At 44.0% G+C, this 226611-nt stretch overlaps 1 protein-coding gene and 1 long non-coding RNA gene across 3 annotated transcripts; one reads left to right on the forward strand and one right to left on the reverse strand.

Moving 5' to 3' along the window:
* Nucleotides 1-35531: 35531 nt before the first annotated feature.
* Nucleotides 35532-44027, reverse strand: LOC130296430 (uncharacterized). 2 transcript variants are annotated; one of them, XR_008849213.1, is made up of 3 exons: nt 43885-44027; nt 42551-42629; nt 35532-35832 (listed from the first exon to the last, which is right to left on the reverse strand). It is a non-coding gene; the product is annotated as an uncharacterized LOC130296430 (long non-coding RNA). The 2 variants fall into 2 exon arrangements; XR_008849212.1 differs by having other exon boundaries at nt 42547-42629.
* On the forward strand, nt 41147-173865 carry LOC130296428 (delphilin-like). The gene is made up of 17 exons (XM_056547927.1): nt 41147-41247; nt 83624-83719; nt 100758-100841; nt 103212-103385; nt 111220-111365; nt 114332-114490; nt 127520-127949; nt 128681-128840; nt 137649-137760; nt 138248-138338; nt 138929-139015; nt 142746-142898; nt 156857-156986; nt 157090-157122; nt 168197-168300; nt 169783-169866; nt 172563-173865. The coding sequence occupies exons 1-17, from the start codon at nt 41215-41217 to the stop codon at nt 172671-172673; spliced, it is 2187 nt and encodes a 728-aa protein (XP_056403902.1). The 5' UTR covers nt 41147-41214; the 3' UTR covers nt 172674-173865.
* The last annotated feature ends 52746 nt before the right edge of the window (nt 173866-226611 follow it).

Here is a 226611-nt window from a genome sequence, read left to right on the forward strand (position 1 = left end):
CCCATCTAACGATCTGCAAATCTTTAAAATGTTATGTGAAATTAACAAGTTTGTACGAAATTTGACAATCAAAAAACATTTTTTCGCAGATGTTGTTATGGATTACAATGTACCTATTTCTCGTAATAATTATGTTAACGAATTTTGTGGATTACATTTCTCGGAGCAGGTGGCCTTATGCACATTACAAGATTTAGCTGCAGAACAATCAGATGCAGTTACCAATAGCAACCCTGCTCATAGAAATGCTAACCCTTACTTTTATCCTCTTCAATCTAGAACTAATGGTATGGATTTATTCCAAAATGCAGTGGAGGTGGATTTAATTGCATTGGGTAACAGTCGATCAGGACTGCCCAACAAACATCGTAACCTTTCGCACAGTGAAAATGCCGCTCTCAATGAACTTAGTATTGCAGATGATATAGTCATTAAAATGTCTGATAAGGGCGGCACAGTCACTGTGATGGATAAGGCGATTTATATGCAACAAATTAATTATCTACTTTCGGATACAAATGTGTACAAAAAATTGGATTCTAATCCTACCGCCAAGTTTAAAAGTGAGTTGGATAAACTACTGAGTGAAGGGGTTAGTTTGGGTGTCATTTCAAACAGGGACAGGGAATACATGCTGGTGGATGAACCCATTATCCCGATCATGTACGGCCTACCCAAAACCCATAAACTAATCTCACCCCCCCTATGAGACCGATTGTATCTTCTTGTGGTTCCCTTTCAGAAAAACTATCCATATGGACTGATCAAATGCTTCAGCCCATGGTCCAAAGGGTCCCTGGTTATCTTAAAGATTCTAGAGATGTCCTTAGAGCTTTCGAACATCTAACATGGAGGCTAGAGCATAGTTGGTTAACTTGTGATGTTGTCTCATTGTACACCAGTATTCCCTGGCATGTCGCCATGGAAGCACTGATGTACCATTTGGACAACCACAGTGACTATACCTCTGATTTAAAAGAATTCATTAAAATGAGCACATGGTATCTCATGACACATAACTTTTTTTCTTTTGACCGCATGTTCTTCATTCAAACTAGTGGCGTTTCCATGGGCGCTAGACATTCACCTTCTTTAGCCAATCTGACTATGTCATATTGGGAATCCAAGTATCTCTTTTCTACATCCAATCCATTTATTTCCCACGTGCAGTGGTATGGCAGATTCATAGATGATCTCCTCCTGATTTGGAAGGGTGATATGTCTGCCATACCGCTGTTCCTGGAATACATTAATAACAATTCCTACAATCTTAAATTCACTCACCATTCACACCCATCCAGCATTTCCTTCCTTGACCTTGAATTCAGCTCAGCACCAGATCATATCATTTCTGTTTCAACGTTCCGCAAACCCACTGCAGGTAACACTATTCTCAGAGCTGATAGTAATCATCCGCCACATACCATCAGGGCTATTCCAGTAGGAGAATTCACACGGATAAAAAGAAATTGTAGTGGTCCCTCTACTTGCGAGTCTCAAATCAGTGAGGCTTCACGTAGGCTCGCGAATAGAGGCTACACTAAACGTACTTTATCCAGAGCTAAAACTATTGTTGCTAAAAAGGACCGTTCTCGTCTAATTTCTCCATCTATTAACTGTTCACAACACAGTCGCTCTAATTTTCAGAACAAACCGGTCATAGCACTCACTTATTCTCCTCAATTTACACAGGTCAAGAATATTATCAATAGACATCTCCATTTCCTGAGACAGGATGAAACTGTAGCAAAAATATTATCCAAAGGCTGCCACATAGTCCCAAAAAAGGCAAAAACCCTGGGAGATATTCTTTCCCCTAGTTTGGTATTGTCCAACACAGTTAATAGAAATAACTGGTTGAGTAATAGAGGATTTTTTAAATGTGGCGGTAGGATTTGTAGAACTTGCAATTATGCCAAATTATGCACACAATTTTCCAATGCAGAGCAAACCAAAAATTATCAGATAAAAGATTATATTAATTGTAACCACCATAATGTAGTTTATATCATTGAGTGTTCGCAGTGCCAACTTAAATACGTAGGCTCCACTTCCAGGAAACTTAGGGTCAGAGCGCTGGAACATCTCAATGACATAACTAGCAATGCCGTAAGAAACCGATCGGCAGCATCTTTACATTTTAAAATTGTACATGGTGGCCACATTAACTATTTTCAAATTTATGCTATTGAACGTGTTCACATAGGACCTCGTGGTGGTTGTGTGCGGCGAAAATTGTTGGAACGTGAGGCATTCTGGCAATTCACCTTGGGCACCAGTGCACCGAAGGGTTTGAATTTAAAGAGAGAATTGCTGTTCCATTACTAGCGCCGCAGTCACACACACACGTTTGTTCCACTTTCACAGCGAATTATAACTGGTGTACATTTTATATGATTTTTCATATCACCATGTTATTATCCTGTGTTGTACAAGCCATTTGTGCAAAATTGCATATTAGTGTATTGTTTTTAGCTTCTTGTACTTTTACTAACATTTTGTCCATGTTTTGTATTAGTATCCTCCTCTGCACCGATTGTCAGCGGTCCAAGTGTAGTTTAATTGGTGGTTAACTCTCCACCCACTACCTGGTCGGTATTTAACTGACACCTGTGCAGATGGATGACATCACTGACGAAGGGCGCATGCGCCTGAAACGCGTCTGATCTGCTGGTTGCTTTTACTGCTTTTACTGTGAGTTCTAATAAAGTCTGGATTTCTATTGACCCACGCTGGATCATCTCCTTTTCTTATTTGAATCCATGTGCACCGGGCTGGGTGCGGATCCGTGTCGGGGGCGCATTGGTGGAGCGAGCTGGATTTTTCTGAACTATACTTGCCAAGTACACTCTGCTCCATGCTGGGAGCTGTAGTACCTGCATTAATAACAAGAAGAAAGAGGAGTCCAGCGTCCAATAACTCAGAGGATGATGTTTATTTCACCAGATGGTCATAGCAGGAACACAAGGTACAGTGACGCGTTTCGGCCTTACAACAAGGCCTTAGTCATACACAATATATAGTACAAAAAAAGGCCGATTTTTATACATGTGGGTGGGCGGATATGATGCAACGGCACACCTGCATTCACAGGTGGATGTGTCATCATGAACCACACCTACAAATTCAGGTATATCCACCCACATATAGAGACTAATGGCAACAGTTTTATAACTGATATCCCTGAGTTTGCCATTTCCAATAGGGACTTTTATCCCATTATGTCCCGTACCCCAGCACTGGATAATTTTCAAGATGCTGTGGAGTAAGATTTGACTATGCTGTCCATGTAAAATCATTCTGTTAAATATCATTTATCATTTAAACAAAGGAACGCTCTCAAATAATTGGAAGACATGGACAGCATAGTCATAAGACAAGCAGATAAGGGAGGAGCGGTGGTCATATTGGATAGGGATCTCTATAGCAAATTAAATATGGAGATGTTAAATGACCTTAACACATATAGACCCCTTCCAAGTAACCCGACTCCGAAATTTAAGAAGATCCTAGAGTCCCTTGTGCATCTGGGGGTAGTGAATGGACATATTACAGAAAGTATTGCTAAATATTTAATTATTGATAGCCCTGTGATACCTATATTCCATTCGCTGCCCAAAGTGCACAAGGGGGTATTTCCCCCTCCCCTTAGGCCGATTGTGGCAGGGATATCCTCTCTCAATGAACGGTTGTGTGAGTGGATTGATTCACTTTTGCAGCCACTCATTCCCACTATCCCAGGCTACATCAGGGACATGAAACATGTGTTAGAAATGTTGGACCTCATCCAGTGGCACGATGGGTACAAGTGGGTGACAGCTGATGTCACCTCACTGTACTCAGTCATACCACATCATCTTGCCTTATCAGCCTTATCCTGGTTTCTGGAAACCTATTCTCGATACCCCGGTGGTCTCCGGGAATATATGCTATTGGTAGTGGATTATTTGTTAAAACTTAACTTTTTTATGTTCAATGGCGTGTTTTTCCTGCAGACCAACGGGGCTTCGATGGGGGCGAAGTTCTCCCCCTCTCTCTCCAACATTTATATGTGTTGGTGGGAGAGGGGGATTCTCTTCGCCCCCAACAATCCCCACAGTCACGCCCTGGTGTGGTATGGCCGCTACATTGACGATCTCCTCTTTATTTGGGGATCCGATGTAGCGGCCATACAGGATTTTTCAGAATATCTTAATCAGAATGAGCTGAACTTAAAGTTCACCGTGACTGTGGAGAAAGAATTGATTAATTTTTTGGATTTGCGTCTGTGGGATGACAGAGAAATCGGCCAGGTTATAACATCTACCTATAGAAAAAATACTGCAGTGAACTCTATCCTGCACGCCGATTCCTGTCACCCCAGACACGTTATAGAAAACCTCCCAACTGGCGAGCTTATTAGAGCTCGGCGTAATTGTACCCGAGAGGTTGATTTTAGTGGGGAGGCAGTTTCCATAGGCAACCGCCTTAAAGCAAGAAATTATCCACAGTGGACAATTGACAAGGCCCTTGCGGTTGCCAATGGCAAAGACCGCAAGTTCTTGATGGTTATTACTTCTGATATGCATGGTGGAACACACAATGGTGAGGATAGAAATATCATTTACAGTAATAGTGACAATAAAAATGTCAAGTTGGATCATAAAAGTAACTCCCCGGTAGTGTTTTCCACCCAGTATAGCACAGAGTTTCAAAAAATCAAGAAGGTCATCAATAAGTATATGCCTATCTTAACTAGTGATCCAGACTTCAAACAGGCTTTGATAGGGGGCCACAAATGTGTGTCTAAGAAAGCACCCACTATTGGCCAACGTCTCTCTCCTAGCCTGTTCCAGGATAAGGCTCCTATCAAACCCACTTGGCTGACCTATATTGGATCATTCAAGTGTGGGGCTAAAAGGTGCATCTGTTGCAGCTACATTTCAAATTCTACCATATTTTTATCTACAGCTAATAATACCAGTTTTCCTATCAAACAGTATGTGAATTGTAACACAACTGGTGTCGTGTACTTGTTTACATGTATTAGCTGTCAGGTACAATACTTTGGGTGCACTACGAGTTCTCTGAAAATGAGGATTCGGAAGCATATTTCCGATGTACCACATTTCCTATCTAGGAATGTTTCAATAGTATCTAAGCACTGTGCGGAGGCACATGCTGGGGATACCTCTAGTCTCCGGCTTCAGGGGATCGAAAGAGTCACGGTTCCAGCTAGAGGTGGTAATCTAAGACACAAGATTCTGGACCGTGAGATCTTTTGGATCCTGAAGTTGGGGACTAGATATCCACGGGGTTTGAACAAAAGAATGGATACGATTTTACATTATTGATACATTTTTTTTTTTCTTTTTTCCTCTTTCCCGGGTCACTGCCCTTGTGTTTAAATGTTCTTTAATATATTATCATGGTTCAATCTGTTATATTCATAGTGCGATAGCATAATTCCGCGATACACTCACATATGTAAATCATGAGTGTGAATGTTTGTAGGATATACGGTTTTTCTTTTCCTTTTTTTTTTTTCTTATTATGGAAGATAGATTTCTGCAACACATAAATCGTGCTGACATCTTTCTTCCTTTTAATATATTTAATATATTTTTGTAATAAAGAAACTGCTTTGTCTATGTACATTTTTTAATACTGTTTTCATGTAAAACGTCTACATTTGGTAAATTATATACAAATTTATAGATTTCTAATTAATGTTTTACATGTTTTACAGTGGCGGTTGCCATTAGTCTCTACATGTGGCTGGATATACCTGAATTTGTAGGTGTGGTTCATGACGACACGTCCACCTGTGAATGCAGGCGTGCCGTTGCGTCATATCCGCCCACCCATATGTATAAAAATCAGTCTTTTTTTGTACTATATGTTGTGTATGACTAAGGCCTTGTTGTAAGGCCGAAACGCATCACTGTACCTTGTGTTCCTGCTATGACCATCTGGTGAAATAAACATCATCCTCTGAGTTATTGGACGCTGGACTCCTCTTTCTTCTTGTTGTTCATTTTGGGCGAGGTCCACGCCCTGTCCGCGCGCACCTGGGGTGAGCTGAAGCACTGTTGTTTCTCTGTCTTACCTGCATTAATAGACAGATCGCATCATGTGTCAGAAGCTACACTCGCTGCGATCTGTCTATTAATGCAGGTACTACAGCTCCCAGCATGGAGCAGAGTGTGCTCCATGTTGGGAGTAGGAGTACCTGCAGGTAAGAAAAGATCACAGCGGGTATCACTACTGACATACGCTGCGATAGTCCTGTCTATAGCAGAGATGTATACAGCGCTTGCATCCCTGCTCTGCACTATACTCTGGGCCAGCCACTCTGGGCAGAAAATATGAATGAGTGATGTGAATAAAACATCACTCAGAGTACAGAGCAGAGGGGCAAGCTCTGTATAGAGTCGCATCTCTGCTATATTATGGACGATGGCCTCGGGTGTCAGACTGATACCCCGGGCGATATGTCTATAGTACAGGTACTACTACTCCCAGCATGTAACAGTGTGTTCCATGCTGGGAGTAGTAGTACTACATAAAAAATGTGGGGGGAAAAAAGAGAAAAAAAAGTTAAACACACACACTTTATAAAAAAAAATTATAAAAATGTTGTTATAAAAATAAACATAGTTAAATAAATTTTTACATCCCTACTGCATCCTTTTTTTTTTTGTACCCAACTATTTTGTAAATAAAACGCCAAAGGGGCCAAAAAAGGAAAATTCCACTCAAAGGTAAAAACGCCAGAAAAAACGCCAAAAAAACTGCCAAAACGCAGGAAAAATCTTTTGCAGTTTTCCCTGGCATTTTTGCTGGGGGGAAAAAACCTCAGTGGAATCCTAGCCTAAGGTTTGCACCAGAAAACCAAGGACTTTTACTCCAGAGATCTCCAGCTTTATCTCTGCTTTTTTGCTTTAGCGCCAACAGTAGTTGTATCTGCTACACAACCTAACAAGGTGAGCAGCTCCCCGCTGGGAGGCCACTGCATCTATATAAATGTACAGTCCAATAAGAAGCTCTGTGTAAAATCTGGCTCTGGCTGAACAACATCTGGTTCTGGTTATATCACTCTAGTTGGGCTGAGCTGCTTGGCGCTCACCCGTGTCGTCTACAAATGATTTAGCACCGGGTTCCCAATGAACGTGCGATGCACTCGGGGAGAGAGGTGGAGGTCTTCCTTCCGCGCTCTAGTCCCAGGCCGACCCTGTTCCTCTCGTGCTGAGCAGGATAACTATTGCAACAACACGATCATCAGTAGGGTAAAACTAACCTGTCTCACAACGGTCTAAGCCCAGCTCACATTGCCTATTAGTGGGTGAACAAGATGGGTGAGACCCTGCATTTATTCCACCAATGCTGTCATGGTATCCATATCAGCAGTGAACAAATGAAGGAGAAAACGGTTTGGGTCTATGAAAATGTCAATATCCTTTGCCTTTAATTCCTGACTTGTTTAATCAGATACAGGGCGCCAATTAGTTCACTAAGCTTGATTTGCAGGGGGCATACAATCATATTTGCATATGGGTGGGTGGCGAGTGGAAAACTGCCTTTAATATGCCTTTTGAATGCTTAGTAATGCCTTTTGGTTTGAGTAATGCCCCTGCAGTGTTTCAAAATCTGATAATGACATATTCTAGGTAGATTTATGGTGGACTATCTGAACGATATTCTCACATATTTTCCTGACTGGTCTTCACACACTAATCATGTCTGTGCTGCCCTGCAGGTCCTCCATCAGAGTAAACTTTTTGTCAACCATGAGAAATGTGATTTTGCCATTAAAGAGTTGCAGTTTTGGGTTACATTTTGACGCCTGTTAGATACCAGATGGATCCTTCTAAGGTCAAGGCTGTGACTGAGTGGGTGAGACCCACTTCACTAAAAGCCTTGCAGAGATTTCTAGGGTTTGCCAACTGCTACAGAAAATTCATAAAGAATTTGTCTGTGATTGCTAGACCATTGACGGAACTTACCCGTAAAGGGGTAGACCTTAATGATTGGTCTCCTGAGGCCCTGGCAGCTTTTGATACCCTCAGGAGAAGTTTTGCCTTTGTGCCGGTATTGATCCAACCTGATCTAAGCAACCAATTCACAGTGGAGATTGATGCCTCAGAGGACTGGGTAGGAGCAGTGTTGTCACAGGGAACACTGGCCCATACTCTCATATTTCTTTGTGCCTTTTTCTCATGTAAGTTCTCTGCTGCAGAAAGGAACTATTATGTGGGTAATCGTGAATTGTTAGCCATCAAATGGTCGTTTAAAGAATGGAGACATTATCTAGAAGGGGCCTTGCATCAGATTACAGTCATCACTGATCACAAACATTTTACTTTTCTAGTGTCTGACAAAACTACTTAACCCACGTCATGCTTGTTAGGCTTTGTTCTTTACCAGAGTCTAAGAATATAAGAGCGGATGCTCTATCTAGGAGTTTCAGTGCCTGCGAGGTGTCAGATTCTGACCCTGACACTATTCTGGCAAAAGGTATTGTGGTATCAGCAATCTGCTCAGATTTGACATCTGAGATCCAAGCCAATCAATGCTCCTCAGGACAAAATCTTTGTGCCTAGTCAATTTCGCTTTCGTATTATTGAAGTGGGCTATAGTTCTCCCTTGGCAGGTCATCCAGGTATCCTAGCACAACAAAATTAATTTAAAGGAGTTTTTGGTGGCCTATTCTCAGTAGAGATGTTAAGGCCTTTGTGTCGGCTTGTGAGACTTGTGCCCAGGCAATGTCTCCCCGATCACTCCCTGCTGGTGAATAATGTCCACTTCCTATCCCAGAGAAGCCTTGGACCCATATTTACATGGATTTTATGACGGATTTACCCAATGCCGAGGGTTAAACTGTCCTGTGGGTAATAGTGGACGGATTCAGAAAACAATGCCATTTGGTACCACTCCAGAAACTTTCTTCTGCTCAAGTGTTAGCAGACTTATTTGTCAGACATGTTGTCTGTTACCATGGGTTACCTGTTAATGTTGTTTCTGATGGAAGGGTACAGTGATCCCTCAACATACGATGGTAATTTGTTCCAAATGAACCATCATTACTTGAATTTATCATATGTTGAGGGATCCGTGCAATAATAATATACAAAGGTATACTCACGTGTTCCGAACCGTTACTGCTGCCCTGGATCGTCACTCTTCATCGCTGTCATCACGTCCCCGGGGTGTCCCTGCCACTCCGGACCATTACCGCTGCCCTGGATCTTTGCTCTCCATCGCCATCATCACGTCGCCGCGAATGCCGCTCCTATTGGATGACAGGATGGCGTGCGCAGACCATCCTCTGCAGCGGCGCATGCAGAGGATGGTCTGGAGTAGCAGGGACAGGTGAGTGACACTCAGCGGAGCACACGGTGCATATTAAATGGCTATCCATCGGCAGCTGAAGCAGTCTGCGCTGCCGGATACCCGTTTATGTGATGGCCTCGACATACAAAAGCATCGTATGTTGATGCTGCCTTCAACATGCGATGGCCTCTGATAGGCCATCGTATGTTGAAATGATCGTATATTGGGCCATCGTAGGTTGGGGGATCACTGAACAATTTGTGTTCAAATTCTGGCAGGCGTTTTGTAAAAGACTGGGGGTTGAATTGTCCTTTTCTTCTGTGTTTCACCCTCAGTCCAACGGCCAAACAGAAAGAATGAACCGGAGTATTGAGCAATATCTTCGGTGTTATGTTACTGACAAGCCAAATGAGTGGGTTAAACACTCGGCACTGGCCGAATTTGCCATCAATAATCAAGAAAACTCTTCTTCTGGTATGTGACCATTCTGTAGTGTGAATGGGTTCAATCCTCAGTTCACCTCTTATCCAGAAGCTTTAAGTAACAATCCAGAGGTGAATAATTAAATAAACAGACTGTGCACAGTTTTGGCACAGGTTCAGAAGAACTTGGAAAAAGCCCAAGAAAAACCAGAAGAGTTTAATGTTGGGGACAAAGTTTGGTTTTCTACAAAAAAAAAACTTCATTTAAAAGTACAATCAGGAAAATTGGCCCCCAGGTTTATTGGGCCTTATGAGGTTTTAGAGGTTATAAACCCGGTTTCATGTAAATTGAAATTACCAGCTTTTTTCAAGGTAAATAATGTGTTTCATCATTCCCTTTTGAAAGTCTACATTCCATCTCTGACTCGGCGGTTAGACCTCCACCTCCGGTAGAGATTGATGGTGAGATGGAATATGAAGTTGGGAACATTTTGATCAGTTGCAAGGTCCAAAATATTACTTACAATATTTGGTTCACTGGAAGGGTTATGGTCCAAAGGAGAGGTTGTGGGTTCCATCTTCTGCCACACACGCTCCTAGGCTTATCAGAAGTTTTCACTCCTCTCATCCGGACAAACCTGCACCAGATCTTAAGGGTCTGGTGGCCCCTCGTAAAAGGGCGGTGGGGGGGGGGGGTACTGTAATGTCTGGCTCTGGCTGAACACGGAGACTCTAGTTGGGCTGGAGCTGCTTGGAGCTCACTTGTGTCGTCTGGGTGTAGTTCTCAGCTCTGCTACCTATCAGGAAGGTGTATCCCTTATCACTTTCCTATATAAGCTAGGAGTTGTGATCAGTTCATTGTCTTTGAAAAGGTTATACCTTAGCTGATACCTCCTGCTTACTGGATACCTGCTTGTTTATTGATCTTTGGCTTTTCCCTTGACTCTTCTCTTGCTCTGCATTCCTGTACTCCGCTATTTCCTGGTAATGACCTCGGTTAGGCTGACATTGATTTGGCCATGTGTGAGTCTTAGTGTATCTCTGTTAGTTTGTGTGCCTCCAGCTGTTTCCCGACTCTTACTGTTTTTGTATTTTATTATTTTGACAACGCTGCTCTAGCACTTAGGAGGGAGGGTTTGTCATCGTGGTTGCAATCCGTCACTTAGGGCTGATAGGCAATAGGTAGGGACAGTGGCTGTGGGTGCGTTAGGGCTTCACTGTTCCCTGTCCATACGTGACATTTTGTCGATTAAGAGCACATGTAAGACTATGTTCATACTGGAGAATGTCCACATGGAGAAATTACAGATATATATACACAAATATATACATTTATTATTATTAAAGCTAAACTTTAGGAGAGGAGACTAGGGGCTGTCCCATCTGAGGAACCCTACCTGAACGTAGTTACTCTGACTTTGGGGACCTCTACACTAGGTACTGTATGCAATACTGTACTGGGACACCACATAATAGCTCTCCTGCCCGTCATTAATCCTTTAGATTGTGTAATTACTTAACCCCAGGGCCGCAGCCCATGGTAAAACACCCCTATTTATATAACCCCTTAAATATAACTTTTATTGTGTATAGAATAAAAAGTATACCCAGAAAATATATTAAGAACTGATCCAAGGAAGGTCTGATAAATAGTGAAAGTATCAGATGGAGTAATCACTCTGTTAACACTGAAGTGCGGCACTGCAGTTACCGCTTACGCACTAGCATGACTTTGCTGTCGTGTTATAATATATTTACTGTTTTGCCGTAACAACGGCATTCTCAAGAGGCATATAGTTGCCATTGCCGTGTTGTGAGTTGCACAGTAACAAATACACAGTAACCTCATGTAGAAACACAGAATTGAACTCCTTAAAGATGCATTTTTTGTGTTTTTGACCACCAATTGTTCTTTTGCATCACTCACTTAGGCACAAAAGTTACACTGAAACAAAAAAAAATATTTGTGGGGAAAAATTGAAAAACAAAAAACAAAAGTAATTTTCTTACTTTTGGGGGCTTCTGTTTTTACAAAGTGCATTTTTCGGTAAAAATGACAAATTGGCCCTCATTTACTAGGTTAAAACCGACCTGTTTTTGTATGGTTATTTTGGTGCAGAGACATTTCTGCGCCATTCTGCGCCAGGAAAATCTGACAAATCCGACATTGCACTGTGAAAATACGAAAAAGGGCCGTGGTCTGTCACAAAGGGGGCATGAACGGTACAAAAAGGGGCGTGGTTTCACAACGTGACCTATTTACTATTAAATTCACAGAAAATCCAGTGGATAAATGGCTGGAAATATCCACCATGAAAAAGCTGGTCGGAAAATTTTCATGCAAGTTTGAAACAACATTTCACTCTTGTAAAAACCCAACACTCTTAGAAAATGAGGCCCAATGTATCAAGATAAAGGTTCTTATTTGATCACGTTTTATAAATTTCTTATGGTATATGAAGTGAGCAAAAATTTGCAATTCTGGACTTGCAATTTTTTTTTTTTTACATTTACGCCGTTGACCGCCTGGTTTAAATAACATTAATATTTTAATAGTTTCGACATTTATCCAAAATATGTTTATTTTTATTTACTTTATGTTATTTATAAAATGGGAAAAGGGAGGTGATTCAAACTTTCATTAGGGATTCACAGGTGATAGACTGTCAAGGTAAGTAGATTAGGTGATAAGGTAAAAAACATGAAAATTCCTGATGAAATAATTTGCCTATCCAAAAGATAGGTGACGTGGGTCTGATTGCTATGATCCCCATTTCTGGGACCTCCACCTATAATGCAAATAAGGGTCGTGCATTTCCCATATGAATGGAGCTGATGTTTAGGCATGTACGATCCCACTCTGTTTAAAAAGTACCTGTCACCAAATAAACTGTTCTAAACTAACTCAGGCTATGTTCCCTAACTACTTCTAAAACCCCTCCAGCCCATAAAAATGTTTTTAGAGCTTTAAAAAGCTCTGTATCTTACCTTCCTTCTTGCTCTAATTGTGCAATTTCCCAGCAGGAAAAAGTGGGTGTTTCCCAGCAGGCATGGCATCACTGAAGCCTGCTGGGGGACCCCTTCTGCCCTCGCATTATTGCAGAGCTGTGAGTAATAGCAGACCTCAGGCTTTGTGCATGTTTCAGTCTGTCAATATACAAGTCGTACAAAAAGATGATACATTAACCCATATGTCATAATAATAAAAAGTCTGGGGTATCAACCTCACCTCTCATGTAATAACAAAAAGGGAACTTCTCAAGAAAACTTTGTATACCAAGAGAACCATAAGTTCAAATAAACCACCAATCAAATACACTCAATTAAAACAAATGTTTATTAGAATTCCAATAAAAACTTAACATGACAGTTGCCAATAGCAACGCAGAGGGTCACCACATTACAACACAACATCCAAAAGTGCATATCCAGGGGTGTACGATGCTGTATACCCCTGAATTCAAATGCATTACTGTTATAATTACTGTCTTACATCAGTACTGTATAAAGTGGCATGGGCTTGTAAACATACAGGTATCTGCTGCATATAGCAGTTCACTATTACATTACAATTCAGCCGCTGCCCAGACTTCCCTGATAGCCAAGACTTCAATGTATACAAATAAACACCATACTGGAGGCGGACAAACACCTCCAATCCACTAATGGAATAGATAGTGAAAATATTATTGCTTACCCAAGTAGGAGAATGTGGCTGCCCAGCCTCTACGATCGTTTCGAAAACGAGGCCTGATTATGGAAGCATACATGTGTTTTATAATTGTATCTATGTATTATCCAAGACCTGGGGGGTGAGGGTCATTCAGACTGTGTGTTTTGTGTATTGCATTTTATTGGGGGTCTGGCTGTTTGGTGTCTCCTTTGAAGTCATGCACACTAGTCCCATCATATAATCAAACAGATAAGGGGTCAGGAAGAGAGATGCCCCACCTGGTGGGATCAGAGGGGAGGGGGGGAATGGAGTTTCCCTCCAAAGAAGCAGATAAGACTTAAAATGCTGGACTCAACTGGTTGTTGAAGGCTGTGCCCAAAGCTGACAAGAGCTGGACTCTCACTGACAAGCACGGCTATACTATCGTGCTGTAAGAACTTCATTTTTGCTTTCTGAACTTGTCTTGCCAAACTCTTTTATATATTTTAGTACCTGTATGTCATTTGTTTCTGTATTTTTATATATATAGCACTGTGATACCTTTTATCAGATTAAATGTTTAATTAATCAGCTCTGGTCTTTGATCTCTAAATATATGAGCTCACCTTTCTGAAGGCAGCTCTGGTGGAAACACGTTTATCTAAGGGTTAATTTGGTGACTTGCTGGGACTGGTAGTGGATACCCAGAGGTCTGGTGGCCTTAACTCTTGCACTAGAGATGAGCGAGCTTTTCAAAAATTTGATTCAGCCGATTTGCCAAATTTTCCGAAAAAGTTCGTTTTGTTTAAAAAAATTTTGCGGCGAATCTATATTAAAAAAGGCTATTTCTAGCCTACATACAGCCTCTATAGGGGTATAGAACAATTTGCTGTGTTCTAAAACGCATATGGAGTGTGCTGGGTAAGTGAAATAATACTGTTATTCAGAATAACATGAAGATTACCAGGCTCACTTTTAGAATCACTGCCGCACAGCAGCACAATTACAGAGCCTGGTGGTGGCATCAGTGTCAGGAGACCATATGGTGACTGAATGACACAGTGTGGAGGTGTTGGCAGCATGAGGACACCATATAGTGGCTGAATGACACAGCGTGGAGGTGTTGGCAGCATGAGGACACCATATAGTGGCTGAATGACACAGCTTGGATGAAGCTGAAGCATGAGGACACCATATAGTGGCTGAATGACACAGCGTGGATGTGTTGGCAGCATGAGGACACCATATAGTGGCTGAATGACACAGCAGGGAGGTGTTGGCAGCATGAGGACACCATATAGTGGCTGAATGACACAGCTTGGATGGAGCTGAAGCATGAGGACACCATATAGTGGCTGAATGACACAGCATGGACAGGTTGTCAGCATGAGGAGACCATATAGTGGCTGAATGGCACAGTGTGGAGGTGTTGGCAGCATGAGGACACCATATAGTGGCTGAATGACACAGCGTGGAGGTGTTGTCAGCATGAGGACACCATATAGTGGCTGAATGACACAGCTTGGATGAAGCTGAAGCATGTGGACACCATATAGTGGGTGAATGGCACAGCGTAGAGGTGTTGGCAGCATGAGGACACCATATAGTGGCTGAATTACACAGCGTGGATGTGTTGGCAGCATGAGGACACCATATAGTGGCTGAATGACACAGTGTGGAGGTGTTGTCAGCATGAGGACACCATATAGTGGCTGAATGAAACAGCTTGGATGAAGCTGAAGCATGAGGACACCATATAGTGGCTGAGTGACACAGCGTGGATGTGTTGGCAGCATGAGGACACCATATAGTGGCTGAATGACACAGCGTGGAGGTGTTGTCAGCATGAGGAGACCATATAGTGGCTGAATGACACAGCGTGGAGGTGTTGGCAGCATGAGGACACCATATAGTGGCTGAATGACACAGCTTGGATGAAGCTGAAGCATGAGGACACCATATAGTGGCTGAATGACACAGCGTGGATGTGTTGGCAGCATGAGGACACCATATAGTGGCTGAATGACACAGCAGGGAGGTGTTGGCAGCATGACACCATATAGTGGCTGAATGACACAGCTTGGATGGAGCTGAAGCATGAGGACACCATATAGTGGCTGAATGACACAGCATGGACAGGTTGTCAGCATGAGGAGACCATATAGTGGCTGAATGGCACAGTGTGGAGGTGTTGGCAGCATGAGGACACCATATAGTGGCTGAATGACACAGCATGTAGGTGTTGTCAGCATGAGGACACCATATGGTGGCTGAATGACACAGCTTGGATGAAGCTGAAGCATGTGGACACCATATAGTGGGTGAATGGCACAGCGTAGAGGTGTTGGCAGCATGAGGACACCATATAGTGGCTGAATTACACAGCGTGGATGTGTTGGCAGCATGAGGACACCATATAGTGGCTGAATGACACAGCGTGGAGGTGTTGTCAGCATGAGGAGACCATATAGTGGCTGAATGACACAGCGTGGAGGTGTTGGCAGCATGAGGACACCATATAGTGGCTGAATGACACAGCTTGGATGAAGCTGAAGCATGAGGACACCATATAGTGGCTGAATGACACAGCATGGACAGGTTGGCAGCATGAGGAGACCATATAGTGGCTGAATGGCACAGTGTGGAGGTGTTGGCAGCATGAGGAGACCATATAGTGGCTGAATGACACAGTATGGAGGTGTTGGCCGCATGAGGAGACCATATAGTGGCTGAATGACACAGCGTTGAGGTGTTGGCAGCATGAGGACACCATATAGTGGCTGAATGACACAGCTTGGATGAAGCTGAAGCATGAGGACACCATATAGTGGCTGAATGACAGCTTGGATGAAGCTGAAGCATGAGGACACCATATAGTGGCTGAATGATACAGCGTGGAGGTGTTGGCAGCATGAGTACACCATATAGTGGCTGACTGACACAGCATGGAGGTGTTGGCAGCATGAGGAGACCATATAGTGGCTGAATGACACAGTGTGGAGGTGTTGGCCGCATGAGGAGACCATATAGTGGCTGAATGACACAGCATGGACAGGTTGTCAGCATGAGGAGACCATATAGTGGCTGAATGGCACAGCGTGGATGTGCTGGCAGCATGAGGACACCATATACTGGCTAAATGGCGCAGCGTGGAGGTGTTGGCAGCATGAGGACACCATATAGTGGCTGAATGGCACAGCGTGGAGATGTTGGCAGCATGAGGACACCATATAGTGGCTGACTGACACAGCGTGGATGTGTTGGCAGCATGAGGAGACCAAATAGTGGCTGAATGACACAGTGTGGAGGTGTTGGCAGCATGAGGACACCATATACTGGCTGAATGGCACAGCTTGGAGGTGTTGGCAACATGAGGACACCATATGGTGGCTGAATGACACAGCTTGGATGAAGCTGAAGCATGAGGACACCATATAGTGGCTGAATGACAGCTTGGATGAAGCTGAAGCATGAGGACACGATATAGTGGCTGAATGATACAGCGTGGAGGTGTTGGCAGCATGAGTACACCATATAGTGGCTGACTGACACAGCATGGAGGTGTTGGCAGCATGAGGAGACCATATAGTGGCTGAATGACACAGTGTGGAGGTGTTGGCCGCATGAGGAGACCATTTAGTGGCTGAATGACACAGCGTGGAGGTGTTGGCAGCATGAGGACACCATATAGTGGCTGAATGACACAGCTTGGATGAAGCTGAAGCATGAGGACACCATATAGTGGCTGAATGACACAGCATGGACAGGTTGTCAGCATGAGGAGACCATATAGTGGCTGAATGGCACAGTGTGGAGGTGTTGGCAGCATGAGGACACCATATAGTGGCTGAATGAAACAGCGTGGAGGTATTGTCAGCAAGAGGACACCATATAGTGGCTGAATGGCACAGCTTGGATGAAGCTGAAGCATGAGGAGACCATATAGTGGCTGAATGACACAGCATGGAGGTGTTGGTAGCATGAGGAGACCATATAGTGGATGCATGGCACAGCCCGGAGTTGCCAGCAGCATGAGTAGGCACTAGGCCTTCATAATCCCTAAGTTTAAAAGATGAATTAAGAAATTTAAACCGAAGATTTTGGATAGTGGGTGCTACCTATGAGAAAATTTGAAATTACCAGACCCAGGCCCAACAGCGGCATCAGTAACCCATATATTGCCTGAATGACACAGCCTGGAGTTGCTTGATGCACGAGTACACACCAGGGCTTCACAATCCCCCCCCCAAAAAAAACACCGCAATTTTAGAAATTTTAGAAAAATATTTTGGATAGCGGGTGGTACTTATGAGAAAATTTGAAATTACCAGACCCAGGCCCAACAGCGGCATCAGTAACCCATATATTGCCTGAATGACACAGCCTGGAGTTGCTTGATGCACGAGTACACACCAGGGCTTCACAATCCCCCCCCCCCCCAAAAAACACCGCAATTTTAGAAATTTTAGAAAAATATTTTGGATAGCGGGTGCTACTTATGAGAAAATTTGAAATTACCAGACCCAGGCCCAACAGCGGCATCAGTAACCCATATATTGCCTGAATGACACAGCCTGGAGTTGCTTGATGCACGAGTACACACCAGGGCTCCACAATCCCCCCCAAAAAAACATCACAATTTTAGAAATTTTTGAAAAAGAATTTGGATAGCGGGTGCTATCTATGAGAAAATTTGAAATTACCAGACCCAGGCCCCACCACAGCGGCATCAGTAACCCATATATTGGCTCAAGGACAAAGCCTGGAGTTGGCTGATGCACCAGTACACACAGGGCTTCACAATCCCCCCCAAAATCAACAAAATTGTATAATTAAAAAAAAAAATGTATACCTTTGTGTAAAAACAATCGCATATCCAACAGTTCAGAAGACTCTATAATGCAGGACGGTGGACCACCCAAAGACTTTCTTCTCAAAAAAAAGTATGACATATGTGTCTAAGCACATCTGTCTCCAAAAGATCAGATCACCAAAGGAGTTTTTTCGCCAAAAATTATTAAACAGAGTTAATCCTTCTCCGTTTTTTTATTTATTTTTATTTTCATTAAAAAATCACACGCAACAAGCGTTCCGTTGTGTAACGTTAGCATTCTGCAAAATTCTATTTTATTACTGATAAAATTATCAGTAAATTTAAAAATAACACTATCCAAGAGTATTTAATTACCCCATATATTGCACCAGGAACAGTCAGGAGTAGGCCTCAGCAGTACCCAAGAGGCTTTAATAACCCCTTACATTGCACAATCAATTGCGAGATCGAGCAATAACAGGTGTGTTATGGCCTCAGATGTCTGGGCCGCACTAGCGCTCCACTGAACGGATTAGTGTGTCTCTATCTTTCACCGACAGGTGCGGGTAACCCACTACCTCTCTGAAAGGTAAGCTGCCTCGAAGCAGGTGGTCTCTCCCGGGCACGTTTGTCTCCTAATTTTCCACTACTGCCACACCACGCTGACTGCCAACTGTGCTACCGCCTTGCTGACTCAAGGGCAACCTGCAACTCTCTTCTCCTGATGATGATTAAGCCCCTTCTGCACCCGGCTCCCGTTGGCGATAGGGATCATTTTTGTCAGGAAAGAAGAATCACAACTAAGTGCGGTTCATAAGCTAGGGTTCATTAAGTCCCTGCCCCTTGTTCACACCGCATGTCTCTACTAACAATTGGATGGTTTAGTGAGGTCCTCGGATCGGCCCTGGCGGGGTAGGAGAAGGCCCTGGTAGAGCGCCGAGAATTTTACGATCATTTTTGAAATTTGCATTAAGCATGTATTTAGCTACTGCTAAACTTCAAAAAATTATAGGCCAAAGGCCTGAGGCACCATGGAGGCAAGCAGTTCCTGAAAGACACAGAATGATTCTAGAGCAGTAATTCACAGTACCCAAGAGGGTTTCATAACCCCTTACATTTAAAGATCAATGTTGACATTTGCATTAAGCATGTATTTAGCTACTGCTAAACTTCAAAAAATTATAGGCCCAAGGCCTGAGGCGCCAGGGACGCAAGTAGTTCCTGAAAGACACAGAATGATTCTGGAGCAGTCATTCACAGTACCCAAGAAGGTTTCATAACCCCTTACATTTAAAGATCAACGTTGACATTTGCATTAAGCATGTGTTTAGCTACTGCTAAACTTCAAAAAATTATAGGCCCAAGGCCAGAAGCATCAGTTTCCCCCATATTAGGAGCATAGTTGTCCCCCAGATTAGGCAGCATAGATGTCCCCCATATTAGGAGCATAGTTGTCCCCCAGATTAGGCAGCATATATGTCCCCCAGATTAGGAGCATAGTTGTCCCCCAGATTAGGCATCATAGATGTCCCCCAGATTAGGAGCATAGTTGTCCCCCAGATTAGGAGCATAGTTGTCCCCCAGATTAGGCAGCATAGATGTCCCACAGATTAGGCCGCATAGATGTCCCACAGATTAGGCAGCATAGATGTCCCCCAGATTAGGCAGCATAGATGTCCCCCAGATTAGGAGCATACTTGTCCCCCAGATTAGGCAGCATAGATGTTCCCCAGATTAGGCAGCATAGATGTCCCCCAGATTAGGCAGCATAGATGTCCACCAGATTAGGAGCATAGTTGTCCCCCAGATTAGGAGCATAGTTGTCCCCCAGATTAGGCAGCATAGATGTCCCCCAGATTAGGCAGCATAGATGTCCCCCAGATTAGGCAGCATAGATGTCCGCCAGATTAGGCAGCATAGATGTCCCCCAGATTAGGCAGCATAGATGTCCCCAGATTAGGAGCATAGTTGTCCCCCAGATTAGGCAGCATAGATGTCCCCCAGATTAGGAGCATACTTGTACCCCAGATTAGGCAGCATAGCTGTCCCACTGATTAGGCAGCATAGATGTCCCACAGATTAGGCAGCATAGTTGTTCCCGCAGTCAGCGCGGGCCAGTCAGAGCCAATCAAAGGGCCGTATATGGCAAGCGGGCCATACAATGCCCAGGTCTGCCCCAGAGGGTTTCATAACCAACCATAATTGAGAAATTTTTGTTGTAGGAGCATGGTCAATCTACTCCGAGCCATCTGGCATTGGTGGCTCGAAATCCTGGCTGATCCATCCCTGATTCATCTTGACAAACATCAGTCTCTCCACATTTTTAGTGGACAGACGAGTTCGCCTTGGGGTGACTATGGCCCCGGCCGCACTAAATACCCACTCTGATGGCACACTACTGGCCGGGCAGGACAGCGTTTCCAGGGCAAACTCTGCTAGTTGTGGCCATAAATCAAGTTTGGCTGCCCAGAAGTCCAGCGGATCTTCAATGGTTGTTGGCATGGCCATTTCAAGGTATGCCACCACCTGCTGCTTCAGGTCCTACTCCATGTCTACCTGCTGCTGATGAGTTGCTTCACTATGCGGTGAAGAAAGCTACTCATCAGCGACTGTAGACTGCTGATTGAGCTGGTACTGCTCCTGCCACCCCTCCCCTCCCCAGCAGCCATGGCAGTGGAAGGTGAACGCAGAGGGCCCCCCGAGTCAGACCTGCGAGTGGATGGACCGTGTGGCCGATAGGCATCAGCCAACTGACTACGTAGAAACTCTCTGTAGTAGGTCAGTTTGTCCTCCCTCTCAGTGGGTGTAAAAAAGGCCCCCATTTTGGGACGGTAGCGAGGGTCTAATAAGGTGGAAATCCAGAAGTCATCCCGCTGATGAATTTCGACAATTGGGGGGTCACTACGCAAGCAACTGAGCATGCATCGTGCCATTTGCGCCAGTGACTCGGAGGGACTACCTGCCTCCATCTCCACTGCATACTGTCACGGTGTGTCTGGGTCCTCTGTCTCAACTTCCTCATAACCCTCCAGCTTCTCTGGCTGCTCCTGCTCCTCCTCTCCTGTCCGAAGACTAGAAACACACCGGCCATCTCATCCAACCTAAACTGTGCTCCGCTCTGCCCCTCATCATCCTCCTCCAGTTCAGCCCCCACAGGGCCCATGTAGCCTGGAGATGTAGGCGCAACGTCTCCATTGCCGTGACCAGCCATGGTTTCAATCATTTGTTGTAGGAAATGTAGGAGTGGAATTACGTCGTTCATGGCGTAATCCAGGCGACTCACAAATAATGTGGCTTCCTCAAAGGGCCTCAGCAAACGGCAGGTATCATGTATGAGCTGCCACTGGTTCACATTTAAGTTATACAGGGGAGTACTCCTATCTGCTTGGATCATCAAGAAATCGGTGATGGCTTTTCCTGGTTCGCATAGTCTGTCCAACATATGGAGGGTGGAATTCCAACATGTGGCAACGTCACAAATAAGACTATGTTGTGGAATACCGTTCTGAAGCTGCAGCTCAAGGAAGGTGTGTTTGGCGGTGTACGAGTGGCTGAAGTGCATGCACAGTTTCCTTGCCATTTTCAGGATGTTTTGCAAATGGGGGGAAGACTTGAGGAAATGCTTGACAACCAGATTCAACATGTGTGCCATGCAGGGCGCATGTTTCACACTTCCTTGTCGCAGCGCGGACACAATGTTCTTCCCGTTGTCGGTCACCATGATTCCCATTTCCAGATTTCGTGGTGTAAGCCATACTCAGATTTCTTTACGAATGAAATCCTCCCCTGTGTGACTCCGTTCGCCAAGGCAAGCCATGTGAAGAACAGCTTGACACCGCCGTGCCCTACACACATGGTACGATGAAGGGCAACCGAGATGTGGCCGTGCAGTGGAGGCCGAGGACACGGTGGAGGATGAGGAGGCGGCGTCGCACACTGTAACATGACCAACTGCCTGTGAGCGAGAGCCTGGAGGAGGAAGCGGTGTGACCTGTCCAAGTTGCTGTTGTGGCTGTGCAGGAACCACATTTACCCAGTGAGCCGTAAAAGACAAGTATTGTCCCTGCCCGTAGTTACAGCTCCACACGTCGGCACTTTTGAACACACCGACAGGCTCAAGGACTGGCCCACCTTCTCTTGTACAAACTTATGCAGGGCTGGTATTGCCTTCTTCGCAAAGAAATGATGGCTTCAGACTCTCCACCTCGGCTCGGCACAAGCCATCAAGGTGCAGAGTCCACCACTTGAAAAGGGAGGGACTGCAACACCAGCAACTTGTACAGAAGCACATTCAACTTCAGCGCCGTTAGATGAGTTGGCGCATACTGTTGTCTCTTGGACATGGCTTCGCTGATGGAATGTTGGCAGAATGGCTGACTAAAAGCGGGAGAAGCAGGAGCGACAGAAGGAGGGTTTGACACACAGCTCCCTTCGGCTGAGGTGGTGGAGCCTTGGCTGGATGAAGGAGGGAGCGGATGGCCACTGGGTGATGCAGCAGGCTGGACCACTACATCGGAGCCACGGTTCTCCCAGGCCGCTTTATGGTGGCGAAGCATGTGTTGACGCAGGGCAGTGGTGCCGACATTGGGACCCTGGCCACGCTTCACCTTCTGCCGACAGATCTTGCATGTGGCTACGTGAACCTCCTCCGGATGCCTAATGAAAAACTTCCACACCGCCGAGTAGCTGATTTTCCCACTCGCAGTCCGCACTAATTGACTGCTACTGGCGCCGTCTCCAGGAACCCCTGTTCCACTACCTCCCGGAAAGGTAGGATGCCGCGAAGCAGGTGGTCTCCCCCAGGCATGTTTGGCTCCTGAATTTCCACTACTGCCACCATGCTGACTGCCAACTGTGCTACCGCCTTGCTGCCTCAAGGGCAACCTGCAACTCTCTTCTCCTGATGATGATGAATTGCGATCGGCTTCATCATCATCAACAGTTGTGTGCACGTCACTGATGTCCTCCTCAGGTTCCCCAACAGTGTCTGCTTCAGGACCCTGAACACTTGCAACATCGCCTCCCACGTCACTCTCCGCATCACTACTTGGCCGCCTAGCGGAGCAAGCGGCGCATGTCTCCTCCCCTTCTTGGCTGTCCAGTAGCTGCTGACTGTCCTCTATTGGATCGTCCTCAGTAAATAGTGGAGCTGAACCCACAGCATAAGATACTTCTTTAGGAGAGGGAACAGCATAGGACAAAGGCAATGGGAGGACACGGACTGCTCCCGGGCCATGCCAACTGAGGGTTGTGTCTGAGGAACCCACCGACTGTTGACTGGGGGTGTCAGATCTCACTTGTGATGATGTGGATGAGCGTGTTAACCAATCAACGACGGCAAATGGGTTGCTGGTGGAGACACGACCGCTGGCTGATAACGGGAGCTCAGGCCTCTCGCTGCGACTCCTGCTGCCACTCGCCCCAAGTCTGCTGCCAACTCTGCCTGAAGTATTTAGGCCTCTGACACCCCTCTGTGCACGTCCTGGCACTTCTCTGCCCGACATACTTAGTGTGTTTATGAGGGCATTACAATACGCTACACTACTCTTTAAACAGTATTTGCCTAGAACAGCAGCAGGTGATTACTTACGGCTGTCCTTGAACAATATGTAGGCCCTTGACAGATTAACAGGTACTAGATGGTACAATACTTGGATGTACGTATGCGGTATGCACTGATGAGGGCAATAATATGCCTAACTATTAGCAGAAAAAACTCTGTATTTTTGTACAACACCAGCCGGTGGATACTATTGTTTGGACTGTGACAGTTTGGAGCACCTTGACAGCTACTAAATGGTACCATACTTGGATGTACCTATGCGCAGTGGCGTTGCGACCCGGGTGCGGGGGGTGCGGCCCGCACCGGGTGACACCAACCTAATGGGGTGACACCAAGACGCTCCGCAGCACCCCCCCCCCATCTGTGCCCGACCGGCCTCCCATCCGTCAGCACCCCCCCCCCCCCCCTGCGCTGTGTGTGCGGTGCGCCCGTCCGTCATCACCACCCCCCCCTTTCACCTTCACTCTGCGCCCGTCCGTCATCACCCCCCCCCCCCGCACCTTCACCAGTACTGTGCCCGTCCTCCGCTCCCACGTCTGCGCCGGCCTGACGTCACACCGCATGGCCGCGCAGGAGGACGTGAGTTACGTCACTCGCACGGCGCCCGGTGAGAAGGATCGCTGCGCTGGATGGGTGAGTGTGTATGTCTGTCTCTCTGTCTGTCTGTCTGTCTCTATCTATGCTTGTGTGTGACTGTGTGTATGTGACTGTGTGTGTTTGTGTGACTCTCTGAGTGTGTGTGTGACTCTGTGTGTGTGTGACTGTGTGACTGTGTGTGTCTGTCTGTGAGTGTGTCTCTCTGACTGTGTGTGTGTGTGTGTGTTTGTCTCTCTGTGTTGTATGTGTTTTTTTTGTGTGTGTGTGTGTGTGTGGGGGGGGGGGGGGGGGGGGTATAACCAGCGATCTATTGTGGGGAGACTTTGACCCATTATGGGGAACCTGCGGCCTAATGTGGGGAAACTACTACCAAATGTGCGGAGTCTATGCTACCTAATGTGGGGAATCTGTGCTACCAAATGTGGGAAGTCTATGCTACCTTATGTGGGGAATCTGTGCTACCTAATGTGGAGAAATTGCTACCTAATGTGGGGAAATTGCTACCTAATGTGGGATAACTGGTACCTACCTAATGTGGGGGAACTGGTACCAAATGTGGGGAATCTATGCTGCCTAATGTGGGGAATAGATGCTACCTAATGTGGGGAAACTGCGACCTACCTAATGTGGGGGCACTGCTGCCTACCTAATGCTCCCCCCCCTGGCAGTAGCACCCTCATCATCCACCAGCAACACCCCCCCAGCAGCACCTCCATCAACATATCCTGATGGTGGATGATGGAGGTGCTCCTGCCAGGAGGATGATCCTGCCGATGGACGATGGGGGTGATACTGCCAGGGGGGATGGCCAGTAGCACCCTCATCATTCTCCAGCAACACCCCCCCAGTAGTAGCACCCCTATCATCCACTAGCAACACCACCAATACCCCCCTCCCGTGGTAATAGCATCAGCTAACGGATGTTGAGGGGTGTTACTTTGGTTGTGGTATTATATTCAGAGGGGGCAGTGTATGGCAACGTTATATTCAGAGGGCGCAGTTTGTGGTAGTATTATATTCAGAGGGTGCAGTTTGTGGTAGTATTATATTCAGAGGGCGCAGTTTGTGGTAGTATTATATTCAGAGGGGGCAGTGTGTTGTAGTATTATATTCAGAGGGCACAGTGGGTGGTAGTATTATATTCAGAGGGCGCAGTTTGTGGTAGTATTATTAGAGATGAGCGAACTCACAGTAAATTCGATTCGTCACTAACTTCTCGGCTCGGCAGTTGATGACTTATCCTGCGTAAATTAGTTCAGCCTTCAGGTACTCCGGTGGGCTGAAAAAGGTGGATACAGTCCTAGGAAAGAGTCTCCTAGGTCTGTATCCACCTTTTTCAGCCCACCGGAGCACCTGAGAGCTGAACTAATTTATGCAGGATAAGTCATCAACTGCCGAGCAGAGAAGTTTGTGACGAGTTGAATTTACTGTAGTTTGCTCATCTCTAAGTATTATATTCAGAGGGTGCAGTGGGTGGTAGTATTATATTCCGAGGGTACAGTATGTGGCGGTATTATATTCAGGGGTACAGTATGTGGCAGATTTATATTCAGGGGTACAGTATGTGGCAGATTTATATTCAGAGGGTACAGTATGTGGCAGATTTATTTTCAGAGGGCGCAGTTTGTGGTAGTATTATATTCAGAGGGTATAGTGTGTGGCGGTATTATATTCAGGGGTACAGTATGTGGCAGATTTATATTCAGAGGGTACAGTATGTGTTGGTATTATATTCAGAATGTACAGTGTGTGGTAGTATTATATTCAGTGGGTACAGTGTGTGGCGGTATATTCAGGGGTACAGTATGTGGCAGATTTATATTCAGAGTGTACAGTATGTGTTGGTATTATATTCAGAATGTACAGTGTGTGGTAGTATTATATTCAGTGGGTATGGTGTATGGAAGGTTTATAATGAAAGAGTATAGTGTATAGTAGTATTATATTTAGAGGATACAGTGTCTGGCAGGTTTATAATAATTATTGTTTTCATATAGAGGATGAGAATGCGCTGACATAGTGAGGAGACATCTGGGCGTCACATTCTACAGACAGAAGTTTTAGCTGGACCAGGCGGTATGTACCATCTGAATTAGATAAGGGAAGACTATAGAGAAGACGTCACCTGTAGTCACTGATATCATTGTGTATTCTCCTCACTATAGAGAAGACGTCACCTGTATTCACTGATATCATTGTGTATTCTCCTCACTATAGAGAAGACGTCACTGATATCATTGTGTATTCTCCTCACTATAGAGAAGACGTCTCCTGTAGTCACTGATATCATTGTGTATTCTCCTCACTATAGAGAAGACGTCACCTGTAGTCACTGATATCATTGTGTATTCTCCTCACTATAGAGAAGACGTCACCTGTAATCACTGATATCATTGTACATTCTCCTCACTATAGAGAAGACGTCACCTGTAGTCACTGATATCATTGTGTATTCTCCTCACTATAGAGAAGACGTCACCTGTAGTCACTGATATCATTGTACATTCTCCTCTCTGTGTCCTATCAGAGCTGTAGTCACTTGTCAGTTCTACAGTTATGGTCAGTGAAACTACAACTCCCAGCATAACCTCACCACTGCTCAAAGGGGTACTCTACTGGAAAAAAAAAAATTTAATCAGCTGGTGCTACAAAGTTAAACAGATTTGTAAATTACTTCTATTTAAAAATCTTAATCCTTCCAGTACGTATTAGCAGCTGTATAAGCGATTCACAGGAAGTTATTTTCTTTTTTAATTTATTTTCTGTCTGACCACAGTGCTCTGTGCTGACACCTCTGTCCATGTCAAGAACTGTCCATAGTAGGAGCAAATCCCCATAGCAAACCTATCCTGCTCTGGACAGTTCCTGACATGGACAGAGGTGTCAGCAAATAGCACTGTGGTCAGACTGGAAAGAACTACACAACTTCCTGTGGAGCATACACCAGCTTATAAGTACTGTAAGTATTAAGATTTTAAATAGAAGTAATTTAAAAATCTGTTTAACTTTCTGGCACCAGTTGATATAAAAGTAAATGTTTTCCAGTGGAGTACCCCTTTAAGTAATTCTGGGAGCTGTATATTTCAATGGTGAAAACTTCTTTAACACTTTCCTATTCTGTGGCAACTGGTATATCTGATTATTATACTGGAATTTCTAACAATGCGCTACAACAGTGGTGTCTGTCACAACAGGCTAAAAACTTACTGGGGGGAGGGGGTAGGTATGGGGTGACACCATTTTCTACCGCACCGGGTGACACCAACCCTAGCAACGCCACTGCCTATGCGGTATGCACTGATGAGGGCAGTAATATGCCTAACTATTAGCACACAAAAAAATCTTTATTTTTGTAAAACACCAGCCGTTGGATACTATTGTTTGGACTTTGACGGTTTGGAGCACTTTGACAGCTTAACAGGTACTAGATGGTACAATACTTGGATGTACCTATGTGGTATGCACTGATGAGGGCAGTAATATGCCTAACTATTAGCAGAAAAAACTCTGTATTTTTGTAAAACACCAGCCGGTGGATACTATTGTTTGGACTTTGATGGTTTGGAGCACCTTGACAGCAACTAAATGGTACAATACTTGGATGTACCTATGCGGTATGCACTGATGAGGGCAGTAATATGCCTAACTATTAGCACAAAAAACTCTGTATTTTTGTAAAACACCAGCCGGTGGATACTATTGTTTGGACTTTGACGGTATGGAGCACCTTGACAGCTTAACAGGTACTAAATGGTACAATCATATGTAGAAAGCAGGGACGTCACTCACCGGGGTACTGTGCCGATAATTCTTTATTTCTTTAAGGTGCAAAGACAGACATGGTGCACGGACGTTTCCAAGGACTCAGCTAATCAGAGTAAGACTGGGTGACAGCTGTTGCGCGTGCGCATTCACGCTTCTTCAGACCTGAAGAAGGGTCTGAAGAAGCGTGAATGCGCACGCGCAACAGCTGTCACCCAGTCTTACTCTGATTAGCTGAGTCCTTGGAAACGTCCGTGCACCATGTCTGTCTTTGCACCTTAAAGAAATAAAGAATTATCGGCAAAGTACCCCGGTGAGTGACGTCCCTGCTTTCTACATATGTTTGATACGAAGATGTCTTTTCATTAGGGACTTGGAACCCGAAGGGTTACAGTGCCTGCCAGCACTGTTAAGGGAACTGTGGAGCCCGAGCTCAGGGCGTCTTTCATTTTCGCTGCACTAGCTGAGAGTGCGATCTTAGGAATCTAGGGGTAGTTGTGCCGGCTGCTCGCTTCTGTGTGCCACTAAATGGTACAATACTTGGATGTACCTATGCGGTATGCACTGATGAGGGCCTATTAGCAGAAAAAACTCTGTATTTTTGGAATAAACCAGCCGGTGGATACTATTGTTTGGACTTTGACAGTATGGAGCACCTTGACAGCTTAACAGGTACTAAATGGTACAATACTTGCATGTACCTATGCGGTATGCACTGATGAGGGCAGTTATATATGCGTAACTATACGCAGAAAAAACTGTTTGAAAAAAATAAAACAGCCGGTGAATATTATTGTTTGGACTTGCACAGTATGTAGCCCCTTGACAGATTAACAGGTACAAAATGGTGCAAATGCACTACAGTCCACTGAACAATCACGTATTTCTGAACAGCAGCAGGACCCAACAGTGCAGTACCACAAAAAAAAATCCAGGGATTAAACCCTAAATTGCACTCTGTCACACAATTCTGAGCAGCAGATGTTTTGTGGAGCAAATAAAAATAAACTCAATTGGGCTGAAAAATGAGGAGATGAGATGCTTCAGAAAGTTCAGGCAGCTTGGAGATCTGTATGAGGCAGCTGACAGCTATCTGCACCTCTCTGCTGCAATGCTCAATAACGTGAATAGGAGGTTTAGCAATCAATGATCCTTCTCAGTGTAACATCAAAGCAATCTGCACTCCTGCCTTTCCCTAATGCTGATGTGACTAGCAGTTGCAGTGTAACGCTGTGGTATGAGCTATTCACACACACGCAGTCCCGTCCTCTCCATCTGAGTACATAGATGAAACGAAGAGAGGCAAGATGGCCGCCGATTATATAGGGGCTGTGACATCACAGGGGTCAGTGAACACTGATAGGCTGCATCTCCGGAGCGGTCGAGAAAAGAGCGGATATCCAGGAGAGTGTAATTGTGGGTGACCGGGTGACAGTGGGTTTGCGAGATTCTGGAGCCTCCTTTACCTTGGTGCGGCCTGAAGTGGTGGATACAGAGGACATCATCCCTGGAAGAACCATGGCTTTAAAAGGAATTGGAGGTGTGCGGCCCGCTGTGCCCATGGCCCGTGTGTGCCTGGATTGGGGTACAGGCAAAGGTTTGCGGGAGGTGGGGGTCTCTGAGGACATCCCTGTTAATGTTCTGCTGGGGAATTATTTGGGTCGGATGCTCTGTCATTATGCTCCAGAGGACACTACCTGCACACCGGATGGGCTAGGAGAGAGCCCTGTTCATTTTTAGCTACTGTGCGAGACTTTGGGAGACACTGTGAAATGTGGTAACTGGGAGGGAGTGCCAAAACCTAGTGGAGATGGGCTAGGGGGAGGGGTTGGTGTGCCCCTGGTGACATGTAAGGATGAGGGACCAGCAGTGAGTTATATGTCCCAATCCTGTGAGCCTAAGGAGGAGGAGGGAAGGAGTGATAGTCCTGTTTATGATGCCTGTAACATTGTTATGTCTGGAACTGAGGGAGAGGAAGGTGGAGATGCTAGTTCACCTGGGGGAAATGTGCTCCCTTATGCCCCAAGATGGGGGGAGGGAAATGAGCATTTTCGGGAAGCTCTGCGCAGTGACCCTTCCCTTGAAGGGCTGAAACAACGTGCTAAACATACAGATGTTGACTCAGAGGGGCATCGGGTATATTGGGAAAATGATATCTTGTACTGGGAGTCCCTTTCCAAAGGCATGCTAGGGGCCCAGGAGGGAGAAAGGCCGTTAGTGGTTTCTAGGCAGTACAGGAAAGAGCTGCTGAGGTTGGCCCATGAGACCCCCCTGGCAGGAAATTTTGGAGTGGCCTATGCAGTCATAGAGAAGGAATGTCTAGCTGTGGTCTGGGCTTTGCAAAAATTACAGCCATACCTGTATGGCAGGGATTTTACTGTCATAACTGATCACAACCCTCTACATTGGTTGGACAGAGTGTCCGATAACAATGGCACCTTGAAATAAATGCTAAAAACATTTGGAGAATCGGAGGGCAGAGACTGAGAAAAAGAATTTACCTCATCTGTTATTTGCTTACAGGGAGGTACCCCAAGAGCCTACAGGTTTCTCGCCCTTTGAGTTATTATATGGTCACAAAGTGCGGGGACCCCAAGATTTAGTTAGGGAAGAATGGGAAGGGGGGCTACCTGCCCCTGAGACTTCTGTGGTGGAGTATGTTCTGAAATTCAGGGACAGGGTGCAGACATTGACTGGGCTGGTACATGACAACCTCACAGCAGCACAGTCCAGGCAGAAGTACTGGTATGATCACAATGCAAGGGACTGGGTCTATGAAGTGGGACAGAAGGTAATTATTCTGAACCCCATTAGGAAGAATAAGTTGCAGGCTGCCTGGGAGGGTCCCTTCCCCATTTTGCAGTGCCTAGAACCCACCACATATGTAGTTGCCCTTGATGAGAAAGGTCAGAGGCAGAGACAGTACCACATTAATATGGCATACTATGACCCTGAGGAGGTGGTACCCAGTGTATGCGGTGCACCAGAGGAAGGGCTGGGTAGTGATCCCCTACTGGACCTAATGGAGTAAGCTAAGAGCCAGGGATCCTTTCAGAATGTAGAGATCAATCCACAGCTCTTAGCTACAAAGAAAAGGCAGCTAAATGAGGAAATAGGCCCCTTCAGTGCCATATTTGCCTGGGAATGCAGGGCCTGTGGTGTCAAGAAAAGAAATAGACGGTTAATGGAGACAGATCTATCAGCCTGGAGAGGCGAGATCTCTCTGTCCCCATCTTAAGGGGGAGTTATCAGGCCCAAGGCCTGCTTATGGAAACATACATGTGTTTTATAATTGTATCTATGTATTATCCAAGACCTAGGGGGTGAGGGTCATTCAGACTGTGTGTTTTGTGTATTGCATTTTATTGGGGGTAAAATTGCATTTTACTGGCTGTTTGGTATCTCCTTTGAAGTCATGCAAACTGGTCCCATCATATAATCAAACAGATAAGGGGTCAGGAAGAGAGATGCCCCACCTGGTGAGATCAGAAGGGAGGGAGGAATGTAGTTTCCCTCCAAAGAAGCAGATAAGACTTAAAATGCTGGACTTAACTGGTTGTTGAAGGCTGTGCCCAAAGCTGACAAGAGCTGGACTCTCATTGACAAGGATGGCTATACCATCATGCTGTAAGAACTTCATTTTTGCTTTCTGAACTTGTCTTGTCTATAGCACTGTGATACCTTTTATCAGATTAAATGTTTAATTAATCAGCTCTGGTCTTTGATCTCTAAATATATGAGCTTACCTTTCTGAAGGCAGCTCTGGTGGAAACACGTTTATCTAAGGGTTAATTTGGTGACTTGCTGGGACTAGTAGTGGATACCCAGCGGTCTGATGGCCTTAACCCTTGCACCATCACACTCTCTCTAATGTCTTGGCTGGACCGATAGGGTGTGATCGTGACAACGTGGTATCAGAAAGTCCACCTCATCAGCACTCAACTGGTTAGCAGCCCTAGCTCCAGTTACCAACTGCTTGAGCTCAGTAAGGTAGATCTCTGTTGGATTATGACTCAAGATCTCATAGCTGTTGGTATCAGAGAGGAGGCTAAGGCACATGGCATGATATTGGGACCAGTCCATGATCACAATATTCCCTCCTTTGTCAGAGGGTTTTATGACCAGGGACTGGTCCCGCTCAAGGTTTTGCAAGGCATGATGAAATGGTGGCCTTGATGTACTGTTGGGTCTAGTGTTTCAAGTTCGGAGAGGACTAGCTGTAAAAACACCTCTAAAACACCTCCTCAACCAGTGGCTGTTTCTCCTTCTGTGAGAAGATCAGCCAGAATTTAGGCCGTTGCCACTACTCTGTGCACACCCTGGCAATTCTCTGCCTGACATACTTAGTGCGTATATGAGGGGAGTACAATACGCTTTACTACGCATAAAACTGTATTCGAATAGCAGCAGGTGTGTACTTCTGGCTGTCCTTTCACAGTATCTAGGCTCTTGACAGATTAACAGGTACAAAATTGTGCGCTACTTATGAGGGCAGAAAAATGCACTACAGTATGCTTAAAAAGCTTATTGGAGTAAAACATCAGCCGGTGATTACTTTTGCCTGGCCTTTCACAGTATCTAGGCCCTTGATAGATTAACAGGTACAAAATAGTACACTACTTGAATGTAGGTATGTGGTATGCACTTATGAGGGTAGAAAAATGTGCTACAGTACGCTTCAAGAAGTAATGGAGTAAACCACAAGCCGGTGATTACTTTTGCCTGGACTTTCATGGTATCTAGGCCCTTGACAGATTAACAGGTACAAAATAGTACACTACTTAGTTGTAGGTATGTGGTATGCACTTATGAGGGCAGAAAAATGTGCTAAAATATGCTTTAAAAAACTTATTTTTGCACAACACCAGCAGTACACAACAGTGCTGCAGCACATAGTCGCTGTGTACTAAACCAAAAATTGCACTCTCTCAAAGACTATTAGTAATGAATTGCTGAGTAGTATACCGTCTACAGACTAGTTTAACCAGCAGACTATTTGTTGTGGAACAAAGACACAGAGTTGCGCTGAAAAATTATTCCTCTATAAGGTTTCTCAAGCTGAGCCAGCTTGTTCAAATGTATGAGGCAACACACAGCTTTCTGCCCATCTCTGTAATACACTGCTGTAGAAAGTGACTGGGAGGTTAATGGCTGCAGTAAAAATTATTTTCAGTGAAAAACGCTGACGTGACTAGGAGGTGAACCGCTGCTGGAGAAAGCTTTTCTGTGTAACACACAAAGCACTGACAGTCCTATCTCTCTGCTGTGAAAGGATGAAGTGACTGGCCGGAATATGGCTGCCGATTATATAGGGCTGTGATATCACAGGAGTGACTGGCTGCTGATAGGCTGCATCCTGCATGTGATTAAGGGTCACCTACCCTTGTTCCCGCCTTTCCAGAGTTCCTTGCCCCATCTCCTCACATTTGGATCTGCTATTTTAGATTCCATGGAGCCAGGACTGTACTAAATGAAGTTTAATGAAGCGATTTGCGCAATAGAATCGTAGCGATATTCACATTCGTTACAAATCAAATTTTTCATGAAATTCGTAACAAATTCAGGCTCGTCAGATTCGATTCGCTCATCTCTATCACTTTGTATACCCTAAAGAAATTTATAAAAAGTCATCAAAAATTCCCATCAAAACAAAAATGGTACCAATAAAAACTACAGATCATGGCGCAAAAAATTAGACCTCACACAGTATAGGAAAAATTAAAAAGTAGTGGTCAGAAGAAGACCATATTAAATGTACTAATATTCGTGCTAAAGGTTATCATTTTTTTACATAAGTAAAACAAAATAAAACCTATATAAGTTGGGTATCATTTTAATCGAATGGACCTACAAAATAAAGATAAGGTGTAATTTTTCCTGAAAATGGCTTATTGTAGAATTGGAAGCCCCCAAAAGTTGTTTTTTCTTTTTTAATTTTACCCTACAAATATTTTTTTTACTGGTTTTGCCATAGATTTTGTGATGAAATTATTGATGTCATTACAAACTAAAATTGGTGGCACAAAAATCAAGCCCTCATATGGGTCTGTAGATGGAAAATTGAAAGTGTTATGATTTTTTGAAGGCGAGGAGGAAAAAACAAAAGTGGCAAAATGAAAAAGGGCCCAGTCCTCAAGTGGTTAAATCCTGTTAACAAAATTTTTTTGCTAAAAAGTTGCATAGCCTCCAAATTCAGGACTCTGCTGTGCATATGGTTTGTGACTGCAAATTCTCATAAGACCACTGGAGGTCACTAGAACACTGCACATTTTCCTCTGAACATTGGCTTCCTTTTGTTCCCCATCAAATTATTTCTGTCTGTACAAAAGATAAAGAGATGAAAATGTAAAAGTGATCCAGAAAACGTTTTTTCACATTTTGAAAAAACAAAAACAAAAAACAACACTAATTAGATGTACGTATGTGGAATGCACTTATGAGGGCAGAAAAATGCGCTACAGTACGCTTAAAAAACTTATTGGAGTAAAACACCAGCCGGTGATTACTTTTGCCTGGCCTTTCACAGTATCTAGGCCCTTGACAGATTAACAGGTACAAAATAGTATACTACTTAGATGTAGGTATGTGGTATGCACTTCTGAGGGCAGAAAAATGTGCTAAAATACGCTTAAACTTAACATTAGCAGTACACAACAGTGCTGCAGCACATAGTCGCTGTGCACTAAACCCAAAATTGCACTCTCTCAAAGACTATTAGGAATGGACTGCTGGGTATTAGACCGTCTACAGACTAGTATAGCCAGAAGACCATTTGTCATGGAACAAAGACATAGAGTAGCGCTGAAAAATGATTCTTCTATCCTCTACTAAGATTTCTCAAGCTGAGGCAGCTCTTTCAAATGTATGAGGCAACACACAGATATCTGCCCCTCTCTGTAATACACTGCTGTAGAAAGTGACTGGGAGGTTAATGGCTGCAGTAAAAATAATTTTCAGTAAAAACGCTGACGTGGCTAGGAGGTGAAACGCTGCTGGAAAATGCTATTCTGTGTAACAGTCCTATCTCTCTGCTGTGAAAGGATGAAATGACTGGCCGGAATATGGCTGCCGATTATACAGGGCTGTGACATCACAGGGGTGACTGACTGCTGATAGGCAGCATCCTGCATGTGATTAAGGGTCATCCCACCAACCCTTGTTCCTGCCTTCCGAGAGTTCCTTGCCCCATGTCCTCACATTTGGATCCACCATTTTAGATGCCCTGGAGACTGGACCACACTAAATGGAGTTTAATGAAGCGATTTGCGCAATAGAATCACAGCGATATTCGCATTCGTCATGAATCGAATTATTTCTGTCTGTACAAAAGGGAAAGAGATGAAAATGTAAAAGTGATCCAGAATTTTTTTTAACATAGATTTTATGATGAAATTATTGATGTCATTACAAACTAAAATTGGTGGCAAAAAAATGAAGCCCTCAAATGGGTCTGTAGATGGAAAATTGAAAGTGTTATGATTTTTTATGCAAAATGAAAAAGGGCACAGTCCTCTAAGTGGTTAAATCCTGTTAATATTTTTTTGCTAAAAAGTTGCATAGCCTCCAAATACAGGACTCTGCTGTGCATATGGTTTGTGACTGCAAATTCCCATAAGTCCACTAGATGTCACTAGAACACTGCACATTTTTCCTCTGAACGTTGACTTCATTTTGTTCCCCTTTGGCTATTGACTCATCGAATTCTTTCTGTCTGTACAAAAGGTAAAGAGATGAAAATGTGAAAGTGATCCAGAAACCGTTTAACATATATACAGAGCAGGTGTACAGAGCAGGTGGATAACCTCTTGGTTTAGTGATGTCGCAAAGTTAGTATTCCAAACTCAGTTTTTGGCAACTAGGGTGCCTCCAGCTGTTGCAAAACTACCACCTCCAGCATACCCGGACTTTGGCTGTCCGGCATGCTGGGGGTTGTAGTTTTGCAACAGCTGGAGGCTCCCTGGTTTGGAAACACTGCCCCAATCTTTGGCTTACAAGCTGTTTTAAAACTACAACACCCATCATTCTTGACAGCCAAATGATGGGGTAATTTGCTCCTTATATAGCATCAAATGGGGTCCACATTCCTATTACATGTTGGGGGGATCCTCCCCGAGATCTGCATGCTCCTCTCTCGAAATACTATGTGCTGCTTGGGGACCCAGCTCCTTTTACTATGTAACACTAAGGCTAGATCCACCCTGTGTTAGTGCTTCCGTCAGATGTATCTGTCAACTTGCCACTTGTACAGAGGGCAATGGATGCCATTCATTTAATTGGCCTCTGTTTGGAATGTATGGGCTACTTTAACAATTTAAGGACTCTGGCTCCTTGGCAATTAAGGACCATGGGTGTACATGTACCGGACCGGGATGCCTGCTGAAATCATTCAGCAGGCATCCCGTGCAAACCCCCCTCCCCCCCCCCCTTTATGTCAGACCGGCGATTTGCGGCGATTCCGGCTCAATCGGGTCTCTGGTGACCCGGTGAAAAAGGGTGAATGGGGCATTCACTCTTACCCAGCAGGAGTGAGGTGGCACAGGTGGCCACCTCACGATCACATGATTGATTGGTCGGAACGAATTGGGTGGCGATTGGAGCCGGCGGGGGTCTCTTCCCTCTCCATGGCCCAACTGGGGTCCCAGCGTTGGCGGTCCCGGCGGCAGGAGCAATGGCAGCAGCGGCGGCTGTCCCGGCAGCAGGATACAGCAGGAGGTGAGGCCTGTTCACCTCCTGCGGATGCTTAGCAACAACTCTCAGCATGCACATCCAAAGGGCATGCTGGGAGTTGTAGTTTTGCAACAACTGGAGTTCCAACTACAACTCCCAGCATGCCCTTTGGTAGTCTGTGCATGCTGGGGGTTGTAGTTATGCAACAGCTGGAGGCACATTTTTTCTATGAAAAAGTGTGCATCCAGCTGTTGCATAACTGCAACTCCCAGCATGCACAGACTACCTAAGGGTATGCTGGGAGTTATAGCAGTGTGCCCCTAGCTGTTGCAAAACTACAACTCTCAGCATGCCCTTCGACTATCAATGCATGCTGAGTGTTGCAGTTTTGCAACAGCTGGAGACACATTGGTTGTGAAACAGTGTTTGTGCCCTAACTCAGTGTTCTGCAACCAGTGTGCCTCCAGCTGTTGCAAAAATCCAACTCCCAGCTTGTATGGTCTGTCAGTGCATGTTGGGAGTTGTAGTTTTGCAACAGCTGGAGGTTTGCCCCCTCCCCCTATGTGAATGCACAGCGAGTTTTCTGCTGCAAGTTTGAGATGCGGCAAATTTTCCGCCGCAGCTGAAACTCCCAGCGAGAAACTAACTGTAAACCCCTGCCCGTGTGCATGTACCCTAAAAACACTACACTACACTAACACAATAAAAAGTAAAACACTACAAACACATATACCCCTACAGAATTACCCCTCCCCCCCCCCCCCCAATAAAAATAAAAATAAAAACTCTTGTACGGCACTGTTTCCAGAACGGAGACTCCAGCTTTTGAAAAACAACAACTCCCATTATTGCCGGACAGTCACTAACTGTTAAGGCATGCTGGGAGTTATGCAACAGCTGGAGACACCCTGTTTGGGAAACACTGCCGTAGGGTATTTTAGTAATGGATGCAAATCCCCAAAATAATCCTCAAATGTGCATGGCGCTCTATTGCTTTGGAGCCCTGTCGTATTTCAAGGCAACAGTTCAGTGCCACATATTGGGTATTTCCGTACTCGGGAGAAATTGCCTAACAAATTTTGAGGGGCATTTTCTCCTTTTACCCCTTATGAAAAGGTAAAGTTGGGGTCTACACCAGCATGTTAGTGTAAATTTTTTTTTCTTTACACTAACATGCTGGTGTTGCCCCATACTTTTAATTTTTACATGCGGTAAAAGGAAAAAAAGCCCCCCTAAATTTGTAACACAATGTCTCCTGAGTACGGAAATACCCCATATGTGGGTGTAAAGTGATCTGCGGGCGCACAACAAGGCTCAGGACTGAGAGCGCACCATGTACATTTGAGGTCTAAATTGGTGATTTGCACAGGGGTGGCTGATTTTACAGTGGTTCTGACATAAACACAAAACAATAAATACCCACATGTGACCCCATTTTGGAAACTGCACCCCTCACAGAATATAACAAATAGTATAGTGAGCTTTAACACCCCACAGGTGTTCCCTTTTGAGCCCTCTTCTGCGGCTGCCGAATACTTTACATACACATATGAGGTATTTCCTTACTCGAGAGAAATTGGGTTGCACATTTTGGGGGGCTTTTTCTCCTTTTAGCCCTTATAAAATTTCAAAAACGGGGTCTACAAGAACATGCAAGTGTAAAAAAATTAAGATTTAGAATTTTCGCCTTCAGTTTGCTGGTATTCCTGTGAAACACCTAAAGGGTTAACACAATTTCTGTGTACATTGAGGGGTGCAGTTTTTATAATGGGGTAATTTATGGGGTATTTCTAATATGAAGACCCTTCAAATTCACTTGGAAAAAAATTGGAAAATTGCTGCTTACATTTTTAGCCCTCTGGTGTCTTCCAAAAGTAAAAACATGTCAACTTTATGATGCAGATATAAAGTAGACATTTTGTATATGTGAATCAATATATAATTTATTTGTTATGTCTATTTTCCTTATAAGCAGAGAGTTTCAAAGTAAAAAAAATTCAAAATGTTAAAATTTTTCATAAAATTTTGGACTTTTTCACCAAGAAATGATGCAAGTATCGACAAAAATTTACCACTGACATAAAGTAGAATATGTCTCTAAAAAAAACTATTTCGGAATCAGAATGAAAAATAAAAGCATCCCAGAGTTATTAATGCTTAAAGTGACAGTGGTCAGCTGTGCAAAAAAAAGGCCCGGGTCCTTAAAGGAGATATCCAGTGGTGACTCAGTGGTGAGCAAGTTATCCCCTATCCTAAGGATAGGGGATAAGTTGCAGATCGCGGGGGGGGTCCGACCGCTGGGGCCCCCTGCGATCTCCTGTACGGAGCCCCAACAGCCCGCGGGAAGGGGGCGTGTCGACCTCCCGCGAGGCGGCGGCCGACACGCCCCCTCAATACAACTCTATGGCAGAGCCGAAGCGCTGCCTTCGGCAATCTCCGGCTCTGCCATAGAGATGTATTGAGGGGGCGTGTCGGCTGCCGCTTCGTGCGGGGGTCGACACCCGCTATCTGGGCCGAGAGCCGGGGCCCCGTACAGAGAGATCGCAGGGGGCCCCAGCGGTCGGACCCCCCGCGATCTCAAACTTATCCCCTATCCTTAGGATAAGGGATAAGTTTTTCACCACTGGACTACCCCTTTAAGGTGAAAATGGGCTGGGTCCTTAAGGGGTTAAGCGGACTCAAATGTGTTGTCAATTTTGCTTAAAATAGCCCATACTTACTCTAGTGACTCGGTTCGAACCGCTGCCCTCCGTTATAGTATATGTTGGCAACCTGTTTTCGGTGGGGTGCCGACGTATATGTCTATGGCAGATGTAAGGTTTCAACAAATTCTTCTGCATGTCTCCAACATAGCGAAATGCTGACCTCCCCGGGCACGGGAGGGGAAATCTGGGCTCGCGTGTCATCATGTAGAACAGGATTTGTAGGCCCAGGGGTTTAAACCTAGAACAACTAGGTTCAGGGCTGGTGCACAGATTTTTGTCACCATAGGCAAAAGCTGATTTTGCCGCCCCCTTGACCCCACCCATTGTCTCTGCCCTTTGACACACCCCACCTTATTACTGCGCTGACAAACTGTAACAAACCTTCTCATCATGTACTAAATTTCCAAAACCCAGGGCACGAAGCCCGAGGTAAAAGATCCCTTTAGGGACAACCCCTTAAAATATAACTTTAATTGTATAAATCAATTATAAAACCATCAAAGCACACCACGTGACAATAGTTCAAATTTCAGTGTTACAGATCCAGTTATAAACATTATTGGGGATAAACCCTTAGTCCTTGGTATATGGGGAACTGCAGTTTCCCCTATTCCTGGATATCTTTAACACATATTAAAACCACCAAATGTGCCCCCTCTACTAGTTTCGGTGCCTCAGCACTGTCCTTAGGAGGGTATATGGTCAAACCTGGTAAAAAAAAAATTCTCCTCATGTAATTATCTTAGTATTTGGGTGGCAGACTGTAACAAACCCCATCCTCATGTAATTACCTTAGTATTTGGGTGACACACTGTAACAAACCCCATCCTCATGTAATTACCTTAGTATTTGGGTGACACACTGTAACAAACCCCATCCTAATGTAATTACCTTAGTATTTGTGTGACACACTGTAACAAACCCCATCCTCATGTAATTTCCTTACTACTGGGGTGACACACTGTAACAAACCTCCTCCTTATGTCTTTATGTAAACTCCAGCAATGGTGGAGTGGTGCCAGCTGTGAGCAGGTGGTTCGGATGCTAGCTGGCTAAGTTTCTTGTGGCGGGAAGAGGAGCACGCCCATCAAGAGGGTGCTCTAGGTGGCTGCCTATTTTGCCTATAGACAGAGCTGGCCCTGACAAGGTTCATCTGCAGGGACAGCACCGTCCTATATAATAGGAAATTCTATATAACAATTACCTAATATACTTTTCCTTTTCAATCACTGTGTTGGCTGCTGTTTATTGCAGCCTGTGTTCTGTCTATGGAGCAGCTGGTGCGGACAGTCATAAAGCCTCCTATGCCTGCTAACAGGCTGCAGGGAAACTATGGGGGACTATCAGACACCCATAGTTTCCCTGCAGCCTGTTATCAGGCATAGGAGGCTTTATGACTGTCCGCACCAGCTGCTCCATAGACAGAACACAGGCTGCAATAAACAGCAGTCTAGTGACAGGTTCGAGCAGTATTGGAAACTGTCCTACTCTACTCCTATGCAGTATACAGAAGCAAAGCACATTTGTGTCTGTCTCTTTAAAACTCTCCCTTTACGTTGGCCCCAGGTAATTATTATTTTTTTTTGTATTGTAAGAGCAGTAACAAGGAAGTTGTAGAGAATAGGTGGGAGGAAGTGGTGGCAGGGAAACACACAACACACACATTGCGGCTGGTCCTGATATGCAGCTTTGTGCGATCTACTCCTCTTCAGTATATTGAGATGGCTGACCACAAAAGGCATGTACCCACCCAGGTAAGTGCCCATGAACTGGTGCCAGCTGGAGGGGTAACAGGTGCGAGGAAGACAACCATGATAACCTAAGCCTTCACTGGTGTCATTGGTGTCCGGTTACTTCTCTATGAGAGAATCACACGACTAGCAATGCCACAATCCCAATCCGTGCCCATGAATTGTGAGAACTGGTAAATTGTTATAAATTGGATTTCCTAAGATAAAAAAAAAAAAAAAAGCATGTCTAGGTTTCATCACTATGTAGTGAGGGTTAGTGGTAATCGCCACCAAAGGTTTCCCTTCTTTGGAGCACATTTATATAGTCATGGGAATTAATAATTGAGTATTACTTATTGATACGTATTGAACTGGTGCTGCTTGTTTGTCTTCAACAATTTCCATACCTCTGCTTGCCATCGGTGAACAAAAACTTTATTTCTACTCAGAATCAGACAATCTTTACAGCCCTAATACTGCCTACAGCCATGTTTTCCAAGCAGTGTATCTCCAGCTGTTGCTAAACTACAACTCTCAGCATGCTGCGAGTTGCAGTTTTACAATAACTAGACATACACGGTTTGGGTACACTGGCTTACAGAATGCTTATTCATCAGCGGATCACTGAGCCTGTTACATAGCTATGGGCTGATGTAATAGCGGGGCTGCCATCAGAAATTTTGGGGCCCCTTACACAGCTCAAGGTCCCCCCCCCCCCCCTTCCCCTCCTCTCCTCGTGGTACATGCTTGATTTTATCATAGTGTCGGGCTCAGAAACATAAAATAATACCTCCACTGCAGGACAATATATCACTACAGCAGTGACTAAATAATACCACCATACTGTAAGGAAATAAAACCCACTATACACGGACCAGTATCACTAATAATACCACACCATTATACAAGGGACAAATAATTGCACCACACCATGACCACTGCTATATTGTTATTGAATAAAAAAACACTATACAAAGACCAATACCTCCCTAAGGGTAGGGTTACACACAGTGCATTTGCACCGTATTTGACTCTGCGCATGCGCTACCGGCTGTCACAGGGTGATTTCAGAGCATGCTCCCTGCTGTGGCCGGGTAGCTCCGTCTGTCGGCTCATGACTGCTGGTGGGAAATCTGCCGCTATGAGCGGACACACAGAGCTACAGGGAGCAAGGACTTAGCTCTGTGACTGCCAGCAGTGCCTCTGCAACATCAAATACGCTGTGGATGCGCTGTAAGTGGCCCTACCCATAGAGTGACCATGCAAAATATCACCAGCTGTACATAGGTGCTGCACACCTTATAAAAGATTACAGGTACATACTCACAGGGGGCGTCTTCTTATTGGAGTCATTCACTTTTCTGTCACATCTGTCCTGGGTCATCATGAAGATGTCTCCACTGAATCTGCAAGATAAACATTTTAGGCTTCTTACAGCACACTCCTCACCTCTAGTGTTGAGCGGCATAGGCCATATTCGAATTCGCGAATATTCGCGAATATATGGACGAATATTCGTCATATATTCGCGAATATTCGATATATTCTCGTTTTATTTTCGCATATGCGAAAATTCGCGTATGCGAAAATTAACATATGTGAAAATAAGCATATACAAAACTAACATACTCGAAAATTCGCATATGCGCAAATTTGCATATGCTAATATTCGCATATGCGAATTATCGCGCGCCAGTCTCACACAGTAGTATTACAGCCTTCTTTACACCACACAAGCTGGAAGCAGAGAGGGGTGATCACTGTGATGTGTACTGTGAAGAAAAAAAAAAAACGAATATTCGTAATTACGAATATATAGTGCTATATTCGCGAAATTCGCGAATTCGCGAATATGCGATATTCGCGAATAATATTCGAATAACGAATATTCGCGAGCAACACTACTCACCTCTATACAAACCCCCTATATGTATTGCACTGCCTCATATAGTATTAGATCCCTCTGTGTCCCTGCATAGTACTAGGCCCCCTCACATTGTCCCCATACAGCATTAGGCCCCTCTGTCTACATATATTATTAGGTCACCTTACATTACTCCCATATAGCATAAGGCTCTCTCACATTGCCCTCAGAGAAGTAGGCCCCCTCTCATTGCTCCCATAAAGTAGCAGGACACAAACACTGTCCCAATATAGCATTAGGCCCCCTTACATTGCTCCATATATTATTATTAGACCCCCTTATATTGCCCCATAGATTATTTTCAGGCCCCCTTACATTACTCCCCCAGATTACTTTTAGGCCCCCTTATATTGCCCCCATAGATTACTAATAGGCTTTTCTTACATTGCCCCATAGATTATTAATAGGCCACCATACATTGTCCCCATAGATAATCAATAGGGCCCCTTACATTGACCATTCACAGCAAGGATATCAGAGTCCTAGCTAAATTAGTAAGTCACAGAATGGGACCTACAATCAAATTTTATTAACTTGCCCCTAAAAAGGAACCTACTGGTTCCATAAATGCTCAAAGAGCCACAACAACAAAACACAAGATAGTGATAGCAATATAATGAGCACACAGCTCATACAAACAGTGCGTCTGATGAAGAAAATAACGCAATGCGTACTGCAAGTGAATCAACCACCAATAATAGTGTAGTCATATACAAATAGAATATTAATATATACACCAGAGTATCCACAGATACAGCTCCATAGGACTGTTTGAGATGTTTATGCCTATGCTATAGGCTAGCAGATTGGCCTATTGTATAGTTTGTTTACAGGGTTCCCTTGGGAACCAGTAGATAAACATTATCAGTGATCGGATGTGATTTGGAGCTCACTTCCGGTCTTTGACACGCATTCGGACTTAAACCGGAAGTGATGTAATGTTTGCTTCCGGTTTTTGACACGCAATCGGGGATGTTACTTTGCATGCGTTCCAGCAGTAACCAATGATGACAAGGAGGTGTGTTTTAGAGTCGGCACGCGAACATTCAGGTACGTTCATAAGGAGCGCTGAATAGTTTTGGAACGCCGCCACCTCCAGCTGGATCGTTATGACAATAGCTCCGGTGGATCGAGCCAGATGGCTATATCTCACTCCTGATGACCTGTAGCCAGGAGAAATGCGTCGAGAGAAAAAATCATCTAAAGATATCCATTTCCACTTGTGTATCCATGCTCCTTTACTTTAACCCTTGTTTGTATGCACAGCGGTCATAAGCATTGTGACTGCGGTCTATGCGCATATGTTCCACAGATGGATGTGTTATGGGGAACAGGTCTGTTGGGTTAATCGATGTGTATCAAAGATAATGCTATACTTTAATCAATAGGATGTATATACTCTACCTCTGTATACCCGTTTTATCTTTGAAAATACAGGTGCACGTCATTGATAGACGCACACTGATGTAGTTTTTAACCGTCCTTTGTATAGAGAGTGTGATAGGTTTACATGTGCATTATTGGGTGCATTGCCCTGTATTTGATATATAGAGTGTGACAGCTATACATGTGCATCAGGTACATGTTTTTCATCTAATAAATACTCTATACCTTTTCTGTGGGATATATTTTGAGAGTCCCCCCCCCCCCCCCCTCATAACTACTGACTACCTCAGTCTATCTACTTACTAATTGTTTGCATCCCCTGGACATCCTATGAATATTACAGTGCTTCATTACTCATCAGGGATTGGTCTGGGTAGCGAGTTAGTGATTTTTCATTAGCAAGTGAGTTAGTGATTGTAGGGGTAGCCTAGCAGTGCAGGGCAGGTTCCGGAGCGGGACCGTCCTTTTTAGGATGACAATTCCGCCTAGGCATAGGTCCTAGAGCAGTTTATCGGTAGGGACTATCAGGTTCCACTCCCCACCCATCCAGTTGTCCCCTCCTGAGCCACTACCTGAGCCATGGGGGATAGGGTTCAATAGGACGTTTATCTGTGGATACTCTGGTGTATATATTAATATTCTATTTGTATATGGTGTATATTATTGGTGGTTGATTCACTTGCATTATGCACTGTGTTATTAGCTTTATCAGACGCACTCTTTGTATGAGCTGTGTGCTCATTATATTTCTATCACTATCTTGTGTTTTGTTGTTGTGGCTCTTTGAGCATTTATGGAATCAGTAGGTTCCTTTTTAGGGGCAAGTTAATAAAATTAGATTTTAGGTCCTATTCTGTGACTTGCCCCCTTACATCGCCCTCATTAATTATTAGGCAACCTTACATTGCGCCCCTTGATTATGCCCCCTAACATTACCCCCATTAAATATTAGGCCCCCTTACATTGCCCCCATTGAATATTAGGCCCCCTTACATTGCCCCGCTTTATTATGCCCCCTAACATTGTCCCCATTAATTATTAAGCCCCCTTACATTGCCCCCATTGAGCGCTGCCACACAGGAAGCCTGGGCTGGAGTAACAGGACGGAACCGCCGTCTCCTTCCTGTCACATGTGCCGCTATGGCGCAATTTCAACACTGTGTGTGTCTTAAAGGCGCACTCAGTGTTGAAAGTTGCGGCTGCTCAGTGATTCGGGACATGTGTGGTGAGGGTTTGATCAATGGGTAGATGTGTTGCCCTTGTGTTCGTGACGTCAGGGCGTGGTTATCCTCTACATCACCCAAGGTATGGCCGCTGGTTCCTGGGCTAGGCCCGGGGAAAATAATCACTCCAATGCAAAGTTACGTAACAACGGCAGCTTTACTGAGGCAGACAGATGGAATAGTCTTTACAGCTCAGTTAGGCCCAAGAAGATGACCAGTGACTTAAGGAGACTTGCAGGCTCACTGGGACTTGTAGTGGACTTGGACTGAATTATGCAGACCCAGGCTGACTTTAGCAGACTTGACTGACTGGACTATGACTGACTAGATTTCACCCCTGTGGTTGCTTACCAGGCTTTGAAGTTCACCTGAAGGGGCACTTGGTGATTGAAGCGTTACTGCGTGGTTAGGCCTAGGTCTCCCTTACTACACCAGACACTCTCAGGTCTTGACTGTACTGCTCCTCAGACTCATCTCAGAATTGAACTAGCTAATTCCTCCCTGGGTTTATAAGCGAGCAATTTGGAGGACTCCCATAGGTCACTACACAAGTCACCTAGTCACTGACACCTTCCCTGGTTACATGACTTGGTAACAACATTTAAAGGAAAGAACTGTGGTCTGCATTGCAGCAGAAAGCATCGGTGTATTCGGGCGCTCTCCTCAGTGGAAGCCAGTCAGTCCAGGGTAGGATATAAATCAAGTCTATATGCAATCTCATCTGTCAGTTGTGCATGGGTTAATTGGTACTACAAGCACTAGTAGCCCTTTCTGTGCAGAACTTCGGTGTTCTGGTCGACTAGTAGAGATGCAAATTCCGTTTAGTGCAGCAAGATGAAACCGGTCAGTTTCAGTAAAGGAGACTCCTGGGAATGAGAGACCAACAGGAGGAATGTCTATCATCTAGCCTCGGTCCATCCCCAGCAAATGAACCCCCAGGTCTCCTAACTTACGTAGATGTCCACCCACAGTCTCCAACACCTCAGAGCCGCTCACTTCACTTCTCCTACTTGCGAAACTCAATTCAGCCAATTCGGAAGTGAGCGGCTCTGAGGTTTTGGAGACCGTGGGTGCACATCTACGTAAGTTGGGGGACCTTGGGGTTCATCTGTAGTTGGGGATGGACCGAGGCTAGACGATAGACATTCCTCCTGTTGGTCTCTCATCCCCAGGAGTCTCCCATACTGAAACTCCAAGGAAAGAGTCTCCTAGGACTGTATCCACCTTTTCCAGCCCACGGGAGCACCTGAAAGCTGAACTAATTTATGCAGGATAAGTCAGCAACTGCCGAGCCGAGAAGTTCGTGACAAATCGAATTTACTGTAAGTTCGCTCATCTCTAATAAATACCTCAAAAAATAGCAGGGGAGCGTTACAGAAACTGGGAGAGATCACTGCGCTCCTTAAGCTGCAGAGCTCGGGTGGCATCCAATCGGACGATCCACTTGGCTTCTTGTTGGAGCAAACGAGTGTTGCGGTCAATCCCAGCCTCTGAAAAAAACTCTCTCAAGTCCCATGAATTTTGAGTTAGCAGGACTACTGCTATGACAATTTTTTACATTAGAAGTAAACCGAGTTGCTCCCTTTTCTGTACGTAGAGAGTAGAAATGCTCTCTAATACACTCAAAAATATTTTTTTTTCGTCTTCCCCACATAAAACCTCCCGCAGGGACAATATATGCAATATACTACATGAGTGCTCCTGCAGGTTATCAGCAGTTTTTTTAACCTCATATCCTTCTATTCTACAATAGCATTTTCGTGTATTATGCTGAAAAAAAGAACAGCTTCTGCAGAGAAAATTCCCTATGGGGATAGTGTTCTGCAACCAGTTGACAGAGCTTTTGTGGTTTTTATGTTTCATCTTTTTAATATTATCACCTATAGTTCCCTTTTTTTTTTAATGTCATTATTGGTTTATGGGTAGCAACAGACTGCAGGTCTGGATCATTTTCAACCATAAACCAATCAATGTTTACGAAGGAAATTCCTTATCAATCGATTAAGAGGTATATTCCTAAAGGAAAAGGTGAATCTTTTTTCCTATCATGATCTCTTTGTCTCCGGCTCTTACTAACAAGTAGCGCTTTTCTATCTAACTTGATGGCCTTCTCTAAAGCTTGCTGTATAATGTTAACAGGGTAGCCTCTCTGAACTAAGAAAACATTAAATTTACTATTGACACGTCTAAGCTGTACCATCTGGCTAAAGGGAATAGAATTTTTAAGGTGTGGTAAATGGGAACTTTAATAATGAAGCAACAAGTTTTTGCTATTTCTTTCCTATAGCCTGAGGTGGAGATGTTACCATTGACAACATCAATGCTGACATCGAGAAAAAAATTGAGGTGGTAATCCCCGAACTGACTTGTAAAAAAAACTGGTTGAAGTGATTATTAGAATTAATATACATCATAAAGGCTTCAAACTCCTCTCTAGTGCCATCCCACACTACTAGTATATCATCGACATACTGGAAATAAAGTTTTAAATGTCGGGTGTAGGGATTGGCACTGGAGAAGATAAGGCGACTTTTCAAGACTGCTAGAAAAATGTTGGCATACTTGCATGACACGGGGGACCCCATAGCGGTCCCCTGTGTCTGCTTATACCATTGTGTTTCATACCTAAAAAAAATTATGCTCCAAAATAAATCTCAAAGCAGGGGTCACAAAATAAATCTCAAAGCATGGGTCGAACAAAAGACTCAGATTTGTTGGTATGGGACAAAAATTAGCCCAAAGTCTTAGACCCACATCGTGGGGGATGCAGGTGTACAGGCTTTCCACATCAATCGACGCTAGATGGAACCCATCCTGCCAGACAAATCCATCCAGCGCTGATATGAGGTCATTTGTGTCCCTCAGAAAAGAAGGGATACCTGGAAGGAGCGGGAAGAGGAGCAAATCTAGGTAACTAGATAGGTACTGGGTCGCTCAGCCAATCACCGTGACAATCGGTCGTAAAAAAAAAAAAAAATTGCAATACAAAAGTGATCAAAAAAGACGCATGGTGATTTAAAACATACTTAATTTGTTAAGTTTCAGTCTTTTTTTTCTAAAGTAGTACATTAATAGTAAACATGGGTATCCTTTTAATCGTATTGACCCATCAAATGAATATAATTTCATTTTTACCGTTAAGTGCGCTGTGTAAAAACGGAAACCTCCAACATTTCAAAATTGTGTTTTTCTTTTCTATTTCCCAACAAAATATTTTTTTTTGGTTGTGCCGTACATTCTATGGTAAAATAAAAGATGTCATTCCAAAGAACAATTGGTGAAGCAAAAAACAAGCCCTTATATGGGTCTGTGGGTCTGTCTATGGATTTTAGAAGAAGAGGAGGAAAAGACAAAAACACAAAAATCACCCTGGCTTTGTTCTGAAAGGGGTATTCCAGTGGAAAGTTAAACAGATTTTTAAATTACTGTAAATTACTATACAACTTCCTTGTAGTATACAGCAGCTGATAAGTACTGTAAGAGTTAAGATTTTTAAATAGAAGTCATTTATAAATCTGTTTAACGTTCTGGCACCAGTTGATTTGAAAAAAAAAATGTTTCCACTGAAGTACCCCTTTAAGGCCCAAATGAGCTATGTCCTTAAAGGGGTACTCCACTGGAAAACATTTATTTTTAATCAACTGGTGCCAGAAAGATAAACAGATTTGTAATTTACTTCTATTTAAAAATCTAAATCCCTCCAGTACTTATCAGCTGCTGTATGCACCACAGGTAATTATTTTCTTTTTGAATTTCCTTTCAGTCTGACATCTCTGTCACTGTTAGGCTATGTTTCCACTTTTCTGGCAGTTTTTGGAAAACTGCAACTGCAGTTTTTGAGCCAAAACCAGAAGTGTATTCAAAAGGAATAGGACATATAATGAAAGGACTTAGACTTCTCCTTCCTTATGGATCCACTTCTGACTTTGGCTCAAAAACTGCAGTGGCAGTATTCCAAAAACTGCCAGAAAAAAAAAAAACCAAGTGGACACTTAGCCTCAGGAACTGTCCAGACCTGGAGCAAATCCCCATAGCAAACTTCTCCTACTCTGGAAAGTTACTGACATGGACAGAGGTGTCAGCAGAGAGCACTGTGGTCAGACAGAAAATAAATTAAAAAAGAAAAGAGCTTCCTTTGGAGCATACAGCGGCTGATAAGTACTGGAAAGATTACGATTTTTAAATAGAAGTCATTTACAAATCTCAATGATGAAGAAAAGAAAACTGGAGCACTCACCCAATTCTTAGTTGCTGATACTTTATTCAATGTCCAAAGAAATGGAAATTAAAAGTTCATGCAGGAGAGCCTGATGACACACCCCTATGCGTGAAACGGACTCTGTCGCCCTGTGAACACCTAAGCCTCCGCTCTCCTGCATGAACTTTTCATTTCCATTTCTTTGGACATTGAATAATGTATCAGCAACTAAGAATTGGTGCTCCAGAGAGTGCTCCAGTTTTCTTTTCTTCATCACTGGGATTTCACACTGAAGTTTCCTGTATACACCTGTGAAGCACCACGCTGTCTTATACCATGCCGTTGAATCCACAGACACACCTGCAGGTGATTGTCAGCTTATTATTGAACCAGTGCCAGGTAACTGTTTTCCTTAGGACTGTTTTCATTCACAAATCTGTTTAACTTTCTGGCACTAGTTGATTTAAAAAAAAAAATAACAATAATAATAATAAAGTTTTCCAGCAGAGTACCCCTTTAAAGGGTTAAAGTTAAAGGCGCTTGTTAAAATGCAACAAGTAGTGTCTGGCAGCCATGGTCTCCACAGTATGGGAGGGACATAGCCTTAGTTATATTTTCTGATAAAAATAGATTTCAATCTACTTTTTATAGAACAACACTGCTAAGCTGGAGATACAGTGTAAAGCATGTGGAGGGAAGGGAAAGGGCAAGTAATGCCACAATCAATCTGTCCACCTTACCTGGTGCTTGTTAAAGGGGTACTTTGGTGGAAAACTTTTTCTTTTTTAATCAACTGGAGCCAGAGAGTTAAACAGATGTGTAAATTACTTCTATTAAAAAAAACAATTTAATCCTTCCAGTACTTATTAGCTGCTGAATACTACATAGGAAATTATTTTCTTTTTGGAACACAGAACTCTCTGCTGACATCTCTGTCCATTTTAACCCCTTAAGGACGCTGGGTTTTTCAGTTTTTGCACTTCCGTTTTTTTCCTCCCTACCTTTTAAAAATCATAACCCTTTCAATTTTCCACTTAAAAATCCATTTTATGGCTTATTTTTTGTGTCACCAATTCTACTTTGCAGGGACATAAGTAATTTTTCCCAAAAATTCACGGCAAAACGGAAAAAAAAATCATTGTGCGACAAAATCGAAGAAAAAACGCCATTTTGTAAATTTTGGGGGCTTCCGTTTCTACACAGTGCATATTTCGGTAAAAATGACACCTTATCTTTATTTTGTAGGTCCATACGGTTAAATTGATACCCTACTTATATAGGTTTCGTTTTGATGTTTAAAAATGTCCTCTTCTGACCCCTATAACTTTTTTATTTTTCCACGTACAGGTCGGACTTTTTGATCACTTTTTATTCATTTTTTTAATGGTATAAAAAGTGACCAAAAATACACTTTTTTGGACTTTGGAATATTTGTGTGTACGTCAATGACCGTGCGGTTTAATTAACGATATATTTTTATAGTTCGGACATTTACGCACGTGGCGATACCACATATGTTTATTTTTATTTACACTGTTCTATTTTTTTTTTATGGGAAAATGGGGGTGATTCAATCTTTTATTAGGGAAGGGGTTAAATGATCTTTATTAACACTTTTTTTTTAACCTTTTTTTTTGCAGTGTTATAGGTCCCATAGGGATCTATAACACTGCACACACTGATCTCTCATCCTGATCACTGGCGTGTATTAACACGCCTGTGATCAGTGTTATCGGCGCTTGACTGCTCCTGCCTGGATCTCAGGCACGGAGCAGTCATTCCTGGATCGGACACCGAGGAGGCAGGTAAGGTCCCTCCCGGTGTCCTGTAAGCTGTTTGGGACGCCGCGATTTCACCGCGGCGGTCCCGAACAGCCCAACTGAGCAGCCGGGTTACTTTCACTTTCATTTCAGACGCAGCAGTCAGCTTTGATCGCCGCGTCTGAAGGGTTAATACAGGGCATCACCGCTATCGGTGATGTCCTGTATTAGCCGCGGGTCCCGGCTGTTGATAGTCACCAGGACCGACCCGATATGACGCGGGGACAAATCGTGACCCCGCGTCATATCGCGGGAGCTGGCGGGGGACGTACATATATGTCCTTCATCGTTAAGGGGTTAAGAACTGTCCAGAGTAGGAGAAATCCCCATAGAAAACATATGGTTCTCTGGACAGTTCCTAAAATGGACAGAGATGTCAGCAGAGAGCACTGTGGTCATGATGTCAGCAGAGAGCACTGTGTTCCAAAAAGAAAATAATTTCCTATGTAGTTTTCAGCAGCTAATAAATACTGGAAGGATTAAGATGTTTTAATAGAAGTAATTTACAAATCTGTTTAACTTTCTGGCACCAGTTAGTTTAAAAAAAAAAAAAAAGTTTTCCACCGGAGTACCCCTTTAAGGGCATCCCATGACTGAACGGCCCTTGGATATGAATTGCTCACTCCACCCCGTCCCATCTCTTACAATATTGTGTATGACCAATAAATAATGAGGCAGAGATGGAACATAACTTGGCTTCAACACAAAACGGGACCCCATAGACATAAACAAAACCAGGCCTCATCTATATATATATATATATATATATATATATATATATATATATATATATACATACATATATATATATATATATATATATATATAAAACTCAACGTGTGTGTGTATGTATGTATGTATATATGTATGTATGTGTGTATGTATGTATGTATGTGTGTATGTTCCACAAAAACTTCCAAACGGCTAAAGATATAGGCATGAAACTTGGCACACATATTACTTATATGTAAGCAACAAACATAGGGTAGGTGATTTAACCCTTACTCCCCCCCATTTGCCAGGGGCAGGGTATATGTTTAACCCCTTAAGGACTCAGCCCGTTTTGGCCTTAAGGACTCAGACAATTTAATTTTTACGTTTTCATTTTTTCCTCCTCGCCTTCTAAAAATCATAACTCTTTTATATTTTCATCCACAGACTAGTATGAGGGCTTGTTTTTTGCGCGACCAGTTGTCCTTTGTAATGACATCACTCATTATATCATAAAATGTATGGCGCAACCAAAAAACACTATTTTTGTGGGGAAATTAAAACGAAAAACGCAATTATGCTAATTTTGGAAGGTTTTGTTTTTACGCCGTACAATTTATGGAAAAAATGACATGTGTTCTTTATTCTGAGGGTCAATACTATTAAAATGATACCCATTATTATATACTTTTATATTATTGTTGCGCTTAAAAAAAATCACAAACTTTTTAACCAAATTAGTACGTTTATAATCCCTTTATTTTGATGACCTCTAACTTTTTTATTTTTCCGTATAAGTGGCGGTATGGGGGCTCATTTTTTGCGCCATGATCTGTACTTTTTTTTTATACCACATTTGCATATAAAAAACTTTTAATACATTTTTTATAATTTTTTTTAAAATAAAATTTTGGACTTTTTTATTTTATTTTCGTTCACGCCGTTCACCGTACGGGATCATTAACATTTTATTTTAATAGTTCGTACATTTACGCACGCGGCGATACCAAATATGTCTATAAAAAATGTTTTTTACGCTTTTTGGGGGTAAAATAGGAAAAAACGGACGTTTTACTTTTTTATTGGGGGAGGGGATTTTCACTTTTTTTTTACTTTTACTTTTACATTTTTTTACATTTTTTTTTACACTTGAATAGTCCCCATAGGGGACTATTCATAGCAATACCATGATTGCTAATACTGATCTGTCTTATAGGACATAGAACAGATCAGTATTATCGGTCATCTTCTGCTCTGGTCTGCTCGATCACAGACCAGAGCAGGAGACGCCGGGAGCCGCACGGAGGAAGGTGAGGGGACCTCCGTGCGGCGTTATGAATGATCGGATCCCCGCAGCAGCGCTGCGGGCGATCCGATCGTTCATTTAAATCGCGAACTGCCGCAGATGCCGGGATCTGTATTGATCCCGGCACCTGAGGGGTTAATGGCGGACGCCCGCGAAATCGCGGGCGTCGGCCATTGCCGGCGGGTCCCTGGCTGCGATCAGCAGCCGGGATCAGCCGCGCATGACACGGGCATCGCTCCGATGCCCGCGGTTATGCTTAGGACGTAAATGTACGTCCTGGTGCGTTAAGTACCACCTCACCAGGACGTACATTTACGTCCTGTGTCCTTAAGGGGTTAAAGTCAATACAAGTCAATGGGAAATATATGTTACTGCATAACTTCCAAACGGCTTGAGATATTTCAATAATACTTTGTTACATGTTACTTATATGTCCACTTAAAATATAGGATAGTTAATTTAACCCTTAACTACCCCATTTGTGAGGGACAGGGTTTTTGTTTAAAGTCCCATGCAAATCAAAGGGAAATGTATGTTCCCACATAACTTCCGTACGGCTGGAGATATTTCAATACCTGGTACACATATTACAGGTTGGGATAGGAGGACGGGATGGGAGGTCGGGATAGGAGGTCAAGATAGGAGGATGGGATAGGAGGTCGGGATATGAGGTCGGGAAAGGAGGTCGGGATAGGAGGTCGGGATAGGAGGACGGAATAGTAGGACGGAATGGAAGGACGGGAGGAAGGGAAAGGAGGAAGGGAAAGGAGGACGGGATAGGAGGACGGGATATGAGGTCAAGATATGAGAACGGGAAAAGAGGACGGGAAAGGAGGACGGGAAAGGAGGTCGGGATAGGAGGACGGGATAGGAGGACGGGATAGGAGGTCGGGATAGGAGGTCGGGATATGACAACAATATATGATGACTGGATATGAAGTCAAAAGCTTCCTCCTTTGTTTATTTTCCTCCCCAACAAGGATTAGGAAGGAACGGCTGGAGATATTTCAATACCTGGTACACATATTACGGGTCGGGATGGGAGGTCGGGATAGGTCGAGATAGGTGGTCGGGATATGAGGACGGGATAGGAGGACGGGATGGGAGGAAGGGAAAGGAGGACGGGATAGGAGGACGGGATAGGAGGTCGGGATAGGAGGACGGGATAGGAGGTCGGGATAGGAGGTCGGGAAAGGAGGACGGGATAGGAGGTCGGGATATGACAACAATTTATGATGACTGGATATGAAGTCAAAAGCTTCCTCCTTTGTTTATTTTCCTCCCCAACAAGGATTAGGACGGAACGGATGGAGATATTTCAATACCTGGTACACATATTACGGGTCGGGATGGGAGGTCGGGATAGGTCGAGATAGGTGGTCGGGATATGAGGACGGGATAGGAGGACGGGATGGGAGGACGGGATGGGAGGACGGGATGGGAGGACGGGATAGGAGGAAGGGAAAGGAGGACGGGATAGGAAGACGGGATAGGAGGTCGGGATAGGAGGTCAAGATATGAGGACGGGAAAGGAGGACGGGAAAGGAGGTGGGGATAGGAGGTCGGGATAGGAGGTCGGGAAAGGAGGACGGGATAGGAGGTCGGAATAGGAGGTCAGGATATGACAACAATTTATGATGTCTGGATATGAAGTCAAAAGCTTCCTCCTTTGTTTATTTTCCTCCCCAACAAGGATTAGGAAGGAACGGCTGGAGATATTTCAATACCTGGTACACATATTACGGGTCGGGATGGGATGTAGGGATAGGTCGAGATAGGAGGTCAGGATATGAGGACGGGATAGGAGGACGGGATGGGAGGATGGGATGGATGGACGGGATGGGAGGACGGGATGGGAGGACGGGATAGGAGGACAGGATAGGAGGTCGGGAAAGGAGGACGGGATAGGAGGTCGGGATAGGAGGATATGACAACAATATATGATGACTGGATATGAAGTCAAAAGCTTCCTCCTTTGTTTATTTTCCTCCCCAACAAGGATTAGGAAGGAACGGCTTGAGATATTTCAATACCTGGTACACATATTACGGGTCGAGATAGGAGGTCGGGATATGAGGACGGGATATGAGGATGGGATATGAGGACGAGAAATGAGGACGGGATAGGAGGACGGGATAGGAGGTCAGGATGGGAGGTCGGGATGGGAGGACGGGATGGGAGGTCGGGATAAGAGGTCGAGATAGGAGGACGGTATAGGAGGTCGGGACAGGAGGTCGGTATAGGAGGTCGAGATAGGAGGACAGGATAGGAGGTCAGGATATGGGGTTGGGATATGACAACAATATATGAGGAGTGGACATGAAGTCAAAAACTTCCTCCTTTGTAAAAACCGGGCAACGCCGGGTACTCAGCTAGCATATATCTATAAAACTCAACGTGTGTGTGTGTGTGTGTATGTATATATATGTATGTGTGTATGTTCCAGCATCACGTCCAAACAGCTAAAGATATTAACATGAAACTTGGCACACATGTTACTTATATGTCAACAACAAACATAGGATAGGTGATTTAACCCTTACTCACCCCCATTTGCCAGGGGCGGGGTTTATGTTTAAAGTCCCATACAAGTCAAGGGAAATGTATGTTACTGCATAACTTCCAAACGGCTGGAGATATTTCGATAATACTTGGTCACATGTTACTTATATGTCCACTTAAAATATAGGATAGTTAATTTAACCCTTAACTACCCCCATTTGTGAGGGTCGGGGTTTTTGTTTAAAGTCCCATGCAAATCAATGGGAAATGTCTGTTCTCACATAACTTCCGTACGGCTGGAGATATTTCAATAATAGCTGGTACACATATTACGGGTCGGGATAGGAGGACGGGATTGGAGGACGAGATCGGAGGTCGGGATAGGAGTACGGGATAGGAGGACGGGATAGGAGTACAGGATGGGAGGTCGGGATAAGAGGTCGAGATAGGAGGTCGTGATAGGAGGACGGGATAGGAGGTCGGGATAGGAGGTCGGGATAGGAGGTCGGGATAGGAGGATGGAAAAGGAGGACGGAAAAGGAGGACGGGAATAGAGGTCGAGATATGAGGACGGGAAAGGAGGACGGGATAGGAGGACAGGATAGATGGAGGGATAGGAGGACGGGATAGGAGGACGGGAAAGGAGGTCGAGATAGGAGGATGGGAAAGGAGGTCGAGATATGAGGACGGGAAAGGAGGACAGGATAGGAGGATGGGATAGGAGGTAGGGATAGGAGGTCGGGATATGATGACGGGATAGGAGGTCGGGATATGACAACAATATATGAGGATGGGATATGAAGTCAAAAGCTTCCTCCTTTGTTTATTTTCCTCCCCAACAAGGATTAGGAAGGAAAAACCGGGCAACGCCGGGTACTCAGCTAGTTGAAAGCTAAAAATGGATGTCTATCCTGGTAATGGTTTATGTTACTAAGGCTCCTTTTGCATGATTGAAGAGACCAGTGCTTATCGATCTTCAGACAAGATTAACCCCGCCCATGAGGAAATGGCTTGACATGGATCATACTGACTCTTCCCTCAGGGAGCTCCTAGCCACTATATGGGATCTATGACCTTCTGAATGCGAATGCTTACGGAAATAACTTTTCTTCTTCACTACTTCTCTGCTTCCCGGCCAAGAAAAGAATATTGAGAAATGTGCAGAATCTGAACTTTTTCTGATTGATTTGTGCAGAGATAATAATCAGGTAATGAGATTAATACAGAGGGCAGAGCGCAAATCACAGCAAAGTTTAATATTACAGAGTCTGGCAGCGGCTGAAGGGGAAAGCTACGAAACCAGAGACAGGGATTAGCTGCAGCACAGTGATGAAATGCCTTATGTGACCTGGCCACTGGGGAGAGGAGGGAGAGGGACCTTGTGATATACAGGAGTGGGGCACAAGTGTCCATTGTCAGGATTAAGTCCTCAACAATAAAACACAAAACTCTCAACTGACTATCGCAACTGGAGGCCGTTGAGTCATCTTCTTGTTTGAAGTCCCTAAAGATGCCATTCAGCTATTTTTGACTTTTTTTCTGTCTTTTACTTGCTGGTCACCATTACACTCCCAATAGTGGTTAAAGGGGTATTCTGGCTTTATACATCTTATCTTCTATCCAAAGGACAGGGGATAAGAAGTATGTTGGCAGGGGTCCTGCTGCTGGGACCCCCACGATCTCAGTGCAGCCACCGGCATTCTGTACCTTCAATACACCGGGCGCTGCCTCCGAGGCCAAGACGTCACGGCCATGCCCCCTCGTGACGTAACGCTGCGCCTCCTCCATTCATGTCTATGGGAGGGGGCGTGACACCCCCTCCCTTAGACATGAATGGAGGGGGCGTGGCGTGACTTCACGAGAGGGCGTGGCTGTGATGTCACGTCTTGGCCTCAGAAGCAGCGCCCGGCACAGCAGAATGAAGGGGGCTGCACTGAGATCATATCCTGCGGATAGGGGATAAGATGTACAAAGCTGGAATAACCCTTTAACACAACTTTTTACAGATCCTGATGTCCATAAAAATGTAATTGTTTACACAGCCCCCCTCTATTTTACTGCAGTGTCAGTCTTCACTGCAGATCTATAATTTCATTTAGTCCTGGGGAGTGCTGAGCAGCAAAGAGAGGGGCGAGGCATGAGACAGCCAGCAGAATTGTGAATGCAGCTCCAGGGAAGACCCTTACTCTACATCATATCATTACGCTGACATCTTTGATTCTCAGTGAAAGGAGAAATCTCTCCAGGAGGCAGAAGGAAGTCTTCTTGTTTTTTCCAAGCTGTTTGCACAGTTCATATACACAAGGTGTTAAGATTTCTTTATTCATTCTGTCACTCGTCCAAGAATGACGTAAATATCACTTTGTATTGATATAGTGACATTTCTGGAGGCAGAGAGAGGTGCAGTCCCAAGTAACGCCCCAAACAAACCGACTGTTCTTCATCTCTCTAAAGAATTTTAGGACCCAAAGTGTAACTAAACCTGCCTGCTGGGTCACTGTATCTAATCTTACCATGTGTGATACTGTGTACTGAGCTGTGTATCTAAAAGGGGTACTCCCGTAGAAAACTTTTTTTTTTTTTTTTTTAAATCAACTGGTGCCAGAAAGTTAAACAGATTTGCAAATTACTTCTATTTAAAAATCTTAATCCTTCCAGTACTTATTAGCAACTGAATACTACAGAGGAAATGTTTTTCATTTTGGAACACAGAGCTCTCTGCTGAATCATGAGCACAGTGCTCTCTGCTGACATCTCTGTCCATTTTAAGAACTGTCCAGAGTAGGAGAAAATCCCCATAGCAAACATATGCTGCTCTGGACAGTTCCTAAAATGGACAGGGATGTCAGCAGAGAGCACTGTGTTCAAAAAAAAAATAAAATTTCCTCTGTAGTATTCAGCAGCTAATAAGTACTGGAAGGATTAAGATTTTTTAATATAAGTAATTTACAAACCTGTTTAAATTTCTGGAACCAGTTGATTAAAAAAAAAAGTTTTACACCGGAGTACTCCTTTAATGTATATCTAATACTGTCAGCTAAGCTGACGTATCAAAGCTTATCATGTCTGGGGCTGTTTATATGTGATACTGTCAGCTCAGCCTTTGTATCTAAACCTATTATGTGTGATACTGTCTGCTGAGCTGCTGTATCTAATCCTACCATAAGTGATACTGTCTACTGATTGCTGAGTTGGTGTATCTACACCCATGTCTTCTGAGCTCATGTATCTAATTCTATCATGTGTGATGCTCTCAGCTCAGCCTCTGCATCTATACCTATTATGTGTAATATTGTCTGCTGAGCTGTGTGTCTAATTCTATCATGTGTGAACTCCAGGAAAGCTGGGTGACATCCTTAGGGTGCGTTCCCACAGGGCGTATACGCAGCGTATTTGACGCTGCGCAAAATATATGGCAGCAGCGGGAAATACGCTGCGTATCCCTTGCTCACTATACACACAGGGCTTTCCGGCGGCAGCCCTATGTGTGTAGTGAGTTTTGGAGGCGGGGCCGTGTGCCGGCGTATCTGTGACGCGCGGCCCCGCCTCCAAAACTCACTACACACATAGGGCTGCCGCCGGAAAGCCCTGTGTGTATAGTGAGCAAGGGATACGCAGCGTATTTCCCGCTGCTGCCATACATTTTGCGCAGCGTCAAATACGCTGCGTATACGCCCTGTGGGAACGCACCCTTACAGGGCAATTCTGCATGTGTTTCAAGCCTATTCACTTCAATTGGATTCCGCAGTCCTATTCACGCAGCAGAATTTACACTGCATCCGCAGCTAAAATTCTGCATTTCACGTTCTGAAAAAATAAGTTATGTCATTTATATTCTTGCAGAATTCCGCTGCGGGAGCCCATTGAAGTCAATGGGGCATTTTTTCTCATCTAAATGCAGATTTGGTGCAGAATTCGCATGAAATTTAGATTTGCAATGAACACAGGCACTGTGGGGGAGGTTTATCAAAACCTGTCCAGAGGAAAAGTTGCCCAGTTGCCCATAGCAACCAATCAGATCGCTTCTTTCATTTTGCAGAGGCCTTGTTAAAAATGAAAGAAGCAATCTGATTGGTTGCTAAGGGCAACTGGACAACTTTTTGATACACTTCCTCCTGTGTTTTTAACGTGCCCTGCGTATTCATGCGGAATGCATACAAACTTTCTTGAGTAGAAATCCTGCATTTGATTTGAAAGATAAGGAATTCCGCCCAATTAATGCAGCCATGAAACTCCTGCATTTATGTGGAATTTCGGCTGTGTGAACATAGCCTAAGGCTATGATAGAGTAATAGAGCCTAAGGGTACGTTCACACGAGCGGATTTACAGCATATTTTACGCTGCGGATCCGCTGGTGAAGGCCCGCTCCATGCCGTCTTTACATGTGCCTGCTTGTAGCGGCAATACGCTGCGATTAGCAGACACCCTGCAGCGATGTGCGCGGCGTACTCACACATCGCGGCCACTCTCCCTGCTCTGAGCTAGGTAGAGAACTCCCGCGATGTTCGAGTATTAGTGTTGCTTGCGAATTTTCGCAATGCTAATTTTATTCGCGAATATCGCATATTCACGAATTTGCGAATATTCCCGAATATAGCACTATATATTCGTAATTACAAATATTCTTTTTTTTTAATCAAAGTACGCATCACAGGGATCATCCCTCTCTGCTTCCAGCTTGTGTGGTGTAATGAAGGCTCTAATACTACTGTGTGAGACTGGCGTGCTAATTTTCGCATATGCAAATTTTCGTTTATGCTAATTTTTGTATATGCAAATTTTCACATATGCTAATTTTCGCATACGCGAATTCTCGTATATGCGAAAATAAACCGCGAATATTACGAATATGCGAATTTAGCGAATATCTGACGAATATTCGTCCATATATTCGTGAATAATCGCGAATTCGAATATGGCCTATGCTGCTCAACACTAGCGAGTATACTGCGACTCGCACATCGTAGTGTGCCTGCTCGTAGCGGCGTATTGCCGCTACGGGCAGGCACATGTAAAGACAGCATAGAGCGGGCCTTCACCAGCGGATCCGCAGCAAAATCCGATGCAAAAATCCGCTCGTGTGAACGTACCCTAAAGCTATGTTCAGCTGAATGCCGGCAGAACATGCCAGTGCTAGGACCGCTTGGAAATGTGTTGCCTCATAGACAATGCATTTCCATGCGTGGTCCACAGAAAGAATAGATATGTCTATGACACCGGAATTTGATGTTTTTGGTGCAGAAATTCTGGCGTGTCAACAGTGCTGCGGAATGCCATTGCTGCTACGGAATCTCTGTGCGGAATTCCATATTAGAATTTCTGCTGTGTGAACATAACTTCAGTTTCTGATATTAGGGAAGCTTTAGAGTTCGTTTTTGAAGAGCAGTGAAGGGCTGTGGTGGAGGAACACTGTGTGGTGGCGGATGAGAGGATACTGTCTTGGGGGAATGCAGGGTGTTTAGGGTGTCGTTGTGCAGGATAGTTAAGGGCGCTGTTAACCCTTGTCACTCGTGATGCCAGGGTGAGGATTAAATGCTGTATTCTTGATAGGCCTATTGCCACCCTTCCCAAGAACAATAGGGGATCCCTTATATGGGCAGGGGCTGGCCGTTTTGGATTGGTCCGTAACGACTGTCACTCACCGTTACAGTGCATTGTGGGTGATACGTCACTGTAACCTCCAAAGGTCCTAAAGCAAAACCATAGAGTTTCAACCTATTCACATGACCCCCAGGTCCTGCCATGCTCCGAACAAGTAGATAACTAAATATATACACCTATACCTATGTTTATATTGAATATAACTGCTATATAGCTATAGACTAAATGTGAGGGGACAAGGGGAGATCTACAACAGAGGGACCCCGATGTCCTAGGGACTGGCTATGGGGACCTCTATACAGATAACGTATATAATACGTTACCGGGACACCACAACCGTATATTTTCCCCCCAGTATATTAGCTATAAATTCTGTGCTGCACCTAATGTTATGTAACCTGAAATCTCCTCCTCCACATTTTGTCTTTACGTCAGACAAAGTGAAGAGATTGTAAATATGTGCGAACTGTATAACCTGCGGCATCTTACTGAAGGGAGAAGTGGAGTAAAACTAGAATTAAAGGGTTAGTAACCCTTAAAATGTAACATATATTAATCACACTTGTGAGTCCCCGATTTATGAGTTAAATCCACATCTGAGAACATCTTAATCCTCCATGGTCCCTGCTTTCCTCTTGCTACCACTGCAGAAAGGGAAGGTTTCATAACAGGCTAGCTGGGAGTAGAAGTCCCTTGGGATGTGGATATCATGTGGCAGGGTGGTGTTGATAAACTGATGATCCCCTGTGAGCCCAAGTCACATGGAAATAACTTTTTGTGTAAATCTAACTATAACACAATCCTTTTAGCGAATAAAAGAATATATCACTTTTTAAGCTGATGAGTGAGTAGTTCGTCACCGTCCCTTTACTATCAGATAAATAGACTGAAAAGTCTCCAGTGTGCTTGACACACATGTAGGTGGTATACTAGTTTGCATGCAGTTGCAGGAAAAGTACTGGATAAGTAATGAAATGTATGTAAAAAAGTGACTCCAGCAGCAGAATAGTGAGTGCAGCTCGAGTACAATACAGGATGTAACTCAGGAACAGTACAGGATAAGTAATGTAATGTATGTACACAGTGACCCCACTAGCAGAATAGTGCAGCTCTGGAGTATAATACAGGATGTAACTCAGGATCAGTACAGGATAAGTAATGTAATGTATGTACACAGTGACCCCACTAGCAGAATAGTGAGTGCAGCTCTAGAGTATAAAACAGGATGTAACTCAGGATCAGTACAGGATAAGTAATGTAATGTATGTACTCAGTGACTTCACCAGCAGAATAGTGAGTACAGCTCTGGAGAGAGGTTGTGTTCTGCTGAGCTCCTGAGACTTCCACAGAAGCAGATATTTAATCCGCCCCTCCCCAGGTGTGTGGCAGACACCAGGGAAGGTTTCCTGCTATGGAGCCTCAGGAATCTGGGGCTTCATCTTGCACTCCCCGTTCTCGGCTGGCGGGGAGTGTGAAAGAAAATGCCACGGCCAGTAGTCAGGATGGGGTTAGGAGAATGACCAGGGCCCACAGTAATGTGGGGCCCCCTCCCCCCATCCCCAGATGGGAGCTGCAAATCTTCCAGCAAAAGCTCCAGGAAAAGAAGCTCTTCCAGGCATAGGAGTGGAGGAAAGGCAGCTTTCTCTGGCTCATCAGAACCCCAGCAATGGGGGGTAAAGGGGAACAGAGAATCCCTGGCGACCTTTGGATCAAGAATCAAGGTGAAGATGGCTGAATATGAACAGCTTAGAAAGCAGCTATGTGGCCTTAGAGAAGACCTAAAGTTTGCCATCTATCAAATGGATCAGGCACCTAAGGCAAAGAGATCAGCATTCAACACCAAGAGACCCCCCGGATGGGTAAAGGTTATTGGAAGCTGAATTCGTCCCTCCTGGAGGAAGCGGAGGTAAGACAGTCCTTTGAGGATTTTCTTCAGAGACAGGTACCTTTACTGGGCCTATGTAGTAGTAAGTCAGAGTGGTGGGAGATATTCAAGAAGCAGGTTGCAGGGTTCTTCCGCCAGCTCTCGAGCCTCAGGTCCCTGAACAGGTATCACCTGTATCAGGGACTGAGGAGGAAACTCGAGCTTCTTGTTTCGACTGGAGGTAGCCGAGAGGATATCTCCAGAGTGAAATCCTTGCTGATGAGGTGTCAGTACGATAGGCACGCATCTTTGGTTTCTGAGAGGCATTTTGGGAAGTACCGCTCGCCCGACCCTTACAGAAACTGTAAGATGTCAGTGAGTAGTAAAGTAATTTCCGGACTGATTGATAGTACGGGATCTCTGAATCGGTACAGATCAGGGATCTTGGAGGTCGTCAGATCATTCTACTCGCACCTCTTGGGAAGGAAGGATCTAGATCAAGACAGGATGTCGACTTTCCTGGCTGAAACCATTCCTGAGCCAGGGGTAGACCCCTCTCTTGATGTTTTGGCAGAAGAAATCAGGGAAGAGGAAGTGGAACTGGTGATTGAGGGGCTTGCCCCTAAGAAGTCACCAGGTCCGGATGGCTTAACATCTGAGAGGTACAGGACCTTTAAGGAGTCTTTAGCTCCCCTCTTGACTGAGGTATTCAATGAGTGTCTCTCCTCGGGCACTCTGCCAAAGTCAATAAGGAGGTCCACCCTGATTCTCCTGTCAAAGGGTAAAGATCCCAGCTGTATTGAGAATTGGAGGCCCATAGCTCTTCTCAATATGGACAGGAAGCTTCTGGCTAAGATACTGTTTAATCAGTTGGTGATGTTGGCACCCAGCACTGCTCGGTTCCAGGCCGCAGCACCTTAAGTGCTGTTCTCTGTGTCCGGGAGGCAGTGGAGCGGAGTAGTGCGGGTCTCTGGAAGGGGTATTTGCTGTCCCTGGATCAAGCAAAAGCATTTGATTGGGTGAACCACGAGTACCTCTGGTCTGTCCTTCTGACATATGGCTTACCGTTTTCTTTTGTTAATTGGCTTAAGATCTTGTATACAGGGGCAGAGAGTTTCTCTCTGGTGAACGGGTGGTCTGGCCGCTCTTTTGAGGTGGGGTCCGGAGTCCGTCAGGGTTGTCCTTTGAGCCCGCTTTTATACGTGTTCGCAATCGATTCCTTCGTCCGGAGGATAGATTGTGGGCCGTTGGCGGGAGTCGGGATGAGTCACCATTTTTGTGTCCTAGAGAGAGGAGGTCGATGTGATGATGTCGGAGGTGGAATGCTACTCGGAGGCATCCGGGTCTAAGATCAACCGGGATAAGTGTGAGAGTTCTGGCTGGGAGGGGGAGATCCTACGTTTGAGCTCCCGGACACCCTTCCAGGGCCCCAAGAGTTAGCAAAAATTCTGGTCATCACATTCGGCCAGGATGATTATCCCACCAAAACCTGGGATGGTAAGCTCCAGGATGCCACTCAGAAGGTGGACCAGTGGAAGGGTTGGTCTATGACCCTCAGGGAAAGGGTACACCTGATCAAATCGTACCTGCTCCCCTTGTTTATCTATCTGGGCAGTGTATGTATCTTGCCAGAAGCTTACTATGCTAGGATCTACAGCCTGTTTTTCCAACTGTTATGGGGGAACAGGATGAACCTAGTCAAGAGGGAGGTTACGTACTGCATGAGGAGACTACGGGGTTATCCATGGTAAACCCTGTGGTGTTTTTAACGAACACCTTCTTGAAAGCTAACATCTCTAACCTCTGGTCAGAGAGGGCTTCTCCGTGGGTACTCTCCTGCAGGGAATGGTTTCGGCCTTTCTTCCAGGAATGGGAGACAGGTGGGCAAGTGAAGGACCTCTGTACGCCCCATGGATATCTTCCGGCTTACACTACCCCGACTCTGAAGGCGATACGTCAGTGGGGTCTGGGAGTGTGGGAGATCAGGACCCAATCGAGGCAGTTCCTTGCCAACCGGTTCTGTTGACCCACTTCCAGAAGCCTCTGGCGCTCAGGGACTGCCCAGGTCCGGATCTGAGGGTGGGGTTGTATCTTTTAAACATGAAAAGGATCTTCAGAAGTTTTGGTATTGGCCTGGCGCTGCTTTCAGGGGAAGCTATATGTGAGGGACAATTTGAAGTGTAGGAGATCTGATGACCGGGGATGTCCCCGAGAAGAGTATGGGGACATGCCGGAAAGCATGGACCATTTCCTGCTTCATTGTCCCTTTAATATAGGGGTTTACAACCGGGTGGGCGTTTCCATCGGCTGGAGTCAACTTGCCGGCCTTACCTATCTGGAGTGGGCTTATGGGGAATTCAGGAACCTGGGTGGCCATGATCGGGGCACTTTATTCTTTATTATTTAGTCAGTTGTCAGTGGTTAGGTACTACACGTGGAATGCACGATGTTTAGTGAAGGAATATCACCGGTGACCTCGGGAAGATCAGGTCTTTGGAGTATGGCAGTCTTGGTACCAGTAGGGCTTCTTTCCTATGGAGAGGGTTTTGTTTTGATGTGCCCTAGGTACTAGACCTTTTGGGTAGAGTACCCTTGTTTTGGTTAGGGACAATGATGTAGGGATAGGGTTAGGGTGATAGTAGGGTCAGTTTATTTTTAGGGATAATGGTAGGGAGAAAGGTAGGGTGGCGTTAGGGAAAGAATGTAAATTTTGTATGTATCAGGATTGCCATCCTTCTTCCTGGTGGCGGGCTAATGCATGTGCACCATAGCTTTTTGTTTTGTTTTCAGATGTTAAGGTTATGAAGGGCTTACAGGCAATGAACTTGGGCCTAAAGTGTATATTATAATGCTGACAATGATAAAGTTGGTTGGGAGGAGTTTTAGCTTGGGAGGGTGTATTTGTGGGTGGTGGTGGTTGTTTGTTTTGGTGGACCTGGCATGGGTCAGTTATGGACTGGACATTGAGGACTATGAACTGTATGGACTCTGACCCATGTACAGGAGGGCGGGTGGTGTGGGTGAAGGGACAGTTTAGTGTAGGTTGTTTTATTGTATTTGTAGGTGTGTTTTCTGTATATTTAGGTTTATATGTTTAATATGTTATATTTTTGTTTATCTTATATTATGGCAGTCGAACCAGTTGTTATTTTTGTAGTAATTTTTCTTTGGTATTTTTGTATCCCGTAGTGGATTTAGTTTTTCCTTTGGTCTAGGTATTCTTTTCCCCAAGTTTTGGTGTTTTGAGTTATAGATTAAATTTTCTTTCTGTCAAGATATGGAAATGTGTGTGCATGTGTGTGGCATATGATTATTATTATTGTTATTATTTCTGAAAAAAAAAAAAAATTAAGGGAAAAAAATGTATGTATGTATATATATATATATATATATATATATATATATATATATATATATATATATACCTGTGTGTGTGTGTATGTATATATATTAAATTAATGGTGTGTAGTGGGAGTCCTTGTTGTGTGTGTTTTCCCAAGTTTGTGTGCTTTTGAGTAACAGCTAAATAGTGCTATTTTTATGTTTCTTTTTTTGTGATGCAAGTTGAGTATGTATGTGAGTGTTGTAAGATATTTGGTTACGTAAGGTGCATTTCTAGTATTTTCTAGGGAAAACTGGGCTGGCCGGTTAGGCAGGATTTATGTTCTTTTATTTGAAATGTAAAGTTTGGGTTTATGTTATTTTATGTTGTTGTTTTCAGTTATGGCAAAGTTGTGCTGTTTTGTGTTTGTTATGATTTATATTTTTCTAATAAAAAAGATTTACAGGATGTAACTCAGGATCAGTATAGGATAAGTAATGTAATGTATGTACACAGTGACTCCACCAGCAGAATAGTGAGTACGGCTCTGGAGTATAAAACAGGATGTTACTCAGGATCAGTACAGGATAAGTAATGTAATGTATGTACACAGTGACCCCGCTGGAAAGCATGGAGCATTTTCTGCTTCATTGTCCCTTTAACACAGAGGTTTACAACAGGGTGGGCGCTTCCATTGGTTGGCCTAGGCTGGCCAGTCTCTCCTATGTGGAATGGGCCTATGCATTCAGAAACCTTGGAGGCTGGGACCGTTGCACTTTATTTCTAGTCAGCTCAGTGGTCAGGTACTACACGTGGAACGCACAGTGTTTAGTGTCGACGCAGCGTAAAATCCTCCCCGTGGGTGAGGTGGTTAGGAACATACTGGGTGACCTGGTGAAGGTGCGTTCTCTGGAGTACGAGAGGCTGGGTGATGGCAGGGCTTCTCAACTGTGGACAGGCTCTGCCTTTAAAGTGACTTAGCCTGTCGTCTCCCCCTGGTGGTGGGCAAAAGCTGTCACATTAGTCTTTTTGTTTTGTGCTGTAGATATACGGTAATATAGGTCTTGCAGGCACTGAACTTGGGCTTTAGGGTGTTGTGAGGTTGAAAAGCCTCTTTGTTGTTTGGTTTTTAGTGTTATATGTATTTGTTATGGTATTTATTTGTTAATATGAAGAGATGTCCAGCTCACTCCCCCAAGCCCTGCAGCGCTTCGGACTGGCGTGGGCAGCGCCTGAATATGAAGACTGAAGAACAAGCAAATGTCCAGTGCAGGTGAGTATGGAACGATGCTTCTTTATTCAAATAAAAACTTCAGGTACATAGAGGATACGGACAAAGGTGACGCGTTTCGGCCTTGGTGTCAGGCCTTAGTCATACACTAAACACAGGCATATCACAACCTTAAATAGAGGACGTATCCCGTCATGGCCCAATCCACAGTAGTTGTGGTCACGGGGCACATCCTCCTCCCCACTTCCACAGGTGCAGATCGGCCCAATAGTAGTGGCCCACTGCACCTGTGCAAGCAAAGGTAACAAACAAGAATAACGCAAGCACATAAAATAAGATGTTGTACACATAAAATATAATGTGTGTAAAGACCAATAACTGCACATCATCTTTATTAATTATAATATGGAGAAGTATATCAGTGGCCACTGTATAATAGTTTAATATAGGCAGTATTACACATCTACTTTCTGGTACTTTTATGCAAGCAGTACATATGGAACAATAGTTATGGAATCATCACCAAGGCCTAGGTTACCTAAAATAGAATGAATGTTGGTCTCATTCTCTCTGGGGCTGCAGCACTCATGAGAAAGGTGTGTGACAGGGAGATGAAAAGCAAGAAATACGAGATTCCTGAGTCCAAACCACTAATGTGTCCTTAAAGACTGACTGCAGGGCTCCTCACTCACAGACAATAGGGGAGAGGTTTCAGACTTCACCGTGAGAGTATGCTCACATGACGGAAATTCTGCAGTAATTTACTTCAAAATGATTTGAAGGGGATTTCACAATCTCATTCAGACAGCAGAATTTCCATGGAGGGCATTCCGCCACATAAATTCTGCTTTCTGCATTTTGTCAAAATATAAGACTAGTCTTATATTTTGCAGAATTCCTCTGCGGAATCCCATTGAAATCATTGGGGCTTGAATTTCACTTTGCTGGACCGATTTTCTGCTGAATTGCGGAAATTCTGCCATGTGAACATGCACTAACGTGGAAATGACATCCTGATACACCCTACGCTTTTCTTCCCGCTTATTTTAGCAATTGGGCGGGGTCTGAACACTCAGACCCTGACCAATCAAAACTTTTCACATATCTCTAGGACAGGTGCACTTTATGTATAACCTCCAACCCTGAGCATATTGGGGGTGGGGAAGAATGCCAGATTCCAGCACAGCATCCAAAAATTTCAAGATCAGAAACAACGCCACTTGGGTCCATAGGCTATTTGGGGAATTGCAGCTCAGACTCCTTCATGCTCAGCTGCAATACCGGATGCAACCACTGGACATGAGGGGCACTGTTACTCAGCCATTGTTCCCCCCCATACAACTGATCCCCTATAATGTCTTCGTATATTCTCCTCTATAGGGCTGTAGTGTTACTGTATGTAGTAGCAGATAAAGCTGTTGTAGTAGTAACAGGCAGGTACGTGAATCTGCAAAGTGACAACGACAACCACTTTTGTGGAGCAGGAATGAGTTCAGATGTCATAGGTAACGTCAGACAATTTTGGACATTGTTAACTGGAAATTTTAACTTGTGGCTTAAAAGCTGTTGCTAAACTGCAACCCCCAGCAAGTTTTATATGTGATGTGTTACAGGCTGGAAAGTGCATCAGTTAGTCATATGTTGGCACCAGATCATAGGTTGGCACCAGCAGGGCCGGTTTTAGGCGTAGCGTTGCCCTAGGCAAAATCAACATAGGGGCCCCAAAAGTCGTAATAGTACACTAACCAGATTTGTACATTTTTGGTCACTTCAAATACCATAAAAAACATCTAAAAAGCAATTGAAAAGCCTCATCAAAACAAAAATTGTACCGATAAAAACTACAAATCAAAGTGCAAAAAATGACCCTCATACATCTCCATATACAGAAAAATAAAAGTTATAGGGATCAGAATAGTTCAATTCAATATTTTTGTATAGTTCCCACACCTTAAGTTGTTGGCAGTATAGTTCCCCCACATCAGGTTGTAGTTCCCCAACATGAGGTAGACAGTATAGTTCCCCCACATTAGGTTGGCAGTATATAGTTCCCACACATTAGGTGCAGTATAGTTCCCCACATTAGGTGCAGTATAGCTCCCCACATTAGGTTGGCAGTATATTTCCCCCACATTAGGTTGGCAGTATAGTTCCCCCACATTAGGTTGGCAGTATAGTTCCCCCACATTAGGTTGGCAGTATAGTTCCCCCACATTAGGTGCAGTATAGCTCCCCACATTAGGTGCAGTATAGCTCCCCACATTAGGTGCAGTATAGCTCCCCACATTAGGTTGGCAGTATAGTTCCCCCACATTAGGTCCCCCTCTCTCCCTACTTTTTCAATTTTTCATATTTTCTTACCTGGCCGCGCTCGGCAGGCTCAGGTAATGCGGTGGGTCTTGTGGGCTGTTTGGATAATATGACAAGTGACGTCCTCTGCCGGCTCCACTGCGCAGCATCAGGGACGTCATTCCTCATTTCCTGCAGCCGCGGCCGGACTGCTAAACTTAAGCAGCCGGCGCTGCAGGAAATGATGAGTGACGTCCCTGACACCGAGCAGAGGAGTCGACAGAGGACGTCACTCGTCATATTATCCAAACAGCCTACAAGACCCGCCGCATTACCTGAGCCTGCCGAGTGCAGCCAGGTAAGGAGGTATGAAAAATAGAAAAAGCAGGAGAAGTGTCCGGGCCGCCACTGGTCACTGTTTTAAAGTGGCCGCGGCGGGCTACGGATCCGCTACTGAGCAGCTGGCAGGGTGCCCCCTGGGGGATGGGGGCCCTAGGCAATTGCCTGGTATCCCCCCCCCCCCTAATGGCGACCCTGGGCACCAGGTCAGGTGGGGTGCTAAGTACAACTGTTATCGCAGTATCTGCAGTTTTGTCCAATGTTGGCCCTGAGAACATTAAATCTGTACTTTTCCTACTGAACTGGATTTGGTTTCTCATAGAAATGAAGCCATAAAATGGATAAAAATGCAGAAGTAGTGGCTTATCTTCTATTATAACACTATTGCTTTACTGTTAACATAAGTCACTGGAATCCTCCATATATCAAACACAAACCATCAAAGTATTAATATTTATGACTGCAGTACAACTTATAGCCACTGGGTGACTCTTCTGTTGGAGACGTGACAGGTGGAACACACACAACAAACTTTCAAAACTCTTTCAATGTCATTCATCGTGGAGCTCTACCCCCATCTAGAGGGCAAACCGCTTATTACAACCACATTCTAGAAAACCTTTTGACCACTGACCACAACTAATACCCCAAGGGGATGTGATTTATTTGCTGAGGATGAGGAAGCTGCGAATCATTGCTGGGACTCAAGGGACATGAAGTAAAATGTGGACAAGTGTCATTATCAGGCCAATGTTTAAAGGATACAGCAAAAATGTCTACATTAAATTATACAAGGCATTTAGTGGTTCAATCCCTTTATAAACTGGCACATGTAGCACCCCATGTCCCACAGTTTCTCTTGGATGTTGATATCGTTTGTGGGACCCTTTAAGGTGGCAAATCCTAAGGCTGAAAACAAATCCTGACCTAACACTTCCCACCGATCACAGTTATAGTTGTATCTACTGTATAGTGTTGAGCGGCATAGGCCATATTCGAATTCGCGAATATTCGCGAATATATGGACGAATATTCGTCATATATTCACTAAATTCGCATATTCGTAATATTCTCGTTTTATTTTCGAATATGCGAAAATTCGCTTATGCGAAAATTAACATATGCGGAAATTAGCATAAACAAAAATTAACATAAACAAACTTTTCGCATATGTGAAAATTCGCACGCCAGTCTCACACAGTAGTATTAGAGCCTTCTTTACACCACACAAGCTGGAAGCAGAGAGGGATGATCACTGTGATGTGTACTGTGAAAACAAAATTAAAAAAAAAACGAATATTCGTAATTATGAATATATAGTGCTATATTCGCGAATATTCGTGAATTCGCGAATATGCGATATTCGCGAATAAAATTCGCATTGCGAATATTCGTGAGCAACACTACTACTGTAGATGCAGCAGATCAGGAGGACAGTGACCAAGGCTAAGTGGGATGTATAGGTGGATAATGTGGGTTGTAGTCAGGGGTCAAGTCGTCAAGTCGTCCTCCAGGGCACAGTTCTTCTTACATGAACACTGTCAATAAAGCTTTTAAATATGAAGGCACCGCCTTAACAGAGGTATCGGGAAGGCTTTGCTGGGACAGGAGCAGGTTTCCTAATAAATGCAAACTGTTTCTTTCTGTAGCTCTTTCTCTAGACTTTCAGTAGTCAGCTTTTCTCAAATGCAGGAATAGAACTGCTTGGTTCAGTTTCTTGTTGTTTTGAATCTGTCTTACTGTAGTACAATGCCCAGCTGTGGGGTGCAGACCCTTTAGATATATATGACACAAGAGTCACAGGTGTACTAGGTTAGGCACAGGCTATACCTCTCTGTCCCCCTAGAGACAGACACACTCCAGTTCCTCACTCTCCACACTTCCTCTAGAAGAAAGGCTTGGCTAACCTTTAGCTCCACTTTCAGGAAGGTTTATACAGTGGTCCCTCAAGTTACAATATTAATTGGTTCCAGGATGACCATTGTATGTTGAAACCATTGTATGTTGAGACCATAACTCTATGGAAACTGGGTATTTGGTTCTGAAGCCCCAAAATGTCATCCAAAAATAGGAAAAAGTAAAAGTAGATAATAAAGCAAATCCTTACATATAAAAAGTAAAAAGATCTGCTGGGAGCTGTAAATCACTGTCTATGTCCGTGTTTCCCAACCAGGGTGCCTCCAGCTGTTGCAAAACTACAACTCCCAGCATGCCCGGACAGCCATCGGCTGTCCGGGCATGCTGGGAGTTGTAGTTTTGCGACAGCTGGAGGCACCCTGGTTGAGAAGCAATGGTTTATGTAGAGGAAAGGAGCTTCTTCAGGGTCCTGTACAGTACACACAGTGTGCCAAATGGAGCCGCCCTTACTTGGTGACCAAAGGAGCAACTAACCCTGGCACAGGTTAAGAGTAGTACAGAACTTGTAGTTCCTCCCTGTACTGTAGGGGGCGCTACCAGACAGCCAGTCAGTGCATGCACTTCCGTAATAGAGGTGATTTACCAGTAAAATGTCCATTCTGATTGGTCAGTTCCTCCAGTTGTGACACATTTCACAGATCTGGACTGTCCGTAGCATTGTATGTGGAGTCTGGTTTCAAGTTACGATGGTCCAGAAAAGACCATTGTATGTTGAAACTATTGTATGTTGAGGCCATTGTAAGTTGAGGGATCACTGTACAGTGTTAGTGCGGTTAACCCTTTCAAGGCAATATCATTTGCATTCAACTGTATGGTTAGGTTCACACTGTGGAATCTCCGGGGAGAAAATTTTGGAGACTCCGGGTGCTAGGACCGCGCGGACACTGCAGTCTCCAATAGACTGCAATGTGTTCCGCGTGTATTTCCGCCTGAAGAATGAGCAACGCCAGTCTTCAGGCGAAAATTTTCAAGCAGATTTTCCGTTCACAAATCCCTCTTCAAAAATTCCGAAGTGTGAATTTGTGAATCGGAAACCCATTCACTACACTATACATTTTAGTAAGCGGAATTTCTGCCTGCAATTTCAAAGCGGAATTGCAGGGGGAAATTCTGCAGTGTGAAGCTAGCCTATTAAATATAAAGAAACATGAAGCCCCTCCTCCTAACAAATCATTTAAAGTGGATGCAGCGGGACACCACGCAAAGCTAAACCCATTAGCAGCACAACTCTCTCATATCCTGGTAGTCTGTTACAAAGTTTCAGTAAGGGTACGTTCACACAGGTAGCTAACCTGCAGAATTTCCGCAGCGTATTTGCTGCGGAAAATCCTCAGCAGATAATCTGCTACCATTGAATTCAATGGGTCCGAAGGAAAATCTGCAAAACTGCCTCTATTGCGGATTTTCTGATGACCCATTGAAGTCAATGTTAGCAAAATCCACTGCGGATTTTCCGCAGCAAATACACTGTGGAAATTCCGTAGGTAATCTGCCTGTGTGAATTTACCCTAAAGGTAAAATCAGAAATATTTTTTGGAGTGCTGCGACTATCTTCTGCTGTTTTGCCATACTCATACATAGATTTTTCCCAAACCATTGCAAAAATGAAGATTTTGTACTGCATCTGTGCAAAATATGGTAAAAATGTGTGATTTGTACCACAATTTTGCAAAGTCACTGAAGAAAACAGCTAAAATGCAGTAAACTGTGTGAATGAATGCAGCAAAATACAGCCTAAATACTTAAAACACCTCAGTTGTAATTATAGGTCAAACAACTTTCGCCTCATGGCAATATTTCTCTAAAAACACTTTTGGTAAAAAAAATAAAAGCGCATGAAAACTGCATAGTGTGAACTGACACCAACCCATTTATAAGTCTAATAAGTTCACCTGGGTGGTCTCCAGCACTAGCAGCCTGATGAGTTGACCAGCTGCTATAATCAAATGCCAGAGGATACATGGGAAAGGCTGCATTACCGAATCCACATTGTTCAATTGTAAACTAAAATGGAGCCTATCCAAAGCCTGCCAAATCATAAAAAGAGGTATTCGCAATGCATACACATGAAACTCTATAACTATAGGAACTATATAAATGGGGGGTGGGGAAATTGCAAAATGCTTCTTTAAAGGGGTACACCGTCCCTAGACATCTTATTGCCTATCCAAAGGATGGCAGGGGTCCGGCAGCTGGGGACCCCCCGCGATCTTGGGTGCATCACCCCAGACATCCGGTGAAAGGAGCGAACTTCACTCTGTGCCAGATGACTGGTGATGCGGGACGGAGGCTTTGCCACGCCCCTTCCCATAGACTTGTATTGAGGGTGTGTGGCCATGACGTCACAAGCCTCCGATGCTGCACCCGACAATCTAAACCAACACCTGGTGCAGCAGGGAGATCGCCGGGGTCCCCAGCAGCGGGACCCCCGCAATCAGACATCTTGTCCTCTATCCTTTGGACAAGGGATAAGATGTCCAGGGGCGGAGTACCCCTTTAACACAGATGTGTTTGAGGTCCCAACCCTGCTACAAAATAGTGCAATATAAGAAAAAGAAAAATATGCTCAGCTCACCACCCACTAAGGAGATGTAGTGTAAGAACTTCGGCTGTGTAGAAGCAACTGGAGCTCGGACTGTGCGGGCCGCTTCCCGTATGTAGAGACCACAAGGAGAGAAGGGATCCTGCTCACAAAAAAAGAAGTAAAACGGAGCTTTTACTAACTCATGTTAAAATGTAGGTGAATAAAAAAAAGTCACCCAAGTGAGTTAAAAACAGCACTCCAACGCATTTCGAGCTACAGGAGAGCTCTTAATCATGGCAAACATGTGACTCCAGTAAAGTTCCACGCACCTGCCCTGCTCGTTTCAACCATAACCTGAAGTAACCTTTTAAATTATTATTTTCCGTTAAAAAAACTGAACGTTCCTTGAAGTCAAGGAGAAGTGTGGACTGTGAAAGGAGCGCGTACAACATTTTACTCACAGCTGCATCGATTGGCCCTGACTCTCAGCACTTTCCATTTTGAGCCGACTGAGTTTTCGATGCTCTGTCTCTAGCACGGATACATAAAAAGCCAAGAAACAATTGATATTCTTGGTGCATAGTCTGAAGGAAAAACAGAGAACGTGAGTCCTGCCAAGTGGAGTTTGAAGATCGGCAGTCAGCAAACATGGTGGATGCGGGGCCCCTCAGGATCTCTGAAGGCTTCAAATGGAGAGAGCTTGATACAGTATGAAATATGAATGAGGCCGGGTGATTGGCTGCAGTGGAGACCGAGGACTGTCCAGTCTCAGGTATCAAATACTTATGATACGATGCTGAAAAATTCAGGTATATATATATATATATATATATATATATATATATATATACACACTTTTTTTTTTTTTTTAACCTTTACAGACATACTGTATGTATAGTGAGGTCACATGAACACCCAGATTCTGTGAGGTCATTATAACTGCGCCCATGTATGAATGTTCCATATTTATGAAGCTGTAAATGTTCTGCAATTTTGGTTTTGCTGTTCTCTCACTATGAAAAGTTCTGCAAATTTCTATTACACTTTTTGTTTTAATTTGTCACTATTTTGCACAGCTCTTTTTGCTGTCAGTAAGGCTAAGTTTCTACTTGTTTTTTTGTGGCCAAAAAAAAAAAATGCAAGAAAAAAACGCCACAGCATTTTCCTGTGTTTGGCGTTTTTTTCTTGCGTTTTTTGCATTTGAGAGGAAATTGCATTTTTGTCCCCTTTGGCAGTTTCTTTTTGGGACCAAAAATTAGTTGGGTACCAAAAAAAAGGATGCAGTAGTGATGGTTAAAAAATTTATTTCATGAAATTTATATTTTTTCTAACAAAATTTTCATTATTTTTTAATAAAGTCTGTATGTGTGTTTCACTTTTTTCTTCTGTTTTTTTTTTTTTTTAAATAAATTTTTTAGGTAGTACTATTACTCCCAGAATGGAACAGACTGTTCCATGATGGGAGTAGTAGTACCTGTGCTAATAGACATATCGCCACGGGTGTCACTCCTGACACCCGATGCAATCGTCTATAATATAGCAGCGATACGGAGCTGCTCTATACAGCGCTCGCATCTCTGCTCTGTACTCCGGCCAATGATGTGAATATAACATCACTCATTCATATTTTCTGCCCAGAGGGGTGATTGGCCGGATGGTTGCAGCCAATCACAGCTCTCAGAGGGAAATATGAATGAGTGCTGTTGTATTCATATCACTGGCCGGAGTACAGAGCAGAGATGCAAGTGCTGTATAGAGCCGCTCCACATCTCTGCAGTAGATAGGACAATCACAGCGCATGTCAGGAGTGATACCCGCTGTGATCTGTCCTTGACTGCAGGTTCTACTACTCCCATCATGGAGCACACTCTGCTCCATGTTGGGAGCTGTAGTACCTGCAGTTAAGGAAAGATCACAGCGGATGTTACACCTGACACCCGCTGTGATCCTCCTGAATAATGTATAGATGCGGGCGGCCACTCTTCTATGGTCCCCTGCACTGATGTATATATACACCTATTCATATTTCCTGCAGAGAGCTGTGATTGGCTGGAACCATCTGGCCAATCACAGCTCTCTGTGGGAAATATGAATAGGTGTATTTATACGTAAGTGCGGGGGGCCATAGAAGAGCAGCTGGCCGCATCTATAAATTATACAGGAGGATCGCAACAGACTCGGGGTGATCTGTCAATTAGTACAGGTACTACTACTCCCATCATGGAACAGTGTGTTCCATGCTGGGAGTAGTAGTTCTAACAAATTTTTTTTTTTTCTTAATAAAAAAAAAATGAAAAACACACACACACTAAATTTTTATTATTGTCGGCTACATTTTTAGGTCCCTGCCCGCCCACAAAAATTGATCCCTGTTTTAAAAATTTATAAAAATGTTGTTATAAAAAAGCTAAATTTCGTTAGATACAATTTTTTCATTCACTACTGTATCTTTTTTATTATTTTTTATGGTTCCCTACGAAATTTTATTAAAAAAAGGTATTTCCATCACTTTTTTGGATCGCTAAAGTCCAAAAAAGAATACAAAAAAACACCAAAGTTAAAACCCACATGTCGTTTTTCTTGGTGTTTTCTCACTCCCATAGACTTCTATGGGAGAAAAAATGCCACAATTTCAGGGGAAAAAACGCTATTGACTCAACATGCTGCGACTTTGCAAAACCGCCAAGGAGCTAAAAAAAATTTGTGAAAAAACGCCAAAAGGATTTAAAAAAAAAACCTCCAAACTGAAAAACAACAAGTGGAAAAAGAATTTTGCCATTTCTCATTGATTTACAGCTAACATCTGGCTGCAGCATTTTTTGGCCGAAAAAACGCCATGCCGCAGAATTGGCGTTTTTACCGCAAAAAAAAAAATAAAAAGTAGAAACTTAGCCTAAACTTACTTTTCTTGTTTATACCCAGAGGCAAAAACCTATACAAGCCTTAATATTTTCTCCCAACTGAGTGTTTGTTACAGTGTATCAGAGTAGACAATCCTCCATAAGGTAAAGAATGCATGCACAGTCTCAGATGCAGGGCATTTACTTCTGACTGCTTTTTATTGTGAATAAAGAGGGTGTGGATGCCGTTTAATACCATTGATTGAGGCTCGGGTGCGTCACGCTGACATGTGTCTCAACTTTTTTCTTCTCATGAAACTTTGCAGAGTCCATATCTCATTGTTTTACATTTTACCTCTATGGTGCAGACCTTTGTTGACACAGATTTGAAAAAGATCTGCGCTAAAAATTCAGACTGTGAAACAATAGGTCATGTATTCCCTAAGGTGATTACAGATTATGATGTGGAATTTGCATAAAGAACAAATACCCAAACAACAAGAGCAACACAAATCTATTTCCTCTTCTTATACAATGTACAACATCTCATTATAGTATGTAAACCCCTGACATTTTTGTAAATATTTTATTATATCTTTTCATGTAACAACACTGAAGAAAGGACACACAGCTAAAAGTAGTGCACAGCCTGTATAACAATGTTTAATGTTGGGTCTCCTTAAAATAACTCAACACACAGACATTAATGTCTAAACCTGGGCAACAAAAGTGAGTACACCCCTAAGTGGAAATTGGGCCCAAAGTGTCAATATTTTGTGTGGATGCCATTATTTTTCATTACTGCCTTAAAGGGGTTATCAAGGAATAAAAAACAGAGCTACTCTCTTTCAAAAACCACTCCCAGTCTGTCTCCAGGTTGGGTGTGGTTCTGCAGCTCAGTTCCATTGAAGTGAATGGAGGGAAGTTGTAATACCACACCCAGTGGTGTAGCTATAGAGGTCGCAATCGCAACCGGGCCCCGTAGCCCGGGGGGCCCGCAGTGGGCTGTCTGCTTCAATGCAATGTTTAAAAACTTTTTTTCTTTAAGGGCAATTTTTCGAGATTTCTAGCTACGCCCCTGACCACACCCAACCTGGAGACAGATGGGAGCTGTGTTTTTCTATTCCTGGATAGCCCATTTAAGCCTCCTGGGCATGGAGTTCACCAGAGCTTCACCGGTTACCACTGGAGTCCTCTTCAATGAAGTCCGTGATGACATCACAGAGCAGGTGGATGGTAGAGACCTTGTGCTCCCCCGCCTTCTGTATTAGGATGCCCCACAGATCCTTAATAGGGCTTAGGTTTGAACACATGCTTGGCCAGTCCATCACCTTTACCCTTCTTTAGCAGGGCAGTGATCATCTTGGTGGTGTTTGGGGTCATCACCATGTTAGAATACTGCCTGTAGCCCAGTCCCTGAAGGAAGGGGATCATGATCTTCTTCAGTATGTCACAGAACATGTTGGCATTCATGGCTCTTTCAATGAACTGTAGCAGCCAAGTGCCAGCAGCACTCGTGAAGGGCTGTGACACTCCTACCACCAAGCTATACTATAGGCAAGACACACTTGTCTTTGTACTCCTCAGCTGATTGCTGCCACACATGCTTGACACCATCTGAACCAAATAAGTTTATCTTGGTCTCATCAGACCACAGGACATGGTTCCAGTACCCATGTCTACTTGTCTTCAGCAACATGTTTGCAGGCTTGCTTGTGCACCATCTTTAGAAGAGGCTTCTTTCTGGGATTACAGTTGACTAATGAGATGACTAATTTGATGCTGTGTGTGGTGTATGGTCTGAGCACTGAAAGACTGACCCTCAACCTCTTCAGCAATGCTGGCAGCAATCCTATGTCTATTTCCCAAAGACAACCTCTGGATATGACACTGAACACATGTTCGACCATGGCAAGGCCTGTTCTGAGTGTAACCAGTGGTGAAGCTAAAGAGGTCACAAAGGTCACTATTGCAACTGGGCTTATTCGCCAGGAGGGCCCACGCAATGTCTCCCGCCATCATTATTTACTGCTCCAGTGGTGTATGAAGTGATCTCCACAGCTGTCCTGCACTTGTGGATTATCAGACCCCTGAAGTACATTCACTGGGGTCCGATGAGTGCAAATAGTCGCCGTGGGTCCCCTACCTGTGTCCAGGATGCCCGATTTTTTTGTGCAGCCTTCCGAGCCTGCCTGTCTCTTTCATGCATCCACTAGTGTTGGGCGTGAATATTCGCATTTCAAATTTTTAGCGCGAATAACGCAAATTCGTGAATTTGCAAATATTGCGAATATATACGCTATATTTTCGAAATTGTGAATATTCGCTTTTTTCCTCATATGCGCATATACGCATCTGTGAATTTTTGCATATGCGCATATTCGCGTGTGCGCAGATTTGCATATGTGAATATTCGCATATTCCTTCTTTTCACTTGTGGGCCAATTAGAATGATGCAAATACACTTGTCAGAGGTTATCAACAACATCCCTAGCAACCAATAGTAAAGTTGCCCACCCCCGTTTTCTTCCTCCAATACACAAATATGCAAATATTCGCATATGAGAATATTTGCATATGCGAATATAACGAATACGTGAAATTCGCGAATATAGGACGAATATTCGTCTATATATTCGCCAAATATTGCGAATTTGAATATGGGCAATGCTGCTCATCACTGGCATCCACTACTAGTTTTTCTTCTTTGCATTATAACCCCAAATATAAGACACCTGCTCCCCATTGACACCGTGAGAAGTCACATGACACCTGAGAAGTCACATGACATCGGGGAAGGAAAATGGCTAATTAGTAGTGATGAGCAGCATGGGCCATATTCAAATTAGCGATATTTCGCAAATATTTGGATGAATATTCATCTTATATTCACAAATTTTGCATATTCGTTCACTTTTTCCCATGCCAAATTTGTAAAAAAAATTTGCACAATGCGGATGCGCAATTATATCTTTCAACTAACTACTTTCCAATTGGTTGCTAGGGATGTAGCTAACCTCTGACAACTGTATTTGCATTCTTCTCATTGGCCCACAAGCTAAAAGAAGGGAGGGATCAGTGTCCTCTGGAAGTGCCAATATTCGCATAAATTTCGCATCAAATTCGCATGTTTGCCTTCTTTGGACCACAAGCTGGAAGCAAGGAAGGATGATCACTTTTTATTTACACAGTACACATCATTGTGATGTGTACTGTAAAAAAAGAAAGAAAAAAAAGAATATTTGTCATAACAAATATAATTTGTGATATTCTAAATATTCGCAAAATGGCAAAGTGACCATATTCGCAAAAAAAATGTTGCTATTTGAATATTCGCGCTCAACACTACATATTAGACCCAATGTGGACATTTACATTTTGGGGGTGTACATTTGGTACAAATGTAGCTAGCCATCACCTGTGTATTCCTGTTGTAATAGGAGACACTGCATCTCACTTCTTAAAAGTGTTATACAGGTTTAGAATAAAAACAGAGCTGATTTCTTTCAAAATAGCAACCCAAGTTGTAATACCACACACAGCCTGAGGAAAGGCGCTATCCTGTTTAACCTCTTGGGGACTCAGGGCATATGCATAAGCCCTGAATCCCCGATCCTTAAGAACTCAGGGCGTACCTGTACGCCCTGAGCCCGATCCCGGTGTTTAAAACGGGGTCACGCCATGACCCCACATCATACCGGGTCAGTCCCGGCTGCTAGTCATAGCCGGGACCCTGGGCTAACAGCGCACGGCACCGATCGTTGTGCCACACGCTATTAACCCTTCAGACGCGGCTGTCAAAGTTGACCGCCGCGTCTGAAAGTGAAAGTAAACGCTTCTCGGCAGCTCAGTCGGGCTGATCAGGACATTACGATAAAATTACGATGTTCCAATCAGCTGGGACGCAGGCGGAGGTCTCCTTACCTGTCTCCGTGTCGTCCGATCGGGGTTTGATTGCTCCAAGCGCCCTATCTCTCTGATCCGTGCAAAGCTATGGCTTTGCAGGAATCAGCATAAGAGATCAGTGTGTGCAGTGCTATAGGTCCCTATGGGAGCTATAGCACTGCAAAAAAAAGTGAAAAAAAAAAGTTAACAAAGGTCATATAACCCCTTCCCTAATAAAAGTTTGAATCACCCCCCTTTTCCCATAAAAAAAATAAAATAAAAATAAACATATGTGGTATCACCGCGTGCGGAAATGTCAGAATTATAAAAATTTATCGTTAATTAAATTGCACGGTCAATGGCGTACACGCAAAAAAATTCCAAAGTCCAAAATAGCGTATTTTTGGTCACTTTTTATATCATGAAAAAATGAATAAAAAGCGATCAAAAAGTCAGATCAATACAAAAATGGTACCGATAAAAACTTCAGAACACGGCGCAAAAAATGAGCCCTCATACCGGCCAGTATGCAGAAAAATAAGAAAGTAATAGGGGTCAGAAGATGAGAATTTTTTACATAGAAATTTTCCTGCATGTAGTTATGATTTTTTTTCGAAGTACGACAATATCCAACCTATATAAGTAGGATATCATTTTAACCGTATGGACTTACAGAATAAAGGTAAGGTGTTATTTTTACCAAAAAATGCACTGCATAGAAACGGAAGCTCCCAAAATTTACAAAATTAAATTTTTTTCTTCAATTTTGTCGCACAATTAATTTTTTTTTCTGTTTCGCTGTGGATTTTTGGGTAAAATGACTAATGTCACTGCAAAGTAGAATTGGTGGCACAAAAAATAAGCCATAATATGGAATTTTATGTGCAAAAATGAAAGTGTTATGTTTTTTAGAAGGTGATGAGGAAAAAATGAAAATGCAAAAATGGAAAAATGCTGAGTCCTTAAGGGGAAAATAGGCTGAGTCCCTAAGGGGTTAATCCCTGAAATGCCCCCCCCCCCCCCCATCTAAAATGGTGGTTAAAGGGGTATTCCAGGCAAAACCTTTATATATATATATATATATATATATATATATATATATATATATATATCAACTGGCTCCGGAAAGTTAAACAGATTTGTAAATTACTTCTATTAAAAAATCTTAATCCTTCCAATAGTTATTAGCTTCGGAAGTTTTCTGTCTAACTGATCAATGATGATGTCACGCTCCCGGGATGTGAGTCATCAGAGAGCAGTTAGACAGAAAACAACTTAACTTCAGAAGCTAATAACTATTGGAAGGATTAAGATTTTTTTTATAGAAGTAATGTACAAATCTGTTTAACTTTCCGGAGCCAGTTGATATATAAAAATACGTTTTGGCCTGGAATACCCCTTTAACTCTTTATCCTGTATCAATAGTTTAATCTTGTCGCATGATGTTACATAATACCACTAGATTTGTCATTTTGTTTCTCAAAATTCACCCATTAAACATGATCATTTCTTTTCAGCTAAGCCAAGAAGAAATCTTGGAATTATTACAGAAGGTGAAGAAGAAAGAAATCAGCATAGATAACGCTATTCTACACTCAAGAGGAGGAAGGAAGGTATAAAATGGCACCAGTCACCATTATCTAATGAATATGCTACATAGTTATTATTATGGTTGAAAAGACATACGTCCATTGGCCTTCATTTACTATTGCAAACCAGACATGTTTTGTCGTGTTGTGTGCCAGATTCTGTTGCATTGCGCCAGAAATTCTGTCTGCGCCAGATTTTGCGCCAGAATTTGTGCAAGAATTGAAAAAACCCCAACTAAGGCTGGGTTCACACTACGTTTTTGCCATACTGTTTTCAATCTGTTTTTCTAAAGAAAACCGTATGGCAAAAAAAACGGATGGAACAGTATGGGAAAAAGTAAACCATATGCGTTTTTTAAAAGTGCATACAGTTCCTTCCGTTTTTATTTTTAAAAAAACATACGTTTTTGATAATTTTGTCAATTTTTAATGGGAGGGGTGTTGGGTGGGGACTTTAGGATGCAAATGCGCATGTGCAAAGTAAAAACCGTATATGCTTTCCCGTATGTAACCGTATACATGTGCGTTTCCCATTGACTTCCATGTTAAAAAAAAAACGTATGTGGTTGCAGTACGATTTTGTCTCCGGTTTAAAAACTGTACTGCAACCGCATATGTTTTTTTTTTTTAACATGGACTTCAATGGGAAACGCACATGTATACGGTTCCATACGGGAAAAACGTATACGGTTTTTACTTTGCACATGCGCATTTGCATCCTAAAGTCCCCACCCAATACCCCTCCTATTAAAAATGGACAAAATTTTCCAAAACTTATGTTTTTTTTTTCCATAAAAACGGACGGAACTGTACGCACTTTTAAAAACAGTATACTGTTTAAAAACACATATGGTTTACTTTTTCCCATACTGTTCCATCCGTTTTTTTGCCATACGGTTTTCTTTAGAAAAACGGATTGAAAACAGTATGGCAAAAACGTGATGTGAACCCAGCCTAACTCTCCATTTTGCTTAGAAAACTCAAAAAAGGGGCGTGGCCGCTGGGAAAGGGGTGTGGTCTCCGAAAAGGGGCGTGTTCCTGACATTTTGACATAAACCCAACATATTTACTAAGGTTTCCACAGAAATGTGGTGGATTTGAGCTGAAGAAAACCGTACACATCAGAGCATGTATACAAAAAGGAAAGTGTAGGGAAAGTGGAAAATGTAGGGAAACCTTAGTAAATACCATGGAAAATAAATTGTAGGGAATTAAAACCCACACAACACTCTTAGAAAACGAGGGCCATTAAGTTCAACAAAGGAATTGAAGGGAAGGGGTATGGTGGGTTGATGCGGGCAGATGGCATAACCCTGGGGGCAGATGCCATTAACCCCTGGGTTGGGGGCGGGGCAAATAATGACTCTGATGCAAAGCTACAGAACAACAGCAGCTTTACTGAGGCATACAAATGGAATAGTCTTTACAGCTCAGTTAGGCCCAAGGAGATGACCAGTGACTTAGAGACTTGCGCGCTCGCTGGGACTTGACTGAATTATGCAAACCCATGCTCTCTTTAGCAGATTTGACTGACTTGACTATGACTGACTAGGGTTCACCCCTGTGACTGCTTACACGGGACGTGACTTCATGAGGGGCGGAGCTGTGACATCATGATGCTCCGGCTCCTGTATCGCCCGTCATTACGCACAGAGCGAGTTTGCTATGTGCAGTAATGACAGCGGGGTGCCGCAGCCGAGATCCCAGGGGTCCCCAGTGGTGGGAACTCCGCGATCAGACATCTTATTCCCTATTCTTTGGATAGCGGATAAGATGTCTAGGGGCTGAGTACCCCTTTAAGGAAACTCAACCGTTTCCTGCAATTAGGGGTTGATGTCTTTACAAAGCAGCAGTCAGATGTTCCGGGTATTTAGTGGAGCTGGGAAAGTTGTGTGACTTAATTTGGCTTCCATTTCAGCTCCCACAATGATTGCTGCCACCCAGCTTTACCAGTCTTCTGAATAATAATGTTGGTAGACTTTTGTTCTTCACTTAGACAGAATTGCCATTCAGGGCTATAGGAAACCCAGGCGACAATATATTTGGCAACCATATTGGCTGTCCTTAAACTTAGCCAGACCCCTGAAAAAGATATATGTGATGTCCCGGTACTGTATGGTATACCGTACCTTGTATGGTGGTCCCTAAAGTCAGAGTTACTTTGTTCCAGTTGGGTCCTCCTGGTGGGATAGCCCCTAGTCGCCTCTTCCTTCTTCAATTTTGTGATGTTTACATGTATCTGTAATTATATATTTAATGTTGTATACTGTATAGTGTTGCAGGACCTTAGGTCATGTGATTAGTGTTAGTTCTATTATGTTGAAGGACCTTCCTAGGTCACGTGTGTGGTCACATGTCCAGACCATAATTCCTTGTAAAGTGACTGACAGATGGTATGGACCAATGAGCTCAAGGCCAGCCCCTGCCCATATAAGGGAGCTGCCAGCCAATCCTTGCTCTCTTGTCCTCTTGCTCTCTTGCTCCTGAGCTGCAAAGCAAGCAGCGTTATCTCTTGGGTTCTGGACTAGCAGAGAGAGTAGATCCGTGCAACTTACAAAGACAAGACCAGGCCGAAGCCTGATCATACTAAACCGTGAGTTATAATACAACTCCCCACTAAAGCTAGCTTGACTGCTGGACCTAAACTCAATCCCCTAAATCCAGTGGAACAGCGCATATAAATCTCCTGAGCTTAAAGCTCACAAAGTCCCAACCAACTGTCAGGATCCTAATAGACTCTGATTGTACAAAGACTGTTCCTGTTTGATGTTGCATAAAACCTACAGTAAAAGTTACGACAGTTTTCTGAAAACCCTCCGGTTGTGGACAATCATTTATTATACCTCCCTATCGCTCTTGGGACGTGTGGCGATAGGACAAGCATATACAGAGGAGCCCTCACCCTGGCGTCACATGCGATAAGGGTTAAAAAAGCACCCTTTAGTTACCGCACAGCTACACCCCATATACCCTACACCCCCAAGCTACCACATATATATTCCTAATTACTCTCCATATAACAATGCATAGATAAACGGGATTGCCATTCAGAGTTCTAGGAATGCTAGGAAGCTATATTAGTTGTCACTCCATATGTATGCAATAAAATTCCGCTCTCTGTGTATGTCAGAGGCAGCATTAACCTGTTATTTTCTGGCTGTGATCTCCAAAGGTCTAGAATCTCATTTATTTTCTTGTCTCTACTGCATATAAAATATTATTTGGGCCAAGATAAATCACGGTGGAGAAGCGAGTCTTGTATGGGGCAAAGGTGGTGCAAATATCTGAAAAATGACTATACCAAAATCAATCATCTGCCGCCATCTTATCGCACTACTTCCATTACTTCCATCTCTCTGCTTAGAGAAAGGTCACCCACCGCCTAGAAGATACAACAGACGCCACTATTAATTATAGGTCCTCATATCATTCTCTGTAGTCTGCAGAATTCTAGGAGCACTATGTGGATTTACAGGGGAACTCCAGAATGAGCATAACCTTAGAGAATAACTTCTAGAATAACTGAGCACAATGTGATTCCTCATGTACAATGAGTTTATGTAGCCAAATTTGTTTAGCAGTTAACTTTAAAATATACAAAGAAGAGTGGAGGGCAACTATAGTGCTTCACCTTGTGTGACCAAAGATGTCACCACTAGTGTTTAGTAGCTCCTTGTACTGACGGGGCAAATTTCCTGGGAAGGTCTATGTGGGTGCCAACTTAAAGGGGTACTCCGCAGGGGTCAAGTCCCCGATAAAAAAGTGTGGGAACTCACCAAAGATTCCTAATATACTCCCCCCCCCCCCCCCCAGTTTGTGCAAAAAGAAAACAAACAAAAACGTCCAAGCTAAAACTTGACATCCCGCACGGTTCCAGGCAGCTGCCCACAGTTTATAAGAGTCCCATATAAGGCTTGTTTTTGCATGACTAATTGCGCTTTGTAATGACAACACTCATTTTACTATAATATCTATGGTGCAACCAAAAAAAAAGATATATAATTTGTGAGGAAAATTGAAAAGAAAAACGCAATTTTGCAACTTTTGGGGAGGGGTTTGTTTAAGGAGTGCACTTATGGTAAAAATGATATGCCATCTTTATTCTGTGGGTCAAAATGATACCCATGCTTACATGCTGTTCTACTATTGTACTGCTTTTAACCCCTTAAGGACAAAGCCCATTTTCACCTTAAGGACCAGGCCAATTTTATTTTTGCGTTTTCGTTTTTTCCTCCTCGCCATCTAAAATCCATAACTCTTTTATATTTCCATCTACAGACCCATATAAGGGCTTGTTTTTTTGCGTGACCAATTGTACTTTGTAATGAAACCTCTCATTTTACCGTATAATGTAGGGCGAACCCCCCAAAAAAATATTTTTAGGGAGGAAATTTAAATGAAAACCAAAATTTTGCTCATATTGGAGGGGTTTGTTTTCACACTGTACAATTTACGGTAAAAATGATATGTGTTCCTTATTCTGTGGGTCAATACGATTAAAATGATACCCATTTTAATTGTATTTTTGATACCTATTTTGACCACCTATAACTTTTTCAGTTTTCCGTATATAGGGCGGTATGAGGGCTAATTTTTTGCACCGTCATCTGTACTTTTTTTTAGATACCACATTTGCATATATTAATATTTTAGATCATTTTTTATACATTTTTTTGAATAAAATGTGACAAAAAAGCAGCATTTTTGGACTTTTTTAATTTTTTATGTTTACGCCATTCACCATACGGGATCATTAACATTGTATTTTGATAGTTCGGACATTTACGCACGCGGCGATATCAAATTTGTTAATAAAAAAATATTTTACGCTTTTTGGGGGTAAAATGGAAAAACGGACAATTTTCATTTTTATTGGGGGAGGGGATTTTTCACTTTTTTTCACTTTTAATTTTAAATTTTTCAACTTTTTTTTTTTAACACTTTTTATGTCCCCATAGGGGACTATCTATAGCAATCCTTTGATTGCTAATACTGTGCAGTGCTATATATAAGACACAGCACTGCTCAGTATTATCGGTGATCTTCTGCTCTGGTCTGCTCGATCTCAGACCAGAGCAGAAGACCCCGGGAGACGGCCGGAGCCAGGTGAGGGGACCTCCGGCCGCCATGCTGGATGATCGTATCGGATCTGTATTGATCACGGCATCTGAGGGGTTAATGGCGGACATCCGCGCGATCGCGGATGTCGGCCATTACGGGTGGGTCCCCGGCTGCTGCTATCAGCCGGGACCTGCCGTGTATGACGCGAGCACCGTTCCGATGCTCGCGGTCATACACAGGACGTAAATGTACGTCCTGGTGCGGGAAGTCCCGCCAAACCAGGACGTACATTTACGTCCGTGGTCGTTAAGGGGTTAAAAAAAATTGTATTCTAACCCCTACAACTTTTTTTTTATTTTCTCTATACAAGGCTGTATGAGGGCTCTTTTTTTGTGCCATGATCTGTAGTATTCATCAGTACCACTTTTGCACATAAAAGCCTTTTTGATCACTTTTATATTCATTATTCAATTTATTGTTGTGATGTGGACATTGGCATTATTTTACATTTATGCCGTTCACCGTATGGGATCATAAATATTATATTTTAATAGTTCGGATATTTTCACGTGCAGTAATACCAAATAAACAGGGTTTTTTATTTTTTATTTAACCTCTTAGGGAGGCATTCCTGTACGCCGTGTGCCCGGTGCCGGTCTATAACACTGGGTCATACCGTGACCCCGCATCATAGGAGGTCAGTCCTGAAGGCTAATGAAAGCCGGGAGACTGGGCTAATAGCATACAGCACTGATCATTGTGCCGTGTGCCATTAACCCTTTAGATGCGGCGATCAAAGTTGATCGTCGCGTCGAAAGTTGAAAAAATTGCATCCCGGCAGCTCAGTTAGGCTGATCGGGACCATCGCAGTGAAATCATGATGTCCTGATCAGCTATGACATGAGCTGAGGGTCCGTTACCTGCCTCCGGCGTGTCCGATCGGCGATTGACTTCTCCATGCCTGAGATTTAGGCAGGACAAGTCAAGCCCCGATAACATTGATCATCCGCATATAGTTCTATACCGATGATCAGTGTTAGGAATCAATGTAATGCATGATATAGCCAATAGAGGGGGCTATAACCTAGCAAAAAAAAAGTTGAAAAAAATAGTTACTAATGATGAATTAACCCCTTCCCTTATAAAAGTAAGATTCACCCCCCTTTTCCTGTGTAAGTAAAAATAAACATATGTGGTATCGCTGCGTGTGGAAATGTCTGAACTATAAAAATATATTGTTAATTAAACCACATGGTAATGGTGTACACGCAAAAAAAATTCCAAAGTCCAAAATAGCGTATTTTTGGTCACTTTTTATAGCACAAAAAAAAATTAATAAAAGGCGATCAAAATGTCCAATCAAAACAAAAATGGTACAGATAAAAACTTCAGATCACGGCGCAAAAAATTAGCCCTCATACCGGCCTGTACATGGAAAAATAAAAAAGTTATAGGGGTTAAAAAAATTACAATTTAAAACGTATACATTTTCCTGCATGTAGTTACGATTTATGATTTTTTTTTAAAACAAAATCAAACCTATATCAGTAGGGTATCATTTTAACCGTATGGACCTACAGATAAAGAGAATGTGTAATTTTTACCGTAAACTACACTGCGTAGAAACGGAAGCCCCCAAATATTACAAAATGGCATTTTTACTTCAATTTTGTCGCACAATGAATTTTTTTTTTGTTTCGGCGTGGATTTTTTGTAAAATGACTAATGTCACTGCAAAGTAGAATTGGTGAAGCAAAAAATAAGCCATGATATGGAATTTTAGGTGCACAATTGAAAGCATTATGATTTTTAGAAGGTGATGAAGAAAAGATGAAAATGCAAAAATGGAAAAACCCTGCATCCTTAAGGGGTTAAAAAATAGAAAAAGGGAATGATTTAAGTCTTTATTAGGGGAGGGGCTTATGTGTGATAAAAAAACAAACAAACATTTTTTTATTAGTTATTGTTTACTTTTTTAGGTCCCCCATAGGGAACTTTTACATGAATCTTCAGATTCCTTACACTGAGTAATGCTTCGCTGTTGCATAGCATTACTCAGTGTTATTGGTGATCTGGTGACAAACCTCCTCCTCATGTAATCACCTTACTTCTGGGGTCACACACTGTAGCAAGTCTCCTCCTCATGTAAGCTCCTTACTACTGGGGTGACACACTGAAACAAACCTCCTCCTCATGTAATCTTCTTACTACTGGGGTGACACACTGTAACAAACCTCCTCATGTAATCTCCTTACTACTGGGGTGACACACTGTAACAAACCTCCTCATGTAATCTCTTTTCTACTAGGGTGAAACACTGTAACAAACCTCTTCATGTAATCACCTTACTATTGGGTGACATACTGTAACAAACCTCCTCATATAATTTCCCTACTACTGTGGTGACACACTGTAACAAACCTCCTTCCATGTAATTACCTTATTGGAGTGACATGTGACCTCACCTCCAGCTCAGCCCCGCCTCCTCCACAACAGGTCCTTCAGCCACGATCTCTCCTTTTCCTCCACAGCTAAGCTCCGCCCCCAACATGTGATGGTGACATCATCACAGGTCCTACATCTCCAGCATCTAGCAGTTCGGGCCGGGGGAGGAGACAGAGGGAGGGTAAGAATAATTCAGAGGTCAGTCCTGCAGGACTAGTGTAACAAGGACGGCATTCCTCCTCTGAAAAAGCAAAAAAACGCTGTTCCTGTGAGTTCCTGCAGGACTTGAGCCCTGGTACTCTGCCCCTAGACATCTTATCCCATATCCAAAGGATAGGGGATAAGATGTCTGATCATGGGGGTCCCGCCGCTGGGGACCCCCACGATCTCGGCTGCGGCATCCCAGACATCTGGTGCACGAAGATGACTGGCGATGTGGGGCCGAGGCTTGTACAGTCACGGCCATGCTCGCTCATGATATCACAGCCACGCCCCCTCAATGCAAGTCTATGGGAGGGGGCGTGGTTGTGATGTCATGATGGGTGTGACCGTGACGTCACGAGCCTCCAATGCTGCACCCGATGCTCTAAACAAACACCAGCATGGAGATCAGGAGATCCTGCAGTGGGACCCCCGCAATCAGATATCTTATCCCCTATCCTTTGGAGGGCAGAGTACCCCTTTAAGGCATTGCAATTAGGGGGCCCATCTCACAATGGCCTGTGAACCTCTGTAGGGCCCCGATCTTTCCACTGAACTCACAGTCATGTTCTTATGGGAAGGAAAGGCACTATTGTTCCCACCTTGTGAAGTGAACCTGTACTAAAAGAGAAGCCCCTATACATATTTGCTACAAACCACCCCCACCCCCACCCACTCCTTATGTTCATCCCATAAGGAGTCAAAATCCGATTTGTTCTTTCTTGGCATAAACTTGCTCCAGCCCATTGATGTTCATCATGTTACTATAGAAACAAGGATGTGTGGCTATAGTATCAGTAACATGGATGATGAGAACAGAGATCAAAACATCGTATTAACCTGTCCTTCAGTCACCCAGACTAAAGTGGCTGGTAACAGAGAACAAAAGAGAGTAATAGACTACATGCAAATGCTCAGCCAACAGGAAGGTGCTCCTGAGGGGAGGTAGGGGGCAGCACTGTCTCAGTGGGGGAAGGTTATTATTTTTTGATAATAACAATAATCGTCACCTCTATGTTTATAAGGAAGAAATGATAATTATGTGTAATTGATGTTGTTACAATCTCACCGCTCTCTCCAAGCAAAAACCTCTATTTATTGCAACAGCTCAATGAAAATAGCGCAGCGGGCGACATGTTCTGTTCGCACTCAATGTCGGAACTTCATTAGAAAAAGTTGCATATTAATATTCATAACATTTATGATATCATCACAAAAGACAAGATACATACAAGAGACAGTCCCTGCATATAAGAATAGTCTATTGTATAGTGGGCAGCATTATAGTAGTTATATTCTTGTACATAGCAGCAGTATTATAGTAGTTATATTCTTGTACATAGGGGGCAGTATTATAGTAGGTATATTCTTGTACATAGGAGGCAGTATTATAGTAGTTATATTCTTGTACATAGGAGCAGTATTATAGTAGTTATAAACTTGTACATAGGAGCAGCATTATAGTAGTTATATTCTTGTACATAGCAGCAGTATTATAGTAGTTATATTCTTATACATAGGAGCAACATTATAGTAGTTATATTCTTGTACCTAGGAGGTAATTTTTATTATTAAAAACAAACAGAAAAAATACAGTTCTTTCGACCAAAATTACCAAAACAACAATCAAGTATTAAACATCATACTCTTCTATACAAAAGAAACTTAATAATGTTAACTTAGATATAAACTATTGCCTTTAAAGGTGAAGAAAACAAATAAATAACAACACAAAAGCATCATAAAGGTAAAACTTAATCTATATACCCATTTCTCCATAATTTTAGGTTTTCCCTGTCTCTCCTGACCTACAAACACTTTATCCACCTCAATTCTGTCAGGATCAGGTCCACTGCTCTTCTGTCATGAAAGGGTTCACTAAACATGGAGACGCGGGTCCTGGTGTGCCAATGATAATATTTAATAACGGTGATGATTATATACATGGTCTCCCGGTCAATGCCACTTACACTAGATGGTACCCCATAGATGATATCTGGGTATTTTAAGGACTGTAGTCTCGGGATCTTTAGCCTTTGGGATATTTCCTGCCATATGTGTCGCCCTCCCCAGCACTCCGATATAAAATGCGCCATTGTCTCCTCCTCCTGACACCCGAGGGGACACTGGCGATCCGACACACTCAGGTATCTTAAACTTCCCCTGACAAACAATTTCCCATGTAAGGACAGCCAGGCGATGTCATGGAAATTTTTTTTGTAGCCTCACATTATTCAGGAGTCTCAGACTGTCCTGTAAGATGGCGGTCGTACAGTCCTTCAGAGCTGGCTGTAAATAGAAGAATGTCCTACACACCCTGATATAAAGCTCTTTACGGGTCTTACTCTCTATATAGGACTTCTCAATACGCCATCTCTTCAGACATCTGAGCCCGTATTCCAGGTACGGGGGGAGGTAGTCACGCGTCCATCTCCCCCCTTGAGACTGCCGCCTCGCACCCAAGACTCTGCAAAAGGCAATATCCAGTCCCTGATACTATTCGCCCACAGGGAGCTGTTGTTTGAGTCCAGGCAACCAAAATTAACTTTTAGAAACATGGAGTCAAAGAACACCCTTGGATTCAGCATATCCAACCCACCCTCTCTCCTCTGTAGGTAGGTGATCCCTCTTTTTATTGGGTTCCACCTGTTCCCCCCAAAAAGTTGGAAGAACAGGCTAAAGAGCCTGGCAAAGGAAAAACGACAGAGACATACAAGAAGAGGGGGACCAGGTAAGTCTTCAACATTGTAACCCTTTCTCTATAGGTCAGCCTCCAGTTCTTCCATCGCTGAACCTTTGCATTTCCGGTTTCCAACTTCTCTTCCCAATTTAGTTTGGTGTTATCGTCCCTCCCGAATTTGACCCCTAAGATTTTAATATGGGAGGAGGCTTTCACAAATTGGGGCAGATCAAAGTCTGGATCAGTATCGGATACCCAGAGAGCTTGACTCTTATCAAGGTTGACCAGAGACCCTGAGGCCTCCGAGTAACTTCTGATGGCCATAGACAACATCTCCACCTCACGAGGCTCAGATATCACTACAATCACATCATCCGCATAGGCAACAACACTCAGGGGCAGGCAGTGGGGGACCCGCACCCCCTGGAAACCACACTCCTGCAGGGACCTCAGAAACGGGTCTAAGGCAAATACATACAGCAGAGGACTCAGTGGGCAACCTTGTCTCACCCCCGCCTCAACCCTGAAGGTGTCACCTTGCCAACCATTGATCAGAGGAAAGCTCTCGGCCTCACAATACAAAGTCTTCAGCCAATCGATGAATTGTCCCGGAATACCGTACTTTGACAAAGTGGCCCATAGATACTCGTGATCTACTCTGTCAAAGGCTTTAGCCTGGTCAAGAATCACAACATATCTCCCACACCTTAGGGCTTTAAATCTCTCAAACATCTCCCTTATTGAGATCACTGCCCCAGAGATGTTCCGCCCTTTTACTGTGCCATACTGACAGCCTGCCAACAGTGCCGGGGACAGACAAACTAACCTAGAAAATAGTGTTGCTCGCGAATATTCGCAATGCAAATTTTATTCGCGAATATCGCATATTCGCGAATTCGCGAATATTCGCGAATATAGCGCTATATATTCGTAATTACGAATATTCGTTTTTTTTTTTCACAGTACACATCACAGTGATCATCCCTCTCTGCTTCCAGCTTGTGTGGTGTAAAGAAGGCTCTAATACTACTGTGTGAGACTGGTGTGTGAATTTTCGCATATGCGGAAATTCGCATATGCTAATTTTCGCATATGTGAATTTTTGCATATGCAAATTTTCTCATACGCGAATGTTCGCATATGCGAAAATAAAAAGAGAATATTACGAATATGCGAATATTCGCGAATATATGACTCAACACTACTAGAAAACAGGATTTTTGCCAGAATCTTCCTGTCGACATTCAAGAGGGCAATTGGCCTCCAGTTCTTGATGTCACTCGGCTCTTTACCTTTAGACAGCAGAATCAGCGAGGACACTCTCATGGATGGAGGCATCAGGTGACTTTCTAGACAAGTTGTGTAAACATCCACGAGAATTCGAGCCAAGAGGTCTCTGAATGTCTTATAGAATTCTGCTGTTATCCCATCTGGACCTGGTGCCTTCTTCAGATGTAACTTATCAATGGCCTCTTTGACCTCCGCCACCGTCAATTCTGCTGTCAAAGGAGAAAAGTCCAAATCATTAGTATCAGGGAGCGGAGTTGTCTCCAAGAATTGGATCATCTTGTCTCTATCCAAAACCTTCCTCTGAAACAAGTCAGCATAGTACGATCTCACCACCCCCAGGATACCCTCCCGAGATTCCTGCAAAACACCCTGGGAGTCAGTGAGACCGGTGACAGACATATTTGCCACCCGCTCCCGGCAGTTCTCAAAGGGATCAGGAGACCCTAAGGACCCATAATCCCGTTCAAGAACCAGGGAGGTATACCTGCTGTACTGATACTGCCTTATCTCAGATATCAGCCGGTCTATCCTTTGTTGGTCCCCACCCGCCGAATATAGTGACTCCAATTCTTTCCGCAGCTTGAGATACTGTCCATACTTACTCCTCCCCTTTTTAAAAGACAGTCTCTTTAAGAGGGTTCTGATCTCATCCTTGACATCCTCCCACCAGGCGGCCATATCATCATAGAAGTCCACTCTATCTAGCTGGCTCTGTATGAGAGAATGAACACCTTCCTGAACATGCAGATCTTGCACAAGACTAGAATTGAGCTTCCAGAGCCCCCTTCCAATATCTGGGCGGTTAGTGACACCAAGATGGAAAACTAAGGCCATATGGTCTGAATAAGGGACAGTTTTCTCATTCCTCTCACTAACCATTTCTGAAAGACTCACGAACGCCATGTCAATCCTACTGCTCCTATCAGAACAAGAATCTGTGAGCTTTGGCTTTCTTCCACTCTGTGTGAAGACATCACTCAGACCGGCCTGCAATATTATGTTATTAAGGACCCTGGAGTCCCTGGCCACCACTCTACCTGAGTACCTGTCACCTGATGTCCTAGTGACGTTAAAATCCCCGGCCATTATAACAGGAACAGATGTGAATAGAAATGGTTTTACCTCAGTGAATAGCTGGACCCTTTCTGCCACTGTCTGTGGGCCATAGATATTTATCAGCCGGAGCCTTCTACCATGGATAGTGACCTCCAAAATCAAACACCTACCCATGACGACCTCTGTCATCCTATGCACTGTCACATCCCTGGTGGTAAACAAAATGGCCACTCCGGCATATGGCTCCACAGCCAGTGACCAGAAAGAGGGACCAGACGTCCATTCCCTCTCAGCCTCATGTAGGTGCCCCAATGTAGTCAGGCGCATCTGTTGTAAGAAGATGACATCTGGGTCCACATATTGTAGGATGGTCATAAACTATGTGTCGTGTCCTCCTCACTTTTATACTGTTTACATTACTAGAAAGGACCCTTAAAGTAAACCCAGCCATTACAAGGTAACACAAGGAGAAGAGCAGAGACCTGACCCCCATCATCACAAGTCAGAATCTGAGTCCCGCTGTCCACCACCTGTCTCCATGTCTGACTCTATGTTATCTTTCACAGTCCGGGGTTTCCTTTTTATTGGTGGTTGGTCCCTGGTGTCACCATCACATTCACCTTCTATTCTTTTTATCTCAGTGTCCAAATCACCGTCAGACTCTGTCAGAACCTCGTATCTATTGGACACCATCATCACTCCTGCCCTGTTGTCAGCCCTTTTCTTCACACGAGTATTGTTCTCCCCCTCAGGCCTGCGGGAGGACTTGTCTTTTTTCCTCCTTTTAGTTTGTTGCACCCTACTCCCCTCAGACACCAAAGAGGACACCCCTGGCTGCTGCTGGTCTTGTGGCACAACCTCCATGTCCCCCTGTGTGCTCCCTGACTGCTGAGGTTCTGGTGTTGTGTTGCTTAAACCCTGCTGGACCTCCTGTCTGGTTAGAATAGGGCCTGATATTAAAGTCTCCTCCTCTACAGCCTCTGCCCCCGCCACAAGGTCCTCATCAGGAAGCTCCCGGCAGATGTTGTGCCAGGCATTGGGACAGTCCCGGTGAGGGTGACCGATCTCACCACAGAGGTTGCACCTGATGTTCTGGCAGTCAGCACTTAGGTGACCAGTCTCACCACATAGATTACACTTAACAATAGTACAGGTATTTGCCAGATGACCAGGTTTACCACATTTAAAACACTTTCTGGGCTGACCGGGGTAGAAACAAACCCCCTTCTCTCTACCAATAAAAAAGGAGTTGGGCAGATGTTGTGTGATGTTCCCGTGTTGGCACAGCTTCAGCAGGACCTTCCACCCTCCAGTCCAGATACCGTCATCATCTCTGTTCTTGGTGAGATCAGACACCAGGTCACAATGTCTGCGGAGCCACACCACAATGTCCTGGGGAGGAACAGCTTCATTTCAGAAGATAATATTGATGATGACGGTATCTGGCTTGGATATGGGAATAAAATTAAATTTACTCAGTCCATCCTTGTCTCTGAACCTGGGGAAGTTTGACCAGAACCTATCCAGATTAGACAGGAGCTTAAAGCTGACATCATAGCCCTGTCTATCTGGAAGGTTTATTACAGCCAAGATGTCCGCTGGCACAAACCCCATCTGGTGGCACAGGAGCTCCCTCACCACAAACCTCCTATCTGGAAGGTCCTCCTTGGCACCTCTGTGCCGAAAACGCACCACGTTTCTCCTTTTAAATGCCTGGCCAGTGTAATTGGCGCTGGAGGTGAAGGATGGAGCACCACGGCTCCAGGCATTTCTGGGAGGAACCTGGCGGGTACCTGCGTCCTGTCCTACAGGGTTGGGGTCTACTCTAGGGGGCCCTGCCACATCTGCTGTACTTGTAGGTAAAGGGGGGGAAATCCTGCACATTATTGTGTACAACATCACCTGACCCATCCACCTCTATGTCATCATCAGATAATAATACATCCCACACAGATTGTGCACCCCCTCCAGCCACCGACCCCTCAGGAACATCACAGTCCGCACCCCCAGTCTGTGCCCCAACATCATCACAGTCCGCACCCCCAGTCCGTGCCCCAACATTAGAGCTCTGCTCCATCACCCCATCACCTTCATACACCAGAAAATTTTCACTGTCCTCCTCATGTACTGGGACTTCTGGGACTTGTGGTGCCTCTGCTGATATGACAACTCCAGACTCTTGCTCAGGAACAGCTGCAGGTCTCAGAGGTTGCTGTTCCCCATTCCCATGTGTATGCTGATCCTGGAAGGTGAAACTTGCCGGCTGTATTATGGGCCTTGTCTCCTGCTGGGGCTCATCTGGGGTGATGGCAGGTACCACATGCGATCTGGCCTTTGGCTCAAAACTCAGCTGGTACTGGGAAAAGCGTTCCTGGTTCCTATAGGACTCCACCACTGGTCCCATCCTCTCCAGTAAACAGTCCATCTCACTCACTATGGTGGCCAGTTCCGTGCTCAGTGCATACAGTTTGTTGTCATGCATAGTCTTGTATTGTGGGTTTGCAGTCTTTAGTTTATAGACACAGTCAATCTGCATTTGTACCATTTGTTTGTGTTGCTTCAGCTCCTCCATCCTCCTCACCAGTGCAGGGATCTCCTCCGCCAGCTGTAGCTCTGGTGCCCGGGCGGTCTCTTTGCCCTGCTGGAGGGGTCTGGACAGTCTCTCAGGCTGGGTGAACACAGTGGAGCCATCGCTGGCTGGATCTCCTGAGGCCCGGCCACATACATTAGGGTCTGGGGCAGGAACAGTTTTGCTAACACCCTGAGATTTCCCAGGTGTCACCTCCATAGACTTTTCAGTATTATTGTTCTTACCTCCAGCCTGGGATCTTGTGCGGCCTGAGCGGGTCATGCTGGAGACCACCTCTTGCTGCTGTAGGTTTTCCTGCAATGTCTGCATCTCCAGAGATGTCCTCCTCTGTCTCTGTGCTGGTGAGTGGAGCTGCACACCTGTTGCATGTGATCCACTCACCTCCTGTGCACCATCATGGCCTTGGTTTGCAGACTTGGGATCTATCACAGAGGTTTCTTTCTGGGAGTCTCTTGCTTGCACTCCATGCTGTGAGCCTTGGCCGGCCGACTGTATAACACCACACACCATACTTGCAGATGCAGAAGCTGCGTCTTTCTTTTCTCCTTTCTTGGCACTGGCAGTGCTTCCATTCTGAGAATCTCTTTCCACAATATTAACTTTAGGATTTCCATCCACCTTAGAAATATCCTGGGAGTTTTCTCCCAGTGTAGGCCGAGAAGCCTGGGCCTTGCTTGGGGAGCTTCCCCGCCCAGGGTGGCCCTGCCCTGGGCTTTCTCCAGACATGAGGAGAACTACAGAGACACAACCTCACAGCTAGGAGGCAGTATTGTAGTAGTTATATTCTTGTATGTAGGAGCAGTATTATAATAGTTATATTCCTGTACATAGGAGGCAGTATTATAGTAGTTATATTCTTGTACATAGGAGACAGTATTATAGTAGTTATATTATTAGTACAAAAAGAAAGGGTGGCACAGTCTATAGGATTTACTGGTGAAATTGTCAGACCATGTTTGCAAGACTTCCAAGGCAGCGTTGATGAATGAAGCAGGCGATAGGTAGGCTTAAATAACATGAGATATGTAGACATGAAATGAAAAAAAAGCCACACTGTGCTGTGTTGTAGAAATTGTAGGATTTAAATCATGGAGGATCCATAAATACAGCAGTAGATGTGGACGGAGGCAGAACGGAGGCTACATGTTTCACACAATTAAGCGCTTTCTCAAGTCCGTACAGTACTGATGTTATAGTATTTATATTCTTGCACATAGAGGACAGTATTATAGTAGTTATATTCTTGTACATAAGAGCAGTATTATAGTAATTATATTCTTATACACAGGATGGCAGTATTATAGTAGTTATATTCTTTCGCATAGCGGCAGTATTACAGTAGTTACTTTATTGTTAATGTAGGTCATTACGGTAGTATTTTCTAGTATGAGTGATACATTTGACAGTCAGACCCTGCAGCAGTAAGTAAATAAGCTTCAGGCTGATACCTTTAGGGTATAGTCTCACATTGCGTTTTGTCACGTTTCTCATAGAAATTCTCCTCTGTGTTGCTATTTTTTTTGGAGGTTTAGGGTCTGAGCTGTCTCCAGTTTCCTCTCTCAGGTATCCAGCTCCTCGCAGTATACTTTAGCATCTTCCAGCTGGGGATAAAGTCTCGCAGAGTCAGACATGTTCAGCCTGAGCTTGAATTCATGAAGTATTCATCAGCCCGGTGAAGTGCTCTGGTGTTGACTCCATTCGCATTCTCTCTGATAAAACTGTCTCTTGTTTTCTTTCAGGATTCGGTGAATTCTCCCTCCAACCAGCAGTACAACTTCAATGTCTACAAATTCCGGTACCGGTGGCAGAAGCGCATCTTACAGGTAACTTTTCAAACTTTTACTGCTACGGCTTAAACTTGTATTAGCGGACAACGCTCTCCAGAGCCGGGGAGGATGAAATATTTAAATGCTATAAATTATAGAGAAACTCTCGATTCTAAGAAATAAAATATCTGTTTTGAAGAGATTTTTTCTTTCCTTCTTTTTCTGAGAAGTTGCCAAAAGCCGCTTATCACTCTACATGGACAATAATGTAAATTGGCAAATTCACAGCATAAAGAGTAACAATTACAATATATCATGTAGAGTGTACTCAGGGTTTTCTTGAGGGGAGGGGGGGGGGTAAAGAAGCCTAGTATGAAGCTCTTGTTCTCATTTAACTCTTCTAAAAGGAAGGCTAAAGACTCTTCTGCTCTGAAATGTCTGTTCTACTGTACAGTCTGTCCTGGTGATGATAGGGCCACACATTACCATTGCATAGAGCCTGAATAAAACCACCATACAATTGCCACATGATACCTGCACACCAGGACCACATATAATAACTGCATAGTGACTGAATAATTCCACCGTACCTTTACCAAATAATACTGCCACAGCATGACCTTATATTACCACCACATAGTAACTAAGTTGCGTAACCCTGCTGTTGCATATTATCAGTACACAGCTGTCACGCCCCCTCCCATAGACTTGCATTGAGGGGCGTGGGTGTGACATCACATGGGGGCAGAGTCGTGATGTTACGATTTTCCGTACCCGTGGTCGAAATGGACTCAGCCTGAGGACCTCCAGCGGTTCCGGAATTCGCTAAAGATGAATACCGCATGGTAGTTCCCGGGGTCCCCAGCAGCGGAACCCCAGTGATCTGACATCTTATCCCCTATCCTTTGGATACTCCTTTAAAGCCCAGCACCATGCAGGACGTTTGGCATTTGCCAGAGAACACCAAGATTGGCAAATTTGCCACTGGGCCCAGTGCTCTTCACATGTGACAGACATGACAGAGTTTGGAGACGCTGTGGAGAAAGTTCTGCTGCCTGCAACATCCTCCAGCATGACCGGTTTAGTGGTTGGTCAGTAATGGTGTGGGGTTATATTTTTTTGGGGGGGCTGAACAGCCCTCCATGTGCTTACAAGAAGTAGCCTGATTGCCATTAGGTACCAAGATGAGATCCTCAGACCCCTTGTGAGACCATGTGCTGGTGCGGTTAGCCATGGGTTCCTTCTAATGCAAGACAATGCTAGACCTCATGTGGCTGGAGTGTGTCAGCAGTTCCTGCAAGAGGAAGGCATTGGTGCTATGGACTGGCCCGCCTGTTCCCCAGACTTGAATCCGATTGAGCACATCTGGGACATCATGTCTCGCTCCATCCATCAACTCCAAGTTGCACCACAGACTGTCCAGGAGTTGGCGGATGCTTTAGTCCAGGTCTGGGAGGATATCCCTCAGGAGACCATCCGCCACCTCATCAGGAGCATGCCCAGGCATTGTAGGGAGGTCATACACACACATGGAGGCCACACACACTACTGAGCCTCATTTTGACTTATTTTAAGAACATTACATCAAAGTTAGATCAGCCTGTTGTGTGGTTTTCCACTTTGATTTTGAGTGTGACTCCATATCCAGACCTCCATGGGTTGAAAAATTTGATTTCCATTGATAATTTTTGTGTGATTTTGTTGTCAGCACATTCAACTATGTAAAGACAAAAGTATTTCATACGATTAGTTCATTCATTTAGATCTAGGAGGTGTTATCTTAGTGTTTACTTTATTTTTTTGAGCAGTGTAAATCCACATTAGGACCACATATTATGACTACATACAGTGTCTTCAGAACTTACTGCCCATACTGCCCAGTTGTTTTTGGCAGCTCATTTTTCTTGCCCTGTACTTACCTATTCTTCACCTCTACACAATCCTACCATCCTGCAGCTTCCTCCATTACCATGCCTACCATGCCCCTGGTGACCTCTAAACTAAAGTTACTACTCAATAATAGTGGTAATAGTTCCACCCTGTGTTTGCCACACAGTAATAGAGCTTGCTTGTTGCTAACACAGTCCTAGTAGTATTTAGTGCTATATAAAAGAAACTATTGTAATAGCCCTCATAGCTAATCTATATGGAAAAGTTCACACAAGGCAAATTTTTAGCAGAACAATTTGCAACAAGTCCAAGATTAGATGCAAAATTTTACACAAAAATAGATTTGAACTATTCACTTACAGTAAAGATGGCTGCAGGCGGCGAGCTTGACAATAGGCATGGATCAAAATGATACTGACAAATGGCAAAATGATTTTGATGTATGTGTATAAGGTATATACATTACCCTCACAATAGGATCTTGGTACTTGTAGAAGGTTGTTTGCATTAAATTGAAACATTTGCTTTTCTCCTCAGATTGATTTCATTACACAGATGATATTCAACATAGAGAAAGGAAAATTAAAGAAACAATTCCCATTTGAACAAGTCAAGTCATACGTGGACAGTGATGGACTGAGGTTTATCATCGCCTTCCACGGGCACCACGATTATGAACTAGAGGCGGCATGTGTGGAAGATAAGCAGACTGTAAGTGCAACACTGGTATAACCTGAATGTATAAGATATATATATATATATATATATATATATATATATATATATATATATAGCACAGGAAAAGGTAGAGCAGCACGTCCCACAATGATATGATAGCGGTGCAAGCAGCGAGTGGAGCCCCGGTCAAGGCAATTCAGACATCTAGGAAGGATGCCGCAGCACACGGAAGGTTCAAAAGTGTAAACAGTGGTTTATTCCATGATAATACAAGTTAGCAACGTTTCTGCTGCCAATGCAGCCTTTGTCAAGCGGGCTTGACAAAGGCTGCATTGGCAGCAGAAACGTTGCTAACTTGTATTATCATGGAATAAACCACTGTTTACACTTTTGAACCTTCCGTGTGCTGCGGCATCCTTCCTAGATATATATATATATATATATATATATATATATATATATATATATATATACAGATGGTATAAGTTATACATCTTCTGTATATACAGTATAGTGATATGGACTATGCTGGTATAACCTGGGTATATACTGTATATAATTATATATGTACAGCTGGTATAAGTTATATATCTCCTGTATATAGTGATATGGACCATGCTGGTATAACCTGGGTATATACTGTATATAATTATATATATACAGCTGGTATAAGTTATACATCTCCTGTATATAGTGATATGGACCATGCTGGTATAGCCTGGGTATATAATGTATATAATTACATATGTACAGCTGGTATAAGTTATATATCTCCTTGTATATAGTGATATGGACCATGCTGGTATAACCTGGGTATATAATGTATATAATTACATATGTACAGCTGGTATAAGTTATATATCTCCTTGTATATAGTGATATGGATCATGCTGGTATAACCTGGATATATACTGTATATAATTATATATGTACAGCTGGTATAAGTTATATATCTTCCGTATATAGTGATATGGTCCATGCTGGTATAATCTGGGTATATACTGTATATAATTATATATGTACAGCTGGTATAAGTTATATATTTTCGGTATATAGTGATATGGACCATGCTGGTATAACCTGGGTATATACTGTATATAATTATATATGTACAGCTGGGATAAGTTATACATCTTCTTGTATATAGTGATATGGACCATGCTGGTATAATCTGGGTATATACTGTATATAATTATATATGTACAGCTGGTATAAGTTATATATCTCCTGTATATAGTGATATGGACCATGCTGGTATACCCTGGGTATATATAAAAAAAAATCTAATATTTCCGAAAAAGAATACGAATACGAATATACAGTTAACGAATGCATTCGTTAAATAACGTATAACGAATAATGCATGTTAACGAATAACCAATGCATTCGTTATCAGTAAACCGAATGTAAGGAATGAATTAGATTTTTTTCATTGGGTTTACCTGAGGAAAACTTGCCTTCCTACACAGAGAAAACTGCAAAAAAAGGTGAAAACAACAAGAATCCTAAGGTAACACCTGCTATTTATTACAAAAGAGGATCAGCAAGTGAAACTAGTGTGCATTTCGTTTAGTAACGAATGCTAAATTTAACGAATTTTACAGATATAACGAAAGATCCAAATTAACGAATGCATCCGAAAACAAAATTTTTTTTAGCCTATGCATCCGAAAACCGAATATAACGAATTAACAGCATTCCGAATATTCACAGAACCGAAAATTTTTGAAAACGAACTAAATGAAAAGAAACAACATTTTGGGTTCTGCACATGTCTACCTTAAAGTGTAGAAAAGGGCTGAGGCCTTATCCAGCCCATCCTGCATAAACTGTAGAATAGCAGACAGCGAAGGGTCCTGAGGAACTTCATGACGAACACCACTGAAGAAACGTTAGCTTGATTCCATAGGCTTTGACTGTGGAAGGAGCTCTAGAGTGTGAGATCATTCTTAAGACCACCGCTGATAGCCCTCTAGAGTCTAGAAGGGGCTCCTCAATCTTCAGGCTGTCAGAATGAGTTGGATCCAGGCAGAGCTGAGTGCCCCGGGACACCAGGTTCTGAATTGGGGGAAGACTCCAATAGTGCCCTCGGCTCATCTACATGAGCTTGGTAAACCAAGACCTCTACTGAGGCATGGTACTGCCAGATTTCCATCAATACCTTGGTATCATGGCAGTGGAAGGAAAAGTTGTAAGCCAGCCTGAACTTCCATGTACAGAGCGTCTAGTGCCAGAGGATTGTCATCCCAAACAGGGAAGAATGTTTCCACTTTGGCATTGAATCTTGTCGCCATAAGATCTAAGTCTGGGCGACCTCACCGGAGAGTGATCTGATAAAAAAACCTTCTGACTCAGGGACAATTCCCTTTGGACTGAGACCTCTGATCCCATGATCCACAGCTGCATTCAGGACCCCTGAATGTGGACTGCCAAGGTGAGAAAAGATTCTGCTCTGCCCAAGACAGAATTAGACCTACTTCTGAGAGTAGGAAATGAGACCTGGTGCCTCCCTGTCTGTTCATGTAGGAAACCGCAGAGTTGACTGAGCGAACCCTTACAGCCTTCTTCTGATAAGGGGGGAAAAAATGAAAGAGCCATCCGGATTACCCTGAGCTCCTCAGGTAGGATGACATCACAGCTCTTGAGAACCCCAAGATCCTCTTGTGGATGGGCACCCCAGCCTAGAAGGGATGTATCTGTCGTCAATAAGATCCAAATGGGTTGGATCAAAGACACACCATCTTAGACCTGCTTCCACCACTTCAGGAAGTGGAGACTTAGTGATGACAGGGAGCACTTATCTCTAGCCCTCTGGGAGTGCAATTCCATCGACTTAAAACTTCCATAAAAGAGGGCGAATATGCCACAAGGCCCACGGACTATGTCCACAGCCGCAGACATTAGGCCAAACATCATCATCAGATGGTTACCTGACGAGGTACCTGAGAAACTCTGCTGCTCTGGAACGCATCTTCCTTCCTGGAGAATGAGAAAGAGTCATATTGGCAGATCTACTATGAAGCCCAGAAAATCTGATTTCTGCCACTTTATTAACCAGCCAAATTGCTGGAGAAAGACTGAGCTAGCAGAAGAGAAGATGAAGAATTTCCTCTGAGGGCATCATGAAGAGCCAATCATCCAAGAACAGGACGATGTCCAAACCTCTTATAGAGAAATACTACAGCTAAGACCATCTTGGTTAAGATGTAGAGCTGAGGTGATGCTGAAGGACAAAGTGGCCAACTGAAGAGCTTCATCTGCCCATGCTCCATAATTATATATGTACAGCTGGTATAAGTTATATATCTTCTGTATATAGTGATATAGATCATGTTGGTATAACCTGGGTATATACTGTATATAATTATATATGTACAGCTGGTATAAGTTATACATCTGGACCAGATCATGCTGGTATAACCTGGGTATATAAGGTATATCATTATATATGTACAGCTGGTATAAGTTATATATCTCCTGTATATAGTGATATGGACCATGCTGGTATAACCTGGGTATAGACTGTATATAATTATATATGTACAGCTGGTATAAGTTATATATCTTCTGTATATAGTGATATGGACCATGCTGGTATAACCTGGATATATACTGTATATAATTATATATGTACAGCTGGTATAAGTTATATATCTCCTGGATATAGCGATATGGACCATGCTGGTATAACCTGGGTATATACTGTATATAATTATATATGTACAGCTGGTATAAGTTATATATCTTCTGTATATAGTGATATGGACCATGCTGGTATAACCTGGGTATATACTGTATATAATTATATATGTACAGCTGGTATAAGTTATATATCTTCTGTATATAGTGATATGGACCATGCTGGTATAACCTGGATATATACTGTATATAATCATATATGTACAGCTGGTATAAGTTATATATCTCCTGGATATAGCGATATGGACCATGCTGGTATAACCTGGGTATATACTGTATATAATTATATATGTACAGCTGGTATAAGTTATATATCTTCTGTATATAGTGAAATGGACCATGCTGGTATAACCTGGGTATATACTGTATATAATATATATATATATATATATGTACAGCTGGTATAAGTTATATATCTTCTGTATATAGTGATATGGACCATGCTGGTATAACCTGGGTATATACTGTTTATAATTATATATGTACAGCTGGTATAAGTTATATATCTCCTGTATATAGTGATATGGACCATGCTGGTATAACCTGGGTATATACTGTATATAATTATATATGTACAGCTGGTATCAGTTATATATCTTCTTGTATATATGTCACGATTCGGCTGGCAGGAGGTGGATCCTCTGTGCCAGAGAGGGATTGGCGTGGACCGTGCTGGTGGACCGGTTCTAAGTTGCTACTGGTATTCACCAGAGCCCGCCGCAAAGCGGGATGGTCTTGCAGCGGCGGTAGCAACCAGGTCGTATCCACTAGCAACGGCTCAACCTCTCTGACTGCTGAAGATAGGCGCGGTACAAGGGAGTAAACAAGAGCAAGGTCGGACGTAGCAGAAGGTCGGGGCAGGCAGCAAGGATCGTAGTCAGGGGCAACGGCAGGAGGTCTGGAACACAGGCTAGGAACACACAGGGAAACGCTTTCACTGGCACAATGGAAACAAGATCCGGCGAGGGAGTGCAGGGGAAGTGAGGTATAAATAGGGAGTGCACAGGTGAACACACTAATTAAGCCAACTGCGCCAATCAGTGGCGCAGTGGCCCTTTAAATCGCAGAGACCCGGCGCGCGCGCGCCCTAAGGAGCGGGGCCGCGCGCGCCGGGACAGGACCGACGGAGAGCGAGTCAGGTACGGGAGCCGGGGTGCGCATCGCGAGCGGGCGCCACCCGCATCGCGAATCGCATCCCGGCTGGGAGAGGCATCGCAGCGCACCCGGTCAGCAGGTCTGACCGGGGCGCTGCAATTGCGAGGATGTTGCGAGCGCTCCGGGGAGGAGCGGGGACCCGGAGCGCTCGGCGTAACAATATAGTGATATGGACCATACTGGTATAACCTGGGTATATACTGTATCTAATTATATATGTACAGCTGGTATAAGTTATATATCTCCTGTATATAGTGATATGGACCATGCTGGTATAACCTGGGTATATACTGTATATAATTATATATGTACAGCTGGTATAAGTTATATATCTCCTGTATATCGTGATATGGACCATGCTGGTATAACCTGGGTATATACTGTATATAATTATATATGTACAGCTGGTATAAGTTATATATCTTCCGTATATAGTGAAATGGACCATGCTGGTATAACCTGGTTATATACTGTATATAATATATATATGTACAGCTGGTATAAGTTATATATCTTCTGTATATAGTGATATGGACCATGCTGGTATAACCTGGGTATATACTGTATATAATTATATATGTACAGCTGGTATAAGTTATATATATCCTGTATATAGTGATATGGATCATGCTGGTATAACCTGGGTATATACTGTATATAATTATACATGTACAGCTGGTATAAGTTATATATCTTCTGTATATAGTGATATGGACCATGCTGGTATAACCTGGGTATATACTGTATATAATTATATATGTACAGCTGGTATAAGTTATATATCTCCTGTATATAGTGATATGGACCATGCTGGTATAACCTCGGTATATACTGTATATAATTATATATGTACCGCTGGTATAAGTTATATATCTCCTGTATATAGTAATATGGACCATGCTGGTATAACCTGGGTATATACTGTATATAATTATATGTTTACAGCTGGTATAAGTTATATATCTCCTGTATATAGTAATATGGACCATGCTGGTATAACCTCGGTATATACTGTATATAATTATATGTGTACAGCTGGTATAAGTTAAATATCTCCTGTATATAGTGATATGGACCATGCTGGTATAACCTGGGTATATACTGTATATAATTATATATGTACAGCTGGTATAAGTTATATATCTTCCGTATATAGTGAAATGGACCATGCTGGTATAACCTGGGTATATACTGTATATAATATATATATGTACAGCTGGTATAAGTTATATATCTTCTGTATATAGTGATATGGACCATGCTGGTATAACCTCGGTATATACTGTATATAATTATATATGTACAGCTGGTATAAGTTATATATATCCTGTATATAGTGATATGGATCATGCTGGTATAACCTGGGTATATACTGTATATAATTATACATGTACAGCTGGTATAAGTTATATATCTTCTGTATATAGTGATATGGACCATGCTGGTATAACCTGGGTATATACTGTATATAATTATATATGTACAGCTGGTATAAGTTATATATCTCCTGTATATAGTAATATGGACCATGCTGGTATAACCTCGGTATATACTGTATATAATTATATGTGTACAGCTGGTATAATTATACATCTTCTTGTATATAGTGATATGGACCATGCTGGTATAACCTGGGTATATACTGTATATAATTATATATGTACAGCTGGTATAAGTTAAATATCTCCTGTATATAGTGATATGGACCATGCTGGTATAACCTGGGTATATACTGTATATAATTATTTATGTACAGCTGGTAAAAGTTATATATCTTCTGTATATAGTGATATGGACCATGCTGGTATAACCTGGGTATATACTGTATATAATTATATATGTACAGCTGGTATGAGTTATATATATCCTGTATATAGTGATATGGATCATGCTGGTATAACCTGGGTATATACTGTATATAATTATACATGTACAGCTGGTATAAGTTATATATCTCCTGTATATAGTGATATGGACCATACTGGTATAACCTGGGTATATACTGTATATAATTATATATGTACAGCTGGTATAAGTTATATATTTCCTGTATATAGTGATATGGACCATGCTGGTATAACCTGGGTATATACTGTATATAATTATATATGTACAGCTGGTATAAGTTATATATCTCCTGTATATAGTAATATGGACCATGCTGGTATAACCTCGGTATATACTGTATATAATTATATGTGTACAGCTGGTATAAGTTAAATATCTCCTGTATATAGTGATATGGACCATGCTGGTATAACCTGGATATATACTGTATATAATTATATATGTACAGCTGGTATAAGTTATATATCTCCTGTATATAGTGATATGGATCATGCTGGTATAACCTGGGTATATACTGTATATGATTATATATGTACAGCTGGTATAAGTTATATATCTTCTGTATATAGTGATATGGACCATGCTGGTATAACCTGGGTATATACTGTATATAATTATATATGTACAGTTGGTATAAGTTATATATCTTCTGTATATAGTGATATGGACCATGCTGGTATAACCTGGGTATATACTGTATATAATTATATATGTACAGCTGGTATAAGTTATATATCTTCTGTATATAGTGATATGGACCATGCTGGTATAACCTGGGTATATACTGTATATAATATATATATATGTACAGCTGGTATAAGTTATATATCTCCTGTATATAGTGATATGGGCCATGCTAGTATAACCTGGGTATATACTGTATATAATTATATATGTATAGCTGGTATAAGTTATATATCTTCTGTATATAGTGATATGGACCATGCTGGTATAACCTGGGTATATACTGTATATAATTATATATGTACAGCTGGTATAAGTTATATATCTCCTGTATATAGTGATATGGACCATGCTGGTATAACCTCGGTATATACTGTATATAATTATATATGTACAGCTGGTATAAGTTATATATCTCCTGTATATAGTGATATGGACCATGCTGGTATAACCTGGGTATTTTCTTTGTGTTTTCTTACAGATTCAGAGTATTTTGAATGAGATTCTACAGATGCAACAGGGCAGTCAGGTGTCTCCTGTGAAAACCTTTGTTAAAAAAAACCATTTTGCTGACGTTGTCCTTGAGGGGCTCCTAGAATGTCTTGATCTGTCCAACAATTGGGCGAAGTATGCACAATATTGAGTTCACGACTTTTTCACCATTTGATTGTGTGTCCTCTTGCTCCTTTTTAGTTGCTAATAATACAGGTTACCCAATAACAAAGATGAGAAATGCAACCTGGACTGTGCCCCCTCGGATCAAGGACCTGATAGTTTGAGTGCTGTTCCTTACGAAGTCCCGCATTATCCCCTCGTATTTCTTACGGTTGTATCTTCAGGGGGAGAAGGAGCGCGTGCGATGTGGGACATATTGTGCCGGAATCGCTCTGATTGCTGCGCTCTCGGTTACATTGTTGCGCTCTTGTCCCGTCAGCCCAGGTTTAGCGCGGCTGGATGTTAATCACACGTAATTACTGACCGGCTCGGCTGTAGAAAGATCCCCCCCCCCCCTCTCCCCTCTCGCCCACAATGAAAACAGCGCATGAAATATTCATATGGTTTTTGTTTCTCTGGGCCAGAAATGGTTGTAGAATTAATGAGGCGCCAAAGACGCAGAACGGACGCGGAACATCCAGATATGGAAATTACATTTGTCATGTAAGGAAGGAGGACGATGCAGGATTATTATAAATCCTGGCCATGTTACTGACCCTCAACCCCCAATGCTGGATGTGGATTTATTTATTGTTTTCTATAAAAGAAAAAATGCAAAGATTTTTCTATACATTTTAGAAGTTGTCTTTTCCCTATGTATCTTAAGAGAGATGGACAGGGCTTCCCAATCTGTGACTTTCTGTCCCATGCACTGGTTAGGACAGTGTTTCCCAACCAGGGTGCCTCCAGCTGTTGCAAAACTACAACTTCCAGCATGCCCGGACAGCTAAAGCTGTCCGTGCATGCTGGGAGTTGTAGTTTTGGAACAGCTGGAGACACCCTGGTTGAGAAGCACTGGGTTATTGGATGTGTGCTTATGGCATACAGCAAAGGCTGTCAGGGCATGATGGGAGAGCCACTGGTTAGGGAACATTTGGAATAGGATATGATTTTATCTAGACATCCCAATAGGGCATTGAAGGGGGTTGTCCAGCAAGGCTGAATATAATAAAAATATATGTATTCATCTGCCGCGATCTCCCATTGCTGCAGTTCCAATGGCGCTCGCTGCCGTCAGTGATTGGCAAAACAGCCACTTCCTTGTGTCAAGATGTCACCAGGAAGTGGTAAGCAGCGGGACATCTTGGCAGCGGTGGAATATTTCACCATGTGAGTACTCGGTTGTGGCCTGAACACATTTAAAGCGTACCCGTCATATCGCAGAAAAAATAACACCTATATATGTTACTCACTAGATCATGCAGATTCTTTACAAGTCTGTTTTTATGTGTCTGGTTTCTGTATTTGGATCACAAATCCCTCTAATTTACTGCTCACTCATTCTGACATCCACTGCTCAGGAAGGGGTGTGTCTGAGGTAAGCACTGATCTTGCCCTCCCTCACCATGCATTCACTTCCTCCCTGAGTCTGCTGTGCTGGGTCTCTTTATCCAATCACTGCAGGCTGCTCTATTACCCCCTTCTCTCTGCTTTTATGCTGAAGTCTGATAGGACAGAAGTGAGCACAGATGAGTGCTATCCCAGCCCTCACTTACTGGACATTGTCCATGCCTGTGCTTTAGCTGGGACAAAGATGATGCTGCAGCTGGGCAGGATTTTTAATTTTTTTAAAAAAAATTTTTAAGTGATAGTGTCCATTTAATGTAGTTTTTTTTATTACAGTGGAAAAAAGCCATCTAATGTTCAGCATCTAAAAAAAATCAATGGGATGTGTTTTGTGAAGTCACTTATTAAGTTGTTTATTACTGAAATCAATGGGAGGCAGTGTGCAGGTTGAACCGATGCTAATTTGGATATGAAATACACACAAATTCCTCATTCAAAACCACTAGGGGTCCCCATACCATCCAGAACATAATCCCTCCCAGCTGCCGCATCATCTTTGTCCCAGCTAAAACAGAGGCAGGGACAAAGTCCAGTAAGTGAGGGCTGGACTAGCACTCCTCTGTGCTCACTCCTGTCCTGTCAGACTGCAGCATAAAAAAATGAGAGGAAGGGGTTACAGAGCAATCTGTAGTGATTGGATGAAAAAACCCAGCACAGCAGACTCAGAGAGGAAGATGAGTCACGCAGAGTGAGGGACCTACCCCCTCCAATGCATAGAATGACAAATCAAGTGAGAAAAGATAGAAGGTTTTTGTGAGAGAAAAATAGATGCTAGACACTTAAAATTTATGTGTACATGATCAGGCTTAGGTACTAAATAACATATACATTTTTTGCGGCATATGACAGCCTTTGGCTATCCAGGCATGCTGAGAACTGTTGTGAAACAGCTGTACAGTAAGCTTTTCAGCCCCCCCTAGTGATGGCTACAGGAAGACAAAAAATGTTATGCCATTCTTTTTTGCAATTCAGAGTTTCTTTTTTTCTTATCATCTGTAAAAAGTAATTTCAAAATACTATAAAAATATAGGAATTACTCAATATGCAGATCTGAACATGACAAGACAATAAGAAGTGGAAATTCACCAGAAACATAAACAGGCAAAATATTCTAACTCTTCTATGTCTGGCTTTCAAAATATTCTACCTTGGACTGAACTTTAAAAAAAAAAAAAAAACTTTTAGAGTTGGGTCTCTAAAATATAATATAACTAATATAATAGCCCCTGATTGCCTCCATTATGAATTCACACATGGAATGAATTACAATGAACAATATTCATACAAAAAAAAAAAATTAAATATACTTCTCAGATTCTTTGTACAATTAACTTCATAGGGAGCTGAGAATTTTAGAGCAACACAATATCCCCCCCGTCTTGGACTTCACGCTGGTTCAAAGCTCTCAGTGACCAGTCAGCTGCTTTTTCCGCACAATATATCTGTTAAGCACATATTGTATTGGGGGATATTGTATTAAAGTGGTGCCAAGTGCTGTGTAAATGATGAATTTCTCCTGCCTCGTTTTACAGATATCTGGTAAAGGTGAAGAGAGATGAACTTATATTTTACTGCTCCCAGAAACTGGTGCCTGAAGAAATTAGTGTCAACCTATCGGATTGTTCAGTGTGCGCTGGGACGTACGAATCCATGCCTATATTTTCAATCAACTGCCCTGGAAATACATATAAGTAAGAGCAGAAAAACCAACCCCATGTACAAGAATATAAATACCATTATACCGCTCCCTATGTATGAGAATGTTATTGCTATAATCCTGCCTTGAATATGTACTAGAATATAACTTCTTTAATACTGCCTCCTATGTACCAGAATATAACTACTATAATAGACACAAAAAAGAAACTTTGATGGCACTCACCTATTAAAACATACAGGGGAAAAACATGCAGCAACCGTAGCTGCACGGAACAATGGCGACAAGCTTGTTTTGCGGTAACCCGCTTCCTCCGGAGGCCGAAACAAGCTTGTCGCCATTGTTCCGTGCAGCTATGGTTGCTGCGTTTTGTTTTTTTTTGCCCAGCCACAAGCCAACATCTTTTAACATGAAGAAATAAAGTACATGTTTTAATAGGTGAGTGCCATCAAAGTTTCTTTTTTGTGTCTATTTTGAGAAAGCTATTTTTCTAATTGATGTGCACCCCTATTGCTTTTTCCCGGCTCTCCCCCACTTACTAGGTAATATTTACCGTTATTTGGGCTGTTTTTTATACCTATCTGGTGGTGCCACCCCGCTATTGCTAATTTTATGCCATAACAAACATAATACTGCCCCTATGTACAAGAATATAACTACTATAACAATTATTTCTATGTACAAGAATATATCTACTATAATACTGCCTCCTATGCACAAGAATATATCTACTGTAATACTGCCTCCTATGTACAAGAATATAACTACTATAATACTGTTCCTATATACAAGAATATAACTACTATAACAATGACTCCTATGTACAATATATAACTACTATAATACTGCCTCCTATGTACAAGAATATAACTACTATAATACTGCCTCCTATATACAAGAATATATCTACTGTAATACTGTTCCCTATGTACAACAATATAACTACAGTGATCCCGCAACATACGATGGTAATCCGTTCCAAACGGACCGTCGTTTGTTGAAACCATCGTATGTTGAGGGATCCGTGCAATGTAAAGTATAGGACAGTGGTCTACAACGTGCATACCTCCAGATGTTGCAAAACTACAACACCCAGCATGCCCGGACAGCCGTTGGCTGTCCGGACATGCTGGGTGTTGTAGATTTGCAACATCTGGAGGTCTGCAGGTTGTAGACCACTGTTAGAGAAAGTTGTACTCACCTGTCCCCGCCGCTCCGGACCATCACCACTGCCTGGGATGTCACCGTCCATCGCTGTCGCCGCGTCCCCGAGGTGTCCCCGACGCTCCGGCAAGGCCTCTTCTTCCCCGGCATCCGCGCTCTCCGTCGCCGCCATCACTTCGCCACGCACGCCGCTCCTATTGGATGACGGGATGGCGTGTGCAGCGACGTAATGACGTCGATGGAGAGCGCCGACGATGCAGAGGATCCCGAAAAGGACGCGCCGGAGCCCCGAGGACAGGTGAGTGACCATCACTGGAGCTCACGGGGCACCGTAAACAGCTATCCAGTGGCAGCTGAAGCAGTCAGCGCTGCCGGATAGCCGTTTATGCGATGGCCCGACATAAAAAAGCATCGTATGTTGATGCTGCCTTCAACATGCGATGGCCTCTGAGAGGCCATCGCATGTTGAAATTATCGTATGTTGGGGCCATCGTATGTCGAGGGGTCACTGTACTATAATACTGTCTCCTAGCTGAGAGGTTGTGTTTCTGTAGCTCTCCTGATGTTTGGAGAAAGCCCAGGGCGGGGCCCCCCTGGGTGGGGAAGTTCCCCAAGCAAGGCCCCGGCTTCTCGGCCTTTTCTAGGAAATAATCCCCAGACACCACAAACCATGGATGAACATCCAAAAGTTTCTTTGGAAGAAAGAAATGTCCAGAATGAGTCCAGTCCTGATGCAGTAAGAACCAAAGATGAAAAAAAGTTGTAGAAGTGAAGAAAGAATCTTTACCAAGTAAGACAATGGCTGCCGGTGTGCAATCCACCCATCCCTCAGTCAGACAGAGGAGAACATCCCTAGAGAAGCAGCCTTTCCTGATATGGTCTGACCGCACACGATACGGGAGCAGCGCAAAAGTTACCAACAAGCCAGAAGAGACCAGAGGGAATACAGCAGGAAGGCTTCAGGGGGCCCAATCTGGAGATTGTGACCCTGCAGCAGTGACCACAGCTGATGACACCTAAAGAGCAGAGTCCTGTGCTAGGACTAAGCAGAGGGACAACTGAAAGAAGCCATCCTGTGAGTACCCCACCAGCACAGGCCCCAATACTCAGCAGGCACCTGAACTGTGTTTGGCCGAGCAGATCCCAGCTCTGGTCAAGAGACTAGAGACTTTAAAAAAGACAAAACTACAGCTACAAAAACAAATAGACTGTGTATACAAACTAAAGGCAGCAAACCCTAATAACAATGCCGTCCATGATAAGAAGCTGAGCTCCCTCGCTGTGCAGCTCGCTGACACTGTGCAGGACATGGAGGGTGTATTGGAGCAAATGAGACCAGTCACTGAATCCTTTAGAAATCAACAGCGGTTTGAGGAATACAAGGAAAGACCTGCAACAAAGTCTTCTCCATTAAATGCTGAACACAAGTCCACAACATCACCAGATGACAGTCAGTAGTCCTATGAGGGACCAGATGACATCCAGCAGTCCTGTGCAAGATCAGTCCTCAGACCAGCCAGCATCCCTTTTGAGAAAGGGGATAAGTACAGGCAAGGGGGAGACAGTGTCCAGCAACAAAAGAGACCTGCAGAGACTCCTCCAAAGGTACCTCAAGTCCCAGCAGTCAGTACAATGAAGCAGGACTATGGACACAAACCAGAAGGTAACTCTATACTATCTGTGAAGTCATCACAAGCCCCTGGGGGCAGTAGAGACTGTGGACTCTTGACTGAAGGCAGCAGTGCAGCAGAGAGTACACAGGATTTGGCTCTGCAGGGCTTGCTGGGCTCTGTAGTGCAGGATCATACTGCTAGTGACTGCAATGATATGAATATATGTGATGTGATTGATGTCTCTGCAGAGGGGAGCACTTCACAGTCTGTATGGCATCTGGGGGTCATCTCTGGGGTCAGGTCCACCATTAGTTCAGACTTCAGAGGCTTGTGACCCCCAGAGTATAGAGGTTGATGGTGGGTAGGGGGCTGTACAGTCTGGTGCACAACACTTTCCCCCTTTAGTCACACAAGTGTCAGACCCCCATAGTGCAGGTGGTCAGCAGCCACCACAGTGCCTCCAAGTACAGCAGGAGGGGGGAGTTGGTAGTGCCTCCTCTGGTAATGCCTGGAGCTGTGGGTCACCATTTATGTCTAGTGTGAACTATACAGGTCAGGCATTTAAGAGGAGTAATGTGGTAAGGTTCAGACATAGAGGGGCCAAGGAGGAGCTGCCTGACTGGAGATTTGTGGTCCATGAACTTCTGTGCCACCAAATGGGCTTCCTGCCATCTAACATCCTGGCAGTGATAAATCTTCCTAATAGGTAGGGGTATGACGTCAGCTTCAAACTCATGTCTGACCTGGACCGCATTCGGCCCATGTCACCCGGGTGACAGATGCTGATGGCTGTAATAAGTTCAGCTCTATCCCCATCTCCAGACCAGACACAGCAAATGTCACCATTATATTCTGAAACGAGTAGTTCCCCCCTACCCAGGATATTGTTGTATGTTTATAGAGACACTGCGACCTAATGACAGACCTGACTAAGAACAGGAATGAGGACAGCATATGGACGGGAGGGTGGAAGGTCTAGTAAAGTTACGGCAGATTAACAACATTACCCAACATCTGCCCAATTCATTCTTTATTGCCCAGGAGAAAGGTGTTTGTTTCTATGCAGGTCAGCAAAGAAAATGTTTTAAGTTTGGAAAGTCCGGTCATTTCACAAGTGTGTGCACCCAGGTAAAATGTAATTTATGTGGAGAGATCGGCCATGTCAGCACCCCCTGCTGCCTGGCATAACATCTGTAAGGACTTCCCTGATGAGGACCTGCTGGAAGGGGCAGAGGACCTGGAGGAGGAGACGTTGGTGTCAGGGTCAGCAGCAACACAGCCCGAGCCTCAGCATAATAGGGTTGACATTAATGGGTAACGATATGTGTGACATAGTGCCCGGCCAGTTCCAGCCAGGAGCCACTGAGGGGACTAGGGAGGTAACTGAGCAGGTCATGGCCATGACTTCTTCTGCCTCAGCATCAATAAATCTGCAGAAGAGACAGAAAAAAGACAAAACTAGCCATAAACCTGAGGAGGGATGGACCAATGTCCAAAAACCCTCCAAAAAGAAAGTAGACCCCTGGCCAGATGTCATGACCATCACAAATAGGTACAGTGTCCTATCAGAGTCAGATGCTGAGGAAGAGATGGAGAGGGAGTTAAAGAGAGTGGTAGATGAACTTAATGAGGACCAAGAGGGTGATCCCCCTGGTGGAAGAAGCAGCCAGATAGATTTAGCTCTGGTTAGTCCTATGGAGATCATTGGTGAGAAAGATGAGAAGATCATCCCTTATTCTGACCATCTGACCTAATATTTCTGTTTGGGTGTCACACAGTATCCTGAGACAAGTAGAGGGATATGGAGACTTCATTCCAGTCTATTAGAGGATCCTTCTTTGCAAAGACAGGTTCACTCTCTTATACAGGGTCAACTAGAGAGGGTGGACTTCTATGATGCTATGGCCACCTGATGGGAGGATGTGAAGGATGAGATCAGAACCCTCTAAAAAAGACTGTCAGTTATCAAGGGGAAGAGTAAGTATGGCCAGTATCTCAAGCTGCACAAAGAATTGGAGTCACTCTATTCGGCGGGTGGGGACCAACAAAGCATAGACCAGCTGAAATCTGAGATAAGGCAGTATTAGTCCAGCAGGTATACCTCCCTGGTTCTTGAACGGGAATATGTGTCCTTAGGGTTTCCTGATCCCTTTGAGAATTGCTGGTAGCTGGTGGCAAATAAATCTGTCACCGGTCTCACTGACTCCCAGGGTGTTTTGCAGGAATCTCTGGAGGGTATCCTGGGGGTGGTGAGATCTTACTATGCTGACTTGTTTCAGAGGAAGGTTTTTGATAAAGACAAGATGACCCAATTCTTGGAGGCAACTCCGCTTCCTGATACTAATGATTTGGATTTTTCTCCTTTGACAGCAGAATTGACAGTGTCGGAGGTTAAAGATGCCATCAATAAGTAACATCAGAAGAAGGCACCAGGTCCAGATGGGATAACAGCAGAATTCTATAAGACATTCAGAGTCCTTTTGGCCCCAATCCTCGTGGATGTCACAAGAAAGTGACCTGATGCCTCCATCCATGAGTGTCCTCACTGATTCTGCTGTCTAAAGGTAAAGAGCCAAGTGACATCAAGAACTGGAGGCTGATTGCCCTCTTGAATGTCGACAGGAAGATTCTGGCAAAAAAAAAAAAGTTTTCTAGGTTAGTTTGTCTGTCCCCGGCACTGTTGGCAGGCTGTCAGTATGGCACAGTGAAAGGGCAGAACATATCTGGGGCAGTGGTCTCCATAAGGGAGATTTTTGAGAGATGTAAAGCCTTGAGGTGTGGGAGATATGTTGTGAGTCTTGACCAGACTCAAGCCTTTGACAAAGTAGATCATGCGTATCTGTGGGCCACTTTGTCAAAGTACGGTAATCCGGGACAATTCATCGATTGGCTGAAGACTTTGTATTGTGAGGCTGAGAGCTTTTCTCTGTTGGCAGAGTGACATGTTCAGGGTAGAGGCGGGGTGAGACAAGGTTGCCCACTGAATCCGCAGCTGTATGTATTTGCCATAGACCCGTTTCTGAGGTCCCTGCAGGAGTGTGGTGTCGGTCCCCCACTGCCTGCCCCTGAGTGTTGTTGCCTATGCGGATGATGTGACTGTAGTGATATCTGAGCCTCGTGAGGTGGAGATGTTGTCTATGGCCATCAGAAGTTACTCGGAGGCCTCAGGGTTTCTGGTCAACCTTGAGAAGAGTCATGCTCTCTGGATATCAGATACTGATCCAGACTTTGATCTTCCCCAATTTGTGAGAGCCTCCACCTATATTAAAATGCTAGGGTTCAAATTCGGGAGGGACGATAACGCCAAACTAAATTGGGAAGAGAAGTCAGAAGCTGAAAATGCAAAGATTCAGCGATGGAAGAACTGGAGGCTGACCTATAGATAAAAGGTTAAAATGTTGAAGACTTACCTGGTCCCCGTCTTCTTGTATGTCTCTGTCGTTTTTCCTTTGCCAGAATCTTTCTTCGCTTGGCCCTTTAGCCTGTTCTTTCAATTGTTGTGGGAGAACAGGTTGAACCTGATAAAAAGAGGGATCACCTACCTAGAGAGGAGAGAGGATGTGTTGGATATGCTGAATCCAAGGGTGTTCTTTGACTCCATGTTTCAGAAAGTTAATTTTAGTTGCCTCGACTCAAACAACAGCTCCCTGGGGGTGTATAGTGTCATGGATATTGCCTTTTGCAGAGTCTTGGGTGCAAGGCGGCAGTCTCAAGGGGGGAGATAGATGCATGACTACCTCCCCCCGTACCTGGAATATGGGCTCAGATGTCTGAAGAGATTGTGCATTGAGAAGTCCTATATAGAGAGTAAGCCAAGGAATGACCTATATGTGAGGATCTATAGGGCTTTCTTTTGTTCTCCACTTGCCTTGAGGGATTGTGTGACCAGCACTTTACAAGAAAGTCTTACGTTCCTCAATGGGAAATGACTCCCCTCTAAATTCTATGACGTAGCTTGGTTGTCACTACAAGGAAGGCTTTGTCAGGGTTAATTTTAAATATTTTTGTTTCTGATAGGAACTGTCCTCTCGGTTGTCAACGGTAGGGGACAATGGAGCATTTCATAACTGAATGCAGGGGCGGGAGGAAGATATGGGAAGACGTATCATGTATGCTTAACATCCCATTGCTGCAGTCCCTGAATTACCCTGACATAATATATGCTGTACCATCCAGTAACAGAAATGTAGATAGGGGAACGATGTACCTAATAATTCCTTTGATTGAATATTACCATTGGCACATGAGAACTAGAGTGTCCATAGATAACGAGCCATTCCACCACACCACAGCCTTCTGACAAATAATGTCCGAGCTCCAGTGGGTAAAGTCATTAGAGATAAGGAGGAACCAAAATAATGGGAAATTATAGAGGAATGTATCTTTGGTTTAAAGCAGATAATGTCATGTTATTTTTTGTGTTTTTCCTTTTAAAGCAAATGTGGACTTACTAAGTTTAATACTCTAGTTGTGTAGTCATTGTATGTACAATGCCTGTTATTTTGTTTTGTATTGTATGAATTTATTTTAATTGTATTTTTCTTTGTTTGTTTTCACAATAAAAATTGCCTCCTATGTACAACAATATTACTACTATAATACTGATTCCTATATACAAGAATATATCTACTATAATACTGCTCCTAGGTACAAGAATATAACTACTATAATACTGCCCACTATGTACAAGAATATAAATACTATAATACTGCTCCTATGTACAAGAATATAACTACTATAATACTGCTCCTATGTACAAGAATATAACTACTATAATTCTGCTCCTAGGTACAAGACTATAACTACTATAATACTGCCCCTAGGTACAAGACTATAACTACTATAATACTGCCTCCTATATCCAAGAATATAACTACTATAATACTGCTCCTATGTACAAGAATATAACTATTATAATACTGCTTCTATGTACAAGAATATAACTACTATAAAACTGCTCCTATGCACAAGGGTATAACTATTAAAATCTGTAGCTATTCTCTGCTGTAGGTGGAGTGGTTTGTGTCATATGTGGAGTTTTCTTCACATATGACATGTTTTTCTACCTCTCCCTGCGGTTGCTGTTTTCTCAGGTATTTGCGGCATTACTTGGGAGCACTGTGAGGGCTTCCAGGGTTCAGGAGCCTATCTGTGTTATCTTTCATGAGCTGATGTCACAGTCACAGATCCCATTACCTTCTATGACATCTCTGGTGTCTCAGATTAACGGCTTTGGTGTAAATGATATATTCCCTGGAACGTGGCAGAACACCGCTTCTTTTAGGCTTTCTTGGATTTTATTAGAAATGTAGATGATCTTTGGAATTATGTAAAAATAAGGAATATTATGGAGGATGATCTGATGTGATTCTTCCTTGGTATCATACATAGGAGAGGGCATTGTGTTATAACATGTTGAAAGGACAGGAGACACCTTGTCTCCATGGTAGTGGTCACCAAACTGTGGACATCCAGTTTTTGCAAAACTACAACTCCCTGCATACTGGGAGTTGTAGTTTTGCAAAAACTGTAGGTCCACACTTTGGTGACCTAGGCTCTATGGTTTGTGCTTGGTCCTGTACACATTGACCGCTATCTACATATGTTGCGTTTACCTCGGTCACATGATCCTGTGGTGTTTCAGGTGGTCCTGGCTTTTCCAATGATTAAAGGGGTTATCCAGGAAAAAACTTTTTTTATATATATATCAACTGGCTCTAGAAAAATTAAACAGATTTGTAAATTACTTCTATTAAAAAATATTGATCCTTTCAGTACTTATGAGCTGCTGAAGTTGAGTTGTTATTTTCTGTCTAAGTGATCTCTGATGACACGTGTCTCGGGAAGTGCCCAGTTTAGAAGCAAATCCCCATAGCAAACCTCTTCTACTCTGTGCAGTTCCTGAGACAAGCAGAGATGTCAGCAGAGAGCACTGTTGCCAGACAGAAAACAACAACTCAATTTCAGCAGCTGATAATTATTGAAAGGATTAAGATTTTTTTAATAGAAGTAATTTACAAATCTGTTTCATTTTCTGGAGCCAGTGGATATAAAAAAAGTTTTTTCCTGGAATACCCCTTTAAATTGTGTAAATGAAGAATGCCAATCTACTAGATCATTGCTCATATGGGGCTTGGATCTGTTCAGTTAAAGGGGTTCAGGTAAAGGGGTAAAAAAAAAAAAAAAAAGAAAATATATATATATATATATATATATATATATATATATATATATATATATATATATATATAAATCAGTTGGTGCCAGAACATTAAACAGATTTGTAAATTACTTCTATTTCAAAATCCTAATCCTTCCAGTACTTGTCAGCTGCTGTATACTACAGAGGAAGTTCTTTTATTCTTTCATTTATTTTCTGTCTGACCACAGTGCTCTCTACTGACACCTCTGTCTGTCTCAGGAACTGTCAAGAGCAGGAGAGGTTTGCTATGAGGATTTGCTTTTGCTCTTGACAGTTCCTGAAACAGACAGATTTGTCAGCATAGAGCACTGTGGTCAGACAGAAAAGAAATTTAAAAAGAAAAGAACTACTTCCTGTGGAGCATACAGCAGCTGATAAGTACTGGAAGGATTAATACTTTTAAATAGAAGTAATTTACAAATCTGTTTAACGTTCTGGCACCAGTTGATAAAAAAAAAAAAAAAAAAAAACATTTTTCCCCAGAGTACCCCTTTAATCCAGTTTAGCTGCATTATCTATAGAACTCATACTCCATTAGACAGAGCAGTTAGACTGTAGTCACGGATCAGAGGTGGTCTCTGTCTAATCAGGGTCTCCAGCTGCTACCTTGTCTATGCTGTATGCTTTACACTGCAGCACTACTCTATTAGATTACAGTTATGATTAGTGTTGAGCGGCATAGGCCATATTCGAATTCGCGAATATTCGCGAATATATGGACGAATATTCGTCATATTTGTGAATATTCGCATATTCGTAATGTTCTCGTTTTATTTTTGCATATGCGAATATTCGCGTGTGCGGAAATTAACATATGCGAAAATTAACATATGCGAAAATTTGCATATCCAAAAATTTGCATAAGCTAAAATTCGCATATGCGAAAATTATCATATGCAAATTTTCGCATATTCGAAAATTCGCACACCAGTCTCACACAGTAGTATTAGAGCCTTCTTACACCACATAAGCTGGAAGAAGAGAGGGATGATCACTGTGATGTATACTGTGAAGAAAAAAAAAAAAAAAAAAACGAATATTCATAATTACGAATATATAGCGCGATATTCGCGAATAAAATTCAAATTGCGAATATTCGCGAGCAACACTAGTTCTGATCAGTGACTCTATTCTAGAGGCACTGTCCGATTAAATCTAAGGTAGCCTGAAATGTTACTAGAAGTTAAATGGGAACTGTTATCAAAAAATGTTTTTGCTATTGCACTCTTTATGGTAAATAAAAAAATCTTTCTAATGTACTTTGTTTAAAAAAATTACATTTTCTATGTTTTATTTGTGAATAAAAAAACTGCCACTAGGTGTCTTCCTACTCGTCCAGAACACATTTTCCCTCTATCTCTTGCACAGACTTTGGACTCCTGCTGGCTTCAGAAGTCCAAAATCAGGAAATGCAGTCTGGAGTGCTGAGAGGGGTGTGTGCAGCCTTAGCCAATAAAAGCTCATATCCCACACTGATCTGCTGTGGGCTGTGTGTAGCAGAGTAAGGGAAGAAGTTCTCCCCTATATGGCTTCAGATGATGCCACTAGGTGTCTCCCTACTCGTCCAGAACACATTTTCCCTCTATCTCTTGCACAGACTTTGGACTCCTGCTGGCTTCAGAAGTCCAAAATCAGGAAATGCAGTCTGGAGTGCTGAGAGGGGTGTGTGCAGCCTTAGCCAATAAAAGCTCATCTCCCACACTGATCTGCTGTGGGCTGTGTGTAGCAGAGTAAGGGAAGAAGTTCTCCCCTATATGGCTTCAGATGATGTCACATCTGCGGGGGAATGCCCCTTCCCAGTCTGTGAATCTGACTGAGCCGAAAATACAGAGCAATATCAATACAGAGCAATATCAAGGTAGAAAATAAAAATAATAAAAATAAAGGCAGGGGGCGGTTTATCATTATGGGGGCAGTGAACTAGGAGAATTATAAAATGTAACAAGATCATGACAGGTACTCTTTAAATGAGTATAGAGCTCTTCCCTTTGTCTACTGACCTACCCCCTGTGAAAGGGGTGCTTGTAGTACTGCTCATTAGATATATGACTCCTTAGATAAGACAGCAGTGAGCCTGTTCTATTACTACTGTGTCCGAGTATGGCTTCCTGCTGCCTAAAGAGTCAGAAATCTAATAAACAATGATATGAGCTCCCCTCTTCACATCACCTGACATGTCCTGAGCAGACTGGGGGGGCAGAGATGGAGCAGATTGCATTCGGAAAGCTTATTTGGAGGATCGGTGCACTATGGCTAATAACATTATATTAATAAGTTGGTTTATTATACTTTTTGACACCATACACAGGTTGTTTCTTTAGCCGAACAACCCCTTTAAATTTGTAACCTTTGTGTCTTGTGGTCTGGTCAGCGCTGATTTAATCCTGCCGTTTGGTTTGGTAAAGCTCATTGTTTTATGACTTTTTGAAAGTCAAAGATAAAATGTGTACTGAAAAACAGATTTTACCACAAATTTCTGCAATTTTGCAATGTGGTTTTTAAGACAGTGTTTTAACAGGTGAAGCAGTTCAAAAAGGTGGTTTACCCGAGTTACAAACCACATCGCTAAGCAAATGTAATTTGTGTAAAAACAAAAAACAAAAATAATAAAATAAAACTCAACATGTGAACCCAGCCTGGCAGCAGAGCTGTTAGCCTTCACCTGCAGCAGAACATTCTATAGTTTTCAGAGAGTGTCCATCCTGAGCTATAGAATTCACATTGCGGAGCCAAATTCAAGCAAATTCTCTTCTCCCTGACCGCCGCGATGTCAGCAATTAGCGCGGCCTGAAAAGGTCAACAGCGGCACTGCGCTCCGGCTGATGTTCTAGATACACTGTGGCAAGTCTGTGAACAGATACATTGTAGCAAGCTGCTCTCAGCGCCCATCCCCCCTCATTATCTGCATGGAACAATGAATTGTCGTCAGCGCCATTAAACTAACAAGCAACATTCCTGGAGATACCATTATTCCCTTCTCTTATTGGGAGGTAAATGACTCGGAAACAATACCAATTTCTGGCAGTGCTAAATTATCATGTAACCTGATGTAATCCCTGGAGTCAGCTGCAAAAACGTAAAGCTCAGGAGCCGTAAACTCATCCAGATTCAATAGAAATGTGATCTATAGAGGAGTTTTGTAGAGTGGAAGGAGCAGGGTCTGGAATGGACATTTTGTTTTACATCCAGAGGAAGAAAACGTGCACACATACGGATTATCACAACTGAGGGTTTGTTACAATTGTGTCCAGCCTAGACAATTCTGAGTGGGGCTGGGTCCACATATATCTGGCACAGTTGCCATCTGGTATAGGTGGACTGTATAAAAAAAAAATGGCTGGTGTAATTGATCCAACTGTAGTCACGTGTGAGCCCAGCCTAAGATAAGCAACCTGGACTCCAGACTGATGAATGTAACCTGCACTGACACATTGTAGCAAAGTACTCAGAGCAGAGAGAGTTTTTGGCTCCTGGACTTGTTTATTGCCCAGAGAATTGTCTAGACAGGATACAACTGTAACAAAATCTCTGATCAGGATTAACCCAAAAAGCCTTTGTATATTTTCCTGGTGTTATGACTAGTGTTGAGCGCGAATATTCGAAATGCAAATTTTTACCGCGAATATCGGCACTTCACAATTTTGCGAATATTTAGAATATAGTGATATATATTCGTAATGACAAAATGTGAACATTTGCCAATTTATGCAAATATGCAAATATTAGCGAATATCGGGACTTCCAGTCAGGGGACAATGATCCCTCCCTTCTTTTAGGTAAAAAATATAATTGCGCATGCGCACTATGCGAATTTCATTACAAATTTTTCGATGAAAAAAAAAAGAGAACAAACATAGCGAATATGTGAATTTCGCAAAATTAGGATGAATATTCATCCATATATTCGCGAAATATCGCAAATTCGAATATGGCCCCTGCCGCTCATCACTAGTAATGACCCTGAATTCCAGCGCTCCAGTTGGTTCCTATTGACAATATTACTTTTCTTTGTATACCTATTTACCTGCCATTAACCCCATTTCCTTGGCTATGTCTAAGACTTTCTTCATTTCCTTCACATTAGATTCCGAATACCAACAAACGAGCAGAGTAAAAGCCTGGAGAAAACCATATCAATAAGAGATGACTGGGTGTCTACCCTGCAGGAGCTCTGCCTGCAGCGCCCTCTACCTGAGGGTAAAGCTGCTGCTCCTGAGGACATAGAGGTGGACATAGAGGCGATCTATAGTAAACCAAATTCTCATTGTCTCAAGATGGAAGACTCTTCCCAGATTTATCAGGAGATTCCAGCACGACCCTTAGTCAAGGAGAATCTGACAAGCTCAGAGGCAATGGCTACAGAAAAGAAACGCTGCTCCTCAGCTTCTCGGCAGGTGCCAGCTCCTTGCCCCCTCTTACCTCCTCCTCTACCAGCCCATCCTCGAACACTGATCCTTAGCCCTACACAGATCAAAACCAAAGCCTTCCACTGGAAACCTGTACCCCAGGAAAAGGTAAGGGGCCGCTTATTTATTCCAGATATAATATTGTGGTCCTATGTGGCATTTTCTAAATATTTACGTAGCAAAATATGAATTGATACATGGGGAAAATTTGAATTACAAAGTGTAAAAGGTTGGGTTCACATTTCGATTTCACTCTATGGGAACCGGATTCAGCTGGGGGGAGTGAAAACCGTGCGCTCCCGTATCCCAGCCGGACCCGGACAGAATCTCTGACCTGAGTTAAGCAGTGACTCCGGTCAGCAAATTTTTGCCCCGTATCCGGTTTTGTGACTAGACCTAAAACCGCGGCATTCCACGGTTTTAGGTCCGGTCAGAAAACTGGATACAGGGCAAAAATTAGCCGACCAGAGTCACTGCTTAACTCAGGTCAGAGATTCTGTCCGGGTCCGGCTGGGATACGGGAGCGCCCAGTTTTCACTCCCCCCAGCCGGATCCGTTTCCCGTAGAGTGAAGTCGTAGTGTGAACCCAGCCTTAGAAAGTTGCAGAACTTCTCTTTATAGAGTGAATTATACTAAGGAACTTTGTTCCAAAATCTGGTTGAAAGCCTTGGAGTATCTAATTATACATATAAGGGGACAACTTCATACTCCAAACACTGGGGGAAAATTATCAAAACCTGTCCAGAGGAAAAGTTGCTGAATTGCCCATAGTAACCAATCAGATCACTTCTTTCATTTAATGCCATGAATGTAACCAGTCTATTGATATTTGACTTTAGATAAGCAAGTCTTTGTGGGGGCAGAACTGTGCTCAGAAGACAATCGACACCCAAAGAATTCTACAGCAGTTCCAGACCAGCGACTCATCTCCTGCTCTAGAATCGGACATCACAAAGCATTTCAATATCCTGTTAGACCTGAAGATCGCTCATAACTTTAGTAAGGAATCCATGTATCCTTATCATAGAAGTGATTTGATCTGCACTGATACATTGTAACAAACTATATATACAGGAAAGAGATATGTGCTACTGCTGTGATGACCTTACAGAGGAGTTTTTTTTTTTTTATCATAGTCAGATATGTGGTTGTGGGTAAGGAGATTGTGTTAAGGAAATACAGGATATAACTAAGGATCAGTATAGGATAAGTAATGTAAAGTATGTACACAGTGACCTCACCAGCAGAATAGTGAGTGCAGCTCTGCAGTATAATACAGGATATAACTCAGGATCAGTATAGGATAAGTAATGTAAAGTATGTACACAGTGACCTCACCAGCAGAATAGTGAGTGCAGCTCTGCAGTATAATACAGGATATAACTCAGGATCAGTATAGGATAAGTAATGTAAAGTATGTACACAGTGACCTCACCAGCAGAGTAGTGAGTACAGCTCTGGAGTGCTGACCAATTAGTTGCGGGTGTGGTCGTGCTTCAGCTGTGCTGTGTGTGTCTGCTGTGTCTCCTGAGCTCCAGGGATTTCCATCTGTTCCACCTGGGGCCTGCTTCCTCCTCCCCTGGGAGGGAGTGGGTTTCCAGGCATGAGTGAGGGAGGCGAGGCCCAGGCTTCTGCTCCTCGGAATAGGCCGCAGGGGAGCAGTAGAAGCCAGCAAGCGGCCGGAACATCGGAGGATTTGGGGGTGAGGCGTTCCACCAGGAGTCGCAGCAATGCTGCTCCAACTCCCCCCACAGAGGTGAGGAGCTCCAAGGCTGGATCCACCTCGGGAAAGCTGGGTGTTTCCAGCGGAAAGCTGGGTTCATCAGGAAGGAGGCAGAGTACTCACGGAGGTGAAGCCGACCTCAGTGAGGAAGGCTGGGGAGTGCTGAGGACCCGGGAGTCTATTTCCACCTATATGTCCCGGGTAAAAAGTCACCTCCGTGAGTATGAAGACGCCTGTAAGGCCATCAGGAGGCTCGAAGAGGGACTTCGCTGTGCCCGTGCCAGGGCTAAGGTAACTCCTAAGAGGAAAAAGGCAGAGATCCAGGCAGAGATAAAAAGACTTATGGCTGAAATACAAGCTTTGGAGGAGAGGAGAGCAGAATTACTGGCGAAGAGTGGTCCATTCAAAGAAAAATTGGAAAATGGAGAAAGATTCAAGGTAATGGAGGAAAAGGAAAATAAAAGGTTGATGGGGCTACAACCTGAGAGCCAGGTGGATGATGCGGAGGAGATGGAGGAAAAACAACAGCCAGATCCACCTGGTGGCCTGCGGCAACAGCAGCAGGCCCCGTACAGTGGGCCCCCTGCACAGCAACCAGCAGTATCACCTGCCGACTCAGGGGAGGACAGTGACAGCAGCTACCAGGGAGGGGCGCTAATGGCCCAGATCCGCATGCTGGAATCCCCAGTGTGTCCTCAGAATCTGGTGTTTGGAGATGAGCTCCCAAATGAGGCACCTGGGGGTAAGAAGAAGAAGACCAAGCCAAAGCAGCAAGAAGTGGTGAGTTACATCTACACCCCCCTCCCTGTAAACCCTGAGTCGGCCGCAGGGTCAGCTCATTGTGCAAGCCCCGTTACCCAGCCCAGCCCGTGTTCTGTGGTGGACTCGGTGCAAAGGTGCGGGGAGAGTACAGATACTAAAAGGGCGCAGAGCTCCATGCCTGTTTGCAGTAGCAGGGATGGAGCAGAGAAGGCATCGGCCGCAAGGCCGTACAGTGAGGGCGGCCCAGCGGTGGGCATAGAGGCAGACTCCGGTGCTGTAGTTCCCTCCCCTGTGGGAGAGGGGGGTGACTCAGTGCCGGAGGTAGTCGTGGTGGCTAAGGGAAAAATAGATTCTCCCAAAAGTAGAAAAAAACTTTTGTTTTGCATTGGCGCCGCTGATCCAGATCAGCGGCGCCCAGGAGCTGGACATTCTAGTACGGATGAGGCGGAGGGTACCGGTAAAAACAGGGCTGGGGCTGCTAATAAACAGGCTAGGCAGGCTTCCCGGTCCTTGTATAAGGGACCGGTGACCTGTCCTGTGGTGATGGCTCCAGCCCTGGTACCCAGTGATGCTGACAGTACAAAATCTGCGCCAGAACGCACCGGTCCAGCCAGTATGAATGTGGAGGTTAATGTTGGAGTGACTGAGGGTGTGAATGAGGGGAATAATTCATCTGTTACTAAAAATCTGTCTGGGGCTTTGAATCGTGGTTTGGGCTGTAGCACGGGTGGAGGTATGGGGGGCACATCAGCTAAAATAGGGGTCAATGGTTTGGGTATGGATTATGTGGAGGAGGGTGGTGAAGGGGCACAGATTAGTGGTGGGAATGTAGGGCCTGGTCCAGTTGCACCCCCAGCGGTGGCAGCACCCATCCGCAGCTACGCGAATGTCACCGCTGGGGGAAGGGGGGCAGCTTCCTCGTCCTCTGGCTCTGGGGAGAACAGTTTGCAGCAGCGTCTCCTGGGGGCCTTAAGGAGAGGGGAGAGATCGATCAATGTAGAGGGTAGGGAGGTTGATCTATCCTTCTGGATAGAGAGACATGGTCTTTCAGCCTTCCGAGAGGAAAGAGGGGGGGATAATGTGTGGTCCCTCCCTACAGCCGGGCCAGGTGGTCTCCGTAGGAATGTGGTCCGGCTGAGGTGGAGAGGCAGTGATACATGTCCTCCAAGATCTAAAGTTGTTGAGCTTCTGCTGAAGTTGGGCTTTAAGGCAGCTGACATCTATGCCTTGATACATCCTTATGGTACCCCTGAGTTCGATATCAGCTTTGTTCGGCCGGAGGGGCTTGAGCTCTTCTGGTCGAATTATGAGTTGGTAAAGAATGAGCCCGGCTGGCGAGACTTTGCCATTCAGGCAGTGTCTCGCCAAAATAATGTCAAGAAGGTGACCGTTTTAACCCGTAATGAATCGCTTTCTTGTATTGACATCATGACGTGGCTAGGTCGGTATGGTGAGGTGGTGGAGGTCCCAAAAAAGAACAGGGATGAATATGGCATCTGGTCAGGGGCCTGGACGTTTATGGTCAAGCTTAGGCGTTCAGGAAACACCGTTACCCATATACCATCTGCGACCTTCCTCGGAAGGGATCGTATCCAGATCTTCTACCAGGGTCAGCCGAAGCTCTGTCACAGATGTGGTGACCCCACACATTTTAGTGCCAATTGCACTGTGCAGAAGTGCACTCTGTGTGGGGAAATAGGCCATCTCGCTACATCTTGTGCAGAGATTAGGTGTCACCTGTGTGGTGACTTAGGTCACCCATTCAGTCGCTGCCCTCGTTCCTTTGTCAACGCGGTTGTTGCCCCGGTGGGAGTAAGCCGTGAGGTGGATTCTGCTGGGGGGATGGCTGTCGGGGATGAAGGGGTGCAGGGGCCAGGGAAGAAAAGTAAGCAGAAGACGCCTGCCCAACTGAGGCGTCTCGAGAAGCGTCAAAGGGACAGGGAGATTCAGGACTCACAGGAGCATCAACCAACTGGGGTGACTCCTGATCCTGTCCCTGCGGCCAGTCTTACTGCTGAGGCCCTGGGGGATAGTGAACTGGATGAGGAGACTGGAAGGATCCACAAAGAGGGGGATGCCGTCTCCTCACTGTCCTCCCATGGTGGGAGCGCGGATGAGGACAGTGGGGGATGGGCAGAAACAAAGCGGGGTACTCGGAAGAATAAGAAAAGGAGAGATGTAAGATCTTCTCCCACCTGCCAGATGCCAAAGGAAGGTACAACTGATCTCCCTCTGATTGGTCTCTCCAACCGGTTCCGAGCCCTCCGCGACATTTCCTCTTCGGAGGGGGGGGGTGGCTGGGGGTGAGGTTCCGGATGTTGCGGTGGGGCTCACAGGAGACGCTGAGTCCTCTCTCCCTGGGGAATCTATGTCTTCAGGGGGGGAGACAGGCCCAGAGTCAGGGGACGAGGAAAATGTATATAAAGGGAAAATGGACACATCTATTTCACTTAAAAGGGGTAAACCATCATCTGATGAGGAGGGTGGTGGGGTGGATGGGAAGGATGGTGGGAAAAAGAAAGCTGTCTAACTCAATCACCCTTGATGGCGGCACCCTCTCCGTTGACTCTGGCATCCATTAATGTTGCCAGCATAAAGTCAGATACGGCTCGATTTGCGGCCTATGATTTTTTTGCCCATATTAATGCTGATATTTTATTTTTGCAGGAGACCAGGCTAACAGATATGTCATCTATCTACAAGGCTAAAAGAGAGTGGAGGAATGGGCCCTCCTACTGGTCTCTTGGGGCCGAGCCGTATAGCGGAGTGGCGGTCCTTTTTACCGCAGCGGTAGAATGCCGACGGGTTATCGAGTTAGAAATGGGGAGGTGCCTGATCTTAGATGTCCTCATGAAGGAACAAGAACTTCGCCTTATTAACATCTACGGCCCACAGTCTAAGTGGGACCGGAAGTGTCTCTTTATGAGGATCAAGCCCTATCTTTTTACAAGTCGGCAGGTGGTCTTTGGAGGGGACTTTAATGCTGTCACGAGGCCCCAAGACAGGGGAGGTGCCAGAGACAAGCTGACTTATGATAGCGTCGCCCTTAATAGCATAGCGAGTGAGGCTCGCCTGGTGGATGTCCACATCCGGCACACCCCAGGCCACGTGGGATTCACCTATCATAGGGGTAGTTGTAGGTCTAGGATAGACAGGTTTTATTTAAAGGAGGAGGCCGTCTCTTCAGCAGTATCTGTTGTTGAGGTGGAGTTCTCCGATCACTGTTTAATTTTGTTTTCTCTGAATGTCGCAGAGACCCCCCGGATGGGCAGAGGCTATTGGAAGCTGAATTCGTCTCTCTTGGAAGAAGCGGAGATAAGACAGTCCTTTGAGGATTTTCTTCAGAGCCAGGTACCATTGCTGGGCCTTTGTAGCAGTAAGTCAGAGTGGTGGGAGATCTTCAAGGAAAGGGTTGCGAGATTCTTCCGCCAGCTCTCGGGCCTCAGAAGCCTAAACAGGTACCGTTTGTACCAGGGCCTGAGGAAGAAACTTGAGCACCTTGTCTCGACTGGAGGTAGTCGTGATGATATCTCCAGAGTGAAGTCCTTGTTGATGAAGTGCCAGTACGACAGACACGCATCTTTGGTTTTTGAGAGGGATTACGGGAAGTACCGCTCGCCTGACCCTTACAGAAACTGCAAGATGTCAGTGAATAGTAAAATAGTCTCAGGACTGATTGATAGTACGGGATCCTTGAAAAGGTCCAGATCAGGGATCTTGGAGGTCGTCAGATCCTTCTACTCGCACCTCTTGGGAAGGAAGGATCTAGATCGAGATAAGGTATCAGCTTTCTTGGCTGAAACCGTCCCTGAACCAGGAGTAGACCCCTCTCTTGACGTTTTGACAGAGATGATCCGGGAAGAGGAAGTCAGGATGGCTATTGATGGGCTTGCCCTCAAGAAGTCACCCGGTCCGGATGGCTTAACATCTGAGTTCTATAAGACCTTTAAGGACACTTTGGTTCCCCTCTTGACTGCGGTTTTTAATGAGTGTCTATCCTCGGGCACTCTGCCAAAGTCAATGAGGAGGTCAGCGCTGATCATCCTGTCAAAGGGTAAAGACCCGTTCCACATTGGGAATTGGCGTCCCATAGCGCTTCTCAATGTGGACCGAAAGATTCTGGCAAAAGTGCTGTTTAACCGGCTGGTGGAGTTTGCACCCCGGCTCCTTTCGGGGGCTCAGAATTGCTCTGTTCCGGGCCGCAGTACATTTAGTGCTGTGCTCAGTGTCCGAGAGGCTGTGGAGCAGGGTAGGGCTGGCCACTGGAAGGGGTACTTGCTGTCCTTGGATCAGGCAAAAGCGTTTGATCTGGTTAACCATGAGTACCTCTGGTCTGTTCTTCTGAGATATGGCCTGCCGGGGGGGTTTGTTGATTGGCTTAAGATCTTGTATGCAGGGGCAGAGAGTTTCCCGCTTGTGAATGGTTGGATTGGCCGCTCTTTTGAGGTTGGGTCTGGCGTCCGTCAGGGTTGTCCTTTGAGCCCGTTGCTGTACGTGTTTGCAATTGATCCTTTCCTTAGGAGGATTGATTGTGGACCGTTGGCGGGGGTGAGAATGGACCTGGCGGTGCCGGATTTGGCTCTGAGGGCGGTAGCGTATGCTGATGATGTCACCGTGTTTGTCTCCTCACAAGAGGAAGGCCAATGGGTGATGTCAGAGGTGGACCGCTACTCGGAGGCATCCGGGTCCAAGATCAACCGGGATAAGTGCGAGAGTCTCTGGCTGGGAGGGGGAGATCCTAGTTTTGATCTCCCGGACGCCCTTCCAGGGCCCCAGGAATCTGCAAAAGTTCTCGGCATCGAATTTGGCCAAGGGGATTACCCCAAACAAAACTGGGACAGCAGGCTTAAGATCGCCGCTCAGAAGGTGGATCAGTGGAAGGGTTGGTCTTTGACCCTCCGGGAAAGGGTTAACCTGATCAAAACATTCCTGCTCCCTTTACTGATATACCTGGGCAGTGTATGCATGTTGCCAGAACCTCTTTGGACCCGGGTCTACAGTGTGTTCTTCCAGATGTTATGGGGGAACAGACTGAACCTAGTGAAGAGGGAGGTTACTTACCGTACAAGGAGACTAGGGGGGTTGTGTATGGTCAACCCCGTGGTATTCCTAGTGAATACCTTTCTTAAGACCAATATAGCAAACCTCTGGTCAGAGAGGGCTCCTCCGTGGGTATCCTCCTGTAGGGGATGGTTTCAGCCTTTCTTCCAGGAATGGGAGACAGGAGGGCAAGTGAAGGATCTTCGCACACCACACGGGCATCTCCCGGCTTATGCTACCCCGGTTCTGAAGGTTATTCGTCGGTGGGGTCTGGGGATGTGGGAGATTAGGACTCTGTCGAGGAAATTCCTTGACAAGAGGGTCCTGTCTTCCCATTTCCAGAGGCCATTGGCGCTCAAGGACTGCCCAAGTCAGGATCTGGAGGTGGGTTTAGAGCTTTTGAATTCTATCAGGATCCCCTTGAAGTTTTGGGACTTGACTTGGCGCTGCTTCCATGGGAAACTGTGTGTGAGGGACAATCTGAAGTGCAGGAGCTCTGATGACCGGGGATGTCCCCGCGAAGAGTGTGGAGGCATGCTGGAAAGCATGGAGCATTTTCTGCTTCATTGTCCCTTTAACACAGAGGTTTACACCAGGGTGGGCGCTTCCATTGGTTGGCCTCGGCTGGCCAGTCTCTCCTATGCGGAATGGGCCTATGGGGCATTCAGAAACCTTGGAGGCTGGGACCGGTGCACTTTATTCCTAGTCAGCTCAGTGGTTAGGTACTACACGTGGAACGCACGGTGTTTAGTGTCGACGCAGCGTAAAATCCTCCCTGTGGATGTGGTGGTTAGGAACATTCTCGGTGACCTGGTGAAGGTGCGTTCTCTAGAGTACGAGAGGCTGGGTGCTGGCAGGGCCTCTCGTCTATGGAGGGGCTCTGCCTTTAAAGTGCCTTAGCCTGTTGTCCCCCCCTGGTGGTGGGCTGATGCTGGCACATTAGTCTTTTTGTTTTGAGCAGTTGGTTTATGGTAATATAGGGCTTGCAGGCACTGAACTTGAGCTTTAGGGGTTTGTTGTTTGGCTTATAGTGTTATATGTATTTGTTATTGTATTTATTTTTGTAGTCTATTTGTATACTTATGTATTGTATATATTGTTAGTCTGTGTATATTTTATGTAATGTATATATTGTATATATTGTGTGATGCCACCTGTGGTTTGGGTTTAGTTTAGGTTGGGTGGTGGGTTAAAAAGGGGGGAGGGGGTTTGTATGGGACTTTTATATATACAGAAAATCCTGGACTGGTTCATGGACGTCTGGTAACATATACTGGGGGCATGGGATGCGGGACCAGCTCAGGGCCAAAAAAAAAAAAAAAAAAAAAAAAAAAAAAGTGGTGTTATTTTGTTTGTGTTGGTTTTTATTATTTTGTATATATTATTATTGTTGTTGTTGTTATTCTTTTTGGTATATTACTGGTATTGGGTTTTTGGTATTGCAACTGGGCCAGGAAATTCACATTTAGCATTAGTGTATATTAGTGTATATAGTTTATTATTATGGTATGGGTATTATGGGTATTATAGGAATCTGTCTTTTGTAAATATTGTATATATTTGTTTGTGTGCAGGAATGAGTGTGGGGTGGACCGGTGTTGTATTTTATGCTATTGTGTTGGTTTTATGATCATTATATTGATATGTTCTGTCGGATATGATATGTTTATGTTTTGTAATTTTTTTATTGTTATGTTTGAAATTTTAATAAAAGATCTACAGGATATAACTCAGGATCAGAATAGGATAAGTAATGTAATGTATGTACACAGCCACCCCACCAGCAGAATAGTGAGTACTGCTCTGGAGTATAATACAGGATATAACTCGGGATCAGTACAGGATAAGTAATGTAATGTATGTACTCAGTGACTCCAGCAGCAGAATGGTGACTACAGCTCTGGAGTATAATACAGGATATAACTCAGGATCAGTACAGGATAAGTAATGTAATGTATGTACACAGTGACCTCACCAGCAGAATAGTGAGTACAGCTCTGGGGTATAATACAATATATAACTCAGGATCAGTACAGGATAAGTAATGTAATATATATACACAGTGACCCCACCAGCAGAATAGTGAGTACAGCTCTGGAGTATAATACAGGATGTAACTCAGGATCAGTACAGGATAAGTAATACAATGCATGTACACAGTGACTCCAGCAGCAGAATAGTGACTGCAGCTTTAAAGTATAATACAGGATGTAACTTATGATCAATAAGACAATGTATCCGCATATCCTATGTTCTCAGAGAATATTTGATTCCTTTTACAGATATAATTTTGAAACGCTTTCACATGGAGCCAGAGAAGCTGAAAGAGAAGTTGCTGATCATACAGGAATGTAATGGTGGGTTATCGGATGAACATCTAACCCACCTCAGAAGGTAAGTCCTAGAATTAGACCTAATGTACCCACTTCTGTATAGTAGTTTCCTGCCATGTAACAATTGTATTGGGGGGTTTCCCTATTTTGGCACATATCTTAGAAAGAGCCCATACAATTTCATAGGGACCTGTTGGTTACAGGGTCCAGCTCAGTCTCAGGCGGTGGGCGAGGGGAATAAGCTCAGATAGGCTAATAGAATACAATGATGTTGGTATCAAGGCTCTAGTTTGCTTTTTCTATGAGAAACATCTTTAATAATGATGGAAGTTTAGGTAAAGTAGTTGGGATTGGCAAAATATTGGCTAGAAATATAGAAAAATGGGATATAGTGGGCAGAACAGGTAACCCCAGTATATAGAGCCCTTCGTGCTACATAACATCAACCCAGGTAGCTTATATACCTATGCACTCTATATGAATCACAGGGCCCAGTGGAGCGTGAGCCTACCCACTGGATATGTCATACTCTTTGTGTTTTCTTATAGATATGTTCCAACAGCCAAAGATAAAAGCATGTACTTACAGTATAAAGGTTCCCCCGCAGAACTACACATTGTGGATCAATTTATGCTGCAGGTACGGAGACATTTATACATTATGATTCTATGGTAACAGATGGCAGAAGGTGAGACAGATTTGTTACTTTAGTCGTGGTTGATAAGACTGTAACAATATGAAGACTGGCCACAAAGCTGCCAGAGCTGTCAGCATCTCTTAAATCTGTTGGGTGATCATCAATATGCCGTAGCTAGCTCTCATAAAGGTGTTACCCAACTTTCCTAGATACCTGAATGGGCAAAGAGATTTTTTTTCAGGGTGTAGGGCAACATTTAGCTTAAGATACATATTAATTCTGTGAATTGCTAGTCCAGCTCTATGTTATTAAAGCCTCTTCATTGTGTTGCAGTTCCGACATCATTTGAAAGCCCTCTGCTTGCAGTTGGGGAATGGAAATATTCTTTTAATCTAAAGGCTGGTAGACCAAACAGACTTTCTCCTTGGACAATATTAGGGAATATCCTTTGTCTTGGAAGTCCAGAGAAGACTCAATGAGTTCTGGATTCCTCTTGAAACATGACAGGGTTGATCTAGCTGAGGGCTATACTCATCTTAGGTGTCATCCCTTATCACACTTTTCTTCTTTTAATAGTCTCTGCTTTTTACAGATGTGCAAAATCCCTGATATTTGCTCCCGACTTGATACTTTACTTTTAATAAGAGAGCTGCCCACATATATGAAAGACCTACAGCCGGTAAGTGTGAAAAGGGCAACTTGGGCTTTTGTATAGGGGCCCTGGTAATAAGGGGCTTTCCTGCTCCTCAAGGGAAAACTACCAACACAGACATACAGCTATTTCAGTAACTTCCTTATAAGAGAATGTTGATTGCTGCCTAGACATGCAGGGTCACCTCCCCTTAATACACTGTCTGGATATTTCAGCAGGTGTGGTTGGAGACCAACCAAGACTCACATCTATTAGACATTCATAGTATATCCTGTGGAAATGTCATAGGTTTCTGTGCTAGGAATGCCCCTTTAAAGCTTTACTGTCAAAAATTTTCAAAAAATGTTAACATGTCACACAGACATGTAGAAAGTTTTGATTTGTCAGGTCTTAGTCCTAAGACCTCACCAATCTCTGGATACATAAATGACAGTAACACTTTAAATAGGCACTGTCAGATATAAAAACTTTTCACATGTTGTAAAGCATGCAAAACCAATAGGTTTTGCAGTTGCTTTCATTAGAAAACTTTGAGTATTTCACATTGAAAAAGACAGTCAAACAACTGCCCCCCCCCCCCCCCCCCCGCCTGCTTGGACACATACTAGTCCTGCTGTGTCCATGCATCATCACCTATGTCATGGACACACTTCCTTGATTGACAGCTGTGAGTGCAGGGCTCACAGCTGGAGGAAAAATCCTCCCACTGTCAGCTTGTGTCCCGCTAGTGTCAGTGAGGACAAGCTGGGAGTTGTAGTTTTGCTAATGCTGGGGGAGATGTGAGCAGACAGCATACTGAGGGAGGGGCGGAGACCTGCACAGTGAGGCCACGCCCCCTCCCTTTGAGAGGGATTCAGACTAGTGAGCTAAATTTAAAGTGTAATAAATAAATAAAAGGTGCTAGACATATAAGAATTTGATGTACATGGTCAAGATTAGGTACTGAGTGATATATAAAAAAAAATGTTTTTGTTGGAACCTACAGGTACGCTTTAACTCCTTGGGGACGGAGGGCGTACCTACAGGCCCTCAGCCCACTCCCTTTCTATAACATGGGGCCACGCCGTGGCCCTGGGTCATAGTGGGTCGGACCCGGCCTCTAACCATTGATCGCGGTGCCGCGCGCTATTATCCCTTCAGATGCGGCTTTGAAAGTTGAACCCCGTGTCTAAAGTGAAAGTAAAGCACTGCCGGTTAGCTCAGGGAGCTGTTTGGGATCGCTGCGGTGAAATTGCGGCATCCCGAACAGCTTACAGACAGCTGGAGGGTCCATACCTGCCTACTCACTGTCCGATCGCCAAATGACTGCTCAGTGCCTGAGATCCAGGCATGAGCAGTCAAGCAGAACCATTGATCAATGGTTTCCTATGAGAAACCATTGAACAATGTAAAAGATCAGTGTGTGCCGTGTTATAGTCCCCTATGGGAGCTATAACACTGCAAAAAAAAAAAGTGAATAAAGATCATTTAACCCCTTCCCTAAGAAAAGTTTGAATCACCCCCCTTTTCCCAATTAAAAAAAACAGTGTAAATAAAAATAAACATATGTGGTATCGCCGCGTGCGGAAATGTCCGAATTGTAAAAATATATTGATAACTAAACCGTATGGTCAATGGCGTACATGCAAATAAATTCCAAAGTCCAAAATAGCATATTTTTGGTCACTTTTTATATCATGAAAAAATGAATAAAAAATGATCAAAAAGTCCGATCAATACAAAAATGGTACCGCTAAAAACTTCAGATCATGGCGCAAAAAATTAGGGGTCAGAAGATGACAATTTTAAACGCATAAATTTTCCTGCATGTAGTTGTGATTTTTTCCAGAAGTAATACAAAATTAAACCTATATAAGTAGGGTATCATTTTAATCGTATGGACCTAAAGAATAAAGATAAGTTGAAATTTTTACAAAAAAATTTACTGCGTAGAAATGGAAGCCCCCCAAAAGTCACTAAATGGATTTTTTTCTTCAATTTTGTTGCACAATGATTTTTCTTTCTGTTTCACTGTAGATTTTTGGGTAAAATGACTGATGTCATTACAAAGTAGAATTGGTGGCCCAAAAAATAAGCCATCATATGGATTTTTAGATGCAAAATTGAAAGGGTTATGATTTTTAAAAGGTAAGGAGGAAAAAACGAAAGTGCAAAAACTGGAAAACCCTCCGTCCACAAGGGGTTAAAAGCAGCGTCCTGCTGTATATAGGATTGATTACAATGGACATTTGCTGAGATCTGTAGGGACCCCATTGTAAATCAATGGGAATTAAGAAAACACCTTTCCATTATGCATGGTAGCTAACACAAAATCTGTTGTTGAAAAAGGGAATGTAAAGCCTTGTCTGCGCCCATTAGTTTATCATCCATGATCAGTCTCTAACAGCCAGTGATTTTTTGCCCAATTCATTTGCAATTGTTATTCAGTGCTGTATTGTAGTTTTGCACTGTGTCCCCTAAAATCTAAAAGTATGGTGCCACATTCCCTCATGACCAGTATTTTGGTGCCCTGGTGCTTTATGACTAGCAGCTTGGTGCATCAGGCCCTCATTACTAGTAGTGTGGTTCCCTAGTCCACCAAGACTAGTAGTTTGGTGCCCAATCCCTCATGACTATTAATTTTTTGCCCACGTCCCTCATGACTAGAAGTTTGGTGTTCTGGACCTCATGACTAGTAGCTTGGTGCCTCAGTAAATTATGATGAGTAGTGTGGTGCCCAATCCCTTGTGACAAGCAGCTGGTGCCTCAGTTCCATTATGACTTATAGTTTTGTTCCCTACTGTAGTGTTGAGCGGCATAGGCCATATCCGAATTCGCTAATATTCGCGAATATATGGACGAATATTCGTCATATTCGCTAAATTCGCATATTCGTAATATTCGCGTTTCATTTTCGCGTATGCGAAAATTAACATATGCGAAAATTAGCATATACAAAAATTATTATAAGTGAAAATTTGCATATGCGAAAATTTGCATATGCAAGTTTTTGCACGCCAGTCTCACACAGTAGTATTAGAGCCTTCTTTACACCACACAAGCTGGAAGCAGAGAGGGGTGATCACTGTGATGTGTACTGTGAAAAAAAAAAAAAAAAAGAAAGAAACGAATATTCGTAATTACGAATATATAGTGCTATATTCAAGAATATTCGCGGATTCGCGAATATGCAATATTCGTGAATAAAATTTGCAGTGCGAATATTCGCGTGCAACACTATTCCCTAGTCTCTAATGTCTAGTAGTTTTGTGCCGCAGTCCCTCATGACAAGTATTTTGGTGGCACAGACTCTCATGACTAGTAGTTTGGTACCGCAGTCCCTCATGACTAGTAGTGTGCTTCCACAGTCCCTCATGACTAGCAGTTTGGTTCCTCAGTCCCTCATGACTAGTAGTTTGGTGAGCAGTCCCTCATGACTAGCAGTTTGGTTCCACAGTCCCTCATGACTAGCAGTTTTGGTTCCACAGTCCCTCATGACTAGTAGTTTGTTGAACTGCTCCCTAACTGACCAATTCTAAAGTTAGGGGACACTTTTAAGACCTATCAACCATATTTGTGCAATTCTTGTTCCCGATTTATCTTCCTGCCCTAGCACCTCACCCTTTACAATGTTCTACCATATTTCTTCCCATGTGGAAATAATTTCCAACATTGCTCTGTACTCCAACTAATTCTATCACAACTACAATGTACAACAAATGAGCCACATTTTGTAATCTATAATGAATAGAAGGTAAGGGTGTTTTTATATTTGCAGCTCATAGCACAGAAGATCAAAGCTTGCAAGCAGCTGCTCCTCAGCAAGGCCTTCCCCGCAGTACTCGCTTACATCCTGGCCATGGGTAACTTCCTCAACGAAACTACAGGCAAATTGAAAGCCAAGGGCTTCCAGCTCTCCACCCTACCAAAAGTGAGTATGATACTTAACTCTTAACTTATCTCTGGGTATTTGAAGTTTTCTTAGATTGTGATATTATATTACCCTAAAATTTTATTGTAGTTGATAACACATCGACCCCTCTCCCACTGTATGGACAATAAGTTTATTACACTTATCAGCACTCTGTGATTTATAATCTCCACCCATCTCATTGCTGGACATCTTCTTCCTCTTTTCCCATCAGCTTGTCCAGATATAATTGTCTTTTCTAAAGATTTGTGTTTTCCCATAATTTGTTCATAGTTAATTGTGATCATTCAGGCTTCCTGTAGAAGGTTGGGTTGGTTGTGGTCAATAATCTACTTGTTTGTTATTTTATATCTACCATCTTCCCAAAATGATGATTCTGAAGTCACCCCTCCATCTATACAGAACATAAACACATCCACTTAGATCTTATTGCTGATCTGTTATGTGCTTACAGTGATTCAGGTTCATCCCATAAGAAATAGATCCTAGTCAAAATGCATTGGCCTAGATTTATCACTCAGAGAAAAGCAGCAACCAATCACTGCTCATCATTCATTTCTCAAAATAAGCTGGGATTGGTTGCTATATGTCTGAGGTGAAAATCAGGTGCATTTTTTTCTTGGGTGGATTGGTAAATCTGGGTCATTGACTTCAAAAGAAGTTGAATTCTGGTGCAGCTCTGGTGTCCATTACTATGTAAGAGCATGGGCCCTTCATAGGACCTTCTCATATTCTGGCAGGCCAGTCAGACCTTGCCAACAAGTAGATTCAAAGATGACAATACCAGTCTTATCTTACTTTGTCGTGTTCTTGAAGAGCTAAAGATAACCCTATAGACCAGACCATTCTGAACTATTCTGCTGGATCTCCTGCCACTGTTTTGATGTTCACTGGATCCCTACTGGTCACAATTTCCTTGTCCTGATCTATACACAGAGGAAATGAAGCTAGTCACTCACCACAAGGGGGATCTGCCTCAGACAGTGACTGACTGAGAGGGCATTTCCAGCCATTTCCCATGTGTTAAGACAGGGCCAGAAAGTAATGAACAGCAGGAATGCTCCAGTACCATGACTGGTAAATTTTGTGCCCCAGTCCCTCATGACTGGTAGTTTGGTGTCCCAAACTCTCATGACTGGTAGTTTGGTGTCCCAGACTCTCATGACTGGTAGTTTGGTGTCCCAGACTCTCATGACTGGTAGTTTGGTGTCCCAGACCTTTATAACTAGTAGTTTGGTGTCTAAGTCCCTTATCAATATTATTTCTGGTGCACTAGTCTCTCATGACCAGTCTTTTGGCTGGGTATAAACAGAAAAAAACACACAAAAAACAGCTTCCCAATCCCTTGCTGTTGTTCCAGTGCTCATTGGGTTCCTACCGATTACTTCTTCCTAGCCCTACACTTGGGGAAATGGATTCGTGTTTCAGAGAAATGGATTTGTGTTTTTCTTTAACCCAGCCAAGCCTGCAGCACAACCTTTTGGACCTTATCCCACTAATAAAAAAAAAAAATATATATATATATATATATATATATATATATATATATATATATACACACACACATATATACAATATATTTTTGTAATGGAAAATCCTTATAGTATCCTGAGTCAAAGTTTAATCAAATGTTTTATGGTTTTCATTATGTTTGGTTAATTGACATATTATAGACCACCACCAAGAAAAGATGGACACATGTAGTATCAGGTTAAAGGATGTCCATTGACCTGGTCTCACATTAAAAAATTCCACCAAAACTCTACACTATGTGCAGCCCCGGACCATGAAGACTCGATGTAACATACATGGGGCCTATTAACCTGTGCACGGGACAAGTCAATTTGCAATTCTGCATGAAAAATCCAAGTGAGCACCTGGAAAAGACACTAGGAGCAGAGAGATGAGGCATCGGTACACAAGTTTGCTTTTTCTGAGGTGCCGTCTCCTTCATAATACATCATTATAAGACGTTATCACTGTCTTTTATATCCTTTTATACTTGTTTCTGGGCCCATAAGTGATCTATATGTGGTGAAGGTGTGATGAGGGCAGATGTTGTTACCCTAGGGGCAGAAGGCATTAACTCCTTGTATTTGTGACACCAGGGCGTGGTTTAACCTCTTCACCACCCGAAGGTATACCGCTAGATCCTGGGCTAGGCACGGGGCAAATAATGACTCCAACGCCAATTTACAGAACAACGGCAGCTTTACTGAGGTAGTCAGGTGTAACTGTCTTGACAGTTCAGTTAGGCACAAGGAGGTGACCAGTGACTTCAGAGACTCTAGGGCTCGCTGGTACATATAGTGGATTTGGACAAATTGCTGCAGGCCCACGCTGACTTGATACAGACTGACCTTCACTGACTTGACTTGACAGATTTCACATTACCAGGTTTTGACGTTCACTTGTGGGGTAACGGATTTGTGGAAGCGTGGCTGCGTGGTAGGCTTTAGGCCTCCTCTGGACACCAGAAACTCTCTCTCTCTAAGGACTTGACCTTGCTGCACCCAGTAGGGAACTATACAAGAGTGAACTAGCTTCTCCCAGGGTTTTCGTGAGGGAGACACCTTCCTTGGTTGCAACACATGACAACAGTATTTAAAGGCATACAACCATATATACACATTACATTAGATAACATAGGTGCTTATTAACTATTTAGGGAACATAGGCTAAAGGAGGGCCCAGAGGTCACTGAAATAGAGTCACCTGACAGGGCAGCAATAGTACAGGGGTGCAACTCCTGTACTGGGCCAGCACATATACAAATAAAAACAAACCAGTGAAACAAACACTTTAAAAGAAAGGAATAAACACCTTACAGGAACATTGAATGCATTCTACCAATATCTTCTAGTAACCATAAAAATATGGTATATATTTTTGGAAGGGAAGGGAGGGGAGTAAAATATACTGAAAACTGAAACATCTAAAGTGAAAATGAAAGATCTTCGGTAACTCAGAGGGGCTCACGGTTCCTTGAGCTAAAATGGCAGAGGAGTGTCCCCTTACCAGTGTTCAGCGGCATAGGCCATATTCGAATTCGCGAATATTCGCGAATATATGGACGAATATTCGTCATATATTCGCGAATATTCGCATATTCGTAATATTCTCGTTTTATTTTCGCATATGTGAAAATTTGCGAATGCGAAAATTAACATATGCAAAAATTAGCATATACAAAATTAGCATAAGGGAAAATTTGCATATGCGAAAATTCGCACACCAGTCTCACACAGTAGTATTTGAGCCTTCTTTACACCACACAAGCTAGAAGCAGAGAGGGATGATCACTGTGATGTGTACTGTGGAAAAAAAAACAAAAACGAATATTCGTAATTACGAATATATAGTGCTATATTCACGAATATTCGCGAATTCGCGAATATGCGATATTCGCGAATAAAATTTGCATTGCGAATATTCGCGAGCAACACTACCCCTTACCTGCCTCCTGCTGCCAATTGCTGCTCTAACTGATGTAGCGTGGGCTTGGCCAGGCTATATCAGTGGATCGCAAATTACACTGCATAATGCTATTCCATAGGCATAGCATTATACAGTAAATGCAATCTAGAGACTTAAAAAGTGTAAAAAAAAAAACATTAAAAGTTTCTAAAATTATTTAAAACCCCCTCTCCTATTCAATTATAAATTTTTTTTGTTAAATGAAAATTGGCTGTGTCCTCAAGGCGTCCTTACTTTGGCTCTTGCAGCAACAAACACCTTGTGAATTTTTTTATCATGGGAATGGACAAAAACAATATCCTTTTTCTTACTGTACTTATGGCTGCCACTCTTGGTGTATGGTGGTCTATTTCCCCTCCCACCTTATGTACTTGTTCTCTATCATAGCCCCTCACAACAAACTTTTGTACGATTTTTTTCACCTATTTTATTTCTCTCACCTGTCAAAGTCCTATGTCCGTATTCTTATTATATGTGGTCACAAAGAAACCCCACTTTACATAGCACCTGGTCAACCACGGTAACCTTCTACATATGCATGTATTAATAAACACGGTCTGTCATTTCATTCTTCTTGGTCACACTATTAAATATGAATAAAGCCGAGCAAAATTCATGTCCAGAACAAAGAGATGCCCGAAATTCACTTCCATAGGCATCAGTTTAATACATTTTAAAAAAGCTTGTATTTACGAGTCAATAAGTGATTTATGGCCACGAGGCGATTGTATCTGTGCGTATCCAGAACCTCAGTTATATGAGTTCTAACGCCTCATTCATCACTAAGAGAAATGCCGACCAAATCATATTTTACCACTGCGCTTCCCTATGGAGTCACCACAAAATCATTAAACACCCAGGATTAAAGAACATCACAATATGTAACATCATGGAAGTGGAAGATCAGAGGCTGAGGAGAAATATTCCCAATGTAAAGCTCAGACCTAAGCCAAGGAGCATTACTAAAGAATCAATGATACAGCAGCCGTGCATACCACACAAGACCCAAAATATATATTCCTATCCATCAGAAGCAGATATATATGTGTGTATATATATATATATATATATATATATATATATATATATATATATATATATATATATATATATATATGTATTGCTATTGAAAAAGAGGTAGATGAGTACCTCAAAACACGTCTAGCCTCTATCACCTGTACCCAAGTATTGGCAAACCCGACGATCTTTACCATCATCCATCGGATCGCAAGAAATTTACCGGAGCACACTTCCGGGGTTGTACGCATCCAGCCTGCCAGCGGACGTCTCCCCAGCAAAAACCTTTTTCCAGCAACCAGGCTCCAGGACATTGCTGGTAAGAGGCACAGTGTGCAAAATCCCCAAATCCACTCAAAACTTTCCCTGTGCCGCCAGGGTAGAGTGGTCCACATTTGAGTGGCGCTGCCTCATGCACCCACAGGATTACAATTAAGATACTATCTATATCCTACTCACCAATCTCTATCCCTGTATAGTAGAGTAGAGTGGGACACACACAAGGAAACTCCAGCTCCGCAGAGCGCATTGATTTTAACCCCTTACCAACACGCTGCCACATGCAGTATCCTGAGAAGATACAAGCTATACAGAGACATCGCTACTCAGACTATTTGTATGGTTAAATACAAGGCACGATCTCCGTACATATATCTATAAGCGATACAGACTATTTGCCACACTGGGATACCAGCACTTTTTTACCCTGTATATTATATGTCTATTTTATTTTACTTTATTTCATTGTATGAATATTTTATACATTCACTACCTTGCTTATCATGGTGAGTCCGATGTAAGGGCCCTACAAAGGACACCACAAGCACTATCATTGTAATAATAAATTGTTTTTAATTAATTCACTGGATCTACATAATTTTTTACATATATTTTATATACACCTGTGGTGTCCCAGTACCGCATTTCATACGGTACTCATTTATCTATGGGTCCCCGTAGCTAGAGTCCCTATGACTTAGTAATCTCTGTTAGTCAGTCCGCCCCTAGTCCCCTCTATTATACTATATAGATTTCTAATTTGTCCATAAAATAATGTATATAGTATTATTTCTGTATATAAATGGTTAATTACCTGTTTCTATTAGCGTTGCAGGACCTGCAGGTCATGTGACAAGGTGAACTCTATGGTTTTAGCTTAAGGACCTTTGGAGGCCCTCTTACGTCAGTAATCCCATCACACCATGTACTGGTGAATGGCAGACGTTCGGACCAATCAGAATCGCCACGCCCCCTGCCTATATAAGGGAGCGGCGGCCATCTTCTCGCTCTCTTTCTCCTGGCCCTTGATGAGAGAAGACCTATATCGCAGTTATCGCAGTGAGTTAGGCCTGAGCCTTGCGGCAACGGCTGAATGATCTAAATTATAGAGTGTGTCATCCCCTAAACACTCTGCAGTATCACCGGACCCAATATTTCCCCTAAATCCGGACAGATCTGCACATCACTCCCTAAATTCAGAGACTGCAAGTTTAATGCAAGGTCCGCAACTTCTGCCAGTCGCTAAGCAACCTAAGACCTGTTATATAAGACTGTTACTACGCATTGGATATTGCAAGCACTGCAGTAAAGTTATTCAAGTTCAAGTTAAATCTGCTTGTGGACCTTCAGTCATTTCATTGCACCTATCGCTTCTGGGAAGGGCGGCGATAGGCCGATACACAGATTCAGCATACCAGCCCTCACCCTGTCGTCACGAGTGACAGGGTTAATATTAACCCCTAATATATCAACATCATACCATCCCTACCATACACCCCCCAAGGGCTACCACAATCAAGCCCAGGCTTGAGGAAAGTGTACCCCCACTTTATATATATATATATATATATATATATAAAATAAAACTCTGCGTGTGTATGTGTATGTGAAGATATTTAGTTAATACTTGGTACATATGCTTCTTATATGTAAAATAAAAATATAGGATATTAATAAAACCCTAACCTACCACCTTACGTTTTTTTGTTTTTTTGTCAGAGGTCCCATGCAAATCCATAGGACTTCTGGTACCTTACTCCATACGCTCCAATCTGCATCTCTGGATGAGTGCGTTATGTCTGGCTTGCAAGCCACACCTCTCCTGTAAGCCACACCCATATCTCAATACCATGCCCCTACCTGAAAGCCCCACCCCCTTCGATTTTCAACTTGTGTGTCGGTCCAGCTTGCAAGTCAACCCCACTCCCACAAATCCATGCCTCCTTTTATTTCCGGCCTACAATCTCTTCATCACAACTCAGCCCCACCTGAGGTTGGGATATGAAGTTGGGATATGAGGTTGGGATTTGAGGTTGGGATATGAGGTCGGGATATGAGGTCGGGATATGAGGTCAGGATATGTGGATGAGATATAAGAATAGCATATGAGGGCTGGACACATGGTCAGGATGCAATGTCAGGATACGAGAAGGGCATATGAGGACGGAATATGAGGATGGGAGCTTCTTCCAACGTTGCTTTTCATCTCACAAGGATTACTTAGGAAAAATATGGCTATGCCAGGTAACCTGCTAGTATTGTTATTAATATTGAGCAGTATTAGAACAGTTATATTCTTGTACACAGGATGCAGTACTATAGTAGTAATATTCTTGTATATAGAGGACAGTATTATAAAAGTTATATTCTTATATATATGGAGCAGTATTATAACAGCTATATTCTTATGCACAGGAGGCAGTATTTTAGTAGTTATATTATTGTACATAGGGGCAGTATTATTGTAGGTATCGATGCAAGTAGAAATTAATGGACGGGTCACTCTCCATGTATCCGTATAAAAGCTGAATTCTTTATTCTCTTCATTACATGAACATGGGTAGTGCAGACAGGTGGGGAGGTTGAGGTGAGATGCGGGTTACAAGAGGCAATTATAGTAGGTATATTATTTTACATAGGAGGCAGTAACATACTAACATAGTAACATAGTTCATAAGGTTGAAAAGAGTCCATCAAGTTCAACGTATATCCCTAATGAGTCCCTACTGAGTTGATCCAGAGGAAGGCAAAAAACCTTCATACTAGAGGTAAAAATTCCTTCCCGACTCCAAATATGGCAGTCAGAATAAATCCCTGGATCAACCTTCTATCCCTATAAATCTAGTATCCATAGTAAACTGCTCAAAAAAAATCAAAGGAACAGAAAGTTAACACATCCTAGATATGAATTAATGAACTAATCGTATGAAATACTTTTGTCTTTACATAGTTGAATATGCTGACAACAAAATCACACAAAAATTATCAGTGGAAATCAAATTTATCAACCCATGGAGGTCTGGATATGGAGTTACACTCAAAATCAAAGTGGAAAACCACACTACAGGCTGATTCAACTTTGATGTAATGTCCATTAAAACAATTCAAAATGAGGCTCAGTTGTTTTTGAGGCCTCCACATGCCCGTATGACCTCCCTACAACGCCTGGGCATGCTCCTGATGAGGTGGCGGACCTGGACTAAAGCATCCGCCAACTCCTGAACAGTCTGTGGTGCAACGTGGCTTAGGTGGATGAAGTAAGACATGATGTCCCAGATGTGCTCAGTCGGATTCAGGTCTAGGGAACGGGCAGGCAAGTCCATAGCATCAATGCCTTCCTCTTGCAGGAACTGCTGACACACTCCAGCCACATGAGGTCTAGCTTTGTATTGCATTAGAAGGAACCCAGGGCCAACCGCACCAGCATATGGTCTCACAAGGGGTCTGAGGATCTCATCTCGGTGTTCTGTGCAGCCCCCCAAAAAAATGCCACTGTTACACACGTTGCTCCGGCCACTTGCGCTGGCCGTGAGCGCATTTCCCCGCTCTCCCCTGCTGCTGACGTGGGCTGGGATTCACACGGTGGGACGCACCCCCATGCGAATGCCAGCCCATCACTTACCACACTCCTCCTCCACTGCCTCTTAGCTCCGGCGCACGTGTCCCCCTCTCCTAGGGCACTCGCGCGCCCAAGTTTTGAAATTTAACACCTTGGGGACGGAGGGTTTTCCCGTTTTTGCACTTTCGTTTTTTCCTCCTTACATTTTAAAAATCATAACTCTTTAAATTTTGCACCTAAAAATCCATATGATGGCTTATTATTTTGCACCACCAATTCTACTTTGCAGTGACATCAGTCATTTTACCCCAAAATCTACGGCGAAACGAAAAAAAAAAAATCATTGTGCGACAAAATTGAAGAAAAAATTCCATGCTTCTACGCAGTAAATTTTCTTTATTCTTTTCTTTAAATCTTTATTTTGTAGGTCTATACCAATAAAATCATTCCCTACTTATATAGGTTTGATTTTGTCGTACTTCTGGAAAAAATCATAACTACGTGCAGGAAAATGTATACGTTTAAAATTGTCATCTTCTGACCCCTATAACTTTTATAATTTTCCGCGTACAGGGTGGTATGTTGGCTTATTTTTGCGCTGTGATCTGAAGTTTTTAGCGGTACCATTTATGTATTGATCAGACTTTCTGATCACTTGTTATTCATTTTTTTATGATTATAAAAAGTGACCAAAAATATGTTATTTTGGACTTTGGAATTTCTTTGCGCGTACGCCATTGACTGTGCGGTTTAATTAACAATATATTTTTCTAATTCAGACATTTACGGATGCGGCAATACCACATATGTTTATTTTTATTTTAATTTACACCGTTTTTTTTTTTATGGGAAAAGGGGGTGATTCAAACTTTTATTAGGGAAGGGGTTAAATGATCTTTATTCACTTTTTTTTCACTTTTTTTGCAGTGTTATAGCTCCCATAGGGGGCTATAACACTGCACACACTGATCTTTTACATTGATCAATGGTTTCTCATAGGAAATCATTTATCAATGATTCTTCCGCTTGATTGCTCAAGCTCATGCCTGAATCTCAGGCACTGAGCAGTCATTCGGCGATCGGACAGCGAGAGGAAGGTAGGGGCCCTCTGGCTGTCCTGTAAGCTGTTTGGGATGCCGAGATTTCATCGCGGCGATCCCAAACAGCCCCCTGAGCTAACCGGCAATGTCTTATATTCACTTTAGACGTGACATTCAACTTTGAACGCAGCGCCTAAAGGGTTAATAGCGCACAGCACTGATCGCGGTGTCGTGCGCTATTAGCCACTGGTCCCGGCCGTTGTTAGAAACCAGGCCTGACCCACCGTGGCCTTGCGTCCCCAGCAGGTTAAAGGGCCAGTACGCCCATAATTATGTGCAACACCTGACACACTTCTATAAGTCCCTGTACCTCCCACACTTCCCTGCCGGATCTTCAGTGCCCCTGGCCTGAGATAAAGTGTTCCCAATTGTCTGTGGCCTTGCTGTGTATTTTGACCCTTCCGCTTCGTTATTTGACCACGCACCTTTTCTGCCTGCCTTGATCTTCTGCTAAGCCTGACTCTGCTAAGTCTGCCTCATCCTTCTGTACCTCGTCTTTCCCAGTTACCTGTGTGGTCGAGTCATACTGGGGGTAGCGACCTAGGTGTCGTCTGCCACAGCAAGCCCATCCTGCCTTGCGGTGGTCTCTGGTGAAGACCAGCGGCACCTTAGACTCTGCTCCCCGATACGGCCCGTGTCATCAGCCACGCAGATCGGAGGATCCACATCCAGCAGCGTTACTACTACTACCGTGAGTGTTACAGCTACCCCACACTATTACTGACCCACCGCGAAACCGGTCATGCTGAAGAATGTTGCAGGCAGCAGAACGTTCTCCATGGCATCTCCAGTCATGTCTGTCACATGTGCTCAGTGCTTTAATCTGTGAAGAGCACAGGGCACCAGTGGGGAATTTGCCAATCTTGGTGTTCTGCAAGGTGTTCTGCAAGGTGCCAAATGTCCTGCAAGGTGTTGGACTGTAAGCACAACCCCCACCTCTGGAAGTCGGGTCTTCATACCCCCCTCATGGAGTCTGTTTCTGACCGTTTGAGTGGACACATGCACATTTGTGGTATGCTGGAGGTCATTTTGCAGGACTCTGGCAGTGCTCCTCCTGCTCCTCCTTGCACAAAGGCGGAGGTAGCGGTCCTGCTGCTGGGTTGTCGATCTCCTACGGCCTCCTCCACGTCTCCTGATGTACTGGCCTGTCTCCTGGTAGTGCCTCTATGCTCTGGACACTATGCTGACAGACGCAGCAAACCTTCTTGCCACAACTCGCATTGATGTGGCATCCTGGATGAGTTGTACTACCTGAGCCACTTGTATGGGTTGTAGACTCCGTTTCATGCTACCACTAGAGTGAAAGCACCGCCAACATTCAAAAGTGACCAAAACATCAGCCATGAAGCGTAGGAACTGATAAGTGGTCTGTGGTCACCACCTGCAGAACCACTCCTTTATTAGGGGTGTCTTGCTAATTGCCTATAATTTCCACCTGTTGTCTGTTCCATTTGCACAACAGCATGTGAAATTGATTGTCAATCAGTGTTGCTTCCTGAGTGGAAAGTGTGATTTCACAGAAGTGTCATTGACTTGGAGTTACATTGTGTTGTTTAAGTGTTCCCTTTATTTTTTTAAGGAGTGTAGTTATATTCTTGTACATAGTGATAAGTATTACAGTAATTATAATCTTGTATATAGGGAGCAGTATTACAGTATTCTATTAACTTTTTGTACATAGATGTAAGTATTATAGTAGTTATATGCAAATTCATATAAAAAAACAACATTTAGTTAGCAGGATTTAATAGCAAAATATTATGTCATCAAGAAAACATGGGGAGCTATAAGATGAGACCAACTCTTGGAAGTGGATCTTGCTCTACATTTAGTCTAATCTACCAAAAACGACGTTTTTAGAGTCTACCTGTTGTGTTTGATTCAGTAACAACAGCTGGACATGGACAGATGTTTGATACCAAAGTATTGATGGGTATGATGGGTAACACACTGGTTTAGGTAAAATGTCTCAAAACTTTTTACAATCTTTAATGTAAATACAGTGCATTGAAGCAGAGATAGATGTGATGAGTAGTTGTGTTTGAAGCGTGAGGAGATCTGTGCTGTGGCCCCTCATATCCTTATCTAACAGAAATATGAAAAGATAGTTACTGCAGACTTCAAACAATCTGAGAAGCGGAGGAGCTGCACGTGTAAAAGGTAATTAAGCATAAATTATTCTTGCAACAAGCCATCAACCAGCAGGAGGCAATGTACTCTATTACTGGGATTACAAAATTAAGTTTAGCAAATGTTTTATCCAGATCCTCAAGTAGAAAACTCAGGATGGTTGATATCAGGGCATGTTGGATGAGCACCAGCAGTAAGTCATGGGTTAATTGGGTTAATAAGGCTCTTGCGCTACAAAAAACGGTGCAGGTTTTTATAATGCTATTTTAGACAAAAGTAGAAAATATTATAGTACTGCCCCTATGTACAAGAATAAAACTACTATAATACTGCCACCTATGTAAATTAATGTAATTACTATAATACTGTATCCTATGTACCAGAATATAACTATTATAATACTGCCTCCTGTGTACAAGAATATAACTTCTATAATACTGCCTCCTATGTACATGAATATAATTACTATAATACTGTCTCCTATGTACAAGAATATAACTATTATAATACTGCCTCCTGTGTACAAGAATAATACTGCCCTTGTGTACAAGAATAAAACTACTATAATACTATATTCTATGTACATGAATATAATTACTATAATACTGTACCCTATGTTCAATAATATAACTACTATAATACTGCCTCCTATGTACACGAATATAATTACTATAATACTGTCTCCTATGTACATGAATATAACTATTATAATACTGCCTCCTGTGTTCAAGAATAAAACTACTATAATACTGCTCCAATGTACAAGAATATAACTACTATAATAATGTATCCTATTTACAAGAATCTAATTACTATAATACTGTCACCTATGTACAAGAATATAACTACTATAATACTGCCACCTATGTACATGAATATAATTACTATAATACTGTACCCTATGTTCAATAATATAACTACTATAATACTGCCTCCTATGTACATGAATATAATTACTATAATACTGTATCCTATGTACATGAATATAACTATTATAATACTGCCTCCTGTGTTCAAGAATATAACTACTATAATACTGCTCCAATGTACAAGAATATAACTACTATAATAATGTATCCTATTTACAAGAATATAACTACTATAATACTGTATCCTATTTACAAGAATATAACTACTATAATACTGCCATGTATGTGCACAAATATAACTAGTATATACTGCTTCAATGTACAAGAATATATCTACTGTAATACTGTCTCCCATGTACAAGAATATAACTACTATAATACTGCTTCTGTGTACAAGAATATAACTACTATAATACTGCCTCCTATGCACAATAATATAACTACTATAATACTGCCTCCTATGTACATGAATATAATTACTATAATACTGTCTCCTATGTACAAGAATATAACTATTATAATACTGCCTCCTGTGTACAAGAATAATACTGCCCTTGTGTACAAGAATATAACTACTATAATACTGCCTCCTATGTACATTAATATAACTACTATAATACTGCCACCTATGTAAATGAATATAATTACTATAATACTGTACCCTATGTTCAATAATATAACTACTATAATACTGCCTCCTATGTACATGAATATAATTACTATAATACTGTATCCTATGTACAAGAATATAACTATTATAAAACTGCCTCCTGTGTTCAAGAGTATAACTACTATAATAATGCTCCAATGTTCAAGAATATAACTACTATAATACTGTATCCTATTTACAAGAATATAACTACTATAATACTGCCTCCTGTGTTCAAGAATATAACTACTATAATACTGCCCTGTATGTGCACGAATATAACTAGTATATACTGCTTCAATGAACAAGAATATATCTACTGAAATACTGTCTCCCATGTATAAGAATATAACTACTATAATACTGCTTCTGTGCACAAGAATATAACTACTATAATACTGCTCCTATATACAAGAAAATAACTACTATGATACTGCTTCTGTGTTCAAGAATATAACTACTATAATACTGCTCCAATGTACAAGAATATGACTACTATAATACTGTATCCTATTTACAAGAATATAACTAGCCCCCTATAGTTCTGTTTTTAGTGTGTTACTGCCCTGTACATATAGCATACTGTTTAGATACATAGTTTCATTTACAGTAATAATATGAGAATGTTCCTGTCTTGTTGGGTGAGATTCTCTTTCTCTTCTGTTGTGATCTGTAGACGTTATATGAGGACACCTTATACTCTTCTCATAATAGACATAGTGATGGGGAAGGCTCCGGGGATGTATAGATCACTCTTAGCAGAGGGCTTCTATCTGTCATGCTGTACTATAAGTGATGGACTCAATCTTCTCTAATCCTTGCATTACTTGTGGATTGATCGCCCGCTTTGTCATATTACCTCTGTGTTCTGTTGGTAGATGTCCCAGCTGGTGAGTAAGGAGAGGAGCTTCACCTTCCTACATGCCCTTGTGGAGCAGATCTTATTACAGGAGCCTGATTTGGCAAAATTTTCTCAGGAGTTGACAGAATTTGAAGCCGCTCCTGGTGGTAAGCAGAAAGAAAATATTATTCAATCGCATTCATAAAATCTCAGGCCAAGTACAAAGTGCATTGATTTAATGCCTCCTCTCTGTATTCATTTCTCCTCCAGCTTCCGTCAAAGGGTTGAACGCAGAGGTGGACGGTATGTAAGAACAGGTTGCCTGTGTTTTTCTCCTGGCAATGGTCCAGGCAAAATAGTCATCAATGACTGGTGGTGAAGGGGTGCATAGAAAGTCTGCAATGGCATTACCTAGAGGGAAAAAAGGCCCCTAGTCACCTTCCAGATCAGCTTTATACCAATTTACCCTTTAGACATGGTGGTTGAGTGCCTCTATTTACTTTCTCTGATACGCTATACCCTACCTATAAAACAGGAATTGGAACCTATACCCTGCCCTTGGCCATATGGATATTTAAAAAAAAGTCATTTGCAGAAAATAATCAACTGCCACTATATTTGTGATACCAAAAAAATAGGGCTATGCAACTATAAGTCAACAACTGGTGTGTTGCTACAATAGATAAACTCCCATAAACACACCACACCAGAACAATGAGTAAAAATAAATGTTAATCTTTATTAGACATACATGGTTAAAAACATTAAAACAAGGGACAGCAACAAGACAGACAAATCATGGCTGCTCCATAGGTGGGTAATTGGCAATGTGCAAAAAAATTGGGCAAAAATACAAAAAATAAATACTATATTAAAGTGACTTATGCAATCTATAAGGCTGCCAAAGTGCAGCATAAAGTAGATATAAACAATGTAAACACTTCAATATGTAAACAGTAAATATTATAGCCACAGCCAAATAATATTGCACATAACATAAAGTGACACAATGAAAGGGGGCAGAACAATAGAAAAGCCTCCACTTATCTGGCATTGATGATTGTCACGATTCGGCTTACGGGTTGTGGATCCGCTGTGTCAGCGAGGGATTGGCGTGGACCGTGCTAGTGGACCGGTTCTAAGAGGCTACTGGTTTTCACCAGAGCCCGCCGCAAAGCGGGATGGTCTTGCTGCGGCAGTAGCAACCAGGTCGTATCCACTAGCAACGGCTCAACCTCGCTGACTGCTGAGAAGGCGTGGGACAGAAGGACTAGGCAGAGGCGAAGGTCAGACGTAGCAGAAGGTCGGGGGCAGGCGGCAAGGTTCGTAGTCAGGATGGATAGCAGGAGTTTAGGTAACACAGGCTTTGGACACACTAAACGCTTTCACTGGCACAAGGCAACAAGATCCGGCCGGGGAGTGCAGGGGCAGTGATCAGATATAGTCTGGGAGCAGGTGGGAGCCAATTAAGCTAATTGGGCCAGGCACCAATCATTGGTGCACTGGCCCTTTAAGTCTCAGAGAGCTGGCGCGCGCGCGCCCTAGAGAGCGGAGCCGCGCGCGCCAGCACATGACAGCAGGGGACCGGGACGGGTAAGTGACCTGGGATGCGATTCGCGAGCGGGCGCGTCCCGCTGTGCGAATCGCATCCCCGACGGCCATGACAGTGCAGCGCTCCCGGTCAGCGGGACCGACCGGGGCGCTGCGGGGAGAGAGACGCCGTGAGCGCTCCGGGGAGGAGCGGGGACCCGGAGCGCTAGGCGTAACAGTACCCCCCCCCTTAGGTCTCCCCTTTTCTTTGTCCGGTAACTGCCTCCCCTGGGATGAGGGCACCGGGAAAGAATGGAGGGTTTCCTCAACGGCAGGCAGCACAGCAGGAGTGGGAATGGGGAGGGAGGGCAGAGGGCGAAGCCTGGCACGGGGCAGTGTGACACCAGGACGGGGGCCATGAGGAGGCACTAAGGCTTGCCTGACGGGACTGGGAGGGGGGGAGAGGCACTTCCTATGGCAGGCAGAGTCCCAGTTCTTGATCTCCCCGGTGGTCCAATCAAGGGTGGGAGAATGAAGCCGGAGCCATGGCAGACCGAGGAGGACCTCAGAGGTACAGTTGGGAAGGACGAATAACTCAATCCTTTCGTGGTGGGGTCCAATAGACATCAGGAGGGGTTCTGTGCGGTAACGCACGGTGCAATCCAATCTGACTCCGTTGACCGCGGAAATGTAGAGCGGCTTGACGAGACGGGTCACCGGGATGCAGAATTTATTCACAAACGACTCCAAAATAAAATTCCCAGAGGCACCAGAGTCCAAGCAGGCCACGGCTGAGAGGGAGGAGTTGGCTGAAGGAGAAATCCGCACGGGCACCGTGAGACGTGGAGAAGCAGACTTAGAACCAAGAGACGCCACACCCACGTGAGCTGGGTGCGTGCGTGCGTTTCCCAGACGTGGAGGACGGATAGGGCAATCCACCAAGAAATGCTCGGTACTGGCACAGTAAAGACAGAGATTTTCTTCCCTACGGCGATTCCTCTCTTCCTGGGTCAGGCGAGACCGATCCACTTGCATGGCCTCCTCGGCGGGAGGCCCAGGCGTAGACTGCAAAGGATGCTGTGGGAGAGGTGCCCAGGGATCTAAGTCTTTTTCCTGGCGGAGCTCTTGGTGTCGCTCAGAAAAACGCATGTCAATGCGGGTAGCCAAATGGATGAGTTCTTGCAGGTTGGCAGGAATCTCTCGTGCGGCCAGCACATCCTTGATACGACTGGATAGGCCTTTTTTAAAGGTCGCGCAGAGAGCCTCGTTATTCCATGATAACTCGGAAGCAAGAGTACGAAATTGGATGGCGTACTCGCCCACTGAAGAATTACCCTGGACCAGGTTCAACAGGGCAGTCTCGGCAGAAGAAGCTCGGGCTGGCTCCTCGAAGACACTCCGGACTTCAGCGAAGAAGGACTGGACTGTGGCTGTGGCAGGATCATTGCGGTCCCAGAGCGGTGTGGCCCAAGACAAGGCCTTTCCTGAAAGAAGGCTTACTACGAACGCCACCTTAGACCGTTCTGTAGGAAACAAGTCCGACAACATCTCCATATGCAGGGAACACTGAGACAAAAATCCACGGCAGAGTTTAGAGTCCCCATCAAATTTGTCCGGCAGGGACAGGCGGAGGCTAGGAGCGGCCACTCGCTGCGGAGGAGGTGCAGGAGCTGGCGGAGGAGATGGTTGCTGCTGTAGCAGAGGCAGAAGTTGCTGTAACATGGCGGTCAACTGCGACAGCTGCTGTCCTTGTTGGGCAATCTGCTGCGATTGCTGAGCGACCACCGTGGGAAGGTCAGCGAGACTTGGCAGCGGCACCTCAGCGGGATCCATGGCCGGATCTACTGTCACGATTCGGCTTACGGGTTGTGGATCCGCTGTGTCAGCGAGGGATTGGCGTGGACCGTGCTAGTGGACCGGTTCTAAGAGGCTACTGGTTTTCACCAGAGCCCGCCGCAAAGCGGGATGGTCTTGCTGCGGCAGTAGCAACCAGGTCGTATCCACTAGCAACGGCTCAACCTCGCTGACTGCTGAGAAGGCGTGGGACAGAAGGACTAGGCAGAGGCAAAGGTCAGACGTAGCAGAAGGTCGGGGGCAGGCGGCAAGGTTCGTAGTCAGGATGGATAGCAGGAGTTCAGGTAACACAGGCTTTGGACACACTAAACGCTTTCACTGGCACAAGGCAACAAGATCCGTCCGGGGAGTGCAGGGGCAGTGATCAGATATAGTCTGGGAGCAGGTGGGAGCCAATTAAGCTAATTGGGCCAGGCACCAATCATTGGTGCACTGGCCCTTTAAGTCTCAGAGAGCTGGCGCGCGCGCGCCCTAGAGAGCGGAGCCGCGCGCGCCAGCACATGACAGCAGGGGACCGGGACGGGTAAGTGACCTGGGATGCGATTCGCGAGCGGGCGCGTCCCGCTGTGCGAATCGCATCCCCGACGGCCATGACAGTGCAGCGCTCCCGGTCAGCGGGACCGACCGGGGCGCTGCGGGGAGAGAGACGCCGTGAGCGCTCCGGGGAGGAGCGGGGACCCGGAGCGCTAGGCGTAACAATGATGTTTCTTCTGAGGGTAGCTTGCTGCCCCCTGTATGAAGGGCCCCCCTTTAGGTAGTTTACCTTTATAGGGATCCTTCATACAGGGGACAGACTACTTATAGGGACAAACTACCTTTAGGTAGGGTCCTATCTACAGGAGGAAAGCTACATAGAGGGGGGAAGGCAGACTACCTACCTGGGAGAGATACATTCTGGCAGGGTCCCACCTACAGAAGGGCCCTAACTACAAGGGGCAAACTACCAAGGAACAAGCTACCTTTTTTTTTGGGGGGGGGGGGGGGGGTTCTACCAATAGTGAGCAATGCACTTACAGGGGGTAATTTATAAAGGGGGCAAACTACTAACAGGGTGTCCTACCTGCAATGGGCAAGCTACCTAAGGGTTAAAGGGTCCTACCTACAGATGGAAAGTTATCTTGGGAGTTCCCAACTACAGGGAGCAAACTATCTTCAGGGGGTCCTACATGCAGGGGGAAAGCTACATACAGAAGGTCAAGCTACCTACAGGGAGACATGTATAGAAAGGGAACAGAAAAGAAAAGAGGCGCTCTCTAAGTGTAAATGTTTCCCAAGTGGTTGTCAGATAATGCACATAAGCTGATTTGTGCTGTCAGAAAAAATAGCGAGATTGCACACTCACCTTTCAGTGTTGCGCTGCAGACACAACACTGTGAAGCGCATGGATGAGTGTATATACTTAAATAAAAACCTTGTAGCAGCCTTGCGTCCTGGTCCCGGTCATCGAGGATGGCGGTCTAGAGAGGTGCGCACCCCTAATCAATAAATCCAACGGGTTTATTGATTAAAAGATATGCAGAGACTTTCTCTGTATATCTTTTAATCAATAAACCCGTTTGGTTTTACCTCCGCTGCCCTCCATGAATTTGTGACAGGCAGCCACCTTGCAGCGCCGGAGTGCACACCTCTCCATACCTTTAAGCTACCTACAAGAGCAGACTACCTTAAAGTGGGTCCTTTCTACAGGAGTAGTTTCCCTGTAGGTAGGACCAGCCTAAAGGTAGTTTGCTCCCTCTAGGTAGGACTCCCTCCACAAACGTAATTTGCCCACCTGAAGGTAGTTTTTCCCTTCTAGGTACGACCCCCTTTCAAAGATAGCTTGCATTTGTAGGTAGGACTGTCTGAATATATATATATATATATATATATATATATATATATATATACTCACCTTGACTTCCTGGCAGTCAACTCCATCTTTTCTTACTTCTTCATGTGGCCACTAGAGGCCAGATGCATCTCTACTATGCTGACATGCACAATGACTTACTCCCGGAGTAAGAGACACTTACGGCCCCTTGTGGCCTCAGGCAGCAAAACTAAAAGCATGAAGCCTCTAGCAATTTCACATCCTAGGACGCGCTAGGACATCTGCAGCATTGCCAAACCACAGGTATCCTAGCACATCTTGTCAGAATCTTCTCCATTGGAATGCCGCAACACTCCTGTGGGGAACCCTTGACTGGCTGGACCAGATGATGCAGTGGGCTTATAAAATCCACAGGCTGAAGGTTTCCCACCCCTACTTAATATGGAAGGTATTCCAAACTTAAAGTGTACCTGTCAGATTCCACACACAAAAAAAAGTAATAATAATAATCCTTGCCATGTACATCTAATTTTTATGCCTCTATCACCAATATTTATTTAAAAATATCTATTTTCTTTAGCTCACAGTGTTAGAAATCCTCACAGGAGTAGGGGGCGTGTCCCTCCCTTGTGGTGGTGGGAGGTGATTGGTGTGTCTGCTCATACAGCCTTGTCCATGAGTCATCTCTTTTCCATGATTCATGGACAAGCTGATGCTGCTGCAGGACTGGTTAGTGTCCCAATAGGTATGGGGACCCCTAGTGGGGGGATTTTCAGGAGCCATTTTCTTTATTAAATATTTTTCATTTTTTAAACAACCATATTAAAAGACAATGGCCATGATTTACTTAGAGTGTGTTGCTGGGCGCACACACCGCTGCAAGAGGGATTCACCACGGTCTCCATGTTGAAAATAATTAGGGTTATTCTATTAATAAAAAGTGACAACGCGTTTTAAGAGCTCCTGCTCTCTTTCTCAAGTCATAGAGAAAGAGAGCAGGAGCTCTCGAAACATCTTGTCACTTTTTATTAATAGAATAACCCTACTTATTTGCAACTCGTAGTCCGTGGTGAATCCTTATTGAAGCGGTGTGCGCCCAGCAACAAACCTGATTTTTTCCCCTGTTGGATCCCCTCCAGCGGTTTCAAGATAACTCATTTAACCAAGAGATATAAGAAGAGATTTAAAGACCCAAAGTTGGGAAGCCCATAAGAGCATGTACCTCACGAAACATGATTTTTAGGCACCACTATGGGGGGGGGGGGGGGACTTTTGCACCCTACTCAGTCAGCACATGCCCCCTCCTGCCACCTACACTATAGCTCCATGATCCTTACCTACCCCTGACAAGAACAGATGCCCCATTTGATCCTGGTCATGTCATACCTGCTGTGCAATAGTGTAAATGCTGCTTCTGATACAGTCACACTGTGGCCCCTTTATCTGAGTTGAAGGGTTAGGGAGAAGTGAAATGCAAACACTTCAACATCCTTTCAGTTCCCAGTGGACTTAGTCCTAATCTTATAAAAATCCAGAGAAATAGAGCAGAAGGAAGAGATCATGTCACACTCAGGGGACGGGACACATTATTTATCCATGAGATTTAGATGACCTGATTACATAAAGGATATATTTAGTCCTGTCTTACCATAGACCTTGTGGGGAGAGTTTATAACTTTATCCATGTTGTGTTAAATATCCAGTAATAGTAACATTTTATATTATCATGTATTCACTATTATAAATATTGGTAGTAGTAGTATTCTTAATATTAACCCATTATCCTGGTATGCCCTTGGGGCCTTAAAGGAGAACTCTGCCCAAAAAAAATATTTTGCCAATATGTCCAGGCTGCCATAGCTAAAATAAAAAACCTTAAAGGAGTACTATCGTGTTTTTTTTTTATTATTTATTAACCCTCTGTGCCCGGGCTGCAAAATGAAACAAACTTTAACTCACCTTCCTACGTTCCCTCGTTGCACCGATATCTGTGTCCCGTTCTCCGGTCCCTTCTCCGGGACATTGCTGTGGCCAGTGATACACTGAGCAGAGTGGGACTCACCATCCTGCAGGAAGTGGAAAAAGACAGGGACCAGAGAATGGGACACCAATATCGGCACAATGAGGGAATGTAGGAAGGGGAGTTAAAGTTTGTTTTATTTTGCAGCCCTGGCACAGGGTTAATTAAAAAAAAGCACCATAGTACTCCTTAAACTTCCCTTCTGACGATCCCCAGGTGCTGCTGGAATTGCTCTCCCTTCCCCTGGCAACGGTCTTTTTCCTGCTTTTGGTGCCCGACGCATCACACAACACTCAGCTAATTGCTAGCCACAGCAATGTCCCGCCTCAAATCGTGATAGGTTGAAAAGGCAGTGTGGTGTAACAGGCCCGGGCACCAGGAAGAAGGCCGGGCCCGTGCCTATTACATGACATATTGTAGGATCATTTTTCCATCGTTGCCTTCCATGTGTTGTAACCTTTTTTTATTTTTTCGTTGAAAAAGCCATATGATGCTTTCTTTTTTGAAGGACATGGGGATTATATATCTTATTGGATAATTACATTTTACTACATTGGCATGATAGAAACATTTTAAAAAAATTGGATGATGCTGCAGGTAAGCAGAGCACAGATCCTCACATGCAGCTGTCACAATTTGACCATGGCTTGTGAAGGATTAAAGGGATCCGGTGGAAACATTTTTTTTTTAATCAACTGGTTCCAGAAAATTAAAAAGTTAAACAGATTTGTAAATTACTTCTATTAAAAAATCTTAATCCTTCCAGTACTTATCAGCTGCTGTATGCTCCAGAGGACATTCTATTCTTTTTGAATTTATTTTCCGTCTGACCACAATGCTCTCTGCTGACACCTCTCTCCATGTCAGGAACTGTCCAGAGCAGGATAGGTTTGCTATGGGGAGTCAGTACACCTCTTCCATATACCCTTTTATTACTTTATTAAAGGACATTAAAATTGGGTACATATCTTCAGAAACATATTATCAGGAGTCCGGGCTGCCTGTATGGCCTATATATACGCTTGCTGCAACCGAAAACAAAAAAAACGTCCCATTCCATAAGAAAACAAAAGTTGTTTTATATTGTATCCATTGTAATATGTCATGTTTTTATTATATTATTATGCCAATATCATTATGATATATCATTATTTATTATTTTGTAATATAATAAGTTATCATAAACCTTTTAAATTATTTGACGTCAAGACTAAATTTAGTTAGATACCCAATCTCACAAGCACCAAAGTAGGTCTTTTGCTTATTAGGCCCCATTCATATCCCATTTTGGGGCTACATCGCAAAGCTGAGACAAATATTGTGGAAGCATCCTGTAAAGATATAGATCCAAATAAACCTGATGAGTGCTGAGACCTGTACATTGCCATATTACGGATTTGCAATTATTTCAGAAGACTTAAAAAGTAGGAAGACAATGTAAGAGAGCAGCAGTAAACGCTAGCAGAATGCTTGGATGTATAGGGAGAGGTATAAGCAGTAGAAAGAGTGAAGTGCTCATGCAACTGTACAGAAGACTGGTGAGACCTCACTTGGAGTATTGTGCGCAGTACTGGAGGCCGTATCTCCAAAAGGATATAGATACTCTAGAGAGGGTTCAGAGAAGATACTAAACTAGTACATGGACTGCAGGATAAAACTTACCAGGAAAGGTTAAAGGACCTCAACATGTATAGAAGAAAGAAGAGACAGAGGGGATATGATAGAGACTTTTACATACATAAAGGGAATCAACACGGTAAAGGAGGAGAGCGTATTTAAAAGAAGAAAAAAACTACCACAAGAGGACATCGTTTTAAATTAGAGAGGCAAAGGTTTGTGCAGTAATATCAGGAAGTATTACTTTACTGAGAGAGTAGTGGATACATGGAATAGCCTTCCTGCAGAAGTGGTCGCTGTAAATACAGTGAAGACGTTTAAACATGCATGGGATAAGCATATCCTTCATATAAGATAGGGCCAGGGACTATTGATAGGATTCAGATTATTGGGCAGACTAGATGGGCCAAATGGTTTTTATCTGCCGACACATTCTATGTTTCTATGTTCGTACACCACCGCCTACAGAAGTGCTGACAACCACTCGTACTACAAACCAAAGGTATATGTCTGAATAACATCAAAAAGGTATTTCATTGTATATAACGGCATACCCACAAAGGGCCCATTCACTTTAATAGACCAGATGTAGCATACTAGTGTGACTATTGGTCTTTTTCTCCATTGTGTACTTTTATTTTGTGGGACCCAATAGATTGCTAGATTATGTTTGGTCTATTAAAATGAATGGGTCCGCTGCTGGTACAACGTCTTAAACTTTTTTTTTGCTGCTATTCAGATGTACATAGCAATATATAGCCACAAAATGGGATGGGAATGGGGTCTAAGCTGTAAATTTTAGTGTCCCATTATAAAACGCATTATACAAAGTATGATGCAATTTACACTTTAAGGAAATGGCAAAACTGCTAACATAATATGTACATCGTATATAACATATAGTTTATTTGTAATACGTATATTTGTTTATATATATATATATATATATATATATATATATATATATATATATATATATATATATATATATTATTCCACCCCCAAATAAAATATTCAGTACTTAGATTTTATTTTCAGTTTTAACTACTGTGTAGGGAAATGGTAAGCAAGAGAGTCCTCAATACTCAACTGGCAAGAAAAAAATTAAAAGTATAAATACAAACCCAGATTGCTGCAAATTGTATAAAAATGAGATGACTCTGCGGACTTTGTCTCAGTCTGCACAGAAAAACTTTGCAGAAATAGTAAGTGTAAGCTGATTGTGTGTGATCCAGTGACTGGTGTTAAAACTGGAATATTTCAGGGTTCTGTTTGATTTGCTGATGCTATTTTATTCCCGTAGTATTCCCTGGCTGTTTGTGTTTCCCATGCATACAGTTGTAGTGTTACTGCGTTGCTTTGTGCAGATCAGGTAACAAGGATACGAGTCATTAATAAAGTGCACATCTCCGGGGATCAGCTCCACTCCTGACACATCTCATTACATCTAATTAAAGTGGAATTCCATCTAGTCGATAATCTTGAGTCCATATGTGGTGGGGGGGGGGGTGGAATGAAGTCCTACAGCCGAGTGTGCTTTATACAGCCCCATAAGAAGTTGTTGAAGCTGTGTGATTTCGTCTTCATTGTTATTCCTCAGTCTCCATCACACAGAGCAGAGGGAAAACTCCAGGCATAGAAAGACTTCTATTGATCCCTTGCTGTTTAGCCGTAATCGATGCACGCTGCTGTTACTGAGCCAAGGCGACATGTCACTTTAAGGCCTGTTTGCTAAACAGACAACAGTCAAGTATAATATAATTACTCTTAAGGAGCTTCTCTGGTTTATAGGAGCACGGCTCATCCAGAGAATTACGAGTGACTGAGTAATATTGGCATTGTCTTTGTTTTGGCATTTTATAAGGGCTTACTCACACTTCCGGATATGGAATCCATATTCATTTCATGTATATTTTCTGTGAAACAATTTGACAATACATTGTAATAGTCACATTTTCATTTTTCTGTGTACTTTTTATTTTTTAATGCACATAGCTTTTTTTTTCAATATGTAGCATGTTGCGGCAAGTTGGTACCCATTGCGTTTTTAGCTGGGTTGAAATTAAAATTGCATGCCCTGTTTGTGCATAAATCCCATTTGTTCCACTTTCTTGCATCCATATTTCAGCAATATCACAAACAGCAAAAAAAAAGTTAATTCTTTAATGGTGGAATACCGATGAAAACAAAAGGAACATAATAGGCTTGCATTTACTTATGGAAGTATGAATCTAGAATCTGCAAATGTTATTTTATATTTACTTATTATAATGTATCCCTTATTGTTAGCATTTTAATATTATTACCACATCATTACTTATAATTATTAGTTATTATTATTTTTTGTATGTTTTCATAAATTTTTTACTCTATAAGTTTTCTTTTATTAGTTAATACAAATTTTTATTTTATTCTTGTTATTAATTTTTGTATTATTTTATAATTATTATTTGTTGTTACTTTGTATTAGTTATTATTACATGTTCATATTATTATTGTTATTACTAATTATTATTATTTATCTTCACATTTTTCTTTCTTGATAGTTTTATCCAAGCAGTTAGAGACCATTGACCAATACCGGAAATCTTTCAAGAGTAAATATTACAAGTCATCTGTGAGTGAAGAACAGTTTCTGAGGGAGCTAAAGGTAAATAAATTTGATTAGATCTGCAATTTCCTGTGATCCATTCCCTGTCCATTTATTACTGCATTAAATGTAATTGTGTGTGTGTGTATATATATGATACAGTATACATCCAGCATTTATGGGCCCTGACTAATGCTGATTTAATAGATATTCTGGATTACTAGACTACATGTATATTAAACCTTCTTGTCAAGGTAGAGAACATCCAATTAGAGCGGTCCCAAAAATATTAACATAATGTAATGCTACTACAAATTTGGATCAAATTATGGACCTATGCTCTTCATTCCATGTGACAGCATTGCTAGGGTGTAAAAATATATTTTGGAAACTCTTAGAGGTAAAGAAAAAAATAATTAATCAAGTCGTAGATTACTATATAATATCAGCATACACCGAGCCAAAATGTTCACCATACATATTACCATCATAGTATTACTAATCAAACCCAATTTACTCTTATCCAATAATACAGATAACACCAATATCCAAGTAGGAATATTATCATCATACATATTGCTGTCATATAGTTACTAACCAAATCCTATATACTGAGAGTAATATTACCAATACCAGTATCCAAGTAGGAATATTATCACCATACATATTACCGTCATATAGTTACTAACCAAATCCTGAATACTGAGACCGATATTACCAATAATACCAGTATACAAGGAGGAATATTATCACCATACATATTACTATCATACTGTTACTAACCAAAACCTGAATACTGAGATCGATATTACCAATAATACCAGTATACAGGGAGGAATATTATCATCATACATATTACCATCATACTGTTACTGACCAAATCTTGTATATCGAGACCAATATTACTAATAATACTAGTATACAAGGAGGAATATTATTACCATACATATTACCATCATACTGTTACTGATGAAATCCCGTATACTAAGACCAATATTACCAATAATACCAGTATACAAAGAGAAGTATTATCACCATACATATTACCACCATACTGTTACTGACCAAATCCTGTATACTGATCAATATTACCAATAATACCAGTGTACAAGGAGGAATATTATCACCATACATATTAGTATTATACTGTTGCTGACCAAATCCAGTATACTAAGACCAATATTACCAATAATACCAGTATATAAGGAGGAATATTATCACCATACATATTACCACCATACTGTTACAGACCACTAACAATATATAAAGACAAAATTACCACTACCGTGACTAAACAGTATATCATCAAATATTTCCATCACATTATGAATGAGTCCCAAATATTCCTGTTATGATGGCTGGAATACAAAAAAAAACAAAACAAACAAAAACAAATAAAAACTGAAAATGACTTGTAATGTAAGGTGACTGTATAACACCATAAGCGTCTACTGCAAACTCTTGAAGTGCCCCTTCACAGATTATGCACCAAACACTATAAAAATAATTATTCTTATGCCATTCCCATATTTGTCATTCTAGGAAATAGTAGAACAGTACAGCGTGCAGTACGCCAAGCTCACTAAGGCAGCCGCTGAAATGAAGAAGCTGTATTCTGAGGTTCTGGTAAATATCACCTTTATGTATTGAGTTTCTGTAGCAGTGCTTGATTCTTGTGTGTGATGGAGGCCAGGGTGATATTCACAGGCACGAGGCCTGAATATGCCCCATTAAAATCCCATCCTGCTCTTACACCAAATTATGTGACTGCTGTGCTGCTCTGTGGACCTATATACCATACGCAGTTAAAAACTGTGCCTCCCAGTTGCTTCTGCCCAGCTTCTCTGGGTGCTGGCTATCCTCAGAATACTGTGTGCACTGCGGAAAACTATGTTCTGATGCTGGATTGCAAAATAAAAATGTTCCCTTGCTGCCCCTAACAGAGTGCCACCCTAGGCACTGGACATGACAGAGGCAATTTCTGGAAAAATTCTTCTATCCCAAACAAATCCCCAAACACGTGGGTGTGCTTTTTCAGAGAATGATGCCCTTTTTCAGGGGCTTGAGCCACTGCCCGTTTAATACCTCTTCCTTTAGTTTCCCCTTAAGTGGCACCACAGAGGAGGCATCATCATGCAAAAGGTGCCCTTAGAACACATATAAAGTAAAACTGCATGTGGGGGAGGGGATAATTTACATATGTATATGGGCTCTGCATGAGGGAGGGAATTTATATATGTATATTGGTCCTGCAAGGGGGGAGGGACAGTGCTCTTTTTTCACTTGAGCCCCTGTCCCGCAAAATGTCTGTGCACATCCCTGCAGATGGAGATAGAGGATGTCCCTTTGTTTTAAAAGGGTACTCCGCCACTAAACATCTTATCCCCCATCCAAAGGATAGGGGATAAGATGTCTGATCGTGGGTGTCCCGCTGCTAGAGACCCCCGCAATCTCACTACTGCACCGGGAGTTAATTTAGAGCATCAGGTGCAGCCCCGGAGGCTCATGGCGTCACGGCAGCACTCCGCTCATGACATTACGGCCATGCCCCCTCAATGCAAGTCTATGGGAGGGGGCGTGACGGTCGTCATGTTCCCTCCCATAGACTTGCATTGAGTGGGCGTGGCCATGACATCACGAGCGGGGCGTGGCAGTGACGTCACAAGCCTCTGCATCGCCAGTCATCCAGCACAGAGTGAAGTTCGCTCCATGCACCGGATGTCTGGGGTGCCGCAGCCGAGATCACGTGGTCCCCAGCGGCAGGACCCCCGCAATCAGACATCTTATCTCCTATCCTTTGGATAGGGAATAAGATGTCTAGGAGCGGAGAACCCTTTTAACTAAAATTGCATAGAATTGGGTTTCCAGCCAAAGGGCAGGAAGGCTTAACCCACTGCTAGAACAACCAAAGACTATCCCTGCAGCAGCATTGCATGTTGGAAGTGCAGCTTCAATGATGCTTTCTAATGGAGTAGACCTAAAATGAGCAGGAACTAAGCATTGACTGGCTTTTGCAAAACATTTGCAGTTTTCTGCAGACATTTTACTATTCCTTTGAGAAAAAAATAAGACAATGTGGAGTTTTCCACACATTTATTGCTGATGTCAAAGCTCTATATCCAAATATATCACTTCTATTTCAGCTATATCAGTTGTATAAATCTATTTATACTGCTTCCATTTACTGTGAGAGTTTCCACTCTGCAGCCGATCCCGGTGTCTTTCTGCATCATGTCCCCTATTTATTGCTATTGTGCCTATATGTATAGAGCAAGAAATCATGTGATGTTTTTCAGCACATTATCTGGTTTACATGGAAACAACCGTGGATCACAGGAGACCAGCATAATGCACAAGCAAGGCAGGAACAGGGCGGCACTTCATCAAGATGATGCCTACAGATAGCAATAGCGGCTGCCGGAGAAGATGGTTATAGGATTGGTAGATATTGCTTCAGCGTAGTGGAGGACAGACAGTAGATTGACCAAATGCAGGCACCATCACAGCACACAGGCGTTGTCTGCTTTCTCCTTGACACTCTTTAGCAGCAAAAGGGTTAAAAATGATTTAAAAAAATATCAACTTAATTGAAGTTTGTTACACTGAGCAGGTCTCCCATAACCCTTATACCTTACAAAAGACAAACGTTGCCACCAGCAGCAGCTTGTTGTTAATTTATGGCTACAATCTTGTCACAAGTTCTATAGGGCCGGTCTAATGCAAAAGGCTATGGGTATTGGTGGGTTCATGGCATCTGGGTAAACATACTCTACAACTGTTGAAGGTAGGATAGATAGGAGACCCATTGTGTCTTTGTGGTCCAAGGATCCTCAGCCACCTAGAGCCAACCCTGAATTTTTAGTAATGCTTTTTCTTGCCATATAAATCCTAATTAATTGTGTGTATCTGCTCTGAATAAATATATAACAATGACAAATGAATAATATAGCGAGCATTGTATTAAGACAATCCATATGAGAGAGCACTGGGGATATGTATTATGTCAGTGATTTCCAACCTGTGCTTTTCCAACTGTTCCAAAACTGCAACTCTCAGCATGCATGAAGTTGTATTAGTAGGTTGGGAATCACTGTATTACAAGGTCTATAATTCAGATAAAGTGTTGCTTGTAATACTACATTTCTCCTTTAGTGGGTGCTGCAGGGAAAATTAGCAGCCAATGACCCAACTAGTGCTGCAACCTAAAGTAACATTATAAGTTACCCCCCGAGTGAGTCATTAAGGTCCGATATGGCAGGTTAGGTCTGGTTTAAGCCATGACACATTACTTACCGCCATCTTGTCTTTTTGATGTCCTGCAGCAGAGGTTTGGAGAAGCAGAAGACCAAGACTCGCAGGAGCTGTTCGGGTGGATTTCATCATTCATAAAAGATTTTCAGAATGCTTATGTTGATATAAGAGCATCTCATTGACAGCCCCCCTATATATCACCTGTGACTGAGCCAGGAACCATGTCCTACTGGAGCCGCTGTCAGAACTGGAGGTGACATTGACCCCATCCTCTGCAGGTTTCATCTCTGAAGCTTCATTGTGTTTCCAGAGCTTGTGGTATAAAGACGGAGCCGATCACGAAGCTGTGGCACCAGCCATAATGCATGAACATGGTCATACAAATGCGGCTCTAGCATACACAGCACACTACATTGTATAAAGTGGGTTATTATTTATACAAGGTGATTTAAAAAGGATGGTGAAAAATTATTGCCTCAGTGTTCATAACCAAGAGAACATAATACAAATATAGCAACATGAAGAGATACACTATCTATCCATGTCTTATATGTACACTACAAATGTTCACAGTGATTTCCATTGTTAACATGGCAGATGTCTAAGAGGTAGTCCAGTTCTTTCTAGACATGGGCAATATCTCCTCAGATATGGACTCCACTGTTTCAGTGATGCGTGTCTCATTTAGACCCTGTGGTTGAGGGGGCCTATACATGGAGTCCTTGATGTATCCTCCACAGAAAGAAGTCACAGAGTGTTAGATCTGGACATAAAGGCCGCCGCAACAATCACACATCATGGTTTCCAGCGCAGCCAATCCAACATTCCAGTAGAGTTTTATTCAAGTATTGACACATATCCAAATAAAAATATGGAGGTGACCATCCTGCTGATAGACTGAATTAGACTGATCTTCCTCTATCAGTGCTATAAACCATTTCTTTAACATGTCCAGGTAGGAGCGGCCAGTGACTGGGACCTCTGCAAAAAAGAAGGGACCGTAGACTTTGTGTCTGCTCTTAAAGGGGTACTCCAGCCCTAAGACATCTTATCCCCTATCCAAAGGATAGGAGATAAGATGCTTGATCGCAGGGGTCCTGCCACTGGGGACCCCAACAATCTTTCATGCAGCATCCAGCTATCAACCACCTCCGGAGCAAACATCGCTCCGAGTCTGATGAATCACGATCACGGGACCGTAGAATCATGACATCAGGGCTCCGCCCCGTGTGACATCACTATCCGCCCCCTCAATGCAAGCCTATGGGACGGGGTGTGACAGACACACCCCCTCCGCTTAGGCTTTGGATAGGGGATAAGATGTCTTAGGGCCGGAGTACCCCTTTAACACAGAACACATTCTGATGTACTCAATAAAAAACACATGGTTTTTATAAATCAAAAATGTTATTGTTGTGGTGATTGATCTTCTCAATGAGGTGACAGGTAGCCCCAAGGAAGAACACCAGACAGTTAGCAAATTCGTCCTTTTCCACTGGGCCCTGCAAGTCAGTGCAAAAGTCCCATTGTTTCAGTTTGCCGTCTGGTTTCAGTTCCTAAAGATTATGTAACCTATATGGCTAATAATGCAAATGTTCTCATAAGATATGCCATGCCATGGTTAGTAGGATTATACTAGTCTGTCTGGTCATCTTTCTAGGACTAGCCTTATACTAGTGTTGAGCAGCATAGGCCATATTCGAATTCGCGAATATTCGCGAATATATGGACGAATATTCGTCATATATTCGCGAATATTCGCATATTCGTTATATCCTCGTTTTATTTTCGCATATGCGAACATTCGCGTATGCGAAAATTTACAGATGTGAAAATTAGCATACACAAAATTAGCATAAGGTAAAATTTGCATATACGAAAATTCGCATATGCTAATTTTCGCATATGCGAATTTTCGCACGCCAGTCTCACACAGTAGTATTAGAGCCTTCTTTACACCACACAAGCTGGAAGCAGAGAGGGGTGATCACTGTGATGTGTACTGTGAATAAAAAAAAAAAAAAAAAACGAATATTCGGAATTACGAATATATAGCGCTATATTCGCGAAATTCGCGAATTCGCGAATATGCGATATTCGCGAATAATATTCGAATTGCGAATATTCGCGAGCAACACTACCTTATACATGGCTTGAATCCTGTTCACTGTCTCTTCCAAAGTCATTGAGTGGCCTAGACTTTTCCCATGACATAAACACCCAGTGGTTTAGAGCTAATTCACCCAACGGTAAAATCAGTTATAATGTGAAGCACATTTACCAAATTATTTCCACTGGACAGTCACCACAGATCCTGTTCTTGCAAATTCCAAAATGCTAAAAGCAGTGCTGTGATTGGTTATTATGGGCAACTAAACCAGTTTTACTTTGATTTTCAGTCACCGACCATTTAGCACTGATGTTACTTTACCTACAGGCCTTTACCTCTGCACCCTCCTTTTTGAATCAACCTGTTTATTCGATTAGACTGGAAACTGAGAATATCACATCTTCTAGTTTGGCTGATATCAAAGATTTATATTAGCTGAAAACAATAATTTAAAGAGTAGCTGTCACCAAACTAAAACTTTAATATATTGTTCCTTATGTGATTATAAGACACTTTACTATTTACTTGCTGTTAAAATTCTCAACCTTTATGTGTTTTAATGTGATTGAAAAAACGGCCACTAGGGGGCTCTGTTCTCTGTGCAAGTCAAACAGTTAGTTTGGTCTTCTCCTGGCCTGGCAAGAGACTAAACTCAGGAAGTGCATGCAGGGCATGGCGAGGCACAGCTCTCACAGGCTTCAGTGATGTTGCACCTCCTGGCGGGAGCTCACACAATGTGAGCAAGGGGAAAGGTCAGGAGGGGTGTTAGAAGTAGTTAGGGAATATAATATGAGTTAGCTTACAAAATATGGTTTGAAGACAGGTACTCGTTAATAAATTAAATACAAAGATAATCGCTATGTATATGCTTTTCCATTCATATAGTAATAGGATATGCCAGTCCCTCCAAAAATCTGAATTAATAATTCAAAAGGGGACCCAATTCTGTCCTGCCTAGAAGGGTACAGTGAGCTGAAATAGTAAGAACATATTATCATTTGTGGAACAGTAAATATTACAAAATTCCATGGTAAACATCTGAGAACGGGAGGGTGAAACACATCCAAGGACAGAGTGGGCTCCCAACCCCGGTAATGTATGTTTCCAACTGCAGAGGTGCATCCCATACAGCTCTAAACAGGTTTCGCAGACAATGTAAGTGATTACAGTGCAGCTACATCCACTGACTACAGGGGGCATCTTAATCAATTAGAGTTGTTAATTTTCCCTTTTTGTCTCCACTTGACATATCTCCTGTACAGTTTGCTGTCAAAATGTCCTTGGTTCTTTGTTTTTCCAGTACCCCCCCCCCCCCTAACTATTCTCCACCCTCTACACAAACCCTACATCCTGTTGCTTCCTCCATTACTGTGCCTGCTACTACCCCAGGTGCCCTCATTAGCATTGCCAAATGAACAGTATTGGCCAAAATTGTAATAGTATACCCTTAGTGGCCTCCTCACAGTAAAAGTACCCCTTTAGTGCCCTCCTCAGAGCAATGGTGTCCTCTTACTTCCCCTACAGAGTAATAATGCATTTTAGAGCATTTACATGCAGATAGTGCCACCTAGTAACCTCTCAAATAATGCCCACTTAGTGCCCTTCTCACAAAATGAATGCCCTTTTTGTGCCCTACATGGTAAAAGTGCCCCTTAGTGTTCTTGTTATAGATGAGCGAATTTTAGAAAAATTTGATTCAGCCGATTTGCCGAATTTTCCGAAAAAATGTGGTTCAGTATGAATTTATTTGCGGCAAATCTGTATTAAAAATGGCTATTTCTGGCCCACTGAGAGCCTCAATAGGGGTGTAGAACACTTTACCTTGCTGTAACACGCATAGGGTGTGTGCTGGGTTAGTGAAATAATACTGTTATTCAGTATGACATGCAGATTAGAGGCTTCGCTATTAGAATCACTGCTGCAGAGCCTGGAGGTGACATCAGTATAAGTAGACCATATAGTGGCTGAATGACACAGCGTGGAGGTGGCAGCAGCATGAGGAGACAATATAGTGACTGAATGACCCATCCTGGAGGTGGCAATAGCCTGACGAGACCATAGGGCCTTACAATTGAAAAGATTAATGATATTTTTTAACATTTTAATTGAAGATTTCAAATAGATGAACCTAATAAGTTTTACTTAATGTGCCAGCAGCATGAGGAGGCCACATGGCGGTACAGTGACACATTCTGGAGGTGGCGGAAGCATAAGGAGACCATATAGAGGCTGAATGACACAGTCTGTAGTTAAGAACTGTTATGATTCGGCTAGCTGGATGTGGATCCTCTGTGTCAGCGAGGGATTGGCGTGGACCGTGTCGGTGGACCGGTTCTAGGTTGCTACTGGTTATCACCAGAGCCCGCGGGATGGTCTTGCTGCGGCGGTAGCAGCCAGGTCGTATCCACCGGCAACGTCTCAACCTCGCTGACTGCTGAGAAGGCGTGGGACAGAAGGACTAGGCAGAGGCAAGGTCAGACATAGCAGAAGGTCGGGGCAGGCGGCAAGGTTTGTAGTCAATAGCAATAGCAGAAGGTCTGGAACACAGGCTTTGGACAACACTAAACGCTTTCTCTGGCACAAGGCAACAAGATCCGGAAAGGAAGTGCAGGGGAAGTGAAGTTAAATAGACAGGGAGCAGGCGGAGGCTAATTAGACTGATTGGGCCAGGCACCAATCATTAGTGCTCTGGCCCTTTAAATCTTAGAGAGCTGGCGCGCGCGCGCCCTAGAGAGCGGAGCCGCGCGCGCCAGAACGTGACAGCCGGGGACCGGGACGGGTAAGTGGCTTGGGATGCGATTCGCGAGCGGGCGCTTCCCGCTATGCGAATCACATCCCCATCGTGAATGTCAATGCAGAGCTCCCAGTCAGCGGGTCTGACCGGGGCGCTGCAGAGAGGAGAACGCTGCGAGCGCTCCGGGGAGGAGCAGGGACCCGGAGCGCTCGGCATAACAAGAACAACTTGACAACCAGATTGAACATGTATGCCATGTAGGGCGCATGTCTCAGGCTTCCTTGTTGCAGCGCAGACAAGATGTTCTTTCCGTTCTCGGTCACCATGGTTCCCATTTCCAGTTTTCGTGGAGTAAGCCATGATTCAATTTATTGATGAATTACTTTTAGCAGTTCCTCCCCTGTGTGACTCTGTTTGCCAAGGCAAACCATGTGAAGAACAGCATGACACTGCCATGCCCTGCACACATGGTATGCTGGAGGGGCACTGATACTTGTTCATGCAGTGGAGGTGGAGGACACAGTGGAGGATGAGGAGGCGGAGTCGCACTCTGTCACAGGAAAATGGCCTGAGATCGTGGAGGTGGAAGCGGTGTGACCTGTCCAAGTTGCTGTTGTGGCTGTGCAGGAACCACATTTACCCAGTGGGCCATAAAGGACATTTATTGTCCCTGACCATAGTTATAGCTCCACATGTTGGCGCTGCCTTGCACTTTGGTACACACCGACAGGCTCAAGGACTGGCCCACCTTCTGTTCCCCAGAATTGTGCAGGGCTGGTACTACCTTCTTCGCAAAGAAATGACGGCTTGGGACTCTTGCATGTGACCAGGTTAACATCCTCCGGATGCTTGATGAAAAACTGCCTCACCGCAGAGTAGTTAATTTTCCCACCAACAGTCCGCACTGATTGACTGCTACTGCTGCCGACTCCAGGAACCCCTGTTCCACTACCTCCCAGGAAGGTAGGCTGCAGGTGGTCTACCTCAGGCACGTTTGGCTCCAGACTCTCCACTTCTGCCACCATGCTACCACCTTGCTGGCTCAGCTGCTGCCTCACGGACAACCTGCAACCCTCTTCTCCAGATGATGAAGCCCCTTCTGCTCCCGGGTACCAAGTGCAATCGGCTTCATCATCATTGAGTTCTGTCTGCACGTCACTGATGTCCTCCTCCCACGCCACTCTCCTCATCATTACTTGCCCGCCCCACCTGTCCTCTAGATCGTCCTCACTAAATAGTGAGGCTGAACCCACAGCATAAGATAGTTCCGTGGGGGAGGGAACAGTATAGGACAGAGGCAATGGGAGGACAGGGACTGCTCCCATGGCCATGCCAACTAAGGGTTGTGTCTGAGGAACCCACAGACTGTTGAAAGGGGATGTCAGATGTCACTTCGCTCATCACTATTCCTTGTCATAAAAATAGTGCCCACTTTGTGTCCCCAATAGTGGCTTCATGACAGCAACAGTGCCTTTTTTTTGTACAATAAGGTAAAGGTGCCTTCTTAGGTCCTCTTCACAGTTTTAGTACCACCCCCCTCAACACACTTACTTGAGGTGCCACCTTAGTGTTTTTCCATACAGTAAAAGATCTTCTGGCAGATAGGTTGCACCTTTATGTGAATAGTGGGATTATGTCACTGCATCATGCCCCCCTGTATTTAGTATTGTAGACAGCAGTTTCCAACTGTATGGGCATCCTGAGGACATGGATACAGTTGGGGGGGGGGGGGGGGTGGTGTTCTACATGTAAGTGGCTAGCTATGGTACAGGTGAAGACCTTTTTACACACAGCAATCAATCCATCATCCAATAACCAGAAATGACGCTTCTTTCCATAAGGCTGGTTTCACAAGGTTGTAATAAGTCTGCATTTAACTCTGTTCTGGCCACAAATCTCAAAACCTGACACCACAGTTCTTTTATTTTCCATACAATTTAGGGCGTGTTATACCAAATAGTTTCCATACAACCCCCACTAACCCGCATTCTTTGTGTTGTCTCCGGTGTGCGCACAGTACCAGCAATGCAACAAAGACAGATATTAGCCGCAGTGCATACAAATGACTCTATTTTCGAGTCTAAATGAATCCGATAATGCAGAGAGATATGAATGTGAATCATTCCGACGGCTAAAAATTGACGCATTGTAAATCTCTGCATGTTTGATTTATTTATTGAAAAGATCATTGTATTTGTAATGAGGTTTTCAAAGTGAATTGTATTCATTCGGACTGCAGACATGTGTAATCAGATGCCCAGTAGTATACTATAGAGCAGTATTTTCCAAACAGTGTGCCTCCAGCTGTTGCAAAACTACAACTCCATACATGCCCGGACAGCCTTCGGCTGTCCGTGCATGCTGGGAGTTGTAGTTTTGCAACAGCTGGAGGCACACTGTTTGGAAAACACTTATACAGAGTTATGTGCTGAGCCATGTGTGGTAAAAAAAAAATGTCAGTTTTTATAATATACAGATTTGCAAGCTTAAAAATAAACTATAATACATAATATAAGAACACACAAGAAGCCTGCAAATCATTCATAATATTCTAAACCTTCTTCTTATAGGGCAGAACTGCTGTCATTTTGTTTTTGTTATTTTGTTGCTTTCTCCTCATTTGCTACTTTTTATAATAGACGTTTTCTCTGTGTGAATTATAGTAATATATCTATAGTCATTGTAATACTGTAACATTTGGTATAAAGGTCTTTATAATAAAGTGTGTATTTAAACTTAAATAGTCTTTTTTTTTTCCTTTTTTCCCCTAATATATATATATTTTTTTTTATAAAGTAAGGGTATGGTAACACAATGATTTTTAGTTTTTTTTGCGTCTTAGTTTTTTCCTCCTCGCCTTCTTAAATCCATAACTCTTTTATATTTCCATCCACAGACCCATATGAGGGTTTGTTTTTTTGCGCAACCAATTGTACTTTGTAACTCTCATTTTACCATAAAATGTATGGCAAACCCCAAAAATTATTATTTGTGTGATTAAATTTAAATGAAAACCGCAATATTACAAATTTTGGAGGGTTTCGTTTTCATGCTGTAAGCTTTATGGTAAAAATGACATATTTTCTTTATTCTGTGGGTCAATACTATTAACATGATACTCTTGATTATATACTTTTCTATAATTGTACTGCTTTTAAAAAATATCAACCTTTTTTATTTTTTACAAAATCAGTATGTTTAACCCCTCAAGGACCCAGGGCGTACAAGTATGCCCTGACGTCCTGGCACTTAAGGACAACCCTGTACGCCCGTGGGAATTCCAGTCCCTGCCGCTCACCGGGCAGGACCGGACCAGGATGCCTGCTGAAATTGTTCAGAAGGTACCCCGTGCGAACCCCTGGGGGGATCCTGAGACCCCCCCATATTACTGATCAATTCAAATCGGCGATTCTGGGCTGATCGGTTCTCTGGTGAAAAAACAGGGATGATTGGAGCTGTCAGACACAGTCCAAAATCATCCTTAAGGATAGGAGCGAGGTGGCAGGGGTGCCACCTCCTGCTCTCCCCTGCGATTGGCCAGTTGGGACTGACTGGCAAAACGCAGGGCAGGTGCGGGGGGGGGGGGGGGGTTGGGATGAAAGTTAATTTCCCCCACTTTGACCGCCCCCAGAAGTCCGGGCAGAGCAGGGGAACATGGCGGCAATGGTTGCAGAGGCTGTTGATGCGAGGGGGGGGGGGGGAGGGGACCAGCGGCAGATGCCTGGAGGACACACGGGGACTGGGGGCCAGCAGCAGAAAGGAGGCGCAGGCAAGTGGATGCAGTAGCGGCTATGTCGGAGGTAACAGTGAAGATTGCTGTAAAGTGATCTTCACTGCTGCTTCTACAAGTTTCAACACTATAACACCCAGCATGCCCAGACAGCCTTTGGCTGTCTGGGCATGCTGGGAGTTGTAGTTTTGCAACATCTGGAGGGCCACAGTTTAGACACCACTGTGCAGTGGTCTCCAATCTGTGCCTTTCAGATGTTGCAGAACTACAACTCCCAGAATGCCTGGATAGTCTCGGTATGCTGGGAGTTATAGTTTTGCAACATCTGGAAGGACACAGTTTGGAGAACATTATACAGTGGTGTCCAAACTGTAGCGCTCCAGATGTTGCAAAACTTCAACTCCAAGCATGCCTGGGCAGTCTGGGCATGCTTGGAGTTGAAGTTTTGCAACATCTGGAGGGCTACAGTTTGGCGACACCACTATACAGTCGTCACCAAACTGTTCGCCTCCAGTTGTTGCATAACTACAACTCCCAACATGCCCTTTGGCTGTCAGTGCATGCTGGGAGTTGTAGTTTTGCAACAACTGGAGGCACACTGGTTGGGAATCATTGTCTGTTTCCCAACTCAGTGTTTCCCAACCTGTGTGCCTCCAGCTGTTTCAAAACTATGACTCCCAGTATGCACATTGTCTCTTTTCTAACTTAGTTTTGCCACAGTTGGAGGCACACGGGTTGGACAAGCAAGGTACAGAAGGATGAGACAGAGGCGTAGTCAGCAAAGGTGTGTAGAGGACATTTTTATTAACCCATTCACACTGCGGAATTTTCTGGATGGAATTTATGTCAGAAAATTCTGATCAAAAAATTTAGCCAGAACATTGAACCTGCTCAGTGTTCTGGCGGAATCCACACCACAGACATTGTCGTCTATCGGGATGGTAATGTCCGTGTGAAATGTCTAGCTGTCTGCAATCGGAATCTCCAAAAAATCCAAAGTGTGAAGCCTGGGACCTTTTTTCGGCACAGTTGACTAGAAGTTTTTTTTGTGTGTTTCTGCATATCAGTGCTATGCTTGCAACTTGTTTAATTAATGCATACATGCATTAATGTTCAATGGGTGAAGCGACCGCTGGGTGGGAGGGAGATTATTTTGGAAGGAATTGTAGTTTTGCAACAGCTGGAGGCCCCCTGGTTAGAAAACATTGGTCTATTGCATGGAAAGGGTCACAGGTGTGTTTCAATAGGTGGTGTGGCTGATGTGTGAGAAGAAGAAAAATGACTTCACACTTAAAAACAAAGAATCATGGGACTTGTAGTTGGAGGGAGGGAATTCCAACAGGAAATAGCCAGTTCACAAAAAGCTAGCCACAGCATTATGGTAATCTCACAACATAGCCATTTAGCCCCAAGACAAGCACAGATCCTTCCTATGCATGACCATTACTGTCTAGCAGGTTTGTACTAAAGTCACTGTCACGATGCCGGCTGGCAGGTAGTGGACCCTCTGTGCCAGAGAGGGATTGGCGTGGACCGTGCTAGTGGACCGGTTCTAAGCCACTACTGGTTTTCACCAGAGCCCGCCGCAAAGCGGGATGGTCTTGCTGCGGCGGTAGTGACCAGGTCGTATCCACTAGCAACGGCTCACCTCTCTGGCTGCTGAAGATAGGCGCGGTACAAGGGAGTAGGCAGAAGCAAGGTCGGACGTAGCAGAAGGTCGGGGCAGGCAGCAAGGATCGTAGTCAGGGGCAACGGCAGAAGGTCTGGAAACACTGGCAAGGGACACACAAGGAACGCTTTCACTGGCACTAAGGCAACAAGATCCGGCAAGGGAGTGCAAGGGAAGTGAGGTAATATAGGGAGTGCACAGGTGATAACTCTAATTGGAACCACTGCGCCAATCAGCGGCGCAGTGGCCCTTTAAATCGCAGAGACCCGGCGCGCGCGCGCCCTAGGGAGCGGGGCCGCGCGCGCCGGGACAGAACAGACGGGGAGCGAGTCAGGTAGGAGAGCCGGGGTGCGCATCGCGAGCGGGCGCTACCCGCATCGCGAATCGCATCCCGGCTAGCAGCAGGATCGCAGCGCCCCGGGTCAGAGGACGTGACCGGGGCGCTGCAGCGGAGGAGGTGAAGCGAGCGCTCCGGGGAGGAGCGGGAACCCGGAGCGCTCGGCGTAACAGTACCCCCCCCCTTGGGTCTCCCCCTCCTCTTGGAGCCTGAGAACCTGAGGAGCAGACTTTTGTCAAGGATGTTGTCCTCAGGTTCCCAGGATCTCTCTTCAGGACCACAACCCTCCCAGTCTACTAAAAAAAAATTTTTTCCTCTGACCTTTTTGGCAGCCAAAATCTCCTTGACCGAGAAGACGTCCGAGGAGCCGGAAACAGGAGTGGGAGGAACAGATTTGGGAGAAAAACGGTTGAGGATGAGTGGTTTGAGAAGAGAGACGTGAAAGGCATTAGGGATACGAAGAGAAGGAGGAAGAAGAAGTTTATAAGAGACAGGATTAATTTGACACAGAATTTTGAAAGGACCAAGATAGCGTGGTCCCAACTTGTAGCTAGGGACACGGAAGCGGACATATTTAGCGGAGAGCCATACCTTGTCTCCAGGGGAAAAAACGGGGGGAGCTCTTCTTTTCTTATCCGCGAACCTCTTCATGCGTGAAGAAGCCTGTAAGAGAGAATTTTGGGTCTCTCTCCATATAATGGAAAGGTCACGAGAAATTTCATCCACAGCGGGCAGACCAGAGGGCAAGGGGGTAGGGAGGGGGGGAAGAGGGTGACGGCCGTACACCACGAAAAATGGGGATTTGGAGGAAGATTCAGAGACCCTGAAGTTATACGAGAATTCGGCCCATGGAAGGAGATCTGCCCAGTCATCCTGGCGGGAGGAAACAAAATGTCGCAAATAATCACCCAGGATCTGGTTAATTCTTTCTACTTGTCCATTGGACTGGGGATGATATGCAGAGGAAAAATTTAATTTAATCTTGAGTTGTTTACAGAGAGCTCTCCAGAATTTAGACACGAATTGGACCCCTCTATCCGAGACAATCTGCGTAGGCAACCCGTGAAGACGAAAAATGTGTACAAAAAATTGTTTAGCCAACTGAGGCGCAGAAGGAAGACCAGGAAGAGGAATGAAATGTGCCATTTTGGAGAATCGATCAACGACCACCCAAATAACGGTGTTGCCACGGGAAGGGGGTAAATCAGTAATAAAATCCATACCAATCAGAGACCAAGGCTGTTCGGGGACAGGCAGAGGATGAAGAAAACCAGCGGGCTTCTGGCGAGGAGTCTTATCCCGGGCACAGATAGTGCAGGCTCGCACAAAGTCCCCAACATCCGTCTCCAGAGTTGGCCACCAATAGAAGCGGGAGATGAGTTGCACAGATTTCTTGATGCCCGCATGACCTGCGAGATGGGAGGAGTGACCCCATTTGAGGATTCCGAGGCGTTGGCGTGGAGAAACAAAGGTCTTTCCTGGAGGAGTCTGTCTGATGGAGGCAGGAGAAGTGGAGATCAGGCAGTCAGGTGGAATGATGTGTTGCGGAGGGAGATCAACTTCTGAGGCATCCGAGGAACGAGAGAGAGCATCGGCTCTAATGTTCTTATCGGCAGGACGAAAGTGAATCTCAAAATTAAATCGGGCAAAGAACAGAGACCACCGGGCCTGGCGAGGATTCAGCCGTTGGGCCGACTGGAGGTAGGAGAGGTTCTTGTGGTCGGTGTAGATAATAACAGGAAATCTTGATCCCTCCAGCAGATGCCTCCATTCCTCAAGTGCTAATTTAATGGCTAGAAGTTCTCGATCCCCGATGGAGTAGTTCCTCTCCGCTGGAGAGAAGGTCCTAGAGAAAAAACCACAAGTGACAGCATGCCCGGAAGGATTTTTTTGTAGAAGAACAGCTCCAGCTCCTACTGAGGAGGCATCAACCTCCAATAGGAAGGGTTTGGAAGGGTCAGGTCTGGAGAGCACGGGAGCCGAAGAAAAGGCAGACTTGAGTTGTTTAAAGGAGTCTTCTGCTTGAGGAGGCCAGGACTTGGGATCAGCATTTTTCTTGGTTAAAGCCACGATAGGAGCCACAATGGTAGAAAAATGTGGAATAAATTGCCTGTAATAATTGGCGAACCCCAAAAAGCGTTGGATAGCACGGAGTCCGGAGGGGCGTGGCCAATTTAAGACGGCAGAGAGTTTGTCTGGATCCATCTGTAGTCCCTGGCCAGAGACCAAATATCCTAGAAAAGGAAGAGATTGGCATTCAAACAGACATTTCTCAATTTTGGCATAGAGTTGGTTGTCACGAAGTCTCTGAAGAACCATACGGACATGCCGGCGGTGTTCCTCTAGATTGGCAGAAAAAATTAGGATATCGTCCAGATATACCACAACACAGGAGTATAATAGATCACGAAAAATTTCATTGACAAAGTCTTGGAAGACGGCAGGGGCATTGCACAGTCCAAAGGGCATGACCAGATACTCAAAGTGTCCATCTCTGGTGTTAAATGCCGTTTTCCACTCGTCCCCCTCTCTGATGCGGATGAGGTTATAGGCGCCTCTTAAGTCCAATTTAGTGAAGATGTGGGCACCTTGGAGGCGATCAAAGAGTTCAGAGATGAGGGGTAAGGGGTAGCGGTTCTTAACCGTGATTTTATTAAGACCGCGGTAGTCAATGCAAGGACGTAGGGAGCCATCTTTTTTGGAGACAAAGAAAAATCCGGCTCCGGCAGGAGAGGAGGATTTACGGATAAAGCCCCTTTTTAGATTCTCCTGGACGTATTCGGACATGGCAAGAGTCTCTGGGGCAGAGAGAGGATAAATTCTGCCCCGGGGTGGAGTAGTACCCGGGAGGAGGTCGATAGGGCAATCATAAGGCCTGTGAGGAGGTAGAGTCTCAGCTTGTTTTTTGCAGAAAACATCCGCGAAGTCCATATAGGCCTTGGGGAGACCGGTTACTGGAGGAACCACAGAGTTACGGCAAGGGTTACTGGGAACCGGTTTTAGACAGTTCTTGGAACAAGAGGACCCCCAACTCTTGATCTCCCCAGTGGACCAATCCAGGGTTGGGGAATGAAGTTGAAGCCAGGGAAGTCCAAGGAGAATCTCCGAGGTGCAATTGGGGAGGACCAAAAGTTCAATCCTCTCATGATGAGATCCGATGCTCATAAGAAGGGGCTCCGTGCGGAAACGTATGGTACAGTCCAATCTTTCATTATTTACACAATTGATGTAGAGGGGTCTGGCGAGACTGGTCACTGGGATGTTGAACCTGTTGACGAGAGAGGCCAAAATAAAATTTCCTGCAGAACCAGAGTCCAAGAAGGCCACTGTAGAGAAGGAGAAGGCAGAAGCAGACATCCGCACAGGCACAGTAAGACGTGGAGAAGCAGAGTAGACATCAAGGACTGTCTCACTTTTGTGCGGAGTCAGCGTACGTCTTTCCAGGCGGGGAGGACGGATAGGACAATCCCTCAGGAAGTGTTCGGTACTAGCACAGTACAGGCAGAGGTTCTCCATACGGCGTCGTGTCCTCTCTTGAGGTGTCAGGCGAGACCGGTCGACCTGCATAGCCTCCACGGCGGGAGGCACAGGAACAGATTGCAGGGGACCAGAGGAGAGAGGAGCCGAGGAGACGAAACGCCTCGTGCGAACAGAGTCCATATCTTGGCGGAGTTCCTGACGCCTTTCAGAAAAACGCATGTCAATGCGAGTGGCTAGGTGAATAAGTTCATGTAGATTAGCAGGAATTTCTCGTGCGGCCAGAACATCTTTAATGTTGCTGGATAGGCCTTTTTTGAAGGTCGCGCAGAGGGCCTCATTATTCCAGGACAATTCTGAAGCAAGTGTACGGAATTGTACGGCATACTCGCCAACGGAAGAATTACCCTGGACCAGGTTCAACAGGGCAGTCTCAGCAGAAGAGGCTCGGGCAGGTTCCTCAAAGACACTTCGGATTTCCGAGAAGAAGGAGTGTACTGAGGCAGTGACGGGGTCATTGCGGTCCCAGAGCGGTGTGGCCCATGACAGGGCTTTTCCGGACAGAAGACTGACTACGAAAGCCACCTTAGACCTTTCAGTGGGAAACAGGTCCGACATCATCTCCAGATGCAGGGAACATTGGGAAAGGAAGCCACGGCAAAACTTAGAGTCCCCATCAAACTTATCCGGCAAGGATAAGCGTATCCCAGGAGCGGCCACTCGCTGCGGAGGAGGTGCAGGAGCTGGCGGAGGAGATGACTGCTGAAGCTGTGGTAGCAACTGTTGTAGCATAACGGTCAGTTGAGACAGCTGTTGGCCTTGTTGCGCAATCTGTTGTGACTGCTGGGCGACCACCGTGGTGAGGTCAGCGACAACTGGCAGAGGAACTTCAGCGGGATCCATGGCCGGATCTACTGTCACGATGCCGGCTGGCAGGTAGTGGACCCTCTGTGCCAGAGAGGGATTGGCGTGGACCGTGCTAGTGGACCGGTTCTAAGCCACTACTGGTTTTCACCAGAGCCCGCCGCAAAGCGGGATGGTCTTGCTGCGGCGGTAGTGACCAGGTCGTATCCACTAGCAACGGCTCACCTCTCTGGCTGCTGAAGATAGGCGCGGTACAAGGGAGTAGGCAGAAGCAAGGTCGGACGTAGCAGAAGGTCGGGGCAGGCAGCAAGGATCGTAGTCAGGGGCAACGGCAGAAGGTCTGGAAACACTGGCAAGGGACACACAAGGAACGCTTTCACTGGCACTAAGGCAACAAGATCCGGCAAGGGAGTGCAAGGGAAGTGAGGTAATATAGGGAGTGCACAGGTGATAACTCTAATTGGAACCACTGCGCCAATCAGCGGCGCAGTGGCCCTTTAAATCGCAGAGACCCGGCGCGCGCGCGCCCTAGGGAGCGGGGCCGCGCGCGCCGGGACAGAACAGACGGGGAGCGAGTCAGGTAGGAGAGCCGGGGTGCGCATCGCGAGCGGGCGCTACCCGCATCGCGAATCGCATCCCGGCTAGCAGCAGGATCGCAGCGCCCCGGGTCAGAGGACGTGACCGGGGCGCTGCAGCGGAGGAGGTGAAGCGAGCGCTCCGGGGAGGAGCGGGAACCCGGAGCGCTCGGCGTAACAGTCACCTTATGGTAGATAAACCCTTTAACCCCTTAAGGACCCATCCCATTTTCACCTTAACCCCTTGGGGACCGAGCCCATTTTGACCCTAAGGACCAGAGCATTTTTTGCAATTCTGACCACTGTCACTTTAAGCATTAATAACTCTGGGTTGCTTGTACTTATGAATTTGATTCCGAGATTGTTTTTGTGACATTTCTACTTTATGTTAGTGGTTAATTGTCATCAATACTTGAATCATTTCTTGGTGAAAGATTCAAAAATTTTATGAAAAATTTCAAAATTTAGCATTTTTATAACTCTGAAGCTCTCTGCCTGTAAGGAAAATAAACATTCCAAAGAAATTATATATTTATTCACATATACAATATGTCTACTTTATGTTGGCATCATAAAGTTGACATGTTTTTACTTTTTGAAGACATCAGAGGGCTTCAAAGTTCAGCAGCAATTTTCCAATTTTTCAAGTATATTTCAAAATCTGAATTTTTCAGGGACCAGTTCAGTTTTGAAGTGAATTTGAAATGTTAGAAATACCCCAAAATGGACTCCATTATGAAAACTGCACTGCACATATTCAAAATGACATTCAGAAAGTTTGTTAACCCTTCATGTGTTTCACAGGAATAGCAGCAAAGTGGAGGCGAAAATTCAAAATCTTTGTTTTACACTACCATGTTCTTGTAGACTCATAATTTCTCTCGAGTAAGGAAATACCTCATATGCAGATGTAAAGGGCTTTGTGGGTGCACTAGAGCGCTCAGAAGGGAAGGAGCGACAATGGGATTTTGGAGAGCGAATTTTGCTGAAATCGTTTTTGGAGGGCATGTTGCATTTAGGAAGCCCCTATGGACGTGAAAATGAAAATTTTAATTTTTTTCACAAAAATGCTGATGTCACCCCAAATTTTTCATTTTCACAAGGGGTAATAGGTGAAAATGCCCCTGAAAATTTGAAACCTCATTTTTCTCGAGTAAGGAAATAATGTGGATGTAAAGGGGTGCAGTGAGCATTTACACCCCACTGGCGTTTGACAGAGCTTTGTAATAGTGGGCTGTGGAAAAGAAAAATTACACCTGGGCATGCTGGGAGTTGTAGTTTTGCAACATCTGGAGGACCACAGTTTGGAGACCACTGTCCTTCCAGATGTTGCAAAACTACAACTCGCAGCATGCCCAGAAAGTCCAAGCATAATGGGAGTTGTAGTTCTGTAACATCTGGCCCCTCAGTCAATTCAAAGCATGCTGGGAGTTGCAGTTTTGAAACTCCTATAAGCAGCAGTGAAGATCACTTTACAGCAATCTTCACTTCTGCATCTAGGACACCGCCGCCGCTGCCTCTATTTGCCTGCCGCCTCCTGTCAGCCGATCCCTGGTCCCCGCGTGAACCCAGTTAACTGCCGCCGATGGTCCCCGCCGCATCCACGGCCCCCGCACATAGTCACCATCTTCCCCTGCTCTGCCCCGACATCCAAGGGCGGGCAGAGCGGGGGAAATTAACTTTCACCCCTGCCCTGCGATTAGCCAGTCAGTCCTGATCGGCCAATCGCAGGGGATAGGAGGAGGTGACACCCTGCCACCTCGCTCCTATCCTTCAGGATGATTGGGGCTGTCTTTGACAGCTCCGATCATCCCTATTTTCTGGACTATTTGGTCATAAGAGACGCGATCAGCCCGGAGTTGCCGATCTCAGGACCCCCCCAGGCATTTGCACGGGATGCCTGCTGAATGATTTCAGTAGGCATCCCATTCCGATCCCCGTCTGGCTAGCAGTGGGGATGATCGAAATTCCCACGGGCGTACAGGTACCCCCTTGGTCCTTAACCCCTCAAGGTCCTGCTTGGTCCTGCTCCCGTGATATTACACAGTAACCCCGCATCATATCACGGCGGGCCCGGCGTCATAATGAAGCCGGGACCCGCCGCTAATAGCGCGCAGCGCCGATCGCGGCGCCGCGCACTATTAACCCTTTAGCCGCGCGCTCAGAGCTGAGCCGCGCGGCTAAAAGCGAAAGTAAAAAGTGCCAGTTAACTCAGTGGGCTGTTCGGGATAGCCGAGGCAAAATCACGGCATCCTGAACAGCTTACAGGACAGCGGTAGGGCCCCTACCTGCCTCCTCTCTGTCCGATCGCCGAATGACTGCTCAGTGCCTGAGATCCAGGCATGAGCAGTCAAGCGGCAGAATCATTGATCACTGGTTTCCTATGAGAAACCAGTGATCAATGATAAAGATCAGTGTGTGCAGTGTTATATGTCCTTATGGGAGCTATAACACTGCAAAAAAAAAGTGAAAAAAAAAAAGTGAATGAATATCATTTAACCCCTCCCCTATTAAAAGTTTGAATCACCCCCATTTTCCCATAAAAAAAAAAAAAACACAGTGTAAATAAAAATAAAAATAAGCATATATGGTATCACCGCGTACGGAAATGTCCGAATTATAAAAATATATCGTTAATTAAACCGCTCGGTCAATGGCGTACGCGCAAAAAAATTCAAAAGTCCAAAATAGTGCATTTTTGGTCACTTTTTATATCATTTAAAAATGAATAAAAAGCGATCAATAAGTCCTATCAATGCAAAAATGGTAACGTTAAAAACTTCAGATCACGGCGCAAAAATTTAGCCCTCATACCGCCCCATACACGGAAAAATAAAAAAGTTATAGGGGTCAGAAGATGACAATTTTAAACTTATTAATTTTCCTGCATGTAGTTATGATTTTTTCCAGAAGTACGACAAAATCAAACCTATATAAGTAGGGTATCATTTTAATCGTATGGACCTACAGAATAAAGATAAGTGTCATTTTTACCGAAAAATGTACTACGTAGAAACGGAAGCCCCCAAAAGTTACAAAACGGCGTTTTTTTTTTCAATTTTGTCGCACAATTATTATTTTTTTCCGTTTCACCGTAGATTTTTGGGCACAATGACTGATGTCATTACAAAGTAGAATTGGTGGCGCAAAAAATAAGCAATCATATGGATTTTTAGGTGCAAAATTGAAAGAGTTATGATTTTTTAAAGGCAAGGAGCAAAAAAACGAAAATACAAAAACGGAAAAACCCCCGGTCCTTAAGGGGTTAAGTCCTTGGAGCTTGGCCTACAAATCCCATAATTCAATTTTCCTCCCTCCCACACATCAGCCACCCCACCCATTGAACCATAAATGAGCTGCATCCATTAAAAAGACCTGTGGTTTTCAATCAGGGTGCCTACAGCTGTTGCATTAGTTGCAGATTGATTTCTCTCCCACTCAGCGATCGCTCCACCCATTGAAGCTGACTAGTGATGTCAGGTCTTGGCCACACTGCAATCTGGGAAAAATCTGAGACAACAGTCATTTTGTATGCTGTTAAAAATAAATATTGGGGTGAAAATCACAGAAGAATTGTGAGAAAACCATCACACACAGGTACAGACACTATATATGATAAACTACACTAACTATACAGCCCCTGTAGCATAGTCAAATAAAAAAAAATCCTGGAATACCTCTTTAACCCCTTAACGACCATGGACGTGTATACACGTCCAGGCAGGATGAACGTTCCCACACCAGGACGTGTATACTCGTCCATGGCTCTACACTACCAACAAAATACAACCAGATTATGTAAAATGACTTTTATTAACACATATGCAAAAAATTCACGCCCCTGACGAAGCACAGGCGAAACGTATGTTGGGGTAGGAGGAGGTAGGTGTGTGGCTGCATGGTAGGAGGACTTTATGGTATCTCATTCATTTCTCCCTTGGTGACTCTCTGTTTATTGTACCCTTTCCCATTTAGGACATTCTTTGATGTGTCACTGTTACATTATTTGTTACCCATATGTTTATAAACATTTTTCAATAATATCCAGTGACCTCTTCCATGTTTACATTTGTACTTTCTATGGTACACCAGTTATTCCCTGTACTCCATGTAGGGCTACACCACTTGCCTGCTCCCATCTTCTGTGACTGCTATTGTAGTGCCTTATTTTATCCTCTTTTATTATTTTTATTGTATGTATTTTTTGCATATGTGTTAATAAAAGTCATTTTACATGATTTGGTTCTATTGTGTTGGTAGTGTTATGTTATAGCGGACCAGCCGTGGTTTCTTTACTTAGTTGCTGTGTATGTGTGAATTATCGGCCATGGCTCTGTGGCAGGGAATCAGCTGTAACACACAGCCGGGACCCTGCCGCACTGCTGGGACCAAAGTAAACTTCGGTCCCGGCAGTCTAACCCTTACAGCCGCGGTCGGAAGTGACCGCTGGCTGTAAGTGTTATGACGGAGGGAGCTCCCTCTGTCACCCTTGCAGCACCCCGCAGCGCGATCGCGGGGTGCTGTGTGTAATCCCCGGCGGGCGGGGACCTGCCGCACTGCCGGGACCGAAGACAACTTTGGTCCCGGCAGTTTAACACTTACAGCTGCGGTCGGAAGCGACCGCGAGCTGTAAGTAGTTTTGACAGAGGGAGGGGGCTCCCTCTGTCTCTCTCCTGTAGCACCCCGCAATGATCGCGGGGTGCTGCTGCTTACCTGGGCAGCCGGGGGTCTTTACAAGGACCCCCAGGTCTGGCCCGGTTATTGCCAGAGGCACGTCCTCATATGCTGCCTGCTAGTGTAAAACTATTAGGCAGCATATATCTTGTATATGCTTTTAATTCCAAAGCATTAAAAAAAGTGAAAAAATAAATAAAATGAATAAAAGTGTATAAAAACAAGAAGTATAAAAAAAAGTGTAAAAAAATAAAATAAAAAGTGTAAAAAAAAGTGTGAAAAAAGTGTAAAAAAATAATAAAAACACATTTAATAAATAAATATAGTAAAAAATAAAAATGTATAATGTGTAGGATCACACGGCACACATCCGCAGCATATTACATGCTGCGGATGCCTGTCAACAGTCACAATAATGAGCTCCCCACTGCGACTGGGTAGCTTTGTGTGTCCACTAATAGCGGCGGATTTCCCGCCGGCAGTCATGAGCGGACACACTGAGCTACCCAGCCACAGCAGTGATCTCGCCCTTGTGACTGACCGGGGCATCCGCGGTGTGAAATATGCTGCGGATATGCTCTATGTGACCCTACACTGCGTCCCATTCATACTGTGTTTCCGCAGTGTTAGAGGTATCCGTCAGCATCATGTCAAAAAGAGTGATGCTGACGTATACTGTAGCAGCTCCAGTCATTTTTTAAGAAAGTTAGCCCCCCGCCCCCTATTTGCTATTGGTCATCGCGTCTTGACAACCAGTAGCAGGGATAGGAAGGGTGGCACCCTTGCCACTTCACTCCTATCCCTTCAGGGGGATCGTGGGTGTCATGGACAACCGCGATCCCCCTTATATTCCAGGTCACCGGGTCACCATAGACCCGTATGACCCAGAATTGGCGCAAATCATAGGTGTGAATTCACTTGCGATTTGCGCCGATTGCCGACATGGGGGGTCTGATAACCCTCCTGGGCATTTGCGCTGGGTGCCTGCTGATCGATATCAGCAGTCACCCCGGTCCGGTCCCGAAATGGACATGGATAAGCCCTGGGTCCTTAAGTACCAGGGCATCAAGGCATATCCATACGCCCTAGGTCCCTAAGATGTTAAAGGCCACTTATGGGGTATTTCTGCACTCGGGAGCAATTGCATTACACATTTTGGGGGGCTTTTTCTCTTTTTACCCCATATGGAAAGGAAAAGTCGGGGTCTACACCAGCTTGTTAGGAAAAAAAAGACCCCCAAAATTTGTAACGCAATTTCTCCTGAGTAGGGAAATACCCCATATGTGGACGTAAAACGCTCTGTGGACGCACAACAAGGCTAAGGAGTGAGAGCGCACTATGTACATTTGAGGCCTAAATTGGTGATTTGCACAGGGGTGGCTGATTTTACAGCGGTTCTGACATAAACGCAAATAAATAAATACCCACGTGTGACCCCATTTTGGAAACTACACCCCTCACGAAATGTAACAAGGGGTATAGTGAGCCTTACCACCCCACAGCTGTTTGACAAATTTTCTCTAAATTTGGATGGGAAAATGAAGAAAAAAAAAATGTTTAACTAAAATGCTGGTGTTACCCAAATTTTTTTTTTTTCACAAGGGAAAATCGGATAAAAAGCCCCCCAATAGTTTTAACACCATTTCTTCTGAGTAAAAAAAACTACAATGCTCACATAAGATAGAACACCATTGGGTTTTTGGAGAGAAAAATCCGGAATTGAAGGCCACGTGTGTTTACAAAGCCCCCATAGTGCCAGAACAATGCACCCTCCCCCTCACATATGACCCCATTTTGGAAACTACACCCCTCACAGAATTTAATGAGGGGTACAATGAGCATTTACACCCCACAGGTGTCTGACAGATTTTTTGGAACAGTGGTCCGTGAAAATGAAAAATGTAATTTTTCATTTGCACAGCCCACTGTTCCAAAGATCTGTCAAACGCCAGTGGGGTGTAAATACTCACTGCACCCCTTATTACATTCTGTAAGGGGTGTAGTTTCCAAAATGGGGTCACATGTGAGGGGGTCCACTGTTCTGGCACCACGGGGGGCTTTGTAAACGCACATGGCCCCTGACTTCCATTCCAAACAAATTCACTCTCCAAAAGCTCAATGGCGCTCCTTCTCTTCTGAGCATTGTAGTGCGCCAGCAGAACACTTGACGTCCACACATTGGGTATATCCATACTCAGAAGAAATGGGGTTAATTTTGGGAGCATTTTCCCCCTATTACACCTTGTAAAAAATGTCAAATTTGGGGGGGGGAATAAATTTTTGTGAAAATTTTTTTTTTTTTTCATTTACACATCCGACTTTAATTAAAAGTCGTCAAACACCTGTGGGGTTTTAATGCTCAATGTACTAATGTTACGTTCCTTCAGGGGTGCAGTTTCCAAAATAGTAAGCAACGAGGGGTGTTTATTTCTGTTATGGCACCTTTGGGGCTTCCTAAATTCGACATGCCCCCCATAAAACGATTTCAGCAAATTTCTCTCTCCAAAATCCATTTGTCACTTCTTCCCTTATGAGCCCGCTAGTGCACACACAGAATACTTAAAGGGGTTATCCAGGAAAAAAGTTTTTTTTATATATCAACTGGCTCCAGAAAGTTAAACAGATTTGTAAATTACTTCTATTAAAAAATCTTAATCCTTTCAGTACTTATGAGCTTCTAAAGTTAAGGTTGTTCTTTTCTGTCTAAGTAATATCTGCTGACACGTGTCTCGGGAACCGCTCAGTTTAGAAGAGGTTTGCCATGGGAATTTGCTTCTAAACTGGGCGTTTCCCGAGACATGTATCATCAGAGAGCACTTAGACAGAAAAGAACAACCTTAACTTCAGAAGCTCATAAGTACTGAAAGGATTAAGATTTTTTAATAGAAGTAATTTACAAATCTGTTTAACTTTCTGGAACCAGTTGATATATATAAAAAAAAGTGTTTTCCTGGAATACCCCTTTAACTTGTACATATGAGGTATTTCCTTACTCGAGGGAAATGGGGTTACAAATTTTGGGGGACGTTTTCTCCTTTTACCCCTTGTAAAAATTCAAAAATTGGGTCTACAAGAACATGCGAGCAGAAAAAATTAAGATTTAGAAGTTTCTCCTTCATTTTGCTGCTATTCCTGTGAAACAACTAAAAGGTTAACACACTTTCTGAATGTCATTTTGAATATTTTGATGGGTGCAGTTTTTATAATGGGGTCCATTGTGGGGAATTTCTAATATAAAAGACCCTCTAATCCACTTCAAAACTGAACTGGTCCCTGAAAAATGCTGATTTAGAAAATTTGGGGAAAAATTGGAAAATTGCTGCTGAACTGAATCTCGGAATCAAATTCATAAGTAAAAGCATACCAGAGTTATTAATTTTTACAGTGACAGTGGTCAGATGTGCAAAAAATGCTTGGGTCCTTAACCCCCTAAAGACCAACCCAAATAAACCTGTACACCCCTGAAAGACCAGGCCTGTTTTTTCAAATCGGGGATGTCTGTCTTTATTAGAGAATAACTCTGGTAACGTTTTGCCAATCACGATAATTCTGACATTGTTTTTTTGTCACAAGTTGTCCTTCATGTACATAGTAAAAGTAAGCCGATATTATTTGTAGTTTTTTTTTTACAATGCAAAAAATCATGAAATTTTTTAAAAAATTATGATTTTTTTGCTATTTTAACACTAATAGGTTGCATATATTTATACTTATTGACCAAATAGTTTATGAAACTTATACTTTCAGATGTCACTTTATTTTGACAGCATTTTTTTTTGTTTTTAATTAACATTTTAAATTAATTAGAAGCCTAACAATTGAACTTGAAATTTAGAAAATTTGAAAAGTACATCTTTTTTTTTGTGTGCTATGCAAGGTTTGCAGAAATTTTAAGGTAGTACCCGTCGGTTTCCCCGTCCTGCCCCGCCTATTGTGGGTGGGCAGAACGGGGAAACCGAAAGTTAGCCCCCCGCCCCCTATTTTGGTCATCACGTCTTGATGACCAGTAGCAGGGATAGGAAGGGTGGCACCCTTGCGGTTTCCCCAGTTCTGCCCACCAACAATAGGCGGGGCAGGACGGGGAAACCGACGGGGACCGGGGGCATAGTCCACTCACCCATCGGTGACGGCAGCAGACAATGATCGATGATGGCAGCGGGCGACGATCCGTGGAAAAAGAGGACGGCTATGCAACTCCCTGGATCCTAAAGAAGCCGGTGAGTTGCCTAGCAACATCAGGAGGGCTACAGTCTGAGACCACTATACATTGGTCTCTAAACTGTAGCTCTCCAGATCTTGCAGTTTGCTGTCTGGGCATGCTGGGATTTGTAGTTTTGCAATATCTGGAGGGCCACAGTTTGGAGATCACTGTGCAGTGGTCTCTAAACTGTAGCCCTCCAGATGTTGCAAAACTGCAAATCCCAGCATGTCCAAACAGCAAACAGCTGTCTCGGCATGCTGGGAGTTGTAGTTGTGTACCTCCAGCTGTTGCATAACTATATCTCTGCAGCATGCCCTTCGGCGATCAGTACATGCTGAGAGTTGAAGTTTTGCAACAGCTGGAGGCACACTGGTTGGAAAATACTGAGTTAAGTAACTGAAGGTTTTCCAACAAGTGTGCCTCCAGCTGTTGCAAAAGTACAACTCCCAGCATGCACGGTCTGTCAGTACATGCTGGGAGTTGTAGTCTTGAAAAAGCTTGAGGTTTGCCCCCCCATGTGAATGTACAAGGTACATTCACACGGGCGAGTTTACAGTTAGTTTTCTGGTTCAAGGTTGGGCTGCGGCAAATTTTTCGACTCAGCGTAAACTCCTAGCGGGAAACTCACCGTAAAAGCCCGCCAGTGTGAATGTACGCTAAAAACACTACACTACACTAACAAAATAAAGGGTAAAACACTACCTATACTCCCCCTTACATTTGACCCCCCCCCCCGCCAGTGTTTCCAAAACGGAGCCTCCAGCTGTTGCAAAACAACAACTCCCAGCATTTCCGGACAGCCACTGACTGTCCAGGCATGCTGGAGGTTTAGCAACAGCTGGAGGCACCCTGTTTGGGATTCACTGGCATAGAATACCCCTATGTCCACCCCTATGCAATTCCTATGTAGTCCTCAAATGCGCATGGCGCTCTCTCACTTCGGAGCCCTGTCGTATTTCAAGGAAACAGTTTAGGGTCACATATGGGATATTTCCGTACTTGCACTACAAATTTTGGGGGCTTTTTTCCTTTTACCCCTTATGAAAAGGAAAAGTTGGGGGCTACACTAACATGCTGATGTTTTCCCTTACTTTTTATTTTCACAAGTGTTAAAAGGAAAAAAAGACCCCCAAAATTTGTAACACAATTTCTCCTAAGTAAGAAAATACCCTGTATGTGGTTGTAAAATGTCCTGCGGACGCACAACAAGGCTCAGGAGTGAGAGCGCCATGTACATTTGAGGCCTAAATTGGTGATTTGCACAGGGGTCGCTGATTTAACAGCGGTTCTGACATACACGCAAAAAAAATAAATACCTACACGTGACCCCATTTTGGAAACTACCCCCCTCACGGAACGTAACAAGGGGAATAGTGCACCTTAACACCCCACAGGTGACAAATTTTCATTAAAGTTAGATGGAAAAAAAAATATGTTTTTTTACACTAAAATGCTGGTGTTACCCAAAATTTTTAGCCCACTGTTCTGGTACGACGGGGGGCTTTGTAAACGCACATGGCCCCCGACTTCCATTCCAAACAAATTCTCTTTCAAAAAGATCAATGGCGCTCCTCCTCTTCCGAGCATTGTAGTGCGCCAGCAGAGCATGGGGTAATTCCATACTCAGAAGAAATGGGGTTACAAATTTTGGGGGTCATTTTCTCCTATTACCCCTTGTAAAAATGTAAAATTTGGGGAAAAAACTGCAATTTAATGAAAACATTTTTTTTTTCATTTACACCTCCAACTTTCACAAAAAATTGTCAAACACCTGGGGGTGTTAAAGCTCACTATACCCCTTGTTACATTCCTTGAGGAGTGTAGTTTCCAAAATAGTATGCCATGTGGATTTTTTTTTTTTTGCTGTTCTGGCACCATAGGGGCTTCCTAAATGCGACATGCCCTCCAAAAACCATTTCAGCAAAATTTGCTTTTCAAAAGCCAAATGTGACTCCTTCTCTTCTGAGCATTGTAGTTCGCCCGAAGAGCAATTTACGTCCTAACATGCCGTATTTCCATACTCAGAAGAGATGGGGTTACAAATTTTGGGGGACATTTTCTCCCATTGCCCTTTGTAAAAATGATACATTTGCGGGGAAAACCGCACTTTAGTGGAAATTTTTTTTTTCATTTACACATGCGACTTTAACCAAAAGTCGTCAAACACCTGTGGGGTGTTAAGGCTCACTGGACCCTTGTTACGTGTCTTGAGGGGTCTATTTTCCAAAATGGTATGCCATGTTGGGGTTTTCTGCTGTTCTGGCACCATAGGGGCTTCCTAAATGTGACATGCCCCCAACAAACCATTTCAGCAAAATTCACTCTCCAAAATCTCATTGTCGCTCCTTCCCTTCTGAGCACTCTACTGCGCCCTCCGAACACTTGACATACACATATGAGGTATTTCCTTACTCGAGACAAATTTGGGTTACAAATTTTTGGGGGCTTTTTCTCCTATTACCCCTTGTAAAAATTCAAAAACTGGGTCCACAAGAACATGCAAGGGTAAAAAATGAAGATTTTGAATTTTCTCCTTCACTTTGCTGCTGTTCCTGTGAAAAACCTAAAGGGTTAACAAACTTTCTGAATGCCATTTTGAATTCTTTGAGGGGTGCAGTTTTTATAATGGGGTCATTTATGGGGTATTTTTTAATTAGAAAGCCCTTCAAATCCACTTCAAAACTGAACTTGTCCCTGAAAAATTTGGATTTTGAAAATTTTGTGAAAATTTGAAAATTGCTGCTGAACTTTGAAGCCCTCTGATGTCGTCCAAAAGTAAAAACATGTCAACTTTATGATGAAAATATAAAGTAGACATATTGTATATGTGAATCAAAATATAATTTATTTGGAACGTCTGTTTTCCTTACAAGCAGAGAGCTTCAAAGTTAGAAAAATGCAAAATTTTCAATTTTTTCATCAAATTTTGGAATTTTTCACCAAGAAATGATTCAAGTATCGGCGAAAATTTACCACTAAAATAAAGTAGAATATGTCACGAAAAAACAATCTCGGAATCAGAATGAAAGGTAAAAGCATCCAAGAGTTATTAATGCTTAAATTGACAGTGGTCAGACGTGCAAAAAATGGTAGGGTCCTTAAAGTATAAATGGGCTGGGTCCTTAAGGGGTTAAAGGGGTACTCCACTGGAAAAAAATTTTTTTTAAATCAATTGCTTCCAGAAAGATGAACAGATTTGTAAATGACTTCTATTAAAACATTTTTAATCCTTCCAGTACGTATCAGCTGCTGTTATGATCCACAGGAAGTTCTTTTCTTTTTGAATTTCCTTTCTGTCTGACCACAGTGCTCTCTGCTGTCAGTGAGGGGGCGTGGCGAGGCTCTGAGCAATAAGGCAGCGTAGGATACCTGCTCCCGCTCCGAGGCCTCTAAATCCGCAATAATCTGCAGTGACCGTCCGCAGGACCCCGAGACGATTATCCTCCCTCTGCCGGGCTCCTTCCTCCGCTGAAGGCATCACCCGCTTCCTCTGGCCACCCGCAACACAAGCCACTGCTGGTCTGGCGTTGGGTCTCCGGTCTGTGGGTCCCTGTGCTTCTTTGTCCCTGGCGGCTGTCTCCATCCCCTCAGTGAAATGGTGTCCTCTAGTGGGGGAGCAGACCGCGTTCCAGCTAAGCACCATCTCCGTGGCTGCTTCGTTTCCTTCGGCTTCCAGCCTTGACCCTGTGCTGCCGCCATCTTCCACAGTTCCCTCCTGCCCCTCTGAGGACTCCGTAGTGCCGGCTCCAGTAAGCCCTGGCGGCGTTCCACCTCCAGTCCTCCTGAGCCCTCTGCTACCTAGATCTCCTCAGTTGCTGCTTCCTGAGGTGAGCTCTGCTGCTGGGCGGGAGCCCTCTGCCTACCAAGCTCCTCCTGTTTCCTCCACCCAGGCCTCCCCGCTGCCATATTGGCCTCTGTTGTTAGGGGCCCTGCATCCCTTCGGGGCTCTTCCTCTGGGAGCACTTCTTCAGCTCCCACATCTGGAGTACTCAGCTGGGCCCTATCTTCTGGCTCCTTGCCTCACTCCTCCCTTGGTGGTCCCTTTGCCTGTCCTGCCGTAATGTTGCATGGTCCCTCCACCAGTTCCCCTAAACCACAATGGGACACTCCTGCTAGTAGGTCCACTATGGAGACCCCAAGCTTTCCCTCTCGGAAGCACTTGCCCTCCTCTCCTGTGACCACCATGGCCCCCCTCCTGTGGGTGGTAGGGCTACCTGGGATGTTCTTGCTGATGATTCTGACCTGGAGTGCTCTGGTATGCCTGCTGCCTCCCCTGCTTCTATTGACTGGAGCCAGCTACTCTCACAGATTCCCCATCTAGGAGGATTTCCGTTCCTTGATCTCTGAAGTTAAAGACACTTGTCTAACTGAAATTTCTTCCCTCCGCCAGGACCTGCAACATGCTTCTGACAGGGTTGAGGATCTGAAGGAGGTGCTTATGTTGCCCAGCTTCAGTCAACTCTTGCCTCCCAATCAGAATTTCTGTGCGATCTCCATAACCATGTGGAGGACTTGGACAACCGTGGGAGGTGCAACAATATTCGGGTCCGTGGTCTCCCTGAGGCCACTCAGGAGGAGGATCTTTTGGTGCCTCTGGAAGCTATCTTCAACCTTATCCTGGTTGAACCTCCCTCCCACAAGATTAAATTGGATAGGGCTCATCGGGCTCTCTGTCCCAAGTCATCTGCTGGCCCTCCCAGGGACGATATTTGCTGTGTAAATTACTTTCAGCTTACAGAGGCTATTATGGCAAAGGCACGTACTCTGCAGAACTTTGACTTTTATAGTGCTCCTATGAAACTGTTTTTAGGACTTATCTTGGATTACCCTGTGAAAACAAGGTTGCTCCAACCTCTCCGTGCCAATCTGCGCAGTCATCAGGTGCCGTGCAGGTGGAGTTTTCCGTTTGCCCTTTATGCCCGTAGAGAAGGATGCTCTGCTGTACTTCAATCCCTTTCGGATTTGTCTGCCTTTTGTTTTACCTTGGATCTTCCTGTTCCTCAAGTTGTGGATTGGGGTCTGGCTCCCCCAAGTTCACATTCGGCAATCTGGATTGGGACGGAAATCTGCTTCTGTTGGAAAGCGGAGCCCACCGTCTGCTACTCCGTGATAGACTTTTTGTGGGACTGTAATTTCATTCTGGACTCGGTTCGGTTCCTGTGGGGGGCGTGATTCTCTCCTGTGTTCTATTACATTCTGACATGTTTTTCTTGCATTAATGTTTTGCATTTTTTGCTGGTTGATAATCCGTGTTTTTTATGGTCACTTTATTTTTAGGGGTTTCCCTTGGCTTGGCCTCAGGGGCGGAGCTTTCCTTGTTTGGTCCGTTTCTTTCTCGTTGAAGGTCTCCCATCTCCCCCTTTGAGGCTTAGTCAATTTAAATGGTACCTTTGGGTACTTTGTTCTCTGGGTTGTTGCCATTTTTGGATGCTTCCTCTCTGACCCCATGGTCTCATTGGTTCGTTTCTTTGTCTTGTTGTCCCCTTGTTCTGATTATTGTACCTTTGTTTGTCCTGTTGGGTCTCCTCATGCCCTGTTTGTTTTTTCTCTCTGTTTGCAGTCCTCTTCTCTTTTTTTTCTTTTTTTTTCCCTTCTAGCTCCCAGGGTTTCAATTCTCCTCTGGTCTGGACTCTCTGGCTGTTTGGTGCTCTTTCGATGTCTTGCAGTCGCCCTCTGGAATTTGGTGACTGAGCCTGTTTATTTGCATTCCTTCTCTTCTTCTGCCTGCTATGGCTAAGTGCGTTTCCTTGAAAGTGAAGGGCCTCAACTCCCCCCCTAAACGGCATCTTCTGCAGCGGGAGTTCAGGTCCCTTCCATTTTCTTCATCACCTCTATCCCCAGGACTTCTCAGCCTCTTCTGGTAGGAATGTGGCAGGTGTGACCATTCTGATCTCTCGATCTTGCCCTCTCCAGGTCTCATCATCATACTTAGTTGGGTCATTTTGTCATTGTGGAGGGCTCTCTTGGGGGTGAATCTCTCCTTCTTTTCAATATATATGCTCCCAATACCTCTCAGATTCCCTTTCTTCTTAGGGTCCTCTCTAAACTTCATAAATATCCCCCCTCCGTCTGGCTCCTTGGCGGAGACTTTAATCTTTTCTTCTCTCCGTCTATGTTTTGCCATTATCTTGCCCTCCCTCCTCTGCTCAGTTGCGTCTTGCTTCTGTCTTTCATCGCTTGATTCACTCCTCTTCTCTCTACGACCTTTGGTGGATCAATCACCCAACTGATCGGTCCTTCACATTCTACTCTAACCCTCATAGACTACATATGCGCATTGGTTACTTATTTGGTAATCTTCCCATGGTCCGTATGCTTTCTGATGCCTCGCTGGAGCCTATTTCCTGGACCATAGCCGGACCATAGCCTAATCCTGCTTTCCTTGTCTCCCCTGTCTTCCTTCTCCCGGCTTTGCCACTGACGCCTTAATGACTCCTCACTTAAATCTCCACCCTCCTGGGACTCAATCCAGTCCTGTATCTCGAAGTACTTTTCTACTAATGATGGCTCGGTCTCTTCCCAAGCCATCCTCTGGGAGGCCCATAAGTCAGTGGTCAAGGGTCATTGCATTACTTTAAACGGAATGCTCTGGCTCAGGCTTGGGAGCTTTGTGTGGAGATTGCTAGGCTTGAGTCTCTCCTACTGTCCTCTTCTCCTCTCTCAGTACTGAGGCATCTGGTGGTGGCATGTGCTCAATTAGGACTCCTGGCCCTCTGTAAGGTTGAGTGCCAACTGCTTTATGCTAAACAAAGATTTTAAGAGAATGGCAATAAGGCTCACACATTATTAGCTAGACGCTTGCGTGATCGTGCCACTGCTCAGCCTCCCTCAGCTCTGAAAGATCCTTCTGGCACTCATTACCACCCTGACACCATGTTTTTCTTGACTATTATTCTAAGCTTTATTCCCTTCCCTCCCAACTTCTGCCCAATCTGAGCATGCTGCTGCCTTGGACTCCTTTCTCTCGCAGTGCTCACATCCGAGTCTTACAGCCTCTGATCATGCTACCTTGAATGCTCCTATTATGGCTGATCAGTTGGAGAAGGTCCTTAAATCCCTCCCAGCGGGGTGCTCCCCCGGCCTGGATGGCTTAACATATTTGTATTATAAAACATATTCATCTCTCTTTCTTCCCAGACTTCTGCCTCTTTTTAATTCTTTTCTGGGGAGGAGGAGATCCCACAGTCTTTCTTACACTCCTTGATTACCCTTATCCCCAAACCGGGTAAGGACCCACATGATTGCTCTACTGTAGCTATCGGCATATTTCCCCTCTTAATTCTAATCTGAAATTGAATTTCAATTTCATGTCGCCAAGGGGGTGACAACACGAGGCAGGTTGTCGATCTGATTGACTTGGTTAATAGGCTGTTGGAGCAAGCTCTTGTGCTTAGCCTTGACGCAGAAAAGGCCTTTGACAGGCTGAGTTGGCCGTTTCTTTTTGCCACCCTTTTGAAATTTGGAATCACAGGCAATTTTCTTAACAGGCACTGCAGGGCCTTTACTCCTCTCCTACTGCTTCTCTCAAACTTCCTCATGTTTCCTCTCCAGCCTTTCCTTTGTTTAACGGCGCAAGACAGGGGTGTCCACTGTCCCCCTTGATCTTTGCCTTGTGTATTGAGCCTTTGGCTGCTCTGATCCAGAGGGGCCTGGACATCTCTGGGATCCGGCTTCATGACCGGGAATTTAAGATTTGCCTCTTTGCGGACGATGTCCTTCTCATTCTCTCCCATCCTTTGCTCTCCCTTCCTAATCTCTACAGGGTTTTGCATTCCTATGGCATGGTGTTGGGTTACAAAGTTAATCTTTCTAAAACTGAAGCGATGACCTTGAACCTCCCTCCCTCTTTGTCTGCTCTTCTCCGTGCCAAGTACTCTTTTAAATGTTCATCCTCCTCTATTAAATACTTGGGTGTGTTACTTACTCCCCGCTACACTTCGCTTTATGCTGCAAACTTTCCTCCTCTCTTTTGTGTACTTAGGGCTCTTTTGGAGATCCACCATATCCCGTTCTTTGGGCGTATAGCGGCGGTCAAGATGACTATTCTTCCAAAATTGCTGTACTTTTTTGAGACTTTACCTATCCGAGCACCTGTCTGCTCTCTGTTCTTTCCAGTCCGCTGTCTTTTGTTTTATTTGGGACACCAGACGGCACCGTCTACCCATGTCTGTGATGAAGGCTGGTCAGTCGTCTGGTGGGCTGGCGGTACCTGATTTTGCCAAATATTATTGGGCTGCTCATTTACACCACCTGGCTGCCTGGTCCACATATCACGCATACAGCAGATGGATGGAACTGGAAAAATTGTGGTTTGCCCCGGTTCACCCGAACTCTCTCCTTTGGTCTGCTCTTCCTGCCTCCTTGGACCCTCTCCTAGGTCCTAAGTCCTTTTCTCACTTTGTTTGGGGGTATTTTTTTTAGGAAGTTTCCCACCTCTCTTCCTCCTCTCCTCTGCAATCCTTTCTCTATCATCCTGACTTTCTGTCTGGCCTATCCTCGAGTATGGTGGAGGAGTGGGATTTGAGTTTTTTTTTCTGTTGGGTGGATGTTGTGTATCCTCGCTCCCATTCTCTTTTACCCTTTGATCGATTGGTATCTAGGAATGGCCTCCCCTCCTCCGAGCGACTTCACTACCTACAACTTAGTCATTTTATGTTTCCTAAACTGGGTTCCACAGTAGGTTGCTTGCCTACCGGCTTTGAACGTCTGTGTCATGGTGGACCTCTTGCGAAAGGTCTCCTTTCTGATATTTATTCTATCCTCAACGCTCCTCTCGCTGGCGCCGCTCTGGCCCACTGGTATATGAGTCGCTGGGAGGAAGTCTTGAATGCCAACATTACAGTTCCCCAATGGAAGATAATCTGGGAGCGGGCTTCCAAGGCCTCTATTTGCACTATTTATAAGGAAACTCAGTATAAAATTCTCATGGGCTGATACCACACACCAGAATTGCTAAATAGATTGAACCAATCTATCCCCCCCCCCTCCCCCCAATGTTTGCAGGTTTGGGATCTGTTTTTCACATATTTTGGTCTTGCCCTCATATTGTGACGTACTATCAGGTGGTACAACACTTCATTAATGCGGTGCTGGGGCTGTTGGTTCCCCTTGATCCTTTAATATTTAATATATCTCCTACATCTCTCCCATAGAGCCTTGTCCAAGCATCCCTTCTGCCTCTTCATGCGTATAATTCTGGCTGCTAAGACATTGCAAAGTGCTGGAAGAGGCCTCTTATTGCCAGTATTAGAGAGAATCACTTAATCGCCACTGGTTCATTCTGTGTGGGAACCCTGGGATTGTTTCTCTGACCAGCAACCTCCTTGATCTCCTCTCTTTTTGTACTTCTCTCCTTGTCCCGTCTCTCTTTTTCTTTTTCTCTCCTTCTGTTTTCCTAACTGTTATTCACCCCCCCCCCCCCTCCGCCCCAAGTATTGTCATGGTGTTTTGTGTTTTCGTGATCTGTTCTGTGTTTTGTTCACGAAAGCCCTATTTGGTTTTCCTACTTTCTAATATCACTCTGAAGTTTTGCTACCCGACATTTTTTTTAGGTCCACTTTATTATTGCTGTGTAGTGTGGCCGGGTCGGGGTTTGCTTAGACTGGTTGATCTTAATCTTTTGTTTCTTTTCCCTGATGTGCTTTATTTAATGGGACCCTGGACCGTATTGACTGTTTGTGCTGTAATCTTTTTTTTTGTATTGAAAAATATTTAATAAAAATTAACAGTTGAAAAAAATGTAAATAAAATAAATAAATAAACAAGCCCTCATGTCTACAAGCCTCTGTAGATGGAAAAATTAAAGAGATATAGCTTTTAAAAGGCGAGGAGGAAAAAATGAAAATGAAATTTGATGAATTTAAGTGTCCTTAAGGGGCTAAACTTTCTTCATTTAATGCTCCAATTTAAAAAGATAGCATTGTTTTCTTTTTTTTCTGCTCCAGTTTTCCTTCCTAGGCAACAAACTAAAAATAAGTAAAGGCCATGGATGTTGTTGTTCCCAGGATGAGGTTTTCGGATAAGCATTTTATGTCAGTTTTAATTTTGCTTGTTTAATGTTAATTATTAATAACCTGATATAATTAGGAATAAGTCGACAGATACCTTTCTACTTATCTTGGCTGCAGGATAAACTGGAATCCCAGCTTCCCCTGTGACAGTCCCCTCTAGCAGGTAAACAGATCAAAATCCACAAAATTACATTCCACCACGGACAGGAGGAGTTTACTGTTTGCTTCTAGGAATGAGCAAATCGAATCTGCCGAATTCAAATTCATTACGAATTTCATGAAAAATTTGCTTTGCAACGAATCTGAATATCGCCAAGATTCGATTGCACAAATCGTTTAATTAAACTCCATTTAGTTAGGGTGAGCAGAGCACTAAAAGCCATAATCACTTGCTATTAGTGCCTAATACAGGTTGTGTAGCGGAGCGTATTGTCCTCTATTAAGTGTAACCTGTGCGTACATAGGAGGTGTACTATTTTGTTCCTATTAGAGTCATAAGTGCCTACTTACTGTGAAAGGCCAGCCAAAAGTACACACCTGCTGCTGTCCTAGACAAATACTGTTTTAAGTGTAGTGGAGCATATTTCACTCCCCTCATAAGTGCATACCATATACGTACATCTATGGGGCGTACCATTTTGTTTCTGTCTTAAGGGCCTACTTACTGTGAAAGGCCAGCCAAAAGTACACACCTGCTGGTGTTGTAGACAAATACTGTTTTAAGTATAGTGGAGCGTATTGTCCTCTACTCATATACGCACTAATTATGTAAGGCAGAAAAGTGCAAGGACGTGCACAGAGGAATGGCAGAGGCCTAAATTCATCAGACAGAGGTCGCATCAGACTAGGGGTGAGTGGCAGCAGAAGTCGCAGCGAGAGGCCTGAACTCCTGGTATCAGCAAGCGGTCATGTCTCGACCAGCAACCCATCTGCTGTCATCGAGTGGTTAACTCGGTCATCCACTTCATCACTTGTGACATCTGACACCCCCAGTCAACAGTGGATCAGTGGGGGATCTTCAGACACAATCCTCAATTGGCATGGTCTGGGAGTAGTCCCCGTCCTCCCACTGCCTCTGTCCTACGCTGTTCCCTCCCCCACAGAAGTGTCGTATGCTGTGGGTTCAGCTCCACTATTTAGTGAGGACGATTTACTAGAGGACAGTCAGCAGCTACTGCCCAGCCAATAAGTGGAGGAGACCTCTGCTGCTTCCTCCACTAGCCGGGCAAGCAGTGATGAGGAGAGTGGCGTGGAAGGTGGTGTTGTGAGCATTCAGGCTCCTGAAGCAGACACTGTTGAGGAACCTGAGGAGGACATCAGTGACTTGCAGACACAACTCAATGATGATCTCACTTGGGATCTGAGTGCAGAAGGGGCTTCATCATCATCAGGAGAAGAGGGTTGAAGGTTGTCCACAAGGCAGCAGCTGAGCCAGAAAAGTGGTAGCATGGTTGGCAGTCAGCATGGTGGCAGAAGTGGGAAGTCTGGAGCCAAACGTACCCAGGGTAGATCACCTGCTTCCCAGCAGCCTACCTTCCTAGGAGGTAGTGGAACAGGGATTCCTGGAGTCGGCGGCAGTAGAAGTCAATCATTGCGGACTGTTGGGGGCAAAATCAGCTACTTGGTGGTGTGGCAGTTTTTCATCAAGCATCCTGACGATGTTACCCTGGCTACATGCAAGATATGTAAGCAGAAGGTGAAGCGTGGCCAGGGTCTCAATGTTGGCACCACGGCCCTGTGTCAACATAGAGTGTCCTGGGAGAACCCTAGCTCCGATGTGGTGGTCCAGCCTGCTGCATCACCCAGTGGCACGCCGCTCCCTGTTTCAGCCACCCAAGGCTCCACTACCTCCCCTGAAGGGAGCTGTGTCATACTCAATTTCTGTCGCTTCAGATGCTCCTGCTCCTCCTACTTCAAGTCAGTCATTCTGCCAACAATCCATCGGCAAAGCCATGTCCAACAGACAACAGTATGCGCCCACTCATACAATGACGCAGAAGCTGAATGTGCTCCTGTCCAAGTTGCTGGTGCTGCAGTCCCTCCCTTTTCAAGTTGTGGACTCTGCACCTTTCAGAGAACTGATGGCTTGTGCCGAGCGGAGGTGGAGAGTCCCAAGCCGTCATTTCTTTGTGAAAAAGGCAGTACCAGCCCTGCACAATTTTGTGGAACAGAAGGTGGTCCTGTCCTTTAGCCTGTCGGTGTGTACCAAAGTGCACGGCAGCGCCAATGTGTGGAGCTGTAACTACAGTCAGGGACAATACATGTCCTTTACGGCCCACTGGGTGAATGTGGTTCCTGCACAGCCATAACAGCAACTTGGACAGGTCACGCCGCTTCCGCCTCCACACTCTCAGGCCGTTGTTCCTGTGACAGTGTGCGACTCCACCTCCTCATCCTCCAATGTGTCCTCAGCCTCCACTGCACGGACAAGTCTCAGTGCCCCTCCAGCATACCATATGTGCAGGACATAGCAATGTCATGCTGTTCTTCTCATTGTTTGCCTTGGCCAACAGAGTCACACAGGGGAGGAACTGCTAAAAGTAATTCATCAAGAAATTGAATCATGGCTTACTCAACAAAAACTTGAAATGGGAACCATGGTGACTGAAAACCAGTGATGAGCGGCATATGCCATATTTGAATTCGCGATATTTTGCGAATATGAGGACGAATATTCGTCCCATATTCGTGAAATTCGAATATTCCTTATATTCGTGAAGTTTTTTTGACATGCAAAATTTCGCTATTGCGAATGCGAAATTAATAGAAAAATGTTGCTCGTCTGCGCATGCACGCTATAACATCATGCGAGGGACGTTGCTAGGGACGTTGCTAAGCTCTGACAACTGTGCTTGCAGAACTCTCATTGGCTCACAGGCATAAGTAGGGTGGAATTTCCATGAATATTCGCATTGCGAATATTCATATTGCGAATATTTGCAATGCAAATATTCGCATGCATAAACCTTTCGCCTTACAGTTACATCCCTGGGTCTTTAATGAAATGATACAAGCATTGCATTTATCAGTCGAAGGAGATCCCTACAATGTGCCCAGTTTTTAAAACAGTTTGAAAAAAAGACGAATATTTGTAATAGCGAATTTAAATCATGAAATTTGTAATATTCGCAAATATGCGATATTCGCGATGAATATTCAAATTGCGAATATTTGTGAGCAACACTACTGACAACGGGAAGAACATCTTATCTGGGCTGCTACAAGGAAGACTGAGCCATACAGCATAGCATGGCACACGTATTCAATCTGGTTGTCAAGCGGTTCCTGAAGTGTCCCCCCATCTGCAAGACACCCTAACAATGGGAAGGAAAATTTGCATGCACTTTAGCCACTTGTACACCGCAAAGCACACCCTCCTTGAGCTGCATAGTCAGATCGGTATCCTCCAACATAGTCTGATTTGCGATGTTTCCACACATTGGAATTCCACCCTCCATATGTTGGACCGACTATACAGAGAAAAGTCAACACCGATTTCTTGATGATCCATTCGGATAGGGGACTCCCCTGTGAAACTTCAATGTCAACCAGTGGCAGCTCATACGTGGCACCTGCCGTTTGCTCAGGCCCTTTGAGGAAGCCACATAATTAGTCAGTGCCAGGATTACGGGATGAACGACATCATTCTACAGCTTCATTTCCTACAACACGTGTTGGAAATGATGGCTGGTCAGGGCACTGGAGACATGGCATCTACTTCTCACAGCCACATGACCCCTTTGGGGGCTGAACTGGAAGAGGAGAAGGAGGGGGACCATGGAGCACAGTTTAGGTTTTGCAAAATGGGCATTCTTTATAGTCATCTGACAGGAGAGGAGGAGAAGGAGCAGCTAGAGGAGCTAGAGGGTAATGAGGAAGACGAGACAGAGGACCCAGACACACCGTGGCAGTATACAGTGGAGATGGAGGCAGAGAGTCCCTCCAAGTCACTTACACAAATGACACGATGCATGCTCACTTGCTTGCGTAGTGTGGCAGTGTGGCAAGGAAAGGGTGTATTTCCCTTGCTATCTCTGCAGAATGCTCCACCTGTGGCCTGATTAATGAGGTATCAGGAAGGGAAAGTGTGTTTTAAAAGGAAAAGAAACAGAATAGTTGGGGCTCTTCCTAGGAGACAGCATGTGGGCTGTAGGGAAGAGACAGAGCCTGCTGAGGAGTACACAGCCCGAGCTATGAGGGGCTCAAAGAGAGTGACATTGTGAGTAGAAGGTTGCAGGGGACATATGTTTAACCGGCTGAGGGAAGCTCAGCGGTTGTTAGTCAGGACAAGCTGATCTGTTTAGTCAGTGACCAGACGGTCTAGGATTTTGTTTTGTTCCTGCTTTTTGTTTATTTCTTACCCTGCAACCTGTCTAATAAAACTGGCAAGGTGCCAGATTTGCATTATAAGCGTTTGTTTGCTTGTTTATTGAGAAGAAACGCATCCTGTGGCGTGGTCAAGGACGATCCCAGAGCTAATCTCCAAGACGGATCATCACATTTTGGTGGAGGATGCGGGCATACACGTTGCTAGGAGCAACCAGTGGTCGAGTTGCAGTGAAGTTGTTGCCAAGAGAAAACTACCGTGCATGGTGCAAGGGTGTACTCTTTCTCAGAGAGGAGACAGTGGGACGAGCCCAGCTGTGGAGTACAAGAGCAGGACTGCGCCTGTGGTGAAGTTGTTGCTAGGGGCAACAGATCGCATCAAGCGAGTGGGCACTCTTTCTCAAGTAAGGAGACAGGTGGACGGGCCACCTGCAGAGTGCAGATTACGTTTTGAGACTGTGTATAAAGGCGTTGCTAGGGGCAACGGAAAAATTTTGTTGGCAAGCCGTTGACATTTCGGCAGAGGACTGTGCTGTGTTTGCAAGGTTTGAAGTGTTGCAAGATGGATGTCCTGATAAGTGCTTTGTTGCAGACTGCTGCAGCGCAAGAGGAAGCAAGCTTTGCAGAGTTTGAAAGGATTGCTACACATGAGGCATGGCCCAAGACACACTGGGGAAACTTGGTGTTTGGATTCATTGGAGGAGATGCCCAAAAAGTTCATTGTGAACTGGATCCAAAGATATTACGGGACTATGAGAAAGTCAAGACAGAGATCCTGACTCAAGTGGGAGTAAGCCAAGCTGCAAGACTACAGTGTGCACTGCAGCCTAACAGTGATGCTGGGTTTAAGGTTGCAGAGCTACTTAAAGAGCAAGTGGAGCGATGTTTTGCAGCAGAGAAGCTGGTGAGAGGTGTCCAGCACCAGCCCTTAACTGACTGGACGGCAAGAGATTCTGGTAAGACTGTTCCAGGGGTTATGGGGGCCATGTTTAGTGACTATGAGACTGTGCATAAAAATGATGGGACTGTGCATATAAAGGCTGAGTCGGAGGGTGGTGTTTCCCTAGTTGACTGTGTGAACAGTGTTCAAGGTGGTACCAACCTATGTCCAGTTGCAAAATCATGTGAAGGTGGGGAACCCCTCATGAAGACTGATGAGACTGTTCACACTGTGCAGATCGGATTGAAAAAATCTGGTGAACAGAAAATGTTAAATGCAGGACTGGGAGAAAATGTAACAAAACACACTTTGCCTGAGTTAGGTCCTAGTGCTATGAACTGTCCTGTAAATTTTGAACATGTGCAATCTGATAATGTTTTTGTTGAAAAACTTATGTTGATGTGTTCAGATGTAAACAGTACTGCTGCCACCTCTGACGGGACAAAAGAAAACCTGTGTGAGCTGGAAATAGAAGGTAAAAAGATGACGGTTTTGTTAGACCCTAGATGTGTAATAAGTCTGGTAAAGTCCAGCAGCAGAAAGCCAGACCCCGCTATAGTGTCTATGCAGGCTGGTATTTGGGGTTATAAAACGGTTAATGTCTGTATTTCTACTCCCTATGGTACTATAGGTCACAAGGTTGCAATAGAGCCCTCCTTGGAGTATGATGTAGTACTGGGGACGGATTTTCCATTTTTTCAGCAATTATGGGAAGACTGTCGGGTAACTAGAGCAGGTACATCTGATAGGCTCACAACACTTGACTTGCATCACACACTAGTGGAGAGTTACTCAGCAGAGGCTGAGGACGGGGAGTGTCAGCAGTCACTAGATGTAGGTCAGATAGGGGTCTGCCAGACTGCTGGGGGAGCTGAAGACCAGACCCTGAGTCAAGTCCAAGAGGATCCAGCGACTCAAGTGACAAGTGTGCCTCTGACTGAAACAGAATCTTCAGTGAAACCAGAAACGGATCAGGTACAGGAACATGGGTTCCATCCGCCATCTGAAGATGAGCCCAAGGTGGGGCTAGAGTTGCGCGGTCATCTGGAAGAAGTGACTGGAAAAGAAGCTACAGAGATGTCTGTGGATAATGCAGAAGTACTGAAGAGAGTACATGTGGAGCTGGGTGCTGCGCTTACTGTCACAGACAGAGTCCTGAGTGAAGGAGATGTGATGTCTGGACCAGAGATGGATCGTGACCAGGAAGGTCGAACCACTGGACCAGATGTTGTTGCACACCCAGGAGCCCTAGACCTTTCTGCTGGGCAGCAGAGAGACAGTGTTGAAGTGAAAGAGAAGTCTGCCAGTGAGCAGAGAGACAGTCCAGAGAGACTGTCCAGGAACTACCCTGAAGCCCAAGTGGCCAAGACCCTTGAAAAGGGGGAGACTACTCCTAAAGGTGGAAAAGAGTCTGAACGAGTTGGCTTGAAGGAAGAGACAGGCCAAGGACAGGTGACTGTCAGAGGACAAGAGAATGTCACAAGGTCCAGCAGCGAGAGTAAGGAGACCGTTGTAAGTAAGAGATCTTGGAAAAAACGCGCTGGTCTTGGTAAAAAAAAGGGAGCAGATCCAGAACCTTGAAGAAACCTTACAGATGGTTTCTGCTAAATTGTCTCAAAAGGAAGAAGTAGTTCATCACCTGACAGAGGAGAAAGAAAAAATGCTTGCAGACTTGAATAAAGAGCAGGAAGCGAAGCTTCAGCTGCAGAAAGATATGGAGCGCCACAAAAGTGAGTTTGCGGCTCTGCAGGATGAACTGTCCCGCTCCCAGGGTCTTATGACCAGCAAGGAGAGAGAATTGGAGATTCTGGCCAAGCAGATCTCATTCAAGGATGAAGAAGTGAATGTCCTGTGTGGGGCATATCTGGCTCTACAAAGTGATCACAAGGCTAGGTTGGTAGCCATGGAAGAGCTGGAGAAGGAGAAAGTGGTAATGGCTCATAAGGTGCAGAGCCTGGAGGCGCAGAACGAAACGCATATTAAGTCTTGCGCAGCTGCCTTGGATTCACTGGGTACTCAGCTCTCTGAACAAGAGGCTCAGCTAAAAGTCTATGAGCAGAAAGTGTCCAAGATGGCGCAACTGAATAAAGACAATGAGCAGATGAGAGAACAACTGCTGTTCCTGGAGGATACTGTCAAAAACTTGACAGAATTGCTGGAAAGTGAGAAGAAGAACTCTGCTAAGCTCAAGAGTGAGCAGCAAAAATGTTTAAAGCTGGAAGGGGACATGAAGGTCCTAAAAGAAAGCCGTGACCAAGCTACAGTAGAACTGGCTAACGAGAGGTTAAAAGTGTCTCAGATGGAAACTGAGGCCAAAGCCACAGCCGTCATTGTAAAAGAAAAACTGCTTGTGGGGCAAAAGCTACTGGAGACAGGGATGTTTTCTCCAGAAAAGGCGGAGTCTGAACAATAGACGCAAGAAACAGTAGAGTCTGAAGACCATGAGAAGAAACCATATGAAAAGTCCTCTGAAGCTGAGACTGAGGTGAAACCATATGGGAAGTCCTCTGAAGCTGCAGAGATATTGACATTGAATGGTGAAAATTCTGAGGCAGAGAAGTTCTCTGAGGTAGAAGTTAAACCAGAGATAACTGCAGAAGCTGCAAGTAAAGTCAGTGACACATCTGAAGGTGCAGGTGAAAAACTGCCTAAAGGAGCCAAGAGTTCTCAGCCTAAAAATGAGCCTGTGAAGGTTGGTGTCCCTAAAGAAAGGGCTAATAAGAAAGCAGAGTCCTTAAAAAGAGGTCACTGTGGTAGAAGACTGGGTCGTGGTAGAATCCCTGAGAGGCGCTGGATTAGTTCCAGAAAACATCGGAAGAAAGTCCGCAGAAGTAGAATTTGGAGAAGAGTCCGTCTCAAGGAGAAGATGGACAGGTGCATTAAAGGGAAGCCTCCGGAAATTTTGGAGGATGACTTAGAAGACCTGCAAATGGGTGATACAGGCTCGGTTGGCCACCAGCAAAGTTCGTGCAATGGTCATACCAGTGACAGAAGAAGACAATGGCCTAGAGAATCTGCCTTGTCCGCACCTAGAGTCCAGAGCACTGCACAGACCAAGATGAAGAACCTGGTGTGGGAAAGGTGTGACATGAATGGAGCTTTTTACAAGGAATCTGCCAAAGGTGACCAAAAGTCTTGTGCTCGGTGGCTGATGAAAGTGCGAATGAAAGAAGGGTGCACCATTGAAGTGGTGCAGATAAAATCTACTGATGAAGTAAGCAAAGTGCCTCAAAACCTGTTGGACGTAGTTGTTCAAGGAAAAGGAAAGGCAGTTGGACTATGCCTTTTGAATACAAGTGCTCCTTCCCGGTGGTCTGAGCAGAGGGGGGGATATGTGGCAGTGTGGCAAGGAAAGGGTGTATTTCCCTTGCTATCTCTGCAGAATGCTCCACCTGTGGCCTGATTAATGAGGTATCAGGAAGGGAAAGTGTGTTTTAAAAGGAAAAGAAACAGAATAGTTGGGGCTCTTCCTAGGAGACAGCATGTGGGCTGTAGGGAAGAGACAGAGCCTGCTGAGGAGTACACAGCCCGAGCTATGAGGGGCTCAAAGAGAGTGACATTGTGAGTAGAAGGTTGCAGGGGACATATGTTTAACCGGCTGAGGGAAGCTCAGCGGTTGTTAGTCAGGACAAGCTGATCTGTTTAGTCAGTGACCAGACGGTCTAGGATTTTGTTTTGTTCCTGCTTTTTGTTTATTTCTTACCTTGCAACCTGCCTAATAAAACTGGCAAGGTGCCAGATTTGCATTATAAGCGTTTGTTTGCTTGTTTTTTGAGAAGAAACGCATCCTGTGGCGTGGTCAAGGACGATCCCAGAGCTAATCCCCAAGACGGATCATCACAGTAGTGACCGCCAAATTGTCACCATTCGGCAGCGGGATGACTTCTGGCTCTCCACCTTATTGGACCTTCGCTACCGCCACAAAATGGGGGCCTTTTTTACTCCTACTGAGAGGGAGGACAAACTGACCTACTACAGAAACATCCCACGTAGTCAGTTGGCAGATTCCTATCGGTGCCATTGTCTATCCTATCGCAGGTCTGACTCGGGGGGCCCTCTGCGCTCACCTTCCACGGCATGGCTTCTGGGGAGGGGTGGCAGGAGCAGTACCAGCTCCATCGGCAGCAGCCTGAGTCTTCAGTCGCTGATTAGTACTTTTCTTCACCCGCATAGTGAAGCAACTCATCAGTACCAGGTAGACCTGGAGCAGGACCTGAACCAGCAGGTGGTGGCATACCTTGACAAGACTCTGCCAACACACTTTGAAAATCTGCTGGACATCAGGGCAGCCAAACATGATTTGTGGCCGCATCTAGCAGAGTTTGCCCTGGAAAAGCTGTCCTGCCCGGCCAGTAGTGTGCCATCAGAGAGGGTGTTTAGTGCAGGAGGGGGCCATAGTAGCCCCAAGGAGAACTCTTCTGTCCATCAAAAATGTGAAGATGAATCAGGTAGGGATCAGACAGGATTTCTACCCACCAATGCCTGATGCATCAGAGTAGATTGACCATGGTGCCACACCAACACTTCACAAATATGGATAGTGCCAAACAGTTAACCTGCTGCTCCCCAGTTACACACATTCCTCCGCATCAAACCACAAGTAAGTATTGAGGATACACATTATCTAAAACTTAACTTTTCTTAGGATACAATTTACGGACCCCAAATCTAAGAAAAGGAATGGTGTGCAAAAAACACCATATGCCACCTACACCACCAAGTATTGATGTGATGCAAAGACCTCTAAAAGGTGGAAGGGAAAAACGTATGGTCCATTGTAACAGGTGGGGGTTAAAACTTCCCATGTATACCCCACTCTCGCAGCATTAATTCCCTACTTGGCAAGTGCTACTCGTCCTAAAAAGGGCGGCCCCACACAGGAACCTCTCCCTATTTCCACCTATAAACACTGCCATTTCTCAGTGTTTTTAGATGCAAATAGAGAGAGTTTCCTGTGTGGGCCCTCCCTTTTTAGTGCAAGTAACACTTGTCAAGAAGGGAATTAATAGGGCGAGAGTAGGGCCTTACAGGGGAAGTTTTTACCCCAACCTGCTACAATGGACAATACTGGTCTTAAAAAAAGGCAGCCCCACACATGAACCTCTCCCTATTTCCACCTAAAAACCCTGGGAAATGGCAGTGTTTGTAGGTGAAAATAGGGAGAGGTTCCTGTGTGGGCGCCACCCTTTTTAGGGCGAGTAATACTTGCAAGAGTTAGTGCAAGAGTAGGGCCTTACAGGGGAAAGTTTTTACTCCCGCCGGTTACAATGGATCATACGTTGTTCCCTTTCACCTTTTAGAGGTCTTTGCATCACATCAATACTTGGTATTGTAGGTGGCACATGGTGTTTTTTGCACACCTTTCCTTTTGTTCAATAAAAAAAAAAAAAAAAAAAATTGGGTCCATATATTTTATCCGAAGCATATAATTAAAAGTTAAGTTTTACTTAATGTATATCCTCAATGCTTACCTGTGCACACTAACACTTTTACAAAAGAGACCGTTTTCTTATGCCTACCTGCCTCATCTACTATTCTGATCCTGCCACCTGCCTGATGCCACACACATGATGCCAAGTTCTCCTTTTTTCACCCACCTTCGTCACCGGTTACTGGAATTGCCACCCACCACCCCACTCTTTCACCGGGTCACTGTCAGGACTCCTGACGCGGCTGACGCCACCTCCAGGTTGTCTCATTCTGCCACTATATGTTCTCCTCATGCTGATGCCACCTCCAGGCTGTGCCATTCTGCCACTATATGGTCTCCTCATGATTCCGCCACCTCCAGGCTGTGTCATTCAGCCACAGTATGGTCTCTTCAGGCTGCTGCCAACTCCAAGCTGTGTCATTCAGCCACAATATGGTCTCCTCTTGCTCCAGGCTGTGTCATTCAGCCACTATATGGTCTCCACTTGCTGCCGCCAACTCCAGGCTGTGTCATTATGCCGCCATGTGGTCTCCTCATGCTGCTGGCACATTAAATAAAACTTTTTAGGTTCATCTATTTGAAATCTTTAATTTAAATATTAAAAATATCTTTAATCTTTTCAATTGTGAGGCCATATAATCTCCTCATGCTGCCGCCACCTCAACAGTGTCATTCAGCCACTATATTGTCTCCTCATGCTGCCGCCACCTCCATGCTGTGTCATTCAGCAACTCTATGGCCTCCTTATACTGATGCCACCTCCAGGCTCTGTCATTGTGCCGCTCTGCGACAGTGATTCTAATAGCGACGCCTCTAACCTGCATGTCATACTGACTGACAGTATTATTTAACTAACACAGCACACTCCCTATGAGTGTTACGACAAGGCAACATGTTCTACATCCCTACTGAGGCTCTCTGCAGCCCAGAAATAGCCATTTTTAATAGTGATTCACCGCAAATAAATTCGGAACAAACTAAATTTTTCCGGAGAATTTGGTGAATCGGACGAATTTTGGAAAAATTCGATTCAGCCGATTCGCTAAATTCTTCGGAAAAATTTGGTTCTGTCCGAATTTATTCATGGCAAATCGCTATTAAAAATGGCCATCTCTAGAGAGCACTGTGGTCAGACAGAAAAGAACAACTCAACTTCCTCTGTAGAATACAGCAGCTGCTAAGTACTGGAAGGATTAAAAAAAAATTCATAGAAGTCATTTACAAATCCGTTTAACTTGAAGCCATTGATATGAAAAAAAAAAATCATTTTCCACCAGAGTACCCCTTTAATTGTTTCCAATAAGTAAACTGCCTAGTTGTTACTCTAAAACACTCTTTCCTAACCAGGGTGCTTTCAGCTGTTGGAAAACTACAACTCCCAGCATGCCCGGACAGCCTTTGGCTGTCCGGGCATGCTGGGAGTTGTAGTTTTGCAACTTTATTTTTTTTTTCCTCCTGATCTTGGGTTTCAGTGCTGGATACCTTGTCATTCGCCTCCCTGCTGCACTCGGAACTGGCGTCTGTAGATGACTGGCGTCTGCGTCTGCAGTTGCAAAACTACAACTCCGAGCATGCCCGGACAGCCAAAGGCATGCTGGGAGTTGTAGTTTTGCAACTTAATTTTTTCCTCCTGATCTTGGGTTTCAGTGCTTGTCATTCGCCTCCCTGCTGCACTCGGAACTGGCGTCTGCAGATGCGCTCCGCAGAGCCTGGCTTTTTCCTTGGAAGATCACTATCCTGCGGATGCCGTAATTCTTCGATTACAGTTCAAAAGGGTGAAAATCCCCGAAGAAAATAAAACACCATAAAGACAAATGGCTTCTGATAAATTCTCTTTACTTCTTGATTTCTCTTCTTTTATTGCCTCTTTGCCGCCTGTATCTTTTAGCAATCTCGCTCATCCAGCCGTGGAGCCTCTGAGTGCCGGAGCCTTTACCACCAAGAAGAAAATATATATATGGACGGCCGAGTGTGGCTGCAGAGATACGACCGTGAGGCGATAAAATGGATTTTATCATTGCGGTTTTTAACTCATTATTCATCTACTGCTGCCATATTTATTAATAAAGGACTCCCCACGCTTTTCAGGCTGGGGCTTGTGTTTCATAATGGCTCTTGCGGAGCAGTATAGGGCGACTTTATTGAAAGGGATTGGGCAGCATTTCTTCAAAAAAAAAGCACCACACCTGTCCACGGGTTGTGTTCGGTATCGCAGCTCCGCTTTATCTAAATAAATATAGCTGGACTGCAATACCGCACACAACCTGTGGACAGAGTTGGTGCTGTTTTTGGAAGAAATCAGCCATGTTTTCTTAATCCCCTGTGAATACGTAAACTATTTAAGCCAATGTTTCTCAATCAGGCTGTCCAGGCCTGCTGAGAATTGTAGTTTTGCAACAGCTGGAGGCACCCTGGTTGGGAAACACTGCTTAAATTGAGAGATTTGCACCTTTTTCCTGGTTATGCCTTAAAGGGGTACTCCTGTGGAAAACTTTTTTTTTTTTTTTTTATTATTTTTTTTTTTTTATTAACTGGTGCCAGAAAGGTAAACAGATTTGTAAATTACTTATATTAAAAAATCTTAACCCTTCCAATACTTATCAGCTGCTGTATGCTACAGAGGAAATTATTCTCTTATTAAATGTATTTTCTGTTTGACCACAGTGCTCTCTGCTGACACCTCTGTCCATGTCAGGAACTGTCCAGAGCAGAATAGGTTTGCTATGGGGATTTGCTTCTACTCTGGACAGTTCCTGAGAGCACTGTGGTCAGACAGAAAATAAATTGAATAATAAAGGAACTTCCTCTGTAGTATACAGCAGCTGATAAGTACTGGAAGATTAAGATTTTTTTTAATAGAAGTAATTTACAAATCTGTTTAACTTTCTGGCTCTAGTTGATTTAAAAAAAAAAATATTCCACCGGAGTACCCCTTTAAAATTCTGGCCAAAATACTCTGTGTGTGTGTGTGTGTGTGTTTGAACCCAGCCTTAGAGAGAATAGCTATAATAACATACAGTCATGGCCGTAAATGTTGGCACCCCTGAAATTTTTTCTAGAAAATTAGGTATTTCTGTCAGAAAAGGATTGCAGTAACACATGTTTTGCTATACACATGTTTATTCCCTTTGTGTGTATTGGAATTAAACCAAAAAAATTGAGGAAAAAAAGCGAATTAGACATAATGTCACACCAAACTCCAAAAATGGGCTGGACAAAATTATTGGCACCCTTAACTTAATATTTGGTTGCACACCCATTGGAATGAATAACTGAAATCAGTCACTTCCTATAACCATCAATAAGCTTCTTACACCTCTCAGTCGGAATGTTGGTCCACTCTTCCTTTGCAAACTGCTCCAGGTCTCTCTTATTGGAAGGGCGCCATTTCCCAGCAGCAATTTTAAGATCCCTCCACAGGTGTTCAATGGGATTTAGATCTGGACTCATTGCTGCCACTTCAGAACTCTCCAGTGCTTTGTTGCCATCCATTTCTGGGTGCTTTTTGAGGTATGTTTGGGGTCATTGTCCTGCTGGAAGACCCAAGATTTCGGACGCAAACCCAGCTTTCTGACACTGGGCTGCACAGTGCGACCCAAAATCCGTTGGTAATCCTCAGATTTCATGATGCCGTGCACACATTCTAGGAACCCAGTGCCAGAGGCAGCAAAACAACCCCAAAACAACCTCCACCATATTTCACTGTAGGTACGGTGTTCTTTTCTTTGTAGGCCTCATTCCCTTTCCTGTAAACAGTAGAATGATGTGCTTTACCAAAAAGCTCAATCTTGTTCTCATAAGTCCACAAGATTTTGGCTTACTCAAGTTCATTTTGGCAAAATGTAGCCTTGCTTTTTTATGTCTCTGTGTCAGCAGTGGGGTCCTCCTGGGTATCCTGCCATAGCGTTTCATTTTATTTAAATGTTGATGGATAGTTCGTGCTGACACTGATGCTCCCTGAGCCTGCAGGACAGCTTGAATATCTTTGGAACTTGTTTGGGGCTGCTTATCCACCATCCATACTATCCTGAGTTGACTCTTTCATCAATTTTTCTCTTCCGCCCACGCCCAGGGAGATTAGCTACAGTGCCATGGGTTGCAAACTTCTTGATAATGTTGTGCACTGTGGACAAAGGCAAATCTAGAGCTCTGAAGATGGACTTTTTTCACAATTTTGGTTCTCAAGTCCTTAGACAGTTCTCGTCTGCTCTTTCTGTTGTCCATGCTTAGTGTGGCACACAGACACACAATACAAAGACTAAGTGAACTTCTCTCCTTTTTATCTGCTTTCAGGTGTGGTTTTCATATTGCCCACACCTGTTACTTACTCCAGGGGAGTTTAAAGGAGCATCACATGCTTGAAACAATCTTATTTTTCAGCAATTTTGAAAGGGTGACAATAATTTTGACCAGCCCATTTTTGGAGTTTGGTGTGACATTATGTCCAATTTGCTTTTTTTCCTCCCTTTTTTGGTTTAGTTCCAATACACACAAAGGGAATAAATGTGTGTGTATAGCAAAACATATATTACTGCAATCCTTTTCTGTAAGACATACTTTATTTTCTAGAAAACTTTCAGGGGTGCCAACATTTACGGGCATGACTGTGTATATATATATATATATATATATATATATATAGCCCAGGAGACTCCAGCCATCCCGTTATATTGTACATTGTTTATAGTGACCATTATAGTAAAGAGCTGCTTTTCTCTAGTTTCTTATTGATCTGGTTCAGCTCATTCTGAAGCTCATATAATAGCTGGGGGTGAGAGTATATGTGTCTCTGGCATTTTGGAATAGGGCAGACTGAGGCTTGTAGTACTACAACAGCTGTAGAGCTATACGTTTACAGTGCTTTTGATCTGTAAGGCATAGAAATTAAAAACATTTAAAAATTAAAAACATATAACTCCCAGTCATGGCCAAGGCTGAGGGTCCCCAGGATAATCTGAAATTCAATGCAGATTGTGGAATACAAATTAACAGTGATACCCAATACTGGCCACCATTACAGTATCTATCTGGATGTGCCCAGCTTTCTACAGATCCGGAATGGCATATACACTATGTTACCATTGTCTCTGTTTTGCTTCTGTATCTGACTGTAGTTCTAGAATTCTATACATGAACCAGTAAGCTCAGGATAAACAGCACAGTGTTCTACCTAGTGGTCTCCAAACTGTGGACCTCCAGATGTGGCAAAACTACAATTCTCAGCAAGCCCATACAGACAACGGCTGTCCGTTCATGCTGGGAGTTGTAGTTTTGAAACATCTGGATGTCCATAGTTTGGAGACCACGGACCGAGAGCAAAGCCTATGCTGACATAAAGAACTGCAGGGAGAGATAACATCCCCCATTTCCAGACTCACAGGGGGAGATTTATCAAAACCTGTGCAGAGGAAGAGTGGTGCAGTTGCCCATAGCAACCAATCAGATTGCATCTTTCATTTTCCACAGGCCTCTTTAGAGGCCTGTGGAAAATGAAAGAAGCAATCTGATTGGTTGCTATGGGCAACTGCACCACTCTTCATCTGCACAGGTTAGAGGCCTGTGGAAAATGAAAGATGCAATCTGATTGGTTGCTATGGGCAACTGCACCACTCTTCCTCTGCACAGGTTAGAGGCCTGTGGAAAATGAAAGATGCAATCTGATTGGTTGCTATGGGCAACTGCACCACTCTTCCTCTGCACAGGTTTTGATAAATCTCCCCCACAGTATTGAATTGTTCATTTAAGACCCCTATTATTATTAGTTACATTGTTGCAGAGCTGGATTAGTAATTCCTGTCTCCAAAGATAATGCAGTGTTGTACAGCACATGCTGTGTAACTCTCCTCCTATAACAAACTCAGCTCTACTACTCTTATGTGTAATATTTCTAGAAATCCCTAATATGAGGGGACGTCTCTGGAGGCTCAGGTTATTGGGGACCTCCTGAGACTTGTAGTGTCTACCTCAGTCTACAGACTCCAGTATTGTTCGTATATTCCTGCTCGGCATGCAGACACAGTGCCTGTAGTTCCCCGAAGAAACCACTTGGTGGCGCCAGCAGGTAACAGAGCGCAGCATTAATCTTCATAGAGAGTTTGTGAATATCACGGCGGCCCGGGAGCCGGTAATTGTTTTACATACAGACTGTGCGCTGGGTCATTGCGGATTTCATTAAGATAATCAGTCAGTCCTAATGATTTACCGCAGCGTCTGATCACAGCCCTGGAACATGTGCGGCACACCTGATGCTGCTGATCCATACCCCGGACTCCTGCCTCCGCACTGATCCATACCCCGGACTCCTGCCTCCGCACTGATCCATACCCCGGACTCCTGCCTCCGCACTGATCCATACCCCGGACTCCTGCCTCCGCACTGATCTATACCCCGGACTCCTGCCACCGCACTGATCCATACCCCGGACTCCTGCCTCCGCACTGATCCATACCCCTGACTCCTGCCTCCACACTGATCCATACCCCTGACTCCTGCCTCCGCACTGATCTATACCCCGGACTCCTGCCTCCGCACTGATCCATACCCCGGACTCCTGCCTCCGCACTGATCTATACCCCGGACTCCTGCCTCCGCACTGATCCATACCCCGGACTCCTGCCACCGCACTGATCCATACCCCGGACTCCTGCCTCCGCACTGATCCATACCCCTGACTCCTGCCTCCGCACTGATCCATACCCCTGACTCCTGCCTCCGCACTGATCCATACCCCTGACTCCTGCCTCCGCACTGATCTATACCCCGGACTCCTGCCTCCGCACTGATCCATACCCCGGACTCCTGCCTCCGCACTGATCCATACCCCGGACTCCTGCCTCCGCACTGATCCATACCCCGGACTCCTGCCTCCGAACTGATCTATACCCCGGACTCCTGCCAACGCACTGATCTATACCCCGGACTCCTGCCTCCGCACTGACCCATACCCCGGACTCCTGCCTCCGCACTGATCCATACCCCGGACTCCTGCCTCCGCACTGATCCATACCCCGGACTCCTGCCTCCGCACTGATCTATACCCCGGACTCCTGCCACCGCACTGATCCATACCCCGGACTCCTGCCTCCGCACTGATCTATACCCCGGACTCCTGCCTCCGCACTGATTCATACCCCGGACTCCTGCCACCGCACTGATCTATACCCCTGACTCCTGCCTCCGCACTGATCCATACCCCAGACTCCTGCCTCCGCACTGATCCATACCCCGGACTCCTGCCACCGCACTGATCCATACCCCGGACTCCTGCCTCCGCACTGATCCATACCCCGGACTCCTGCCTCCACACTGATCCATACCCCGGACTGCTGCCTCCGCACTGATCCATACCCCGGACTCCTGCCTCCGCACTGATCCATACCTCTGACTCCTGCCTCTGCACTGATCTATACCCCGGACTCCTGCCTCCGCACTGATCCATACCCCGGACTCCTGCCACCGCACTGATCCATACCCCGGACTCCTGCCTCCGCACTGATCCATACCCCGGACTCCTGCCTCCACACTGATCCATACCCCGGACTGCTGCCTCCGCACTGATCCATACCCCAGACACCTACCTCCGCCCTGACCCATACCCCGGTCTGCTGCCCCACACACTGATCCATACCCCGGACTCCTGCCTCCGCACTGATCCATACTCCGGACTCCTGCCTCCGCACTGATCCATACCCCGGACTGCAGCCCCCCCCCCCCCCACACTGATCCATAACCCGGACTCCTGCCTCCGCACTGATCCATACCCCGGACTCCTGCCTCCGCACTGATCCATACCCCGGACTCCTGCCTCCACACTGATCCATACCCTGGACTGCTGCCCCTAACACTGAATAATACCTCCCACTGCTGCCATCAACATTCATCCATACCCCAAGCTTCTGCTTTCAACACTGATCTAAACCCAAAATTACTGCCCTCAGCACTGACACATATCTAGGCCTGCTGCCCCTAGTACTGAACAATACCCCAAACTACTGCCCTCAACACTGACCAATACCTCACACTGATCCCCCTAGCACTGACCAATATCCTGGACTACTCAGCACTAACCAATACTCGAGAGTGATGCCCCCAGCAGGGACCCAAATTCTGGATTTCTGCTCCTCCTGACACTCTATAGCGTATGGTTACTGATGACTGGTTGCTCAGGACTTTCTTTTTTAGGATACCTGTCTTTGTAGGTCTGATTGCTCTTGTAGAAGAGATAGATTGGCGATAGATATGAAATAGATTTATATGAGATAGATAGATAGATAGATAGATATGATATAGATAGATAGGAAATAGATAGATAGATAGATAGATAGTGGATGATAGATAGATATGAGATAGATAGATAGATAGATAGATAGATATGAGATAGATAGATAGATAGATTGATAGATAGCTAGATAGATATGAGATAGATAGATAGATAGATAGATAGATAGATAGATAGATAATGAAATCAGCAGCACTCCGAAGTTGTGAAGTAGTGTGGCATTATTCACCAGACATAACCAGACATCACAGCGTCTGTGATGTCTGGTGAATAAAGCCACACTACTTCACAACTTCGGAGTGCTGCTGATTTCATTACGGATTTATTGGACCCTGACCAGGTTTCTCCAGCTTGCACCACCCACATAACTACAGTGCTGCCCATTGTCCGGATAATAGATTAGATAGATAGATAGATAGATAGATAGATAGATAGTGAATGACAGATAGATAGATAGATAGATAGATCGATATGATATGATATGATATAGATACAGATAGATAGATAATAGATAGATAGATAGATAGATAGATAGATATGATATAGATAGACATGAGATAGATAGATAGATAGATATGATATAGATACAGATAGATATGAGAGATAGATAGATAGATAGATAGATAGATAGATAGATAGATATGATATAGATAGACATGAGATAGATAGATAGACAGATAGATAAAAATATAGATAGATATGATATAGATAGATATGAGAGATTAATAGATAGATAGATAATAGATAGATATTAGATAGATAGA

This window comes from Hyla sarda, chromosome 12, assembly GCF_029499605.1.
Source record: "Hyla sarda isolate aHylSar1 chromosome 12, aHylSar1.hap1, whole genome shotgun sequence".
In the NCBI taxonomy this organism is placed as follows: domain Eukaryota; kingdom Metazoa; phylum Chordata; class Amphibia; order Anura; family Hylidae; genus Hyla; species Hyla sarda.

Coding starts and splice junctions, on each gene's coding strand:
- LOC130296428 (XM_056547927.1), top strand. CDS start 41,215: ATGGCTGACCACAAAAGGCATGTACCCACCCAG. Junction 156,987..157,089: donor ATTTGAAGCCGCTCCTGGTG/GTAAGCAGAAAG, acceptor TTTCTCCTCCAG/CTTCCGTCAAAGGGTTGAAC. Junction 157,123..168,196: donor GTTGAACGCAGAGGTGGACG/GTATGTAAGAAC, acceptor CTTTCTTGATAG/TTTTATCCAAGCAGTTAGAG.